This window comes from Toxotes jaculatrix, chromosome 18 (genome assembly GCF_017976425.1).
Source record: "Toxotes jaculatrix isolate fToxJac2 chromosome 18, fToxJac2.pri, whole genome shotgun sequence".
NCBI lineage: Eukaryota > Metazoa > Chordata > Actinopteri > Toxotidae > Toxotes > Toxotes jaculatrix.
The window spans coordinates 970,780-1,243,742 of NC_054411.1; the positions used below are offsets into that span (position 1 = coordinate 970,780).

At 44.6% G+C, this 272,963-nt stretch overlaps 29 protein-coding genes and 1 long non-coding RNA gene across 53 annotated transcripts in view; 11 read left to right on the forward strand and 19 right to left on the reverse strand.

Moving 5' to 3' along the window:
- The first annotated feature begins 14,608 nt into the window (after window positions 1-14,608).
- Window positions 14,609-24,558, forward strand: LOC121198282 (linker for activation of T-cells family member 1-like). Of its 2 annotated transcripts, XM_041062290.1 has the most exons (15): window positions 14,609-14,789; window positions 14,907-15,020; window positions 15,139-15,574; window positions 19,241-19,350; window positions 19,889-19,928; window positions 20,069-20,097; window positions 20,859-20,922; window positions 21,373-21,434; window positions 21,603-21,635; window positions 22,069-22,132; window positions 22,221-22,288; window positions 22,653-22,682; window positions 22,821-22,886; window positions 23,119-23,204; window positions 23,290-24,558. In XM_041062290.1, the coding sequence occupies exons 4-15, from the start codon at window positions 19,248-19,250 to the stop codon at window positions 23,314-23,316; spliced, it is 672 nt and encodes a 223-aa protein (XP_040918224.1). In that variant the 5' UTR covers window positions 14,609-14,789; window positions 14,907-15,020; window positions 15,139-15,574; window positions 19,241-19,247; the 3' UTR covers window positions 23,317-24,558. The 2 variants fall into 2 exon arrangements, with proteins under 2 accessions (XP_040918224.1, XP_040918226.1); XM_041062292.1 differs by having other exon boundaries at window positions 14,612-15,020; window positions 22,842-22,886.
- A 139-nt stretch (window positions 24,559-24,697) lies between these two features.
- On the reverse strand, window positions 24,698-36,055 carry atxn2l (ataxin 2-like). Of its 10 annotated transcripts, XM_041062281.1 has the most exons (24): window positions 34,670-34,857; window positions 34,215-34,272; window positions 33,456-33,512; window positions 33,270-33,341; window positions 32,974-33,172; window positions 32,711-32,829; window positions 32,312-32,403; window positions 31,908-32,114; window positions 31,497-31,798; window positions 30,421-30,504; window positions 29,988-30,128; window positions 29,719-29,796; window positions 29,531-29,592; window positions 28,912-29,228; window positions 28,572-28,641; window positions 28,269-28,430; window positions 28,078-28,141; window positions 27,575-27,741; window positions 27,257-27,386; window positions 26,823-26,938; window positions 26,377-26,559; window positions 25,933-26,092; window positions 25,015-25,121; window positions 24,698-24,928 (listed from the first exon to the last, which is right to left on the reverse strand). In XM_041062281.1, exons 1-23 carry the CDS (start codon window positions 34,849-34,851, stop codon window positions 25,063-25,065), a joined length of 3,081 nt encoding a protein of 1,026 aa, XP_040918215.1. In that variant the 5' UTR covers window positions 34,852-34,857; the 3' UTR covers window positions 24,698-24,928; window positions 25,015-25,062. The 10 variants fall into 10 exon arrangements, with proteins under 10 accessions (XP_040918215.1, XP_040918222.1, XP_040918216.1 ...); XM_041062288.1 differs by lacking the exon at window positions 34,670-34,857 and adding an exon at window positions 35,950-36,055 and having other exon boundaries at window positions 24,698-25,121; XM_041062282.1 differs by having other exon boundaries at window positions 24,698-25,121; window positions 28,269-28,427.
- A 3,063-nt stretch (window positions 36,056-39,118) lies between these two features.
- Window positions 39,119-48,495, reverse strand: sh2b1 (SH2B adaptor protein 1). 2 transcript variants are annotated; one of them, XM_041062600.1, is made up of 10 exons: window positions 48,332-48,495; window positions 44,778-46,931; window positions 44,563-44,664; window positions 44,285-44,376; window positions 44,108-44,190; window positions 43,424-43,579; window positions 42,973-43,184; window positions 42,268-42,442; window positions 40,749-40,839; window positions 39,864-40,021 (listed from the first exon to the last, which is right to left on the reverse strand). In XM_041062600.1, the coding sequence occupies exons 2-10, from the start codon at window positions 46,503-46,505 to the stop codon at window positions 40,000-40,002; spliced, it is 2,661 nt and encodes an 886-aa protein (XP_040918534.1). In that variant the 5' UTR covers window positions 46,506-46,931; window positions 48,332-48,495; the 3' UTR covers window positions 39,864-39,999. The 2 variants fall into 2 exon arrangements, with proteins under 2 accessions (XP_040918535.1, XP_040918534.1); XM_041062601.1 differs by lacking the exon at window positions 40,749-40,839 and having other exon boundaries at window positions 39,119-40,021.
- Window positions 48,496-49,374: 879 nt separating this feature from the next.
- LOC121198339 (heat shock 70 kDa protein 1) lies at window positions 49,375-51,893 on the forward strand. The gene is made up of 2 exons (XM_041062385.1): window positions 49,375-49,602; window positions 49,777-51,893. Exon 2 carries the CDS (start codon window positions 49,796-49,798, stop codon window positions 51,713-51,715), a length of 1,920 nt encoding a protein of 639 aa, XP_040918319.1. The 5' UTR covers window positions 49,375-49,602; window positions 49,777-49,795; the 3' UTR covers window positions 51,716-51,893.
- A 489-nt stretch (window positions 51,894-52,382) lies between these two features.
- LOC121198341 (ceramide synthase-like) lies at window positions 52,383-56,105 on the reverse strand. 2 transcript variants are annotated; one of them, XM_041062388.1, is made up of 6 exons: window positions 55,969-56,105; window positions 55,523-55,606; window positions 54,376-54,607; window positions 54,012-54,107; window positions 53,817-53,926; window positions 52,383-53,386 (listed from the first exon to the last, which is right to left on the reverse strand). In XM_041062388.1, exons 1-6 carry the CDS (start codon window positions 56,091-56,093, stop codon window positions 53,155-53,157), a joined length of 879 nt encoding a protein of 292 aa, XP_040918322.1. In that variant the 5' UTR covers window positions 56,094-56,105; the 3' UTR covers window positions 52,383-53,154. The 2 variants fall into 2 exon arrangements, with proteins under 2 accessions (XP_040918322.1, XP_040918323.1); XM_041062389.1 differs by having other exon boundaries at window positions 53,245-53,386; window positions 53,709-53,926.
- A 282-nt stretch (window positions 56,106-56,387) lies between these two features.
- Window positions 56,388-67,114, reverse strand: nlk1 (nemo-like kinase, type 1). Of its 2 annotated transcripts, XM_041062386.1 has the most exons (12): window positions 66,439-67,114; window positions 65,732-66,189; window positions 64,630-64,759; window positions 64,457-64,512; window positions 63,963-64,069; window positions 63,160-63,245; window positions 62,736-62,945; window positions 62,537-62,638; window positions 62,115-62,201; window positions 61,645-61,843; window positions 61,338-61,431; window positions 56,388-56,577 (listed from the first exon to the last, which is right to left on the reverse strand). In XM_041062386.1, exons 2-12 carry the CDS (start codon window positions 66,037-66,039, stop codon window positions 56,526-56,528), a joined length of 1,431 nt encoding a protein of 476 aa, XP_040918320.1. In that variant the 5' UTR covers window positions 66,040-66,189; window positions 66,439-67,114; the 3' UTR covers window positions 56,388-56,525. The 2 variants fall into 2 exon arrangements, with proteins under 2 accessions (XP_040918320.1, XP_040918321.1); XM_041062387.1 differs by lacking the exon at window positions 56,388-56,577 and adding an exon at window positions 56,708-61,155 and having other exon boundaries at window positions 65,732-67,112.
- Window positions 67,115-67,794: 680 nt separating this feature from the next.
- Window positions 67,795-75,367, reverse strand: LOC121198709 (myc-associated zinc finger protein). 2 transcript variants are annotated; one of them, XM_041063008.1, is made up of 9 exons: window positions 74,044-75,367; window positions 73,626-73,789; window positions 72,544-72,694; window positions 71,336-71,727; window positions 70,479-70,735; window positions 70,221-70,284; window positions 69,949-70,120; window positions 69,097-69,534; window positions 67,795-68,807 (listed from the first exon to the last, which is right to left on the reverse strand). In XM_041063008.1, exons 2-8 carry the CDS (start codon window positions 73,656-73,658, stop codon window positions 69,209-69,211), a joined length of 1,395 nt encoding a protein of 464 aa, XP_040918942.1. In that variant the 5' UTR covers window positions 73,659-73,789; window positions 74,044-75,367; the 3' UTR covers window positions 67,795-68,807; window positions 69,097-69,208. The 2 variants fall into 2 exon arrangements, with proteins under 2 accessions (XP_040918942.1, XP_040918941.1); XM_041063007.1 differs by having other exon boundaries at window positions 73,626-75,367.
- Window positions 75,368-75,526: 159 nt separating this feature from the next.
- Window positions 75,527-79,221, reverse strand: cdipt (CDP-diacylglycerol--inositol 3-phosphatidyltransferase (phosphatidylinositol synthase)). The gene is made up of 6 exons (XM_041063009.1): window positions 79,029-79,221; window positions 78,118-78,252; window positions 77,755-77,908; window positions 77,286-77,367; window positions 77,116-77,197; window positions 75,527-76,832 (listed from the first exon to the last, which is right to left on the reverse strand). Exons 1-6 carry the CDS (start codon window positions 79,069-79,071, stop codon window positions 76,690-76,692), a joined length of 639 nt encoding a protein of 212 aa, XP_040918943.1. The 5' UTR covers window positions 79,072-79,221; the 3' UTR covers window positions 75,527-76,689.
- Window positions 79,222-84,445: 5,224 nt separating this feature from the next.
- taok2a (TAO kinase 2a) lies at window positions 84,446-99,222 on the reverse strand. Of its 2 annotated transcripts, none has more exons than XM_041062921.1 (20): window positions 98,738-99,222; window positions 94,303-94,443; window positions 92,400-92,471; window positions 92,007-92,108; window positions 91,858-91,903; window positions 91,340-91,436; window positions 90,829-90,942; window positions 90,434-90,525; window positions 90,241-90,334; window positions 90,071-90,152; window positions 89,788-89,958; window positions 89,283-89,492; window positions 88,988-89,116; window positions 88,469-88,705; window positions 88,164-88,292; window positions 87,678-87,881; window positions 87,118-87,357; window positions 86,625-86,837; window positions 86,126-86,308; window positions 84,446-85,868 (listed from the first exon to the last, which is right to left on the reverse strand). In XM_041062921.1, the coding sequence occupies exons 2-20, from the start codon at window positions 94,432-94,434 to the stop codon at window positions 84,993-84,995; spliced, it is 3,423 nt and encodes a 1,140-aa protein (XP_040918855.1). In that variant the 5' UTR covers window positions 94,435-94,443; window positions 98,738-99,222; the 3' UTR covers window positions 84,446-84,992. The 2 variants fall into 2 exon arrangements, with proteins under 2 accessions (XP_040918855.1, XP_040918854.1); XM_041062920.1 differs by having other exon boundaries at window positions 86,616-86,837.
- A 519-nt stretch (window positions 99,223-99,741) lies between these two features.
- Window positions 99,742-102,692, reverse strand: LOC121198369 (heat shock 70 kDa protein 1-like). The gene is made up of 3 exons (XM_041062434.1): window positions 102,575-102,692; window positions 102,050-102,189; window positions 99,742-101,875 (listed from the first exon to the last, which is right to left on the reverse strand). Exon 3 carries the CDS (start codon window positions 101,854-101,856, stop codon window positions 99,937-99,939), a length of 1,920 nt encoding a protein of 639 aa, XP_040918368.1. The 5' UTR covers window positions 101,857-101,875; window positions 102,050-102,189; window positions 102,575-102,692; the 3' UTR covers window positions 99,742-99,936.
- Window positions 102,693-104,217: 1,525 nt separating this feature from the next.
- LOC121198370 (cationic trypsin-like) lies at window positions 104,218-109,685 on the forward strand. Its single transcript, XM_041062435.1, has 6 exons — window positions 104,218-104,367; window positions 106,575-106,595; window positions 107,037-107,199; window positions 107,543-107,811; window positions 108,055-108,194; window positions 108,329-109,685. Exons 1-6 carry the CDS (start codon window positions 104,313-104,315, stop codon window positions 108,620-108,622), a joined length of 942 nt encoding a protein of 313 aa, XP_040918369.1. The 5' UTR covers window positions 104,218-104,312; the 3' UTR covers window positions 108,623-109,685.
- Window positions 109,686-110,134: 449 nt separating this feature from the next.
- jmjd8 (jumonji domain containing 8) lies at window positions 110,135-115,665 on the forward strand. The gene is made up of 10 exons (XM_041062438.1): window positions 110,135-110,427; window positions 111,210-111,305; window positions 111,423-111,471; window positions 111,700-111,796; window positions 111,925-111,993; window positions 112,332-112,451; window positions 112,875-112,942; window positions 113,200-113,334; window positions 113,487-114,289; window positions 115,632-115,665. The coding sequence occupies exons 1-9, from the start codon at window positions 110,333-110,335 to the stop codon at window positions 113,565-113,567; spliced, it is 810 nt and encodes a 269-aa protein (XP_040918372.1). The 5' UTR covers window positions 110,135-110,332; the 3' UTR covers window positions 113,568-114,289; window positions 115,632-115,665.
- On the reverse strand, window positions 113,882-120,215 carry LOC121198371 (E3 ubiquitin-protein ligase CHIP-like). Of its 2 annotated transcripts, XM_041062437.1 has the most exons (9): window positions 120,068-120,215; window positions 118,979-119,188; window positions 118,562-118,760; window positions 118,236-118,401; window positions 118,065-118,152; window positions 117,528-117,584; window positions 117,249-117,365; window positions 117,027-117,104; window positions 113,882-114,173 (listed from the first exon to the last, which is right to left on the reverse strand). In XM_041062437.1, the coding sequence occupies exons 2-9, from the start codon at window positions 119,096-119,098 to the stop codon at window positions 114,156-114,158; spliced, it is 843 nt and encodes a 280-aa protein (XP_040918371.1). In that variant the 5' UTR covers window positions 119,099-119,188; window positions 120,068-120,215; the 3' UTR covers window positions 113,882-114,155. The 2 variants fall into 2 exon arrangements, with proteins under 2 accessions (XP_040918371.1, XP_040918370.1); XM_041062436.1 differs by lacking the exon at window positions 113,882-114,173 and having other exon boundaries at window positions 115,795-117,104.
- A 455-nt stretch (window positions 120,216-120,670) lies between these two features.
- Window positions 120,671-130,800, reverse strand: LOC121198659 (calpain-15-like). Its single transcript, XM_041062934.1, has 14 exons — window positions 130,659-130,800; window positions 130,161-130,286; window positions 128,911-129,098; window positions 125,847-126,915; window positions 125,393-125,601; window positions 124,626-124,809; window positions 124,284-124,507; window positions 124,046-124,171; window positions 123,744-123,896; window positions 123,420-123,581; window positions 123,018-123,238; window positions 122,412-122,557; window positions 121,954-122,132; window positions 120,671-121,729 (listed from the first exon to the last, which is right to left on the reverse strand). Exons 3-14 carry the CDS (start codon window positions 129,069-129,071, stop codon window positions 121,552-121,554), a joined length of 3,012 nt encoding a protein of 1,003 aa, XP_040918868.1. The 5' UTR covers window positions 129,072-129,098; window positions 130,161-130,286; window positions 130,659-130,800; the 3' UTR covers window positions 120,671-121,551.
- A 283-nt stretch (window positions 130,801-131,083) lies between these two features.
- Window positions 131,084-137,931, reverse strand: amdhd2 (amidohydrolase domain containing 2). 4 transcript variants are annotated; one of them, XM_041063373.1, is made up of 12 exons: window positions 137,874-137,931; window positions 136,619-136,785; window positions 136,389-136,525; window positions 135,837-135,976; window positions 135,489-135,543; window positions 135,148-135,360; window positions 134,772-134,860; window positions 134,457-134,601; window positions 133,221-133,328; window positions 133,043-133,111; window positions 132,801-132,902; window positions 131,084-132,708 (listed from the first exon to the last, which is right to left on the reverse strand). In XM_041063373.1, the coding sequence occupies exons 2-12, from the start codon at window positions 136,699-136,701 to the stop codon at window positions 132,629-132,631; spliced, it is 1,221 nt and encodes a 406-aa protein (XP_040919307.1). In that variant the 5' UTR covers window positions 136,702-136,785; window positions 137,874-137,931; the 3' UTR covers window positions 131,084-132,628. The 4 variants fall into 4 exon arrangements, 3 of the variants coding, with proteins under 3 accessions (XP_040919307.1, XP_040919308.1, XP_040919309.1); XM_041063374.1 differs by lacking the exon at window positions 137,874-137,931 and adding an exon at window positions 137,647-137,866; XR_005896393.1 differs by lacking the exon at window positions 137,874-137,931 and having other exon boundaries at window positions 132,662-132,708; window positions 132,801-133,006; window positions 133,038-133,111; window positions 136,619-136,906.
- An 11,546-nt stretch (window positions 137,932-149,477) lies between these two features.
- Window positions 149,478-151,933, reverse strand: foxj1a (forkhead box J1a). Its single transcript, XM_041063253.1, has 2 exons — window positions 151,361-151,933; window positions 149,478-150,329 (listed from the first exon to the last, which is right to left on the reverse strand). Exons 1-2 carry the CDS (start codon window positions 151,931-151,933, stop codon window positions 149,478-149,480), a joined length of 1,425 nt encoding a protein of 474 aa, XP_040919187.1.
- Window positions 151,934-153,596: 1,663 nt separating this feature from the next.
- On the reverse strand, window positions 153,597-157,662 carry LOC121198892. 2 transcript variants are annotated; one of them, XR_005896380.1, is made up of 4 exons: window positions 156,894-157,662; window positions 156,133-156,324; window positions 154,590-154,802; window positions 153,597-153,887 (listed from the first exon to the last, which is right to left on the reverse strand). It is a non-coding gene; the product is annotated as an uncharacterized LOC121198892 (long non-coding RNA). The 2 variants fall into 2 exon arrangements; XR_005896379.1 differs by having other exon boundaries at window positions 156,133-156,342.
- A 148-nt stretch (window positions 157,663-157,810) lies between these two features.
- ubald2 (UBA-like domain containing 2) lies at window positions 157,811-164,367 on the forward strand. The gene is made up of 3 exons (XM_041063257.1): window positions 157,811-157,943; window positions 161,574-161,630; window positions 163,928-164,367. The coding sequence occupies exons 1-3, from the start codon at window positions 157,824-157,826 to the stop codon at window positions 164,258-164,260; spliced, it is 510 nt and encodes a 169-aa protein (XP_040919191.1). The 5' UTR covers window positions 157,811-157,823; the 3' UTR covers window positions 164,261-164,367.
- Window positions 164,368-167,631: 3,264 nt separating this feature from the next.
- On the reverse strand, window positions 167,632-182,165 carry LOC121198237 (glutamine-rich protein 2). Its single transcript, XM_041062226.1, has 16 exons — window positions 181,794-182,165; window positions 179,031-179,111; window positions 178,331-178,408; window positions 178,087-178,200; window positions 177,477-177,924; window positions 177,229-177,314; window positions 173,891-174,013; window positions 173,460-173,528; window positions 172,994-173,158; window positions 172,779-172,897; window positions 171,841-171,906; window positions 171,488-171,589; window positions 170,201-170,351; window positions 169,910-170,018; window positions 169,467-169,595; window positions 167,632-169,131 (listed from the first exon to the last, which is right to left on the reverse strand). Exons 1-16 carry the CDS (start codon window positions 182,163-182,165, stop codon window positions 169,001-169,003), a joined length of 2,343 nt encoding a protein of 780 aa, XP_040918160.1. The 3' UTR covers window positions 167,632-169,000.
- Window positions 182,166-183,223: 1,058 nt separating this feature from the next.
- mfsd11 (major facilitator superfamily domain containing 11) lies at window positions 183,224-191,237 on the reverse strand. The gene is made up of 15 exons (XM_041063254.1): window positions 190,996-191,237; window positions 190,212-190,376; window positions 190,054-190,109; window positions 189,243-189,350; window positions 189,074-189,153; window positions 188,886-188,982; window positions 188,719-188,777; window positions 188,439-188,595; window positions 187,068-187,111; window positions 186,911-186,976; window positions 186,693-186,818; window positions 186,372-186,546; window positions 185,857-185,992; window positions 185,567-185,738; window positions 183,224-185,466 (listed from the first exon to the last, which is right to left on the reverse strand). Exons 2-14 carry the CDS (start codon window positions 190,305-190,307, stop codon window positions 185,577-185,579), a joined length of 1,362 nt encoding a protein of 453 aa, XP_040919188.1. The 5' UTR covers window positions 190,308-190,376; window positions 190,996-191,237; the 3' UTR covers window positions 183,224-185,466; window positions 185,567-185,576.
- A 798-nt stretch (window positions 191,238-192,035) lies between these two features.
- Window positions 192,036-194,837, forward strand: srsf2b (serine and arginine rich splicing factor 2b). Of its 3 annotated transcripts, XR_005896378.1 has the most exons (4): window positions 192,036-192,633; window positions 192,817-193,135; window positions 193,738-193,805; window positions 194,646-194,837. XR_005896378.1 is itself a non-coding variant. In XM_041063255.1 (3 exons), exons 1-2 carry the CDS (start codon window positions 192,278-192,280, stop codon window positions 193,112-193,114), a joined length of 654 nt encoding a protein of 217 aa, XP_040919189.1. In that variant the 5' UTR covers window positions 192,037-192,277; the 3' UTR covers window positions 193,115-193,135; window positions 193,738-194,837. The 3 variants fall into 3 exon arrangements, 2 of the variants coding, with proteins under 2 accessions (XP_040919189.1, XP_040919190.1); XM_041063255.1 differs by having other exon boundaries at window positions 192,037-192,633; window positions 193,738-194,837; XM_041063256.1 differs by having other exon boundaries at window positions 192,037-192,633; window positions 192,829-193,135; window positions 193,738-194,837.
- Window positions 194,838-197,345: 2,508 nt separating this feature from the next.
- On the forward strand, window positions 197,346-199,374 carry LOC121198945 (eukaryotic translation initiation factor 1b). Its single transcript, XM_041063336.1, has 4 exons — window positions 197,346-197,528; window positions 198,349-198,512; window positions 198,663-198,764; window positions 198,908-199,374. The coding sequence occupies exons 1-4, from the start codon at window positions 197,498-197,500 to the stop codon at window positions 198,950-198,952; spliced, it is 342 nt and encodes a 113-aa protein (XP_040919270.1). The 5' UTR covers window positions 197,346-197,497; the 3' UTR covers window positions 198,953-199,374.
- A 2,577-nt stretch (window positions 199,375-201,951) lies between these two features.
- On the forward strand, window positions 201,952-205,398 carry si:ch211-198p11.6. Of its 2 annotated transcripts, none has more exons than XM_041063172.1 (5): window positions 201,952-202,107; window positions 202,769-202,828; window positions 202,935-203,045; window positions 203,997-204,134; window positions 204,588-205,398. In XM_041063172.1, exons 2-5 carry the CDS (start codon window positions 202,802-202,804, stop codon window positions 204,672-204,674), a joined length of 363 nt encoding a protein of 120 aa, XP_040919106.1. In that variant the 5' UTR covers window positions 201,952-202,107; window positions 202,769-202,801; the 3' UTR covers window positions 204,675-205,398. The 2 variants fall into 2 exon arrangements, with proteins under 2 accessions (XP_040919106.1, XP_040919107.1); XM_041063173.1 differs by having other exon boundaries at window positions 202,935-202,988.
- Window positions 205,399-205,836: 438 nt separating this feature from the next.
- LOC121198240 (transmembrane protease serine 9-like) lies at window positions 205,837-224,212 on the reverse strand. Its single transcript, XM_041062228.1, has 25 exons — window positions 224,108-224,212; window positions 222,575-222,595; window positions 222,257-222,419; window positions 221,088-221,350; window positions 220,699-220,844; window positions 220,334-220,622; window positions 219,857-220,028; window positions 219,306-219,559; window positions 219,054-219,151; window positions 218,350-218,687; window positions 215,432-215,529; window positions 212,945-213,001; window positions 212,186-212,206; window positions 211,895-212,054; window positions 211,243-211,511; window positions 210,750-210,895; window positions 210,401-210,668; window positions 209,905-210,067; window positions 209,167-209,435; window positions 208,826-208,971; window positions 208,435-208,744; window positions 208,083-208,254; window positions 207,692-207,945; window positions 207,440-207,537; window positions 205,837-206,919 (listed from the first exon to the last, which is right to left on the reverse strand). The coding sequence occupies exons 1-25, from the start codon at window positions 224,160-224,162 to the stop codon at window positions 206,638-206,640; spliced, it is 4,512 nt and encodes a 1,503-aa protein (XP_040918162.1). The 5' UTR covers window positions 224,163-224,212; the 3' UTR covers window positions 205,837-206,637.
- A 3,471-nt stretch (window positions 224,213-227,683) lies between these two features.
- Window positions 227,684-240,794, reverse strand: fus (FUS RNA binding protein). Its single transcript, XM_041061715.1, has 15 exons — window positions 240,675-240,794; window positions 239,650-239,674; window positions 239,109-239,284; window positions 238,832-239,015; window positions 238,391-238,614; window positions 237,880-238,075; window positions 235,186-235,220; window positions 232,605-232,646; window positions 232,068-232,177; window positions 231,854-231,983; window positions 231,533-231,631; window positions 231,103-231,223; window positions 229,876-229,973; window positions 229,597-229,729; window positions 227,684-228,858 (listed from the first exon to the last, which is right to left on the reverse strand). The coding sequence occupies exons 1-15, from the start codon at window positions 240,685-240,687 to the stop codon at window positions 228,819-228,821; spliced, it is 1,626 nt and encodes a 541-aa protein (XP_040917649.1). The 5' UTR covers window positions 240,688-240,794; the 3' UTR covers window positions 227,684-228,818.
- A 1,738-nt stretch (window positions 240,795-242,532) lies between these two features.
- Window positions 242,533-249,222, reverse strand: arl6ip1 (ADP-ribosylation factor-like 6 interacting protein 1). The gene is made up of 6 exons (XM_041063158.1): window positions 249,066-249,222; window positions 247,950-248,083; window positions 247,235-247,354; window positions 245,228-245,345; window positions 244,665-244,749; window positions 242,533-243,575 (listed from the first exon to the last, which is right to left on the reverse strand). Exons 1-6 carry the CDS (start codon window positions 249,102-249,104, stop codon window positions 243,457-243,459), a joined length of 615 nt encoding a protein of 204 aa, XP_040919092.1. The 5' UTR covers window positions 249,105-249,222; the 3' UTR covers window positions 242,533-243,456.
- Window positions 249,223-249,632: 410 nt separating this feature from the next.
- On the forward strand, window positions 249,633-257,007 carry srrm2 (serine/arginine repetitive matrix 2). Its single transcript, XM_041062229.1, has 15 exons — window positions 249,633-249,813; window positions 250,604-250,855; window positions 251,076-251,171; window positions 251,281-251,466; window positions 251,754-251,837; window positions 251,921-251,989; window positions 252,077-252,109; window positions 252,230-252,352; window positions 252,528-252,666; window positions 252,815-253,153; window positions 253,271-254,976; window positions 255,145-255,828; window positions 255,979-256,053; window positions 256,256-256,363; window positions 256,499-257,007. The coding sequence occupies exons 2-15, from the start codon at window positions 250,608-250,610 to the stop codon at window positions 256,551-256,553; spliced, it is 3,945 nt and encodes a 1,314-aa protein (XP_040918163.1). The 5' UTR covers window positions 249,633-249,813; window positions 250,604-250,607; the 3' UTR covers window positions 256,554-257,007.
- A 721-nt stretch (window positions 257,008-257,728) lies between these two features.
- Window positions 257,729-264,632, forward strand: si:dkey-16l2.16 (ras-related protein Rab-35). Its single transcript, XM_041062366.1, has 7 exons — window positions 257,729-257,892; window positions 259,406-260,316; window positions 261,509-261,559; window positions 262,422-262,545; window positions 262,650-262,774; window positions 263,031-263,155; window positions 263,296-264,632. The coding sequence occupies exons 2-7, from the start codon at window positions 260,262-260,264 to the stop codon at window positions 263,443-263,445; spliced, it is 630 nt and encodes a 209-aa protein (XP_040918300.1). The 5' UTR covers window positions 257,729-257,892; window positions 259,406-260,261; the 3' UTR covers window positions 263,446-264,632.
- On the reverse strand, window positions 264,545-270,297 carry anapc2 (anaphase promoting complex subunit 2). The gene is made up of 14 exons (XM_041062365.1): window positions 270,005-270,297; window positions 269,543-269,792; window positions 269,103-269,424; window positions 268,655-268,787; window positions 268,338-268,554; window positions 267,707-267,826; window positions 267,428-267,545; window positions 267,017-267,195; window positions 266,784-266,925; window positions 266,418-266,493; window positions 266,142-266,345; window positions 265,690-265,822; window positions 265,293-265,534; window positions 264,545-265,150 (listed from the first exon to the last, which is right to left on the reverse strand). Exons 1-14 carry the CDS (start codon window positions 270,101-270,103, stop codon window positions 264,941-264,943), a joined length of 2,445 nt encoding a protein of 814 aa, XP_040918299.1. The 5' UTR covers window positions 270,104-270,297; the 3' UTR covers window positions 264,545-264,940.
- Window positions 270,298-270,831: 534 nt separating this feature from the next.
- The window catches only part of rnf25 (ring finger protein 25), a 3,669-nt gene continuing 1,537 nt past the window's right edge, over window positions 270,832-272,963 (forward strand). The window contains exons 1-8 of the mRNA XM_041061622.1: window positions 270,832-270,976; window positions 271,243-271,314; window positions 271,670-271,766; window positions 272,041-272,108; window positions 272,194-272,263; window positions 272,373-272,444; window positions 272,595-272,741; window positions 272,822-272,911. Coding sequence (XP_040917556.1) covers window positions 270,960-270,976; window positions 271,243-271,314; window positions 271,670-271,766; window positions 272,041-272,108; window positions 272,194-272,263; window positions 272,373-272,444; window positions 272,595-272,741; window positions 272,822-272,911 — 633 coding nt within the window. The 5' untranslated portion in view covers window positions 270,832-270,959. The remainder of the gene's footprint in view (window positions 270,977-271,242; window positions 271,315-271,669; window positions 271,767-272,040; window positions 272,109-272,193; window positions 272,264-272,372; window positions 272,445-272,594; window positions 272,742-272,821; window positions 272,912-272,963) is intronic.

Genomic DNA, 272,963 nt, shown 5'->3' on the forward strand with positions numbered 1-272,963 from the left:
CTATGACGTTTTTTATGACATTTTGAGGTCAAAAAAATTTTTGACTTTTTTTGACATTTTTTAACACCTTACTATACTATGACGTTTTTTATGACTTTTGGAGGTCGAAAAAAATTTTGACTTTTTTTGTCCGATTTTGACGCCTTACTATACTATGACGTTTTTTATGACATTTGGAGGTCGAAAAAAATTTTGACTTTTTTTGCCCGAAAAAAACGCCTTACTATACTATGACGTTTTTTATGACTTTTGGAGGTCGAAAAAAATTTTGACTTATTTTGTCCGATTTTGACGCCTTACTATACTATGACGTTTTTTATGACATTTTGAGGTCGAAAAAATTTTTGACTTTTTTTGTCCGATTTTGACGCCTTACTATACTATGACGTTTTTTATGACTTTTGGAGGTCGAAAAAAATTTTGACTTTTTTTCCCCAAAAAAAACGCCTTACTATACTATGACGTTTTTTATGACATTTTGAGGTCAAAAAAATTCTTGACTTTTTTTGACATTTTTTGACGCCTTACTATACTATGACGTTTTTTATGACTTTTGGAGGTCGAAAAAAAATTTGACTTTTTTTGCCCAAAAAAAACGCCTTACTATACTATGACGTTTTTTATGACTTTTGGAGGTCGAAAAAAAATTTGACTTTTTTTGCCCGAAAAAAAACGCCTTACTATACTATGACGTGTTTTATGACTTTTGGAGGTCGAAAAAATTTTTGACTTTTTTTGCCCGAAAAAAACGCCATACTATACTATGACGTTTTTTATGACTTTTTGAGGTCAAAAAAATTCTTGACTTTTTTTGACATTTTTTGACGCCTTACTATACTATGACGTTTTTTATGACTTTTTGAGGTCGAAAAAAATTTTGACTTTTTTTGTCCGAAAAAAACGCCTTACTATACTATGACGTTTTTTATGACATTTTGAGGTCAAAAAAATTCTTGACTTTTTTTGACATTTTTTGACGCCTTACTATACTATGACGTTTTTTATGACTTTTTGAGGTCGAAAAAAATTTTGACTTTTTTTCCCCAAAAAAAACGCCTTACTATACTATGACGTTTTTTATGACTTTTGGAGGTCGAAAAAAATTTTGACTTATTTTGTCCGATTTTGACGCCTTACTATACTATGACGTTTTTTATGACATTTTGAGGTCGAAAAAATTTTTGACTTTTTTTGTCCGATTTTGACGCCTTACTATACTATGACGTTTTTTATGACATTTGGAGGTCGAAAAAAATTTTGACTTTTTTTGCCCGAAAAAAACGCCTTACTATACTATGACGTTTTTTATGACTTTTGGAAGTCGAAAAAAATTTTGACTTTTTTTGCCCGAAAAAAACGCCTTACTATACTATGACGTTTTTTATGACTTTTGGAGGTCGAAAAAAATTTTGACTTTTTTTGCCCGAAAAAAACGCCTTACTATACTATGACGTTTTTTATGACATTTTGAGGTCAAAAAAATTTTTGACTTTTTTTGACATTTTTTAACACCTTACTATACTATGACGTTTTTTATGACTTTTGGAGGTCGAAAAAAATTTTGACTTTTTTTGTCCGATTTTGACGCCTTACTATACTATGACGTTTTTTATGACATTTGGAGGTCGAAAAAAATTTTGACTTTTTTTGCCCGAAAAAAACGCCTTACTATACTATGACGTTTTTTATGACTTTTGGAGGTCGAAAAAAATTTTGACTTATTTTGTCCGATTTTGACGCCTTACTATACTATGACGTTTTTTATGACATTTTGAGGTCGAAAAAATTTTTGACTTTTTTTGTCCGATTTTGACGCCTTACTATACTATGACGTTTTTTATGACTTTTGGAGGTCGAAAAATTTTTTGACTTTTTTTGCCCGAAAAAAACGCCTTACTATACTATGACGTTTTTTATGAGTTTTGGAGGTCGAAAAAAATTTTGACTTTTTTTGCCCGAAAAAAACGCCTTACTATACTATGACGTTTTTTATGACTTTTGGAGGTCGAAAAAAATTTTGACTTTTTTTGTCCGATTTTGACGCCTTACTATACTATGACGTTTTTTATGACATTTTGAGGTCAAAAAAATTCTTGACTTTTTTTGACATTTTTTGACGCCTTACTATACTATGACGTTTTTTATGACTTTTTGAGGTCGAAAAAAATTTTGACTTTTTTTGTCCGAAAAAAACGCCTTACTATACTATGACGTTTTTTATGACATTTTGAGGTCAAAAAAATTCTTGACTTTTTTTGACATTTTTTGACGCCTTACTATACTATGACGTTTTTTATGACTTTTTGAGGTCGAAAAAAATTTTGACTTTTTTTCCCCAAAAAAAACGCCTTACTATACTATGACGTTTTTTATGACATTTTGAGGTCAAAAAAATTCTTGACTTTTTTTGACATTTTTTGACGCCTTACTATACTATGACGTTTTTTATGACTTTTGGAGGTCGAAAAAAAATTTGACTTTTTTTGCCCAAAAAAAACGCCTTACTATACTATGACGTTTTTTATGACTTTTGGAGGTCGAAAAAAATTTGACTTTTTTTGCCCGAAAAAAAACGCCTTACTATACTATGATGTGTTTTATGACTTTTGGAGGTCGAAAAAATTTTTGACTTTTTTTGCCCGAAAAAAACGCCATACTATACTATGACGTTTTTTATGACTTTTTGAGGTCGAAAAAAATTTTGACTTTTTTTGCCCGAAAAAAACGCCATACTATACTATGACGTTTTTTATGACTTTTTTAGGTCGAAAAAAATTTTGACTTTTTTTGCCCGAAAAAAACGCCTTACTATACTATGACGTTTTTTATGACATTTGGAGGTCGAAAAAAATTTTGACTTTTTTTGCCCGAAAAAAACGCCTTACTATACTATGACGTTTTTTATGACTTTTGGAGGTCGAAAAAAATTTTGACTTTTTTTGCCCGAAAAAAACGCCTTACTATACTATGACGTTTTTTATGACATTTTGAGGTCAAAAAAATTTTTGACTTTTTTTGACATTTTTTAACACCTTACTATACTATGACGTTTTTTATGACTTTTGGAGGTCGAAAAAAATTTTGACTTTTTTTGTCCGATTTTGACGCCTTACTATACTATGACGTTTTTTATGACATTTGGAGGTGGAAAAAAATTTTGACTTTTTTTGCCCGAAAAAAACGCCTTACTATACTATGACGTTTTTTATGACTTTTGGAGGTCGAAAAAAATTTTGATTTATTTTGTCCGATTTTGACGCCTTACTATACTATGACGTTTTTTATGACATTTTGAGGTCGAAAAAAATTTTGACTTTTTTTGCCCGAAAAAAACGCCTTACTATACTATGACGTTTTTTATGACATTTTGAGGTCGAAAAAAATTTTGACTTTTTTTGCCCGAAAAAAGCGCCTTACTATACTATGACGTTTTTTATGACTTTTGGAGGTCGAAAAAAATTTTGACTTTTTTTGCCCGAAAAAAACGCCTTACTATACTATGACGTTTTTTATGACATTTTGAGGCCAAAAAAATTTTGACATTTTTTGACATTTTTTAACGCCTTACTATACTATGATGTTTTTTATGACTTTTGGAGGTCGAAAAAATTTTTGACTTTTTTTGCCCGAAAAAAACGCCTTACTATACTATGACGTTTTTTATGACTTTTGGAGGTCGAAAAAAATTTTGACTTTTTTTGCCCGAAAAAAACGCCTTACTATACTATGACGTTTTTTATGACATTTTGAGGTCAAAAAAATTTTTGACTTTTTTTGACATTTTTTAACACCTTACTATACTATGACGTTTTTTATGACTTTTGGAGGTCGAAAAAAATTTTGACTTTTTTTACCCGAAAAAAACGCCTTACTATACTATGACGTTTTTTATGACTTTTGGAGGTCGAAAAAAATTTTGACTTTTTTTGCCCGAAAAAAACGCCTTACTATACTATGACGTTTTTTATGACATTTTGAGGTCAAAAAAATTTTTGACTATTTTTGACATTTTTTAACACCTTACTATACTATGACGTTTTTTATGACTTTTGGAGGTGGAAAAAAATTTTGACTTTTTTTGTCCGATTTTGACGCCTTACTATACTATGACGTTTTTTATGACATTTTGAGGTCGAAAAAAATTTTGACTTTTTTTGCCCGAAAAAAACGCCTTACTATACTATGACGTTTTTTATGACATTTTGAGGTCGAAAAAATTTTTGACTTTTTTTGCCCGAAAAAAACGCCTTACTATACTATGACGTTTTTTATGACTTTTGGAGGTCGAAAAAAATTTTGACTTTTTTTGTCCGATTTTGACGCCTTACTATACTATGATGTTTTTTATGACTTTTGGAGGTCGAAAAAATTTTTGACTTTTTTTGCCCGAAAAAAACGCCTTACTATACTATGACGTTTTTTATGACTTTTGGAGGTCGAAAAAAATTTTGACTTTTTTTGCCCGAAAAAAACGCCTTACTATACTATGACGTTTTTTATGACATTTTGAGGTCAAAAAAATTTTTGACTTTTTTTGACATTTTTTAACACCTTACTATACTATGACGTTTTTTATGACTTTTGGAGGTCGAAAAAAATTTTGACTTTTTTTACCCGAAAAAAACGCCTTACTATACTATGACGTTTTTTATGACTTTTGGAGGTCGAAAAAAATTTTGACTTTTTTTGCCCGAAAAAAACGCCTTACTATACTATGACGTTTTTTATGACATTTTGAGGTCAAAAAAATTTTTGACTTTTTTTGACATTTTTTAACACCTTACTATACTATGACGTTTTTTATGACTTTTGGAGGTCGAAAAAAATTTTGACTTTTTTTGTCCGATTTTGACGCCTTACTATACTATGACGTTTTTTATGACATTTGGAGGTCGAAAAAAATTTTGACTTTTTTTGCCCGAAAAAAACGCCTTACTATACTATGACGTTTTTTATGACATTTTGAGGTCGAAAAAATTTTTGACTTTTTTTGTCCGATTTTGACGCCTTACTATACTATGACGTTTTTTATGACATTTGGAGGTCGAAAAAAATTTTGACTTTTTTTGCCCGAAAAAAACGCCTTACTATACTATGACGTTTTTTATGACTTTTGGAGGTCGAAAAAAATTTTGACTTTTTTTGCCCGAAAAAAACGCCTTACTATACTATGACGTTTTTTATGACATTTTGAGGTCAAAAAAATTTTTGACTTTTTTTGACATTTTTTAACACCTTACTATACTATGACGTTTTTTATGACTTTTGGAGGTCGAAAAAAATTTTGACTTATTTTGTCCGATTTTGACGCCTTACTATACTATGACGTTTTTTATGACATTTTGAGGTCGAAAAAAATGTTGACTTTTTTTGCCCGAAAAAAACGCCTTACTATACTATGACGTTTTTTATGACATTTTGAGGTTAAAAAATTGTGTGACTTTTTTTGACATTTTTTAACGCCTTACTATATTATGACGTTTTTTATGACATTTTGGAGGTCGAAAAAAATTTTGACTTTTTTTGCCCGAAAAAAACGCCATACTATACTATGACGTTTTTTATGACTTTTGGAGGTCGAAAAAAATTTTGACTTTTTTTGCCCGAAAAAAACGCCATACTATACTATGACGTTTTTTATGACTTTTTGGAGGTCGAAAAAAATTTTGACTTATTTTGTCCGATTTTGACGCCTTACTATACTATGACGTTTTTTATGACATTTTGAGGTCGAAAAAAATTTTGACTTTTTTTGCCCGAAAAAAACGCCTTACTATACTATGACGTTTTTTATGACATTTTGCGGTTAAAAAATTGTTTGACTTTTTTTGACATTTTTTAACGCCTTACTATATTATGACGTTTTTTATGACATTTTGGAGGTCGAAAAAAATTTTGACTTTTTTTGCCCGAAAAAAACGCCATACTATACTATGACGTTTTTTATGACTTTTGGAGGTCGAAAAAAATTTTGACTTTTTTTGCCCGAAAAAAACGCCATACTATACTATGACGTTTTTTATGACTTTTTGAGGTCGAAAAAAATTTTGACTTTTTTTGCCCGAAAAAAATGCCTTACTATACTATGACGTTTTTTATGACTTTTGGAGGTCGAAAAAAATTTTGACTTTTTTTGCCCGAAAAAAACGCCTTACTATACTATGACGTTTTTTATGACATTTTGAGGTCGAAAAAAATTTTGACTTTTTTTGCCCGAAAAAAACGCCTTACTATACTATGACGTTTTTTATGACATTTTGAGGTCGAAAAAAATTTTGACTTTTTTTGCCCGAAAAAAACGCCTTACTATACTATGACGTTTTTTATGACTTTTGGAGGTCGAAAAAATTTTTGACTTTTTTTGTCCGATTTTGACGCCTTACTATACTATGACGTTTTTTATGACTTTTTGAGGTCGAAAAAATTTTTGACTTTTTTTGCCCGAAAAAAACGCCTTACTATACTATGACGTTTTTTATGACTTTTGGAGGTCGAAAAAATTTTTGACTTTTTTTGCCCGAAAAAAACGCCTTACTATACTATGACGTTTTTTATGACTTTTGGAGGTCGAAAAAATTTTTGACTTTTTCTGTCCGATTTTGACGCCTTACTATACTATGACGTTTTTTATGACATTTTGAGGTTGAAAAAAATTTTGACTTTTTTTGTCCGAAAAAAACGCCTTACTATACTATGACGTTTTTTATGACATTTTGAGGTCAAAAAAATTTTTGACTTTTTTTGACATTTTTTAACACCTTACTATACTATGACGTTTTTTATGACTTTTGGAGGTCGAAAAAAATTTTGACTTATTTTGCCCGAAAAAAACGCCTTACTATACTATGACGTTTTTTATGACTTTTGGAGGTCGAAAAAAATTTTGACTTTTTTTACCCGAAAAAAACGCCTTACTATACTATGACGTTTTTTATGACTTTTGGAGGTCGAAAAAAATTTTGACTTTTTTTGCCCGAAAAAAACGCCTTACTATACTATGACGTTTTTTATGACATTTTGAGGTCAAAAAAATTTTTGACTTTTTTTGACATTTTTTAACACCTTACTATACTATGACGTTTTTTATGACTTTTGGAGGTCGAAAAAAATTTTGACTTTTTTTGTCCGATTTTGACGCCTTACTATACTATGACGTTTTTTATGACATTTGGAGGTCGAAAAAAATTTTGACTTTTTTTGCCCGAAAAAAACGCCTTACTATACTATGACGTTTTTTATGACATTTTGAGGTCGAAAAAATTTTTGACTTTTTTTGTCCGATTTTGACGCCTTACTATACTATGACGTTTTTTATGACATTTGGAGGTCGAAAAAAATTTTGACTTTTTTTGCCCGAAAAAAACGCCTTACTATACTATGACGTTTTTTATGACTTTTGGAGGTCGAAAAATTTTTTGACTTTTTTTGTCCGATTTTGATGCCTTACTATACTATGACGTTTTTTATGACATTTTGAGGTCGAAAAAAATTTTGACTTTTTTTGCCCGAAAAAAACGCCTTACTATACTATGACGTTTTTTATGACTTTTGGAGGTCGAAAAAAATTTTGACTTTTTTTGCCCGAAAAAAACGCCATACTATACTATGACGTTTTTTATGACTTTTGGAGGTCGAAAAGAATTTTGACTTTTTTTGCCCGAAAAAAACGCCATACTATACTATGACGTTTTTTATGACTTTTTGGAGGTCGAAAAAAAATTTGACTTATTTTGTCCGATTTTGACGCCTTACTATACTATGACGTTTTTTATGACTTTTGGAGGTCGAAAAAATTTTTGACTTTTTTTGTCCGATTTTGATGCCTTACTATACTATGACGTTTTTTATGACATTTTGAGGTCGAAAAAAATTTTGACTTTTTTTGCCCGAAAAAAACGCCTTACTATACTATGACGTTTTTTATGACTTTTGGAGGTCGAAAAAAATTTTGACTTTTTTTGCCCGAAAAAAACGCCATACTATACTATGACGTTTTTTATGACTTTTGGAGGTCGAAAAGAATTTTGACTTTTTTTGCCCGAAAAAAACGCCATACTATACTATGACGTTTTTTATGACTTTTTGGAGGTCGAAAAAAAATTTGACTTATTTTGTCCGATTTTGACGCCTTACTATACTATGACGTTTTTTATGACTTTTGGAGGTCGAAAAAATTTTTGACTTTTTTTGTCCGATTTTGATGCCTTACTATACTATGACGTTTTTTATGACATTTTGAGGTCGAAAAAATTTTTGACTTTTTTTGCCCGAAAAAAACGCCTTACTATACTATGACGTTTTTTATGACTTTTGGAGATCGAAAAAAATTTAGATTTTTTTTGCCCGAAAAAAACGCCTTACTATACTATGACGTTTTTTATGACTTTTGGAGGTCGAAAAAAATTTTGACTTATTTTGTCCGATTTTGACGCCTTACTATACTATGACGTTTTTTATGACATTTTGAGGTCGAAAAAAATTTTGACTTTTTTTGCCCGAAAAAAACGCCTTACTATACTATGACGTTTTTTATGACATTTTGAGGTCGAAAAAAATTTTGACTTTTTTTGCCCGAAAAAAACGCCTTACTATACTATGACGTTTTTTATGACTTTTGGAGGTCGAAAAAATTTTTGACTTTTTTTGTCCGATTTTGACGCCTTACTATACTATGACGTTTTTTATGACTTTTTGAGGTCGAAAAAATTTTTGACTTTTTTTGCCCGAAAAAAACGCCTTACTATACTATGACGTTTTTTATGACTTTTGGAGGTCGAAAAAATTTTTGACTTTTTTTGCCCGAAAAAAACGCCTTACTATACTATGACGTTTTTTATGACTTTTGGAGGTCGAAAAAATTTTTGACTTTTTCTGTCCGATTTTGACGCCTTACTATACTATGACGTTTTTTATGACATTTTGAGGTTGAAAAAAATTTTGACTTTTTTTGTCCGAAAAAAACGCCTTACTATACTATGACGTTTTTTATGAGTTTTGGAGGTCGAAAAATATTTTGACTTTTTTTGCCCGAAAAAAACGCCTTACTATACTATGACGTTTTTTATGACTTTTGGAGGTCGAAAAATATTTTGACTTTTTTTGCCCGAAAAAAACGCCTTACTATACTATGACGTTTTTTATGACTTTTGGAGGTCGAAAAAATTTTTGACTTTTTTTGTCCGATTTTGATGCCTTACTATACTATGACGTTTTTTATGACATTTTGAGGTCGAAAAAATTTTTGACTTTTTTTGCCCGAAAAAAACGCCTTACTATACTATGACGTTTTTTATGACTTTTGGAGGTCGAAAAAAATTTTGACTTTTTTTGCCCGAAAAAAACGCCTTACTATACTATGACGTTTTTTATGACATTTGGAGGTCGAAAAATATTTTGACTTTTTTTGCCCGAAAAAAACGCCTTACTATACTATGACGTTTTTTATGACTTTTGGAGGTCGAAAAAAATTTTGACTTTTTTTGCCCGAAAAAAACGCCTTACTATACTATGACGTTTTTTATGACTTTTGGAGGTCGAAAAATTTTTTGACTTTTTTTGTCCGATTTTGATGCCTTACTATACTATGACGTTTTTTATGACATTTTGAGGTCGAAAAAAATTTTGACTTTTTTTGCCCGAAAAAAACGCCTTACTATACTATGACGTTTTTTATGACTTTTGGAGGTCGAAAAAAATTTTGACTTTTTTTGCCCGAAAAAAACGCCATACTATACTATGACGTTTTTTATGACTTTTGGAGGTCGAAAAGAATTTTGACTTTTTTTGCCCGAAAAAAACGCCATACTATACTATGACGTTTTTTATGACTTTTTGGAGGTCGAAAAAAAATTTGACTTATTTTGTCCGATTTTGACGCCTTACTATACTATGACGTTTTTTATGACTTTTGGAGGTCGAAAAAATTTTTGACTTTTTTTGCCCGAAAAAAACGCCTTACTATACTATGACGTTTTTTATGACTTTTGGAGATCGAAAAAAATTTAGATTTTTTTTGCCCGAAAAAAACGCCTTACTATACTATGACGTTTTTTATGACTTTTGGAGGTCGAAAAAAATTTTGACTTATTTTGTCCGATTTTGACGCCTTACTATACTATGACGTTTTTTATGACATTTTGAGGTCGAAAAAAATTTTGACTTTTTTTGCCCGAAAAAAACGCCTTACTATACTATGACGTTTTTTATGACATTTTGAGGTCGAAAAAAATTTTGACTTTTTTTGCCCGAAAAAAACGCCTTACTATACTATGACGTTTTTTATGACTTCTGGAGGTCGAATAAAATTTTGACTTTTTTTGCCCGAAAAAAACGCCTTACTATACTATGACGTTTTTTATGACTTTTGGAGGTCGAAAAAAATTTTGACTTTTTTTGTCCGATTTTGACGCCTTACTATACTATGACGTTTTTTATGACATTTTGAGGTCGAAAAAAATTTTGACTTTTTTTGCCCGAAAAAAACGCCTTACTATACTATGACGTTTTTTATGACATTTTGAGGTCGAAAAAAATTTTGACTTTTTTTGCCCGAAAAAAACGCCTTACTATACTATGACGTTTTTTATGACTTTTGGAGGTGGAAAAAAATTTTGACTTTTTTTGTCCGATTTTGACGCCTTACTATACTATGATGTTTTTTATGACCTTTGGAGGTCGAAAAAATTTTTGACTTTTTTTGCCCGAAAAAAACGCCTTACTATACTATGACGTTTTTTATGACTTTTGGAGGTCGAAAAAAATTTTGACTTTTTTTGCCCGAAAAAAACGCCTTACTATACTATGACGTTTTTTATGACATTTTGAGGTCAAAAAAATTTTTGACTTTTTTTGACATTTTTTAACACCTTACTATACTATGACGTTTTTTATGACTTTTGGAGGTCGAAAAAAATTTTGACTTTTTTTACCCGAAAAAAACGCCTTACTATACTATGACGTTTTTTATGACTTTTGGAGGTCGAAAAAAATTTTGACTTTTTTTGCCCGAAAAAAACGCCTTACTATACTATGACGTTTTTTATGACATTTTGAGGTCGAAAAAAATTTTGACTTTTTTTGCCCGAAAAAAACGCCATACTATACTATGACGTTTTTTATGACTTTTTGGAGGTCGAAAAAAATTTTGACTTATTTTGTCCGATTTTGACGCCTTACTATACTATGACGTTTTTTATGACATTTTGAGGTCGAAAAAAATTTTGACTTTTTTTGCCCGAAAAAAACGCCTTACTATACTATGACGTTTTTTATGACTTCTGGAGGTCGAATAAAATTTTGACTTTTTTTGCCCGAAAAAAACGCCTTACTATACTATGACGTTTTTTATGACTTTTGGAGGTCGAAAAAAATTTTGACTTTTTTTGTCCGATTTTGACGCCTTACTATACTATGACGTTTTTTATGACATTTTGAGGTCAAAAAAATTCTTGACTTTTTTTGACATTTTTTGACGCCTTACTATACTATGACGTTTTTTATGACTTTTGGAGGTCGAAAAAAAATTTGACTTTTTTTGCCCAAAAAAAACGCCTTACTATACTATGACGTTTTTTATGACTTTTGGAGGTCGAAAAAAAATTTGACTTTTTTTGCCCGAAAAAAAACGCCTTACTATACTATGACGTGTTTTATGACTTTTGGAGGTCGAAAAAATTTTTGACTTTTTTTGCCCGAAAAAAACGCCATACTATACTATGACGTTTTTTATGACTTTTTGAGGTCAAAAAAATTCTTGACTTTTTTTGACATTTTTTGACGCCTTACTATACTATGACGTTTTTTATGACTTTTTGAGGTCGAAAAAAATTTTGACTTTTTTTGCCCAAAAAAAACGCCTTACTATACTATGACGTTTTTTATGACATTTTGAGGTCAAAAAAATTCTTGACTTTTTTTGACATTTTTTGACGCCTTACTATACTATGACGTTTTTTATGACTTTTGGAGGTCGAAAAAAAATTTGACTTTTTTTGCCCAAAAAAAACGCCTTACTATACTATGACGTTTTTTATGACTTTTGGAGGTCGAAAAAAAATTTGACTTTTTTTGCCCGAAAAAAAAACGCCTTACTATACTATGACGTGTTTTATGACTTTTGGAGGTCGAAAAAATTTTTGACTTTTTTTGCCCGAAAAAAACGCCATACTATACTATGACGTTTTTTATGACTTTTTGAGGTCAAAAAAATTCTTGACTTTTTTTGACATTTTTTGACGCCTTACTATACTATGACGTTTTTTATGACTTTTTGAGGTCGAAAAAAATTTTGACTTTTTTTGTCCGAAAAAAACGCCTTACTATACTATGACGTTTTTTATGACATTTTGAGGTCAAAAAAATTCTTGACTTTTTTTGACATTTTTTGACGCCTTACTATACTATGACGTTTTTTATGACTTTTTGAGGTCGAAAAAAATTTTGACTTTTTTTGCCCAAAAAAAAACGCCTTACTATACTATGACGTTTTTTATGACTTTTGGAGGTCGAAAAAAAATTTGACTTTTTTTGCCCAAAAAAAACGCCTTACTATACTATGACGTTTTTTATGACTTTTGGAGGTCGAAAAAAAATTTGACTTTTTTTGCCCGAAAAAAAACGCCTTACTATACTATGACGTGTTTTATGACTTTTGGAGGTCGAAAAAATTTTTGACTTTTTTTGCCCGAAAAAAACGCCATACTATACTATGACGTTTTTTTATGACTTTTTGAGGTCGAAAAAATTTTTGACTTTTTTTGCCCGAAAAAAACGCCATACTATACTATGACGTTTTTTATGACTTTTTGAGGTCGAAAAAAATTTTGACTTTTTTTGCCCGAAAAAAACGCCTTACTATACTATGACGTTTTTTATGACTTTTGGAGGTCGAAAAAAATTTTGACTTATTTTGTCCGATTTTGACGCCTTACTATACTATGACATTTTTTATGACATTTTGAGGTCAAAAAAAATTTTGACTTTTTTTGACATTTTTTGACGCCTTACTATACTATGACGTTTTTTTTGACATTTTGAGGTCAAAAAGTATTGTGACTTTTTTTGGCCGATTTTGACGCCTTACTATACTATGACGATTTTTATGACATTTTGAGGTCGAAAAAAATTTTTGACTTTTTTTGCCCGAAAAAAACGCCTTACTATACTATGACATTTTTTATGACATTTTGAGGTCGAAAAAAATTTTGACTTTTTTTGCCCGAAAAAAACGCCTTACTATACTATGACGTTTTTTATGACATTTTGAGGTCAAAAAAATTTTTGACTTTTTTTTGACATTTTTTAACGCCTTACTATACTATGATGTTTTTTATGACATTTTGAGGTCAAAAAAATTTTTGACTTTTTTTGACATTTTTTGACGCCTTACTATACTATGACGTTTTTTTTTGACATTTTGAGGTCAAAAAGTATTGTGACTTTTTTTGGCCGATTTTGACGCCTTACTATACTATGACGATTTTTATGACATTTTGAGGTCGAAAAAAATTTTGACTTTTTTTGCCCAAAAAAAACGCCTTACTATACTATGACGTTTTTTATGACTTTTGGAGGTCAAAAAAATTTTTGACTTTTTTTGCCCAAAAAAAACGCCTTACTATACTATGACGTTTTTTATGACATTTTGAGCTCAAAAATTTTTTTGACTTTTTTTGGCCCATTTTGACGCCTTACTATACTATGACGGTTTTTTTTGTCATATTTTCAAAGCCTTACTTTGTGAGAAGTTTTCAGTATGTCCAGTAACAATTAACGTGATATTTACAACAAATCGATTTATTTCTTATTTTCAAATGTGGATGAAATTATAGGAAATTTCTCAAAATTAAAAGTGATAACAAAACCTATTTGTGGAGGATGAAAGCACAAAATTTGGTTTCAATCCCAAACCAAGTACCCGGACCAGAATCACAGATAGCTGTAAAAAGCTGTTAAAAGCATCTAATGTCACATCATGTAAGGGAAAAAAATACACTATGATTTATAAGGTGAATGCATTATTTTTCTTTATTACAACCAAAATTGAGTCATTTCTTTTTATGATAATCTCTTAGTGACAGTTTTAGTGGTAAATAAAATAAAAAACTAATACTGATACTGTTAGGGCTGCGAATATTACACACCTGACTGACATTTCCCAAACCATCCAGTTTTGGCATCATGCTTAAGGTTTTTCTCTTTCCAAACCAAAAATACAGCTTGAAAACACTTAAATTAAAATTTCGGTCTCAGCTTTGCTCACTTATAACTTATAAGTCAAGTTCTCCAAAACCCAAATGTCTTGTTTTGTCCAAGCTTCGGTATAAAACCCAGAGAAATTCAGTTTCCTGTGATGGACAGTGGAAAAACAAACAAGTTAGAAATTTCAGATCAGAATCACCAGCTGATTTTCTGTCAACCAACTTAATCGACTTATTTGAGCTCCACAGGGCCCAAAAACAGGTTTACCTGTACAAACAAACCACAAGTGGCTCAGTTTAGCAACAGCAATGTTTTTTCTGCGGTGTCCCCTCCCCTCTCCTCCCTTCATTCATTCATGGGGGGTTCTCTGCTCTGCTCCCCCTCTGTTTTCCTCCCCTCTGCTCTGTCAATCATCTCTTGATAGAGGGAGAAAAGAGGCCAAGCGAGGACAGGAGAGGAGTGAAGAGGAGAGGAGGACTTGGCTTCCCTCCCTCTGTGTGGTTTCCTGTTTGTAGGTGGGAGGATGTTGAGACGGTTGCAGCAGCCTTCACAGAGCGTTGCAGCTTTTTAACACCCATCGACTCTCTGAGGTGTCTCAGTTACATCTCCTGATTGGTTCGAGGTGTTTGTGTGAAACACTTTTTTTTCTTTTTTCTGACATTTTGCTATAGTGAACTGCATGTTTCTTTTCCAATTGCCACCGCCAGTTGCAGTTTGCAGTTGAGAGGGGCTGAAAGAGGACAGTTTGATCAACCCACACACACCGTTCACCGCCACAGATGTAGACCTTTCTGGTAGCTGGTTGGTTAGTGAGTCACCAGGTTAGTGAGTCAACCTCTGCAGAAGTTTTTCAGACACTCAGACTCATTAACTGTATTGTTGTGCTCAGGATTTGGTCATTAATCAGGTGACTCTCTTCTTTATCTTCTGAATCTTTAGAGGCCTCTGCTCCGTCTCTTTGGGCAAACGTGACCTGAGCTGATGGTCCATCATCACCTTTCTCCTAGGAAGCGCTGAGGAAGACAACAGAAGATCAGAGGATCTGTGGCGGGAGATGAAACAAGACCCACCAACTCAGCTCAGGAGGTGATTGGGTGCAGCGACAACAGAGGAGGAGAGTCAGTAACAAAGGGGGAGGGAGGTTGTTGAAGGTGCAGCTCAGCTCATCACGGAGGAAAGGCAGTCGAGGTAGAGGGTAAAAAGGAGAAAGTGAGTGAAGAAGTCTTCAGACATGGCGGAGGTTTGGTTACAGTAGTTGCCTCATGTGGACCAGATTCTGTGGAGGACACGAGACCAGCTGCAGTCCCCGAAACTACCCCGATCGTCCGTCCTCCATCCACCTGTCTCTCCAACCAACATTTGTCCTCAGGTGTCGGTGAGTTTTCATCACTTTATGTGTTTAGGTATTAATTTGTGACCCGGAGGAACTTCTTCCCAACATGCACAAGGAGGACTGTGCAGGAAGGTGGAGGTGGAGGTCGAGCTGAACGCTGAACGAGACCTGCACAGTTTTCACACCGAGGCCAAACCACTGTTCACTTCATGGCCCACAAGTGATTGTTCATTTAGGCATAGTGCCGTTCTGGAGGCTGTAGAGTCAGTCCTCAGTGCTTCAATTCACTCATTCATGCAACAGGGAAACGAGGAATCATAGGATTTCTTTTCACCCAATAGCACCAGGTGTTACAGGCCAAAGTTAAACCTTTTCTCAAAAATCTTATGACCTTCACAACATGTGTCCAGTGGGATTTAGGCATCGACTGAAGGCAGAGGTCAAAGCCACAGACAAGATGAAAAGATACCTGTGTAACTTTTCTCTCTGATCCAACCGGCACTCGAGTAAAAAATCTAAAGTCTGGCAGAAAATATTAGAGAGAACACAGAGGTTAAGAAATAACAGTGATCTGCATCGCTGTGAAGTTTGTATCAACAAATGTTAACAAGAGAATCTAGAAAAGAAAATGCAGATGAATTTCAGTGAAACTAAAATAAAACCAGGTGATAGAAACCAACCTTTAATTATCATCTACTCTACGTCGTTTTTAAACCACGGTCACATGAAATTTTTTTAAACCTGGTTGGTGTTTGAGACAATCAGCTGGAGGACGCCCTGCATGCCCTGATGGTCTGAGGCCGACCATTATCCTGCAGCAACCCTGTTTCAAGTCCACCCAAGGAACTTTTGTTGTATTTTGTCGTCTGTCGTCTGTCGTCTGTCTACGGTCGACTCTAATACAAGAGTAAAATCAAAATTGACAAAAAATTGGGTGCAAGGAGCTGCTGGCTGCTGCTACCGTACTGACGTCCAGGTCCTAGTTCTGTACCTGAGTCTCCTCTTTTCTTTCCACACTTCGGTGTTGATGCTTTCATTTAACTCTAATTCTCTGTCACTTCAGTTTGTTTTTTAAGGAATAGTTTGATATTTTGGGAAACGTTCTCCACCTGTTACCTGTCGACAGTTTGATGTTCAGGTTGATCAAACCTTCACGTCCGGACGGTAAATATGAAGCTACAGCCAGCAGCTATATTAGCTTAGCATAACGACTGGAAACAGAGGGAAACAGCTAGCCTGGCTCTGTCCAAAGGGAACAGAATCCACTGACCAGCTCCTCTTATGATCAGTGAACATGTTACATCTTGTATGTTTAAAAAAACTGAAGAGTAAAAACGAGTTCACAGTTCTGTACAGGTCATTACATTCATTACATTGGCTGATGTTTTTGTCCAAAGCAACAAGAATTTCATTCAGAGCACAGAGGAGACAGAAACATGGGAAAGTTTCCTGTTTAAACTGATAATTAAAAGCACGTTCGCTGCTCCAGTTCGAGGTTAATGAGCCCGACTGTTTCTCGGTCGGTAGCAGTAACTTCCTGGAGCCTTGTCGTCACATTGAAGTTGCCAGAAAAACAGCAGAGGCTCCAGGAAGTTAAAGTGTTTTAAAACTGAAAACTCAGTCCTCCTGCTGAACATGTCGCTGCTCAGGAACAAAAATTTTGCGTCAAACATTCAGTCAGTCTTATTCTCATTGGTTTCATCTCAAACAACAGTGGAAACTCAGGTTCTGTACATTGTACAGTTCTGAGTTCGTGTGCTCAAAGTACATTTAGCTGATAATAACTGTACCTTTACTAAAGCAGGAGTTTGAATGTAGTTTTTTTTAATATCTGATCTTAAATCAGATATTTCTTCACTTTAAATGATGATTCTGTTCATTTTAAGTTTTCATAATGAACTTGGAATAGCTTTGAGGTGCTTGTACTTGTGTTTCCCTCGTTTCAGAGGGAAATGTTATACTCTACTTTTCTGAATTTGTCTGGCAGCTGTAGACACTTAACTTTGTAGATGAGAAATTAAAATGCAAATTAAAATGTTTTTGTTTGGTTTTTCTATTTAATGTAAAGGTTTTGAGGCGTGTGTTCACCACAGTCATTAACCGTGTAGTTAAAAGCGTCACATGCTGTTATCTGTCTCTTCTTATCACACTTCCTTTGCACACATTTGACCTTTCTTGCTCTCAGGCTCTCGGCTGGCTGCCGTTAATAAAAGCTTTCAGGGGGTTTTTGTGCCAAAGTGTTTCTCAAAGACAGAGCCAGAACTCACAAGATGGCCGCCTTTCACACTGCAGTGTGGGGTGAGGAGCTGATTGTGACGCCTGTGAGGAGGAGAAATGAACAAGTTTTTGGTTTTTAAAGTTTTTTTCCAGCTTCTTCACGACAGAGCGAGTGTGTGTTTCTGGAGGTTTCCATGTTCATGTTGTGAGTGGGTGCAGGTATTTTCTGTGAAGTGCGTTTGGAGTCAGTGATTATTTAGTGGAGAGTTGAGCTTTGCAGAGGAAAGTGAGCTGTATCAGTCAGTCGCACCACGTGAGGAATGGTTTTCCTTCCTGTGTGACTCACCTCTGTAATCAGGGTAGATTGTCATCATCGTGCTTTTCTGACGCCTCAGGAAAGTAAAAACCACTCGTTATTTAAGAAAGCAGCACAAACAGTTTCATTTTCAAACATGGCCTCCTCCTGGCTGCTGCTTGGTTTGAGAAAATAGCCGAGACGATGTTCCAACATGAGATCATCTGTGTGAAACGGCTTCGGTTCTCAGAGTTTGGGTGAGAAAATAATGAGTCCTGAAGGACGTTTGATAAAACTGACCCAGGCCCAGTGTCCCCTCTGAGACCAGGTCTCACACACAGCAGGGAGTCTGCCACAGGTGTGATCTACAATATAAATATCACTGATTGAATTGTTGAAGCATGAAAGTGACACGAAAACTTGGTGAGTGTGACCTGATGTTTCAGCCCTGACAGTCTGAATGTCTGCTGTCAGCTGTTTTACCTGCGCACAGATCACCTGTGGAGCATCTGAGCTTCCACCCTGTCACACAGGAGAACATCATTAAAACAAGTGGAAAGGAGGATAGTGGAAACGAGCTGAGGCGAAGGGCCTCATGACAGGAAGTGAGTAGATCTATGACTTCCTGTACAGACTGTGAAGCCCGTTGGAGAGTGTCTGTCTCTGCCCATGCTGCAGCTGCCTGTTGTCAGGTCCACACTGCCCTCCGCCCCCCATGGCCACCGCCCTCACCCATAGTGGTCCAACAGTAGGACCCAGCCTCGGTGGACGCCCCCACCCCCCCACACCCCCACACCCCCACACCCCATCACAGATCCCAGTTTTTACAGAAACTGAGCATAAATCAGTTCTCAGTTTCAGATGAAACTTTCAGACCTCGAAGCTTTTTAGTTTCACGTCTCTTCCTGCTCAGTTCATGTCGGAGTTACGGCCCCGATGAGTCGGACGTTCATCAGGTGACTTCAGCTTTACTTCACATGCTGATCCAACCTGAAGCATCAATCGCTGTATTGGAAATTTGACGTGTTTTTGAGGGAGGAGATCATTGGTGGAAGTTTCCAATTGTTCATTTCTGAAGCAGGAAAACCACAAAGTGAAAAACACCAAACATCCACAGCTGAGAGACGTCTGACAGTAAAAACTCTGCATGTCCTGTGTCAGAGTAAAAGCTCTGCGTCCTCCTCTGTCCCCCTCAGATGAACCATGGACGCCTCCTCCTTCCTCCTCGTTCTGGCGGCCACCGTCTTCGTCTCTCTCGTCCTCCTGGCCGCCGTCTGTCTGGACTGTTGGAACAAAGGTGCACTGGGTGAGATGACGTGTCGCTTCATACCGCACACACACGTGGAGAGAAGTTGGTCTCAGTGATGGTGACAAATGTGTGTAAATATGATCTTCAAACTAAAACCAGAATATTACAGGAAACAGATATTTTCCACACTGAACTGGAATTTTCCATATAAAAATGATTATTGTAATTATTGTCAAATCAAAGATTAATGAGAGATTTCATCTCTTTGGAAAATCTGGATATCTGAGTTTTCCAGCTACACTTAAACGCAGCACGTGTTGTGGATCAGTGTGTGACATCAGTCTTGTTGTGTGTGTGGTGTGTGTTTGTGGGTTGGACCTTGCATTAGAAGCCATGGCAGGTGTTTGTTTTTACCTGTAGATCATGTGACACTCGTCCGTCCCATCACTGACACCTGGTTCTAACGACTCCACCTCAGATCTTTTCATCAGGGTATTTTGAACCAGACTCTGAGAGATTGCTCAGAGACTGCTGACAGATTCAATCTTGATATTTTAAGGATTAAAGTGAAATGTTTTCTGTTTCCTCGTATCAGTCTCCATCAGGCAAACAACCAACTCAGACGAATACATGCAGTAAGTCCTCAGAAGAAAAAGATGATAATTATTTTATTTCATTTGAACTCAGGTTAAATCTTTTTGTGTCTGGTTTGATATGAGGTGGCGTCTGAGTGACGAGCACAGTCTGAAGTGTGTGTTTTCTGTCTTTCTCTCAGATCCACTGCTTTCAGAGTCATCCTTCCACGTAAGTTGCTGGCACGTTTCTTTTGTTGGTTTGTTGGAAGTTGGTTTGACGGCTGCTTCTTAGTTATAAATTCTTCTCATGGACCTACAAAACAAAATGATATAAAATACACAAATCATGTTAAAACACTGAACTGAAACTGTGACTTTAATGATTGAAAGAAAAAACATTAACTATTAAAACAAAGAACTTTTTTCTTCACTGCCACTGAGGTGATTTTATCAATGTGCATCAGTAACAGAGTAAAAATCAACCATCTGAACTAATCAGTCGAGGCGTTTACATCAGTGATCGATCAGTAAATCAGACTACACTGATCTGTAAATGAATAATGTTCACTTATAGCATATTTTCAGAATATTGACTGTAAAACAGAAGAAGAAGAAGATCCATGTGCAGAATCAAAGCACCACTAAAACCTGGACAGAAACATTGGAAACAACACGCACGTGAAAAGACAGCAGCCATTTCTGCTGATAGTTGTTTGATCAGTTCATTGATTATTGTAAACGTACAGAACAAACAGCAACAGCTGCACAGACCTTCTGTCCGGTGGAAACTGTGTCCTCGGTCACATAGTTTCAGTCACTGATCACAACACTGAACTTAGACCTGTGTAAGGAAACGACAGAACCAGTTAGTTTCACATGAAGGAACTGAATCTGAGCTCAGAGTCCTCGCTCAGTGCTAACGTCAGTGTGAATACGACTCTGTGCCGGCGATGATAGTGACTGTGACTCTCTCTCTCTGTCGAACTGCAGAGCAGTCGGCCAACGATCTGAACTCCATGCGCTCTCCTTCCCACCTGCTGTCGCCGCCGAGACTGTGAGTCACCTTTTATCACAGAACACACCTGGTTCACGTCTGCCACAGCGAAGCCTGAAATGAGTCAATGAGTCTAACACAACTGTTTTGTACCTGAAGTGAAATTAACACCAGACTTTTGCTCAGTTATACAGTGTTGACGATGAAGCTGTAGCAGCGGCTCTGCTGGCTCTTGACTTATTATTTAACTGTTCTCCAAAGAGAACAGTTAAAGAAATGGTTTTTATACAATTGTCCAGCTCTATGCCTCGATGCAGTCTCATTTCTCGAGGCCCGTAATATTTTTATCTTTCACTTAAGTCCAAAATTTGACTTTTAGCAGTTGACTTCTGCTCTCAGGAAAGTTCCCTGGTCTTCATGGTTCGGTCTTTGAGAGGTGAAAACTGGGACGACAGAGTCACCTCGTGTCAGGGCTTCAGTTTAACTGCTGTCTTTTTATCTGACTCTCAGCTCATCTTCAGTGGATCCTGGAACTCAGCGAAGACACCGATCCTTCACCCCAACAGAAACTGGTCAGAATCTCCTTTTGCTTTGTGTGTTTGTCTTTTTTCCATTTGTTAAGTCAAGATTTTCGAGGTGATGTTCAACTGGAAATTCATGTTTCTTCTTCTGTAGTTTGTCTCTGGTCTGTCAGTTCATTCACTTTAAAAATCTTAACACTGTCTTTTTCCGTCCTACAGGAAGTAATCCAAGTTATGAGAATCCACCAGATGGTAAGATCCTCTGCAGACAATGCAGCTTCTCTAACAGAGCCCTGATCATACTGACACTTCATGTGTCTCTGTGATTCACAAACCTGAGGACTTTCTGCTGCACCTGAATTACAGACCTGAAACATGTGATCCATCAGCAGAGTGTTCATATTTCTCTGAGCTGTCAAATCTTCAAGCAAAGAAATATTTTCATTTTGATTTCATCATTTTTCGAGGCCTGACGGGTTCAAACTCTCCAGAGCTTCACAAGCAAAAAGCAAAGACAATAGAAATGTCCAGATAAATGTCTTCGAGCCTGTTCCACCTGAAACACTGGAGATTCACTCTGCAGACGAGCCGTGGACTCGATGAGTTTAAATCTGAAGACTTCAGACACCATTTGACGTGGAACAGAGACAGGGCTGTAAACTGCTGTGACGTTTGTTTTCTGCAGGGCCTGAATACGTGAACCCAGACCCCAATCTTCCTGACAGCGATGTAGAAGATCCCGGATACATGTAGGCGTCCTCTTACGCACAGACCTCTGGTGTTTTATTCTTTCTGTGAATCAAATTGTGACATGATGGTCTCTTCTGGTTTCTGCAGCACGGTGATACCTGACGGCGAGGCTCTCGCTCCATCGAATCAGAGCCGGGCCTCGACACCCAGCTCAGGTACAGTCAGCAAACACAAACGCAGAGACAATAAAGTTTGATCCAGGAACTTCTGGGATCAGCTGAAGATCCCATAAGACCTGTTCCCTAAGACTAGAGGTGTCTCATATTATCCAAACATGTCAAAGTCCCCTCAGCCCTCCTGCACAGACTCTGAGACACAGAAAGTCTGAGGAGTCAGTTATTGTCCTGGTCTGCGTTTGTCCATCCACAACATGACAATTAATTTATTTATCACGTCCACCAAGAAACATGAGACTGTGACCTTTGTCTTTTCAACAAAGAAAGGCAGCGAGGAAAACACTGAAGATGAAAATGAGAGCTTGGGTCTGTGAACTGATCAGCTGTTTGTTTCCATCCACAGATGTTCAACATGATTACGTGAACCTGGATGGTGAGTTCTGTTTTTTTATGACTGCATGTTGTATGTTCTCCTGTTCCTCCAATGAAAAGGTCCTCTTCTTCTTTTTGTTCTGTTCATTTTCCTTTTATTTGTGATGATAATAATTTGACGTCTCCTCGTCTCGTGTTGACGTTGTCCGTGACTCTGAAGACGAGGAACGAGATTACCTGAACGTGGACCCGCAGCGCTCTGCAAGTGAGTTCGAGCTCCAGTGTTTTTACTTTTCACATCATGTGATGTTGACTTCTTCCTCTGTGGTGCTTCACACAGGAAGTCCTGCAGAACGACATCACAGCAACACTCACATAACATATATATTTGTCAGATTTGACCCACTCTGCATTCACAGGTGCTCACCTCACCGTTTCCTCTGGAGACGTTTTAAGGTCACACGTCCATTTAATCTGTTTCATTACATGTTTTGCAGAAGCTACACCAGAGTCATCTGCTCAAAGCAACACTGACGATGATGATGATGATGATTATGAGGGGAACTACGTCAATCAGCCGCCCGTAAGTTTAAACAGGCTCAGTGATGTTTCTGTCGCCCTGAAGCAGCAGTGGCTCAGTTTCCTTCTTCCTCTCGGATCATTCACAGCCAGCTCAGATCATGATGGGACGCTGACTGATGTGATGGAGACGAGCGATCGACCTGTGACTGCCCGACCACAGTGAGCTCTTCATCTGCCTTCTTCATTTTTTATCCCCATGATGATGATGATTAAAGAGCTGAACGACTGAGAAAAGAGACGCAGGATGAAAACGACTTTATAAAGAGGGAAAAAGTCTGAGTAGTATCAGTGATTCATTAGAGTTCAAATCATTTTCCTGATTAACTGTTCAGTTTACGTCTGAAAACAGTGAATAATGCCCTGTCATACTTCCCAGAGTCTGAGGAGACGTCCGCTTACTGACAACTGCTCTCTGCAGTCTGCTGAGTCAGCTCTGAGACTTCAGTCTGCTGAGTCAGCTCTGAGCTCTGAGAGTCGTGGAGTTGGGAAACGTGAGCAGTGTTTCAGACGGACTCTTAAAATGTGAGTGTTTCCTGTTAAAGTCATTTATCAGGGACACAGGACGTCTCTGGTTTATGGGACAGACAGGACGTCTCCCCGGACTCTGGGAAATCCGAGCTGGAAATCTGGACGTAACGAGCACAGGTTGGTCCGTCCTGTGATGAATCCTCCTCCTGCTCTGATGCTGTTTGTGCTGCTGCGCCACAGAATTGTGTTTCTGTTATTTAGCCTACCCTCACTGGTATGAAGGGGGTGGACAGAATAATGGAAACACCTGTCTGTGTAGTAACAGCCTGATAAAACCGAACTACGAGCTGCATCCTCAGAAATGATCACTCTTTAAAACAGATCCAATAAAACCTGAACAGCAGAGCCTTCATGACGGAGGATTTATTACAAACGTGTTTACTTGTTGATATTTCGTCTGAATATTTTCCTTTTCTTCTCTGACCTGTGGAAATGATGAACAGAGGAAAACTCACCGCCACGGGCCGATGCACTGAACCCGTGGCTTCGTTATTAGAGCTCAGTCTCCACATTGGGAGATGTGTCCACAGCTCAGTGTCAGTCTGCTCGTCTCCGGTTGAATTCTGTAGTTTTTTTTTAAGTTCTTTGTTTTGGGTCATTTTTAACTTGATCCTCTCGTTGTTGAACCTTTTCCTCCACAGTGTCCGTCCCACTTTATGACTGACACGTTTGAGCTTTACTCCCTTTTTACTGACAACTCCTGAGAATGTCTTACTTCACAAATTATTTTTACGGTGTATTTATGTGTTACCATGCTGTCTGTGGATCTGTAATCCAACTGTGTTAACGAGAAATGTGACTACAATGGAATTAAACCTTACACAGAACTTTAAACTCTACTGGATTTCATTAAAATCCAACTGACTGATGATCAGTGTTGTGGTGATGGAACCTGAAGACAGATTCCTGCCCACAGCAGCAGAGCACGAGTCATTTCAGCGTTCAGTCGCCGGTAGTTTGCTGGAGATTGAACTGAAAAGTTTCAGAACATTTTTTTTCCCAGTGGTTTTATTATTAATGAATTGGTTTCATCTGTAAAATGACAGAAGTGGGATGGAGAGAAAAACCAAAGGTTCCACTGTCGTCAGTCCAAAACCTTTCACCAGTTTATGTCTTCAGTCCAGCTTCATGTCCATGTCTTACATATTAAAATCCAGAAACCTTTCTCCTGAGAGACGCTGCCTGCTCCTCTGAGCGCTGTGGGTAAAAACAGGGGTGTAATGATCTGATGTCGGGAGGTGGGAATGTTTTGAGCTGTTTGGGATTTTCGGGTTTTGTCTCACAGCATCGCTGCCGTCCTCGCTCCTGAATCCAGCTGTGATGAGGACAGTTCAGTTTGCAGAGGGATGGAAGGACAGCTGCTGGGTCGGGTGAGCCTGAACCTGAACAGCTGCAACACACACAGAAACCACTACTCAACGAAGGCTGTTACTCACAGCACACTGCTCTGACACATGCATCACCACACACGTCTGTTTATGAATAAACACAGGATCAGGTTTGTGTGTTGCTGCGCGCTGCTGTGTGTTGCTGCGTGTTGCTGTGTGTTGCTGTATGTTGCTGCGCGCTGCTGTGTGTTGCTGTATGTTGCTGCGTGCTGCTGCGTGTTGCTGCGTGTTGCTGCGTGTTGCTGTATGTTGCTGCGCGCTGCTGCGTGTTGCTGTATGTTGCTGCGCGTTGCTGCGTGCTGCTGCGTGCTGTTGCGTGTTGCTGCGCGTTGCTGCGTGTTGCTGCGTGTTGCTGCGTGTTGCTGTATGTTGCTGCGTGCTGCTGTGTGTTGCTGCGTGTTGCTGCGCGTTGCTGCGTGCTGCTGTGTGTTGCTGTATGTTGCTGCGTGCTGCTGCGTGTTGCTGCGTGTTGCTGCGCGTTGCTGCGTGCTGCTGTGTGTTGCTGTATGTTGCTGCGCGCTGCTGCGTGTTGCTGTATGTTGCTGCGCGCTGCTGCGTGTTGCTGCGCGCTGCTGCGTGTTGCTGTGTGTTGCTGCGTGCTGCTGTGTGTTGCTGCGTGTTGCTGCGCGTTGCTGCGTGCTGCTGTGTGTTGCTGCGTGCTGCTGTGTGTTGCTGCGTGTTGCTGCGCGTTGCTGCGTGCTGCTGTGTGTTGCTGTATGTTGCTGCGCGCTGCTGCGTGTTGCTGTATGTTGCTGCGCGCTGCTGCGTGTTGCTGTGTGTTGCTGCGTGCTGCTGCGTGTTGCTGCGTGTTACCTTGGGGCGGTGCGATGTAGAAGTGTTGCGGTGCTCCCTGCTGGCCGTGCTGGGGGTTGGAGCCGCTTCCCTGCTGAGGGGGGGCGTAGTGCAGCATGACCGGTGGGGGACCGTGGCTGGCAGAGTGGTGAGGTCCTGACATGCCTCCTGTGACGTGAGCCTACAGGGGACAAATGGTTTATGTGTCTGTGAGACGTCTCCTGAACCAGGACGGAAGCAGATTTACCATCTGCAGCTGTTACTTCAACCTGTCAGATAAACTAGATGAATGTATGACTGGACACTCGATGTGAAACACTCTCCTCCACACAGGCGTCCTCAGGCCACTCAAACCCAAACATCTCCGTGTTCACTTTTCATTAACAAACTACAGACTCATGAATCCCGCGCTAATTTATCTGTGACGATAAACAGACTGTCAGAGACGAGGCGGTTCGTGCTGACCTGTGTGAGCTGGCTGATGGAAGGGAAGCCGTGGGGCAGCGGCTGGTGCGTGGGGAGGCTGTATCCCTGCATGGTGTAGGAGGCCTGAGGGGAGCTGTGGCCCGGCGGCAGGTTAGGAGGAGTGGGAGCCGACAGACCTCCGGAGTGGAATATGGACTGAGGCTGAGGACCGCCCTGACTCGACTGAGGGGGAGAACACGTGAGGCAGAGTTCAAATAAACACCCTGAGATAAAGGTTAACACCCAGCGCTCATCAGAAACGGTCACAGGAAGAGACGGAACATCAGGACATCATCAGAACAAACCTGCTTCTCTGGATCATTAACTTTAAAATTCATTTTGTTTCCTCACATCTTCACACCAGCTGTTTCCTCACAGCCGTAGTAACCTCAGAAAGCCTGAATGTTATATTGTACGTAGAGAAGTGAATCAGCAGCAGCACCCACCTGAGAGTGTCCTGGGCTGGGTGCTGTGTGCTGGGGTGGGGGCTGATTCCCAGTGGGGGTGCTGGAGGGCTGGGGAGGATGAATGGAGCCTGTGTGGTGAGAGAACGACTGAGGAGCTGAGAGAGAGAAAGAGTGGAGACTGAATGACTGCAGTCGTCAAAGCTGTCTGTAATTACTTCCTGCTGTGGACAACAAAACGACTGCACAACACTTTGTGTTGACGTGTCAAAGGCGCCTGACACAGCTGATTATTCCTTGGTTTCACTCAATCTAAATTCTTATCCATAGCAAAAGGTGTAACACAAAGCTCCAAACTGGGACCAGTTCTTTTTCCTTCAATGGTTTAGTTTATAAAATGCAGCCATCGAGTATCAGGAACATAAGAGAAAAAAATTCCTGTCAGGCCGGATTCATCACGCCCCCTCCGTGCTTACCATACATGGCTGGTTGCGGCCCTGGCGGGCCCTCGGCCTGGCCAGGGTACTGAGGGCCAGGACCCATGGGCTGAGGAGGGGCCCCGGACGTCAGCATCCTCGTACCCCCCTGAAACATCGAGTAAACCGTCTGAAAATTACAAAAGAGACAAAACAGAGATTTTTTTAAATCAAAAACTAAAAAAATATGTTCTCCTATTTTTACTCCAGTTTCATGAACACAACACAACCCATAGTATAACATAACTGTATGATAACAGTAAGTAGTTTTGGTATTCTTTAAAAACAGAACTGAACAGTGGTTTGCTGCCTCAGTACCTGTCCGTGATAGTGTGGGGGCATGGCCTGGATCACCTGCCCATACTGCAGGTAGGACAGGGGGTAAGGCGAAGCCACCAGCGGGGGTCCAGTGGCAGAGGCTGCAGCTGAGATCATGGGGGAGGCTGGGGAGGTGTGGTGCTCTGGGCGGGGTCCCACCACCGGGCCTGAGACAGCAGGCAGCAGACGTTCTGAGGCTTAGTAATGTATCGGAACAGATGTGATGGATCTTTCTGTTTGCATATCAACCTGCTGCTCATCCAGCTTTAGAAGTCTGAACCATTTCCAAACCACAGAAGCTGTGTGTCCTCTCACCAGTGTCTGACACTTTTTTTTTACATTTCCACAGATATAGGTGTTTTTTCCCTTGCTTTGGGTCCCACACCTGTCAGCTCTGTAACCCTGCTGCTCAGTGTGCTGAGGAGGACCGACTCAAATGCAGAACAGATATGTAAATTACTCTCCACATGATAAATTGCCCCACACGTGTGTGCAGTGTATACCTTTGGCTCTGGGGTATTTGCCCTGGTTAACAGTTGACATGGTGTACTGGTACATCTGAGGAGCCTGAGGAGAAGACGAGGACACAGTGTGAGACAGTGTGATAAGAATCTCTACGTCCATCTTACTCCTTCAGATGATCTAATGTTCTTGGTGACGCTAAAGGGAAGGAACAAAAGCAAGAGATTCAAACCTGGATGGAGTGTCCTTGGATGGGGATGGGGGAGACAAAGGACAAGTAGTGTCCAGGTGGGCTGCTGTAGATGGCCCCGCCCCCTTGCTGTCCTGGAGGAGGCAGCACCACAGAGGGGCTGGGAGGGGTCGGCCGAGGAGGAGTGGGGGTCGACGCAGGCTTCTGACGCAACGCAGAAAGAAATGAAATGAGGAAGAACATTTCAGCCGGAGTCAGCTTCAGCTGTTTGATTGGTCACTTCACAGCTGACATCTTACAACACATGACAGGTAATGAAACAAGCGACAGTTTCAACAAACGAACCAGTGACGAGTTTCCTTTTATGGGAAGAAATTCTTTCGCGTTGGGATTCAGCGTTGAGTTTTTCACTTGCCTGCGAAAAAAAAACAACATTCAGCCACAAAATCCATAAAAAAGAGCTGTAACGTGTTTACACGAAGCTGAACCCCGAACACAGAGGAGACAGAGCTGCAGGGATCAGAACGTTCAAATGCACTGATGCTTCATGGATTCTGCTGCTCTTCTCACTCTGGTATAAACAGAAACTGAACTTTGAAGCTGTGGTTCCCATCAACTGTTCTAAGGCCATGATGAGTCGCTGTTACACTAAATCAGTGGATGTACTGTAACAGCAGTTACTTACACTGCAGCCACAGACGCAGCCTCTGTTCGGTCACTGCTTTCTGCACAGGCCTCCTCACCACAGCTGGGGGCTGGGGTCGGCTGGGTCGTCCCGGGCGGCGCCCCCTCTGGCCCTGAGGACTGGGGGCCAGATGGAGCCGGAGGTGTGGGAGCAGCGGATGCAGTGTTGGGGGGAGCTGGATCTGTGGTCTGCTGCAGATCTTGGGCACAGGAGGTGAGGGAGGGGGCAGGTTTAGGTGGGCCGGGGGAGGACGAGGAGCTGTGCTGAGGAGGATCTGCAGACGCTGGGCTCGACGAAGGAGAAGAGCTGGGCTGCAGCTGACAGACAGAGAGGAAGACCAGTGAGAAACTACAGACTGGAAGAAGATAAAACATCACCCGCTGAACTGTTTGTAACCCCCGAATTCACAATGATGAAAATAAAGAAGTGTGTTTTTACTACAGTGAAACTCTGCAAGCGTCTCTGAGAAAACAGCCCCAGGCCTGTTAAACTGTCAGACATCATCTACATCAGCCATGACTCCATCACGTAAGTCAACCACCCTCCATAAACTCACTCAATAGTTTTACCTTTAACGTTTATAGAGAAAAGTCATCTCTCTGGGGCTGAACTTACTTACCCTGAATTCTTTCCCAAACTTGCGGAGCTCCTCCAGCTGAGATCTCTGCTGAACCGACGGAGCTGGTTCACAGAAGGAGAAGCAGAGGAGCTTTAAAGACCAGCATCACTCGTGCTGTTTGTGTATTCAGTCACATCAAGTATAAAAGGTACAAACAAGGGACAAGTGGAAGGACAGAAGTCTTTTACCTTTGCTGCTCTTGCCTTCCTGTGGACTGGACAGACTCTCACTCCGCTCTTTAGCTGCTGAACTTAGGATTTCATTCACTGTGGGGGACACAGAAACGGCTGGATGCATCAGTTTAACGTCACTGTGAAATCTTCAAAAAGCAAATTACACAAATAGCAAAAACAATTTAGCGTCACCTTCCTCTTTTCAGCTCTGTGAGGAATGAAATGAGTGACACTGCGTCCCAGCCTGGTGCATGAAGCATTTCAAGGAAAGAAGAATGTCTCACCATCGACAGGGAAGAGTGGGGTGGGGCCGGAGGGTTTGGTGGTGGTTGCCATGGTGACAGTGGAGGGGGAGGAGTCCAGGTAGGCAGGGCCAACAAGGGGGAGCTCCTGGGGAGGGGCATCTTGTTTTGGAGCACGAGAGACTGTCGGATGGACAGATGGACAGACAGACAGAGGGAAGTTGAAAGAAGGCAGAGCGAGAGGAGGAGCTGATCAGAGCCTTAAACCTGAAGACTCGTCAGTGTGGTTCGGTGTAATGTAGGACACCAGGACTGGTCCAGAGAGAGCAGGTGATCAGCCTGGTGTCTTCAAAAATATCAGATGTAACAAACAGATATGAGTTTGCATCTGTCTATAATGATCACACGCCGTCACAAACCTCATGGACCTCACCGTCATGGAGGCTTCTCCAGCCGTTTGTCTGCGTGCGTTTACCTGCAGGAGACGACTGGGAGTTCGGGGTTCGCTGGTTTCTGTTGCTCTGAAGTCTCTGGGATTTTGGGGAAGTTCTCAAAGCGGCTGAAGAAGAGAGACAAGCAATGAGAACACTCGCACACTGAAGAGCGAAGTACTAGTCATACGCTGACATGATGGGAGGCGTGAACTGTGACACAGCATTAACAGTAAACAGAGAGAGACTTATTTTCACTTATTTATCCTGATCAGACTCTCAGGCTGTCGTCAGACATCTGCTCCATCAGAGCCTCAATCCAAATCTACTTCCTCTTCATCTTTCCCTTCAATCCCTTCAAAGATCATTGATTTCAAACTTAAACTACGGTCTCAGAACGTTTTGATCTTGTGGACAGAATATTTCATCTCTAACTGTGTTCTCTGGGTATTTATCGACTTGGGACTATATGAATCTCTGATTCACTCAGTTCAGTCTTCAACTCCCTGCTCTTCCTCAAACTCTTTGTTTTTAACAATGTTCTGGTGTCAGAAGGCAGTTTTTCTTCTGCTTCTGTTTCTGTTTTTCTTCTGTTTTTCTTCTGTTTCTGGACTGAACCCACCTTCTCTGCTTCACCTGACTGGATTCTGACACAGGACAGGACGTGGGACTGACCTCTCACTCAGGAAAACACTGTTTGCTGATATTGTTGTTTTATATCTGGAGTTGAAATAATGCAGGCATCAGAGGAGGATGGGTGAGTGAGTGCAGGGACAGTGTTTGAAATGAACCTGTATAATCTTGTGTATAACTGCGTATAATTTGACTGACACCTGTCTGACCCTGCACCTGTTTGGATAAGGACAAGCTACACCTTTATCAGTGTTATTAGACTGCGTAGTTGAGTGGTTGTGTAATTCCAGCCACCTTCAACCTGAGCAGAGTCTAATCAAGTGGAAACACCTGTGTGGAGCCACAAAGTCTTTACACAACAAACAGAAGCAGATCAGAAAACACAGGCACTTCTCCCTCAGATAAAATCTATTTGAAACTTAATAAGAAATCAGTATGATAGTATTTTCAGTATTAGAGAAACTGGAATCAGCATCTGTGTTCCAACCTCCGTTAAAAGACGAGCGGGTCGTGTCGGCCAGCGCCTGTGGATGTGAGAGGGAGTGTGGGAGAACGTGATTGGTGCAGGGCGGGCTGCTGGCTGCAGGTGGGCTGCTCTGTGATTGGTGAGGAGAACAGGCGGTTCTGACGGACAGCGGGCTGCTCCCGTCAGAGGGCGGTTTGGGTGAGGAGGAGCTGGGCGCCGGGTGCCTGGAGGAGGTCGGCGCTGCGGTTCGACCGGAGGCTCCGGTCCTCACGGTGCCGCCAGACAGGCCAATCTCTCGAGCCCTAGGAATGTATTTACCTTCCCTGGAAAACAGGATGTGCACCACAGATATAAAATATTATTGAAGGTTTTGTAATGACACGTCCATACCTCCACAGTCCCATCTGCTGGTGGAGCTGAAGCTGCTCTTACCTGCCGGTGGAGGACAATCCGGGGCTCGTCCTGTCCTCCCTCTCTCGGACCACAGAGCTGTATTTCTCCTCCTCACTCCTCCCCTCATCGTTCTCTAAAGAAACCCGCCGGCGGTACTGCAGGCCTCCCTCGATCTCGCTGGCTAACCGAGCTGCTCGTGCTTCACGCTGCCGGTAACCTTCTGAGTTCCCCCTCTCCAAAGGCATGCTGGGAAGACCAGACAGGAGAGAGATCGTCTGGAGGGTTGTGTTGGGAGTAAAGCTCATTTTAAACTGATATGAAGTAAATGATCTAATGGTTGTTTGGTCAGACTGATTCCTTCTGACTGATTCTGATTCTTCTGTTTATTTTATTTACCTGGATTTTTATATGTTTTATATGATGAGTGCCGTGATCTTACTCACGTGTACATGGAGAGGCTGGAGTCATAGGTGGACTTGACGCCGTACGCCTCCTCATTAAACTTGAACATCTCGTTGGCATCCCAGCCGTTTGACTGAGGAAAAAGAAAAGGACATAAAAATGAACCTGTGACGCCGATGGGGCTACAGGGGCAACAGACAGACAAATATGTGCAGTTTAATAATCACGTGATACAGCACGTAATGATCAGTCACACATTTCCTTTGATTAACTGAATACTTCCCTTCAAAAAACAAATCCATTCACTGGAGAGCGGCCGCTTCTCTTACTTGTTAAAATGTGTTTGTCTGGACTGATGAGCCAAAACATTAAGACCACCCTGTCTAATATGCTGTCGGTCAGGCCTTGGTTGTGTTTTTGGTGTGTGTGTGTGTCCTCACTGTGTCTGAGTCCAGCTCGAAATTTTCTCCATTTCCATCTCCGTCCCACCTCTGCAGGACCTTCTCCCTGTGCTCCCCGTTCACCCGCGACGTGCTGATGGCCGTGTCAGTGAATGTGTCTGTACACACACAAAAACACGGACACACAAACTCACGAGCTGTTTATGAGATTCTGTACCACACACAAGCCTGTGTGTGTGTGTGTGTGTGTGCATGTGTCACTTCGTATCATGTTATTTGTGAGCATCTGTGAGCCTGGTTACCTCTGACCGCAAAGTTTAGATCAACATCCCGACAGGTCATGGTGACCAGGTCAGTCGGGCTGAAGATCATGGTGTCAGTGATATCCTCAATTTTGGGCGCAGAGGACTGGCTTCCTCCTCCTCCTCCTCCTCCCTCGTCACCTCCCCCACCTCCATCTCCATCACTCCGTTTATGAACAGCATCCACAGCCAGCTCGCACTGGTAGACAGAAAAGTACACACAGATAAGTCACACTTCAGAGGGTGAGCCACTCACAGTGAGGAGAGAGGATGTGCAGTGTGAAGAGGCTTTTTACCTGTGAGCTCAGAGTCTTGAAGATTCCTTCGTACACTGTGCCATTTTTCACTCTCACGTCACAGGTGGAGCCCTGCGATCAGTGGTGAGGAAAGCTTCAGTCTTTCTGTTCGTGGTGCTGACACCAAAACCAGCTTTAACTCAAGTTTCACCAGGACCCGAGTCCCACAAAAGAGTGACTACTCACCACGACCGCTGTGAGGAAATGAAGCATCCGAGCATTGTTGTAAACACCGTCAAATACCTGCAAATACAGACCATAAGTAAGCGTAATCTGCATGGAGAGCAAATCTTTATTTAATTAATGATTTGCCCAAAAATACTAAATTCAAAATCAAAGGTCAGCACGTGTGATGGGACAATAATATGTTTTTTCTTTGGACATATTTTTTAAGCCAAACGCTTAGCTATAAAATTCAACAACAATATATTGACCAATTTTTTTTTTTATCACATTAAAATGAACAGCTAATATTGATTAGGTTCCTTGGTTAGGCTGGGATAAGCTAATATTGGTCTGTGGTGTTTTGGTTGGGATGTAATGTGCACCTAAGTTTCCATTTGATTTAAAAACAAATGAACATTTTGCATATGAATGTTTCTGTATGAACAGTAATAATAATGTAAACAATATACAGCACTCCTATCACACACCCTGCACAGGATAGAACTTCTTGCAATGAAGAGTTTTTACACTGATTTTATTACATCTCTAAGTGGTGGCAGAGTCCAGTCCTGTTCATGAGACCAGTCTTTTGGCTGGACTGTGCCTTTAAGGACTCTTCAGCAGACTGGATGTTTACACGAAGATCGTACATTGTTCTGTCTTATTTCAGAATAAGCCAGGCAAACATGAGCACACCTGCCCGGGGTAAATAATTCATCAGCTGCTCACTACAATCACAGCTTGGCGTTTTAACAAATGCACTGAGCGGGTTCAACTTACAAGGCTGCTTACAGGAGATGACCGAGTCTGCGATGGTGGTTTCATTGTGCTCCTTGTCCTGCAAGAGGTGAACACAACTGTCAGCTAACAGCTAAAAATCTGAACTCCTCCTTCACTGAGAACAATACAAACAAGCCTCACACAGACAACACTGCAAGCTTCCTATAAAGGCAGCAACTTAAGGACTGACACGGCACGGTTTTCTAAGAACCAAACTAACTGCGACGATCTTAAAATGTTTCTCTTGAATATAAAGTCAAGAAATCTAAATGTTGTTGTTGTACAGAATAGTAAAAATCAGCTAGCTAGGTAAGCTAAGGTAGCTAGCCTGGCGTAGACGTCGAGTTTTACCAAGAGACACAGACGAACCGCTAGAGACGATGCTGTCATCGCATTAGAAACTGACAGGTGAGCAAGTCTTAGTTATAAATTATACTTTTTAGTCATGTGCATCCCTCTTATTCCAGTCTCGCCGTTCCAGTGAAAAGTCCCACGATTTGACAGGCCAAACACGAAACACCGCTGAAAAACAACAACAAAACACGGCGCCGGGTGCGTTCGGTTTGTCAACACCCGGTAACTGCTGCGCATGTGACCCAGCTCGGCTCTGGGGGTGGACGGGCTCCTGGCATCCCATTCCAATTAAAACATTTTCATTTGTATGTTTAGGAGTTTTTACTCTATCTCAGGGTACCACTTCCAGACAAGAAGGTGTTAACGTTTCCACGTTTCAACAGTGAGTCAACATCAACCGGGCTCAACCGAATAGCTCTAACGAACGCACCGATGATAAACCCCGCCTATTGATTTAATGTGAAAGCTGATTGGTCAGACTTTAAGGCAATCCCTCCTGACCTTTTCCCTCATTGACTTGGTTTTCTGTCAATCAGAAATATGACCACACTGAGCCTTACAGACTGTCCTCACAGAGGTCATGTAACGGAACGGTTTCTTTTGTAGCTGGAAAAACAGAAAACGAATTTTTAAAAAATAATTGCAAAAAATATACGTAACATAAGTTTAACCTCCGTAACAGTATTTTTAAAAAGGCAGTCGTTACTTTATTTTGGCCAGAAAACCTGCCAGCAGTACGCAAAGCGTAAAACTACAGAACAGAGTGAGTGGTATACTGCAGAGCTGGGCACATAAGGTTATTATTAAGCTTGAAAAATCTTCAATCAGTGTCCACTTAGTGGGTTTTCATGGTGTTTTAAACACATCTCATCCATCCACAGAGGAAGCCCATGAGACGCGACTGAAAGCTCTGCATGACCTTACCGTTAACAAGGCTATTCTCATTTCGCCATCTGATAAACAGTTTATAATCTGAAACCGTTTACTCCTGACATGCATCGCACCCATGGGATTCTACTTCCTCAAGCAACTAATATTTACACACCGAGATAACATCTATCTTCCTCAACATCCTCCTCATGCGGAAAAAAACAAACCAAAAAGAAGTGTACGGTTTTCTTCAACAGAGTTAGCTGCATTAAGAAAATCTGCTGAGAAAAACCATGAGTTTACAGATTGTCACCTAATCAGACTGCAGAAGCCTCATATTAGCTTCAGCTGAAGGAGGACTGTGCTGAACAGATACAACAGATTTCAAATTGTTCAAAAACCTCAGATTGTTTTAGCAGGACATTTTGTTTGTTTGTGTTTGGTAGACCTGAAAGATACACAGAATGTGTTTTGGTGTAAAAATAATGAGCGTAAACAGAAAAACACTCACAGAGCCTGGCCTCAGTGAGCCTAACATCAGCCATCCTGGATAACCTGCATCATGAAGCTTACAACATGTTGAGAATGTGACTGTTCTGAACATGTGATGTGAAAAAGGTGTCAGACTCTTCCCTGTGATAAAGCAAAGAGGAGAAAGGAGTTAAAGTCTGATGAGGTCAATCTGACTGAAATGTTGCAGTTATTATCATTATATTATAGATCATCACTGATCTATAAAAATATCTTCTGTTCCTATTGTCACGTTAACTCATCTTGTCCCTGTCAGGATCCTGTAGGAAAGACAGCTCAGCTTTTCTACTGATCTGATTGGTTAGTAGTGAGGTTACCATGGTCATCTGGTTAAAGTGAGCCAGCTTTGTGATACCAGAAAAGTACAAAGTCAAATTGTGAGTCAAGCATGCGTACCTAATAAAGTGACCACTGAGTGTATGTCTTACAAATGAATTACATTTAAAACTTAGAGGAAAAAATGACCACACACCAACCACTATGTTTCACTATATTTATATTATATCATTATCATTAAATTCAATGTAGTACCTGAAACTAACCACACAGGGCGGACAGACAGCACCGTCCACCCTCAACACACGGTCCCAGCAAAGAGAGAAAAGAGACAGAGAAAGGCACAAAGAGTTCTGAAACTGAGAAAAGGATAAAGAACGTGATGATCGGGGGGAAAGGTGCATACAGACAAACACATGAGCAAAGAAAGTCCAGTAGAAATGACGAAAGAAAACAGGTAAGCTCTAAACTGAATGATGAATGAAGACAGAGCGACACGAATGCAGGCAGAGGCTGATGACGAGACGACAGACACAGAAAGGCACGAGTAGAAAAAGTAGGTATTTTCAATGACATTTTCTGCTAGTTGTATATTTTTTTAGCCTTGATGAATGGAGGATGAGGCTGAGGAGGAGAAGACAGCATGAAAAGAGAGCGAGGGATACTGTAGCCTTGAGAATGAGGCATTATAGCAAATTTTTTTTTCTCTTTCTTTTTATCCCAAAAATAAAAAAGGCACAAAGACATTTCAACTGAATTACAAGATGGAGTCGGAACAAGTGTTACACGGAGTAAGCATACAAAATAAAAAGGTGTCTTAAAAACAAATAAAATTAATACTATTATTCTGACCGTCATTATTATTATTTCCATCAATATTATTATTATTGGTATCATCAATAATTTCTCTCTGAAAGAAAACATCTCTCCCTGTTCAGCTTTTTCTGTGTCAGAGAGAGAAAGAGTGAGAAAGTGAGAGAGAGAGGGAGAGAGAGAGAGAGGGAGAGAGAGAGACATATACTGAGTGATGCTGCTGAGTGTGACTGAGGTAAATGTTTCCTGCCTGCTCTAGTTCATGTGCCACTTAGACCCAACAATGACAACGCTGCACCAAACTCCATTTAAAAATCGGTGAATTTAAAGCTGCCTTGTGTAGTGGCAAACGGGGTCTTTGAGGAACTTCATAACACAGGTGGGCGTTTTCTTTAGCATCAGCATGTTTACAGTTCACTAAATAACTTTTTATAAGTAATTTTAGTATTTTAATCAGTTACTGTAAACTACACCATGTAAAGGGCAGAAGGGCCACGACCAATGATTACTGTTGGTAGGTCCTATACACCTGAAGCTGTTTGGAAAATAACTTGTCCATTTACGCAGATCATTCAGTGTCTGCACTGATCCGGGATCAGATAACAGCAGCATGTTACACCTTCTGTGTGATCGTATTTGGTGAAATAGCAGCAGCTGTTTTTTCCTGTCACCTTAATGCGACAGGAGATACCAATGGCTTATTTTAGTGTGATCTGTCATCTGCAAAGCTTCTTCGTCACATTCACACGTGGCTGTTTTTTTGTTACTGGACAGCGTTTCCAATCACAAGACACAAAGAGTGGCTCAGTTTAACCACCTGCTAGTTACAAGAGTATATGAGGTTCTTATACAGCTCCAGAATCTCCAAACTGGACTGAGCTGCACCAGATTTTCATAAATCCATCACTGAGTCCATGTGTAGTCCTGAGCTTTCAGTAGCTACGAGCTCATTTCAAACTTGTGACTTAATAAATCAGGTTGCACCTGTGAAACTTAAGAAATGTCTCAGCCAGCAGATCCTCATTAACTGAAATGTTAGTGATTATTTTTTCATAATTTGAGGTATATTGTGCTATTTTTGTGAAATCTAATTTAAAATTAAAGACTTACAGCGTTATTAAACAGCATCAAGCGCTCAGGTCAGATATGTCACCTGTACACCGAATCACCGCTTCACTCCTCAGTGTAAACAGGGCAGACAAGTGAAAGGCCTGCACTGAAAATATCATCTAAATAAAATTATTAACAGTTAAATATACTCAAAGTATTAAAAGTAAAAGTACTCATTATGCACAACGACTCCTCTCATAGGGTTGAATTTGATATATTTTATGTTTTTAGGTTTAAAACGTATCAGTGTTTATTTTATAAAGCTGTCACAGGTTAAGACAGAGCTAATTTTAACTCCTTCATTTACAGACATTTTATCAAAACTGTCAAACAGTGGGTTTCTCCAGGGTGAGGACCAACTGTTTTTCTTTGATTTAATGTCACTAATCTCATAAATTCAAAGGGTGGTGGAGTTTTGTTCGGACAATGATTTAACTGATTAATTGATGATGAAAATATTCATCGGTTGCTGCCAAGTTCGTATTTTATAAGCTCACCATAGTTTTCCGTGGCAGAGTTAAAAGGCCAATATTTCCCTCTGAAATGTTGTGGAGTAGAAGCAGCATAAAATGAAACTACTCAAGTAAACTACCTCAAAACTGTACTCAGGTATGGTACTTTGCTGCTTTCCACCACTGCAGTTCAACTACAGCTAATCTCTACATAAGAACTAGTTTATGATGCGCAACCTGTTTTAATGTGTCTGAACAAACAGCTGCTGGTGTTTAAAACTCAGGACAGGTGGCACTGAAACAGCAAACATATGGAAATCAACATCGCATCTTTAGTGTTAGTATTATTATCATTATACATTCAACCACTTGTTGTGTTTAATGCTGATTTTAAATTTACATTTCACGTCCGTTTGGTGTTCTAGCTTTTTCAATCACACATGAATGTAATCATGTACTGATCTTAACACATCTACGTTATTTAGACTTTAATCTGCAGGTTTGTGCAGAAGCTTTAAGCCCGGATCATGTTTTTTTTTTTTTAATGGAGGTTGCTGTAACGTTGTCTCCGTCCCACTGAGAGTGAATTGTTTTGGGTCTACCTGCCACAGTAGAAATGTCTGTAGAGTATGTTTGGCCTCTGGCGAGCATGTGCCGTCTTGGCAGGACCACTGTGAGGTATTGGGACTGCTGGCTTCACAGGGCTCAAACTCTCACTACTGTTCACTTGCACATAGAAGAAAGAGCCTGCTGTGAGGCGTACCGGCAGAAACAAAGCTTATCAGACTAGAAAAATAAAAAGAAATGTACCGCTAAGTTAGTGTTGTAAAGCTGCTCTTGCCCGTCTCTCTGTCTGCTTAAGTCTTCTCTCTCTCGTATAGTGTTAGTACTTTTACACCTCCTCCTCCTCCGTCTCCTCCAACTTGCTAACAAAATAAAAATACTGGTTATGAATGGCTATGATGTACGCCGCCTCATCCAATCTCACTTTCACTCACACACACACACACACACACACACACACAGTCAGAAACACAAACATACATACACACTCCTCCCCCTCTTGGCCTTCCCTTCATCAGAAGAAGGAGTACTGGTTATCGATGGCTCGGGGCGCCCTCGCTCCATCCCTCTCTTCTCCCTCCACAGCTTCTAGTTGGCGGAGAGGAGTGTCCCTGTCCCTCTCCTCCCAGTCCTCCACTCCTCCTCCACTACCACCTCCGCTGCCTCCGCTTCCTCCTCCTCCTCCTCCTCCTGTTACTGCTATCGTCACCACAGTTGCTCCTCCTCCCCCTCCCAGCTCCGTCTCATTTCCTCTCTCCTGGGGTGGAGTCGGGGGCGGCGGCCGGCCCGGGGGCAGCGGAGGAGGCTGAGGAGGGCTACGGGGTCTGCTGGTCAAGTCTTCACAGAGAGGAAACAGATGAGAGACAGAGAAAAGAAAGAAAAGGGGAAAAATAAGAGAAAAGTGTAAATAAGGAAGCAGAAGGGAGAAGGAGGAGAAAATAAGGCCAAAAGTGTAAGAAGTGAAGTGACAGTGTAGTCGGAGTAAAGAAGGATGAGAGGTAGGAGAGAAAAAGAGAAAATGACAGTGAGTGGACGGTTAGGTGAAGGAGTCTGCAGTCATGGAGTCCATGGGAGTCATGAAGGCACACACACACACACACACACACACACACACACACACACACACATATATACAGAGAGCTCTGCTGACATTCAAATACAGCTCAGACTGTGTTGTGCTATTGTCTCTGACGTTCACAGGTAATCAGTGATCCAGGGTTTATCTAAGTGCATGTAAACATACTGAGTCTGGTTCCACTCACTGAGTGACAGTGATGGATTGTGCAGCTGATCTGTTTGAAGAACATAAACCCAGCGGGGCTGGTGGATCTGTAGGAAGCCTTTAGCTTCGATGCTGTGTTCTAATGCACGTCTCCGCTTCATGTAACACACTTTAAACTGCCTCTGTGTTTGGGAAGTGCTCCACAACTCGACTACAACTAAGAAATCTAAAACATGTTGGACAGAACATAACAGGTCATTACGCTGTTCATCGGTCACTCACTCTCACCCACACACTCCCTCTCTCTCAGACTTGCTCTCAGCCGGGTCCGGTCTCACTTACACACAGTCAGAGATGGGGGTTGATGGAGAGTCAGGATGGCGCGTGGTGATGACATCACAGACTGTGGGCCGGCTGCCTGCCCTGTCCCGGCCTGCAAGGGATGAGCCAACGGATACAACAAACAACAACAACAGAGAGGTCAGAACACCAACGGGTGCAGTAACACAGTGGGCAGATGGGAAAGGCTGCAGCAGCACATAATGTGGGGGAGTGGAGGTTGTCACCAAAACATCTGTGGTTAATTTCTCTTCTTCACAGTTATTTAAAATGAACAAGGTGAACGCTGATGGCCGTACTGCAGAGTCAGGGCTTTCCTTTCATCTGAAATGATTTTTTGGGGCATATTTATTTCGATGATGACAGTGAAGACAGGGAACGACACAGCAAATGGTCCGGTCCAACCGAGGACTCGCTGCTCAATTTGAGCAATGTCTAACGCTTCTTATAGAAACAAAAACTGCTGTTTATGATCCAGGATTACATTACAATCTGATTCCAGATCAGTGAAGAAGGGAGGAAAAGCAAAGGATGGCATGAAAGACGAAGTGTTAAGGGGACACAGTGGGAGAAGACTACGCTGATGTGGCTTTCAGCTTTCAGCAACTGTAGATATCACACAGTTTGTCCGTAAAAAGTTAACAACACACACCTTCATGGTGACCGTCCAACAGAAGATGGAACATCTGGCTGAGACGCTCAGACCAGATCTAACTAACCAGAGCTGAGGAAGAACAACAACCGACTGAACTGTGTTTACCATAAAGCTCCTTTCACGCATGGACTACGTAACAACGCAAACTGTTTTCGTGTTGTTTTCAGTTAAAGAGGTTTCCCTTTCTGATTCTGTCATATGCTGCACAGAGCTCCCTGAGGCAAATCTGTGAAATGAACTTGACTGAACTGTAAAGGCCTTTTAACATTCAGACAGTGTCTGTTACATCAGTGCTCCTTGCAACTTTTCACAAAATTTCAGGCGGACCTTATTCCATAAGGTGCTTCTGCTTTCTGTCCAACATATTCTACTAATCACTTAGACCTTTATTAATGTTACTAATAAAGAAAGAGCCACACTGCTGGGTGATATCTGCCATCTGGTCCACAAACAGAGCAGTGTCCCTGCCGGAGAGCAGCTGTGGGTTGGAGTGTTTTCTATTCTCTCACAGTCTGATTAATGATGACCTGACAAATAAACTCCACCAACAATTTCATCATCTATCAGAGAATTCTGCTGTTCCATGAAGTCCAACAGTGCACGGTTACAGAGGGAGGAAACGTTAGGACGAGCTGTTGTTTGTTTTGGTCACGTGAGGACATCTATGTTTTAAAAACAGGTCCGACCAGTAAGAGTGCCATGATGACTTTAATGTAAAAGTGACTCTGGAAATTATTCAGACATGTAACAAACATTTTAAACTGCCATGTCTGAAAGGAGAGTAATCGGTTTCCTTTATGCCCCCTGTTGCTGGTTCTGCTTCATGTGTCTTTTTATTCTTAAATGTGGAGCGTTGAGCTCTCATACCTGGCTGGCGAACAGCTGTGGCACCCACGAAGCTGATGAGCGTGACGTCCGAGGCGCCGCCAGACTCCAGGGGGATCGGGTGCACCCGGAAGTGCTCCAACATGTCGAAGATGGACTGGAACCACAGGTGCTGCACTCGACACTGACCGTCCTCGTTCAGGGACAAACGGAGGTGCTGACAGGAAAAGGAGAAAAAGTCAGGGAAGGACTCGCTGATCAAAAGTCAAACTTAACGTTCAACATTTCCCATTAAATGTAATGTGAAAACATTCTGCACCATTCAATATGAGGTCTAATTTTACATTTTGACTGAAGTCATGTGAGAAAAGATTGGAAGGATATGAAGGTAAAACAGCCTCCTGCCTCTTGCTCTGATTTACTTTTTTTTGACAGATGAAACAAAGCATCTACACTGAAATATAATACATTTCAGTTCTGACCCGTAATATTTCCAGAGCTCTAACAATTAGTCAATTAATGGATTCGTTTACCAGCTTTACAGGTTTTACATGCCTGTTCACTGGATGGTCGGTCAGACAGAACAAGACCAGTGAAGAGCTCGGGCTCCGGAAACTGTGACGGACACTTCACCCACCATTTTCTAGCCTTTTATGAATCAAATAATTTATTGATTTATCAAAAAGTAATCTGCTGATTGATCAATATTATAATTCTGTCTTTATCCAGACGTACTCCCAGACTCACCTTGGCCTTGCCCTGGAAGTTAAAGGTCAGGACGTACTCCCCACGCCGTGTCTCGCTCTGGCGAACTAGAAAGACGCCATGGCTCGCCGGGCCTCCAGCCAACACCAGCTGAGCAGCTTTGAGGCGGGACAGCGTGCCGTGAAACCACTGACATTCGCTGAGAGGATGCTCCACCACCTCAGCAGACGTCACCTCAGAGAACAGGAAGGACCCTGGATGGGTGAAGGTACGTATAATAATAAATACTAATGTTTTACAGAGTTTGAAAGGTGGTAAATATTTCATTTTTACATCAAATTCTAAAGATTAAAACTGAATTACAGCTACAATGCTATGAAATAAGGTGCAGCTGGTTCAACTAACTGCACACCCGTCTACATGGCAATCCCTTAAAAACAAAAAAGACCATAACTTTGGTCCTGTAGTTAAATTTATTATGGATGGTATTCACCTGTGGCATCAGGTGTCTCGGCGAAAGGTGTGCCCAGACTGGCCCCGCCTCCCCCAAGAATACGGCCGTCTGGTTCGTCGAGAGGGGCTCGAGGTGGCAGCTCCGGTGGGAGAGGATCCATCAGAGGTGAGGAGCCTCCTATACCTCCATAACACACTGACACAACAAACAGGAGCAGAGACATTAGACAGCAGAAAATCCCAGGCCCAAATGCTGACTGACTGTTATCTATATTTATAGATCAATTTATTATAATAATATAATGATAACAATAAACATGCTGGGAACTGGTTCGAAGTTCTGACAACCTGACAAACTGGCCAGTTCACTGTGAAATCTGCAGGGGATAAGAACATGATTCCTAATTATTTTGGTGACCCCCTGACCTTTCTTCAACACCATCAGGTCACCTGGTCTGGGCAGATGGTTAGGAAGTTTACTGAGCAACATGATTCATTTGGAGCGTCGTTTGTGTCCACCTGATGAATGCAGGTCCAGTGTTGACCCTCTGAGGGGAAATATCTGGGTCTTTAAATATGACAAACTCCACTGCGTTCACGTGATGACTTTTAAACATCAGCACTTTTAAATTAACAGAAGAGCCACATCCACAGTTAGAGACCAGATACATTACCACAGTTACATCAGACCAGCATGAGAGCAGCCACTGAATTACACACATACCTTGTGAAAGACGATCGACGATTTCAGGAGTTCCACTGATGTCTAATGGCCCCCCACACACACCTTCAGCATCTTCCTGTTCACTGTGGGGGAAAGGAGGCAGTTATAACACAGACACACACCTGTTGGGAGAACCCATTAGGCAAAATGCAAAGTAACTCCATCCTGGTTCGTTACCTGAGACAGATGCCGTTCCTGATGTCATTCAGCCAGGCTCTCATCTGGACAGCATCTCGTGTCTCAATCACATACTGCGCTGACCCTTCCAGCTGAGAGGGAATCAAAGCACAAGAAAAACATATAAACAGGAATAAAAGAAGAGAAGAAAGAAATGTGAGGGTTTCTATAATGACAAGTCTCTCAGGGTCTGTGTGGATTATTATATTTGGAAAAAAATGGAAGCGCCTGGTAGCTGAATGGTCACAGGACATGCCACGTAAGTGCAGTGTTATTACCTGCAGCAGAAAGGTGTTCTCCTTGTCAGGGACCTCCAGCGCTGTGGTGCTCCTCACATCAACAATTGAACAGCAAGGGACTGTCAGCCGCGGCTTTGACGACTGAGGAGGCGAACCAAGCAAAATGAATAACTACAATCTCCTACGATAAATAAACAGAGCTACCAACTGTAACAACTGTCAACATGCTTTGGTGGAAGGAGGGAATCACTTACTTTGGGTGGAATGAAGAATTCCAGGTAGTACTCCTCTCCCCGCTCACCACCCTCTCTGTCCCTTTCTCTGAGGACCAGACGACATTTATGCCAGCGTCCTCCTCTCCAGGGCACGTTCCCTCCACTGGCTAGAGGCTGCACCTGGCCTGTCTGAGCTGCTGCAGATGAAGCTGAGGCAGCGTTGTTGTTGTCCGTACCGTGATGCAGAAGACCGAACGAGAAGCCAGAAAAGCCGTGGCTCCCACTTAACTCATCACTGGATGAGCTAACGCTCACTCCTCCCTCTCTCACCAGCCGGCCTACCTTTCGTGGAGGTCCCATGGCGGCGGCGGCAGCACTACTCGGAGGCAGTGTGGAGGAGGTGGAGTGAGAGCCGGCGGCGGTGGGGGTGAGGACAGGAGGAGGGGATCGTGACAGTCTGAGCTTCTCCAGACGATGGCTCCACTTCTCCTTCTCACCTCCTTCACCGTTGCTCCGCCGCCGATCCCGAGCGGCCTCCGACAGAGACAGAGAGGTGGCGCTGCTTGAAGATGAGGGAGGCAGAGAGGAGGAGGAGGAGTGGGGGAGGGAGAGGGGCATGGACAGAGAGACAGGCATGGAGGAGGTGGGTGTGGGAGGCTGCGTACCAGAGTTCCTCTTAGAGGCTGAAACCAAGCTAGCGTCCTGCACACCCATAGTGTAGCTGTAGCTGGAGGGCAGCTGGCTCTGGGCCGAGTCACTGGAGGAGCTTCGCCAGTGAAGGATGCCCCGGACACTCCCCCGAACACTACGACCCACACTCCGCAGTGAAAAGCGCTTCTTCAGTTTGTTTTTGGAGGAGTTGGGCGTGCTGTTACCTTTGGAGTCGGGTGGAGGACTGGCGGAGGATGAGGAAGGTGGAATCTGAGGAGTGTGGGAGGGGTCAGCACTGTCCACCTCTGTGGACTCTGCTTCCCGTTCTTCTGGCTCAACATCCTCCCCGACAGAAGACACCCCGAGCCAGCTGTCCTCCTCTTCCTCAACTGGTGCCTCCCCATTCCCAGGGGCAATCATGGCCCCTCTCTCTTCACGCCTCCCGTTGTTCCCTCCCACTGAGGAGCAACATGACGATGAGGACGATGGTGGCAGGACTTGGCCGTGAGCATAAGAATCTTGAAACCTGTCCCCGCTGCGGTTCTCCAACACCAGCCGTGTCGGTGCAGGCTTGGATGAAGCCCGTGTTGTGTTAGTTTGGGGACATGGGAGGACTGCTCCCCCGGTTGCTGACAAAGGGGAGACTGCTTCCTCTTCCAGGGAAGTAGCATCTGACTGGGGAGCCCAGCTCACCATTTCGTCCCTACCAGAAGCACAGCTTGGCGGGAGCGCCCCCTCCAGCTCACTCTGGAAGTGACGAACAAAGCGGTCAGTGAAGCGCCGGCAGAAGGCGGCTGCTGAATCAGGGGAGTAGTGAGGATTTTCCAGGAGAAAAGCCCGGAAGTGGCGTGCAAAGTCACCGGCTGCAACGCGGGCATGAAGCTCACAGAATTCGGTCCAGCTCAGGCAAGGCGAGGGGGAGGGTGTGGGGGTGTCTGAGAGGGAGGATGGGTGGGCCTGGGGTGGAGGGCTCACCAGAGGTGGGAGAGGGGGTGGCCGAGGGGACAGGGGCAGCAAAGAGGGAGATGGTGGGGATGGAGATGGGGAAGGTGAGGGAGGTAATGGAGAGGAGTTTGTCGCCCGTGGACTGGGCGGAGTTAAAAGAGAGCCGTTCATCCTCCTGAAAGGCCAGGGGCGCTGACTGACCCGTTGGTCTATCAAATCACTTCAAACATGCAACAGAAACCTGAAGTGATTGCACAGCTGGGGTAACTGACGGGAGGCAAACACGGCACATTGGTCTAATAATTTACAAATGAGTGTGAACTGAGGTGTTGTGCTCAACCCCATCTAAAATGAAAAGTTAAACAGACAATGCACCAGACCCCTGAAAGATGGGGTTTCAAAGAGGTCAAATATCTCCAAGGCTAAGCTGTCTGCTACATTATTTTGTGCAATTAAATACTTTAGCGTTTCAACAAGAAAATACAGTATGTGTTTCAGCCAGTAAATGGAAGGGTAGAGGAGGTAAGAGGAGTTGGATTCACACGGTCGGCCCCTTCTTCATCATCTGTCATAGATCCAGAGAAGCGAGGCCACATCCTGTAAAGAACACAGACACAAACTTTAACTTCAACTTCAGTTTGGTTATACATCACCAAAACAGTCTCTGCACAATATACAGGTTAAGACATAGTGAGATCTGATCAGACACACAATACTGACAGCTTAGGAGCATGCATTCATACACACCGGCAGAACCCCAACACACAGGTAAGGACACTGAAACAACGACAGAACTGTAGTAGAGATTTGCAGCCTGGCTACAAAAATATTTTATCCTATTACTGCCTACAGCAGGTAAGAAAGATTAAGACTTTTCAAATTACATTAAGACCCTTTGGCTTTTTTGGAAGTTGAACTGGTTTTTAGGACTTTTCAAAACCACAAACACTTTGATTTTTACATTTTTTATATTACTGCTTTTACTTTTTAAGTAAAGGATATGAATGTATCTTTCACCACTGCATACTGCACACGAAATCATTCAGAGAGCAAACCAGCATTATCACGCTCTACTGTCTGTGGCAAACTGGCCTTATGTACCAGTATTGCCTGGCAGCCTGATTTTATTTCTTACTATAAAACATTCTATCTGTCAGTTTCTAGTGATCAAATTATCCACGTGAGAAACTAAACACTCTGTTGTTACATGTCATACTCATAAACTAACAAGTGGTCACACAGACAGTCCAGGAGCAGTGGTGTAATGTAATTAAGTACATTTACTCAAGTACGGTACTTGAGTACAAATTTAGAGGTACTTGTTAAGTTACTTTACTTAACAAAACACAAAACATATGAACAGCTTACGCAATATGATGCTTCATTTTCAATTACACTACCAAGTATTAAAACAAAATTTTATCTCCTCCTGTACCAGTATTTCTATGATGTAGTATTACATACTTACATACACACTTTGACTAAAATAGCACTGTCACTGCTGGACTTTTACTTGAAATGCAGTACTTTTGCTTGTTCATATAATGTGGATACTTCCACCACCACTTCCCAGGAGATTAATGGTTTCTAACTACAGATAATGCCTCTTTAATCACAGGTTAAGTCAGACACAAATTAGATAAACTGGCCTCACTCGTTAGCTTGCTACCATGAACTAGCAATGTGAGTCTTGCTCATTCAGCTTTCTTTAAAGACGTGTAACGTTAGCGAGCTAACAATAGCTACCTGGCGTTCACTTGCTTACGGACCTGCCATTCATTATCATCTTTATTTAGCAGTGTTGGTCAGATATATCTTATTATGTGGTGTCTCCTGTAACCTGTGGCTCAGATGACCACATATTGAATCATCCGACAGCAGCTAACGCCAAAGATTCTTAGCGAGCTAGGCTAACCGTTAGCCACTTAGCTCGCTATTAATAACCAGCTAGCTAGCTATCAATATTGGCTCAGCACCATGTACTGTGTTTTCTGTACCTGTATATCACAGTCCAGTGCTTTCATCCGTGTCTTTGGGTGAAACTGGCTCACATTTCACCATTCTTTCATCACGGAACAATCATTTTCGTAAAGGTTGTTGTTGTCGCTAAATATGAATATTGCTATGCCTTGCCTGGACCCCCTTCTTCTCGCGCTGCCCCGTTTCTCGCGATAGCTGGGAGGTCGGTTTTCATATGCAGTCAACGGTCGGTCTCCGCAGCTGCCGTTAAAACCCGCCGGGTTTCAGCGAGTGAGTTGGGACAATCAGCACGAAGAGAGGAGCCGTACTTCCACCCCACCCCTTCTCACAAACAAACTAAACCAGAGCTCGACCGTCACTAAGACCTGACACCCCTCCATCCTGAGGGGGGTCTCAGCTCAGTCGGCCTGTCCACATGTAAGACCGTCCCTCTGGTGCTGCAGTCTGTTCTGCTCTCAGTGGAAGTCAAAGTAGCTGGTTTCACAGAGGAGTGTGTACCGGGGCAGCATTACAACACACATGCACGGACACAGCCCTTCTTAACACATTCATGGAAAGTGTTTAAGAGAATTGATTGTTGTTTTAAAGCTACAGTCTCTCAAACCCACCAAGACCCCCTGTTTTCTTTATTCAGGGTTGTCAGCGGGTCTACTATATATTTAAAGTTGCCCTTAATGTTACATGTAAACCGGTCAGTAAGATGGATGGAGCTTAGAAGATATGAGCTCTACTGTATAATATGTAGATAGTGTCATAATACAGACACTGATTTTGAAAGTTAGATTTAAAATGTCGTCCTTGATCAGAACAACCAACATTACATTACAGCACGACAGCTTTAATGTGCTGAGTCATTTCATCAAGCTTATACATTATAGAATTTTAGAAATAAGTTTCCTTCTGGATCTCTCTGGGATTCGCTCCACTTCTCCAGGTTGATTCTAGAGAGTTCCTATGAAGTTGCATCAAGTGACCAGTGACAATGTAGAATTTGCTTTCACAATAAAATAAGTGCGAGGTCATTTCATTTGATGAGCAGTCGTGTTCGTTCGGATATATTTTATTTTGAAATAACAAACAGGAAGCTGCACCTGCCTTGGACGCTGACTTGACGGTGTTGTGTGTGAAACGTCTAGAAGCAGCCAGACGCTGAGCTCCACAGATATAAAGCGGCAGGTCGGAGAGCAGAGACAGCAACAGAAACTGATCAGAGCGCAGCAGAAGATCCAGAGAGGAAGGAGAAGATCAGACCTCTTCACCGCACAGACCAACAAGAAAACACAAAACTGTGAGTACACACTTCAGTAATGAGAGGAAAGTAGTTTACATTGACACAACAATATTTAAGTAGAGCAGTAATGATGAATGTAACTGCAGCCTGTGCAGTGTGAGCTGAGAGACAGTGCACATGTAGAAACGTGCTGATGTTTAGTTTCTAAAAGGTTGTGTAACTGTTTGACAGGCCAGGATCTCCAGTGAAAATGTCTGCAGCTAAAGGTGTAGCGATCGGCATCGACCTGGGCACCACCTACTCCTGCGTGGGGGTTTTCCAGCACGGAAAAGTAGAAATCATCGCCAACGACCAGGGCAACAGGACCACCCCCAGCTACGTGGCGTTCACTGACACGGAGAGGCTCATTGGGGACGCAGCCAAGAACCAGGTGGCTTTGAACCCCAGCAACACTGTGTTTGATGCCAAGAGACTGATTGGAAGAAAGTTTGATGATCCAGTGGTGCAGGCTGACATGAAGCACTGGCCCTTCAAGGTGGTTTCAGATGGAGGGAAGCCCAAAATTCAGGTGGAGTACAAAGGGGAGAACAAAGCCTTCTATCCTGAGGAAATTTCCTCCATGGTCCTGGTGAAGATGAAGGAGATCGCAGAGGCCTACCTCGGCCACAAGGTGTCCAATGCTGTCATCACAGTCCCGGCGTACTTCAATGACTCCCAGCGACAGGCGACTAAAGACGCGGGCGTCATCGCAGGACTGAATGTCCTGAGGATCATCAATGAGCCCACGGCAGCTGCCATCGCGTACGGGCTGGACAGAGGCAAGTCAGGAGAACGTAACGTCCTGATCTTTGACCTGGGCGGAGGCACCTTCGACGTGTCCATCCTGACTATCGAAGACGGCATCTTTGAAGTCAAATCCACGGCCGGAGACACTCACCTGGGCGGAGAAGACTTTGACAACCGCATGGTCAACCACTTTGTGGAGGAGTTCAAGAGGAAACACAAGAAGGACATCAGCCAGAACAAGAGAGCCCTGAGGAGGCTGCGCACAGCTTGTGAGAGGGCCAAGAGGACCCTGTCCTCCAGCTCCCAGGCCAGCATTGAGATCGATTCTCTGTTTGAGGGCATTGACTTCTACACCTCCATCACCAGGGCTCGCTTTGAGGAGCTGTGCTCCGACCTGTTCAGGGGAACATTAGAGCCGGTGGAAAAGGCCCTGAGGGACGCCAAAATGGACAAGGCGCAGATCCATGACATCGTCCTGGTGGGGGGCTCCACCCGAATCCCCAAAATCCAGAAACTCCTGCAGGATTTCTTCAACGGCAGGGAGCTGAACAAGAGCATCAACCCAGATGAGGCGGTGGCTTACGGTGCTGCCGTCCAGGCCGCCATTCTCACAGGCGATACCTCAGGCAACGTTCAGGACCTGCTGCTGCTGGACGTGGCGCCTCTGTCCCTGGGCATCGAGACAGCGGGAGGAGTCATGACGTCCCTGATTAAGCGCAACACCACCATCCCCACTAAACAAACCCAGGTCTTCAGCACCTACTCAGACAACCAGCCCGGGGTCCTCATCCAGGTGTACGAAGGGGAAAGAGCCATGACCAAGGACAACAACCTGCTGGGCAAGTTTGAGCTGACAGGAATCCCACCTGCTCCGCGAGGGGTCCCACAGATCGAGGTCACGTTCGACATCGACGCCAACGGCATTTTGAACGTGTCAGCGGTGGACAAAAGCACCGGCAAAGAGAACAAGATCACCATCACCAACGACAAGGGCCGACTGAGCAAAGAAGAGATCGAGAGGATGGTGCAGGACGCTGAAAAATACAAAGCTGAGGACGACCTTCAGAGGGACAAAATCGCTGCCAAGAACTCCCTGGAGTCCTACGCCTTCAACATGAAGAGCAGTGTGCAGGATGAGAACTTGAAGGGCAAAATTAGTGAGGAGGACCAGAAGAAGGTGATTGACAAGTGTGATGAGACCATCACCTGGCTGGAGAACAACCAGCTGGCTGATGAAGAGGAGTACCAACACAAGCACAGAGAGCTGGAGAACGTGTGTAACCCCATCATCAGCAAGTTGTATCAGGGAGGGATGCCTGCAAGCAGCTGCAGAGAGCAGGCACGTGCCGGCTCTCAGGGGCCCACTATTGAGGAGGTGGACTAAAGTGGCCCTTAATATGGACTCTGTGATTAATGGGACTGTTTGAAATACAACTGTTATTATCTACCTTTGTACATTAGTTTGATTCTTATTTCATGTGATATATAATTTATAAAAATCCTAAAAATGTAGATGTATTTTTCATCTCTGCTTTGCTGTAAATCGCAATAAAGATGAAAATCAAATCAAATTTTTATGGCTGTTTTGTTTCATCCTTCTGGTTTTCATGTTTAAAGGTTGAGTTATTCTTTAAGACTGAAAAATGAATTCAACCAGTTTCCCACCAAAATACACTTACATGTTTTTCATATTAAAAATGTCTAACGCAGAAAAAAACATGAATATTACAAATCCTGACATTTATCTCTGTCCTAATTTCTCAGCTGTGTGTGGGACATGTCAGTAAATGGGGACATATAAAGCACATGCTGAATAAAACGTTGATATTTTGACAGAAAAAAATACAAATAAGTAAACAGGTCCAGTTAAATATAAATAAATAGGTTTTTATGTATATTCTTAAACTTCCTTGTCAACATAAGTTCCAGTGAAGTATGTGGAGTTGGACAACAATGACGTGACTGTACGTATTATAACACGTATTATAACACATATTATAACACGTGTTATAATACGAATGAAACTGTTGTTATCAGAGAAAATCACATTAAAGAGTTGTACACATTGATACACATTATAAACTCTGTTTACCACTGATTTACCTGTTGGGTTGCAGTTCCTCAATGTGGCCACAGGGGGGCGATGAGAAGCCTAAACACAGTCAGCTCCATCAGATTCAACACAGTTTCAAAATAAACCCACGTCAAGGCAGACGTACCTCCACACTCAGCACTTTAATGAATGCAGCAGAGTCACGCTCAGTATTTCTGCAGCAGAAGAATAAAGTTGCATAAAATGGAAATATTCAAGTAAAGTTCCATTAAAATGTATTTTACTTCAATGCTATTTGTTAAATTTGTTTCTGTAAATAAAGTGTTCAGTGTTCTTATTAAACTGGTCTTCAGCTGTGGGTCACTGGGTTTAATCTGCTTTATCGTGTATATCTGAGGACTCAAACGTTCTCATCATGTCTGGATGCTTCGCTGAGACTTTTTCTTTGTAATCACTCTGTCAGAATAAAAGCTCTCTCTCTCTCTCTCTCTCTCTCGTCATGTTCTCCACCTCAGAGACTCGTCTCTGAATTGTTTCCCGTCTCCATTTGGAAGCTGATCAGGGCTGATGAGGCCTTCACCTCACTGTTCTCCCTCTTCACTCGTTGTAGATTTAAAACTCATCAAAGCTGATTCTGTTTTTTCAGCACGAGAGGAAACTCTCACCTTTTCTCTGGCTCCTTCTCAGTCGCCTGTTTGTCCCTTTTGTTTTGGTTCATGTTGACGTCAGACATTTTGTTTGTCTGTCTGTCTTTAAATTCATCTCCAGAGTCAGTGTCCGTCCTTGTGGAGAGTGCAGCCGTTGCTCGGGGTCAGACAGCCGCCATGCTCGGGTTTAAAGGTCTCCAGCTGTGACTTTGAGCGTCCCCTCATGAACAGGCGGAGGGCCCCTCTGCAGATCAGTGAAAACCAGTAGAGCTGCAGGGGCCAGAGCAGAGCGGCCCCCAGGTTACACTGCCACGGGGCCACAAGAGGCACCGAGTAAACTGGTATGGAAGCGTACCTGAAACACAAAGAAAGCAGCAACTCAGAACACATCGCCTCAGATTTCACATATTTAGTTTTACTGACAACAGCTTGTTCAACTCTATTCAACAGATGAAGGTAAACTTTTGTGGACACGGATCCAGGACACCCGGACCTGAACAGAACCAGCTCAGTCAACAGGACAAAACACAGATTCAATAGATGCTTCGATTCTTATCTTTATCTCATGTTTATTCTGTATTCAGCCTGAATCTTGTTTTATCTTATTCTTAATTCAATTACTTCATTCAAAAGTTGAGAATAATTCTGTTTCTCTTTGATGGAAAGAAACAAAAAACCTTTAAATCCTTTAGTTTCTGGTCAGCTTCTTATTTCCACCTGCTACAGGAGACGAGCGCTTCGTTCTGAGCTGTTTCTTTCTAAAACCAGGGCAGAGACTCAGGTACCTGCTGTAGGCGTAGTACAGGTAAGGGAAGAGTAGAACCCGACAGCCGAAGAAGGTGAGCAGCATGAGGACTCCGTTGACTTTGTGCAGCAGAGTGTGCTGCTGCTGATACTGAGGACGTGAAGGAGACAAACACAAACACACATAAAACACTGAACATATCACACACATCGTGTGTGTTAGGGGGCTGGATTACCTGGATCAGGACTTTCCCCAGACAGACGGACGGTGTGCTGAGCTCAGCCAGAAACAAAACGCCCTGGAAGTAATCACCTTTGCCCTGCCTCCACAGCTGACACACACACACACACACACACACACACACACACACAAAGAAAAAACTGATAATTTGTTGACACAAGGTAAAATGTGAGTGTTCACCTGTGACAAACCGAGCCTGTGGGTGCAGGTGTTTCCCGGGCACAGAGGCTCTGATGGTTCAGGCTCTGGTTGTGTTGAGCAGCCATGTTGAATTCCTATCCAACCAAAGTGACTGGACCACGATGACCCCTGACCTTTGTCAGGGGTCATCGCGGTCATGTCATTGTTGCCATAGTTACCAGCGAGGCGGGGAAGCAGAAGGCCACCATGAAGACGTGATGCAGCACCATGAGGAAATCTCTGCGCAGGTAACCCGCCACAGCTGCCCCCACCGACATGGCACCCCTCAGCCCCCCCTCCTCCTCATGACCTTTGACCTGCAGCTTGTGGCAGTGACACAGGAACATGGCGTAGATGTCATAGGCAAAGTAAGGCGTGGCAAACAGGATGTAGGAGTCGGTCAGCCAGTGTCTGAGGGTGAGGACAAAATGAATACACTTCAGGAAACAGACAAGAGACAAGGAGGCTGATGAGGACGAGTGATGGAGACACAGCGTCGACAAACAGCATCATTTAAAACACTGAAATGCTCAAACAGAATAAGACAAGACAGGACAGATGTGTCCACAGGTGTATCCACAGAAAGACATGCATCAGGATCCTGACTGGTTCCGTGCAGCAGAAAAAGCTGCTGATGTGATGTGACTGTAGTCACAGCTGCAAAGCGCCTGAATCTACCGGCCTCTGTATTAAATGTGAACGTGACTGACTCTGAACGTTTTCTCTTCTTGAGCTAACAAACTCAGTGGAGGTGAGTTTTCATGCAGCAGCTTCACAGACGTCGCTGCGTCTGTGATTTGATAAACAAATGTTGCTCAGACACAAACTCCCTGCTTTGACTGGGAAATGAAGGAGCTGAGTGAGGACCCCCCCCCCCCCCCCCCCCCTTCCACCCCCACCCTTCTGTCGCCTGTCTCACACTCCATCTTCATCATTTCATTTCCCATCATGCTCAGCGTGGAGGATTAGTGATCTCTGCGACCGTCTTAGAGACTGAAATAGCTCTGTTGCTGCTGCACAGCTCAGGAGGAGAGTTAGTCTCAGGTTCTTAATTAGATTACAGAGCAACACTGAACCTTTCACAGCCTCCTGTCCACTGTCCACTGCCCTCTGTCCTCTGTCTCTGCAGACCTGCTGGTTTGGATTTTTCTGGTAAACTGATTTTGAAATGACTGCAGCAGAAAAATGCCACACACACGAAAGCAGCAGTGAAACAGAGAATATGATGAACAGATAATATTCAGGCTCTGACAGGGAGCATCTGTCTGAACATAAAAATCTAAAAGGTGAAAGAAAAGGGAGGATGAAAGGGGGACAGCGTCTCACCTGTCCTCCATGACGTCCCTGCAGGATGAGACGATGATCCATCCGGCTGACGAGGCCATGACGGCCTGGATGGACGACACCAGGCTGAGAGCAGAGGAATCAACAGACAGAGAAATCAGAAAAAGATTCCTGATCTGGATTCTTCATGAGCTGCTGCACATCATAGACCTGCCTGATAATCAGGACATACTCATCTAACTGTTCCTGCCTCATGTTGAGCAAAGTCTTTAGTTTTGTTTCAAACTGATGATGAACAACAAATGGTGAATAAATCAAACGCACTCAGCAGTGAGACGTAAAAACACAGTTCTGCCTCATTTCCACAGGAAACTGACGGATACTGTTTGTGTTGGTGATAAACTATTTTTCACTGACTGTGAAATCATTTCCAAAATATGGAGGCTCAGACACCAGGCTGGGTTTGCAGTGTGTGTGTGTTTTCTTACCGTGTAGATATGACAGCAGCGTCCCCGTCTCTCCATCCCATCATATGTCTCAGAGTCAGTTTGGACAGAAGGAAGAGTCCGGGAAAGAAGACGGAGCCGGCAGTGATGAGGCCGAGGGCCCACATGGCTCCTGGGTTTACCTGTGTGTGTGTGTGTGTGTGTGTGTGTGTGTGTGTGGATTTACTCTCACACACTCTCTGGAGGAGCTGCAGACTTAAATGAGGACAGGTTTGCAGAAGCTAAGAGAGGAGGATGAGGAGGGCGGAGCCTCCTGCTGCCACCTGTCAGGGGGGTGTGGTGATGAGGGAGGAGGGACAAACTGCCTGGTGGACTCTCAGCAGCGAGGACCAGGGACCTGGACCTGCTGGAGGCTGCTCTGGATCACCTGTATCACAAAGGGTGAAACCTGCAGGATCATCAACACTGAGCAGTGAAAACATCATCAATTCTAAAAAAACTGGAGCCAGAACATGTGATGTTTTCATTTTCCCTGATTTTTATACTTAACATAATGAAGAGAGTTTATCAGGGTGAATGTCCCACGTTCACGTGATGGATCAGCACATGTAACAGGTCCCTTCTTCCTTCCTTCCTGATCCAGCTGACTTCCTGTGGTGCAAACGAAAGATTGGAACATGAAAACATGAGGCTGCTGTTCATTCACACGCAGTGACTGAGTCTTATTTAATCCCAGATTTCCACTGACGATGTGCAAAGAACTGAGCTGAACACGGCAGAGGAATGTTATCCAGTGTCCATTTATTTATTCATCATTCACTACTTTAACTCTAAACATTTTTTAAGAAATTCAAGTATTTGTTGGGAACACAAGTCAAAAAACAAACAAAACTTTTTTGCTAAAACGAAGACAAAAACATCAGTTTCATATTTAGAATAATAAACACATCAAGTTTCGTTTCATAGAAGAAAACAAGTCTAATCCCTATAGATGACCAGCCGTCTCTGCCTGTCCGTCCCTCTGTCTGTCTGTCCCGTCTCTGCTTTACTCTTCTTCAGCATCTGAAAGCTGAAAGACTCCAAACACTGTCCTCAGCTGATCTGAGAACAGAGCGCAGGGAGGGAAGAGACCAAACAGGTCATCTGGTTTCAAAACTGCTCCTAAGCTGGAAGGATCTCTACGAACACAACAACAGAAAAGAGAAGGAAAAGAAAACGTCCGGAGGGAAACGTTTGGTCTAACTGTTCCCTAAATGATTCGTTTCTGGTTCCTCACATCAAGTATTTTTATTGATCAGTCCGACTTCCTGCTTTCCTGCTTGATGTCAGAGTGAACTGCAGCTTCTTCAGTCTGACGTTCGGAGACGTTTCAGTAAACTGAAGCTTTCTGGGTTTTGAGCTGTTGGACGTTTGAAGACGTTACTATGAGCTGTTGGATTAATCTGACATTTTATGAACAGAAGACTTGTTGATTAAACGAGAAAACGTCGCCAGATTAAGTGATGATGAAAAGAATTGTTAGTCGCCGCCGTAGTTATTAAAACGCTTTGACATCAGGTCCATTTACAGGACACGACGGTCGACATGAACCTGCCTGCCGTCGTTTTCTGTCTTAAAATTTCCTCAAATGAATCATTTATGTTGTTTTATATCTGTGTTTTACAGCAAAAGGCTGAAGATGATCAACAAATCTTAGGTAACACTTAGTGAGCGGCGTGCACAGTGGGCCGTGAACACGAGAAAACGCTTCTGTAATCTGAGCGCACAAATTCCACCAGTAACTACACTAATAAGTTTATTTCAAGCAGCAACATTTCAATCTTATCACCAAACAAAATGCTGCTACTTCAAACAACCATAAATAAACTTGAAACAAACTTATGGGTGCTGACAGCGTGCAGAACTTCACTACGTTTTTTGGTATTTTTAGGGAACATTTATCGAAACGTTCTCTGACTCTGGACAGAAAAAGTCTAATTAGATCACAAGAAACAAAACAAAACTTCTAATAAAATCACTTCCTAAGATGAATTAAATAAAAATTACCACAAAATGTACGTTTTCGTCATCGTCGACAAACTCAACCATTGCACAGCATTCAAACCCAAATGCTCTCCATGGGATAATAAATATACACATGCAGATATACAAGTCAGTCTTAGTGTTTCTCACAGAGACTCGCTGTGTTCCTGTAGAAGAGGAGCTGAGGTTTCAGGGGTTAAAAATCTGGAAACTGTCAGGGACCATCGAGGACGCTCGGGGGCCCGGCGGCTCCGGGGACCCGGCAGCTCGGGGGCCCCGCCTGCTGGAGGTTCAGGGCATGTACGACAAAAAAAGGGGAAAAAAACCATCCAGTTCTATGAACACTGACTGCAGCAACTCAACCGTTCAAACACACGGTTCCGGAGCCACAGGAACTAAACCAGGAGCCCAAGGTTCCTTCAGTGTGGACGACAGCCTGGTCAGAGACGCTGTGATGTCTGAATGTTGAGCCTTTGCAGTCGGCCGTCACTCTCGCTCCGTTGGCACTAAACGACCCTTAAAGTTCCTGAGATCCTAAAAAGGTTCCTGGCAAAGTTCCTGCAGTCGAAAAGGGGCCAAACATCTCAGGGCCACATGGAACGGGCACAGATTTAAGGACCACACTGATGGTTTCACATGTTCACTGCATCAACTACAGATCGGTACTTTTAGATTATTTCCCTCCCTTTGAGAAGTCACTGTGTTTTTTCCATGAACATCCAGGTTTGGTACGTCGCTGCAGGTGATCTCAGATTTCACACGACTGCTGCACAAACATCTTCACATCTCTCCAACAAGGAAATTCGCACTTTGACAAACCGTGTGTTCTGAGTCTGAATCCAGCTTTTAAAACCCGTTCAGTGGGAGCTGGAGCAGACGGCCTGTGTTATGTCGTGGCATCATTTAGCAATGGACCTGTGATGTGTTTTATTTAACATGTGAAAATTAGCCCTCACTTTGATTCACAAATCAACTCATCAGAAAATAATTCAAATAAAATAAAACTGATTTTGAGTTACAGTCAGGAATATGTTGGAAAACTAATCTGGCCAACGCGAACAAACGGAGCGTCCTTGAACGCACCGCTATGGAACGAGCAGAAACGATTCGATCATTCATTCAGTTTTCACACAGGACGAAACTCCAGCTGCGCAGGTCTGAACACAGCTGGTCAGAAACTGGAGGTTTGGACGGTTCGTCAGAAAAAAAAACTGTGAAGACATCACTGGGAAAATGTGAGGGACATTTTTCATTGTTGATGAAAAGATTCATTAGTCCCAGTTTTAAATCGACTGATCTGCAAGTTCATTTTCAATCAACTGAAACTAAACTGCTGGAAAAAGCATCCCAGCTCCTGCAGGACGAGCTGTCAAACTCAGCAGATGGAATCTGTAGCTCCGCAGCTCAACATGAAAAACCACCAGTGTGGAAATTACCCCGATCCGATCAACGTCTGTGGCCCAGTAAAATAACAGCTCATCCACCAGAAACAAAAATCTCCTCAGGTATTTATTTCACATCACACCGTGAGAGTCGAGACTTCTCTTCTTTCAGTGTAGAATCTGATCCTGTTCTTCTCCGATCATCCAGACCAGGATCAATACTGGTGCGTCTGTATGTGGCTTTGTACAATTCATAGTCTACGAGAGGACACCTGAGCCTTAAACTGAGCAGGAACAAAAAAAAACAGCAGCATTTCACCGACAGCGTCCTTCTCTCAGACCCTGACACCGACTCTGCGCGGCGGGTGAGAGACGAGCAGCGAGCGCGAGGTAAAAGAAGTCACCGGATGTGGAGGAATGGCGGTAAAGATGCGACGGGAGGGTTTCAGTTTACAGAGATGCACGTGTCCCACCTGTCCCACCTGTCCCCCGGGTCCTCAGCCTTCACTTCGTTTGAGGTAACCGAGACCGAGGGGCGGCGGGGGAGGAGGGGCGGGGGTTTGGGGGGTTCACTTAAATCAAAAAGGGTGGAGACACACACTCTTCAACAAACACTCAATAAATTAAGAAGTTTAAAAACAAACAAAAAAAAAAACATCATGGCCGTCGTCCATTCCTCCTCCTCTCCGCCGGTGGGACAAAAACCGGAGGCCGTCAACAGAAAACACCGGGTGAGTTCACGGGGGAAGGAGAGATCAGTGACCGTGACAGGAGAAAGAAGAGCAGCCAGATATCTGTAGGTTTGGCATCTTCCACCACTCACACTATTAAAAACACTGAAACACACAGAAAGTCCTCTGCCATCACACGGTCTGTGGACATGAGACTGTGGGGAATCAATTCCTGCCTCCTGCGTCTTCGTAAGCTCTTATTTTCCAGCTTCCTCTCCCGCTGAATGTGGCGAGGTGGTGAAACAACAGTGATCCAGGACCAAACGACTCACCGTGCGGAAAACAGGCAGCTAGAAAAACAACGACAAAGCGACTGCGTGTGGAGCAACACCTGGGACCTGTGGTTAAAACCTGCTACATCTGGTAAATTGCATTATTACCGCGGCGTCGACGCACGGAGACGCCGAGCGACGGGAACACAGTGAGCGATGTGTCGGAAAAAAGAAAACCTTGGCGGGTAACGGCTGTTTGGCGGGTAACGGCTGTTTGGCGGGCGGCGGTGTCTGGTTGATCGGGAGCTTGTGTCCACGCCAGTGTCCGATAATCCGGTGGGTAAGAGAGTGTGTTTTCTGTTAGACCATATTGCACAGGGCTGGAATGACTTCAAAAATCAACTAAGCAACAACTCTACCAAACCATTAAAATCATTATTCCTTAATGTCTCTGCTAACAGAGCTGCAAAATCCAATCGAGTACCGAGTTCCATTGTTTTCCTCTTTTTTTTCTTAAAGCACTTCAGCAGCATTTTTTTTTTTCAGCACCGAAAACGCCTCAAGCATCAGCTGTCTGCGTCGTTCAGGGAGTTCAGCGGTAGTTTTCCTATTCGGGAGACTTTGTAGATTTGCAGGGGGGAAATATTTGAGGACTTTGAGGAGGTGGGTCGGCTGTCTTCCTGTTGCTGTGATTGGCTGCGTCGTCTCTCTCTGCATCTCCCAGAAGAACGAAGAAAAAAATGTAAAAAAAAGACCCAAACTTTTCAGATGCCACAGCCAAAGAAATCCTTTCCCAAACTGCTGTCACGCCTCCAGTCGAAGAGGAGGACGGCTCATCTCTCCTCCTTCCGGGACACCTTGGACGAGTGCCATGCAGTCGACCTAAGGACAGAGATCAGACTGCTTTGTCCACTTCATCAGAAAATTATTGGGGAAGCTAAATTCTGACTGATCTGATTCGCTGGTTTATAAGAGGCTGAAGTACTGAACGTGGAAATGACTTCATGATCAGCTGAGCCCCCCTCTCCCCCCTCCTCCCCCTCCCTCCTCCTCCTCCTCCTCACCTGATGAAGGTCTTGAAGGCAGCACTCTGAGGGTTGATGCACAGCGGCACCCGTTTGCCCTGCTGGTGCTCCGTAATGAAGCGATGGATTAACTCTGAGGAGAAGAGGAACGTGATGAGAGCACACTCATTAACTGTTAAACCGCTGCCTATGATTCGCTAACACGCTTCATTCACACGTGGATTCAGTCTGAGCTCATGGATAAAATCACCACAGTGGCAGCTGATTGGCCAGATGTGATCCCAGTGTCCTCACACGTGCACAATGACTGGAGACAAAATGACAGAGCACAGCCGGCTCGCCGTACCTTTCCCCTGCCACACAGACAGCAGGCTGTTCTCGTAGCTGTGGCTGAACGGCCGCTCGGCTACCGGCTCGAAGTCCCGGGTGTAAACTCGGCCGCTGGGAACGGAGTAGCAGCACTGACACATGCAGGTGTGGTAGCGCAGACGCCCCTCGTCCAGGTAAGGGTGGGAGAGCGCGTCACTGCCAGAAATCCTTTTAGCCTGGAGGAGAAAGTGAAAGAGAAGTTATGACTCAAAGCTTCATGTGTACTGGACACGACTGATCCTGTTTGTGTGCATCAGAGCCTGATCTCTTACTCCTCTGTGCTGAATGACTCCACTGTTTATCCAGAATAGATATTTTATCCATTTAAAATTAAATCCACAACAATAAAAGTGTGAGAGGTGAAGAAGTGCCGATGCTTTCTCGTGTTTCCGTGGTTTTCTCCTCGCAGGCTGCAGCATCGCTCGTACAAGCAGGGTCTGAACTCACCGGATCAAACACCAGCATCCGGCAGAGCAGGTGCACCGCCTCATGTGTGGCTCCGTCAGACAGCATGTAGAGCACCGACAGCGACGGCTGAGGACGAGAAATAAAGACTTTCCTTCGTCAGTCTCTTCGTCAAAATCTGCTACTCATCAACAACAAGATCAACAACAACAACAACAACAACTGCAGCACCTAAGGGAAGACCTTGTTTAGAGGATGATCAGCCAGATGTGACATTTAATGTATAATATAATAATTAATGTGACGTATTTGTTATTTTGGAAAAGTGAGTGAAACACAAAAACGATGCTGCAGGTTAAAGCCTGAACACGCTGATTCTGTGTCCTCTGTGGGAGATTCTCAGAGGCGCGTGTGTGTTGATGTTGGCGGTGGATTCCGTGTGAGCAGACCACACAGTCACGTACCGGTTTGTGCGGCCCCCTCAGGATGTGGGCTCTGGCTCCTTCACAGGCCAATGCCAGGGCCGACAGAGGAGGAGTTCCCAGCAGGTCTGTGATCAGGTCCAGCTGGTACGAAGCAAAGCCAGGACAGAAACCGTGTGAGAGAACCATCAACTGTCACTCACACGTAGACCCTCAATTAAAAGTAATATACTGTTCTCACCTGCTGAATCGGGCTCTGTGCCTGGAAGAGGATACGCCGTCCCAGCAGCTCTGCGAAGATGCAGCCCACTGACCAGACGTCGATGGCCGAGCCGTAGTGCCGGCAGCCCATCAGCACCTCGGGCGCTCTGTAGTACTGAGTCACCACTTCCTGGGTCATGTGACGTGACGGGTCTGGCTCCTCCACGCGCGCCAGCCCGAAATCACAAATCTAACCAGAGACAAAACGACGCTGAAGGAATTTTCATACAGACAGGTTTGTTTCTTACATGGACGTCCTGCTGAGCCGTGAGCTGCTCACAGCCAACACAACACGACCACAGGGTCCGTGAGGAGAGGTTTGTTCTGTAAAGTCGTGCGGGTGCAGTGATTTCTTTAACTGATCAGAGGTTCTGAAAGAGCACACACACAAATCTGAGCTTTACCTTGAGCAGACAGTTGCTGTTGACCAGCAGGTTTCCAGGTTTGATGTCCCTGTGCAGGATCCCAGCAGAGTGCAAGTACTTCAGTCCTGAAGACAACAGAAACAACAACAATCACACATCTTCTGTTTCCTGCGCTCTCAGGTCACATGGTCTAAAGTCGCGTTCTGATTTACTCTCTACATCAGGGGCCTCAAACTTAAACTACACGGTGCCCACCAAGTGTGCAGAACCCGTCCTGACCCTCAGACCTGCCACACTGAGCAGGATGTTTAGCAGAGAAACAGCTGTGACTGTATTTCTGCAGGATGGCAGCAGCTCTACACAGTCACTGTCACACATACATTTTCCTTTACACGAGCTGCCAAACAAAAAGTTAGAACAACATTTATTTTTAAGAAAAAGCCATTTTCTCTGCTCTGCTGCAGCCTCGTTACAAAACAGTTGTAAAATGAAAAACCCAAAATGGAAAAAATGAAAACTAAGCTGTGTGTCGGGCTGGACACTAAATTCTAAACAGGAGAGGACCATTAAAATGTCTCCTGGGTCAGATCTGGCTCCCAGGTACGTCGTTTGAGCCCCTGGCCACAGTACTGTGCAACTCTTAGACTCAGCACAGCAAACAGCTGTACACACTGAATAAAACATCAACACAAATACTGCTCACAGCGACAAATATTACATCTATTGTTCATCCACATCTGCATCGAATCAGAAAATGCTGTTATCTCTGCGCCGTCTCGCTCTCAGGCCAAATACACATTCACCACCACTCCTCTCCCAGTACACTGAAACCGGCCGCTCACCTCGGAGGATCTGATAGAGGAAGACCTTGATGTGGTCGGTGGTGAGAGGCTGAGGAGACACGATCACTTTGTGGAGGTCGCTCTGCATCAGTTCTGTTATCACGTATCTGCGGGGCGGATTGCTGTCAAGGAAAAAAAAAGCTGACACGCGGACTGACCTCCGCCTACACGTGCACGATGCATCTCCGAGCACGGGTCTCGTTTTTAGTAAGAGGACACAGTTACTTAACAACAAGTGTCAATAAAACGTTTTAAAAAACGGTCAACTACACACATGAAATATTCACCAGTGACCAGCCTCACATCTGCAGTGATGAACTGGATTTAGAGAGGCTAAATTAAGTGAATGAAAATGAGGACATAAGGGGCAATTAATGAAGAGAAACTGGGACAGAAGACACCAGGAAGTAAATGTATGTGACACTGGAAAGGCAGTGAATACGGCGCTGTGTGTGTGAAGGCTGCGCTCCGGTTTTTCACATGAGCAAGGATACATTTCCTCAAAGCAGTCGATTTGTGGAGGCTGCAAAATATCCAGAGCTGACAAAACCTGTTTGGACAGAAAAAACATTTAGTCGTTGGCCTTTAAATTTATTATTTTATAAAACATCTTTGATCCTTTGTCCCATCTACAACAAACACCAGGTCCCCCCCGTCCAGTCATTACGTTGTCATGTTTGAAGAAGCAGAGCATCCTCAGCTCTCTGAAGACCCTCTTACAGGAGACCAGGTTCTGGAAGACATTAGGCATCTTCTTCAAAGCCACCTTTCGACCGTCGCGGGGATCAGTCACTGACCTGTAAATGATCACAGGTAGTTCAGACACACATCCCCATTACGAGAAGTATTTTCCTGTCGGGCAGAGCTCAGGCTGGTTTGGTGACATAGTTTAGCAGTCTGGGTCATTCAGTGATGAAGACATGCTACGAGCTCTGCTGCCCTGTGACACACACGTCCATCAGTAAGTTAACCTGAATTTACTCTGCACTGCTTTAGATTTGATCATCATTTCATTTGCTCGTCTCACGTGTGACGATCTGATGTTTCACTCTGTCTCATGAGATCATACACACTGAATAATTTTGGGTCATGAACCACTGAACAGACATAACATCATTTTGAGGCATCGCTCCGGACTCTGGAAACCTGTGATGGACATTTTCACCATCTGACATTTTAATCGATTGAGAAAACAATGGGCAGGTTAGTCAATAACGAAATCAACCATTCACTCTCCTAACATGTAAACATTAAAGCTTTGTTGTAACTTTTTCTGTGTTTTAGCCCATTACTCACAAAACACATCCGTTTCATTGATAGTAATCATGTTGAGGAGGCAGACGGGAGAATGAAACAACCAATGAAAGAAAACATGATCACAGGCACAAAGATTATCACCGTCTGACAAACCCTGAACCCTGATGATGATGATGATGATGATGATGATGCCATCTTGTCTGATGAAACCTTCCTCTCATGAAAACAATGCTGGAGTCTAACACTGTGCGGGTTGATTTAAATGAGCTGCAGTTTTTCTTACTGGTCAGTGTAAAAGGCTTCTCGACAAAACATACAAGCAGACTCGATGTTCACAGTGACGGATGATTTGTCTCTGAATAGTTTCAGGACCCTACAGAAACAATAGGAGGCCATGGCTGCTTAGGAGGTGGGTGAGCTTCTGGGCAGCTGTCAGCAGGAGCGCAGGGTGTGCATCATTAATAGTTAAACCATGCAGAACACTGACACAGCCATTAGTGATGTTCTCTTACCACACAACGCCAAATGCGCCATAACCGATGGGACGGTCCGGCTCCATCTCTGGGGGGCTGGGCACCTCGCTGGCCGGGTTGCTGTAGGGCTGAGGCACCGCCGCTCCGCCGCCCGTGCTTCCTCCGAGAGCTGTGGGGTGACGAGGGGTCCCGGCCGGGGCAGTGGGTCCAGTCAGGCACGGTGTGGCGCTGAGGCCTGTGGAGGGGGCTCCGCAGGAAGAGTTGACACAGAAATACTTGTGGCCCAGCTCTGAGCCCGGAAACAAGTCTCCACAGACGGTCTGCCGGCCTGCGCCGTGAAATGCCATCCTCCTGCCACCGAAACACTCTAGTTTGTCTGAGCGGCACCAAGCTGCTGCTGCCCGGCTAGGCACGGAGGAACCTCGGCTCCTCACTCAGCATGACCCGTTACGTTCCTGCGTGTGCATACAGGGCCGACTGAGCACGATGCGTTAACCCTGTAGATGTAAACAACCCAGCTCAGTGTCAAGGCGGAGAAAAGCAGGGGGCCGTGTGTTACCACTGCAGCCGGACCGAGGCTCGATTATTCCGCTAAGACATACAAACAAACACGCTAAAAGTCCGGAGCATGCTGGCTGAAGCCCGGCTGAATGCGCGTCCAGGCCGTGGCGTTACAGCCACCGGACGGATAACCGATTCATTCACTTTAACCAGCGAGCCGAGTTACCTTTGTGTGTAGCACTCACCTGGTTAGTGGCTCTGCTCGGTTAACTCGGCTAACAGCGTCCAGTCAGCTAACCACCGTCAGCGACGACTCCAAAACATGAAAAAACAGGCGTTAAACCCGATGATCAGCTCAGCCGCTGAAGCTGCAGAGCACCGCTCACAAACACAGGCGAATGCATCGACGTTACCGTCTCTCCGTTTAAAACTATGAATTAAAAACCATCGCTGTAGCTAGCTCTCTTGCTAACCAGCTGTTCCACCTAACAGGTTAACGCGCTGGTGCCTGTGACCCACATAACCACCATCGGTCGTTTACGGTGACCTACATATTTTACAAAGAAAGCCTTCCTCTGATAAATTAGCGTAATCGACGTACAAACCGAGCGCAGTTAAACCAGAGATGGCTCGGCACGAAAACAGACTTTAAAAGGCCGAGTTTAGACGCCTGTCGCCGGAGCTCCCGTCCCGGCTCCTGGAGCTAGCCGGATCGTTAGCTGCCAGCTAGCTGGCCATCGCGTCGTAAACCCCGGCGCAGGAGCGTCCCATAAAGGCCATAAGTTGTATTTTCTGGTTGGAGTTTCATCCAACAGGCCCTTTCAATTCAATGTTAATATAAACCGGCTGGATTCTCGTCGCTTTTACAGCGGCAGCTACAGCTAGAGGGCTAGCCTGTGGAGTAGGAGGAGCTGGTGAGGCCGGGTGGGGGAGGGTCGGGGCTCTTCGCTCCGCTGTAAACAAAGCTAACGGTCGGTAGCTGTGGAGCTGGGGGCCACCTCCAGAGGAGACACGGACCGGAGGTGGGAGAAGCGCTCAGGTCTTCAGCTTAAATAAGAGCAGTGATACCACCGTGGAAAAAGTCCCTGTAACAGGAATACAATCCCACACTCAAAGGGTTAATGTCTGCTGAGGGGCCCCTATTCACCCCCACTGTACATGATCAGCAAGGCAGGATTACCCCTGACTTTTGCTTTAAAACCCCCCAAAGGATTAATCAACTGAATCAACAAATTTTCTGTCAATCAAATATTCAACTAACCAACCGATCATTTCACCTCTAGAGTGCTGGTTGGGGAAATAATGAAACTGATATGCACAGTTGGGATCAGTGGGGGCCCAGCAAAAAAACTGAATAGCTTAAATAGCCCAATATCACAAAACACACATTTACCTCAAGGTGCTTTACACTCTGTACAGCACAGGACACCCTCTGTCCTCAGACCCTCCTCTCAGATAAAGACCCCCCCTCACCAAAAAAAAAGAAAAGGGAAAAAGAGGACAAAACCTCAGGAGGAGCAGCTGAGGAGGGATCCCTGTTCCAGGACGGACAGACCACTCAAGTTTTCTACGTAAAATTTTAATCTGAAAAGTAACTAGTAACTAAAGCTGCTTAATAATAAGTAGTAGTTTAAAATAGTAATACTTTAGTAAAGTGTATCAAAATTATGCTTAAGTACATGAACTTAGGTACTTTCCACCACAGATATGGATAAAGTGCACTCAGACACCCATGAAGATCATTTCATCTTAAATCCACACATGCATTTTACTGCCTTTTAATACAGTAGTAACGAGGCGCTATGCACTATGCATCAAGTACAATCAATATGCACAGCCACATAAAATGTGTCACCAAGGTAGCTACAAAGTACATGGCAATTTACCTTTTCAAGAATTACAAATCAGCATCCAGAGTAAGAACAAAGATTATATGAAGCAGAGAAGTTATGCACATTCAATGTTCATGGAGAATATACACAAACAAATATTAGTTTGCCTTTATCAGCTCTGGTAAAGTGTATGTACACGATGGCCCATCTGAAACACTTGTTCCCGTGTCCTGTTTGGAGGCGTCCCTGCTCTGAAGGATCTGACAAAGGCAAACCAGAAACTGTTCTGTAATAAATTAGGGGAGAAACTGAGATAAGTCATTTAACTGAGGTCTTCAGGTCAATGTCCTCATCGTAAACCAACACTGATATCATGGAATATAAAAGATGTAAAAACAGCGACAGCTTTACAAAACCATGACAGGCTGTGCGGGTCAGTTAAAAAATAAAACAACGAAGTGATGGCGAATAGAAACAGCTAACTGCTAAAGCCATATGAATAAAAATACACATTTATTTTCCTCCTTTAACAATGAAAAGAGGTTTTCCTATCGTCTGATCCACGCTCTGTTCCCTGGCTTTGACTCGTCTGGTACAGTATGTAACATGTACAGTAAGTGTGTCCCTCTCAGTGTTGGAGGCAGGTCAGCTGTTTCACACTGCTGATGAACCTGGGCTCGCTGTCCTTCTGAAACCGCGTGCCAACACTGAGGAGGAGAGATGATGTCCATGGCAGGTTGTCCCGGTCTGTGTCCACCTGTGGCGGTCTGTTAAGGAATAATCTGGAACGACAAAACAAAAGCAGGTCATGCAAATGTCAAACTAAAACATCACGCAAACGGCTCACATCTGTTAAAACTGAAGCCGAGGGATTATTTCAGTGTAATTTACGGTGTGACCGAACATTCATTAGCACACTGGTGCTCAATCCAGGGATCAAGGGTCCCAGGATTAATCTAAGGGGGTCACAGGATGATGAAACACAGAAAAAGGCATTTGAGTATTTGCTTTAAACAGTCTGAACTTCCTGTTCCTGTGATCCATCTTTAAACAGATGAATGTTTCTCACACCTGGTTTAGCTGCTGTCCAGTCCTCTCCTTCATGTGTCCTCCTTTACCAGATTCCCCCGCCTCCATTCCCCCCTGTCCCACCCCCAGCTCCCCCCCTCGTCCCCCCAGCGTGCTAGCTGTGAGGTTGGGGGGCGATACTGGAGCAGTCAGTTACCAGCAGTCCCACTGTGCTAGCACTGGACACAGTGACAGCCACACTGGTGGTGCCCACTGGGCCTGTGCTCGTCGGGTCGGGGCTGGGGTCGCCCTGGTTGGTGTGGGTGCCCATGTGACCCTGGAGCTGTGTGGCTGTCTTACACTGCACCCCACACAGCTGACAGAGCAGCACCCCGCCGGCCCCCGTCCCACCGAAACCCCCCCGTGCCCCGCCGCTCTCCTTCCACTCCTGGCCATGGTGCTTCTGAGCGTGGACCCGCAGGTAGGTGAGGGTGGTGAAGCCTGGACAACACACATAAAACACAGAACACAGATGATTTAGCCTGTTTTAGTATAAACAGGCAGTTCTTTGATAAGGCAGAGGAGGTTTGTTCCTGACCTGCAGCTCTTCATCTAACAGCTCACTGTGACTGTCTCTGCCTGCAATATTAACACTGATCCACTCACCTCTTCCTCATGTAGGACCTGTTTTAATCCATTTATAGCAGTTGCCTCTAACTAACAATAAAAACATCCTGTTCTTTCACCTGTGAAATACTTTCAATTTGAAGCAGTGGCTGCAGGAACCTTAAAATACAGTTTCCAGCTCTGAGAGACTGAGGTAGCAGCTACAGCAGCACTGGACACAAACACTGCAGTGAGCAGATTCAACCAGGCCACAACACTCAGGGTTTGACCTGTTATCCTGGGACTTACTGCGGTTGCAGAGGTGACAGGCGTGGTGCTGCGACTGGTTGTGGACCCTCATGTGGTCGGTGATATAAGCAGCAGACAGCAGCTTCCCACAGATGTGGCACGGCACCTTCTCCTCGTGACGGATCAGATGAGCTCGGAGACGATCCCGCGTGGCAAACGCCGACGTGCACGTCTGCGGGAAACAAGAAGGAACGTATGACTACATGCACAGTGGCTTCCGGCTCGAACACATACTGGTGGAACTCCAGTAAACAGACAGATGAAGACGTTACCGTGCACTTGAACGGTCTCTCTGTAGAGTGCACCTGTCGAACATGACTATTCAGGTGGTCCGGTCTGAAAACATAGGAATTAAGAACAAACACAGATTGAGTCACAACAAAGTACAAAATGTTTTATCTCCAACTAAACTGTGCTCATAAACCAATTTACAATGACAGAAGATGTAAAGATGAATGTTTTATCAATGAACTGTTGAATGAGGCAGCAGAGGAGGCCTGTTGTTACGTATAATAAAATACAGTTTAAACCTGGAGAAGGCCTTGGCACAGTGCGGACAGATGTAAGGTTTCTCCACACCGCCCTGGTGTGAGCGCACATGGTAACTCATCCGGTCTTTCCTCTTGAAGCGCTGCTGGCAGATGGGACAGGAGTAGGGCTTCTCGTCCGAGTGGGACAGCCGGTGACGGTTGAGGTGATAGACGTCTCTGAAGGCCTTCCCACAGGCCTCACAGGCGTGGTTCTTTCTCACCTGGTTAGTGTTGGGATTGGGATTTGGGTTCGGGTTCTGTAGAGCAAAAGCAGAGAGCTTATGAAGCTTTGTCCAGCTGAGAGAGGACACAGGAGCCGGCAGCTTTATAAGACATCTGACAGTTAACAGGCTGGAAGAACGTCTGAGAACGTCAACAGATAAACTTCATGTCAGAAATCAACACAACTTTTTTCTGAACCTAAGATTTTAGTAACTTCTTTGGACTGAGATTTCTCTGGACGTGATCGGCTGTTTCACACAAAGCTGAGCTGGGCAGGTGTCTGAAATCTACTGAGACATGACACATAAAGACGTTCCTATGGATGTATGTGCCAGGAAAGTCAGGAGAACAGGTCTAACATCAAAGCCAAAGGGAAGAGGATGAAGGACGACGGACACTATAAGACTCTATAATACTTTCTGAAAGGAAACTGAACTCAGAGCTTTTGAAGACCTTCAGCACCTGCAGAGACCCTGGCATGCAGATGTCACTGGTAGCAACAAAAACAGGAATGATGGCCAAAACAAGGAGAGAAAAATAAATAAATAAATAAAAAGCCTGAATTGTCCTTTAGTCCGGGGCCAGTCCCTGCATGCATATTAAACTCAGACTGGCTCTTTTCCCAGCAAACCCACCTGCTCCATGGACCCCACAACAACAACAGCTGCTTGGATGGGTTGCGGCGGTGCAGCCATGGTTACGGTTGCCGGGGCGATCGACACAGAGACCGGCTGGCTCTCCTGGTTGGCGTGCTGACCGGGCTGGGGGAGGGTCTCCTGGGCAGCGGTGGGGGGAGGGGGAGGAGGAGGCTGTGGGGGCAGGGTGAGGTGGAGGAGGGAGAGAGGGACGGTCTGCTTCTCCACCCGTCCTCCCTTCCCTCCGTCCTCCTTCTCCCGGGCGGCTCGGTCCTTCATCTTGATGCCCGTGTGCACCGACTGGTGCCGCCGCAGGTTGTAGCTGTTCTTGAACTCCTTGTTGCAGGTGGCGCAGATGTGGGCGGGCCGGCTCGGTTTGGTGAGCGGTTTGACTGCCGGACACAGCAGAGGGTCAAAACATCAAATTCAGATTTGACTTTTAAATTTCAGTCAGGTGTAAATGAACGATCAGTGAACAGATTCATGTTCCTGCCTGTGGACGACAAAACGTGACAAGAGGATTAAAAATAAAACAAAACGTCTTCAGTCATTTTCCCATTTACAGATTTTTAAATTCAAACAGCTACATTTCACATTTTTCATAAAAATCCAACATCAGCAGGACAACTCGATGTTTTAGCCACACTGTGGGTTTATGGATCATGATTGATTCTGTGGGAATCATTATTAACACTTATTATTATGGAAAAACATGCACTTTGTTTTGTGTCATTTTACAAAGGAACTGAATATTGATTAATAGGATCCATTCCCATCATTATGTTCAACAGTGGCACGTAACGACACATGAACTGTAAATACTAATATTTCATAGGTTTCCCACCATAAAAATAAAAACACATATGAATAATGCAAAGTGGCACAAACAGAATAACTAAACTCTAATACAGTGGCTGCAATCAATTAACTATAAAAGTGTTGATATATATATTTTTAAATCATTCTTTATTCTAGAGATGTGACGAATGATTAATGTCTCAAAATTTATATTTGACTCATGTTTTTATCAATTGTAAAAAAAAATTCTTTTGTTAATTTCATATCTTATTTATTTACTATATAAAATGAACAACATAAAAACTTGCTCAAAGACAAAGTAGACTGCAATGATTTCACCAGAGCTTTAAAGTCATTCAATGTGACAAGGGTTTGAAAGCAGTTTGAAAGCAGTTTGAGCTCCCCCTCACCAGGTAGCGGCTCCTCGCTCAGGGCGGCGGTGTCGACGGTGGACGGCGGCGTCACGATGTGCTCAGCAGGAGGACTCTGGGCCGAGCCCGTCAGCTCAGGCAGCAGCTCTGACTGAAGAGGCGTGTCCGGTTGGCTCTGGGTCGGCGGCGTCTGCCACAGTCAAACGATGACATATTCATTAACACTCCAGCAAACACACAGGTCAACTACAAACTGGTTGTTTTCTGTCCTTTTTTGGGGGGTGTGTGTGTGTGTGGGGTGTGTGTGTGTGTGTGGGTGGGGGGGGGGTGTCAGTATTGATTGACCTTATCATGACTGATGATATGATGGACATGTTAGCAAACAGCTGCCTAAGTCCAGTGTTCCCTCTCTTTTAGCTCTGTTTTTGGTCTCTACCAGCTCCTGAGGGAAACATCTGGCTGCTCCTCTCTACGCCTCACTGCTGTTTCTGCAGGTGTGTTCAGACCACCACCCTTGATCCCATACGGGTTATGGATCAGGGTGCTGTGAATGCTTCTGGAATTTGGCGTAAAATGAAAAAAATAGTTGCGTTTAGGTTAAAGATGACCTGCGCAGTAAAGTTTGCTGTGGCTGGGTTTAAGGTAAAAACCTGAGGGGGGGATTCTGCCTCTGTCCCAGAGATGAGCTGATTAGCTGATCAATAGAAAATAAATCGGCACATTTAGGAGTGTGCAGTGTGTGAGCGCAACATGAGCTAAAAATAATGAAACTGGGTTTTACCACAGAGCCTCCACACTCAGTGATAAGGAAGGGTCTGTTTAAAAGCTGTGGTCTTTTCAGTGCTGCCTGATTTTGCATTTTAGTTCTTCACATTTACAAAGTGAACTGCTTCAACAAAAATCCACCTGACAAACCAGGTGAGTGTCCACCTGTGGTACAGGCTACAGCTGGCCTGAGAAAGCCAGCCTCACCCTGACCCCTCGGTGACCTCCCCCATCCAGCTCTAACCCAGGCAGAAATATCAGCCCCCCCCCCCCCCCCTCCCCTCCCGGTTTTCTCCTCCACCCCCAAACAAAAAGCCACAACTCAGAAAGCAGCTCCAGCATCAATTAACACTTACCTGAAAGAGGAAATTACTCCAGGAGGTGTCCATCCTGAAGCAGTAAAAGCTAACCAGGCTGGGACCAAAGAAGGGAGGGAGGAGGGCAACGGAGCCCGGGAAGAAATGTTCCAACTGCAGCTATGAAAACACAGTCCGCGGCCTGTACGGCAGCTCCTCTCTACCTGCCCGGATTAATTAATGGAAATATAAAATGACACCGGACGATATTTAGCTTCAATCAACCAACACTTATTAGTGATTAGGCTGCTATGAGTTATGAATTAATATCTGTTGGCATTAAACAGGCACTGACAGAATGCTTTGGTAAATGCGACAAAATGGTTGATATCATGCTTGCTTTAATGGTGCATTTTTGCTTATGTCTACTGTAATAAAATTTGTTGAATTGCATGCAAAATAGAGATTATTTTTATACAGAAGATGGACGAGTAGTCGAAACGTGCTAATCATAGTCAGCAGCTGTTCGGGAGTCATTTATTTTGCGTTAGCTCCGAAAAGGCCGCGGCGTCGGGTTCCAAGCCTCGGCGTTGCGTACAGCTCGTCGCCTAACTAGAGAGCTCCTGGTCGGCCGCGGTCCATGGCTCCGCCTCGGTGTTTCAATCGACAGGATGACATCTTTCTCTTTTTTTCAAACTCTCACTCTCTCCCTCGCCCTCCCTCCCTCTCTGTCTTTCTTCCTTTTCTTTTTTTATCTCTTCTTCACCCCCTCTGTCCCTCTCCGCTTTAAAGGGAAAGTATTTTGTGTATGCACCCTCCTCTCCTAGTGGACCCCGTCTCCTCCTCTCCTCTCGTCGCGTCCCTCTCGCCCCCGCCGCCGCCGCCACTGCTCGGTAGGCCGACAAATAATGAAATCCGACATTTATAGAATTAGCTCGGCCGTTAATTCCCCCACTTCGTTTTAAGGAGAAAATCCACCGGTGCTTCTAAAAACACTCGTCCTGTCATCCGGGCCGCGTCCACCGGACGGACCAAAGTCTCTCTTCGCTAAAATGGTGTCGGGTTTAGCTAAAACAACGCTTTATCCCCGAGCATCTTAAAGGTAACGATGCGCGCAAGTGCAACAGCTGGATCTAACCCCAACACACATGACGTCCAAACCAAACTCCATTCAAAAAAATCCCAAATTTCATAATGGCTTGACGCTTGCCTGCAGAAATTCACGGGGATATTGAGGAGCACCAACAATCTTTTTGCCATTTGATAAAAGACTCAAAATTCGGCATGCATCCAAACACCAAGCAGAATTCTATTTCCAAAAGAGTCCACTTTTAAAGCTAATTCCCTTTTTCCAAAAAATGTGGTTTTGATCTTAAATCTCTGCAATCTTAATGTAACTGTTAATTTCTTGAATTTAGTTCTGGTTCCCTGCTCAGCCATTATCAGCTGTTTCTGATTTTTTTTTTAATTTTTTTTTTTACATTTCATAAATTTGTTCATCTCCCCCAGTAACTGCAGACACTGATAAATCACTGATTTGTTTTGTTTTTCAGTCACAGTATTGTGACTGAAAGACTGAATGACCATCAGGTTGGGGGAATAATCTCAATATGTTGCATCCTGTTTCAGAGCAGCTGGTCTACATGAGCTCCACTGTCTCCATCCACAGGACACATCTACAACTACATAACACTGGGAGAAACATGGAGCTCCTGGGCTTCAGATATATGAGCAATGATGTGTATTAATATGAAAACATGAATGAGTAACTGTGTAAGAATTCATGAACTCAAGCTGATCAAATGATGTGATGTAACATTCTATGTTTGACTGGTTTTCAAGGCCTTGATTGTGGAAAATGCTATTTTAATGTAAGATTCCTTCAGAACCTGCAGAAACCCTGCATTTAAAGCCGCAATCAATCAATCAATCAATCAATAAACAAACTAAAAACTAAAAGCTTGTTTTCGGTCTTTATTTTGCAGCTGCTTTTACAGTGAATTTACACCATGTCCAAACAAACCACCAAATTTTTAATTACTATAATTAATATCTTTTAAATAGAACATTTGCCTTGGCTTTGGAGTTCATGTACATTTGCATTTTATAATAATACATTTTCATATATATTTCAACACTTTAAACACACATTCTGTGTTGAAACATGGCTTTACAGTCCATCAGCAGCACAAAGTTTGTACAGTGACGTCAAATTAAAAAACGCAAAACCACAAACGATAATACTTGGTGCTCTTCACGTGAGGTATAACTTATGACCTGAACTTTCTATATGTGTCTAAGCCGACTAAAAACACCGCCTCTACCACAAATAAAGAACAGTAGAAATTTCAAAAAAGCATAAACCGAACAACGTCCCTCCAGTGTGACGGTCACCGTTTAATCGACACCAAAATATTCACAGAAATCACAATAAATGAAGAAAAAGATCAGCAAACACTGAGACTCCGAGGTCACGGAAGGAATAATTAAGCATTAACGTTCTCTGTGAAGACTTTTAGTCCAGTCTGACATTTTTTCATTAGCAGGAACAGGATGAAGCCTCAGGCTTTTGGTCCGTGCTGCGCTGATTTCAGGGACAATTTCATCTTCAGCAATCCACAAATTAACAACGAAAGCAAAACAAATAAAGGTGGAATAAAGGTGTATTTTACTCGTGAGTGAGAATTTTAATTCTTTGTTTTATCATTCCATCTCACAGCTTTGTTCTTCTCTGTTCTTCAGTTTATTAAGAAAAATCCTCATTAACTTTTCATGGAACTTTTGACCTCTGACCTTCTGGAAAAAAGCTGCAAGGCATCTGGACCAAAATCCAGTGTTTCTTAATAACTTGCTAAAATTCTGGGCTGCAAACACATGGTTTGCAAATGATGATTATTTTCATTATCAATGAATGTTTTGTTTATTCTCAATCACAGAATCATTTGGTCCACGAAACTGGAAAAACGATCGTCTGTCAAACTGCTTGCTGTGACTCACGTCATATTTAAATCACCTCAGTTCAAGTCAACACAAAGTCTCCCGCCCCCTTTAGAAAGTACGAATAAATAAAACCACAGTCAAACTGCTGCTGAACTCTTGGTTCTCACCCACCCCTCCTGACCTCTCACTGCTTCTTCACGGTTTTCTCTCGCTCGGCAGCGTCCATGGCGGCCATGTTCTGGGAGGCGGTGATGAGGTGCAAGAGGCTGATGCCAGACTTCAGCAGGCAGATCGTCCCGCAGAGTCCCAGCAGCCAGTAGAACCAGGCTGCAGCAGAAAACACAGACACACAGCAACACTCACCCACCATAAAAACTCAGAAATGAATATTTATCAAAGGACTCGCTTTAAAAACAGTCCCGCTGCCTTTACCAGCTGTGGTTTATTCTATTTAGAGACGTATTCCAACTAAACAGAGACCACGAGACCCGGCCGGTGGGAGGAACATGCTCACGACCCTGCTCACTAAGAAACACACAAACCATTTTGTTCTGTTTGTTACTGCCGTGTTGATCTGAGCGGGTCAGGGTGAGGACAAAGACGATCTTACCGACAGGTTCCGGGACGTGATAGAGAACGTAGAGCAAGCAGAAGAAGAGCTCGTTCCCCATGCACATCACAAACAGCACCGGCTGCAGGAGACAAAGCTGAGTCAGTGTCCTGGGTTTTATATCAGCACAGGTCTTTGTGTGTGAGTGTGTGAGAGGCAGAGCTCCTGACCTTGGAAGTGTAGTAGACTCTGAGGACAGGGTTGCCAGAGAGGTCGATGGTCTTGTGACTGGCTGATCCTTTTATCGTAGAGCTGAGGAGGACGAGGAGAGAAACGTGAAGCGAGGTGAAAAGCGTATGAAGCCCTGCAGGAGCCGCGTTAGAAGAAAATATTTCTGTACATGTAACAGGTTCATAAACTGAGGGTCTGAACGTCTGAGGCATGTAAACGCTTTTTCATCAACTCAAAAACTGAGAGTTAAACATCAAATCTGTGTGTTTGTGACAAAAGTTGGACTTAATACGCTCAGCTGAAACACAGACAGTAAAGAAGCAGCAGGTTAAATCCACCTCCTGATGCTGCTTCACTGAACCACACCACATGATGCTCACATGGAAAACTGCAGCTACTTTTAGCTCGAGGACTGAATGTAGAAAAAAGGCTTCTGTAGTAGCACAGGTGAAGGTTCTGATGACGCACCTGTGCAGGTGCAGCCAGTGGCTGGCAATGTCCAGACACATGCTGAGCTGGAACAGGAAGGTGTAGGAGGGGTAGAGCAGGGACAGGTTCACCAGCAGACACATGGTGGCACAGCGGTCTGTCAACATGTCCAACATGGCTCCAAACTTAGTGGCTGATAGAAAACACCAGAGGACACAGAGAGTCAGGAACATGAGGTCTGAGAAAGACTGGATCCTGTTCAGCAGAAAGACCCGATCCAAAGTCTGTGTCAGCAGAGTGCGAGGCTGTGGCCTTTTACAAAGATTAACTGTGTGTAAAAACATAACGTCCTGTGTAAAAGCCACCAAACACACACACACACACACACACACAGGTACATACACTGATTGAGTGCCCGTGCAGCGTGGCCGTCAAAGGCATCGAGCAGAGCGCTGAGCAGGTAACAGAAGACCGCCGGCCATGGACAGCAGGGCATCAGGTAGAAGGACAGTAAGGCCAACACCACGCGGGCGTAACCTGCAGGGACGAGGACAGGACGAGTTTTTACCGACTTCACTCAAATCAGACACAACAAGCTCCTTCCACAGGCGAAGAATCAGACAGGAAGTGTGAGCGTAGAAAGAGAAGAGGGCGATGACTTGGAACTAATGTCCCAGTCAGATTCAAACTGTCACTTCCCGTCGTCTTTGCCTGCTGTCTGTAATAAAATCAAACATTAACTGAACATAGTTTTATTCAAACACTGAACCTTCTGCTAATTTCTTCTCTTCTGTGGGAAAAACATGGAGATTATTCTGTTTTCATTCCAGAGTTTATTACAGCAGATTGTAAGATTATGATAATCCAATCAATTAATCAATTAATCAAATAATCGTTGCAGCTCTAATTATATTACAGAAAAGACAGGAAGTGATTTTTATTTAAACAACATTTAGTTTATAAATTGTCTTATAATGATGGAAAATAGTCATCACAGGTAACCAGAGCTTTTACCAAACTGATGCTGGAACCTGAACATGTTTAATATTTCAGTCTGACCATGAAATGAACCATTCATCACACTCATTTTAACCATTTACAGCAGCTCTTTCTTTACTTTCCTTGAGCTTAAAAATAGATAATTCAGTGTCATTGCTAAAGTCAGACAGATCCATGGACAGGTTACATTCAGCTCGGCTCATCCTCTGTTATTTGGCACTTTTTTGAATGGAGTTTGGTCTGTCTTCACCGCATCTACTGTACGTTGCTAACGCTAAGCTAGCTACGCGTTGGCAGAGGCGGTAAAAACTCACCGATCAAATTGGGAACGAAGAGGAAAATATTTTCCTGCGCCATCTCGGAGGGTCCGGGCGGGTTTCAGTCGAGTCGCGGCGAATTCCTGAACGAGTCACCTTCGTAAATTCACTCGTAAACTGTGAAAACGACAGTTGAATTGGACTGAGCGATGACTTCCGCTCAGCAGATTTCTGTCAAGTGAAAAAAAAAGAGCCTGAGTTCCGGTAGGTTTGTTTTCAAAATAAGAGCATAATCCAGATAGCTAGCATTTCAGTTTATAGAAACTGACTCTGTCCTCTGACAACATATACATTATTCATTATTCAAAAACAAAAAACGGATTTACTCCGTTTCTGTCTACATGATTTTATTAATTGCAAATTTGTGGCACCAGATCAAAGGAACCAGATGAATTTTCTGCTTTTATTTTTAAATGCACACTTTCTTTTCTGGTCTTTGTTTCCTGTTTCTGTCCAGCTTGACCACAGTCATGATCTCTGCGGTGCAGCTCACTCCCCTTTAATGATTTCTCCTAGAAACAGACTGAAAAGTTATTTTTAGGGTCGTGGTGTTTTTCTTCAGCTCCTTCTGAGGCCCGGCACAGTCCAGTGGAGGCTCGGTGTCACCGGGAAAAGAGAAAACACAGAGATTTAATCCATGATAAAGGTCAAACTCACCAGAGAACAAACATCCAGTTTAATATCACACGTTTCACATGAAGAAAACAGCTGGAAATACAAATTTCAAAAATAAAAATTTGTTCACTTAAATTTAGAATAAAATGATGTGATTTTGAACAAAGAGGTTTCTGCTGTGAGCTACTGGAGTTTACACACACACACACACACACACACACACACAGTCGACAGTCAGGAAACCACAAAACGCAATAAAACAAACCAACACTTCTGCTTTTGTTCATTTATTTCTCCAAAATTATTTCGTTACGTTTCTGTACAACTCACTTTTCCAACACTCCTCCAAACATTTTTGCACTGAACCTGAACATTTGAAACTCAGCCTCCTGCTGTCTGACAGACACACATCCATCCTGCTCTCCACACAAACACCACCATCATCCTCATCCTCCTCATCCTCACAGCTGCTCCTGTCCATTAACCTGCTGGCCACAAGCAACAAAGCAGTCAGGGGGTGTTTTTTTGTTGTTGTTGTTGTTTTTTTTTTGGGGGGGGGGGGGGGGGGGGGGGGGTAGTTTCCAGCCTTCAGAGGCCGAGTTCATCCTACAGAAACATTTAAAACTGCACCAGGAAAATGATGGACCCAAACAGAAACGAGGAATTATCTGATGAAGTTTCACTTTTTGGGAAATTTACTTGTTGGCCATCGACTCGTTTTCATTTTTGTTTTCAGTTTTTGTCAGACTCCAGATTTTTTCTGAATTTGCTGTAATTTCAAACTGAATATTTCCCATTGCTGCAACTAATGATTGGTGTGATTACTGATTAATCTGCCAATTATTTCTTCAATTAATCGATTGTTTCGTCTATAAAATGCCAGAGAACTGAGCAGTAAGTTGCAGTTTCACACTAATGTGCTTCTTCTCATCTGACTCTGGAGAAAAAAGTAAACATGAAAATTTCCCAAAAAATAATTATACATCATTCTGACAATGAGACAAAACACAGAAATCCTAAAGTCAGTATCCACACCGTCAGTGAACTGTTCCCACTGTGAACACGTGCGCTGCCGAGGTCACAATCACATCTGAACGTGTCTGACTTCATCGTCCCCGGTGCAGCTTTAATTTGGCAAAAATAACCCGGTCCAGGAATGATCAGCGCTGAAACTCAGCACAAAAAAAGAAGTTTAAAAAAGTAGAAGAAGAAAAAGTTGGCAAAGTTCAGAGTTCATCCACCCCCGGCCAGCAGATTCCTACACAACACTGATCGTCTCTTAGTGTCTCCACGTGGGATTAAAGTCCAGCATGTCCTGTGGTGATGTGTCCGCGGAGGGAAAACTCAAAAGGAAAAGAGAAATTTTACAGCTTCCACTGTGAAGGTGGCGTCAGTGAGGAGTTTCTGCCTCCTCACGCTCTCTCATCTCCTCAATGTCAACATTTGCACAAATTGCACAAAAAATTTAGCAAAAGCCGAGAAATAAGCTTTTTTTTTTAAAACCACCTAAACATTCTTTTACTATCAGTGCAAATGAGGTAGACATGACAACTAAAGACAGCATCAGATCACACTGAGGTCGGCTCTCTGCAGCAGTGATGGAGGCTCCCGAGAAACAAAAACACAAACGAAAAGAAAAAAATCAAACTGAAATCCTGATTTATTTTCCACCTGTCGAGACGCCGCTGCAGAAAGTGACCGCATGATTTTATTTCTACCCATTCGGACTGTGCAAAACCAAATGATGAGGTGTTTATTTAGAACAGAGGAGAGTGGAGTTCTGTACAGAGGACCAATGCGCCCAATACCACGGGCTAAAGTCATCACAGGATAAATAATCACATGTAAAAGAAAGTTTGTGAAATAATTCAAGATGTTTTTTTAAAGCTGAAATAATTTTTTAAAAATATTATTTCATTATTCTTTTAATTTTTATTTCAGAATGGTATTTTGCCCAACAGTGGAGTTAAGAGAGGAATAAATTCATTATCTGTTACTCTGCCAATTCTTCAATTCATCCAGTGTTTAGTCAAAAAAAGTTAAAATAAAACAAAAAAGATTTGTTACAAAAATTCAAAAATAGTTTAAGATTATTTATGTAAAAAAAACATGATTTATTGATAAATCGATCATAAAAGCAGCTTCAATAGATGCAAAAGAAAAGTCTTGTATATTGACTATTCCTCAGCTAATCGTTATTATAACATAAAACATTATAAAATAAAAAAAACTAAAAAATGACAAGAAATGAAATCATTAGTCCATCACCAGAAAACTAATCTGCAAGTTCTGTGATAATCGAATAATTAGTTAATTTCGTTTAATCGTTTAGTTTCTCACATGTGTAGAGGAGACATCTGCAAATGTCAGAGACCAAAATGTTACCGGGGAAAATACCATAATAAAATAACAATGATATCCAGTCATCTCCTCCGATACTGTGGAATGACAGAATAATATTTCATAAAAACAAGTTCAGCTTTAATAATTTCTTCCAATCATTTCACATATTTTCAGTTTGTTTGTTGTTTTACACTTTATTGATAAGATTATTTATTTCCTGATGTCTTTTTGTTATTTATCTAACACTGAACACTTTTTGGGCTCTGTGTTTTTGGGAAAGTCCTTCGCACAGTAAAAAGTGCGAAACCTAAAATAAAGAATAAAAATAAAATTTGGCACCAAATGTCGAGAAAGAATCTGGAAACGCGTCTCGACCGTGGACGCTCCACATTTTAATACTGGCTCAAAAACAAAAAAGTTCAAAGTAAAAAGTAGAACGCAGCCCTGCCCAGAACTGTAGACTCCCACCCTGAGACCTCGACAGGAATGCTGGGAAAGGTAGTCCTTTTGTCCTCCTTAAAAACACTAATATTTTTTTAATAGCTCTATCACAGTAACATTGCGCTTATTCCCCACCTAGTGGTCAAAATTGGCAATTACATATTAAAAACTTAAAAATTAGCATAACAACATAAATATTCCAACTGCAGTAGTAGTAGTAATAATAATGAGCATCTATTTGTCTGCATCTAGTACAAATCGGTTTAACTCATGTGACAAAATAATCATTATTATTACTCTAACACAGTCTCAGAGTTAGTGCTTCTATGTACACTGGTAAGTACAATGCAAGTCAAAAGTGTTTGGACAGTGAACAATCTTCAGTATACCTGCTACACAGGTATCTTACATTTATATAAATAGGTAGTGTGCATGTTATTCATACAAATGCCGCCTGTACAGAAGTTCCATGCACTGAATTGTACTAATCTGTAATGCACATGTACATCTTATCTACAGATGCAGACAAACTGTGGGGAAACAGGTGTAGGTAAGCTGTCAGGTCCACACCCACACCCACACCCACACACACACACACACACACACACACACACACACACACACACACACACACACTCCTGGATGTGGTTTTAGCTTAGCACAAAAAACAGAAGCAGGGAGGAAACACGAGTCTGTGTCCAAAGGGAAAGAAAAGAATTTAACAACTCATCTGCCATCAGATACTTTCACTCTGCTGTGTCTGTCACTTTAATATCTCTGGTACGAGTTCATTTAAAACTGAGAGAAAAAGGAGAAAAAGAAAAGCACAAATCCATGTGAAGCTGATCTTTATATTGTCACAACAACCAATACGCTGCCGGCCACGAGAGGCCGACTCCCACCGACCTGAGTGAACACATTACTGACTGTGAATGAGTGAAACACATCACTTAAAATAATGAATAACTGACTGAACTGTGTAGTTTTTGCTTCTGCAGGCAGCAGAAAGAAAGAAAAGCCTGAGCATCAACAAATACTGATCACATGAAAAGTCCGTTTTCATATCATTCGTGGTTTTCAGTAACGAGAAGAAAAGGAAAAGTCAGAAACTAGTTTGGTTTATTCAGAGAAAAGTGTGTGAAGCTGCATCCTCCAACACCATGTCACAGGTGGGTGAGCACCTGGGTTCATCACAGGACGCTTGGATCAGACTGTTCCAGCTGCGTTCATAAACTGCTAACTGACTAACCGCAGTCTGCTAGTTAAGCTGTGACGTCAGATTATTCCTGCTTCCTGTTTCCAGTCTTTGTGCTCAGCTAAGAAAAAAACATGGAGCTTCCTCTGTACCGAACATCCAGAGATCAAACTGATTCATCTTTTAATCTTCTCACAACACAAACACACACACACACACACACACACACACACTCACTCACTCACTCACTCACTCACTCACTCACTCACTCACTCACTCACTCACTCACTCACTCACGTCCAAAAATGTCAGACTGTTCCTTTAAGAAGATTAAAGGGCAGTGGTAGAGTCGTCTTGGGTCAACCCAAAGAAAAGATGGCAGTGTTTTTTATTGTCATATACAGAAACTTATCACTACAAATAAAAGAAATATGTTTTCAAGAAATCTTCCCTTGGTCGAGTCCTGTGCTGTCCCCACCCCCCCCCCCCCACCCCCCTACCCCCCCTCTGACCCCTCCCCCACCCTCTGACCTCCCACCCCGCTGAACATATGAAACACTTACAGATCAAAAACTGGGTTTACAATTTCCTGTTATTTACATAGTTACAGTGGTTTTTAAAGCACCGCTAGCCAAGTGGAAGCTCCACAACTGTTGCTCAGTTCGATACAAACTGAGAACCAAAGAACGTCTGCTTCAACGTCACCTCAGCCTCTACCTGCCCTGACCCTGAACACCTGAAGGTCTCGGCTCGAACCTGAACCTCAACCCGGTCCAAAAGACGACTGATGTCTCCTGCTTTTAAACTGTCTCACTACAAAGTCAACGCTGTGCAACGGATTCAACATGTTTGAACAAATATACTGAAGGTTTTTTTTTGTTTTTCTTGGATCTTACACGATTCGACTTGTTCATTTTGCAACTCGTGGCTCATGTTCACATGTGGACGCGTTACTCGTCTCCGATTGGGCCTTTTTTTTTTTTTTTTTTTTTTTGGATTGTTTTGTTTCATCACTGTTACTGTGCAACTCACAGCCAACAATGATCCTCAGGGTTTTTAATACTTGTGTGTTCCTGTATGATAAACTCTGCTGCCTCAGCCTCAGAGAAGGCATCCTCTCTTTCTCTTAAAGAAAGGAGAAATTTTACACCTTAAAAATCTGGGTTTTTTTAACCATCCATTTTCTTGGCTCCAGCTGTGTGAAGCCTCTTCACAGAAACATTAGGACTAACCTCTCTCTGTGCGAAGTGGGTGTCGTTCTGCTTCTGTCCTCTGTATGTGGCTGAGACTCACTGTAGCCCTGTTGGTTGTTTTCCTCCCAGAAGCAGAACGACGCTCTCCGAGCAGAGAGAGGAGCTCGGGCCGTTTCAGGAGTAGGAGAGGTGGGAGCCGTTAGAAATGTGAGAGGTGACCGACGTGCTCCGACTGAGCCCTCCGTCGCTGCCCCCGCCACCACCCGGCCCCCCTGAGGCCGTCCTCCTCAGAGGCTGGGGGCTGTTCCTGAGCGCCATCAGACTGGGGCCCCTGATACTCAGGCCCCCACCTCCGTAGCCTCCCTGTGATGATGAGGAGGAGGAGGCAGAGGACGGAGGAGAGGAGGAGGAGAGGGAGATGGGGGGAGGTGGTGGTGGTGGTGGAAGGAGAGCCAGGGACTGGGAGGAGGCATGGGAGGAGAGGTGGTGGTGGTGGCCCTGGGAGTGATGAGAGTAGTGGCCCCCTCCTCCCGCCCACTCCCTGGCTCGTTCGCGCTCCCGGGTTTCGCGGTCATGGCTGTCACGGTAGAGCTGCGGTGTGCTCTGGTGGTGTTGGTAGTGCTGGGGGAGGTAGTGCTGCTGGTGGTGGGAGGAGGAGGAGGAAGAGTGGCCCCGACCGCTCTTGTTCAGCTCACTGTCCCTGCCGAGGCCATGGGAGGAGGTGATGGACTCGGCGCGGCTGAAGCCTCCTCCACCGTGGTTCTGACTGCGCCAGGACGGAGTTGCCACCGAGTTCTGCACGCTGTGGCTCCAGTGGCTGCCCGAGCGGGGGACGGGCCGCGACGGCCAGCCGCTGGAGCCCGACGAGGGGCTGGGGGTCGGGTAGCCCTGGTTGAAGGCCTCGGCCGGGATCCCGGTCAGCGCCATGTTGCTGAAGCCGAGCCGCATGCTCTCGGAGTCGAAGGCCTCGATCTCGTGAGCCTGACGCTCGAGCAAAGTCCGGATTCTCTCTGAACGCTCGTTCTGCAGAGACAGCATCTCCTCCTCGATCTGGCAGAGACAAGTGATATTCACCATGTCAGTAATGATTCACCACGACTGTAAATTTCCTAGAGCTGAAACAGTCCATTAATGTTCCAGGTTCTCAAGTGTGAGGGTCTGATGCTTTTCAGCGTTTTCCCTAACATTACAACATATTTTCTCCCAGGTGTGTCAGGCAGTCTAACCATAAACCAGCAGCAGACCCTGATGTGGTGTCTCGGTGTTAGTCAGTGTAACATTGTCAGCTAGCTTGCAGGGATTCATACCCTTTGCTCCAGCAGTGCTCGGCGGATGGACACCCTCTGCTCCAGGTCCTTCACCTCACGCTCGTGCTGCGTGTCGGTGTGGATCTTGATCTTGCTCTGGTAGGCGTTCAACAGCTCCAGCTCCTGCTGCAGCTGCATCCGCAGCACCTGGTACTCCGCCTCCTGGGTCTCATCCAGCCGCAGCTGTGGGAACAAACAGGGACGAGCCTCGGTATCAGTAGAGCACAATCTGCTCCGAGCGCTGATGCGACAGCCATTATTAAAAAAGCACGGCACATGTCCAACCCATGATCCAAACGTTAAAGATATTCATGTAAAACAGACAAAGAGCAAATGGCCGGTGGGGCCCGGTAACTTTTCCTTGATAAAACACTTAAATGATTTATTTTTGTGTGTTGTTGATAAAAACTAATCAGTTATTCATTGCAGAGCTTCTGCTGTGAACAGGTGTAGTCGCTCAGGTGTAGAAGGTGCGCGGAGGGTTCCTTGCCTTACTCACAGCCTGTGTGGACAGCATGTCGTTGATGGAGTGGTCGTATTGCTCGGCCAGGATGGCCAGTTTACGTGTTTGCTCCTCTTTGAGGCGTTTGAGGACGGCTTTGTGGTCGGATTTGGGAGTGCTCTCCAGCAGGTGGTTCCTCAGGGCTTTGTACTGACGGGTCTGGATCTTACAGGTCTCCTGGAACTGACGCTTGATCTGCAGCTCTTTGGACTGGAACAAAACGTCAGAAATCACATAATGGAACTTAACACCAGTATATTTTGTACATTTTATGCTAAAAATAAATGTGACATGTTATTGATTGATCTGACCAAAATCGTGTTGCAGATTAAAAACATTTCCGGGACATAGTTGGTGTGCAGGATATTTTTTCACTGCATTACCAATGTTTTTCCAGGATGTGTGGGAAATGATCTGATTATAATGTCAGGATTCTGAGAGCTACAGCTGATTCTTTCGCGTTCTGGTCCGATCACAGTCGCCCTCCTACCTTGAGGCTTTTGGGCTGCTGCCGGACTTCCATGGCGTGTTTCTGCCGAAGTTCTTGTTCGCGACGCTTGTTGTATTCCATCTGGTTGGTCAGTTCAGTCTGGTGTTGCGTTCGTATCAGTTCGGCCCGAGTTCGCTGCACCGAGCTCAGCTGTCTGAACTCCAGCTCCTGTGTGGACTCGTGGTGTCGCAGCAGCATGGCACATTCCAGATCCTTCTGGGTCTGCTTCTTGTTCAGGTCCTGGTGGAGGACGGGACAAGTCAGAGGTAATAGCAGAGGAAGGACAGGAGGTGGACAAACTCGATAAAGATTACCTGAGTGGGTTGAATCGGTCTCTGATTCAGTTTTCACTCTCTGATTTTTTTTGTGTTTTCTCTGAAGCCTGTATTTTCTATCTATTAAACTGTGATTGTAACAACACTGATGAAAACTACTCTGGTTTGTACATGAATGGAATCAGATGAAATAAAGTCGTTCCGTGTTGTTGATGCGTCTCTTCCTTCAGTCACAGAGGTCAGACACAAAGTCCGATTTTCAGCCGTGAGCCTGCTCTGTCGTACCTCTCTGAGCAGGTCCTGTTCCAGGTTGTGGCGAGCCAGCAGCATCTTCCTCTTGTACTGGCGACACTGCAGCTCGTAGTACTGCCTCTGCCTCCTAAGCAGGCTGGCCTCCTCCTCCGCCTGCATCTGCTGCAAACACTCCTTCTGACGGATCAGCCACTCCTGCTTCTCACGCTTCGGCGTTGACTGGTTCTCACTCAGCTCCTGCAGGACAAAGAAAAAACTGTTGCTGTGCTCTTCCTATTTTTGACAGCAGGTGCAGATTTTACCCAAACCACTTTCACCTAACCACTGGGAGTACTGTGAAGCTGTATGACCACTGTTACTGCATGTTCCAGTGACTGACTGCATGTACATACTTCTGCCTTTCAAAGGCCAAAAAGTTCCTAAGACGTAACAAACAACGAGCACTCTGCTCTGGAAAGCCTCGTCCTGCATCAGCACTGGTGTGTGAACTGAGTGTGTGAACAGAGTGTGAGCTCATGCCTCTTTCAGCTGCTCCTTGCGCTGACGATACTGGCGTTTCTGTGACTCCAGTAAACTGGTCAGTTCCTTCTTCTGCTGGCCCAGTATGTGCTGCTGGAACTTCTTCTCCTCTGCCAGAGCAGCTTTTGTCTGCAGGAGGAAACACATTCGAGTCCAGTCAGTTAACATCAGCTGTAAACCTTTAAGTCACCACGAGGAAACGAACGAAACGCTTCATAAATCACAGCGATTGTGATCATTCCCAGTAAACAGGACACTGGTGTGAATACACTGAGTCTGCTGACACACAGCTCAGTCTCTGTCACCTCTTTCTCCAGAATGGCCTGGTGTTTCTTGGACAGCTTGTCGGCCTCAGTGGAGAAGCTGTTCCTCTGGTTCTCCAGCTCCTTGTCCAGCTTCAGCTGGTGCTCGTCCATCTCCGCCTTCAGCTTGTTCTCCAGTCCCATCAGCTGCTTCTGGTGCTGCCGCCTCATTCGTTTGTATCCAGACATCTGCTCTCGCAACGCTGAGCCCTGCTCGTGTTCCTGGATCTGACGGGTCACCTGGGAAACGGGGACAAGAAAAAAAATCAAGACTGATGGTTGAGAATAGGGAAGATGGGGCCGGCTAAATTTTGTTTTCCACGTGTGAAACATCTCAGCTGGCAGCGTCATGTGACAGCATGTTTAGAGAAAATAAAATATACAAATAAAGTGCTGATTTTTTCCCCTCTGTCTTATAAAAATAAAAATTGATGAAAAAAGTGAATCTTTGTTTTCTCCTTTCTTGACAGCACATAACACCACACCAGAAGCTGAAGGAGGAGCCCTGCTGAGTAAACTTACCAAGGAGGCAGTGCGGATGGTGGCGAAATGGTCACGGTTGCGATAATAGGCTCGACGGCGTCCAGCTGAGGGAGCCTGGGGTTGGTCCATCTCAGGCTGGTAAGGGTCATCATAGATGTTATCCTGACCCTGAGGAAGAGGAGGAGGAGGAGGAGGATGGCAGGGAGAAAGGTCAGACACTTTTAATCTTGGACACCACATGGGCAAACTAATTCAAGCTAACCCCACCCAAAAAATAATACAGACACAATCACAGAAAACAGTTATGTCCTGGCCGACGTGAGCTGGTGTTTACCGTGGGCCGGTGGATGATGGAGCTGTTGGAGGTGACGGTGTGTTCGCCCTCCTGCATCATGGCCATCTCGCTGCTGCTGTCATCAGAGGCATCCGCCAGGCTGTTGACTGAGCTGCTCTGAGAACTGGCTGAGATGGACATACTGGGAACTGACTGGGAGCTCTCCATGCTGTTGACTGTACCTGTCCGCAACAGGTACTGCTCCACCTCCTGACACAAACATACAGACAAACAAACCTGGCTTAGCATGATGCAGGTGTTTGTTATGTAATATGTAATGTAATATCTGTACAGTGCTTTGTTTGTTTTGTACATGATGTCAAAGGTCAACAATCCAGCGCGTTAATTTGCTGATTCTTCTCAAGCAGTGGAAACACAAGCCACAATGTAGTGGAGGAACTTTTCCCTCTGTGAATGTTCCTGGACATTTGTTTCAAGGGAATTTAAAGTTCCTGCAACTTCTGGTGAAAAACCAACGTACAAACTTTATCCTCCCCTTCCTCACCTCCTCATCCTCCCCTCCCTCAGACACTGGGCCGTTCTGCTGGGTTTCCTGGAACAGGATCTTCTTCATCTTGCGATACTGCAGGTTGTCCAGCTCCCGCACTGCATCCTTGGTTCGTGCAATCAGGTCCATGATCACCGTCAGCGGACGCTCACGGCACAAGAACCGATGCTACGGCAGGAATAATGAAAAGTACTGATGAACATCATCACAATAACACTGCAGTGGAGATAAGACCTATGTTCTGAGGTGATGGCACTGAGTTATCGCTGTGTGTTCTCACGTTCAGCAGCACGTCCGAGGTAGGCCGGTCCTGGGGAATCTTCTGTAGGCAGGAGTCAACAAAGTTGCGGAAGGAATCGGTCCTGGAGAAAAATATGGGATTGTCATGTTAATGACAGTGAGAAATGAGTTTATCTCAAGGTGATTTAAGTCTCAGTCCTGGGATCTCACCAGTGGTTGGACTGGAGGATGGGGCTTTCATTCTGAGCGATGTGATATAAGGCACTCATAGCATTCATGTTGAACAGTGGGGGCTTCCTCTCAGCTGAGGAAACAAAGAGCACAGAGGCAAGATTTTTAGTGTCATGAATTTCCAAGTCTGGATTTATCCATGTGTGCTCATCTAACAGACTACAAGTCATACCCAGCTCTATGCAGGTGATGCCCAGAGACCAGACGTCCACCTTCCCGTCATACTGGCCCTCATCCATGGCCAAGATCACCTCTGGAGCCATCCTGACACAGGACACAAAGCCGAGGTCAGTGAGAGAAAATGGAAAAACCTCAGACAGATTTGGCTTCGTATCCGCTCCGTTGTGACACCTCTAGTTAAAGCAGATTAAAGCCGATTCTTCGCTTTTTGTTAGAAAGTAGAACTTAGGTCACAATAAGAAGACGGACGACTGGTTAAGAGGAGGGATGACGCCCCAAAAGTCTTTAAACACCCAGTTTCAGCCTATTTCTGCTTACGTGTCTGCTTATTGACGAAATGTAATTGGTAAAGAAGAAGAAAGAGGCAGGTTTTAGTTGAACTCTCACCAGTAGGGAGTCCCCACAAAGGAGTTAGCCGGAGCCACGATTGAGGCAGAACCAAAGTCCCCCAGTTTGACCTGACCAGGCTCTGTCAGCAGGATGTTGCCCGCTTTCACGTCCCTGCAAAAGAAAATCCTACATTAAAAGTTTTCTTAGACACTGATATGTCATTATTTAATTTACTGTGGTGCCTCATAGCCCTGGGCAATGAAACTGAAAGTGAGCCAGATGGCAGTGTACCACAGAGGCTGGACACTCGCTCTACCTGTCTGGTAAAAATGATTTACTGTGCTGTGTCGTGCAGAGAGGCGTTTCTCTTATTTAGCCTGGAGTGAACACTTCAGCTGAACGGCACCACGAACTCCAGCCTCCAAAATGATCACAGGTGAATCAACACCTCTAAAACAGTTTGAACTAAACATCAGAAGTTTTAGCCAGGTGTAATGATGTTTTCTGTTGTAATCTAACTCTTGATATAAATATAAACAAGCAGGATCTGTTGCGGTAAAGATTTTACCTGTGAATCATATTGTGAGAGTGAAGATATGCTAGTCCCTGCAGTGCACCATGGGTAATAGCAGCTATTTCAATTTCCTGGAGCGGCTTTTTGTGAACTGCAGAGAAAAAGAGGAAAAGAAGAGTCAAACAGCAAGATACTGATGAATAACGTCGTAATAACAGTGTAGGGCATTTAGTCTGAGAACTTCACAAAGGAGAATCCACACACTGTTCACTCCACTTCCTCTGCCTCACATCTCACAGCCACAACTAAAGTCTCATCAACAAACATAAGCAGATCTCAGATCAGTCTGCAGAGGCTTTTTTTCAGTCTGTCCCTCCGGTAGATGTCCAGACTCAGTGACCATCCTGAGTCACCACAGTCCTGTAACCTGCAGCACCTGTCTGTACCGTATAGACGGATATTGGAGTTTTAAAAATCTCTACGGGATCATTCAAATAAAAGTTGCAGGAAAATTTTTTTTCTCCAGTCCCACTGAATAATGAAAATGTCGAGGTGTTCTGTGCTCAACTGACCTTCAAGGAGGTCTGAGGCTGATCCGAGGCAGTACTCCATCACCAGCTGAGGGAGAGACAGTTTAACATGATGATCAAGTGGAAGTCGTCACATGCTTCATAGCATAGATGTAGGGGAGCTTATAAAGCATCATGGTGCTGCCACTCACCCATGCTGTGTGTTCTTTCAGGTAACATCCTCGATATTCGATAGTGTTAGGGTGGCGAAGTTTCTGCAGGAACTTCACCTCTTTAATAATGTCCTGCCATTTCTGCACATGAACACGTCACAGTCAGTTCACATCCGGTTTTTTTCACCACATTTTAGAGAAAGATTGTTGTTACTGGACAAATGTTTAATAATCTACAAATAGCACATAAAATACAAACACTGACATGTGCAGCTTTATTTGTTCACGTTTATATTTGTGAAATGAGGCTATAGAAGATGGATGCAGTCACTTTAACACCACAAAGGATAAACAGATTTTCGAATCTGGGACCATCTAGGCAATTAACCGAAAGTGTTTATTGGTGATTATGGCAGAGAGGGAATTGAAAACCTCGTTCGTCTGCTTGCCGCTGTACGACATTTTCTTGATGGCCACCACCTCATTGTTGCGCACATCTCGGGCCTGTAGGGCAACAGAAACACATTCACACAAGTGTGGTCATGAAACCAAGTGACTCAGAGAAAACAGGTAACACAGGTAATCAGACAACCTTTTCAAAGCCTTTATTTATTCAGTAAAGTTTCACTGGCGTCCAATATCTGTTCTGCAGAAACACCCTGATAACACTCACACAGGTTCACACCTGCTGAGTATAACCACCATCTGATCTGCCTGCACTGAGCTGCTCCACTGGACCCGTTGGAGTTAAGGGCTTTGCTGTTTCTCTCCCTGTCTCCACCCAGATTCATCCTACTGCTCCAGGGATCGAACCATGACATTCATGCCCTCTGCTCCAATCTTTAGTCTGCCGCTGCCAACTTTTAGCAACTGATAAAATTTTTTTTTAAAAAGCCAAAGAGACCACTTGGTGGTGCTGACGGATGTTATTCTCAGATGATCCATTTGTGAACCAAGCTACATTTTATATTTTTGGATAAAATGCTATTTTCTCAAAGCTATTCCGAACGCTTAATCCTCCAAAGGGCTTAAACCTAAATCCCACGTGAGGATGTTACCATCAAAGTTATGTTACTCTGTGATGACAGAGGTGGTACGATCTTCTTAAAACATTTTAAATATTAAATAATCCCTGACCAATGTTGTCAGAGCTCGTTTAAGGACTCATGTCCTCTTTGACATGCACTAAGTTTACACATAGTCCGGGTGAAACTCAGGATAAATCAGTTAAACTGATGCAAATAGATGCACATGATCTATTTTTGTAGCACGTCTCGAATGGCCTTTCAGAGATACTCTGAAACTCAGACATTCAGTGTGGAAGCGAGAACACTGTGGAGGTGTTTGTCTACCACACAGCCTGAAGAAGATTTTACAGGTAAAATGAGATGCACAGCTTAGTACATACACGTGTTGTGTTCTCACTGTTTTCCTAATTAGGTGAGGAAATTTTCACATTCACAGTTTCTTTTCTATTGATGATAAAATGCAGATACAACTAAATTTATGAAACCCACACAAAGTAAAGCTGGAAACTGCTCAGGCCTCCTGGGCTCAGTCTGCATTTCCAAGGGAACTGCTTGGAAATCAGATTAAGATTTTAACTATTTGATTTTCTTAAACATAATCTAAAGCAGCAGGAACACCACACCAAGTATATTGTTGCTTTAAACAAAACAGGAAACTGCCTACAAACAAATCGAAGACAATGATTTTCTGACTGTTTATGTGTTTGAGCTTTTACAAGCTTAAGAGTATGCGGCTTTCTCTGGTTCCAGACACCTGAATCACCATCCATATCTCTGATTTCTTCAGCTGTGTTCTGCTTGGCTGTTTCCTCCTGACAGCCAAGCAGGTCAGGTAAAGAAAGGTAAAGAACTACATCTATGAAACATAGCAACAGAAACGTGGCCATAAAAAGACAACGTCGCCAAAACAGCAAACATAACAATCAAAAAAATCTGTTTCCTGCAAACGGTACCACAGCTTTCTGCTGAGTGAAAACTGAACCAGTAGGATGGATACGTCAGTTTCTACTGAAAAAACTAATGTAAACTAAATATTGTGCGAGCACACTCCATCAACAGCCCCCAGCGTGGTCAGACACATCTTACTGACAGATCATAAACCAGCACAGTGAAAAACATTTAAATAACAGTTAATCACAACTGCTACCACGGCTTCCTGTAAACTGACCGTGATGCCAGTCTCTACCTAACAAAACACTTCCCAGACTGATGCAGTCGAATTATCAGGTTGTATCCGTCTGGTTAAGTAAAGACACACTGGACTAAACAGACATCTACTGCCACATCGTCAGTGGACTCATACTCACAAAATACACTGCTCCAAAGCTGCCGTGTCCGATCTCACGGAGGTCAGCAAACAGCTTCTCCGGATCATCTTTGCAGAAGAGATCTGCCACGTCCGGGTCTTTCAGGTTGCCCGCCCGTGCACTCGAGGGCATGGCCAGGGCCTAGGAAACAGGGGAGACCACAGGTTAATCAATCAATCCACAGAAAACCAGCCAGCAACAATTCTGATGAACAATTAATCGTTAAAGTAATTTGCCAAACTAAAATACCGAACATGTGCTGTTTCAAGATTCCCAAATATGAAGATTCTCCTTTTTTTCTTTGTTTCACATAAACATCAACGACATCTCTTCAACTTTTGAACTGACAGGGAAAATGACGTCTCTTCATACCGGACAGCATCTGCCTATCGTCTGTTTTTTTCGAGTTCTTCCATCTCAACAACATTTCTGATTCAACCGAACCTTTAACGGCATCAGAAATGTTCATAATTCTGACTGATGTATTGAAAAATTTGACAATGACTTTGGGAATCGTAGCAGATCCAGTCCTGTCTTTTGAATGTTGGTGGAGGGACTGCCCTTTGATTTTAAACTGGGATCACAGACCGTGTGCCCATATTGTTTCAGAGCAATGTGACGTGTCTGTTTTCCACTTCAGCTGGGCAGAAAAAAACCATCTAATTAATGTGTTAAACATGCTGGAAAGTGCACTCTTGTACTCCTGTAAAGTGACCCATTTGCAAAATCCCCATCACATGCATCAAAACAGCTTCCGTGATACTGCAAATCTATGGCCCACGTCTCAAAGATTCTGTATTATTTCAGGAATGTCATGACTGGCTGCTTTTGGCATAACAGTAATGAGTTATCACAGGCTCTGCACCTCTGTGCTGATGAAAAACACGTTATCTCCCACAGTTGATCTATCTGGGACAGTTAACAGCTGACAAGTCATGACATGAAGAGACAGTTACAGGGAAAGCCGGGATGTTTACCTGTGAGAGCCCTGAAAAACTGGAGAGAGCCAGTCGCAAACAGAAAGAGGAACGATGCAGAGAAAAAGAGTGACATGATGAACAGCACAGTACAGTACTAATGTGGGGCAAACAAAATGGCAGCTGGTTTTTACCAAGTGCACTTCAACTCGAATGGATTTCAATTATTAACTGTTCATTCTGGGCTGGAACTCATGACGACAAAAGCATAACCGACGTGAACGTGATGAAAACAGTTTCCAAAATAAGAACACACAGCAACAGAGAGCGTTCCTGATTCGTTAACTGGGTCTAACTGGTGACATTCACGGTCTCTCTGTGAGACCACAGCACCTGTGGTATAAAGCTAAATAAATATAAAGCTAAAAAACAACTGCTAAAATGTCGCACAGCCCAGGATAGTCTGTTTCAATGGTTTGTTTTATTCAACAGTCCAAAACCCAAAAATGTTCAGTTTTATGTATGACAGAGAAAAGCATTAAAGCCTAACCCCTGAGAAGCTAGAATTAGTAAATATTTCTTTGAAAATGACTAAATGATTAATCAATTATCAGAATAACCGCAGATTAATTTTTGACAATGAATTAATTGAACAAACAATGCAGCTCTAAAACAAACATCCCACCAGGGGGAGTCTTTACATGCGTTTCATTACATGCATGGCACTTATGTTGCCTCATGCACCTGGAGATCAGAGATCAGCAGCAGAAATCCAAACTGACACCACTACAGCTCTTCACCGTGGCCGTCCAGCTCTAATAAAGATTGTTATATCCATGTTAAATCCATGAAAATCAAAAGATGAGCCAAGCTGAGCTTCAAATCAAATCATCTGACTAAACCAGCCCACTGCGTGTAATCTCAGCGCTTACTGACGAATGCGACATCATTACAATGGGGTTAATGTAGATGCTCATGCTTGAGTGTCAGCTGGAGCCCTGAGGAGAGCAGGCAACATAAACAGGCCTCTGTGATCCGGTGAATGCATGAACACTCGGCCTCGGGGTCCCTGTTTAATGCAGTACTGCAAGGCTTGTTCCTTTTAAAGCACTGCTGTGTAAACGTGCTAGTAAATCTGTGCTAGATGAGGAGACAGATTCCCACCCTCCAACCCCCCGAACCAACATTCCTTCAAAACACAGTGAAAAAATGTTCATTTATATATGATGTGGCGCTCAGTGGCCTGACGGTGTCCAATCCCAGACGAGAAAGCAGACGCCTGCAGCCACTGTACAGAGTCAGGAGAAAAACAACCAATCTGAAAAATGTGAAAGACGGAAATGTACAGAAAGAACAGCAGGTTTTTCCAAATGAGAAGAAATGGGGCATCCTAATTGCCTGAAGTGTGCACCACGTAACTGTGATGTTACTGGTTCAGATCTGGCCAGGGATCCTTTTACGTTTTCATTCCCTCCAGACTATAAATTTTCACAATACAAAGGCAGTACACCGTGAAAATAATTGCGACCTTCAAATGGGGCCATGTTAACCCTATTAAGAGTCCATATAAATGAACCAACACTGTGGTATTCATGACTAAAAAGACATTTTCTGAAAACCTAAGTTCACGGATTGGGACATATACTGTCACTATTGTTGTCTACTGTTTTCTGCTCTCGCAGCTTTATGCTAAAATGCTAAAACCAACAAATCATTCACCGTTCTTTAAATGACACGACAACTTTTGGAATCTATTTTTGACATTTTCCGCGGAACAGGGTTGTCCTCACAAGTTTAAGCACACAGCAGTCGGGAAGCAACTTCCTATGTGGAAAAAAACAAACTCACACAAGTTCAATGAAGTTAAATTTGAAGACAGCCTAAGCAGCACTAAAAAAAGAGATGGAAAAGGGGAAACAGAGCCCCAGACAGTTCTTCTTAAACATACCGAGTGACGTGAAATTTGGTGTGACAGCGGTGCCAGATGACCAAGATCACATGGCTAAACTGAGCCCTGACTTGGAAAACGTTTCGCATAAAAGAAGCTCCTTGTTTTAAATGTCTAACACTCACACAAGCTGAGTATAAATACATTTATCAGCACCATTAAGGAACACCTCCAAAAACTAACTCGATGTGATTCATTTTAAAAAAAATAAAACTGAAATGGATGAATCATGAAGAATGGGGGATCAACAATTTTCACTTGGCGTGGGCCTAACTTTTAAAATAAAGTTCATACTGTAACAAAACCCCCGAAACATCCTCAAACTGCATCACTTATGACAATGAATCCATGAAACTGTAATACTGCAAACTCCAAGTAAAGTGCAAAGTGAAAACTCAATGCTTTTCCCTGATTCAATGCCTCCTGGGGCACACATCGCCTTTATATCAAACTGAATCTCTCCAAAGTTATTTAGGAGGAAATAAGGACACTCTAGATGTGTGGCTTTGATTTAAGTTTACATAAGCATTACATCAACCACTGCCCCAAAACGGAAACCTCAGATCTATTAAGTTAGTTTTGTTTGGACACTGCAACACCATAAATGGCCTCCGTTCCACTCAGATAAATACCTTATCAACAGAAATGACTGTTATTCAAGCTGGTAACAAACATTTTGGCCAGTGATCAGATTTCAGTAAAGCTGAAATTCCGTATGTTGTGGTTAAAACTAGCCACTAAAATCCAGGATTCAGTCCTGGATGAAACTCCCTGCATCATATAAAAACTATGCTATTTTTTTGTTTTAAACAACATCGGCTTATGCTGATAAAAGCTGATGTGGGGAAATGTAATTCTACATGACAAAAGCAAATAATGTCAACCAGAGCTTAATTACTCAACAAAAATAAACAACAATTTAAATCGATCTTTCAAGTAAAACTGTGGGGGAAAAGCCATTTACTTGCTGATTTCTGTTTTCCCTCTGTCATTTATCATCACCAGCTAAATATTTGAGGGTTTTGAATTTTTGGTAGGAAAAAAACATCTGAAGCGTCACATTCAGCTCAGAGAAATGTTTGGTCTGTTTGAAAGAATAAACGAATGAATCCAAAAACTAAACTGCAGATGAACCGATAACGGAAGTAATGGTCAGTCGCAGCCCAAATGTTAACATCGGTATGTTTAAACTGAAGTGACCAACAGATCCACAGCAAAAAGGAAAAACACGCAGCAAACCACAGCACATCGTTTGATAATGACTGTCATAAAAAAAGCTTTTTTCTGCTCAGTTCTTAGTGAATTATGCATCTTAACGGTTAACTCGATATGCGACAATAAACGCTACATCCAGCAAAACAAATGAATAAATGCAGATACAATCACCCATCTCAGATTAGCAAGAAGCTAACGGTTGGTAGCAATAAATTTAAGCTGTTTCTCGTATAACCGAAGGCCTCTGGAAATAAATCAAAGACCACTGGGCGTCCCCGGACCCAAGTTTGAAAACCTCTGGAACAGCTAACTGGGTTGGCTAGCCCAGCAGCTAAGCTAATGCAGCGTTACTTACCGCGGCTTATTGTGGTTCCGCTCTGGACCGAAAAACAACTGTTAGCAGCCGAGCTAGCGAGCCTCTATCCTCATAGCCCGGGTTTCCTCTCAGCAGATAATCAACACGACGTTCGGCCCATTCCAACCGAAGTCCCTCCTGATTTCAGAGCCACAGTGGAATTGATTAACGGTTTCCAAATCACACTGGCTGAAATATAAACTTTAACCTCGCCAGTTGTCTCTCCAACGTTACTGGGCTACTAGCTTTAGCTAATTGGCTAGCTTAGCTTTGATAGCTTAAAGCTAACGTTAACATTCGCTGTTCTGCGGGGTGTGGCTCGTGTTTCTCCGCGGTGACCCACGTCCAAGCATACTGTCCCGCTACACCAAAGCTTTCTAAAATATACTCTTAAAAGCGGTCTTAATCTCTGCTCCCCATCCTGAGGTTGGACTTGTTTCTCACACCGTTTTTGTTCTTGCTAAATACAAGATGGCACAGACTGGTGGGGCGGGACTCAAGTACTGACCGGAAATGGTTGTTCTGTTTCCTGTGAGGTTTTCACTTCACAAATAAAAGGGTATAAATAAATCGACCTAGATAATATTAATAATCTAGTACAAAGGCTGGAAGGCTTGATTTAATGATTATCTTAACAAGACTCTTTCAGCCACATTTTATAATACTGAGGAGCTGCACTCAATAGACACTGTGTTAACCATGAAAATGAAGCGGGAATGAAAATCCACGCACCAAATCGAGTACAATAACACTTCGTCACTCTCAAGTAGCTGCTTCAGATGTAAACAAATACTCAAGTACTGTTTGATGTGCTCACACTTTACTAAACTAGTTTCATGTCACTTTTTATTTTTACTTCACTGCATATTTAAGGGAAATTATTCACTGCACTACGATTATATATTAACAATATCTGGTGTTATTTCATATTGGTCTGATGACTCAGTGTTTCAGAATGCATTATCAACTCAAGTAATATTAGTAAAACCAAGAGACACATAAAGTTTCATTCACCGATTATCTTTATTGCAAGACCCAGCATTGCAAAAAATATAAAAACATAAAAATATAAAACACAACAAATTTCTTGATTGATATGCTCATACATCATAAATATAAGGACAAAAAGCTACAAACATGATGTAGAAATTTAACAGGTGAATATTACAGTGATCACAGAGTCCATATTAAGGGCCACTTTAGTCCACCTCCTCAATAGTGGGCCCCTGAGAGCCGGCGCGTGCCTGCTCTCTGCAGCTGCTTGCAGGCATCCCTCCCTGATACAACTTGCTGATGATGGGGTTACACACGTTCTCCAGCTCTCTGTGCTTGTGTTGGTACTCCTCTTCATCAGCCAGCTGGTTGTTCTCCAGCCAGGTGATGGTCTCATCACACTTGTCAATCACCTTCTTCTGGTCCTCCTCACTAATTTTGCCCTTCAAGTTCTCATCCTGCACACTGCTCTTCATGTTGAAGGCGTAGGACTCCAGGGAGTTCTTGGCAGCGATTTTGTCCCTCTGAAGGTCGTCCTCAGCTTTGTATTTTTCAGCGTCCTGCACCATCCTCTCGATCTCTTCTTTGCTCAGTCGGCCCTTGTCGTTGGTGATGGTGATCTTGTTCTCTTTGCCGGTGCTTTTGTCCACCGCTGACACGTTCAAAATGCCGTTGGCGTCGATGTCGAACGTGACCTCGATCTGTGGGACCCCTCGCGGAGCAGGTGGGATTCCTGTCAGCTCAAACTTGCCCAGCAGGTTGTTGTCCTTGGTCATGGCTCTTTCCCCTTCGTACACCTGGATGAGGACCCCGGGCTGGTTGTCTGAGTAGGTGCTGAAGACCTGGGTTTGTTTAGTGGGGATGGTGGTGTTGCGCTTAATCAGGGACGTCATGACTCCTCCCGCTGTCTCGATGCCCAGGGACAGAGGCGCCACGTCCAGCAGCAGCAGGTCCTGAACGTTGCCTGAGGTATCGCCTGTGAGAATGGCGGCCTGGACGGCAGCACCGTAAGCCACCGCCTCATCTGGGTTGATGCTCTTGTTCAGCTCCCTGCCGTTGAAGAAATCCTGCAGGAGTTTCTGGATTTTGGGGATTCGGGTGGAGCCCCCCACCAGGACGATGTCATGGATCTGCGCCTTGTCCATTTTGGCGTCCCTCAGGGCCTTTTCCACCGGCTCTAATGTTCCCCTGAACAGGTCGGAGCACAGCTCCTCAAAGCGAGCCCTGGTGATGGAGGTGTAGAAGTCAATGCCCTCAAACAGAGAATCGATCTCAATGCTGGCCTGGGAGCTGGAGGACAGGGTCCTCTTGGCCCTCTCACAAGCTGTGCGCAGCCTCCTCAGGGCTCTCTTGTTCTGGCTGATGTCCTTCTTGTGTTTCCTCTTGAACTCTTCCACAAAGTGGTTGACCATGCGGTTGTCAAAGTCTTCTCCGCCCAGGTGAGTGTCTCCGGCCGTGGATTTGACCTCAAAGATGCCGTCTTCGATAGTCAGGATGGACACGTCGAAGGTGCCTCCGCCCAGGTCAAAGATCAGGACGTTACGTTCTCCTGACTTGCCTCTGTCCAGCCCGTACGCGATGGCAGCTGCCGTGGGCTCATTGATGATCCTCAAGACATTCAGTCCTGCGATGACGCCCGCGTCTTTAGTCGCCTGTCGCTGGGAGTCGTTGAAGTACGCCGGGACTGTGACGATGGCATTGGACACCTTGTGGCCGAGGTAGGCCTCTGCGATCTCCTTCATCTTCACCAGGACCATGGAGGAAATTTCCTCAGGATAGAAGGCTTTGTTCTCCCCTTTGTACTCCACCTGAATTTTGGGCTTCCCTCCATCTGAAACCACCTTGAAGGGCCAGTGCTTCATGTCAGCCTGCACCACTGGATCATCAAACTTTCTTCCAATCAGTCTCTTGGCATCAAACACAGTGTTGCTGGGGTTCAAAGCCACCTGGTTCTTGGCTGCGTCCCCAATGAGCCTCTCCGTGTCAGTGAACGCCACGTAGCTGGGGGTGGTCCTGTTGCCCTGGTCGTTGGCGATGATTTCTACTTTTCCGTGCTGGAAAACCCCCACGCAGGAGTAGGTGGTGCCCAGGTCGATGCCGATCGCTACACCTTTAGCTGCAGACATTTTCACTGGAGATCCTGGCCTGTCAAACAGTTACACAACCTTTTAGAAACTAAACATCAGCACGTTTCTACATGTGCACTGTCTCTCAGCTCACACTGCACAGGCTGCAGTTACATTCATCATTACTGCTCTACTTAAATATTGTTGTGTCAATGTAAACTACTTTCCTCTCATTACTGAAGTGTGTACTCACAGTTTTGTGTTTTCTTGTTGGTCTGTGCGGTGAAGAGGTCTGATCTTCTCCTTCCTCTCTGGATCTTCTGCTGCGCTCTGATCAGTTTCTGTTGCTGTCTCTGCTCTCCGACCTGCCGCGTCCGTGGCAGGTGCAGCTTCCTGTTTATTATTTCAAAATAAAATATAACCCAATTAGATGACTTCAAATTAGATATGCAACCCTTGGTCTTATTTTGAATATATATATATATATACTTTATTTTATTTATTTTAGAAACATTTTTTCTCTGTGTACTACGTTGCACAGAGTGTTTGACCGTAACTAGAATTTCCCTACGGAGATTAATAAAGTTTTCCTGATCCTGATTCTGATAAAGTCTTGCCCGGGTCTGTATAACTGAACATGATCATTTATGTAATTTATAATGAAGAACAATTTTGACGTTAGGACGTTAGCTCCACGTCAACAATTTGTAATTCATTACAAAGCCGGAATTTTAACTAAGTTCTCTAAGGGAAAAAAAAACGTTAGCGGCGTACTTACTGTATGTGAACGATGTGAATATAGTTAGAGGAGAAATTTAGAGATGTCTTCTGTGTCCTGTCGCCTCTCGCCGGTGATCTTCTGACTGTCTCTCACTCCGTCTAACGGTGTTTATACTTTCCTCCTCTGTTCCAGCTGTTTCTCGAGATTTCCCCCCCCGCAGTCTCTTGTCCAATCACAGAGCTTGGCGTGATGACGTATGCCAAAAGCAGACGTTTCTACCGGCTTCCAGTGACGCCGAGAATCTCCTAGAATCTCCTAGAACACACTCGAAATACTAAAAACAATAAAATATGGTAGATTAAAAATCCGAATAAAAATACGGCGATAGTGACAGAGCAAATGTAGGCAGGCTGAACAGGAAAACAACGTAACAAATAAAAACACGATCACTTAACTCGATGCACAAATCAACCAAAATAAATCATTTCAACATCACATTTCCTATTCTTCCACTTAAATGTTCAGTTCGCGTTTGACTCTAAGATGTCTTTCAGAAAGCTGCACATTAATCAGATGACCAAAAATTGGTAAAATTAATAGTTTTTCTAACGGAGTATTGGTGAAAGGTTGTTTACAGAATGATGTAATCCTATTTTTATATCTACATGTTTGTGTAAATGTGCCTATGTACATGTACACATGTATTTTCCTTTTTCTTGTTACTCTGCAGAAATATTCTGTTATTTCAAGCCTTGGAGTAACATCTGAGACAAAAGACAAGTCTGCGATAATAAGAGGGAGAACAACCTTTATAACACGGGTTGTGCTTTATTTAATAAAAAGGAAAATGCAGCAGGAATCTGCAGAAGAACTTAATTAATCTGCTTATAGGCCCCAACTCAGCCTCTTCTGTTCCCAATCCCAGTTTGGTTAAAAGTTAATCAAACACAGTTTTATTTTATGCACACTGTAAGCATGAAATCCACTGAAATATTAAATGTATTTAAAAGAGATTTTCTCGATGGTGTATGTGGCACAGTCATTCTTGTTGTTACCACCAGATGACACTGAAGTCAGCTTGAAAGAACAGAATTAATGGTGTAAAAGACAAACATCTACTGCAAATATAGCCAAAGAAAGACAGGAAAAACAGGATTTTAAAAGAGGAAACTTTCTGAACTAAAGTCCTGTCCAGGTCTCACCTGGAGAAACCTGGCTCAACTTTAGCAGCAGACAGCTTGAAAGATACCAAATCACCAACCACGTAACACACTTTAATGACACATTTCTCTGCAGTGCGATGAACTCAGAACACATGTGTAGTATTTATAATATATACAAATACATATTTTATATAACTGCCTCACACAGACCTGCACATCAACTCCACAGTAGATTTAAAACACTAGCTTTGTACCTCCAATCCCCTGTTCCCTTTGTTTTGTGTTGGTTGTAGTTTTATTTTATAAAACATATTCTCATGTCATCAGGTATCGATATCTTTTACAATTAATGCAGATTATCTTTGAGCCAGCATCAAAACAGCAAACAGTTCAGACACAATGCAGCATTCAGGGCCTCAGAAGGTGTGTTTTTGGCTGTGCTGGCGGCTGTGTTTGGTTATACGCGTGAAGAAGGGTGTGTGGTATGTAAAGTGTTGTCTCTGTGGGTGGAGGATGACAGCAACTCAACACACCTGGCAAGAGAGCAGCTTTAGTGCAGACTGAGCCACACCTTCCTGTTTCAGTAGACCCTGCTCGACTGTTGATTGCCAAACAGTCTGAAGAATCACACCATGGAGGTCCAGCTGTGTCTTTGTGCTGTGGTGCTGTTGGCCTTAATGATTACAGGTGGGTGCTGTTAAAGCTTCTGTATAAAGTAAACCTTGCCTCCGCTGAGTAACTGTGTTGATAGTCTGATTTGTTTTGTGTGTTTTTTAATGACAGTGAAAAAAATCTGAATAGACTGACTTTTCTTTCTCAGCATAACTTTCTATTAATAGCAAATCAAGACAGTTCATTTATATTATTCACATTTGTGTCAGTATCTTTGTGTATTTACTTGGCTTTGTCTTCTCTGGACAGTCTCTCATTCATACACAGTCATAAAAGACAAAAAGTAGAAATTGACTTTAATGGACCAGCTGAGTGTGTCATTCATCTGATCAGTCCTTACACACATACTGGTCAAACAGCTTCAGGTTGTGGCATCGGTATCAGTGATAGCCTGGTATCACCGTATGACGTATGAATAACACGTGAATTGTTACCACTACAGGTTTTTTGCTTTTTGCGTGTCCTTTCACACCATTTAGTCTCCACTGACTTACACTGAGCAGAGACCCAAACGCCAGCTCTCCACAGTGGAAGTCTGTGAGGACTAAATGGTGGAAATGACACATGAACACACAGACGAGACAAACAAATTGTCCTGAGAAGTGGCAGGTACTCATACGTCATCCCATACATTTCACATGTCACATTTAAAACTATCTCAGCATCACTCAACACGAAAATCCAGAACAACCAGTTTTGACTCTGCGTGTTGAGTCGGCTCACACAGAAAGTCCCATGGTTTCATTCAGCTGTCAGTTTGTTTACCAGACCACTCATTACACACAGAAATGCATCCGTAAACCAGTTGAATGGCCGTATAACTCTGACTGGGCCATTTTTCTAATCATGAGCATTTTTATTTTTGGTACTTCAGGAACATTTTGCTGATAATCCTCACAGATTGTTAATGAGTGTGCAGGATGTTTATTGTTATATTGCAGTATTGCTACTTTCACATGAGTACAGGATCTGACAAACAGCGTGGCTCTGTCCAAAGGGAACAAAGTCCACCAACCAGCTCAGTGACGCTCTAAACTCATTGATTGACATTTTATTTCTTGTTCAATGTGAGACAGACCAGAAATGACTTAACTGTCTTCCCTCTTATTTTGTAGTGGCAACCTAATCTCTGGCTGGATTATATTCAGAGGCAAAGATTTTGTTGATTTATTTATTTAATAAATGAAGCTGTAGATTCACTAACAACAGCAGAATCCCAGGAAGTGACCAGAACCCACACCCAGAGTCACGTCGTTGGTTTAGGTATCAGGAAAGATGGAGGTTCGGGTTGAATGTAAATCAACAGGTTGTGTCTGACGTCACTGGTGGCTGGAAACTTTTTTCTATATTAAACCAGACCAGGGTCTTTCCTGAACCTGAACCAGGCGCTGAGAGTCTGAACAGAACCAGAACCAGTTTCATGACACTGGAGTCAGTGCAGGTGGATGTTATACTGAGAGGCTGAGCATAACAACAGAGCTGCCGCTGAGTTCAGCAACACAAAACACAACATATTTGGTTCATTGTTAAAAATTCAAAGGTACAAGCTCGTGAACGTAAAATGTTTGGGATAGAAGTTACTGTAACTATGACAACACATCACATCAACACCCAATCACAGAGCTTAAACTCTGAGCTGCTAACAGAGAGAAATCTGAAAACACAAAGTCTGCAGCTTCACTCACTTCACTTCTAAATTCACTTCAGTTCTGACAGAAGCAGCAGCTAAAATAATGGAGTCATCTCAGTGCTGCAATATTATTAAGTATTATCAGCTTCAAATATTAAATAAACATTAAATAATAATTTAATGTGAAAATGAACTCCAGCTGCCAGAAAAATCCAGCTGTGTAAAAACACAGATTATAACTCTGGGTGGGTACAAGGATTGTTAGAGAGAAAAGAGAAATATTTACATCACTTTATGTCGTGGGACAGTTTTCTCTGTAATTATCTATTTGAACTTTCTTTCCTGCAGCTCACTTGTTTTTTGAAAGGACAGGTCAGATGTTTTGTTTGGCCTGATGTCACAAATGCCAGCCTCACCCAGCAACATACCGTGAATAAAGGAACAACCAGCTGGTTTTGTTTTTTCAAAGAACTTCTCTGAAACGTGATCAGATGTACGCGTGTGCATTTCTGTGTAATCACACCTCTGAATTCAGAATCATTGTTCCTATTGTGTGGGTAATAAAATGCATTATTTCTTGTGTCTCCCACAGGAAATGATGCACAGTTGGATGGTGAGTTTTGTTCTCATACTTCTCATTTCATTTCACTTTGGCCAGGACAACACACATTCACTCCCTGACTTTCACACAGAAAAGGTTTCACACAGGGTTCAAAGGAAACGCTGTTTCTCTGTTTCCCAACTTTCACATTACGTTCTTGCTCCTCAGAGACGTGATCCTCTGACTTCTCATTTAGCTTTGAAACACTGACATGCTGGTGGAAGCGAGAAGAAAAGTTACAGGATCACAAAATCATTGGGGTTCGTCCTGAGGGGAACATGATGATTGTTCAACAGTCACTGACAGATTTCAGTCTGAACCATAGGACAGACGTCCTCATCCATAGAGACATGCTGCAGCAGACAGACGTCCACACTAATGACAGCAACAGACACTTCACCAACACGGCACCGACCGGCAGCAGTAACGTGAACTTTGACTGTTTCCCTCCAGTTTGTGGCACCGCACCACTCAACACAAAGATCGTAGGGGGTGAGAGCGCTGCCCCGGGGACGTGGCCCTGGCAGGCCAGTCTGCACTTGAACGGCAGACATTTCTGTGGAGGCTCCCTCATCAACAACCAGTGGATCCTCACTGCTGCTCACTGTATCCCCAGGTGAGCTCTGACCTGTCTAAACTACACACAGACCAAACTATGAACACAATAAAAACACAGGATGACATTTAAAGGCACTGAAACTTCTGCTGCTGTATGCACAGAGCAGAACACAATCAAAGATTCACACCATAAAAGCAAAGAAAAGCTGCAATAATAAGATCATTGCAATCATAGAAAACTTGATCTGGTCACAGTCACGCTTCCTACAAAACACATTTACTGTTGCAGTTTAGTTGTTTATTTATAAAAACAAAAACAAAGCACAAGTAACATCATCAACAGTCACAGCAGATCTGTTCCTGTTTCCATCACTCACACGTTTTCATGATGTTTTCCTCAGCACCAGCACTGCGGGTCTGCTGGTTTACCTGGGACGAGACACCCAGCAAGGCCTGAATTTGAATGAGGTGTCCCGTTCAGTGTCCCAGATCATCCCGCATCCAGACTACAATTCAAACACAAACAATAACGACATGGCCTTGTTGAGACTGTCGTCAACGGTTGAGTTCACCAACTACATCAAACCAGTGTGTCTGGCGTCAGAAGGCAGCGTCTTCGCAGCCGGGACGACCTGCTGGGTCACCGGCTGGGGAAACGTCCAGAGCGATGGTAATTCTTCTTCTTCTTCTTCTTCTTATTATTATTATTATTATCCACTGATATTTAAATCAACGTTAACAGTGACTGGATGAGTCAGCACTGAATTCAACACGCCACACTGTGTAACAGTGTGCATCACTGATGTGTTGGCTCAGAGACATCAGGCTGTGATACAAACAACCTGCTGATGGAGACGTTGTTGGTTTTAGAGTTTGTTGTCTGATAAACATTAATCTGTCTCCTCTCTGTCAGTTTCCCTTCCCTTCCCTCAGCGTCTGCAGGAGGTGACTGTTCCCATCGTGTCCAACAGTCAGTGCAACAGCGTCTACGGAATAATCACGAGCAACATGATCTGTGCCGGCCTGTCCGAGGGAGGAAAGGACTCCTGCCAGGTGAGTCTGTCTGTCTGCAACACACACACACACACACACACACAGACACACACACACACACACACACACACACACACACACAGGACTTGTATGTTTACGTTGTTGATCTGAGTGCCCGTGTTCTACCTGTGCAGGGGGATTCAGGCGGCCCCTTGGTGAGTAAAGACGGCTCCAGGTGGGTCCAGGCTGGAGTGGTGAGCTTTGGAAACGGCTGCGCTCTACCCAATAACCCAGGAGTCTACGCCCGCGTGTCCCAGTATCAGGCCTGGATCAACAGCCAGATCTCCAGTAACCAGCCGGGCTTCGTCGCCTTCCAGGGCTCCTCCAGCAGCGGTTCAGCCTCCGGAAACACTCACATCATCTCCTTCTCAGTTCCCCTGCTGGTGTCCGTCCTTCCCGTTGTCTTCTCAGTCTTTGTGCTCTTCTAGAAGGTTTAATGATGGTGGAGGTTTGCCAGGTCAGATTAATGCTGAACAACATTTTCTTAAAACAAGCAAAAACAAACAAAGGAGGAATGTTTTCATTATCAGGGAATTATTTCCTAAATGAAGTTTATTAAATGAAGCACAAAATGGCCCTTGATGATGTTTGGGAGCGTTTACCTGGAGGAGTCAGCTGCTCACCTGTGTTTGATCAGGTCATTGCTTTGTCTGTCTGTGTAAAAGCACCTTACTGTCGTCACTTTTCTCTGATTAAGGCTTTTGGCTGAAACACGTCACCCAAAACAAATTAAATCAAATTTGTCTCCCTGGTTTCATATGATGGAATTAAATTAAATTATTGTGATAACTGTGAACTCAGATTAATTACATCCTTATATTGTGTATAATGAATTGTAGTTAGTAGTTGTAACAATACTATTTAAGTCATGAATGTATTAATATTCCAGTTCCCAGTTCATTTGTTTTGCTCCTTTAACATTTACAGTTTCCATTTTGGGATGATTTAATGAATGAATTCATCCATTCACACCTAACCCTCTATCACAGCTGTTAGAGTAAAAGCAATAACAAGCATTTTATTTGTACCTTTGAATTTTCTGTGTTTATGAGCACAAACCTTACAGATTTGCACTGACAGTGAGTTTGGGACTTGAACCTGTGAAGTGGCCGGAGCAGTGAACTGTATTACCTCTTTACTCTGTCAATAACTCATGACTGTAACTTTCACTGCCTCCAGATTATTTTTGCACTGAGCAACTGCAACTGTGATTTACTGTTTAAGCAAAGCTCTTATATGAAGAACATTCAAATTCTATTCACGTTGCTCAGATTTATATCATTTTACATTCAAATTAACAGGAAACAACTTTCAGTATGAAACCACACACTGACACAGTCTCAACAACAACAACTGAGGATCACAAAGGCAGGACTGGATTATACTGGATTGTACTGGGCTGTTCCTGTGGGTTTGGTATCTTTTTGTTAAACTTTTCAGAATGTTTTACTTTCTGACTGTATCACGTTAAATAAATGCTTTTTTTCTTAACATCTGGAGTTTTGATGCTGTCGTATAAATTCCTGATTGTCTCCCTCTGTGAGGAAAGTGTAAAGGAAAGTGAAAGAGAGGGACAGAGACATGAACCAGAACTGAAAGACGACAGTTTGCTTACAGGGCTGATGGCTGACAGTCCTGTGCTAAGCTTAATGACGGGTCACTGTGGCCCAGAGGGTGTTCAAAAAATAAGGAAAGGAAAAATAAACAGTTATTCTGGGTGAAATATTCAACATCCAACACGGTTTTTATTACGGTTCTGTTCAGTCAAAGAAAAAAAACATAACCTGATTCTTTGTTGTTCATATTTTCATATATAATAAGATATAATGTTGTATTTACATCGTTATTACAGAGGTCTGTGCTTTACTCTCTTATTTCTGACTGATCAATGCTGCTGCAGGTGTAAATACATTCATGTGGGAGGCAACAGATGCAAAGGGACTTGGTCTGTCAGAGTTTTAGTATCGATAGTTCCCATAGACCCTGAACGCAGCTCCCGGTCTGTTTAATGTGGTGTTTTCTGATTGGACCTCCTGCAGGAAGCGAGACGGAGGTTCATGCTTCGCGATTATGTGATAGACTCAGGCTGTTTTCTCCTGAGCTGAGTTAAATTTCACTTTTCTTTAACTGGGTTTTGAATGGACCGTAATAAAGCCTCATGCATTCAGTTTGTTGTGATTTGTGTCTTCGTCGTCCTGAGGGCAGAGGAGCGGGAAGGTGACGGAGGAGGCTGGTGAGTTCACAGACCTGTTTAAACCCAGTCTGTGTTTAAACACAGACCTGTTTAAACCCAGTCTGTGGTTTGAACCCACATGTTTGTTAGGTCAGGTTCAAATATCTGATCTGCAATTTACATTTTCTAATTATAAACTAAAATCAACGGGCAGAGTTTCGCCTTGTTGAGCAGCGATACCAGCTGTTCTGACCGAACGTCACACCAAACTTCATTTAAAAATCTGTCAATTTAACGTCTATGTTGAAGTTGGATATTCGTTGGACAGATACTCACTCCGGGTCCAGCGGCGGCTTCAGTCAGTTTCACCGCGTGTGGGCAGCAGGAGGGCGGTCAGATCACCTCCCCGCACTCCTGCTCAGGGGCTGGGGGGTGACTTTGGGACCATCACTAAATTACTGCTTTAACGACGGAACACTGACGTGACTCACCTGGGATTCACCTGTAACATGTCACAAAACACACAGACAAACCAACAGAGTGACAACAAAGAGACACAAAACCACAAAGAGAGGAGAGTGGATTAAGATATTATGTAAACAGAAGAAAAAAACAAAGCTGCTTCACCTCAGATGTTTTCTCACCGACATCAGGTTAAAATGACCAGCGATGGGTTCACAGTCCTACAGATGAGTCCGCTGCTGCTGATGCTTCATTAACTTCATTATTGATTCATCTGCTGATAATTTTCTGTTTTGTCTCTAAAATAATCTGCAGTTTTATTTGACTCAGAAATATTCAGTTTACATCAGGCTCTAATGTTTCTGTCTGCCTCTGTTCAGGTTCTTAAATTCAGATTTCAGCTTACAGGATGAAGGTCCCTGTAACATCGACGTGTTGGACAGCTCCTCGCTCTCATATCAGCAGTTCATCGAAAGGTGAGTGTCATAAAGAAGCTGTTTAATTATCAGTTATCATGACTTACAATCAGACTCGGCTGGCCTTCAGACTAAAGCTCTGTGCTGCTGATGAAATCATTCTTTCTCCATTTGCAGATATGCATACAGCAGACCGGTCATCCTCAGAGGTCTGACCGATAACACGGTGCGTATTTCACCTTTTATTCATTTATTCACGTGTTGTAAAATCCGCAGTGTTAGCAGATTCACTGCTGGCAGATACTTGACACAGATGTAGAAGAGTTACAGGCGTGTATCTGAACGCACCACCTCGGTTTGAGGCCTGGGGTTTGTGCTGAATCCTCACAGCTGTCCTGTCCACACTGCACAGTGAATGCTGGAGCTAAACAGATGCATCCTGACCTTGTTTTAGAAATTCAGGCTGCTGTGCTCCAAGTCAAGCTTACTGCAGGAATACGGCGGCCGGAAAGTGAGGCTCAGTACAGCGAACACCTACTCTTACAGGAAAGGTACGGACGTCTGACACTCACCTGACAGTAGCTAACGCACCCTGCGGGCAGGGTTTTGTGTTTTTCATTCATTCATTCACTTATGACCATGAAACATTCACTGACTGGTTGTGATGAATGTGCTGCAGTGGACGTGCCTTTCCGGGAGTATGTGGATCGTTTCCTGAGGCCTCAGTCCACTGACGCCCTCGGCAGCGGTGAGTCCAACTGTCCTCTGCAGACCGAGCGTTGACCGTGCAGCTCGGTAACTGCTGTGTCTCCCTCTGAGGGTTAGCATGGAGGGTGCTGGGGGCTGAGGATGGATATCTGTTTTATGTTGAAGCTGAAGTGTGGGGCGGTTGGTCTAATGTATAGTTCAGGTGGAACTGATTCGATAGACCCGTGAACAGCTTCCTCCGCTCTGACCTGGCTCTAACGCCGCACGGCTCCTGGTGAGGAGCTGCCTGAGCAGGAGACCCGGCGGGGAGACGCGGTGGCAGCTCGTTCTGCTTCTGATGGAGCTGTTTGGTCAGTTTGGTTTCCCCCTCCTCTGCAGACACGCTGTATTTCTTTGGAGACAACAACCTCACCGAGTGGCAGAGTCTGTTCGGGCACTACGAGTCTCCTCCGTACGTCCTGCCTCACACCAGCGGCGCGTACAGCTTCGGGATCGCAGGTCAGTGAACGATCAGCAGGGTAAAGCAAACCGTTTCCGCTTTTCACGGTCTCCTGTCACCGGAGGAGCAGCTCCGACAGCTCAGCCAGGCGAAGGGAAGCTGACAAGCATCGAGTCGTTTCCCTCACTCTGCTGCAGGTTTAATGCTGATGGATGAAATGAATAGTTGTGTCTGTCCGTCCACACTCAGTAACCCATGATGAAAATAGGTTTTTACAAATGTATAATTCGTAAATTTGTTAAAACTCAGAAACTAAAATCTGTCGCTCACTGACACGCTCGGACCCTTCAGGTCCTCCTCTGGCAGCAGGTCCAGCTTCAGGTCTCCTCGGCTGGGTCTCTACTGTCTCTGTCTCTGATCCTGTCAGGCTCCGTCAGACCGGGTGTGAAGTGTAAATCCAGATCTGCTGTTTCTGTCCTCAGGTCCTGGAACAGGAGTTCCCTTTCACTGGCACGGCCCTGGTTACTCTGAGGTCATCTATGGAAGAAAGGTAAACAACAACAACAACAACAACAACAACAACAACAACAAGCCTTTTCTCTCGTCTCCTGCCTGTCACGCTGATTTATTCAGTCCAGACTGAGGTTCGTGTTTCTGGACTCAGGTTTGCTGAACTGGTTTATCAGCTGCACATTGATGCTGTCGCTTTCCTGTTCTGCTGGATTGAGACGTGGAGGCTGGAGAGGCCTGATAACGAGCTCAGTGAGTGTAGCTGTAACTGGGAATAACTCCGTTTTCTTCACACAGCGCTGGTTCCTCTACCCGCCTGACAAGGAGCCTCATTTCCACCCGAACCACACCACCCTGTCCTGGGTGACGGAGACCTACCCCCACCTGCCCGAGGACGAGGCTCCGCTGGAGTGCACCATCAGACCCGGAGAGGTACCGGACTCATAAATGTGAAACTTGTTTTAGTTCAATAATTCATCAGAGTGAAAACCGAGTCAGTTTGAGACCGAGTTCACTTTTCACTGAGTTAAAAAAAACTTAAAAAACAAACAGCTGAGAGTGAAGGTCCGATGTTTTCCCGCCAGGTGCTGTATTTCCCCGACCGCTGGTGGCACGCGACTCTCAACCTGGACACCAGCGTCTTCATCTCCACCTTCCTCGGCTGAGGAACCGAGTGAACTGTGACCTCTCTGATTCCACATGATGCCAACGTTTAGTTTCAGGGACTAAAGAGAAGCATCGTCACATTCCAGGTGAATCTCTCGAGACCCGAGATTCATTTTGTTCTTTAAAGCAGCCATGTTTTCTGCTGCTGCTGAGAATAATAATAATAATAATAATAATAATAATAATAATGTGCATTTAATGACCAAAGCAGCAGAAACAGATGGTGTGGATCAGGGTTCAGCAGGTGTGGGTGTAGAACAAGGTGCAGCAGTTACTGTACGTGCTTCAGCCACACGCCACCAGGACCAACGGCCAAAATAAAAACTGGACTTTTATTCTGCACTGAACAAAGTTAAACACAAAAACGCAACAGGACCATCACTTACAGCTCAGATGGAGACACGTGAGAGTTAATTCCATACAAATGTCATTCTGATTCACCTGCTGAGCTCTGACATTAAAACGCTGCCAGGTGACATGATGCCTGTGCTTGTTTGAACAGATGAAAATAAAAGATCGGGACAGTTTCCGTGTGTGTGACTCTGCAGCGAACGTGTTCAGACATCAGCAGGTTGATGATTCAAAGTTCAAACGAGCAGCTCCAGCTAAAAGAAAAGCACACACTGAGTTTGTGACGAAGCAGCGACGCCTCAGGCTGGATCCTGATTTCAGTTTCCAGCATGTGAACAGAAACATGTGCAGCACACACGTGTTACCAGAGGTGGGACCAAGTCATTGTTTTGCAAGTCCCAAGTAAGTCTCAAGTCTTGGCCCTCAAGTCCCGAGTCAAGTCCCAAGTCAAGACAGGCAAGTCCCGAGTCAAGTCCAAAGTCAAGATTGACAAGTCTCAAGTCAAGTCCAAAGTCCTACACTTTGAGTTTCAAGTCCTTTCGAGTCCTTTTAACCACACAGCAATAATATATTATGTAAGAGGTAAGCATATTAAACAGATGTCAGAACATCCCTTATAGCAACACATGAACTGTATTGAAACTACTCTTAATTACTCATATTATTAATATCAATCTTAACATTGTGTGATAATATATTTTGTATTTTAGTGTGTTACGTTGCAGCACGTAGACCAGCAACTCACGTGTGCAAGCTAACTTGTTTTTTCGTCAATGGACTGCTAGAGAGTAAGAGCAACGAGCAGTATAACTTTGTTTTCCTGTCGGAAAAATCCGTCTGACAGCAAGCTAAAACGGTACACATATTCTTAATATAGCGCACATTTAAAGTGATCTTGATTTTATTAGGTTTGCCTCTTTGTAGGTGGCTAAAATATGCGTTGCTGCTAACCGCCGTCTACTGTGTGATACCTTGACTAATGTTATGTATAAGTACCTCAACCATAGCCCTGTTAAAAAAATACTTAACAAAGGTATGAATAAGGGAGTGAACTCGCAGTAGACGCAACAAATTACCGTGTTTGCAATGATTTAGCTACACAGCAAAGAAAAATTAGCTACTTAGCCAATAAATGTAAGCTTTCATTCAGAACTTACCTTTCTTTGTGCAACTTCAGATGTCGAACGAAGTTCGAGCCACATGTTTTGCATACTGCAATTCGTTTTTTATTGACCACCTCGTAGTTTTTATACCCGAACGAAACTATCTTTGGTATCATTTTTTCCAGCTAGCGCGCTGTTTGACAGTCCGTCTTCATTGGTTGTCCTGCAATTTGATTGGATGGATGCTGTCGGATCAAAACAACGTTGATCTAATTTGATTGGATGTTGTGCCAACAGCACATACACACACAGACGCACACATACAAAGAAAGATACAGAGCGTTCCTTAATAACATCCTTTTTAATCTTTGGGTTTTTGAGGAAAGTAGCAAGTCTTGTCGAGTCAAAAGGCTCAAGTCCAAGTGAAGTCACAAGTCATTGATGTTAAAGTCCAAGTCGAGTTGCAAGTCTCTTTACATTTTGTCAAGTCGAGTCTAAAGTCATCAAATTAATGACTCGAGTCTGACTCGAGTCCAAGTCATGTGACTCGAGTCCACACCTCTGCGTGTTACACACAGACACACAAAGTCTGGAAAACCAGCAATTTAGACAAAGGGTTTAACAATGAACAAGAAAAGAAAGTTAAAAAAAAAAAAGCTGCATCAGAGTCTGATCATTACACTTACTGATCAGCAAACACTGACACACACACACACCCACCCACACCCACACACACCCACACACACCCACACACACACACACACACACACACCCACCCACACCCACACACACCCACACACACACACACACACCCACACACACCCACACACACACACACAGTTTCCTCTCTGTTTGCCAGCAAACACAACATTTCTCCTTCAGAGCATCTTCTGGTCTTTCTGGATCGGATCCCTCTGCACGTGTCTGTTCTGGATTATTGCTGCTGGTTCAGTTCCGTCAAATTGTCACAGGAAGAATTAATATTTTAAATATTATTGTTATGTTTCCACCGAACGTTTCTCATTGGTCTGAATCTGAACCTGAATTCTGAAACTCTGACTCGTTTGAAATCATCTGAGGTTTAAACCAACGCTCCGTCCAACAGGCCGTTCAAAGCCTGAGCGCCGCGCATGGAGTTTCACTTCCTGTCGTTCATTCATTGAACTGAGTGACATTAAAGAACAGACATGCTGACATTTAAATTCTTCACTTTAAATTTGATTGCTGCTTTTTCAGTGTTGTTCATACGACATTAAAACAAATCACTACACGAAAATACCAAGAAGTCAAAGTGCTGATTTGTCTCAATCTACTTTCAGTCACAGCAACAATAAATTATTTGAATTCACATAGAAACTGAAGTGGGATTTGTTCTTAAAGCAGACGTCTGCTGCAGCTGGACGTCGATGAATCAGAAACATGTTCTGATTGGTGGAGAGTAACTGGGTCCAGTTTACCCTGAACGGGCTCTGGATGGGTGATTCAACGTTTTGCTGATTAAACATCTGGAATTTTACTCAAGTAAAATTTTGAACGTGGGAGTTTCACTTGTAACGGGGTATTTTGTGCTGAAATATATTCATGTAACAGAACATTAAACTACCTCACAGGTACACGCGTGCTGATGATCCTCTCATTTCATCTTCTTTCCCTTCTCCTGTTTCTCATTCCTGTAAAACATTCTGTGACTGTTTGGTAATAAGGTGCCATATGTAGAAAATTCAGGTAACTCTGAGAAATTATTCAGAAAATATGGACCAGTAAAACTGAAATGGCTGTTTGGTGATTTCCAGCTGTTACTGAAGCTAAAACGCAGCTGATCATCAAACTGCAGGAGAGTCAGGTCACGTGATTTGTTCTGGACATCGAACCAAAGACGGAGCAACGGCTCAAACACATGAGCGAACACACTGATTGATTCAGAAACTCAAAGTAAAATCCCTTCCTCCTCACTGCTCAGTAGTCCTCCACCCACCCATTCTCCAAAATAAAAGCATCAATTACTTCCTTCATGGCCAGGTTGGGGATGAGCTGGTCTTGGGTCAGTGGGGTGCGCGTCACCGGGTCAAAATGTCCGACTCGCTGAAAGAGAAGAAGAAGAAGAAACACTGCAGTCAGCTGCTTTAACGGGTAACGTGGTGACGTCGTTTCTCTGAGCTCGAGGAACAGTCCAGGAGCCGACGCTCTGATGACTCCTGAACATCTGAGTAAATCTGGGGTTTTTACCTGCAGGTGCTCCTCGATGTCTTTCCGGTCGTAAGTGACGCCGCTGGGAGTGATGCAGGGCTCTCTCATCAGCTCAAAGCTGATCTTTCCACACAGGAAGTCTGGGATCTCACGCTTCTGTCAACACACACAAACACACTCTACTGTCCTCTTATAAAACCACATCAGCTGCGTTAACTGGCACTGAAAGACAGTTTCAGACCAACAGCAGGACGCTCCTCGTCCCCGTCCAGTGTTGTCTTCTGGGACAGAGTTTAGTGAACAGGCACCAACACTAACCTTCCTCTTCTCATCTACTTGACAGAACAGCTCCTCCATGTCTGAGAGATACTTGTCCTGTAGAGAAACAAACAACAAAACAAAAACACTCTACATCACAAATAATCAGTTTATAAACAGAGCAGGTAGATTTACCTTCAGCTTCTTCATTTAATCCTTTCATATATTTCATCTCACTGGCTGCGCTGCCTTCCACCTCCACTGCTACACAACTTCATCACCAGCCGCACACATCTCATTTTTCCACATGTGACTTTCATATGTTTCATACACCTCACTTCTCCCTCCACAGGTGTTCTGTCTGTAAACAGATATCACATTTGATTTTTGTTTTATTTGTTACTTATTTGTTGTTTGAGTTCAATAACTTTTGACCCAAAGTGTTTATCTGAAGAAAACACTGAACAAGAGTCATTAAATATCTCAGAATAATTCACAAATCAAGCAAACGAATACTTGAAGTGAGGCTGTGTTTTCAGTGCTAAAGGTGGAGCCTCGTTACCAAAGTCTGAACTAAAAGTCAAAACAAAACCCTACGTGTTTCGTGTGGATCTCGTTGAGATTGTGTTGAATTCTGCTGTCCTCAGTCTTGTCCTCTTGTCTCTGTCTGCAGCCGTCCAGTTCTCTGTAGATTAGACCAACACTTCAGAGACCAGAAAAACTCACAGAGGAAACGTGAGATCCAAACCAGCGCTGGAGTCGACCTGCCTCTTTTTCTCAGCGAGGATGAGTTTGGTGAGGTAGGCGTGCAGCTCGCTCTCCTGGTTGATCCTCCTCTCCTCCATGCTGTTCCAGCGTTTCTTCTTCGCTATCCGCAGAGCGCTGGGGATGTCATCACCGAAGTTCAAACGCTGCTCTTTAGCCAGGTTATAAGCTGGAGAGAAAAAAAAAAGAACTGTGATTTTATTTCATCCAGTGTCAGTGCAGAGCCTGGAAACAGGCAGCTAACAGCTTTATGAGGAGATGACACATCTGAGCGTTTCAGTTTGCTCTGATCTTTTTCCACCGAGCACGTTCGATTTCATCCCTCGTACCTTTCTGCAGGTTGCCGATGGCTTCGTCATAGTTCTCCATCTCCAGGTGACACTGGCCCATGAAGAAGTGAGCTTTGACCGACTGGCTGTCCAGCTCCAGAGCGTGTCTGCAGTCTGCCAGAGCTTTGTCGTACTGCTGCAGCTTCACGTAGCACAGTGCCCTGTTAGTGTAGTACGCCGGGACAGAGGGACTGTGGCTCTGACAGAAGGAAAAAAAAAAGAATCAGCATTACTAACGATTATGGGTCAGTGCCGTTCACATGTTGACCCTCTGTTTGTCTGCTGGATTCTGTCCTTTGAGTTCATTAAACAGCAGCAGGAAGAAACAGAACAGAGCAGCTTCACGGTTCTTCTCCTGTGGAAAGAGCGTGTTGATGCAGACCCACAGACACACGTTCCCCATCACCCGGTCCTTACTATGGCTTTGCTGTAGCAGGAAGCAGCCTCCAGGTACTTGCGGTTCAGAAAGAGGCGGTTTCCCTGCTCCTTCAGCTCCTGAGCCGACACCGAGGCGCTTTTCTCTGGACTCTCTGACATTTTGTCCACCTGGCTCGCTGCTCCGCCGGCAGCTGCCCCTTCACTTTGCTTCCCTATCCTGACGCTCAGATCCAACAGGCGGGACAGAAACTGGAAAAACAAAAAAATACAAGGAGCAGATTAAGTTCAAGGGGGCGTCATTTACACAGCAGCTTCATTTAACTCACACCAAGATGGAGCCAGAGTCCTGAGAGGAAAACATCAGAACGATTGTTTGGAGCCAAGGAGGAGTTCAACTGTAAAAGAAAAACTTTTTTTATTTTACTAGGACTTCTTCAACAGATCTGAACAAACATTCGATCCTCTTTCATTCAGTGCCTGCAGATACAGGTCACATACTGAAAACCACCAGGAAAATGAGCTTTGTCATTAATTCAGCTGAAATATCAATAGCTGTAATATTCTCCTGTGGAAAAAGCAAACCTCACTCCCTGAGGAGGAGCACCTGGACCCAGGACTGTGGCTCTCAAGGTGCAGGTAAGGTGCAGGGGGTGTGCCTACGTTCCCCACGTGATGTCAATTGATGATTTGTTCGAGCGCTGTTTTAAAGAGGATCAAATGTTAGTTCAAATGCGTAAACAGAGTCAAAGGCTGTCTGTCTGTGTATCTGTCTATCTGATCTGTCTAACTGCGTCTCACGGTCCCGGATCAGGTCTTTCTACCTGGGACCTGACCGGCTGACTCTCTTAGGACTGTGGCCGTCCTCTGCGGCTCACTGGCAGCGTGTAGCTACCGTTAGCCGCCTCCCTGGTCCCCTTCACCGCCTTCTCCTGTGTGTCTCCGCCAGTTTGGTCCTAAGTGTCCGCGGGCTGTGTCTCGGCTGGTTCCCGGTCGGAGCGGCGGCCATTTCGAAGCCAACATCCCAGTGAAAGGATGGTTTCACCGAGCGCAGCCGCAGCCAGCGGTAACCGAGTGCGACACATGAGAGGCTGGATGGTTACCGACATATTTCACCGTCAGCGTACAAACCTGGAGCCGCTGCCTGATGAACACCTTCACCGCGAGGAGCCGCCGAATCCTGCGAAGCTAACGTTTATTAAAAAGCACAGGCCGTTTTCTGGTAAATTAGCTCGGCGGCTAACTACCTAGCCACAGGTTGCCGGAGACGTGCAGCCGACAGATGTTTTGGTTTAGATCTGTGACGCAAAACGCGTCACCAGCAGACACGCCCAACGACAGGGGAAGTGTTGCTTTTATTTTGAAAAATAGTTTTTTTTTTTTTTAAAAGGTTTCCTCGTGGACAAAATGTTTTATTGTGGAAAATAATTGCACCTTTATGAATGTTTTTTAATTATGGCTAAATTTCACACTACATTCACAAACGTGTCAGGAGTCAAACGTTACACTATGGACGTAGTTTAACTGGTTTCACTGTTTATGGATATTTCCTTCTGAGTGAATTAACATACATAAGTGGGCTCTCGCATCTTAATATTATTATTTGTTTTAACTGCTTGAATGTAAAGAATACAGTGAAGGTCACACCTAAATGTTAAATATAACACTAATCACGTCAAAATTCCTTAAATTCTATCTTAACTGCAAATATAAGAGGTAAGCCAAAGATAAAGAGCTATACACATTTTAATAGACGAAGCATCATAACAGCTTTCAAACATTTGCATAGTTTTTATCTCCTCTCTAACAACACAATGGTGGTTTTGGATTCATGAGCAGAAAATATTTGTATTCACTGTGCATATTTAAAACATCTCCTTTAAAATAAAACACCACGAGAATCCAGCATAGTTAAAAGTTCATAAAGTGCTAATGCAATCACACAGCGAGTCTCTGCTGTATCTCTAAACTAAAATGCTTTATTTAAACATCCTACATGTTACAAATGTGCAGTATGATTGAATAACACAGAGGAGAATAAACACCAGGTTCTGTTCATCTATCACCAGTGCAGTAAAGACAGTCTGGACCTGAAGACCATCCTGTGATCTGAAATGTAAAGTGCATCACGTGTTCTCTAAACGTTGTTCATCTCTGTGAAGTGATGAGCAGCTTCTGCTTGTGGAACAGACATTTCTCAGAGGCAGAGCTGCTCACAAGACACAAATAAATGAACGGACCTGTTGTGTGAAGGGATCCATACACTGGTCTGTCGCCTGATCCGATGCTACTACCTGAGGGGCCCGACGCCCCGGCATCAGTGTACGTCAGCTGCTGTTTAACTGAGGGAGCACCTGGGCTGTCAGTCACTGTTCAAGCCTGATATGTGGCACAGGTTTGACTTTAGATGGAAGAAGCAACATTTAATTCTGAAAAGTTATAAGATGAGTATGTTTCTGTCTCACAGCAGCTCTGACTCTCAAAAATGTTTGTAGAACTACAACAGCACCCGGACACATGTGACCTGAGTCTGTCTTTTTTGGGAAATATACCTGTTTTCCGTCAAACAGTCAAATGAGACAGATCTGATTCCTGGTTGAGCTCCCCCTCTGCAGTCAGAGGGGACGAGGCTGGTGCAGACCTGCGGTCTCTGGACTCAGAGCAGGGCTGTGTGTTGCCTTTGAGGGACTCCAGTTCCCCAGAGAAGCCTGGACAGCTTTCCGATGAGCCAGTCTGTGTGTGATGGAGAATCCAGCATTGCCCTCCAGCTGGGATAAAACCACCAGCACCTGTCTGAGAGGGAAGTGAAATTCATTTAAAAATTCATTATTTTAACTGTTTTCCATCAGTGTGAAAGTGAGACTGAGTGAAACGCTGGACTTTCATCTGTTTCTCATGGAAAACATTACAACACCTTCAGTTCTGGTTTCTAATAATATTAAACACTACAACCAGCAAAGTTTGTGTGTCTTCCCTGGACCGTTGGCTTCAGCTCTGATGTGTGTGTGGCGGCGAACCTGTGCAGAGGCGGGATGCTGTCGATGGTTTTGAGGCTGCTGCGAGTCGACACCACGTTGAAGCTGTCGCTGCAGTCGCAGGACACGTGCAGGTGGTGCCTGGGATGTCTGTTCTCCACCATGACGATGAGCCCCGCCCAGCCGTGGGTCAGGTAGTAACAGGTCATCCCCTCCCGACCCTGACACACACAGCAGGTTCAGGAATGAAACTCTAACAAACGTTAAATGAAATGAACTGATGCAGGCAGAGAGCAAATCCAACGGAAGGCCTTTCATGATGCGTTCAGGAACACAGTGGTAAATTTCATGTTAGTTCATGTGAGTTAAGTGAACAATGTGTGATTTTACAGATATAGTTTGGATTCACCAGCGATCCTGTGACCACCTGAACACAACCACTCTGTAAATGTGACTAAATTTCAGACCGAGCGATGAGGACTGAGCGGCAGCAGCTTTACCTCGTGTCTCTCTCCTTTGGTTTCTGTCAGTTGGATGATGGCGTCGGCGATGGTGGTGCTGGAGGCTGTTACCTGCTCCACCATCACAAGTCTGGAGCTGTACACAGCCAGCATGTAACTGGGCGCCTCTGACCTGCCACAGCTCGCTGAAAACACACAACAGAGACTCTTAACAGATTCAGATCATGTGACCTTTTGGACTTTAGTTAAAGATCCTTCTCTTTTACTCTGCACACACCTTCTGAGACGTGCTGCCTGAAACTAAAGGCTGCACGCTGCTGATGTAGGTTTGGTAGATTTTCTTTTTCAGACATTCTCCTCATCCTGACTGAGCAGCACCAGTTCGCCATCTACAGGCTGGTGCTGTTCATGAGGTGCAGCTGCAGAAACACTTCAGCTGCTGCTGATCTTTACATAAATAATCATGTTAAAGGTTTTGTGGTCTGGTGTATGTCATAGATGCGTTCGGGCTGCATGTCTGTTACTTGTGTAGATGCAGTTTGATGTAACCCGGCGTTATTTCCATGTCCTAAGTTTGATTCAGGACACAGAAAACCAGCCTCACTGCTGGAAATCAGCCTGATGTCAGAGTTACTTGATGCTTACTTGTCTCCTCAGTGATGGTGCTGTGCCAGTGGTTAAAGGCGCAGCAGAGCACGGCGTATTCGCCCGGCTCCAACATGACGTCGCATCCCACAAACCTCTTCACCGAGCGTCGGCTGTGAGCCAGCAGACGACCCAGCGTCAGAGTCCCGGAGCTGTCGTAGGCGACCCGGAAAACCAGCACACACAGATCCAACAGGTGGCTCTCTGCTGTGTCCCAGCGCCTGAGGAGACACAGGAGGAAAGTTCAGGACGTGGACTTTAACCTGTGGAGATACCTATGGCTCAGGTTGCATTTCAGATGTCACCTGTTCATAGCTCCATCACAACACCAGACATTTACATGTGTAGAACAAAGGCCTCCGTCTTAAAGCTCCACAGGTTGGAGCGTGGATGTGGGCCTACCTGCTGCCCTGCTGGAACAGAGCCAGTTCTACAGCCGTTCTCTCCAGCACCGTGACAGACACCACCGTCACCGGAACGTCGGCTCCTCGGGGGAAAACACCCGGGACCCGAAGCTCCTGCCAGTCTGAATGAATCTTACAGATGTCCACTGAGTCAAAGTACCTGCCGGGGTCAAACACACACTCACAGACATGTGAACACACAAACACACACTACACAATATGGCACTTCACCGTTCCCTTGGCTGAATATATTTTTGATCTATTAATGCAAACATTTTCATGCATCAACCAACCAGCTAACTAACTGTTACTCCTCATGTACCTGATGAAATCCCAGAAGTCCATCCAGAACAGGCCGTCCTCGGCCCGCTGGGCGCACAGTTCCCTCTTCAGGTGTGGAGGCCAGTTTGGCCAGTCGTCGGCCCAGGGTCCGGTCCACGAGAACCGACCCCACGGGTTCCTCAGCTGCAGCAATCTGAAACAGGTGGCAGGAGGTTGTGTTTTATAGTTACAGTGCAGAGCCGCGGAGCTGCAAGCTCAGCACCCCCACCTCAGCACAGTTAGACTACCCGTGCATTTCCTGGGAAAGTTTGTTCAACAAAAACAGACTTGGTTCTTCTTCACCTGTGAGAGTCTACGTCTCGGACATCGAGGACAGAGTAAGCGTGTCGCGGGCGTAAACCCAGAGACTCGTACTCTGTGTCGTCCACTTTCATGTTGCCTCCTCCGCAAGACGCCCCCATCAGGAAACTAGCAGCACACAGAGAGTTAGGACTGATCAAATAACACGAACACACCGGGATCAGAAACTAGCTTCGCTCAGACTGCTTCAGTCCCCTCAGAGACGTCCCCTGACACTCACCCTGCTTCTTTGGAGCTCAGCATTTTGGCCCAGATGAGGTCTGTGTCAACGTGTTCTTCCTTAGGGTTGGTGGCACTGACCTGGAGGGCCAGCGACTCGCAGGGGGCCCCGGTCAGCGTGGACAGGCCCTCAATGGCACGGCCTGCCTGCAGAGCAAAGTAGGAACCATGGAGCTTGGCCAGAGCTTTTTCTATCAGAGCCACCCAAAGCTGCTTCCTCTGGGCCTGGATTTAAGAGAAGTTATGGGTAAGTAATTATCTCCTGTACCACGGCTAACAAATCATATGTTGGGGGGGCAGGGCGGGGGTTGGAGGTACTGTTCAGACAGTGTGAATGTTCGACCTGAGAGAAGAGGAGGTGGCCGTTCTCGTCGCAGGGCAGCATGTCGTCCACTAACACGGTGGTCCACGAGCCGTCCTTGCAGAGACGCACCTGATAGGCTCCTTCCGCACACAGCGAGCGGGTCACCATCACCTTCTCCACCAGCTCGGGACGCTCAGCCAGAACAGCCAAGGCACTCAGGAACCTGTGCTCCAAAACATTCAGGAGAGCAGACAAGCTGCGCTGGATCCATCTGGAGTTTCATACAGTGCAGCAACCGTTCGGCGTCACAGTGTTTAAGAGTAACATCATTTAAACAGTGCTGGAGGGTTGTGTTAGAAACCTCTAATCTTTATTCCTATGAGAAACTGTTATCATAGATCCACGTGTTGTTCAGCTTCTTCCTGCAATATTTCAAACACTCAGTAGAGGTCTGTGAGTAATTTTCAGGCCGAGGCTCAAAACCAGAGGAGACCGAGCCTTTCGAGCCGGGACCCGGCGGCGGTAGAAGGTCGTGCAGGAGGAGAGCAGGCAGACCAGCTCTGCTTCCTCTTTTAAATCGCTCTTATTTTAAAACTTGTCTTTAAAACTTTTAACCTTGTTTGTTATTGTTTCTGTTTTACTCCTGATTTTAACGAACTTCTATAAATGATTAATATCATTATTTATAAATAGATAAATCAGTGTTGTTATGGTGTGTGGAGATTTACAGGCCACAACATAACAACTGACAGGTGAAATGTTTTTTCTTTCTCATTTTGATTCCAGACGCTTGTGTTTTCTCTCACCAGCAGTTACCCAGAAGTCCCTGCAGGATGTCAGAGGGGCGAAGCGTGCGGAAAACAGACCACTTGATCGCACGGTCTCTGAAGTTGCTGCAGCTGATTTCATGGGGACGAAGCCACTTTTTGACCCGATGCTGGACGCTGTCGTCCACCGGGAAGCCCACGGACTTTGGACTCGGAGGGAAACTGTCATCCACAAATGTCACTGCGTTCTGAAACAGAGTCAAGTCACACAAACTGCTGAACCTCCGGTGTGTTACAGACACAAAAACACAACACACAATATACAAGTATCACCTCCCAGAACCTCTGAATATAAAGTTTAACTCTGGACACATGATGGACACATGATGGACACACGATGTCTCCTGCATCACTGAACAGTCAGTTTAAAGGTTCACCTTGGAAACGTGATCTCAGCTCATGCTCTGAGTCTGAGTCTGTGTCGTATACACACCTCTCTGCAGAAGCTGACGATGTTCTCCCACAGCTCTTTGGCTTCGCCCTCGTCGCTCTGTCGCAGCGCCTCCACCAGCATGCTCTCCTTCCTCTTCGGGGACAGCGCCGGTTTAAGCTGTGCGGCCTGCTGCTGAGGAGTGTGGCAGGCCAGGCAGTGTTTGGCTTTGACCTTGTTGATGAGAGTGCAGGCCGGACACGACCACTCTTCTGTCCTGTTGACGGACAGAGGCGGAAACGATCCAGAGGCGTCTGATGCAGGTGACATTTCCTCTTTGAGGATGCTGAGCCGCCTGCAGGGCAGCAGCTCAGGTTGGGCCGGCAGATGTGAAACAGCGAGTGTTGAAGGAGAAGGACTGACGTTATGTGTTTGACCGAGGGAAACATCTGGAGGTGGCACTTCTCTGCGACTACAGGGAACTGGATTATTGTGACCCGCAGAGGACGCACTGAGAGCTGAGGAGTGTGTGTTCGGATACGAAGCTTCCACTGGGGAACACTCTCCTCTGGTTGATATGGAAAGTGAAAGCGCCCCCGCTGCAGGTTCCGGTTGCTGTGCTCCTGTTTGCTCGCAGACCTCAGGCATGAGCAAGGCCTCAGCAGGGATTTGGGGGAGGGACAGTTTGCGTGGTCCCCCACAAGCAGAGCAGGACATGGAGGTAGGGGTGTTCTGCAGAGTGCACCTCAAACAGTCCCAAGCCAGGCTCAGCTTGTCTGCATCTTCCAGCTGTTTCTGGCTTTGCTGCCTGCACGGCTCAGTCGAGGACGGCCTCAGGGGACCGGAGCAGCTGCTGGAGCGCTGAGGTCGGGACTGGTCTTCAGAGGAGTCCCGCGCTCTGGTGTAGCCGCAGAGAGAGCAGGCCAGGCTGTCAGGGGAGTTGGCCAGCGTACAGCGTGGGCAGGACCAACGGCCGTCCTCCCTGCTGGTCCCGCGCCACATCCACCGGGTGTCGGGTCTTCGCCGGGGGGCCTCACAGATGGAGCAGCGGGGGGCACCGGCTGCGTTCAGGAAAGTACAGCAGCCACAAGCCCACTGGCTCCTCTGCATGGGCATCGAACCAGAGGAGAAACTGGAGAGAAAGCACTTCACAGTCAGGACCTGGATTTCATTTTTATTCTATTACAGGCTCAAAGTTTATGTTATGTATTTAACACATCACTGACTGTGTAAATGACTTACACTGCACACATATCATATCTAACACAATATTAAAATGTTAGTATGGTTCCTGTAGGCTGCATGTTACTGACACATCCTGGATTTTATTATGTTGAGTTAGTTTCTTCTCACATATATTAGTTTATCTTAACATGTTTATCTTAATGTAAATGTCATCTCTCCGATGTGAACTCTTTTCTTCAGTCTGAGCTTTGTTGCTTGAATTGATTTCAGCAGTAAATAACTGATTATTACCACCACACGTATCAGCTGTTAGCGAGTGTAATGCCAAAGTATGAGAAGTGTGTTCGGCTGAAATCCCAGAGCAGCAAAGGCAGAAAGAGCCTGAGAAAAAGAGGGAAAACTCCAAATATAAACGGGTGCGTTAACAGTTTTCTGGGCTCTGTGGAGGCTCAGGGGGAGGAAATTAAAATGCATGAATATGGAAATGATACAAGAAGCTGCACTACAGTTAAAACAGAAAGCGTGGTGCCTCACAGAGACTGATCACACCACAGGGTTCAGAGTATGTGCAGAGGATTCAGTCCACACATCTCCACAGTGTTGAGTAACAACAACAACACACACACACACACACACTACAATTCATGTTCTGATTGTCTTCACAGGCCTCGGCTGTAAAACAGATTATCTGTGTTGTGGCATCCATGGAGACACGTAGACTGGAGGAGCCAGTGGGACGTCTGTGTGCAGGCTGTCCCACATTTTCTAGCAGCGCTCTAAGTAGCTTGGCATCAAGCCTGAAACTTCCTGCACAGCCCGACCTGGGCAGGTTACTGCAGAGCAAACTGCCTCTAAGGCTCAGGTGTTACACCTACCTGCATCACCTTCACCGCATCCTACTGAATGTACTTAAAATACCTTTTAAGTGATTTATTTTGTTTCTCTAAACAAGTACACGTGATATTTGGAGACTTTTCTGCACATAATTTAGATTTAAATGTTTTTTATATTGTATTTTTTATTTTTTCAGACGTGACTTTTAAAGGGTATTTTGATCTCTATGCATCAGACGTCGCGTAGAATGATCTGCAGATCTGAATTCCCTTTGCAAAGCTCATGTGTGCATTTCCAGACCATCGTCTATGGTCCGATCGCCAGGGATTTCCCTGCCAGCCTTACATTTCCTGTCAGTGAGTAACTTGACTCCTGCTGGCACCAAGTCTGAGGAAGGCTGGGACAGTGTGGCAGCAGAGAGGACTTACACTGGACAGACTGCAGACAGTGTATTAGACAGAGATGGGGTAATAATTAATACGTATAGATTTGAACAATACTCAGGAAGCCTGGGCTTTAACTTCATATCGACTGATTCATGAAAAATTCATGACAGCGTACTCGAGTGCAGAATATAAATTAAATATCTGCTCCATTCAGCCATCGCACTGGTGCAATATGATTAATAAATCATCATCATTTTTACTTTTTACACAAAGATTGATGAGTTTTCAGCCTCTTCCTGCCGATCACTTCAGATCACTTCAGATCACTTCAGGGTCTCAGATGTGTCTGTCCTGACTGGGCTGAGCCCTGGTCATGTGACAGCGCCTCTCAGATTTTAAAGAAACTCTGTGAACTCATCTCAAATATTTAACTAAGAAAATCAAAGGTTTTTCTGCAGCGTTTTACAGATGGATCACATCGTACATTTACCTCACAGAACGTCACTCACTGTGCACCTGTCTGCATGTTCACCAGCTTCCTCAGAGAATCCCTGAAATATCAAACTATTCCTGCTCCTCAGATTCTCCTTCAGGACCGTGACGGTTTAGATTTGGAATTTCTTGACTCCCCTGGAACTTGGACTATTTTCTCACCACATGAATTGTGCCTGGTTCACGGACTGAGAGCATCTAAGGTGCTGGGATGTCGGGGCGTCTCTCACCTGCGCTCTCTGTGCCTGCCGGGTCTGGGAAGCTGCCGAGGGATGAAGGTGCTTTGGCTGCTCCTCAGACACCCCATGATGGGGGAGGGGGGCAGAGCTGCACCCCGGGGGGCACCTTCACCCTCACCCTCTTCAACAAGGGAGGAGGTGGAACTTCCCATGGTGCTGCTGGCTCAAGTGGAAAGGCCCTGAAAGAGCAGAAGGCAGCGGGAGAGTCGGCATCTACTGTGACAGATACTGAATCGAACTGGACGTCATCTGTTTGAACTGATCAATCGTTAATCATCATTTTTTTCAACAAAAATCCCAAATGTTCTGTTTCCAGCTTCTTATATTGTGTAGATTGTGAAGACTGATCTCGACTTTTCAGCTCATGACCACTGGGCAAACTCCATCTGCTGAAGAAGATCATGTTATACGATCAAAAGCTCCAAAACTCACAAGCATCCTACACCACCTGATCTCGCTCAGAGTTTTCACGAGTCCTGTGATAAATATGTGATCACCAAAGCACAGTCTGACGACCCAGCATTCGTAATGTGATGATAGAAAACTGGACAAATCTACATCAGAGGGTTTTCTTCATGATACTTGTGTTAACCTCAAACTGCAGCTTGTGTTCTAATCCGTGGTATTTACAGCTGATCGTTCTGGCACAGGGAAAAGAAAGAGGAAAAAAAAACATATTCAGAGAAACATCAGAGGCCGACACTGCTCAGGCGGTGAGTCTGACTCACAGAGGCTACGTACAGATGTCATACGCGGCTCAGTCTGCTTCAGCTCCCTCCCTGCTCTCTCTACAGTTTTGTCCTTGAACAAGGACTTGAAATCCGTCTGATGAGCAGGAGCTCTCAGTTTGAAAGCTCAGGATGAGGAGACACTGATCAGAGGACATGTTCTCTGTTCTCTACCAATCCACTTCTTGTATTCTCAAAATTTGACTTCTCATGGTATTTGTGTCCTTCTTTGTCTGATCTGTCAGCGTCTCTGTCCCCGAGTGAAAAATAACAATCAATACATTAAAGATTCAAATTTGAACAATTCAAACTGAGTGAATGCTGCTTCCTGTGGTTTCCATCCACGTGAGTTCCCCTGTACCTCAATGCAGATGCTTCCCTGCTGGTGCTGAACTTCACATAGACTTTAGGTAACCCGGTGCACCTGCAGTACAGCTGGTGGCTGCATTAGAAACTGCAGAGCAGCATAAGGACATGGAAACAACCCGCAGCGCTGTGAGGACCTGGACTCACCTGACTGCAGACAGGACGGGCTGTGCACGAAGGGGACGGAGACGCCGGCCAGCTGTCGGAGACCTCCATGCATCCTCTTTCATTTAGCACCCATATGCACAGTCACCACCGCTCTCCTCACCATCACTGTCAAGTCACAATCAATAACAAACACTTCCTGTCACTTCATTCAAAATAAAATCCAAATTAACCAAGATGAGTTGTAATGTTTCTGAAGTGAGAGAATACAGAGAAAAGAATCTGCTGATTAACCTAAAATGAAAATAATGATTAGCCAAACTGTGAAAACCGGCGTTCAAACAAAGGAAGCTGCAGTTGATCAAACACTTCACATGCTGAGCTGATGTGTGATGAGCAGAACTGCAGCTAACCGGACCAGGGCTGAGCAAACTGAAACAATTAGTTGATTGATCAACTACCTGATAATAGGTAGTTGATTAATAAACTAATTGACAGTAAATGATCAGTAAATGTGTATTTTTTTTCCATTATTCTTACCACAGACAGGTTTGGGTGTCCCTGCAATCACGAGTGTTTCCGAGCCACACGGCAGTTCTGTCTTTTATTTTGAAAGCCGCTTCCTGTTAATGTCGGCCTGAGCGTGTTCAGCTTGGCGCGGTTCTCCTTCATCCCGCCGCCGACAGCTCTCTCCTCCAGGGACATTTTCAGGACGGGACACCGGGCAGCAGCCGGGACGTGTCGACCTCTTATCCGGTCTCGATGAACATCCTCATCCCCTGTTACGATTCTGGAGAATGAAAGCGGAATACCTCATTTTCAGCTCCGTCCCCCAAACCAAACTCCATTAAAGATTTAGCAGTGCTGTTGTCTGCCTGATTAGCATACACAGATACCATGTATAACACGAATATAAGCTCATCGTAACGAATAATTGCTGTTTTCTGGATTGTTCGGCACACAAGTCATGCTCCGAGCTGCACTTTATTTACAGAAAAAATACATTTCCGTTTTTGTACAGACCTGTAATCACCGTTCAAAAGCCCCCATCACTCTTTGACAACTTGTTTCGCTCGCAAAAAATAATTAAAAGAACTCATTAAACGTGATCTGCGTGTTTCTGATTAATCACCGGGCCTTTGCTGTTAATTCGGCTCATAAACGATCCACCAGAGGACGGTTTGTCTGTGGGAGACGCTCACGGTCCCGATCCGATTAAAAGTTCTTCCGTTGGGTTTTAAAGTCGTGGTTCTTGGTGTAGAAGGATTCACACAGATACAAACACCTGTTAAAAACTTTGTTCTCATAAGGTAGAAATGAATTGGGTTTTTTTTTTTGTCCCGCCATTAAACGTGGTGTAAACTGAGCTATGCTAAACGTCCATATCCGCTCAGAGATCACAGAAAAAGACAGAACTTGGTTCACAATAGTCAGATTTTTAAGTTTTCTTCTCTGTGAACGTTTCAGAGGAAATTGTCAGTAAATCTAATGGTGTAACAAACAGGAACTCCTAACTGCAAACTTCATTCTCCACAGTGGGAACAAATACAGGCTAAACCCAGAGCTAATTCACCACGTTAGCAAAACCATCAGCTCCATTTTAGGCTAATTTATACTTGTTCTCCACCACATTTTTTTTATTTAGCTCAATGTCCGGGAACTATTGTACGTTTTAATCAGATTAACATCTTGTATAGAAAATATTTTATGCTCAAAGAACACAGCACATTGTCCAAAGATTAAACCAGTGGCTCCCAAACCTTTTGGCTTGTGACCTCTTAGAAAAACAGTGCCTGGTTTGGGCCCATTGTCACATTTCAAACGACTCTGAGCTGATTATGAAATGTCTATTAAATCACATGTGTGTCGTGTGATTAAAGTCAAATAAGGAATGTGGATCTGTATACGGGCAAATAAAACTCTGTCTCTCACAGTCTGTGTATAATCATTCATAAAACCTTGAACAACTCATGTTATCTCCTCACACCCACTGACATTCAGGTGATAGTACTATGAGTCACATTCAGAACTCCTGAAAATCAAAGTACAGGTCTGCAGCCCAGAGAGGCTGCGATCCTCGTTGCTGCGCGGATGAATCACGGACGACTTCGCTGCCGTTAAACCTTTATCACTCGTGTAGCAAAAGCTTTACAGTTTGTTTGGTTCCGTTACATGAAAAGTCAGGGAATCAGCAAAGTATTTAAGATTCATCCTCTGAGGAACATGAAGTTTTGTTTGTTATTTCCCTCTGGACCAAAGTGTTGGACAGACACTGACACACGCTGACAGACGCTGCGACTGCAGAGTCACGTGGTCAGCGTGGGTAAAAATACCTAAACTTCAGTCTTCTGAATGGAGGAGGAGGATGTAGAGCAGAAGATGGACTCTGCTGTGTCCTGATGAACTAAAGCATTCAACAGATTTGTGGTCCTGTGGGAAACGGCGTCCCCTGATTGAACGGAGGGTCCCAGCTGTCGGGCCAGTTTCCATCGGCACAGCTGCTTCTTCTTCTATTGTCCTTTTCTCCAAACCTCCTCTCCAGAAATATAGGTGGCTTTGACGTTAAGAGCATCATCAAGCAAAACGAGGTCTGCAAAACAGATGTGTGTGTGTTACATGACAAACTCTACAGAGATGAAGTGTTTTTTTTTTATTTGCTGTGCTGATGGAGCAGATCCTGACCTGCGTCTGAGCCGTAGTCCAGGTTTCCCTTCCTGTGGCTGATGCCCAGAAGCTGAGCCGGATGGAGCGAGGCAGCTTCCAGAGCTTCTTCTACACTGCAGCCTGAATGTGTCTCAGAATGAACGACTCATCAGGGCTGAACTCACAGTTTTATTTAAGGGGCTGACTCTTGCTTCTCAGGCAAGCTTTCAATATATTGGTGGAAACTAACAGCGACCTGAAACCACATGACACAAACTCACCTGAAGCCTGTTTGAAGTGACGCACACACATGTCCATCGTGGCTATGCTGCCGCTGAGGGTCTTAGTGCCTGAAAAACAGTTCACAACAGTCTAACACCTCTACACGTGCATGGTGATCGGTTTTATTATTAACGGATCATTTGTGAATCTATTTTAAAACTGAAAAGAAAGTGAGACCTGCCACGTAAGCGTGGAGACCCTGGATCTCGATGACCTGCTGGCCCAGAGTGTGACGCCCGGGAGGAAGACCCATCGCGGTGATGGCGTCTGTCACCAGCACCAAACCTGAGAATACAACAAACACGGCACACGTCCGACCAGCAGGTAACCTCGTTACTCTGGAGGCTCATCAGTCGTGAAGTGAAGACACACAAATATTTTCAGTTTGAATATTATGTTGATCAGAAAGATGCATTTCAGTAACGTGACCTTTGTCATTTGTCACGTTTCATATAAAAAATGACACATCTGAGTTTATATACATCAGCCAATCCTACGGAACAAGAAATCAACCAAACACTGGTCTGAATGGGCCTCAAATGTCAGGATTTTATACTTTTCTTTGTCATATGTGACAGTAAACCGAATCTTTTTGGACACTGGACAAAAAAAACAACAACCACAACAACACTCGACCAAACTGTTGGTCAAAACAGAACCGGCATCCCGAGGCCCCGTCAACGAACCCAGGTACGTCTGTGTTGACTAAACTTTAATACGCTGTGTAATAATACTAACGATCTACAGGCACAGGGATGATTTATGCTATGGCCTATCATCACCAACACTTTCCATATTTCCCACGACTGCAGAGGAACCCTGTCCATGGTCACGTAAGATGAAGAGAACTTTTCTGTTCTGCCTCCTCACGAGCAGCAGAATGAGGAGAGAAGCTGACGGAGGGTTTTAGGAGACAGACGTGGCAGCACACAGCCTGTTCTATTTTTACGGCCTCTCTAAACTCACTGAGAAAACCCAAAAGCCTGAACAAAGAAAATAACAGCTGATAACGGCTTATTGGGTGTACAGGTCTGTGAAAAGTGCCAGTGTTCAGCTGGAACACAAACTGTGCACACAACAGACACAACAGAGAAATGAAAATATTTCATGACTGAAACCGAAGCTAAAGCTGCTTCTGCCTAAACATCAGAGAAGGTCACGAACAAACCTTCTGTGCAGAGTGGACCTGAATACCTGAGGACTTCATGTCATTCAGGACTTTAAACCCAGAATCTGTGTTTTCTTATGTTTCAGCTTTCATTTAAATGTCCAAACACAAATCCCAACAATTATCTCATGAAACTGCTGCTGTTACATCCTGGATGTTGCAGAACATCAGTCTGTGGAGACTCACAGGCTTTGGTTTGGATAAAGAACCAAAGAACTAATGAGGGAAGACCAACGACCTCTGACCTGAAGGGTGAGCTCTGTGGGCGATACGCAGGGCAGCTGGGTTGGTGTGGATCCCATCAGCTATCATGCCGTAGTAGACCGTCCTGCCTGCGGGGATCTGATCACTGGTCAGCAGACCCACTATTCCAGGGTCTCGATGGTGGAACTGGATCACGACACAGAACAGATACGAGTCTAATTATCCCTCTTATTACAAAACCACAGCCAGAAACTGTGCACACTGCTTCATTTACAGAGGCCAAAGGAGGAAACAGCTGCAGTTCACTGGCTGAGCCACTGCATGAGCCTCAACTCGGACTCTGAAGGAGGACTCACAGGCAGCATGGCGTTAAAGAGGTGAGTGATGAAGGAGGCTCCGCTCTGAACGGCCTGCTCAGCCTGAGACAGGTTGGCCACTGAGTGACCTACATGAGGAAAACAGCAAACAGAAGGATGGGACAGTATTTCACAAGCCAGAGTCGTAAGAATAAGCGTTACATCCAGGACACTGTCTTCATACTGTTTATAGTATTTATTATTATTGTGTATTATTGCGTAAATCCTGAGTGTCTTCTCTGCTGCTGTAACAGTGCAATTTCCCCATTGTGGGACTATTAAAGGTTTATCTTATCTTATCTTATAACACGCATACACAGCGGTAAGAATAACCAGGTTTCTCATGTTCCCTGTGAACGCTGGAAACCATGCTCACCTAACGACACAGTGATGCCCCTGTGGCAGAGCTCCCTCACCACTGATAGGCTGCCGGTCAGCTCAGGGGCCAACGTTACCATGGCAACGTTGTCCAGGCTCCCATAGATCTCCATCAGGTCCTCAATCCCTCCGGACTGAAAGGTGCGGAGGTACTGCTCCGGGTGGGCTCCCTTCTTCTCCACGCTGATGAACGGACCTTCCAGATGAAAACCTAAAGAGACAGAGACGCAAAGTGGATCAAACTGTCTTCGTCCCCACGAGGACACTGAGCTGATGCAGCAGCAGAGTAAGTAGCTGAAAAGGCTGGTGTGGACCTGATGCGCGAGTTATACTTCTTACCAAGAACTCCAGCTCCATGTTGTCCTCCATTGTGAACTTTGACCTGAGGCAAAACCTGAAAGACACATTTTGATTACAGTGGTTAGAAAACAGAGACCAACAACAGACTCAATGTGTAGCAGCTTCACTTCACAGTTATTAGCAGGTCTTTCCAGTCTGTAAGTTCTTTACATGCTGATTACAGAAACTCAACAACCACAGTCATGAGTCTGCAAATTTCCATCAGTGCTCTGATGTCACGCTCAGCCTGAGTTGACTGGGTTGATGGTGAAACGTCAGATCATCAGGATACATGGTGAATATGCACAGCGAATATGATGGACACGAATAACGAAGCTCTCATGTCACCTTGTGGTAGACAGCAGAGGGAGAGGTGACTAGCGTGGGACAGAAGGACGTCACACCGTGCTCCAGGACCTTTTTCGCCACCAAGGAAACTCCGGCTCTGACGTCCTCAGAGGCCTGAGAGAAGTCGATGCCATATCCTCCTGGAAGGAGAGGACACATGTCAATAACATGACATGAAACATTAAAAATGACTGGACGTCTCACTGTCTCTGTCACTGTCCTAACTGACTGCAGGACATTTACACAACTTAAAACAATTAATCAACTGACAGAAAATGAATGAAAGTATTTTTGATAACTGATTAATAGTTTCAGTCACTTTTCAGGCAAAATGCAAAAGATTTTCTGTCTCCAGTTTCTTCAGTGAGAGGATTTTCTCCTCTGCTCTGCTGTTTATCACCGTGAATGAAAGTTTGATGCTGAACCGATGATCAAACAAAACATGTGACATTTCCGAGATTAAACAACTGATTCATTAATCAAGGATACAAGTGACAGGACAATCAAAGTGAAAGCATCCTGAGCTGTGCATGAGTGTGAGTGTGTGTGTACCGTTGATCTGGACGTCTATAAAGCCCGGTGAGATGATGCTGCCTTCACAGTCCACATGCTTGTCGGCGTAACCCTGCTCATCAAAGAACAACTTCTCTGGATCTAAAATCCTCCCTTCACGCACCCACAGGTCCTCTCTGCAAACACACACACACACACAGTACAGTCAGCTGTGTGTGTGTGCTGTAACCTGTGGTGTGTATCGGCTGTGAGGCCTGTGTGTGTCGTACCTCTGCAGCTTGTGGTCTCTCAGTATCCTGCAGTTGATGAACTGAGTGATGGGAGCGTCAGACACCGATTTGTTGGATGGCATGTTGGACGTGTTTTTCTCTCTGCAGACGAGTGGAGACAAATCCACTCACTGCAAACTCAGTCCAGACTCCGACTCAGCTTCAGGCTGAAAATCACAGCAGGACAGATCAAACTCTCCTCACTGGTGCAGGAACGTGAGACGTCAGAGAGACAAGTTCTGTGTTAGAATGTGTATTACTGTTCTGACCATCACATGGTGTGAAACTGCGACAACTTTTTATGATTTCCAATAAGAAAACGTTTTTCCCCACAGGAGTGTGCACAGGGTAACGAGGGTAACAACTGATGATTAAACCAGAAGGGGTCACAGCACAGACCTCTGTGTGAACCCAGAGTGATTTTAGATTAAAAACTGGACAGTTGTGTTTCTGTGTTCTTATTGTTTCTTACTGTTGTCAGTGAAATGCAGACAAATGTACTGGGATTTTGTTATGATCACAAAACTTTAACTGCCTAAATGAAACTGAAATTGGGAACTGTTTTTTTTCCTGAGTAGATATAAAAGTTAAAATTGCACTGCAATTCATACTGTACTGTCCTTTTTATTTACCACTCTCACTGGACACGAAGTGTCCAAACACAGATCCACCGGTATTAAATGATATCTGACATCTTATCACAGAAGGTGCAGCAGCTGACTTTGACCCCTGATCTTCTTTATCATGGCTGCAATAAGTAGAATGAAAATGAATCTAAGTCAAACCTGAGACACTTTATACACGTAGACTGTTACTGTTACTACTAATACTGCTCTCTTTGGGAAACTAATACTTTGTTCTCCGCGTTAAAATGCATTATTCCAACCTCCGTCCAGAAAACAGTCAATTTAAGAAGTCTTTTGCTATGACCTAATTTACGTAAGTTGAAAGAGAAGGGAAGGACCATGAGAACTACAGGAATCCAGTTGTCAACTCGGCACACATTAATTGCATAATATTTCACTTACTGCTATAAAATTCTAGCTTGTTTAACCGTCACCACGAATCTGCCTCTCGGCGAAAATACAGACGCCAGCTACATTAAACTGCTGTATTTTTTAATCGAGTTCGGCGACTGTGCATTCCGAACTGCCTCCAAGTGACCTTTAGCTATTTTGCCATTATCAGTACAAAAAAAAAGTGAGCAAACTTTTGTTTTACGGTGACAAAGTGCGGCGGGAGTGTTGCTACTTGCCTCGGACAGAGTTCAGCTGAGTCTGTGGAAAAGAAACAGAGGAAGCGGATGAAGTCATGTGACGGGGGGGGGGGGGGGGGGGGGGGGGGGGGGGCTGCAGGTCGGGGGGGGGGGGGGGGGGGGGGGGGGGGGGGGGGGGGGGGGGGGGGGGGGGGGGGGGGGGGGGGGGGGGGGGGCTGCAGGTCAGCTGATCACGAAAAAACAACTGTGCCTGCCGCTCAGTGACAGACACGTGAGCAGGTGCTGCGTGCTGCACACGGCCCGACAGGAGCACGGTGAGCAGGTGCATTTACTCAGGTGCTGTTCTTTAAGTTAAACTCTAATATAAACGCCTGTAATTTACATGAGTGTTTCCTGTTTGTGCGCCACTACATTTTCTGAACAGCTGTAATAAACAGTCTCCACATTAAGACAGAAAAAACAATATGATAATAAAATACAGTTAAATATTTAAAGCAGTGTTTTGTTTGTTTGTGAACCTTTAACCAGGTGAAGCTGACTGTGACCTTTACTTCAGCAGGACTGTGGTGCAGTAACTTCCACACTTGGCCAGTAGATGAAGCTAAAACACAACATTTGACCCAGAAACACAAACACTTGACTCCTCTGGTTCTCACTGTTTGAGGTTGTTTTACTTTAAGTAAAATTGTTTATAACACACTATAATGCAGCTGTGTGTGACTTATTTATGTGCAGTGTTTGTGTGTTTTACTATATTGTGGTTCACTAATATATTTGAGGGTGCCTCCCCACCACACACACACACACACACACACACACACACACACACACACACACACACACACACACACACACACACACACACACACACACACCACCACCATCATCACATGCAGGTGCAAGGCCACATCTTGTCTCACCTGACCTGTGAGGTGAGCAGGACAGTGAAGTAAAAATCCCACTGAGCCATTGTTCACACTACCAGGAAGTGCTGCAACCCCCCCCCCCCCCCCCCCCTCAGGCAGAGCAGCAGCCCCTCCCCATTCCTGAAAGTCAACAATAAACCACGCTTCCAGTAAGCCAGATACCTCCCCAAGTCCTGCTCATCCCCATGGAGACCACTACGAGAGTCTGCAGGCCTGTGTCCTCCGGCCAAACCAGGCCACCCATGAGGAGAGAGAGGGTCCATATTTTATTTTACCCAAAATGGATCAAAATGTAGATCTCCTCTGAGACACAGTGCAAATGCTTCTCTCTGTGTTCTCAAAGAAAAGACTTGGCAGCTGCTCTGGTGCATATTTGATTGGAGAACCAGGACTGACATGGAGAAAACCCACTTTGTGATCATGGTGTACTATATTTTACAGCCTCAGTCCCCTCTTTTGTGAGCCGTGACGTCAGCATTCCCCTCGGTGCTGAGAGAGTGACACAGTAGCTTTGTTTTGGAGTCGCCACATCTCATTCACGGCCGCTTAACTCCCGAGTCCGGGGCCTCGCCGTGGCCTTTCAGGAGCCCTGCTTCCTTAATCCGCTGGTTTTTAAGACACTGAATAACTGGGCCGTTTGTATGCTCAGTCCCAGGGCGCTGGGGTGCTTCTGCTTTATGTGAATTGTTGACTTGCAAAACACGGCAAGTGACTGATACACTGAGGGGGCGACTGCCAGCAAGGTCATGGAGAAAGGTCAGTGGCGCTGCTCACATGTGGAAGGGGCAGAGAAACAAGATTGACGTGAAAGATGACAAAGAGTTAAATGTTTGGACTGAGATGAGCTCAAACTGGAGCCGATGGATGAATGAGGCGGCTGAGATTATCCACCAATACGAACCGGAGTCTCAGCTGATGAACAGCTTTTTAACACACAGTGAAATCAGCCTCAAAAATCCAGTATAATTTTAGTTCATACTACACCCGTTATTACCAGTGTAAAACTGGGAGACATGGATTAGTCCAGAGGAGCAGTAGGTGGCTGTAGCGGGTGGGGGTGGGGGGCAGATTGAGCGGGAGAAGCTGCAGTGAGTGAGGGGAGCAGTGGGGGGAGAACGTCAGGTGTCGGAGCCTTTGTTTGCTAATGATTTTCCTCTGACAGGACGGAGGACACGAGGCTTTGATGGTGAACATGAGCAGGGAGGATGAACGTCTTATCTACGATTACTCTGATTTTATACTTGCTAACACATGCTGCTGTATCCAGCTTCCTGCACTGCACTGATGGTTCACTAGGCGGCAGGTGTGGTGGTTTTTCAGGTAACAGCTGATCCTGTTGATGTCGAAGTCTCAGGAACTCGTTCATCAAACACAGGGTGACGTATTTGTACTTTACAGATTCAGATTATTAAAATGAAACACCTGAATGCACCAGTGATTATAATCTAATAACATCCTGCACCTTTTGGTATTTAATAAATCATTAATATAGTTCAGTGCTAATATGTTTCTACTTTTCCTGAAGCTAATGTATGACGTATTTCTACACTGAAGTGTCTGTCTGCCTGTCTGTCTGTCTGTCTGTCTGTGTGTCCTGCACTGGGCACTGAGGCCCATGAGGTCTCCATGTCTCTGGACCTCCTCTGCCACAGGAGCTGCATTCTTCTAGAAAACTCTGGATCCGTCTCCTGGGTGGGGAGTTTACGAGAAGTAAATGGGGTGGTGGTGGGGGATGGGGGGGGGGGGGTGGTATCCTTCTCCTTTCCCTTTCTTCACCCCACATCCTCCCCTCCCTCCCACCCTGACCCCTCACCCTCCACCCTGCGCTGCTGTCCTGTGTCTCAGCAGCTCTGGCCTGTTTGCATTCCTCTCAGTTAATAAGTGTTTGTCTGATCCCTGGTGGGGGGTGTAAAGATCACCCCACGCAAACACAGCGGCCCGCCCCGCCCCGACTCACCCAGCTGTAAAGACGACAGGAGCGATGCTGTGAGGGACACAGAGCTTGTGGGTGGAGGGGGGGGGGGTCGTAAATTTCACTGACATGCTGCTCAGCCATTAACTTTAAGAACAACCTGCGGGCTGCAACACGCATGATGTGGCTTCACGCTAAATGATAAACACACACATCAGCATGTTTGAAGAGGAGGCCATGACCAGACACTGTTTCCGTGTGTGATGTCAGAGGTGTGCACGGTTCAAACGTGGATGAATGTGGTGGAAGCTGGAACGTTTCAAACTGTCAGGTGGTCACGGTTTCACTTCCCTCCTCTGGAGTCAATGATTCCTCAGCCACAGAGGTTGTTAGATCACATATTAAACCCGAACTCTCCACAGTCGCTTTTTATCCTCATTTTGGGAAGATCAGGGAACGAGTGTCCAGCTGTGCAGGTGGGTCAGGTTATGGGGCTCGTTTTCTCTCATCCAGTCAAATCCAGTGTCCGATCCAAGTCGTCGTCATGGTGATGAAATGTTGAGATAACTTTGGTGATCAGACACTCCCATCATCCTCAGCTGTACGCTGACCGTTGTACCTGCTGAGCATCAGCACGTCAGCGTCAGTGTGAGTGTGTCTCTGTGTCCTCACAGAGCTGTCCCACCTGAGCCAGATGTTAATGGCTGGTTTTTGTGATGATGTAAGTCAAAGGTGCTTTCAGACAGAGAGCAGCTTTCACCAGAGCAGAGCGATAGAAAGGTAAGAAACCTTAGAGCTCGTTCATTAGTCTGGACCAGTAAACAATGTTAACAAGACAAAAAACAACCTGCTTCAAAGCAGAACGTCAGCGCCATCGACTGGAGAAGCAGCTGTTCGCTGATCAGTTTTCATGACGGTCAAAGCTCTGCTCACTGCATCTCTGCACGCAGAGGCAGGAAACTGAAGCCAGTGGTGTGGTGGTGAAACCATAAATCAGCCAGGTGCTGCTGAAAGGCCCCACTGCAGCAGGCGGATAGCACAGGGAGAAAGAGCGAGGTGTTAGAGCGCTGCCAGAAACATCCCGACTGTGAGCTGTTTGGGAAACAGCCTGGAAGGTCGCTCTCTCGCTCTGTCCCACGTCCACTCTCATCAAGTCATTCTGTGGATGCACCCGATGCAAAAACAACAGAGAGGCTCTCTTTGCTGGGGGTGCGAGGCTGCACCAGTGAATAGGCCGACTTCAGACTGGTGGAGGGCTGCTGGGAGAAGTAGCCCTCCTGTGCTGAGCAGCGAGGGGGTCTGAGGCTTGGGCCAGGCTTGACTGGGTGTGTGTGGTGGAGGCTTTTGTCACTGTTGTCACCACGGCAGCTCACCTATTGAGAGTCTAAGATATGTAAAGCAGCAGCGTTTCAAAGCTTTCCCTCCGCTGTGAAACAAACAAAGAAATAAAGAAATCAAATTAAAGTCTGGAAAGGAGTGAGTAAAAGGAGGTTAAAAAAAAGAAGAAGTAGAGAGAAAGTATCCTCTGTGGTAAATGCTCGTGCACGGGGCCAAGCCATGTGCTGGAATCCGATGATTGTTGAGGAAGAAAGGAATCATTAAAAAGACGGAGCGAGGTGCAGGGAGACTACTATGCCCTTGTTTGCCTGGAGTGGTATTTTCTTTTCTCATTGAGCCGGTCCAAGTCCTGCAGGCGGCTTGGTGAGTCTCCCACCCAGCATTGAGAGGCAGGCCTGGGCATGCCCGGCCAAGGTCAAACTGTGGCCGCCAAGAACACGCACAGGGCTCAGCCTGCCCCCAGCTGCTCTGCTCTGTTTATGTTTGTTTTTTCAGTCCGTTTCCCTCCCTCCGCCTCCGCAGGGATCGCCTCAGCAGCTCGCGCTCTCCGGAGGGTTCGGCAGCACACGCAGGGATCACTTTACTCAGACTTTTCCTCCAGGACGACGTGGCCGAGGAGAGGTGCTGCTGCTGCACACCTTCCCTCAGCATCAGGCTCAGTGTCACGCTGAATTTAGGCCATCGGTATATGTTACCAAAGCCATAAAGTCTCTGACGTCTCTGATGAGACAGAATTTAAGTTTCTGCAGAAAACTATGACGGTGATTTCATAACATTTGTTTGTTTGCATGAGAGAAGAGCGACCAGCTGTGTGTGAAGGAAACAATGCTGCTGTGAAATGTGAGTGTAAGCTGAGAATATGTTTGGTAACTGACTCTAGTATTTAGAGACCATTGTTCTGTCGCTGCAGTGAGTCACTCACCTTTATGTTACCTGGACAGCATAACACTGCTGAACCATCGAAGACAACAGTGAGGAAGATCACCTGGACCAATGAAAGCTCAGGCCCAGACTTTAACTTCGATGAAGCTGCTTCCTTCTGCTTCAGCACGTCGTTTTACTCTCAGCGTCACTGCACCACGAACAATATTAATCACAGAAATAAAAACTTTATTCCTCCTTATCCAGCAGCAGGATGTGATGTCACAGGTGCTTCAGTGATTTCACAGAAAGTGAAAGATGAAAAGTTTAAATCCAGGGTTACTGGAGTTTACCTGAGCTCACCTGAGCTTACAGGAGCTGTGATCGTACACTGCAACACGTCTCGGACAAACACACCACTCACATTTTTATGTGCAGTGAGAGTTCAGAGCCAGTGCAGATGCTGGTGTGGAGCTCAGGGTGGGGGGGTGGGGGGTGTTTTCCTGACATTAACAGAAACTTAATCCTACAATAATACAACATCTATTCGTTCTGTCTGATGCTTCTCACTCAGAAAACAGATTTCAGTGGAGGTGGAGAATCGTTCAGCTCCTCTGCTGAACAGCCACAGTTCGTCAGGTCACAGTGTTTTTCCTCCAGCAGCTTCCCAGCTCGCTGTGGAGGTTTACTGGTCACTTCAGAAATGGCTTTGTCATGTTGGTCCTCTGCTGCCTCATTCTTTCCTCTGAAACACCTACAAAAGAGCGTCCCCCCGCCTGGCGTAATGAATAAAGAGGCCCTCCCACTGTTTCCCTGGGTATTGTTTCCTTGTTGTTACACAGAGTGTGTATTGCTCACTAAGCCTGTGATGGATGTCGGATTACCCCTCTGCCTGTGTCTTCCTGACAAAGAAGGCATCGGCCTGCACTGCAACACAGGACAGACACACACACACACACGCACACACACACACACACACACACACACACACACACACACACACACACACACACACACACACACACACACACACACACAGCAAACATGCAAATACACACTCATGCCCTCCCCAAACATACACCCACCATCATCCTAAAGATCCTGCATACAATGATCTACAAATCTTTGTCCTGTCGCCGACACCATGAACTGCTCAGCATCCATATGCCCCTGACAGAACATTTACTTTTTATTGTTAGCAGCTGTTTTAGTGCATTTTGATAGATACAGGCACAAAGTGATCGAGCACACAGAGACACAATTATTCATCAGATGCCTGTGACTGTAAAGAGGGGAGAAATATAGAGAAGTTAATGTTTATGTTCACTGAAGGGCAGGATCTTTGAAGTGTTCTGAAACTGCTGAACTCACCACAAACCGTGTTTAACGTGTCGTCCTTACCTCAGGGGTCATTTCCGAGTGTAGTTTAAGCAAACAGAGAAGCAGCCATCAAACCTCAGAGCTGCTCCCATGGATTTTATGGTGTTGATTTTTCATGCAGTGCTGTGACATTAAGATAAGACACATTTTCACTTCCAAAGCAACACATCCAGTAATGAAGCACAGAGAAAGGACGTGTACGAGCTCTTACTGTGTGTGGACCAGCACGGGTCGATTTTCCTTCATCTTGTGGCTGTTTCTCTTCACTGTTTGCTCAACAACAGAAGATCTTTCCTGAAACAGTGAAGAAAAGTTCCTCCACGTTTTAAAGTGGAGCTCTGATAAGAAAGAGGCTCAGTATATCAGAGTTCTCAGCCTTTACACAAGAGCAAACATGTAAGCAGAGGATTAAACAGTGTGTTTCTGCATTTAACACTGGCTAACACTGGCTTATTGATTGATTGGTGCAGCTGTAACAGCAGTGGTAATGAAAGTTGTTCATTCTTTATTTCACCAAACGTCCTGCACGTCCCATCTGAGTAAATGAAAGTATTTCCCCAAATGCTGAACTGTTCCTTTAAGTATGATTTTGCAGGACTTTTCTTTGTGTGTATTTTTTGGTCCTTTTTTTTTGGTCCTTTTGCTGAAGTGAAGGATCTGAATTCTTCCTCCGCCGTGGGGGATGGTCCGTTTGGGGATGTGTGACAGTGGGGAGTCAGTGGAGCCTCACTTTGGTAAGGTAAGTGAACTTTTACAAAACCACCATCATAATAAATCTGGGGCTCCATCCAGCCTCGCTTTCTGTCTGCTACTCCATCGCTCCACAGACGTAATCAACCCCAGAGCCTGGGTAAGACCAGCAAAAGTCACCCATTCCCGCCCCCCCAGCCCTACATGACAATGGTACCAGCAGTTACCCAGGAAACAGGCCTTTCATTAGCTGTGTGATAAAAAAGACGTATTCCCCGTCTCTTCCCCGTCTCTTCCCCGTCCACTTTTTCGTTCTTGTTTTTCTTTCAGAAACCTGTAGATTAGCTTCACGGCTGCCCTCAGCTCCCAGCGGATCCCAGCCCAACCTTCATTTTGTTGGTCATATTTACTGGGATTAGGATTTGAGGCTTATATAATTATATAATTTGTTATTGTTACAATAACATAACAGCAATTTATGTTAAAAATTTATATTAGAAAAAGAACAAGAAAAAAAATCAAATATGGGTGAAAAAAGTCAAAACCCTGGTGTTAGTTTCAGCCTTCCATAGCTCACATTAGCTGAGCTCTACTGTAAATGGCTGCATGATTGTCCCAGTCACATTGGGTGTTGGTGTTTAGCACTTTCAGTTTGCAGCGTTTCTGGGTTGGAACAAGCCGTAAGGGTTAGTGTTTCAGCAGGAGGCTCCTCTTACCTGCAGCCGTCAGCAGGGCCAGGGAATAATACCTGCATCAGGTTACCACGGGCCTCTCATCTAACCAGCCTGCCACATTACAATTATGAGCCCTGCAATCCAGCTGGAGAGCCAGGTCCAGCAGGTAATAGCGGTCCAGGGGGGCCTGCAGGGAGCTCAGGCTGGGGGGAAGGGGAAACGTCAGCTCTCCTCTCCAGGAAAAAGGCACTCAGGCTGGGCATGAAGATGCGGGATCCTGCCTTTCCAGCAGAGTGTTGGGTGTCCATCATACAGAGGTGTAGCATTACAGTACTTTATCTTTGCCCTTCATCTCTTAGCCATCATTACCTCATCAGTGACCACAGACTCACTGACAGACAGCCCGTCTGTTCACGACCCCGGGGGGGCGCTGGCTTCTTAAATTCTACGTATTTGCATTTGATTACTGCGGCTTTTCTTCTGACTCTCTGAACGCTGCACCTTGCTAATCTGCAGCAGGGTCAGAGAGAGACGGTGTGGTCTACAGAGGGGCAGACAGGCAGTGATATATGGGGCCGTGGGACACTTGTCCCTGTTAGACCCCACACGGACCCAATGAAGGACCACAGATCCATGCGCCATGGGGAACAAGAGTCTGACTGAGCACAGACAAAGCCCTGAAAGAGAAACCCAGCCACCCCCTGCTACTATTACCCATCCACTGCCTGATCACAGCAAGGGCCCAAAAGAGATGAGCAGGGAAAGACCAACGTAAATCTCACTCACAAGCACACCAAAGCAGACGGGGGTGAGGGGAGAAAGTGCAGGGCAGCAAGCAGCCATGTTAGCAGCTCTGCGAGGTGTTGATGCGTCCATGTTCACCATTTCAGGAAGATTCAAAGGCAGGGATGACTTTGTTCAGGTCAGAGAACTGATCTGGGTTTGGAGGCATGAATCGAATCTGTTTTCACAAAAGGGGGACAAAGTGCTAAAATTAGAGGAAAACACAGTTCAAACACTTTTTGATGTTGTTGTCTTTTTTTAGGGCATTTAGTTTGTTACCATCAGGCTTTGGATCCAGAAGATCAGGGTGTCATCAGCATAATGTAGCAGTTATTACAGTTCATCCTGAGGGGAACATGAATGTCTGAAACACAGTTTACGTCAGTTTATTCAGCAGTTGTTGAAATGTTTCAATAGGAAACAAAAATGTGATGATAGAAGGATTTGATCACTATGAATGTTTGTACCAATCAATAATGTAGAAAAAAAATCCAACCTGCTGGTGGCGCTACAGAGAAGATCAGAGGATGAGAAAAGTCATTTGACTCTATCTTATACCTCAAGGTGACCACAAAGTTAGAAGGATTCATCCTCTGGGGAACATGAATATTGGAACTAAATGTCATGACAATCCATTAAATAGTTGTCGAGACAGACTCACAGTGCCATCCCTGAACATTTACACAGGAAAGATGCAGTAAAACTTATTTTTTATTGTCAAAGAAAAGTGGATAATAAAATAAAAACAGTAAAGTAAATGAATGCATACAGAGTCTCTGACTTTACAGAACCAATCATGAGGTATGACGCCATTATTATGGTTTATAAATGTTACTTGATCGAGAAAAGCTAATACACAAATCCTTTGTACAGAGTCCTTTCTCCTGTCAGTGTGTGTTCACACCTCATAATACACAAAACAGTGAAACTGGTTTATCTAAAGTAAACTGCATGAATACACTCCTACAACTGAATGTAAAATATAAGTATCACTGTACATTGATTGCACTTTCACACATTTTAGAGGAAAACAGGAGCAATTACTGTCTCTACAAAGTTAAGACTCTACTTGGTTTCAGCCGGAGTGATTTGGTTTAGTTAGTCCACGTGTCCAAGCTACATCAGATGTGTTGTGGATTTATCGACCGCTCTCAGTCTCCTCGCATACACCAATACAAAAAAAGCCATTTCTTCTTCGTGATAAAAACCACTGCCACCCTGTCGAGACCCAAGTGTTGTTCTTGGCACATAGAAGGTCAGGTATTCATTTACAAGGTCTTTCTCAAGTGAGCATTTTAAGGTCTTAATGGTTCTTTGTTGGAGAATTTCGCCTCAAGCTGTTTCGTGTCCATTTTAACGTTTAAGACATGAAGTTCAGGTGTGTCTTCTACTTTGCTTTATATCTACTGTTCTGCTGGAAAGTCACAGGATCAAAGTCGCTGGTTAGTTAGTAAATCTACAAGAAATATTTCAGTCTGACATGAAAGAAAACCTCTGTTTCATTTCCCCTTTAAAAAAATCCTGCGTAATTATTATTAATCTAAATAAACTGGACCTAACTTTTTTTGAAAAATGCATACAGAGAATAGTTAGTACCAAAAATCCCACTCAAAAAAAGCTAAAAGCTAATACAGTAAGTCACACCTACACCAAACATCATTTGGCACATCAACATCTCATTGTTCGTCATCATCGTGCTGCAGTCACATTAAAACAGTTTAGCAACAAATGTGATTTGACTCCTGACATTTAAATGCATAGAGATTATGTCCCAAACTAACAGTGTACAGCTCTGACAAACTGAGATGAAGAGATGCATTAGTGTTAATAATGGACTCTGTTTTCATGTACCCAGCGTCACTCTGCTGACGTGTCTGTCGTGGTTTTCACTGAGTGGGAGATGTCGTCGCTGTCAGGAACTCCTCATGTCTCTGACTCCAACACATTAACTTTCTTTGCACTCAGCTGCTCGTAACTATGGTTTAAAGGATGTTACATGAATTCGTTTAATCATAAATTTATAAAGACATTATTAGCTGTGTGTCAGATAAGCTCCTCTGTCAGAGTGTGAACTGGTTTACACACAGATAGGAGACGGGAGGACATGGTACAAATGTCTTTTCATTAAAATATTTGAACTTATTTTCCTGTGAGCAAAGAGAAGAGCCAGCTTGCTAACTGCTTCGTAGTTTGTTATGCTGTTTGTATTATACAAACCGGGTTTCATATTCCAGGAAGGTGCCCATTCACTTCAGTGACATCTGCTTATCAAGTTATAAACCCAAAAAAGTTTTTTTAATTTTTGAGTTTGCTGCGCAGCACGTGTTCCTTAGTGTTTGTCCTGCTGGACACGCCTGTGTTTTCCTGCTCAGCCCTCAGACGGCCCACAGACAGCACACACAGAAAAACCACTTCCAAATGTAAAACCTTCAAATGTGTGAATATAACAATTATTACAGAAATTATTATAATAAACATAATCATTACTATTATTACAATGATAATTAACCAGGTGTCCTGTCGACAGTTTTTTTTCAGACATCTCTCATATTATAATGGTTTATGGGGAAAATGCTTTTTGGGCTGCAGAGGATTATTTCGTTGCAGTACCACTGTTGGCCACATGGATGAATTGGCAGCATCATATCCAGCTCTCTTAATACATAATTGACAGTTAGCAAGCTTGTTAGCTCAAAGAGCCCCCCCCCCCCCCCCCCCCCTTCAATAAAACTAATCATTGAATGAATAATTCTGAGAGTGAACCGTGTCACTTTCTGCTGTGACCAGGCCTTAATTCAGGAAACTTGTTTTTGTTTGTCTGAAGCGGTTTTGTGGTTCATCAAACGTGATCCAGCACAGCTTTGTTTTCCCCATGAGAATGTGAACTGCTGCTGTACATTGTGGCATCTTTGTTCAGTCGGCGTTGGGACTGTAGTTCCTGCATGAAAGCATCAAAACGTAATTCTAAAAATACTTTAAACAACTTGAACAGGAGAACAAAGGCTGCTTGAGTGTAAAAAAAAAAAAAAGAGTCTCTTATTCCCAGTAGCACTGCGAAGGACCTGAAAGCAACTATTCCTCAAAGGAGGGTGTCGATCCGGGTGCTGGGGTCACCACCTAACGAGTCTCCAAGGTCAAACAGCTGGTCCAGGTTGACTGTGGAGCTACAGAGGAAATCACTGCGGCCTTGCTCCTCTTCTTCAGGCCAGGGGCTCTCCAGGAAGGCTGTGGCGAGGAAGGTCTCTTCGTCAAAGTCTGACATATCATTACTCCTTTGGGTCTCCGCCAGCACGTGGATGTCTGCTGTCCCTGTGGGGGCTTCAACAGGGGTGATGTGGGTCCCCCGTACTGTCAGGTCCTCTTCTTTCATGATGGGGCTCAAAGGTTCACCTCCCTCCAAACTGAGCTCACCGTTGAGGGCTGAGTCCAGCAGGGCGTCCCAGTCAAAGTCCCCCTTCAGAGGTGCGATCTCCTTCTGTTCGTCCATGGACAGCAGCGGGGAGCTGGAGCGTCGTGGGGCTTTTATTGCGCCATTTCTCGAGCCCAGTGACTGTTTCCTCTTGAGCCCACCTCTTCCCCTGACCACAGGCCAGGACCCCAGCATGGTCCCTTCAGCCAGATGGGGGTCCCAGTTCTGGTCTGCGCCGGTTGCCTCTTCAAACTCCCGGAGGAGCCGCTGGGACTCTGGGTTGATGCACAGGCCTATCTGTCCAGAGTCTCTGGACTGGGGCTGGAGGTTGACCCTGAGCCTGTTTTGTAGGGCTGGATTGATCTGGACCGGTGGCATTCGTCGCTTCTTGTAGGCGCCACTGAGGAGGCGCTCGGCATACTGCGGGTCGATCTTCCAGAAGCCCCCCTTCCCTGGCTCGTCCTTCTGCCGCGGCACCTTGATGAAGCACTTGTTGAGTGACAGATTGTGGCGGATGGAGTTCTGAAAACAGACATTTTCACATGACGGCTCCATCCAGCACAAGGACATGCTTGACATTTTGGGAAGTGCACTTATCCGCTTTCTTTCTGAGAGTTGATGTTCAGATTGAACCGAATTTCGTGTCTGTACTGTAAATATGAAGCTACAGCCAGTAGCCAGTTAGCCTAGCTTAGCATAAAGACTGGGAACAAGGAAATGGCCTGGCTGTGTCCAAAAGTACAAAACTCAGTCTTTCATATTTACTGTACAGACATGAGAGTGGGAGCAAACAGCTGATCTAACACTCCAGTTAGGGCATGTCCCAAATAAGCAGACTATTATTTTAAACCAATGATAATTCCCATGAAGCAAAGCGGGTACATCACAGCACCATAAATCACACAGATTCACTGTGCATTCAACCATCTGCCCACCCACCCCCCACTGAAGTCTGAATAGAGCAATGACCTGATGACCTTTGTTAAATATTATCTGGCCCATGTTCTGCCTTACAATAACAACATGCTCTGTCTGAGCCAGACGCTGAAACGCAGGAGTACAGCTAACAGCTTCATCAATCATTTATCCAGCAAAATTAAACTTTTCCTGAAAATTCCTGCCCTTTCAACAAGGAATCTGCTGCTCCACCTCCACCTCCGACGCCTCCTCCATCACTTCTTGTTGCTCAAAGAGAAAAACCTGTGAGGGTGATAATAGCTATAATTCCTGTTTTCTGCTAAGGTTTTGTGCAGCTGAGGGAAATGCTGCTGGCCTCAGGAGTTATTAACACACAGCCAAGTCACTAATTCTTCATCAGAGTGTGGCAGCGGGCCCAGACCTCTCACTGTATTGTTCCTCTGACGTGGATTTATCCAATGCTCTTTTAATTTTAAAAAATCATGTGTCCAGCTGTGATTTGACCCCAGTGCAGAAAACAGCTAAACCTGGTCCGAGCAGAGAAACTCGTTTACACACTATTGTGTTGGAAATGACACGTCCCTTTGTGTATTGAGTGTATTGTGTGTACACTATGTGTGTGTGTGGTCCTTTACCTGCCAGGTGGGATCAGCATGGCGGTAGTAGCAGAAGTTGTCGGTGATCCACTTGTAGATGCAGGACAGAGTGATCTTGGTTTTCTTGCTGGCTTGCATGGCCATGCAGATCAGGGTGGCGTACGAGTATGGCGGCTTGATGTGCGCGTTGGTCTTGTAGTCTACCTCATCAGGACAGTGACCGTGAGCCACTATACCGGGGAGGGACTGCATTCTGCTGTAGGCCGCCGCTGTGGGCTTCCCCGGAGTCAGGGGCATGCCGATGGTGGCGGGGTCCCCGGCCAAAGGGGAGGCTGGGGCGTCGGATCCCAGCGGCTGGTGGCCGAACAGGTGCGGCTGGTGGTGGGCCCGCTGCGGCACGTTGGCGTCCAGGATGGAGAACTCCTGCAGCCACTGCAGGCTGGTCAGGCTGTCGTCCAGGTTGACGGAGCCGCAGCAGCTGCTGATGCTGCTCTCACTGTTATTGGTGCTGCCGCTGTCCCGCTCCTCCGCCTGGGCAGCGGCGGTCACCACCTCCTCCTCCAGCCCCACCGAGCCTTCGGGCCAGGGATCTGCACAGCTCAGAGACAGCATGGCTCTCTCCAACACCTCTCTCCTCTCTGTCACCCCAGCTCCTTCTCCTCCTCCCCCTGCCACCGCCTGACAGGACCGAAAATATACACCCAACTTCAACAAAGTGCGAAGGGACAGGACAATGACGGCCCCATTTGAAAACAGAGACTGTGTGCGCGTGAAGTGAAAGACTTTCAGATCTGTAGATTTCCATTCTCACGTCTGTCACCTGGATTTCTGAGTGTGAAAACGTGTGAACTGAAACTTTGGAAGATTCTGGAAATCTAAAATCCATCATCTTGTTGAGCAGCAGCGCTTTTCTCTCTCAGCTCTCAGAACATTCCTGAAAACCTGTTGCGCACTTGACGCGTAAAGGAGCGCGCTTCATCCTGAGCGGCGCGCGAAGGCTTTGAATCTACACAAGGTTGTTAAAGAGTAAAAAAAAAAAACTTTGCAAACAGCGTTTTTAGCATTCTGATGGAAAATCTTGTGTCAGTTTTACAGAGTCACGCAGTTCAGTGATTAGAGAGAAAGATATTTGTCAAATCTTCAATGGATCGTTTCATTTGACTAAAGATATTTAAGTGCTGAACATTTCGAGTCAAACTTTTAATGTAAATTAGATGAAGTAATATTGTCCCTGTATGTATAGTGTGGTATTTGCTGGGTGTTGTGTTTAAAGCTGGCTCGGATGTTTCAGGCCTCCTGAAGCACTAAATTTCCACAGGTCTCAGATTCAGGGCGGAATTTACAGAACATCCAGACTCACCTTGTGTCGGCTGTTACGCTGAGCAGAGAGATCTTTTAAATCCCAAACGAGCAGCACTGAGAGAATAACCAGCCTCAGCCTTCAGTGCACCTGTTGTCAACTTGTGACTGAGAGAAAGAAGAAGAAAATTCCTGCGGACGCTGCGCTGGGCGCTTCTCCCCGGTGAAGGTCTCTAACGGGTGTCAGCAGCTGCAGGATCCGTCGGGGAGGCAGTTTAATACCTGGTGCAGGAGGTTTGTCCAGCAACCATAGAAACGGTACACCCCCCTTGTAAACAGCTTCCCGCTCCTCCATTGGCCTGTTGGTTTCTATAGCGCCTCATTTTTAATCACTCTCAAGTCAACTGTGGCTGCTGCCGCGCAGGTTCTCAAGCTGAGGCCCGGGGACACACCAGGGGACCGGCTTAGATTTCTTTACTGTAATTTTACAGTTAAACTCTAAAATGAAAATACAGGACAGGACTTTTCTTTTTCTGCTGACAATTATAGAAACTTATCACATTTCAGATTAAGATCTATATAATACATGATTGTTAAGCTTAAAATACAAAGCACTGTGACAGTGCACAGTTACCAAAGAGACGGTGGATTAGAAAATACTTTTTTCCTCTCTCATGAGATTAAATCTCACGGCCCCTCAGATTGAGCTGCTGACCCTTTGGAGGGACCCGAACCCTAGGTTGGACTGAACACTTACAAGTAGCTAACCCAGCTCCACCTGGAGCAGAGCGAGTACTCTCACTGCTGATACTTTAACACCATGAAGTGTGACTCTGAATACTTCCACCTCCACTGCTCTGCTGCTTTAACCATATTCTTCACATATGGCAAAAAAAAGAGCAGCACATGGATCTGGCAACGTCATCTCTGAACATATTTAATGGGCAACAAAATAAGAGTTGGACCCAGTGTTTGGACTTACAGGGGGGACGTGTGTGAAGGAATGTACTTTTGTTCATAAGACAGAAAGGCAGAGAAAGGCGAAACAAAAAGGTTTGGCCCCTTGAACGTTCTATTAGTGTGGCTGAGTGGTTTCCTGAGGCCCCTCACAAAGGCAACTGTAAAGCAATAAAAAGGCTTCCTCATCTCCCCAGTCCTGACGTCTCTTCAAAGCTGGACGTGGAGCACCGTGTGCTGCTGACAACTGCTGCTTTCAATGGGTCAAACTCTCCACAGAGGCTCATCTCACCACTGATCACATGCGCTGCTGTGAAAGAGCAGAGCAAAGTGATGAAACAAATCCAGCTTAACTTCACTACTGTCACAGGTAAAACAGCTGAGATGGAAAAAGTCGGTTTACTGGTGTAAAAAGAGGAGGAAATGTCTGATCTGTCGCCGTTTTCAAAATAAAGTGCCTCATTTCTACACACACACCTCCACACGTGTTAGTGTGCAAACACAAGACAAATATTTGTGTGTAGTGTGAAACCATCTCTAACTGTTAGAAAACAAAACAGGATCCAGATGTTATGTTAAAACCTGATCTGTACCAGGTTTCCTCTGAGCTTCAGTGTACTGTTTTCTGCATTATTTTACTTTTGCCTTCACTACAGTCACTGGCAGCTGAGGTCAGTAGTTACATTTCAGATTTAAAAACATAATATAAAATCAAATCAACCAGTAAATTATGATGTATCATTATAAATGAAGTTTTAGCCTCACCTCTACCAACTGCTACTACACATGAATGCATCAGTCATTTTGATTCAGTACTTTTACTTTTTTAAACTGGATTTTCTTCTTTCAGTGAATTTCATATGTAAAAAGTTGTTTATTCACATCAGACAGAAACTTCTCTGTGTTCGTGCCTCACCAGTCCATGGACACGTGTGGGACACAATAAACAACATAACTAACAACCTGACTCACTAAAGTACAAACACCTCAAACTGTGTTAAATGAAAAGTACCTGAGTAAATGTACTTGGTTACTTTCCACCACCAAAGCTTCAGACGGACCTCGTCCCCCTCCCGGCCCCGTCACTTCACCTCCAGCAGGGGTCAGAGGTCAGAGAGGGAGCAGCCAACCACAGTAACCTCACAGAGCGGAGGGTCAGGGAGGGCTGGACTTGACCCAGGACCCAGTGGGATTATAGAGGAAGATGCAGGTGCAGGAGATTCTGCTGCACACACACACACACACACACACACACACACACACACACACACACACACACACACACACACACACACACACACACACACACACACACACACAGAGAGAGAGAGAGAGAGAGAGAGAGAGAGGGAGAGAGAGATATTAAATAAAGGCTTTGAACAACAATTCAAAGTTAAGATCAGACATGAAAGACACACAAAGCACAAACCAAGATCAAAATAAGATCAAAAAGAGAAGATCAATATTTGTTTGATCCCAAAAAGTTTCCACTGTACCTGCACAACAGTACGTAGATAAAGCAAGCTAAAATAAGATAAGCTAACATGAGCTAAGATGAGCTAAGCTCAGTTAAGCTGAGTTAAGCTGAGCTGAGTGAAGATAAGTTAAAATAGGATAAATTACGATAAAATAAAAGCAGCACATCCTCACATCTGAGAAACTGAAACCAGTGGCTGAGACAATTAATCGATTATCAAAATGATTTCAGAATATGAATCAATTAATCTCTTCATTGACTGAACAATCAGCTCTGAACTACAGTGAGGAAACAGTGAAGTGTTAAATCTGTTAAAGGCGTCTCGGTCAGTCGTGCTGTGTGACCAGGAGCAGTTCATCCAGGTGGACAGATGAGGGCACCACATACCATTCAATCCAACGTGTGTGACTGTGTGGGCCTGCAGCTGCTCTGGATGTGGTCTGTGTGAATGTCTTTGTCATACAACTAATTATTTCATTAGTTCATGTAAAGCTTATCATCATTAACATCATAAGTACATGAGAACTATATTATAAATTATTTAGGAGATTAAATCCTGAGTGAAACAGCTGTGGGTTTGTTGTGGTTTTCTTTTCTAATCTTATCCTAGAAAAACATTTGTCTTAACTGAGCCTGAACATGTTTTTAACTTGTCACAGTTTAAACTTCACTCACTTTTTACAGTAGTTCATTGTTAGTTTATGTAACAGGAACAATACAGATAAATGAACGTGTGCATGAAGACGTAACACAGCAGATGCAAACTGCAGCTTCAGACCCTGGTTTGATGTTTACGTTTAGGTTAAAGCAACAAAGCAAACATCTGTATTATACATGACTATGTACACGCTAACGTTTAGGTGTGTGTGTGTGTGTGTGTGTATAAACAAAGGTACGAGCAAAGGAGGCAGATATGTTGATGACATCATCAAATTTCATCCTTAACTCAAATGATCTTGTTGTTTCATATTTGTCTGAAACACTCAGACACAGAATCCACCACTGGTTCAGAAACAAACAGGAAATTGGGGGAGGACAAAGTCCAGTTTGTGGAGACAGATTAATGTTAATCATTTACCACAGAGCTTGGAGACAGCCCCACCTCTTCACCGTGTCTTCTTGTTTCGGGGGAGACTCGACCTGCGGTAATGTGTCGACCAATCAGAGAGCAGGCTACAGACGGCCACAGGTGAACAACTGATCAACAGCTCCAGGAAACAGATCAGTCTGACGCCTGATTTCACAGCTGCGAGCGCTGCTCAGCTGATCACTGAAGGCAGGAGGCAGACTGTTAACAATAAACATGATCTTCATTTGGAAAACACAGAGAGTGGCAGACGTGTGCTCCCTGCCTCCTACACCATCTACAGTAGGTGATAAATCTGTGTCGGCTGTGACTGGGCCTGTGAGGGTGAATGATGGAGAGAGGTAAACATAATGTGGAGCTGAAATTCAGCAGGTGTCTTTGTTTTAGATGAAATCATTTTAATATGTGATTTCCAGTTCAGCTTCTCATTGTGTTGTGTTGACAGATTTGTTGTGATGTGATGTGATAAGATGTGATGTAAGTTATTAAACACAAAGACCAGAGGATCAGGTTTCATTATCCTGATAATGCAGCTGCTAACGTGTTAAAACCAGATGTGAACAGGGCCTTGGAACAGCTGCTGGAGGTTCTGGTCCCGATGTTTCACTCATTGTCCTGTGAATATGATGAACTGTCGGTGAGACAGGTGAGGTTATTGTGTCCTGCCCTCCGGTCCACTGTTGTCCAGCACCACACACCACCCAGGCAACACCCTACGACAATTCATAATAGATAGGCCTCCTCTGTCTCACCTGTCTCATGTGCGTTCGCCTGCAGCTCAGCTGAATTATTCAGCCTGGTGGCAGAAACAGAGCCGGACAGGCTGCAGGCCAGGAGCTGCACTCTGGTGATAAGAGGATTAGTGTTGTTCTGTCAGGTGCAGTCAGTCCTCAGTGTCTCCGTCAGGCTGTCCATACGTCTCAGACCAAGGAGAGAGAGAGAGAGAGAGAGAGAGACAGACAGACAGACAGACAGACAGGCAGGGAGACAGAGATGCCAAAAAGGAAACTGCAGCGTTTCCAGCAGCTACTTAACATAAATCATAAAAACAATGAGGCAGATAACAAACAATACAATTAAAGGCTAAATTCTATTCAATAACTACGAAGACTAAATGAAGTATAAATATAAAAATCAAAGTAAAGACAGAGCCGTACATACACCTTCTTCTTCTGGGGTTTTTAAAAAACAAACATTTACTGTGTTGACATGTGTGCGGTTTATTTACCTGCCAGAGGAAGCGGCCAATCAGGTTTACGAAAACACATTACGTCAGTGAAAATGACATGAACAAAGCGCGTGTACAAACATCTGGGATACCCGCAGAGGGCGGAGCGGTCATCAGTGACTGGAACTCTATTTGACTCCACTCACCGGCAGTGTCCCTGAAAGTTAAACGAGCGCATCAGAGAGTTTAAACTCTTCACCGCTTTAGCCAATCAGCGCTTCTCTAGTACTCTCTCGCTCCGAAGTTGTCCAATCAGAGACGCTCTCGTCTTTGTTGTTGGTGATGACATGAGACTCTTGTTGTTGCTGCCGGAGGCTGCAGAGACACAGTGGTGGGAGCCGGACGGAGACAGGCTGGGTCTGAAGGTTCAGCGGAGTCGATCCGAGTTAAGATTTCAGTTTTTTTTCTTTTGTCTTCGACTCGAAATCAGCTGCGCGCAGCGTGGAAAGCGGCCATGTCTGTGAATATGGACGAACTCAGGCATCAGGTGATGATCAATCAGTTTGTTTTGACGGCCGGCTGCGCCGCGGATCAGGCGAAGCAGCTTCTCCAGGCGGCCCACTGGCAGTTTGAGGTGAGTCCGGACGTTGGGGGGTTTGTTTCAGCTGCAGTCGCTGTCCTCAGTCTCCCGGCTGTGTGTGAGCCGTGGGCAGATTGAGAAGCGGCCCTGCTGTCGCGTGTTTTCAATATTTTCTCTGCTTCCCCGCGACCATGCGCTCCCGTGGCTAACGTTAGCTTAGCACTGCGGACGTGGTGCTCCGCTCAGCGGCCGCTGTTGTTTACATTCTCCACAGGAATCCACCGTGTCACGGCCGAGCTAACTGCTCTCAGCCGGGCTGCCGGAGGGAGGACCCGGCCTCTGCGGGACGCGGCGCTCTCTCCGGCTGCCTCTTCGTTTTACACTTTGATGGCTGTCATCGAAAACAATCGCCTTTATCTCGATCCACATCACCGCGGCCGTCGTGTCAGCTCAGGCCCGTCTGACAACATGTTCTCAGAAAACCCGCATCCGTGTCTCAGGTGATAAACCTCAGGTGTGACCTGTCCGTGCTCAGCCCTCAGCAGGTTCAAACACTCCCTGCCCGCTGCTCACAAACCTTTAATCTCATTTCCTGCTTTACTTTCTGTCTGTTCTTTAACCGCTCAGAGGAAAAATCTCTGTACAGATTAATAATGTGTGAGTTAACCAAAGCATCAGTTCTGTTTTTGGTCTTTTTACCAGAGCAGACGAAGGTCTGAGTCACTGGACTGAGACCTGAGAGGCCTGACAGTGATCCCGGTCTTGTTCGGTTATATATAGACTGATTAAGATGCCTTATCCCCCCAGCTGTTCTCAGACCAGCCTTCCTGTGCATTATCAGTCATTTAAGGCTGAAGTGATCAGGCCAGGAATCTGCTCTGTGGTTCCAGCCTCTCAGATCAGAGGACCTGCTGCTTTTCTTTGGCACATGTCATTTTAAACTGAATGTTTTTGAAGATTTCACCTTCAGGTTCTGCAAAGTTTGATACACTAAATGTTTGCTTACTGAAAATCAATAATAAAAGTAATCAGCAGTTCCAGGCCTGCAGTTACTGGCTCCTGGCATCTGTTTGGACTCTGTTCATTTCACCTCAGGCAGCTCATCCAGCTGATGGACACCTGGAGGGTCTGTGACATCAGGCCTGAGGGTCCAGATGGTTCTGCTCAGACCACACCTCCACTCGCTGTAATGACCAGTCTGTTGTGAATGCGAGGTCAGTGCCGGGGGCCAGGTGGTTCATGGAGGGGGGGTCGGCTCAGCTCCTGTCCGGAGGTTAGGGTTCGACATGTGATCAGGAGCTGGAGGTTTTTCTGGAGCCATGAAGGAGAAACTCAGGGAGACGGTTTACTTTGGTTTGTGTCCGTGTGGTCGTAGAGTCGACCTGTAAAGATCGATTTTGATTATTAATAAATTTTGGTCACTTGCTCTCAGGAAGCTGAAGCAGTGTGAGCTGAGGATGAGTCTGGTAACTGTGGTATTCAGAGACCAGTCCCTCACTGGACACAGCTGAACAACAGTGTGATGAAGCCACAGAGCTCAGCTGAGTCCCGTCGTCTGTGAAGGGATGATCTCACTGGATGGAACAAAGAGAAAACATTTACTGTTACCTGATAAATTAATCAGCTGACTCACAGAAAATTCATTTCCAAACAGAAACTTACTGGTTTTCACAGAGCATCTTCCTTAGAAATGAAGAATAAAAATCAGAACTCACATGGAAACGAACGTCACCAGTGTCCTTCCACCTCATTCTTTCACTTTCACATTCATCACGTGAACCTGTGTTCTTCTGTCCTCTGACTTCTCTCTTTGTCTGCTGATTAATCAGTTAATGGTTTGGTCCAGGAAACATCAGAAGACAGTGTGAAGTGTCCCAGCGTCTCAGAGCTCGAGGCGACGTGTCCAGATGCCTTTTTTTTTTCTAGAACAAAACTCAAATATGTTCAAAGAAAAGCAGCAAATTTCTGAAGCTGGAACCAGAAGAAGTCTGTGTTTTTGTTTTCTGTATATTTACTACCCTGTTCATTGACCCGTCCTTTGAGCTCTGATGTCTCAGAGCGGAGGACACACTGTGCTGTTGTGTTTGGTTCCTCCATCACCGTGAGAACGTAGTGAACAGCCAGTTGTTTGTGGGACGGCAGCAGCGTGATTCGGCCTGAGAGTCCTCGGTCATCAGGTCCGTCAGCGCACACACACGACGACGTTAATGCTGCTTTAATTTCTCTGAGAAAACACAGACGTGTCCAGGATCCTGCACCTGTAACCGGAGGTTTGATAAACGTTGTTCCAGCTTCCTCAGATGTGAGGATTAAAAGACGTTTACAAGTGAATTATTCTCATTACTTGTATTATTTGGAACTCACAGATGGTCAGAGCTGATAACTGTTTGCTGCATAAAGAGAACAAACTGTGTTTGTGACCAGAAGCTGTGAAAGTGTTCAAACCCACGAGTTGTTGTGACAGAAGTGGCTGATGTTGTGACACAGCTCAGTGTTTTCTGCTCTTCACAGGCCTGTTTACAGTGTTTACAGCGTTTACTGAGCGGCCATACCTCCTGTTAATCTGCTGATTGATCGATTGATTCATCTTGTGGTCCACAAATATCAGAACATACTGACAAACGCCTCAGTCACACTTCCTGTTTTCAGATCCCAGTGATATTAATTATTTTATACCTGCAAATATTCAGAGTTTGAACATGTGAATTTTTGCCACTGAAGAAACAACAAACCGAGTTAAAGCAACATTTGTCAAAACTTGGCTTCATAAACTGGAATCACTGGTTGTGTTGGAGCTGGACTGTCTCCTCTCACTGCTGGAGACACAAAACCATCCTGTCTCTGTCTCCAGTAAAGGACGTTTGAAATAATCTGGGGGTCAGTGTTCGCAGCCAGTGACTCTGCGATCTTGTACGTTTGCGTGAACAGGAAATGCGAAGTGACATCAGTGAGCGGCGCTCGCCAAACCTGCTCCTGCAGAATGAACTGGGAGGACACAGAGAGCGGCGAGGACTCAGCGGCTCTTTCACAATCGCTGCAAAGCACTTTCACGCTTTGATATGTGTGTCACGTTGTACGCAGACATTCCTGCACTGCCGCTGCTGTTGTCAAACAACCAGACCATGGGGGGAGGGGGAGAGGGGGAGGGGGAGAGAGGGGGGAGGGAAACCACTGCATTCACCGAAGCATTGGCAAGAAAGAGGCCTCCGCAAAGGGAAATGGAGGCTACGCTGAGCAGTGAGACGAGCTCACACCCTCAGTCTGATACTTTCAGTTCTGTTAAACACACACTGGGGCTGAGTCCACCCTCTGACTTCCCCCAGTAAACTTTATGGAAACAGATAAACACACAGGAACAGTGTGAAAACACTGAGGACTGAAGAAAGATCCACAGAAACAGTTTGTTGTTCATTCATCAGGAAAAATGGTGAAAAGAGTCAGAAATTCTCCGTTTCTGACTGTGATCTGTCTCTGATGGTCTCTGGGCCGTCGCTCGCTCAGTCACAGGCCTAATAAACATGATAAAGTTACATCAGATAAATATTCATCATCCATCGACCTGATCTTCCTCTGTATTTGGAGGAAAATAAGGAAAATGTTTGACTTGTTAGCTTCTGCATGTTGTTGATTAAATTCAAACAAATCAAAGTTAAAGCTCACCCCCCCCCCCTTCTTTTTCTGCAGACGGCTTTAAGCTCCTTTTTCCAGGAGGCGAACATCCCCAGTCACCACCACCAGATGGTAAGTACATTCAGTTTCTCCAAACAGAAAGAAATGTGGCTGAAGGCATGTGAGGCTGATGGTTGATGGTCTCGCACTGGACGGTGGGATGGACACACCCACTGATGTGCTGGACTCAGGACGTCCAGAGTCCAGGGAAATGTTCCTACAGCAGATCACGTGTCGTGTGCCGCCGTCCTGTCCGAGGTATAGATCACAGGTCGTATGTTTCTGGTTTCGTTCTGTGAGGAACGAACGATGTGGAGCAGAAAAGTCTTTAAGCTTCAGACTGAAACAAATGTTTGTCTGTGGCATCGTGAAGACGTGGTTTCCATGTGACGTCATATCGTGTGGGAACACGCATCAGTGGGCCGGCGGTGTCATGTGAGCAGGAACAGAATCACCTGGTGATGTTGTAACCTGTCTCCAGGACATGTCCCGGGGTCATGTCAAAGTGAAAAATGCAGAAACGCAAAACGACACTTGAGTCTGATGAAGAGACTGAACTTCAGACACGAGCTGTTTGAGTGTTGGAGCAGGAAACTGTCTTCACACTTCTCTGTTGGACTGAAACGGTGTGTCTCTGTTATAGGGCAGGTGTGTGTGCTCTCACACTGTCCTGCCCTGTAACGCAGCGAAGACGACTCACGGGACAAAGCTCGGTTTAGATGAATGAAATAATCATTCTGAGGCGACGCAGACGTGCGTCAGTGCGTACAGATGTGTGTGTTCTCGGCCAGGCTCCTTCACGCGTCTGAATCTTCTCCCACTACCCCGACGACCAGGCCGCGTCCCGGGATCTGTGTGATCCTGATCACGCAGCAGCCGTGTTGTGCTTTCAGTCTGAAGCTGCTGCGCTTCCTCCTCCTCCCACTGCTCGTGCTGTGGTGTACGTGCCTGTCCGTTGCTCTGGGAGGAGTGTGTGAGGAAGTGTGTGAGAGGCGGCGGCCTGGGTTTGTTTTTATTTTGGGTGCAGTGCGATGACATCATCCAGCCCGAGGCTCTGAGGAGCTCAGCGTCGAACAGAGAATCGGCTGAATCAAGTGACAGCTGTTTCCATTTCCAGCGTAGACCCTGTCCTCTGGCCCCTGGGGGCCACGGTGGGGCCACGCTGGATCAGCTCTGAGGAGGAAGAAGCCGCTGTTGGAGTTTCTTCTCAGCCACAGACGAATATTTAAAACTGACAGAGCAGAGAGGAGGCCCAGAGAAACTGCTCTTATTGTGAAAGGTCTGACTTGAATGAGCCTGCAAAACTGAGCCAGGATTAATCTGAGCTACTGTGACTCAGCAGGTCCGTTCACTGTGATGTTCACGGCCACAGAGCAGAACCGTGCGAAGAGTGAAATGTTATGTTCTTCTCCATCTGTGTCACGGTGGGTCAGACATGACTCTGCTGTGGTAACGAGTTTAGAAGCGTCTGTAATCACAGAGACTTTCAAGGTCATTAATCTGACAGAGAACCGGTTCTGTGGCATGTTCTCTGCTGGGAGTGTGTGTGTGTGTGTGTGTGACAGTCATGAGAGGCGTGATTGTTTATAACGTACATACACCGGCGCTCCCCGAGGAGCCGAGCAGGAAAATAAAGACGTCACCAAACGTTGGTGTGACGTCAGCAGAGTGAGTTCATCAGGAACATCAGTCAGTGTTTTCACACTCATCACATTTCAATCATTTTACCGTTTAACTACAAATATAAATAAATAAATAATGTAAATGCATATTTACATCAGCGTCCTCCTTCACAGCTCCTCAGACTGGAAACCTGCTCCTGCTTCATGAAGGAGTGACTTTAAACGCTTCAGTACTATAAACAATAAACAAATGAAACATGAAAAACAAATAAACAAAAGACTAAAGTGGAAAAAAAACTAACTGTGCTGACAACGTGCAAACAGAAGCTTCACAGCTGAGATGTGTGATTGATGATCGCTGTTTTGGTTTGTGGGGAAACATCTTAAACGTGTGTGTGTGTGTGTGTGTGCTCTAAATATAGCAGACCTCCTCCGGCCTCCTGCAGCACAGCTGAGAGGCCCCCTCCTCTATTTCTGGCTGCTACCTGATCTGTGTGTGTTTGTATGTGTGTGGTTTTTGTGTGTGTGTGTGTGTGTGTGTGTGTGAGTGTGTGTGTACCTTGGCTTCGGCTGCCAGCACCACACCAGCTTTAGTTGATGTTCTCTCTGACGACTCGGCTCTGTGGCTTAGCATCGTCCATCACCTTCATCACTCCGCCCTGAAAAAAACCTCTCAGCTTCAGTTATTGATCGTGTTTACAATCGATAGCTGATAAATCATCACATCGTCTTGTTTTCTTCCCACAGATGTGTACTCCCAGAAACACTCCCGCCACACCGCCCAACTTCCCCGACGCCATCACCATGTTCTCCAAACTGCGGGCATCTGAGTGCAGCTCCGGCGCCGGCAGCGGCCCCTCCCAGGTGTCCATGGCCTGCTCCCCCCCGGGTTTCAGCTCCTTCTGGGCTTCCTCGCCACCCAGCCAGCAGCCGGTCTGGCTGCCCTCCTCGTCGCCCACCGGCCACCACGTGCACCACCACCATTACCACATGCAACAGACTCCCATGTGGCCCCCTGTGTCTCAGTCCAGCGGCTCCCAGCAGCCCCCCGTCGTATCGGCGCTCCACGGCCAGAGATGAGACTGTGCAGTGGGGCTGCGACAGGGAGGGAGGGAGGCCTGGGCGGCCGGTTCACGTGTAGCCAAATGAATCTGTTTTGGGAGCAGGAGGGTGGGGGGGGTCATCAGGGCAGCGGGGCGGGGGTGGGGGCCGGGAGGGGGGGGGTGGATGGTTTATGTGTGGAATGAGAGGAAGAGCCTGTTTTCTTCTCTTCTTTTTCTGAACTGGAGACAAGCAGTTTGTCTCTGCAGGAGACACTTTTCCTCTGCGTCTTCATGGCGTCGTCCTCCCGGTGGAGGAAGAACCTGGATCCTCTGAACCCACAGACACGTAAAGGTTTCCTTCATCACGGATGCAGCCGAGCCCGGGGCCCGTCGGAGCGCTTACTGAGGAGAGCAGCCACGTGATCCGCTCAACTGTTTCGTCACTTTTATTTTTTAGAGACTTTTTTTCACAGGGTTCAGAAACAATAACCAGCAGATAAACAAAGCGACGGGAGCTCCGGCCACAGCAGGACGCGGACGAACGGGCCTCAGAAAATGTTTCTGCGGCGTGGAGAGCGTGAACAGTGTGGGGGGATTACAGGTGTGTTTTCATTTACAGCCATAAAACGCTCCAGGGCTCCGTGTGCAGACACTAATGTTGGGACTAACTCCAGTTTGTGCCTCTCGTGTTTGACCTGAAAAACCCAGACGATCATTGAAAAGAACCTGCTGCAGTTGTGAAGGTGTTTTCTGAAATGTTCTGCTGCAAAATTCATAAATGAACACAGGAGAAACTGTGCTGAACTAGTTTAATAATCCGACTTTAAGTTTAAACGCTCCAAACAGTCATTGTTATTTCTGAACATCCAGAATGTTTCAGGGTTTTGTGGTTCACTTTCCTACCTCATCACACAGAACGAAGGAAAACAGGAAACTTTCCTCTTACAGCTCGAAGCAGCTGTTTTCCTCCTGAATCTTTCTGAATGTTCTTAATTTCTTAAACTTCATTTTTTAATGGAATTAACACAGAAAATGAGCAAAGCAAAAAAAAAAACAGATGCAGTTTTTCCTTCTCAGTTTAGTAACTTCAGAAATGAATCGATCTTTTTTAAGGTTTTACTGTGCAGAGGACAAAATATTTCTGATGTAGACAGTCGGAGGATTTGGGAAACACCTTCACAACCTGTAAGTTGTTAAATGACCCTCTGGGAAGAACTGGGAGCTTCTCTCTGACGAGCATAACCTGGGTTTATATCTGGAAAAGAAAAAAGCAGTGAATGGAAAGAGAGACTGTGAAGTCGGGATGAATCTGGTGGAGCAGCAATAATTTGATTATTTGTGGATTATTTGGAGACGGAGAGCTGCCACGTTTATAATGCAGTTTTAGTTTTGAATCATTTCAGACACATTTTGTAAGAGGAGACTTTTAGCGACGTCGTGATGAACCCACACACACACACACTGATCTGAGGATATCTGGCGTCGATGTGCGACGAGCCGATACCTCTGCCGTGTTTCTGTCTGTGGAGGGTTTAGAGGCCGACTCAGTGATTTTCCACACCACCTTTCAGACGCTCAACCACTCCTACCTCTGTCTGTCTGAATGGGAGAGGCCCCACGTGTGCTCTGAATGTATTCACAGACAGGATCAGAGGGTTGAAACACACACACACACACACACAGACTGAACTTAAAACTGTCCAACGAGGACAGAGCTGGACGCACGGGTGAAATCTGTGAACTCAGTCCAGAGTCCTGAGTCATTGTTCAGGTCCACAAAATAACCTCTCTGTTCGCTGGATCCCATCCATGCCACAACTTTCAAAAATCACCTGTCGACTAGTCTCATGTTTAACGAGTGAAAAACAAAGCGTCACCTTCAGCTCACGACTCGACAAACAGGAGCAAACTTCACAGACAATCAACCATCTCCTGCCCGTTTCTGTTTTCACTGTCCAGCAGTTTATCGCTGCACACGTTAAACCAGCTGCAGGTCCTGCAGGCTGGATTCCTGCTTCAGCTCTGTGATGGAAACACATGCAGGTGGAGGCTGAGGCGGTTTGACCACATCTCCTCTTTCCTTTGGAATTTCTAATCACACTTAAAGAAGAGTAAAACACAGCTGATGTGTCCCGAGCACCCAGAGGGTTTTACAGACTGGGTGATGAATTTACGGCCCACTCCAGATTTAATTTTTTGCTCTTATCGCTCGGATGACAGTATTTTTCTCACGGACCCTCAGAAACTTCACTCTCTTCTAATCCATGGCTCTTTTATAGAGATTTCTCTCCAGTACTTTGTGCTCATTTCCTCTGTTGAGATTTGTATTTATATGTTTAATAAAACAAAGTATGATCTGCTGCGTTCTGTGGCGTCATGTGTCAGTGCTGACAGCGTTTCAACACACTTGTTATGGTTTTTACTGTAAGAGCTAACGGACGGCAGAGAAAGCACAGGAACTTGTGGTTTCCTGAACTGAAGAGTGTCTTTGTCACATCAGTGGGACTGAAGACTGAGGAAGGATGTGGCTGCAGTGTCAAACCGAGCTGCTGTTTGTGTTTCTCATCTCGTCCTAACATGACACGACTGCTCGGAGAGGAAGTGAAGAGCTCTGAACTCATGAGCTGCTGAAACGGTTAGAAAAACAGCAGAAGAACACGCGTGTGATCAGCTTCCTGCTGGTACAGTACGAGCGGGAAAACGTCTGTGACTGATCGCACATTATCACACTGATACCTCACATGTCCCCGTCCTCCGGCTGGTTTACACGCCTCTGATCTTTGGTAAAGACCTTTCCCCCGTTTATCAGTTATAATACATGTAGAATTCTATACTTAGAAACATGTAATAAATAGTTTCTAACAGACTATAACGCAGCTGTGATCAGAACACCTTGTACATTAGTAAACACGTGAACTGATCTTATATCTGCTTCTAACTGCATTACAGTCCTTTAAAAACATTTATTAAATGTCATATTAACTGATTATAGCTGCTGAACAGAGCCACTTCCACTCACACGATACTGTTCATTAGACAGATTCAGACATTAGTCACTAAAACACAACATAAATCAGTGGTTTCCAAACTGTCCCCTGTCCTCAGCCTGTCCCCTGTCCTCAGCCCACAAGTGTTTTCCTTTTTCTGAGTCTGACTTGTCACAGTATGAAGCTGCAGAGACAATCACACCTGTAAAAGGCCTCAGTGCACAAATCTGTGCAAACAGTGAACTGTAAGAAAACTCCAATACGATCTATTTACATGTTAAAGTGACTCATTTTTGTACCATTGTCTCTGAAAGCCTGTCGACGGCTCGTCTGAATGTAAAGGACTATTTCTACATTTTGTACTGTCAGTTTTTTTCTAAGAGATCAGAAAACAGAAGGTTTGAAGCCGCAGGTTGAATGTTTAACGCTGTGTTTTATTCATAAATATAAAATAGAGATTCTGCAGTAAAGTGTTCTTCAGTAAATGTATATTTTCTTCCCACCACTGAAAATATTCATACTTCAGTCCAACATCTTCAAAATCAAATAAAAATAGAATTAGAATAATGAAGTGTGCAAACATCAACCACAGACGTATAAAGTCACTCGACATAAAACCAAATTCTTCAACGACAGGAAACGATTGAGAGCGAGTTGTGACCACACTCCGAACTGAGTTCATCCCTCCCTCCCTCCCTCCTCTGTGACACCCGGCTTTCTTCTTTACTCACTGACTCGTCCTTCCTGCGCTCAGCGTCAGGTTTCTGTGAACAGGATGTTCACCTCTGATGCTTGTGTTCAGGTGTTTCCCCTCATGATGCAACATCCAGGTTTACTGGCCTCCTGCCACACTGTGCTGACAGTTACAGGGAACAACACGAGGTTTGGTGCTGACAGGAGCAGCTCACAGTTCTACAGTTCTACGTGTGTGTAAGGAACCCACAGGAACCCACAACATCTTCATGCTTTATAGATCCATGTATCTGCTGTAGTTCACCATCTGAACTGTGGATAGTAGTAAAGGTACATTTACTCTTTTTCTCTAATCTTTGATGAAGGGGAAAAGATCAGTGGTGGAAAGTAACTAAGTACATTTACTCAAGTTCTGAAGTCCTTGTTCTGTGCTTCGTATTTCCACTGTGTTCTACTCTGTTAAACGTGATCTCCACTGCAGTGTTGTACCTTTAGTAAACTTTAAGTTCCCCTATTTATCACTGATTAAGCAGAGGACATAGATGGATGAACGTTCACGTATGAATTTTACACTGGACAGTTTTTATAATTAACATTAAAAGAAGAAATATTTTAGACCTTTGTAAATTAAACTGAAGACGTTTTTTTTGATACTCTGGCTAATATTGTTGGTTTGTTTGGATCCTGTCATGTGATACAGAATAATGCCACTCATCCTTTCATACAGTCATTAGTTATGTGTAAACCCTTAATGACGCATGTTTTAATACAAAGTGGTTTCATGTTTTCTGTCTCAACACTGTTGTGTATCAACTGGAAAAATCCTCTGGTGCAAAAGGTAATGACTAAATTTACACTAAAGTTTATAATAATAATAATAACAACATTCAAAATGCCTAATCACAGAACTTGAGTAAAAAATATAAAAAATTAAATTTCTCAGTCCTGGACTCAAGCGTTTGACAACTGATTTATGGGACGTTGCAATAACATGTCAATAAGAAGCATTAAAGTAAAGCCGTTACCTCCAGCAGGCGACCTTCTCCCTGCAGAAGTTCATTACATATCAGAAACAGTACAGAGCTCTCTGTCGCCTCCTACAGGTCGGCCTGCTGGGCGTCCTGAGCCTCTGAGGGTCTCTCTGCGGCAGCTGAAGGAGGAGTGATGGAGCTCTGAGACGTGCAGCCCAGAGCCGACACCGGCCAGTCCCGACTCGAGCTGCTGGAGGCTGGACACACAGAGGAAGACGAGACGGGGACATTTTCTTTTACTGATACAAAGCAAGAGATTTATTGATTCTGTGTCACAGAACGACCAGAATCAGTGTCTGTACTGTACAGTGTGTGAGAGGTGCCAGGGAAACAATTCCAGGATTTTACATAAAAACAAACAAACAAACAAACAACCAGGATGGTTAATGTTAACTTCAGCGATACGGACTCCCTGTGTGATCAGCGTCTCAGCGTCTTTTGTTTTGAAAATGCACTGATCAGTTCAGACTTCGAACGGAAACTCTGAGAGGCACAGCTGGGTCAACAGTTAACACCTGTGTGTGTGACTCACCTGAGCGGCTGCACTGGGCACTCTTGGCACCGTGAGGCTGATGAACCGGAGCGCTGTGTCCCACCTCCAGAGAAGCAGCAGGTTTGTGTGACGGGGAACATCTGGCTTTGTCTTTAATCTTGCACATACCTGCAGTCAGAGGAGCACAGCTCAGTATGTGACAGTCAGCAACACCTGAACCTCCACATCCAAAGTACACTGCATGAGCGAGAACCTGAGCAGGTGTAACATCACCTCGTGTTTTTTGTTTTTCATCAGGTTCAGTGCTGATAAAGGACTAAAGCTGCTGAGCCTGACACAATAATGTGACCTGAGTAAAACTCCTCTGCTGCTACACATGAACGCTCCGCTGCCGTCACTGGTCACACCATCTGCATCTGTGCTGCTGAAGAATGAACGAATCCAGGAACAAACACCGGAGACGTTTAAAGAAACAGCTTTACCGTCTTTGGCAGAGATTGTAGGTAGTTTAGTTTCAGGATGTCTGAGGGATGGGTTCAGGCGGCCTCTGTAAATATGCCCGTCCAGTCCGACGATCCCGACCTCCTCTGACTGACCGTTCCCCCCCCCCCACACACACACACAAACACACACACACACACACACACACACACACACACACACACACACAGAGTTATATGTCTTATACCATTTCATATTATCACTGATGCATAAACATTTAGATTTCTCTGTTGTTGATATACTCAGTATCAGTAAACTCTTATTTGTCATACCTGAATCACAGCGTCCCCCTCAGGCTGTGGGTGGTACTTCATGTACTGCAGGCCGATGCGTCGTTGGCTGGGTGAGGTGACCGTGTGGCTCCCCCCGCAGCTCCGTGACACGGCCAGGTGACTGTAATCCGTCAGCTCGGCGATGCGCTCACTGCTCGGTCAGAGAGAAACACCATGACATGGGAACAGAGAGTTTCCGCAGTTTTTCTTTTTTAAATCTGGGACTGTTGATCCAAAGTAAAGTTTCAGATGTGCGCAGGATGAGCATGAGGGAGACGATCACTGAGGCTTTCCTGGTTAAATTTGCCATTTTCTTTAACGTGACCTTTTCATTCCCCTGTCCGCAGTAATCATCTGGGCTGGTGGCCTCGTTAACGGCACAAAAAAACATAATTAACTTTACTTTTAATCTGTTTGATACCTGACGTCACTTTTCATGAGAACTGCTAATGAACATGGTTTTGAACTGACGACGTGGTTCTGACGTGTCTCTGACGTGTCTCAGAGAGCCCTGATGGTTAAACACATCTGCTCTGACTCTGTGACTGGAGCTCAGTGATGCTTCAGGGACTCTGAGTCAGATAAATCATGTGTGTATCTTCCAAAGTCTTTCAGAATAAAATTCCCTCCTTGTGTTACTATGTCTGTTCATAGAACCAAACCAGCTGATGTGAATTGGTGAATGTGTGGAGCGGAGTTTAACAGCGACGGACAGACTTGAGAAAATGTGACTCTATCCTTTAACCTCTCCTGTTCTGGCCCTGACTCACTGCTGGCCTCGCGGCTGGTTGTGGTTCAGGTTGTCGCTCATGGCGTCCTGGCTGCCGGCCCTGTCACAGTGTTTCAGCCGTCTGTGGGTGCTCTCCATCTGCCTGCACATCACGGCGGGGCTCTCCTGAAGCTGTTCCCTCCTCCTGCCTGCGTACACTACCTCAAAGCTGCAGCGGTTGGTCCCTGTTTTCAGGCTGAGACCAGCGTATAATACAGCAGACTGAGAAAACTACTGTTCGTTAGCTGATGATTTTAATAGTAATGAATCAAAATTTAAAAGCAAAAAGCCAAATTTCTTCGAGCTGACTGTTCAAACCAAACAGCTGTGAGCTTTATAAAGTCTTCATGTAAGTATCAGTCCCCCTGCTGTATTTATATACATGTATATACGAGATATCTGTTTTGCCAGTTCTGATAAAAAAAACTTTAATCTTTTAAGACTCTTGCGCCACCTGCTGGTGAACAGAGGACGCTGTAAACAAAGGGAAGGTCGAGGCAGGTAACTGCTGATCTCACCTCCTGTAGTGCTGTCGAAACTGCTCCAGCGCGTAGACGGTGAACGGCCTGATGGACTTGTGCGAGGGGAATCCAGGAGTGGACGGCAGCGTCACCAAATGTCTTTTATTCCCCAAGTAACAAAACACACAAACATACAGGAGCAGAGTTCAGAGAGCAGCTCTGTGATGCTGTAACGTACAAAGCTGTTTGATTCTGTCATCTGAGGAATTTTTAAAAAATGAGACAGGAAACAAAATGTCCCTGTCGTTAAGAAAATATCTTTTACTCTGGTTTCATACCAAGTGAAATCTAAACACATTATTTACAATAATCTGGGAAATAAATAGTCACAGTTGTTAGCTTCGACTCACGGTCCAGGGGTGTGTTTGACCACAGGCCGGTCACAGGAGAGGCAGTGAAACCTGTCCACGAGTTGTCTGGAACAAAACACAAAGAAGCATCACCACAGGATGACACACCTGTGCAGGTATGAGGTGAATACAGCGCGACCGACCACTGATCCCAAAAACGTTTGACCTCACACACAGTTTGATGTAACGTCACATCTGAGAGTAAAGACAGTAAAAGTTACAATAACAAGTGAAGGCATTGTTCAGGACACTCACAGATTAATTACACACCTTTAACATGATTCTTCACTATTTCACTGTAGATAACAACGTAAACACAACATGAAGACGGGCATGTGTCTGACTCTCTGCCAGGCTGTTTGAGCTGTGAGGTCTAATACGTTTACCAGGTGAATAACACAAATTATTAATACGATCGACTTCATTTAAACAAAACGAGAGCACAATGAATTTTACTTCCACGGACTGTTTGATAGAAAGAAAAGATTAGCATCTCACAGAGATTTAGTTTTATTCATTTGGCGAATGCGTTACTGATGACAGCAGCAGCAGCAGCAGCAGCAGCAGCAGCAGCAGCAGCAGCAACAACAACAACAACAGCAGCAACAACAACAACAACAGCAGCAACAACAACAACAGCAACAGCAACAACAGCACTTTCATTCAACCATAGACCACTGCTTCTTGTATGTATGTTAAACCATCAACTCTTTCGTCTCATAGTCCAACAGAAAACTAACAATGAGTTTTTACATGTTGTCCATTGTGAGACGCTCCTCTGCTCAGCAGTTGTACAGGCTGGTTATCTGAGTTAACTGAAGCTCCTGACCTGTACCTGCAGGATTTTATGCTCTGCTGCCACATGATCAGAACTCTTTGATCATATTTTCCTTATATAAACTTTAGCATTGATTAATGTGTGTAATTCTAACACTTACTTTCTGATCCCAGCAGCATCCTCGTGCTCTGGAGGCCCCTGAGCCTGCAGCTTCTCATGAATATTCTTCCAGCAGTCCTCCAGCTGCTTCTTCACAGAGTCTAACTCAATCCTGTTCAGCTGTGGTGAGATCACATGTCAAACACCATGTGGTTCATCAGACATTACGGTGATACCACCACAGTGCTGCTGTTTGAATGGGTGATGTCTCTCTACCTTACACTCCATCTCAGTGGACAGTTTCTTGATGACGTTGTGCCAGTCCTGCTCCTGGCCCGTCACTTTGTTCAGCAGCTCGTGGAACATGGCGCTGAGCTGCTCTGTCGCAGAGTCAAACTGCAGACGGCTCACTTTGCTGTCCAAAGCAGACTTATCTGCTTTCTTCATGTGCAGGGAGCCAACAAGAAGTTTAACATTAGCAGAATATAAAGGCACAGGCCAGGACTGGAAAGGTACAACATGGTATACAGAGCCTATAATAAGTATTCAGGCTGTCACACATACAATAAGTGTAACGATGCAAAATGTTACTCTCTAACCCCAGGAGCATTATTGTTTCTAAACAGAAACTACAACTAGCTCTCACTATAACTGGATGTGTACCACAAAGAACAGCTCAGTGGGCAGAGTCCCTGAGCTGTCACACAGACCAGTTTCAGTGGGTTAAAATGAACCCACTTACGATTTCACTCTCAACCAACTGCTTGTCAGCCTTCTTCTCCTCCAGCTCCTCCGTCGTCTTGTACAGCTCCTGAATTCAGCAGTAACATTAAGCGATAATTAACAGGACAGGAAAGCAGAAACACCTTTCTGTGTTTAAATTCACTTTATTTCTCAGACTTTCCGTCAGTTTTTCTTTCTAGTAAATTACTCACTAATTTCATTTCTTTAGGACTCAGACAAGTAAACCTTGTTCTCAGTATCATTATTACAACAAACCAGCTGTTTAAAGTAATGAAATCGTGTGATGATTGATTATCTGAACAGGTATCACACTGCCATTTATTAGATATTGAAAAGTCTGGCTGTAATTGTAAATCACTGCAATATGTAGTTATGAAAACAGACAAAGAAAAAGAGCAACACAACCCCTGCTGAACGTTGTCTGTTTACCTCTATGTGGCTCTGTTTCTGTCTGCTGTCCTCGCTCAGACACCTGGTTGTTTCATGCAGGTTTTCACACTCTGCCCGAAGCTGCAGAATCGACTCCTGCACATGGTTCACCAGCTCCGTGTTCTGAGACACATACAGACACACACACACACACGTGCACAGACACACACAGTCATCACTGCAGTCACAGCTGGACATCAGTTTGCTGAACGTGAATGAAGTGTTGCATGAGCAAATAAAAATCTTGGATTAATGTAAATCCAAAGTTGCACATGTGATCAAACCCACCAGAACTACACACAAACACACACACACACACACAAACACAGTTATACAGCGAAAAGAAAAATACTATTCTGTTACAATACTCAAATGACATGAAAGTTTCTCTTTTCTTTGTTGTGGGATTCTGGATCATTCTACGTCTTTATGCCTCTGTTTAAATGTTTCTACAGATCTGGTTCTTGACAGCACACTGCACCTGCTCTGCTCTGAAAACACTTTTACCACCGGTTAACTTGCAGTAGCTGTCTGCCTGTCCTGCTTTGGCTTGCCTCTCTGTCCCTCAGCGGCCCTGCTCTGCCTCCTGTCTGCTGTTGGAGAAGGTTGTTCACCGAGTCCTGCAGCTGCTCATAGAGCTGGAACAGACGGCTGAGACTCCTCCCAATGTTTACAGCGCTGGTGGTGGAAGCTGAGCTCTCTTCACTCTGACTGAGGTCCTGGCTATCACTCTCATCCTGGAAGCTGCTGGACAGCTTAGAGGTCAAGGACAGCATTGTGTCCTCCAGCGTGCCTCGCAGGTCGTCCAGCTGAGGTCAGAGGGCACAGAACTGACATCAGACTGATAAACTGACGGACCTTATTAAAAACTGGAACTGCTTTGATCTGTTTTGTCCTTGTCTGATATAATGAGCTCCTCCCTGAACACAGTGAACAAATTATTTTATTCTACAATCTCTATTTTCCCTCCAAAACACAAAGGCACTGTCCATTTTTTTCTGGACTTGCTCCCACTCTGATGAAAGTTTAGTGAAGAATCAGGTTTAGATCAGAGACACCTCATCTGAGTGTTCTGTAACTCACTAACTGATCCAGGCCTGTTTGTCAGGCCAGCTCTATACACACAATCTATCCTGCGCCTCATACAGAAGAAAGCAACAGCAGCAGCAGCAAAGACCTGCAGGTGAACACGTGTGGACGTGGTCTCCTACAGTAAAGTAGCCAGTGAACCGAATGTGCATGTTTTTGGGATTGTGGGAGGAAGCCGGAGTACCCGGAGGACACCCACGCAGGCACAGGGAGAACATGCAAACTCAAAGAGCTCAGACCGGAGTTCGAACCCGGAGCCCTCATGTTGCTAGCATTGCCACAGTACTTTAGCTTAGTGCGGCAAAGTTTGCAGACAACGTACGTCCTGTCGACGTGTTTAGAACTCCCGCCATTAAAACCAAAATGCATCCGGCTGGTTGCCGGTTAATGGTTTTCCTTCGTCCATGTCACGCGCCTCTCGTCTCACTAGCATAGCATACATAGACTGTATAAGACATGGACGTAGCACCCGTGACGTCACCCTTTGGTTTCGGGGAGTCGGTTTTGTGACCAAACCATGGGCATTGGAGCTGCGCCATCTTGGATTTTAGTGGGAGTGTGCTTTCCATATTTGGCGGAGAGGCGGTTACTCTACGGGTCAGCCGGCCGAGAATCCGTCCACTTAGCTCGGAGCAATATTTAATATTTACCGGCTTTCACCGCTGTCTCCATCCACTATCCACTTACAGTTACAGCAGCACACAAACAACAGCAGCCGCTGACTGACGGAGCTGCTCTGTCCATGCAATGTCGGACTTTTTAAACAGAAAAATGAGACCAAATAAAATTGTAGCCTAGCATTCCCACAATAAACGGACTCTGAGAGCACGGAACACACCGCAGCAGCGTTCCTAACATTAGCTGCTCCGGTCCTCTATCTGTATCAGCAGCGACCAGAAAACGGCAATGAAGTCAAAAGCCAGCGGCTAAATATGCTAATACATGCTAATTAGCGTAAACATCCAGGTAAAATAGTGAGAAATTTACTTACCGAAAAAGCTGCAACACAGACTCCTTCGACGGTCGGTTAGTACAGTCTACACTACAACAAGCCATACTGTCACAGAAACCTATCCGAACATTGACAAACAAACACGGACACTGCTGCCCCTGTCAACCGCTGAAGGTAGCCGGAGGCCTCTGGATGTAGCCGCCTAGCCCGCCAACTTTTTGAACGCGGAAGTGATCCTCACTGCTGAAACCTACAACTCCCCCCTTGTGGCACAGTAAGCTCGCTCGCTGGTTCTGTTACAGGGTGTTTTGTTATGACTTTTAGTCAACAGCCCCGCCTTGCGGTTAAATCCTGTATGACAGCCAGTAACTGGAGAGGCACTGCGGTGTATTACAACAAAAAACAAACCAACCAACCAACCAAAAAATCGATCTTTGGAAATTATGATTATGAGTCGATTATTAAATCGACTCATAATCGCCCATAATATAATCGCGATTAATCAATAATCGATTTTTTTCACCACCCCAACTCTGTACCTCTTGTATTCAGAAGAAAACATGGCACTATTTCTTCAATCATCAAATAAAATGCAGCTGTTCATAGTTTTAAAGTTTGAGAAGTAATTTGTATCTGCAGCTCTAAACTGCTGCTGCTGTTGCGCGGTCACTGCTGGGCCTTCGTATTAATGATGTGTGTGTCTTTGTTCGATGACTGAGTGTAGCAGACACTGTCTCTCAGTGACATGTCTTCCTGTCTGACCTGATCTTGGAGGTGTTGGTCTGTTGTTCTCTCCTCACATAAAGCCAGTTTAGTCTTCAGCTGCTCCATGCCTTCCTCCAGTTTTTGCACAGACCTCCTGAACATGAGTCGAAACACAGACCAGTGTCTGAACTGATCTAAACACTCACAAAGGGCTTCACCAAGGCCAAAAATTACATTTTAGATGCAAAAGGAAAAGTGTGTTTGGCTGTTATTGATCATTACAGCGACGGATGTCTGTGCCTGTGTCACCTGTCTTTACCTGAGGTAGGATAACTGCTGCCTGAGCTCATGAGTGGCTTTGCTGTCTGGGTCCACACTGCCTGTGTTTTCTCTTTCTTGGCTCGTTAGGTTCATAAACATGTCCTCCAAACTGTCCAGCTTTGGACAGACACATTATATCATCAGAACCAGAGCAGACAGTATGTGATACTGAGGACTTTGTCTTGGTGAAGACGTTGAACTGTGAAGGTAAGAAAGCAGGAAAACCCCGTGGAGAGAATTTAGTTGCCTCTGTTTTGTTTCTCTCACCCACCTTTTCACGGTCACTCCTCAGGCTGTCTATTAAAGCTCTCTGCTGCTTGAGCTGATCCATCAGGTTATTAGACACATCCTGAGAACCTAAACATACAATATCACATCAAACTGTTAGTGCAAGTCAGGAAGACCTGTAACTCTTCTGAAAACCTCACAGTGACAAGCTGACAGAAAAATGTTTTCAGGACCTTTTATGTCAGTCATCACTCGACAGATAACTGAATCAGTCAGGTGATAGGTAGTTACCCTTGTCAGTGATGAGTTCTCTGAGCTGAGCCAGCTGAGTCTGGTCCACCTTTCCTTCCTCCAGCGCCGCCACACGAGCCTCCAGCTTGTTGAACTTTTCCTTCAGTTTGCTGATGTTCCTCAGAGCCTCCACCGTCTCTGGGTAGCGCTCCGAGCCGTTGGCCTTTCGAAACAGGGACACACCAGCAGCTACAGGGCCTGCTTTAGGATGGGTCTGCTGAGGCGGCCCTGACAGGACCGAAGAGGTCTCTGTGGCTGGCTGGGTGCCCGTGGATTCCTGGAGACTCAAAGTCTGCCCAGAACTCTCTGGAGAGCAAGGAGCAGCGGTCCTGACAGTATGGTCGTGTGGGGGTGAGGATGTGTTTACAGCAGTGACGTTGCTGCTGAAAGGTGAGTGTGAGGGTCTGATCACTGTGGCTGGATCAACAACCCCTGAATTTACAAGCTCCTGTTTGAAAAAAAAAGTAGAAAGGTGAGACTGAACAGAATATATATAGAATGTAATTCAGGTTTTTCACAGTCCCGTTAGTTAACATGACTTTGAGCTGTGTATGGAGCCTGACAACAACAGACTGGATTACTGCGAAGCCTAAAACCAGCTGGATCTCACCTTCTGAAGGTTTTCTCTCTCGCTGAGCAGAGCTGACTGCAGCACGTCCCAGGTCACACACCGATTCAGCTCCTCTGGGTCCGGATACTTCTCCAATGTGTCTCTCAGCGACTTCTGTCACAGTGAAAACACATGTGTGTGTAGGGGAGTGGGCCAATGCAAGAACAAATGATTTCAGTGTAAATGGTACAGAGTAAAGCTGACATGCAGTATTTTATCTTCGGTTCTTTTCCCACACACTCACCACAGTTTCCTCCAGGACGTCCACACGGTGGCAGCACGTCTCCACTGCAGTGACTGGCTCTGCATCAGCACCAACCCTCTGGACACAGGACAAAGGAAATACCCTACAGCAAAGGCGTAATGTCCACTGAGGATGTGGGGGACACGTCCGCCTCACTTTTCAAAATCCTGGTATTTGGTTGTCACTCTTTATTTGGAAATCATGACAACTAAATCCATAATAATGTGTTATGTTCTCAATTTACATATTTTGTAAAATGCAGGGAATAGAATTCACATACATTCAGGGGACAAACTTCACCACTGAAGAACTGGAGCCTGTGAATGTTTGACATCTGTGCTTGAAAAATGACTTCAGCTTAAACCATTCTGGTGTTTAGATTTATTTTTATTTTTTCTATAAATGAACATAAAGAGAGTCACTGGAGGCACAATTACACTTTTAAATGTTAAAGATGTGTTCCCAAAAAAATCTAAATAAAGAGAAAAAAAAATAATTGATTGATTCTAATCATCTAATCGACTAATTTACCTCCGTTCTGGTGGAGGTTCTGAGATTGTTGTCTCACGTTTAACACATCACAAAAGTTTCATTAGGTCAAAGCTACTTTGAATATTATTATTATCATATTAGAGTTGCTACCAGATCAGGGGGTTGTACTGTCAGTTATCTCAGGAATCATCGTGTTGAGCAGCCTCACCTTCTGCTGGTGGTGAAGCTCCTTCATCTCATCCTTCAGATTGTCTTTCTGGATGTGGAGCTCCTGTATGAGCCTCATGGCCTATAATGACAACAGACACTTACAAATCAATCAGTGGTCAACATTTTTTCTTCCACATGTATAAAATATTTTAAAAAGCTCAAATGACTCCTCTGGGGGATCTGGGGACACTGACTTGAGAAAAAATAAAAATCTTTAATGCTCCCAACAGGTTCAGCTGAAGCATGTCTCACCCTGACCCCAGTGAAAGGACACTGGAATTCCACAGGAAGCCGACAAAGAGGATAAAGAACAATCGAAGTGTTAGAGATGAGACGAATCAAGCTGTTACACCGTTTTCACGCGTGGTGTTTCAGGCTGATAATCCGTTCTTTAACCAGGTCATTTACATTTCCTGTGCCACTGTCAGAGCTTGTTGGCAGAGTAAACAGTAAACAGCAAATTAGGAACAGGTGTGTGTGTGTGTGTGTGTGTGTGTGTGTGTGTGTGTGTGTGTGTGTGACACAAAGGAAATTCCTGAGCTGCATGGTGTTTAACTTGTGTCAGATGTGCCCGGACATGACATGATGCATAGCGACCCCACACAGCTCCACGGTCTGAATGACTAACAACTTGTTAATAAGTGCAGTCACACTCGACAGCACACACGGCCTGTTGTGTTTACTTACCAGAGACACAAAACCCAAAGCTGTTCTGTTTAATGTCGAGTAAGAAAATCAGAAAATGCTCATATCTGAGAAAAAGGACTTAATAATGATCAACCAATTATCAAAAGAGCTGCCTCAAACTCGAATTGTTTTCAGTCCTCAGAGGTGACCAGTAGTGTAAGCTAAATCTGAGCAATGGTAATTATCAAAATGACAGAACAGACGAAAACCAATGTTGGAATAAACTAGAAGAAAATTGTGAAACTGTTCAAAAACAATCTCTAAAAATCGAATCACTTCAAATTTCCACCAAAATTTTCACTGCAGAAATGTTTACATGTCCCGGTAGGAAAAGCATTCACTCAGGTTCAGGGTCCTGGTGCTGCTCACGCTGTCATGGCTTACTAGGACACTTGAATAGAACAGAGTCAAAATGTTATTTTAATGACTCACAAGTTATGCTAATGACTCACAAACAGAACCAGAAAAGTCACCTCCTGGACAGAGGTAATAATTCAGTGACAGGAAAACAAGTAGGCTTCATTACTCTTTAAGCTGTCGTCTCAATAGGAACAGTCAGCCATTAACTGAATATGACTGTTGCTGCACTTTGAACAGGAAACGTCACTGAAACGTTCTCACAGAGTCAGCGCAGGCACCACAGGGGTTTCCACAGCCAATCAAAACAATTCGTCTGACAGATTAATGGGTGCACTCTGGCGTACAGCCTGATCCCCACGACATGTGGTAGTTATACGGCAGATGGGGGGCTAAACAACTGTCCTGACAGGACGTGGCCTTTAGAAGAGAGACAGTGGTGGACGAGGGCACGCCGGGTCACCTTGTCATGGTTAAGTCAGTGGATACCCCAGCTGACCCCAGCTATGCCCACAGAGGACATGAATGATTCAGATGAGCTTCTGAAAGACGTAGCTTCACCTGCACCTGCCCGATGTCCTGCTTTTCACCTGAGCGCTATTCATCCCCTGACAACCAGAGTCATCTCTGCAGGGGACTAATTACCCCCCATCACACAGAGAGAGGGAGAGAGGGAGGACGAGATCAGGAGTGAGATAGGCAGAGGTGACAGCAAGTCTGGGTGGTGTCACTGAAACACCTTCACCTTTAACATTGTCCTCTGATCAAACTCTTGTCCTTCACTGTAATTCAACCTGCTTTGTCTTTTCAGGGTAAAAGCTGAAGAAGACACAGCAGGTTTAGGAGCTGACGTTAGCATCTTCGGCTCTTTCTACCTGTCTTTTGGAAGCAGACTGACAGAAACCTGAACAGAGACACGCAGGGGTCATTTGAGATGTCAGGGTGGCGCCCATCTCCTATTGTGCTCTGTTCTGTCATCAGCGGCTTAATACTAGGCTGAAATGTTCGCCGCAGCCTGCCAGAGATGGAAGAGAAGAAGAAGAGTATACTGCTAGCTCAGAGAAAACCTCATTTAACCAAACAACCAGGATGAGCAGGATAAGGATCAATTACAAACAAATAAATAAATAAATAAGATACAAACTGCTGCTGGCCTGCTTTATCTGGGCTTAAACTTTCAAGCAGGTTCACCTCTGATGGTACCCCGATCAGTGATGCCAGGCAGGTGTTTTCCATCGGCTGACAAAGGCAAAGCACCTGGTGTGACATCACTGCCAGGGGTGTGGCTACTAGTGCAACTTACCTGAACATCTCATTATAAAACAGAGACACACAATCAGCCTGAGCAAACAGATCTTTGTCCTGTGTCATCTATCATGACCAATATGTCTTAATAATAATAATAATAAACATTATTTTTTAACAAAGTTAAAAAATGTTTTACATGGTTTTCAACAGGATTACAACATTAAGCAACATTAAACTAGAAATGAGGTAAAATACTGCGAATATAAGATTAAGAAGAAACAATAAAAACAACAGTAGCTATCATTTTTTTTAAAAAGGGTTTTTAAACTTAAAAGTTAAGAAGACATTTAAAACATATGCAATCTGGTGAAACTCAGAGTTCATTAAATATCCCAAATAAACCTGGTTTCATGAGTTTAAAGTTGTTATTTGAATTGTTTGAAGTGACTGAATGAGCCGTTGCTCTCACCTTGGACACGCCGTCCTCGCAGGTCTGGATGCGGGACAGGAGCTTTGCCTGTCCGTCCGCCGCGGTGCCGGAGGAGGGGGGCGGACTTGAGGTGGAGACTATCCGCTCCTGCAGCTCGGTGGCGGGCTGAACGTCCTGCTCTATGCCCCCCTCAACCTGGAGCCGTTCCCCCGCCGTGTGCCGGTCCAGAGCGTCCGTGTGCGTGTCGCCGGGGTGAGAGCTCCTCCACCGGATCTTCTTCTCCCGGATCCCCAGCTGCATCAGCACGGCATGGAGCAGGGCGTGGAGGGCGCCGAAGTTGACAGCTCCCAGCTGAGGTGTCCCGATGGATAAGTTTAACAAGTCATACAAGCTGATGTTCTCCTCCGACATGTTTGTTTGTGAGCGGGAAGACAACCGTTAATTAAAGTTAAGCTAACATTAGTTAGCTTATCAAAACATATTTCAGCAAACAAATGCGGCTTGTGGTGAAACAAAAGAATATAGGAAAACATATAGAAGTTATTCTTTTTTTAAATTCATTTTGTTGTTTCTCTAACGTTAGAAATCGTGTCCGGCATCCCACCGACACCGTTAATCTCTGGCGTTTGTTAGAATGTGGAAATGTTCAAGAGAAAACAGCAACTCTGCGGCGTCAAACCGGGCAGATTCACCGGAAACAGGCACCTGCCCTTCAAAGTAAAGCAAAAAAAAAAAAAGTCATAAAGGTTTATTCTCAACAGAATCATGCTAATTATTTCCATATTTAGCAACATATTGTGAAACAGTAAAATACTCAAACCAGTCTGTCTGACACCAACATTCAGGCCACTGTCAAAGTCACTAAGGTCACAATTTTTCATTCTATATATCTGTAGAGTATTTATCTTCTTATTCTTAAATTCTTATTTATCTTGATAATTATTCAGGTAGTGAAAGCTGTTCAGTAAACATAGTAACCTATGCGGTTATATGACAGACAAGTATGGCTGCCTGTAGTTTCTGGATCTGCTGTAGTTTTAGGGATTTTAGGGACATTTTTAAAAAGCTTCTCCAGAGAAAGACAGAACCATGGTAGCAGTTATGTCAAGTTTTCAGTTTTTCTTTGAACCACCATCAGGAGCAGGTAGAGGTGACAGACGACTGTAAGTCGATACCAGGTGTGTCATACGATTTATTCTTAAAAGGAGGGCTTTTATTTTCAAGCTTTTGACCGGATGTAGCATTTAGTTGTTTCCCGCTTGGCACCGCGGATTCCCACGTTGGAATCAACTCGCGGCGTTACCGGTTGCTAGGCAACAAGAGGTGAGTCAGGCTGCGTTCACGGAATGGGCAGAAGTGCCGCCTTTCCTGAGCACAGAAACAGTTGTTCCCTGTTTTCTGCTGCTCTTTGTGAACCACGCTCTGTATTATGAAACACCGCTTTGGTTCATTTCGGAAAAGCACACAGCTAATGTTCAAAATAACATTTTATTGATAATAAAAACAAGCAAGCAAAGGTTCGGGTGCCATTCTTAATTACTACATTCAAGTATAAAATCATCTTCCAAGTACACATGCATTTCCCTTAATATCCTTGAGATTGATTGCATCCATTGCAGTCACAACATGAAACACGTGAGCAAACCCAAACCCTCATGTTTTATTTGGCAATAAATTACCTAGATTATATACTGTAATTCATAAACTGACACTTTAAACAAAAGATAAAAAAAACTACAGCATCTAAGATACAGCTCTGCGTTGCCCTTTCCTACCACATCACATCAAGCTGTCAGGAAAAGACAGCGTGTAAAGGCCTGTGTTCAGCACTGTGTTGGTTTGGCATCAGATCAGTTTAAAATGAGTGACTGTTCCTCAGTGGGTAATGATGCTGGTAATTCAACAGAAAAGGAAGCGTCTGCAGCCTCGTTGGCAGCTCTGTGACGCTGCAATGCTCATTGTAAAGGAACCACACAGAAAGATGAACACGGCGGTGCGTAGTTTGTTTTCAGTGAAGGTAAAAACCGACGGAGTAAAGGTCTTTGGTAACTTATTTCAGGAGGGTTTATCATGCTGTGAGCATGAACATGTTGTGTGTGGCAGTACTACAGAGTTCTGTTGTTTGGCCACATGCAGGCAGACAGGTCGGCACATTCCACTGATTTTAAAATTAAGATTAATTTCTTCATCGTGATTGGTCCTTAATGCTCCAGGGTCTGTCTGTGTTACAAACAGGTTGAGAGGAGTTTAAAAGATGCAGACATTTACCAGACAGGGAGGGTTTGACAGATGCATTATGGGAACTGTAGGAACCAGGGTTTTTGGACCCTGACCTGCAGTTTCTTCCTGATTTACCATCACGTTGTTTCACATGTCCCCTTGAAACACATTCGATCAAAGAGAAAAAAACAGCACAAACCAAACAGATCCGCTTAATTTCATCTGAACTAAATGCTGTCACCCACTTTCAATTATGAGAAGTTTCTTGGAATGCAGAGTCACGGGTCGTCTTTAAGACGCCCCAGATCTTATTACGGCTAAACCTATTATGTATCACAGGGTGCATGATGAGGGAATATCCAGATGAGAAAAACAGCATAAGAAAAGTGTGAGGACAAAAACGGATTTCACTCTCAAACAAAAGTTAAAGGACAGGGTTCAGTTTCTTGATAATGTTTCCCTTTAAACTGCTCCACTCCCACTTCCTGTGATGTCATTAAGTCAAAGTCACTGTCACACAGCCAAAGCTGAAAAAGGCTTGGCTGGTAAACGACTTGAGATTTCAGAGCATTTGTTGTTAAAGTCCTTTTTGAGGTTGCCATCACCCTGTGACTGCAGCAGCAGTGGAGACACAACACACCTGCTTCATGTGGACTTATCAGAGATGTATGGAGCCCAGGAGCAGCTGTTCGGTCTCTAGGCTGAATCTGTGTGCAGAGCAAGCTTTTGAGAGTGCAGGAGGTGTCCCACAAGAGAGTGGAAGACCTTTGAAAGGATCAGGCTGGGATGGTTTAATTCACATCATCATCGAATCCCACGAAAAGCCAAAAACCAGTAATGTGTCCCGGTGTGTGTTCAGACAACGTGTCTGTGGCTCTCAGCTCCGAGCCTGAAGACTTAAATCTTTAAAAACACCTCACCAATATACAGTTTGGTTTTTGTGTCATTTTTTGTGTGTGGGACTGAGTCAGAATAAAACTACAGTGTGTGTGTGTTCATGGTGATGAACACACACACACACACACACACTGAGTGGAGGTTCTGGTCTTTTCGTGGGATTTGATGAGGAAAAAGAAAAACCAGATTTATCTGCACATGCAGCCAGAGCAGCTGCAAACATTAAAACCTGCAGCTGGTTCACAACAAAGTCAGCGTTACTCCTCAGGACCTCTCAGTACAGGCACTCGCAGTGGGCCCATTATTTTATATCATTGCTGAAAGGCCTTGAATGAAAAGTGCTCGATACTTCATTAACAAATCTCTACCCGTCATGCCAAGTATGTCATCGTGTTTTGTTCAGACTGATTACAAAGCTGTGCGCACAAAATGATGAAGGAAAGGCCTGGAAAGAAACAAAATGAGGTATATCTGGTGTGCACACAGTACCTCCTCATGCCTTTTGATTTAGTACAGATAAATGTTGAGATGGAGATGAACGTCTGACTCTGGCTCTCCCGCAGCCACGGCCAGGCTCCACACAGACCGGGTCGCTCTGGAAAAAACAAACATACCACAGTGTGAGTCTCTGTTAGCAGAGGCTGGGATACCTGTGCAGAGCCGAACATCTCCAGCTGTGCCCTCCTCATCCTCACCGGAAACAGATCAGATGCTGTCGTAGTCCGATTCCCGCCTGTTGGACTCGGCCACCCACTCGGCCACGAAGAAGGACATCGAGCCCAGAAAACCTACCAGGACCAGGATGAGCAGCTGCCAGTGCAGCAGCAGGTAGTTACTGTAGAAGAAGGCCAGAGCGGCCATGATGGACTGCGGAGGAAGTGATACATGAATGAAACTTAAAGGGAAATATCGTCTTCCACATTTTATTTTCACTGCTGTAACTCAACGTGTGTCACTGTCGCAGCGTGCCGGATTTAAACGTCACCTGGATGAACTTGAAGACGGCGAAGGCGGGAGCGCTGTTGTTCCGGAACATGAAGCCAATGATGCTGAGAAGCTGAGTGTTGAAGCAGCTGTCGCCCAAACCGAGCAGGAAGCTGCAGAGGAACGCCACGCCGACACTGAACCGCAAACATCAACACAAACATCACAGTTAACAAGAGGCGCCTGGACTGCGGCTGTACAACCACGTGACAAAAGAAGGAGCGTGTGCACAGTACAAGTAGTTTGTCTTCAGTGTTATTTACTCAAAAATAAGTCAGTGAATGAGCACGAAGCTCCTTCTCCAGATGTCCAGAGTGAATTTTCTTTTTATCTGAAATGTTTAGGATGTACAAGATTCAAACATTTCGTTTTACTTACTAATTGCAGTGTGAACTCCCACAAGTTTAAGAGCACACGCAGCACAGGCCATGATGAAATGTGACAGTTCTGGTTCAGACAGCAGTAAAGAGGAGCTCTGGATTAAAGCCAGTCTGAACCGAGCGGAGTTCTTCGTACCTGGGGCTGATGTAGGCCTGCAGGTCTGTTCCTGCCTCCGGGGCCAGAGGAGCGTCGCTGGCAATGTTCAGGAAAATCAGGTAAAAGGCAACGTAGTGAGTGATGAGCCCCAGCAGCACCACCGGGTTCCTCCCAAACCGGTTGCTCTTGTTCAGCATCCCAAACACGCCCCCTCCTGGCCAGACAGAGCAGAAGCAGGAAGAGTAATTAACCTGCAGCCTCGTGACTCTCTTCAGGTGGTTTCCTGGTTCTCTCTGCAGCTCATGTGACAAACCGCATCATAAATGAAGGGTAGGAAAGGACACGGCTCAGAGGACTCACCTAGGATCTCGCCTAAGCCAATGAAAATCCCAGAGATGCCGATCAAACTCTTTGCATCTTGGCCAAACCGCGTCATGGCTCCGATACACGTCCCGTACACCCCGCTGTAAAAGGTGAGCTCCAAGCCTGATGGAGCACACAGAGCAGCTTGCATGACTTCAGACTCAGGTACATCCTCCACATCCATCCACCACACACCTCATTCTTACTTCACCCACCTGTGTATCCTATGGAGATGCTCAGCAGCAGCATCTCTTTGGTGACAAATATCTTACACGCTTGGACTGTGAACAAAAAGGCGGCTGTTAACACACGACACAGTTCTGTTGCTCAAATGGTTAAAACCTCATGAAGCGTTTATTCTGGAAAACTCACCAAAAGCGTCCAGAGCTTGTGAGCAGAGGCCTGCGCGAGGTGAGCTGCAAGGAGGAAACACACAGCAGCGGCAAAATGAGACGCCTGCCATCCACTGACAGGGGTCAAATGATGGTACTGATACAGATAAGACTAGAACTTCTCTGTCTTAAAGGACTCTGTCCCCCCACCTTTCACAGGACCATATTTTTTCTAGGACATTTTCACCTTTTGACTCATCCCCAAACTGGACTCGGTTGCTCCGGCAACTGAATCACAGCAGTTTCAAAGAAAAATGTAGGAAAGACGACAAAGGATAGCGTTTACAGTTAAAGGTCACCTGTCTCGTCCTGCACTGTTCCCATAAAAAATACTGTTTCTGCTCCAGGAGGGACGACCTTCTGTCTCCCATCCGTCTTTAAAAAACATATTATCCAGCACAATTCCAGTCTACTTTCCACAATCTTTACTTTTTTTTGTGGAAATCTTAATTAAAAAATGTCGAGGCTGAAGAAGGTGTTGACACGACAGATATCAATAATCAGTGGCCAGTTCCAGGCCCCCTGTGCAGCTCTGGGCCTCCTGAAACACTCAGAAATCCCCCTGTGTGCTTTGCATCGCACTGTTAGAAACTTAGAAAACATTTTTTATACCGTTCTAAGAATCCATTGGCTTCTAGTCATTTTAGTCCAGTAGTTGCAGAGTTACATTGCTGCTATGAAGTAATTAGGGTTGGTTTTTCTCTGATTCCAGGGTCTAAGGACAGATCATGGCGTCACATGCTGCACAGATCGTAAAACTCCTTCAGGAACATTTGTGATGTTGGGTTTTATATATAACATTTGACTTGATAAAGTGTCTCCAGGACTTTTTGCTCAGTTTCCTAACTTTCCAGGACTTTTCCATGACTCAGAAGTGACATACAGACAAACTGCCAGGTTTTCCAGGACTCTCCAGGAAATCCTGAAAATAAACAATATGGCTCCTCCTTCCCTCAGTCCTTTTACTAAATCAAACCTCAACTGAAAATCCACCTGAGAGATCTTCTCCTGCTCAGGAGGAAAAGTAGCTGTGGCCAGAATTCCTCCACTAAATTAAAGGAGTGTGCTCGGGGTCATGTGCTCCTGTTCATCTGTGCTGGTGCAAATAATGTCGAGCTATTTTACAGTAAAACGTTGGTGCTCTTATTGTATTTTACTGTCTTCTCGTGCTGTATTATATGATATTATGCTCCTTTATAGCACTGATATGTTTTATTGTGCAGTATTATTGCACAGCACTGTCTTCTTGTACTGTGTGGAATGATACTGACTTTAGGGTAAGTCAGGCATATTTTCAGAAATGTAACCAATGTTCATCGCCTCAGTGAAGTAAACGAATCAGTAAACTCACACAGCTGTGGAGCTGTCCGTGGATTCGGCCTGCAGCAGCGACTCCGACGCCTCAGAGGAAGAGGATTCAGGGTCAGGCTTCCGGATCAGAAAGAAGAGGAAGCAGCCGACCAGGCTGATCACCGTGAGAGAGATGAACACCGTCTGACGGTCTTTGTCTGAGACACACAACATGAGTCACACTCTTAAAATTAAACCTCTCATGAGAAGTCAGCACAGGAACTTCTAACCTATGAATAGCAATAAACTCATGAAGCACAGAAGAGGCAGAGATTTCCCACCTGTTATGTGAACATGTCCGTGCCAGGCACAGTATATGTAGAGGTTTCCAAAGAATAAGCTGCAGGGAGACAAAGGGAGTTCTTCAGTGGCTGCTGTACAGTTGAAAAAACACAGCTCTCCATAAAACTCAGCTAGACTTAAGTGCATGCTGGGAAAAAGCTTTCACCTGAACTGCAGGAGCGCCCAAAATATTCCACTGTTTCTTCCAATGGTGTGGTCAGAGGAGTTGATGGCGAGCACATTTCCCTGAGCCGTCCACAGCACTAGAGAGCAAAAATGAAAAGGTCAACACACATACAAGCAACAGAGGACTAGTTCCCGAGTGAAAAAGGTTGTTGGATAACGTCGTGTTACCTGCTGCTCCTATTCCAACCAACACAGACGCAGTGTAGAAGCTCCAAGTGTACGGGTAAATGAACATAGCAATGTAGCCGCTGTAGAAAACAATTTGAAAACTCATTAGAGGAACGATTTAGCATGGGAAAAGTGGGGGCAGGGAAAGTGTTAGTCAGTGTGCGCTTACCTGTAGAAAAGGCCACTGATGAACATCGATAACTGTGGTCCAATGACAGTCACCACTGAAGGAGCGATCAGGTTGGATGCAGAGAAGACGCCGTAGATGATGGCCATGCTGAGTGACAGACAGCAGCACAGTTAATGTGTGTGGTAAAGGACTCTGCTCAGGTGTGATTTAAACAAATGAATTTCAATTCATTCACTTAAGACAAAACAAGTTTGCAAACAAAAGTACACTTAGATTCATTTACACAAACATAAACCACCTAAAAATGGAAAAATGAGCATCACAAAGACCAGAGGTGGAATCTAACGACACCTGGCAATAAAAAACACAGAACATTTCATGGTTCCAGCTTCTGCTTTTTCTTTAAATTCTTTTCATTTATTTTCCATAACTTTGAGAATTGGACTTTTACATGGACAAAACAAACACTGAAGGTCTCACTTTCTCATTCTGGGTAGTTGTGATAGATAAAACCAGTTCCAACTCGACCAGCTAAAACAGTAAAAACCTAATTTTACATACACTATAACATGGATAGGATATTTCCTGAAATCCAGACTTACTGCTACACACTGAACTCAGAGTAAACCTTGTTCCCTAAAACGGTTTGCCCAAGATTCGATTATCTTTCAGGGATTTCTGAGCGCGATTGATTTGATTATAGAAGGTCCAACGTCTGTGTCGACGCTGGCAAAGTCTTCAAGTCAATGAAACCACAGCTCTACCACTCAGCCTAACATCTGTACACATACTGCGTGCTGCAGCATCAGTGGAATATAATGTAACACAGTCAGTGCATGTGGCCGTTTACCTCGTGTATCCGCTGCCATGGAACTCAGTGCTGTTGAAGCTCTTGATCACTGTTTGCTGTAAAGACGAAGAAAGATGACTGAGGAATGACAGTCTGGGTTTTCTTATCTTAGGTGATATGTGATCAGTCTGGAATGTGCATCAGTAAATACAACCTACCTCTATATTGCCACATGTTTGAAAAGCAGTGAACATAAACATAAAGCCGAAGCCTAGGATAATGATGTTTAAAAGCCTCTTCCCCTCTGGACTCATTTTGGATGCTGTTTGCCAGTTGCTTCAGGAAGTGAGTACAAAAAAAATCTACTGGAATCAACAATGCATCTGAGAACAGAAGGACAAGAAGAAGTACCAATCAGACAAGTGATGTCCAAGAAACTTTAATGCACTCATTTTAACACTACTTGGTGAGAAATAAAGTACTTTCCTCTCTTTCAACCAAACTCCTTTCAAAAAACTGTTATTTTATAACAAACACATACGCACTTAAAACAGTGTGAGGAATAATAAATGATACCCAACATTTATGACTTGACAACATACAATAATTACTTCGGCCATTAATAAGTCACATAGAAACAACTTCATTACGCTAAAATAACAACTTTTAGAACTGATTTTCACAGCTCGCCGCCTCCCATTTCGATGTGTTCTGGTGGAGTTAAACTGCCTTAAAAGAAGTGTTGTTGGGTTAATGTATTATATATTATGTCAAATTATAAACTGGGTCGTTTGGATTACCATAAGACATGAATGTATGTTCTATCAGATATTATGTCGGACTGTGAGCAAAGGAGCATTTAGGTGAAGGGTTGTCTAAAGGCGGTTTGTCTTCGGTGTTCGATTTTTAAGAAGAGGAGGAAAGGATCGAGACAACTGCTGATCCCAAGAGACAGATGTGTCTTTTCGTATGTGTAATGTCAAGCTTAGGAAAACAACTTACCCAGCAGTGCCGAAGCCGTGTAAGCTAACCCTGGCTGCTGCTCTTTGTGCGGACTCAGTGTGTTTTCAGTAGCATAGTTAGCTATTTGTGGACCGTCCGATATCCTCTGCCATTCGTCTTCTCCGTGTGCTAAACGAACTTTAACATGATGGTTTACGACGTGGAACCGATTCTCTGAAGCACTTCCACAGCACCGGTAAACAGGACCGAAACTCGAAAGGGCTGTCATGTGAATGAATCAGCTGACTAGTTAGCTTAGTTGCGTTTTTAGCATGAACTCGCAGATATGCAAACGCTATGTACAGGGGAACGTTACTCGCAGCGAATCTGCTTAGACCAATCCAGTTTTGTCTTGTTTGTTTACGGAAACTGTTTTCTATTTCAGGGCGGCTGTTCAGTAATAAACACCGTACAAAGACAGGCGAAAAGACCACTACATCTAAATAATATTTTATGAATAATAAGTGATTTCTTGTTTTAAAAACACACAGGAACTGTTCGTCTTTGGGGTAACGCTATAGCTAGCAAGCTAGCTAATTAGCACAACAAGTTAAAATGCACAACTTCCGGTCAAAACATTAAAATGTACTAAGTACACCGAAATATAATGAATCAATGTGGAAAAAAACTCCCTGAAAAATAAGTGTTTTTTCCAACGAGTACGAAAGACAAACAAAAATAAGTTCACAGATTAGATTAAAGTGTAACGTCAAGATCATTTAAAACCAGTCAAATTACAGTTATACAAACAAACAATACATTAAAGAATAAAATAAAGAAGAGCCGGGGTAGAGCATATAGGTCTTACCAACAATTGCATAATTAAATAAAAACACCAAAAACAGCTTAACCAGACAAGGAAAAGGGGGATTCGTGTTACACATGTGGATATATAACATGGTCATACGTATGATATGACTAATCAGGTAGAATTTGTACAGTAAATAAATAGTTTTATATTGTTTGCTCACTTATTTTGAAAATAAAATTAACTTAATTCCACAAGAGGGCGGCGACGTGACAAACATGATTCTGAGGAGCAGCAACTTTGTGCTGTAGAAGAAGAAGAAGTTCACCTCGCTGGTTCGGGGCAGCGGACGGACCCGAGCTGGAACCGGCGGCTGGTGATCGTGTGACTGGCCATCTTCAAACCCAGCAGGCGGAGTGATCCGAGTAAACACACACTCTGTCTGTGGTCTCCGGACTTTTACAGGCAGATCGTATCGTAACCGAGATATAAAGTGTTTTGAGGAGGGCTGCCAGGCCTCGCAGGTTAATCACCATGAGTTACGGTAGGCCACCGCCGGACGTCGACGGCATGACTTCCCTCAAAGTGGACAACCTCACCTACCGCACATCGCCCGAAACCCTCCGGCGTGTGTTCGAGAAGTATGGCCGGGTAGGGGACGTCTACATTCCCCGAGACCGCTACACTAAAGAAAGCCGGGGTTTCGCTTTTGTGCGGTTCCACGACAAACGGGACGCAGAAGATGCGATGGACGCCATGGACGGTGCGCTCCTGGATGGACGGGAGCTGCGGGTTCAGATGGCCCGGTACGGCAGACCTCCTGACTCCCACTACGGTGGAGGGAGGCGAGGAGGACCGACGCGGAGATACGGGGGACGCCGAAGCAGAAGGTAAGAATAAGTACTGGCCGTTTGTTAGAAAGTTTGTGTTGGACGAACATAGATACCGGACTCCACAAACTAGCAAGATCCAGTCTGCTGATTAAATATCTGTGCGCAGGTCACAGTTCATTCAGTGCAGATCCAGCTGTTTTCATGCTGTAGATGATAACTGAACCCACTGAATGTATCCAGCTGTTCCCCCAGCCCCAGACGCAGGAGACGCAGCAGATCCCGAAGCAGGAGCCGCTCTCGTTCCCGGAGCCGATCCCGCTCCAGCAGGTCCAGGTCCCGGTCCTACTCCAGATCCAAGTCCCACTCTCCCAGGAGCAAGAAGACCAAGGCCAAGTCCCATTCACATTCCAGATCAAGATCCAGGTCCCGGTCAAAGTCTAGGTCGAGAAGCCGTACCCCTTCCTCCAAAAGAGGGTCTAGATCTAGGTCTAAAAGCCTGCCCAAGTCAGCAGCAGAAAATGGAGGCCAAACCCCGTAGAGCTCAGGACAACAGCAGCAGGTGAGTTTTGATGAGATGTTGATCTTAAACAAACACAAAGTTTTGTTTCCAGTGTTGGTCCCTGAGGTCCAGACAGTCCAGCATTAGGTGTATGGTGAGCTGCCCGCAGGCCGCCTGCTGCTGTTGCTGAGGGTTTCTGTGCAGCAGGGTGGAGGCAGTCAGTGTTGGGGTACGTCTGTCTGTCAGCCCTCTGGCATTAATTGTCTTCCAATTGTCCTATAGGAGATCCCCAAAACACTCCGGCCTCACAGGTTCCCACGAAGCAACATAATGTCTTTCCTGCCTGAAAGAAAGAAGCATCAAATCCACACATTTCAGGATGTTGGGTCACTTCAACAATTAATGGATTGTCAGAATGGATATTTGAAATGGTTGAAAAGTAACACAAAAAAAGGCAGGAAGGTATATCTGACTTCAAAGTAACAATCAATCAGTCAATCAAGAACTGTATTTGTCCCCTGTGGGACAAATACATTTTAAAAAAAGGGTAACTGCTGAAAACAACAAACATTAAATACACACACCGGCCCAGTCCTAGTTGACGTTGTGTTCTAAGGGGTTTGTAAAGAAAAAATGTCCCTAATTTCTGTTTGTTTTGACAGTTTCAGGTGACGACTTCAGACCTTCTCAGACAGAATCCCACACAAGCAACAGTGCCCAGCTGTGAAAGGTTATTACTGTCTTTCATGCTTTGGTCTGTTTTATTTGTTTGGCCTCAGAAAAGCTTTTTGATTTTATTTTCCTTTTAACAACATGTTTCTGATTTTTAAGTTGTGATTTGATGTGGAGAAGATTTTTTGCTCAGACTTGGCTTTCAAACAGGTTCACATGATAATATAAGTGTTCTGCAGCATCTATGTTGGCCCTGTGCTTTCAGTTCCTCTCTCTGCAGCCTGTATCATGAAGCCAGTTCACCTTAGTCTGGCTTTCTTTGGGTGTCCTGGCCTTTCTTAGCCTAACATTTCTGATCCTGGATGCCTTTTATCTTTGACACATGTAATTATCTTAGTGCATTGTCTCAACCTAGTACAATGTAAAAGTGCCCAGTGCAATTCCTAAAGGTCAAAGTTAGCCCAAAGTTAACTGGCTAGCACATTAATGTGGCATCAACATATCAGGACCTAATTGTCAGGGCTTCTTTTTAAACCATCACAAAAAGCCATTTTCTATCTTTCATAACCTGCATGAAGAAATTTTGCTCTTATTGCATTTTTCTAATTGTTTATTAAACTGAAATAATCTCTCAAAAACTTTAAATTAAATTCTCTTTAATTGGAAAAGCAGTGCATTCTAGCCCCTGGGTTAAATATAATCCCAGTAAAATGAGTGGGGATGTACAGTGTGTCTGAACCTCATCAGTCTGAAGGTGTCAGGTCAGATGAGCAGAACTCGTCTCCCTCAGTCATTAGTTTCATTTTACAGGACGTCCTTCACTGGACTCAGACGCAGCGTTGTGTTCTCTTTCGTTTTTGATCCTAATCCTGCTCGTATGTTTTTTTTTGTGCACTAGGCGCAGTTGTGTAGCAGTTGAGTATTGCTGGTTAGCTGTTAAGGTGACGTGTTGCTCTGCTGAGTGCTTGGATGTATCCAGTATTCTCCAGAAAGCCCCTGTGACTGCCAGTGGTACGGTCGCTACAGTCTCACCCTTTGTACAATGAAATGTTTTTCCCATGTGGTTTCATTAAAGATTTGGTGTTTTCACTACAAACGTCTCAGTTCATTTTGCAGTTAATGTTTGTTGACATCTTAAATGAATTCCCGAGCCACACTCCACACCGGTTGGTGGCGGTATTGCACCATCTCGCTGTTTGTCAACCGCAAAAAAAAGGGAAGAAGGGTCGATCTGTCTGAGACGACCCGAGCGTCTTTTCCGATAAAAGGCGAACATCAGAAATAAGAAGTTGTTCATGGAAATGACAGCGACTCTTATCGTCTGTGCTGCGTCCAGAAACTTCGGTAAGTCACTCTGATGAAACTGAGCCGTGAGCGAAGGTGGATGAAGCTAAATAAAATCAATGAAAAAACACACTTTCACCGTCCAGTCCCGGTGTTAACTGTTCATTTGTCCTACACACAATGTGACACACAGTGTTCGTATAAAACCGAACAGGAGGAAGCGTGTGTTTTGTTTCCAGCTCGTAAAGCCGTGGAAACGACGTGGTTGAGGTTTAAATTTGACCGTTATTCCTCCGCCCCCTCCCGGTGTAATAGCACAGGTGAGGGGGGTACAGATGTTATCTAATGCCACGTTCATGTCATACTGTTTAAACCGTAATCACGAGCAGCCAGGTGCAGATAAACGGTTCGTTACGGTGCGTTCACACAGAATCAAGAGCATAAATATATGTATATATATATTCTTCTTTGCAGATTGACCAGGCCAAGCAAACATCACATGGTAACAGCTTAACAACCATGGGCTCCTCTGTTGAACTGAGTGAGGATCTGAAAATGAAGCTGATTGATGCCTACAAAGCAGGTGAAGGCTATAAAAAGATATCAAAGCGCTTCGGGTTCTCAATTTCTACCATCCGGAATGTCATTAAGAAATGGAAGTTAAGGGGAACTGTGGAAGTCAAGCCAAGATCTGGAAGACCAAGAAAAATTTCAGATAAAACTGCGCATCTTCTGGGCAGAAAGGCAACGCAAAACCCCCATATGACTGCAAAGGACCTGCAGGAAGGCTTAGCTGACACAGGAGTGATGGTGCACCCTTCCACTGTGCAGCGCTGCTTGAACAAACAGGGTCTACATAGACGAGTCAGAAGGAAACCTGAGGAGGAGACCTCGTCGGATAAGTCAGCATCTGAAGTCTGTAAAACAACTCCTGGATAAGACAGCAGGCTGTGGTGACAGATGAAGTTAAAACTGAGCTCCTCAGAGGACTTTGACAACGTTGTGTGGAGACATGAGGCAGAGGGTCTCCCCTTCACTGTCCACTGTAAAACACTTTAACTGTACATTCCTTATGATTAATCACCTCATGCTTAGACAAAACTAAAAGGTGAGCTTTGTTGACAACAATATGAGTCAGCAAAAAAAAAGTACAAAAATGTACAAGCTGGGACAACTAGGGCTAACTTAGCTAGCAAACTAGCAAGTAAAGCTGCAGCTGCTGATACATGTAACAATGGGCACATTCTACTATCATTTATTTTTGTTGTTTGTATTTATTTCTTTATTTATGAAGATATAGGGGTTGATGAGGTAACGGGTGTTCAGAAGTTAAAAATGTTCTATGACGTGTATATTTCTTTCAGCCTTCAACCTTCCCCTTTTCCTTCAGCTGGGACAATAAAAGAATTAAATGGAAATGTTTGTCACTAAATCTCTGGATGACATGTACGGCCTAAATATCTAAAACCATTTAAAGGCTGTCTCCTTGCTCCTTCACAGGGTATGAACTTCATAAACAACCTCTACAACAGTGGAATTTTCTCATCCTTTGCAGACCTTTCTTCTAAACAATTTGGCGAGCTCAACTCTGTTTCATTTCTACCACATCATTTTGTTGAAAAACATGTTCCCTCGTTTTTCTAATCGTTCCCTCTGTCTCCTCTAGATGACCTCTTGAAGCTCTAGTCACATCCAAGTTATACACAACTCACTCAGCTAAGCCAACCTGAGCCTACTAGCTTACACCAAGAACATGACACAAGACGAATTTCCCCTTGACGACAGGTGGGATTACACGCTGGGCCTTGAGCACTCATGCTCCATATGTGCACAGCACAAGTTTAATGGCAAATTAGCAAAAATGTGCCCTAACTTTTACAGAGATGTAAAGGCTCTCCTGCTAATCCTTCACACGTGCTTTGGACTTGTTATCTGACTACTGGATTAAGATATCTGTAACTATAAGGGCTCCCTGAAAACATTGTATAATGTAAACAAAGAAATCCATTCCTGTTCACAGACTGAAGCAATAACCTCTGAGCAGTGAATCCTATTGAAGTTTCCCAGAGGTTAATTGTTCTAAAACAAAATAGAACATAAAGAATAATTGTTTTTGAGTATTTTACAAATGCACTAATAAGTTTTGGTCATTTTCCTGTTGTGAAGTTGACTATATTCTGACATGGTGACGTCACCTTTCCAGTAATGTTGAGAACGGGCGTGGCTGCCGAGCACGTCCGATTTGTACGTCAGGGACGAGCTGACGCTGGTTTCGGGGCGGGGCTATAAAGGCTTGTTTTCCAGTCCTCCAACCTCAACGGTCTCCATTTTGTGAGAGCTGTGGTAGTAGAGCCGAGCGTTCTCCCCGCGAAAAGGCGAAAACCAGAAACGACATAAAAGTCAAAGTTAGCCGACGAACCGCTCGCTAACCAAGTTATTATCCGAAAGGAAAGCAAATCTTATCGTATGTCCGCTATCCAGAACCTCCAAACCTTTGGTAAGTGGTTTTTATCAAACGGAACAGTGAGGCAAGGTGGGGGAAGGGCGAGTGCTAGCGAAGCTAACGTTAAGCTTTTAACTTGCGTCGAGGTTTAATTCGCATTGACGGCCATTAGGCTTTTTAATACTTGATATTCAAAATGGCTGGATTATCATTAATATCTTAACTCACCGTTCGATCTTTCATGTACATAGTTGATGATCTCGACTCAAATCAACTAGCTGGTCTCTGCTAGCGTTAAAACGGCCGCCATTAGTCGTACATTTTGCTGCTAACGCATTAGCTTATTCTTAAGGTATGGTGGCTTCGGTGCGGAGATAGTAGTTCTGCTGGGAGAAAAATAGGTTAAGATCTATTTAAATTAGGTATATGGCACTTAGGCTTTGATCCACGTAGTGGAAATGAAAGATAGCGTGTCATGACTTTGCTATTATTCCGAACAGTCGTGTTCGTTGGCTAGGGTACCGCTTAGCAGTGGCTGACAAACGCTGCCAGACCTAGGTAAGCTGTTAAGCTGTATATTTAGCTTGTACGTCTGCGCAGTTCTTCATTTGCAATATGACACTTCCAAAGAGATCTACGAGAGGAAAACTCGGGCAGGATGTGCAGTTGATTTGGCAGCGTTGTCTTTAGAACAGAGGGAGCATGGGCAAAATATGACAAACAGTAATATAGAATGGTAAATGAACTGGTTATGACAGATCATCCATGTACAGTGATGGTATTAGCTCTTCATTAGCTTAACCTTTGTCTTTTAAGCTGTGTTTTATTGTAGTTGCTCTTACAATGCTGTTCCTCTACCCCCTCTCCCTTCCAGACCCCTTTGCTGATGCAACTAAGGGTGATGACCGCCTCCCAGCCGGGACAGAGGACTACATCCACATAAGAATCCAACAGCGGAACGGCAGGAAGACCCTCACCACTGTCCAGGGCATCTCTGCCGACTATGACAAGAAGAAGCTAGTCAAGGCCTTCAAGAAGGTAGTGCCTTTGGGTGGGGTGTTGAAATGCTTTTTATGCATTTCTAGAGTTGTCATCCCTCTAGGCAGACTGGCATTAACACTTAACACATTAATTTTTATTTTATTATTAGCACTGGCTCATTATTTTTGCTCTTTTTGACCCTAACAGAAGTTTGCCTGCAATGGGACAGTGATTGAGCACCCAGAGTATGGTGAAGTGATTCAGCTACAGGGAGACCAGCGCAAGAATATCTGCCAGTTCCTCATTGAGGTAGGTCTTGTATCGTTAAGAAATATCAGGTCGGGCCATGTGGTATATTCCTGCATTGTGGGAAACACTGCAGATTTGGGGACTGCGACACAGGCTAGAGTTCAGAGGTCATTTCATTTATCATCTCTCTTCCATCTTTGCAGATTGACCTGGCCAAGGAGGAGCAGCTCAAAGTCCACGGCTTCTAGAAGCTGCAAATTGGCCCTCTCCCCACCTCTCCCAGAAGACCATTAAACTCCCCCTCCCCTCCCCCTCCTCCTATGTGCTGCTGTTGCTCTTCCTCCCCCCTCTCCCCCCTTGCAGCCCCACCAGCTCCTATTAGCTAACACGTGAATTACCTCTGACAAACATGGGACTCTGTAACACCACCGCCCCCCTACAACACCAGGGGGCAGGCTCGCTCTCACAAAGACACACCACTGCAGCAGCGCCACACAACATCAGGGATGAGTGGTGATGACCCTCCTACACACACTTCCTCCTTCCTTTTCCCCTTATTTCCTTTTTAATTTTTTCTTTTTAGGTCTTGTGCCACAATAAGGAGGCACCGTTTTCATGTAACTTTTTTGTTTTGTACTTCAAGGTGTTTCAATAAAACGATGAGTCTCCATATGTTGGAGTGGAGTGGTGTCATGGGGCATGGGGTGGGGGCTTAGTGTGCTCAGGAGGGCCATAGGTGTTATAACAGTGTTTACTGATGAAGTGGGTGGCTTTAGAAGAGCAAAGCTTGCAGGAGGATGGGGGGGGAGGAGGGGGTTCAATTCATCAATAAGATTTCCCTCTTTTCAGTCTGTTCCCACTGGTGGTGTTTACAAGTCCAGCTGCCTGCTCTCAGATTACAGAGCAGAGATTGTGTGAAGTACTGACTGTGTCCACCCCACCTGGAAATGGTTTTTGTTTTTTTTTAATGGCACATTTTTCTAATTACTTTTTATTGTTTTGCTGCCATTGCAACTTTCAAAACTAAGTGGGTGTTCTCTGGTCTTATTTTGATCAAAGCAAGACCTGTGATGTGGATGGCTGAGTCATTTCATTATGTGATCAGATGAACCCTCTAGAGTGGGCAAATTAAGTCAAATGCTGGTAATCTTTGGCTCAAGTTTGGTCTGATGGGTCTAAGGCTTGGGTGTTTCTAAGTGGTAAAATCAGGTAGTTCTGGATTTACTGGTAAATGAAGTTAGTTTGCTACTCTGGCATTTGACCAGCTGTCTGGTTTGGTAAAAGAACAAACCTGGTACCAAACCTGTGGTTATAGACACTTGAATCTTTAATTTCTTATAATGCAATAATTTATAAATACAAGTTAAGATTTAGTGATGCTGAAGTAATACAGTAAAAATTAAAGCCATGGCCAGGTCACACTGTGCTCCTGTGACTGAAGGTAATGGACAGCAAGTCTGTTTTGCAAAATCCACATATTTGGTTCAATAAAATTTCTGCAGTTGATAAGCCTGTCCTGTTTTGGGTTTTTTTGCCTTGTGTTGTCATTTTTCTAAGGTTTTCCTATATTTCCTGCACATGAAAGAACACTAAGTTGTACTCACACAGCATTTCACATCAGAAGAGCTGAAGTACATCTACACATCTTGTGTTTTTAAACTGGACCACACTGCTGACACACTTGTTACTACATGAGCATGGGGATCATGGGACCAAGTACATTCACTTAAACACTGTACGTTTATAGTTTACACAGTGTACACTGTACAATTTTGAGATTGTTACTTTACCTGGGTATTTCCATTCTGTAATAAAACATTTCTACTCCATGTTTAGTTTGATGACAGTATTGCTCTAAAAATAATTACTGCAGTGCAAAGAATTTTCACCAACCAATAATCTGCCCTCATATATAACGTACTGAACAGAGATCGAAGTGGAGTAAAATGTTAATTCATATATAAAACCAGGAGACCTACAGCTGTGGCTGTGGCAGCTGGCGCTTCAGATGCTCAACGACCCGAAAAACGGTGTTCAGGTGTATTGAGAACTGGTGCTGCTCTGAAAACAAATGGGGATCACACATAGACTGTATAAGACATGGACGTAGCACCCGTGACGTCACCCTTTGGTTTCGGGGAGTCGGTTTTGTGACCAAACCATGGGCATTGGAGCTGCGCCATCTTGGATTTTAGTGGGAGTGTGCTTTCCATATTTGGCGGAGAGGCGGTTACTCTACGGGTCAGCCGGCCGAGAACCCGCCCACTTAGCTCGGAGCAATATTTAATATTTACCGGCTTTCACCGCTGCCTCCATCCACTATCCACTTACAGTTACAGCAGCACACAAACAGCAGCTGCCGCTGACTGACGGAGCTGCTCTGTCCATGCAATGTCGGACTTTTTAAACAGAAAAATGAGACCAAATAAAATTGTAGCCTAGTATTCACACAATAAACGGACTCTGAGAGCACGGAACACACCGCAGCAGCGTTCCTAACATTAGCTGCTCCGGTCCTCTGTATCAGCAGCAACCTGAAATCAGCAATTAAGTCAAAAGCCAAAGCAATTAGCAAAATATGCTAATACATGCTAATTAGTGCAAACATCCAGGTAAAATAGTGAGAAATTTACTTACCGAAAAAACTGCAGCACAGACTCCTTCGACGGTCGGTTAGTACATTCTACACTACAACAAGCCATACTGTCACAGAAACCTATCCGAACATTGACAAACAAACACGGACACTGCAGCCCCTGTTAACCGCAGGAGGCCTCTGGATATAGCCGCCTAGCCCAGCCGATGCTTTAGCAAAGAGCTAACTGCCAGTGCGTGACTGTTTTTTTTAGGCTGTAAAGTTGGCTATTTTAACATGGGGGTCAATGGAGAATTGCTCACTCCTGGAGCCCTTGTATCGCCCTCCCTTGGGATCACAGCAAATCCTGATCTGATTCACGGTGACTTCAGAGAGTCTTCAAACCCCTTCCTTCTTTTCACACGTGATTGTGTAGTTTTAATTTTAGATGGATAACATTTCCATTTTTACCGCTCTACCTACGCTCAGTAACCCACGACGACAATGTGAAAACACGTTTTTAGAAATATTTACCAAAAAAAACCCTTAAGTCTCTCACTTAGAAAAGTTTTCATGAGTTCATTGTGATCATCACCCCATGTCCGCGTTATCCCTGCCATGCGCCTATTTTGTCCCTTCCAGGGATCCTTCTGACTCCATGGTAACGCAGCAGCCGCCATAAGCTAACCTGGATTGTTTGCCATAGCAGGCAGTAGAATCACATCTTTTTCTACTATGAACAATAAAAAACAAAAAACGTGACTTCACTTTAAATCTACCAGCGCTGATATCTGTGACACATTAAAGGAAACAGGGCCACACTGAACGGTAAGATGTTAGCAGTGTATTCTTTCTTCCATTTTACCAAACTGCTGTTAGCTTCGCTATCGCCATCTGGAGTTTATGTTTGTTTTTCTATTTTTTTTTACATTTTACAGTGACGAGCATTTAACTCGTCACTGCAAGTACTTTCCATACTTGAATCCATTTTACTACTAACAGCTACTTTATTTGTACTAATTTCGATGGAAAGCACATTTACTTGAATGTTACACCTAATTTGAGGTACTTGTACTTTACTTGAATATTTACATTTTAAGCCACTTTCTTCTTCTGCTCCGCTTCATTTATCTGACTGCTTCAGTTTCTTTATAACTTTTCAAAGTAAGATTTTTACGTACAAACTATATGAAGAGTTTTTTCTGTTGTACATTCAGCTGCCCAACAGTAAATACAAGTACAGCTGAAATTATTAGTCAATAAACAGAAAATAAATTAGCAACTGTTTTGATAATGGTTTAAGTCAATTTTCATATCAAAATACCAGGTTTTCAAATGTGAGAATTTGATACGTTTCTCTTTTTTTCATGATAGTAAACTAAACATCTTTGGGTTTTTCACTGTTGAACTGAAAACGAAAATAAACATGGGCTTTTCAGAAGCCTAGATAACAGTCAGGTTTTAACACTGTCTGTGTTTTTCCTGTCAGGATTCCCAGAGATGTGAGCCTTGACAAGTAAAGATGTCTTCTCACCAAGAGACAGTGCAAGTAAGAAATCATTCTTGGATATTTTCTCTGAATGCCACAGGTGTAACATCTCCTCAGCTCCGCTCTGTTAGATGCAGTTACATATTTTGTTGGTCCTATTGCTCAGGTGCTGCATATCTGGGAGCTCGCCCTCCCTCTGCCAGCAGTGCTGATCATTACTGTGAGTTTTTACATGGTCGTCCTGGGGATTGGGCTGTGGATCCGATTCTGTCTCAAGGTTGGTGCTGGTAACTCAGGGAGCAGGGAGGAGAGGAGGAGAAGGATATGCAGCATATAAAACATGATACAAACAGGAAGTGGACAATGTTAGAGGGCCAGCATTCAGATTCCAGAACAGTTAGTGGATACTGTGCTCAGCAGATTACAGCTATGATAGGAAATAGAGCACAGCAAGAAGCTGTCATGGTTGGTCATTATTTACACAACAGTCTGCAGAGAATATTTATCCAACATGTATCTGAAGCAGAGTGGAACATTAAACATAGTAATGTGTTAGAAATGGATAATTGTAGACCATAAACAGCAGCAGGTGGGTGGAGCCAGGACCACAGACAGAGAACATGCAGCTCCGGAGCCAGAGACACCTGCAGACAGGTACAGAGACAAAGAGACCAGAGACAAACAAGCACAGGACTACGGGAGAGAGAGGACACAGAGTTAATGACATGTAATAAAGGTTAATAAATGTGACAATGGGTCTGAGGAGAGAAAGAGAGAAGAGGAGAGGTGTGCAAAGGATCATGGGAAGTCCCCCAGCAGCCTAGGGCTTTAGCAGCATAACTAAGGAATGGTTCAGTTGCCTGAGCCAGCCCTACTATGGGCTTTATCCTTAACTATAACAGTACCACCTGGTGGCAAAGCACAAGACAAACCTTACATAACTGAGTCACACCTGTCATTCTTCAGTGTCTTGCTGTTCTGTTGAGTGGTTGAGGGTTGCACTATGGTAGGAGACTCGGGTAGGACTGAAGCATCTAGGGAAAGGGGCAGGGCAAAGGACGAAGGAATTAACACTGCAGATTGTCCTATTTTGATAAAAGCAAAACTTGTTCCATCAGAATCATTTTACAGATGCTGTTGGGTCATCTTGAAAATACAGGGCAGACAGTGCAGAAATGTGTGTGTGATAAAGTGGCTGATTTTTGCCGGTGTCTTCTCTCTTCCTAAGGACCGTTGTTCTTCAGAGTGCGGTGACTGCTGTCCAAACATTTCTATATGTGAGCAGTGCTTTAGACTGGCTGAAATGTGTGACTGTCGCCTGCCAACCATGCGCTCATGTCTGACCAACTCATGCCCTTCTCCTACTGTAAGTCGCCCCCACACTCTCCCTCTCTCAGGATAGGTTTTAGCACATAACCTGAAAAATCAAATCATGTATACGTGACAGTTTTGCAGACTATTTACCAAAATAACATCAGTTTTCTGTCTTACTTAGAGTTCTGTATTAAGATGATTTTTGTGAAAACACTCTACACTAACTCACACTCATATAAATTTAGAAGCAGGAGAGTGTGACACTGTAGTGTGGGCTGAGCATTCATGCTTTTCAGCATCTCACAGTCATAGCTGAAGTGCGTCTTATCAGAAATGTTAATAAGCCAGTACTGTGTTCTAAAATGAGACGTTGCTCTTATCCACTCTTCACACCAGGAGCGTCCTTGCTCCTTGACAAAAAGCTTCATACAGAAAGTTTAAAGACATTATTTTAGTGAACAGTGTTTCTTCTCCTCAGTGAACTGTCTGCTGTGTTTTCCCACAGTGTGTCAAATGGGACTGTGCCTGCACCTGTCAGCCTCCTGAGTGTGAGTCCTGCAACTGTCTCTGCTTTGAGATCAGGATCAAGTAGAAGACCGACTACAAGTACCTTTACGGTCTTTGAGTCCTTTTCGTTAGAGGCCTTTTGTGTGATGACAGCGGAGCCTTCTTTGGTTTGTAGTACTGCATCTACCAGAAGGAAAGTCCTACATGCTCCTGTGTTTACACCAGAATGATCAAGCTGAAGCCCAGACCTGGTTTTACTGATCTGGAGGTGCCTTTTGTTTTGTATATTTTGAGAATGGTTCAATAAGTTGAACCTTAAGGTTGATATTACTCAACATTGTTCTCCCAGACAACAAATCCAATGAAAAAGACCCAAACCAGCAGTGTCTGAGTCTCTCAACACTTTCTGACTTCCCTCCTCTGTCTGTGGCTCTCGGCTCCGAGCCCATTGGTTCATACTGAAGATGTAAAGCTGAAAATCCACCGCACAAATATCTAGTTTCATTTTTAAAGAAGGTCCAGTAATTAGTAACAGCTGTAGTTCACTGTAGTTTTTATCAAACAAACTGAAGGAAACGTTTGTTGGGGACTATTTTCCTCGGTGGATGAATCCATATTTGGATGTATAGTGAGTGTTTCTTCAGGTGCGTGTTCGAGGATCAGTTGATTGCTGGTTTTGGTCTTTTCATGGAATTTGAATCACTTGACTTTAATGCTAGAAAATGTTGTAAATGTAAAAATGAATAAAGTCATTTTATGCTGTTTTTATACACTGTTTTTTCAAAGATTTATTAAATTCTAAAATGTTTGAAAAATCGATTTTGACTCTGATTCCTCAGTTTGAACTAATCTTTGGTTTCTTTGGCCACTCGTGCTTCATTTTTATCAGTCCTGATGAACTTCTGAAAACATTTCGAATGATAGTAAAGAATCTTTTGTTTCCATCATCACGTCCCCTGACAGGTTCAACTTAACTATGTTCTATGTTTATATCTAAATAAAACACATGCAGCTTCACTGAAAATGAAAGGATGATTATAAAAAAAAGGTTTATGAAACAGGGCTGTTTCAGCCATACTGGTGCTGTGACTGCTGAATTGTACTTTACACTGACACAGGTGTTGATAATATTTGATCCACCCTATTTCTATAGAGGAGGGTAAGATGAATAACAGACACCGCTCTGTATAAGGCAGCACCACAAACTACATCCTCCAAAATGACCATACAGTTGAATCAACACAAAGTGAACCCTGAAACCTTTTATTACAGGACAGTTGTATCGGAGTGCATTAGTTTTAACTACAGCAGGAGTTTATGTAGCTGCTGTCTTCCTTGGTGCTTTGCAAGTGCAGCTCTATAAATGAAGGCTGTGTATTAGAGTAAACACACATGTACAGGCTACATATACCAACATCTGTTCTGTGCAGCTTAAACAGTTCTTCATTGTACACCCATATTTTACACCCTTCATTTAAGACTGGAAGCATTTAGAGTCCAGGATCTCGTCTTTGGACATAAAGAAAGTCAAACTTGTGAGGACAGAGACTGGATTATTGCTTTTTGTCTCTGTGTCAAAGACAGAAAGGACAAGTCATGAATTATTGCTGTAACAGAGTAGTGAAGTGGGCTGGAGGTTACTGCCCTTCAAAGTCAATCTACATTTTAAAGTTTCCTTTAAACCAAAAAACCAATGTTCCTGTGAACAGAAACACAGGAGTCTCCTGGATAATCAGCTCATCATCTATAATCATGTTCACCTTCCTCAGTTTGTCTCCTTTACTTCAGGAGACTTTACTTCAAACAGCTGTGTCCCATTTACACACATCCTTCATTCGAATCAGGTTTTGAATCTGTAGTGAGTTCACACTGGAGAAATGTCTAAATTCAAAGCTCCAACAGGATTTCAGGAAACTAGAAGGAAAATATACACTGAAGGACTAACTTCACAACTCTGCTGCTCGTGCTCAACTATGGAAGCAGAATCAAATCACAGATTAGTTAATGCAGCTTTGTAAATCACAATGTACAGATAAAGTTGGAGGTGTCTATAAGAAGAGCTGGAGACACACAGAGAGGACGAGGAGATGGAAGAGGAAGAAGAAGGGGGGAGGGTGAGTGACAGCGACCCCGCTGGTGGTCCCGTTAGAGGCTGGAGATAACAGCGTGCCCAGTGTCTGAATCAAGAAGCCAACGAAGCGGCTCAGTTTGGTGAAGACCTTCACTGTACTTGCTCGTGTTTGACTGGTGGAGTTGGTGTCAGCTGATAACACCGCCGCCTGGAACCAAGAGCCGTCCTGCTTACACATCAGCGGGCCGCCAGAGTCACCCTGAACAAACAGGAAACACAGAAATACTCAGGTCCAACATGCTGAGGGTTTTGTATCAACCTCATTCTGATCATGAAGTCGACTTTCAGTTTTTTAAAATGACAGAAAATAACATTTTTTTTAGTTTCTCTAAAAGTGTTATACAGATATTTTCTTAGTCCTTAAAAAACAGTTTGTTTTATGAAATGAAACTTTCTCGCTGAGTATTGAATGAGAGGTTTGATAGCACTCGTGTGTGTACGGTAAATATGAAGCTACAGCCAAGAGACTGTTAGCTTAGCTTAGCACAGGGACTAGAAACAGCTGGAAACAGCTAGCCTGGCTCTGTCCAAGGCCCCAGCTACCACAAAAATAAATCAATAAAAAGAGAAGGATATAAGGAGGGAATCAGGAGGCTTTCAGGTGGTGGTAGTTGGATTTTGTCACCTTTGGACACAGCCAGGCTGGCTGTTCCCCTCTGTACCGTGCCGCAGCAAGTAAAGACAACATTAAAAATAACAATAATAATCTGATTATTAACCTGCTCCAGGGTAAAATCCTCCGTACAAATGCTCTCAGCTGTCGACGCGTTCCCACAGTCTAACACCGTGGTCCGGAACTCCTGCAGAACTCCTTCCACTAAAGTTGGAAAAAAGGAAAACGGTGAGAAGAGGAACCTGAATCGTACCCAGACTGCCACGTCTCCTGTGTGACTTTACTCTGTTTAATCTAAAGAGGTGAAACGATGCAGAGCGTTAGAGTTTCTGTGTCAAACTGTGTGTGATGGACTCACCCCCTCCTCGGCCGGCGCTCCAGCCGGCAGCCCAGCACGTGGTGCCCACGCTGAAGGTTCGTCCCGTGTCCAGGCAGATGGGCTGGACGTAGCTGGTCAGGGTGGGGGAGGTTGCCAGATGCAGCACTGCCACATTGGACCCAGTGAGGTTGCTCAGAGTGATATTTCTCACATTCAGTGTCACCTCAAAGGGATTTGATCCATTTTGTTTCAAACGGCCCAAGACGACGGTCCATTCAGACGACGTGGGTGAACTGAGGGAGATAAAATGAAAGACATTAAGACTGAGGAGAAGAAAACGTCTCTTACAGATTCAGCTTCGTAGACTTCTGCTCAAAGAACAGGGCCATCGAACATTATGCCGTCCATGGCACCGCTCCACGTGTCTCACCTTGAGAAGCAGTTGGCGCTGCTCAGCACAGAGTTCATGGAAACCAGAGTCCCACCACACACATGACTTCCATTCTTCTGTAGGCTGGCCATCCACGGCCACACACCAGCCGTCGCCACTGAGCTTGCATTCAGGATGCGTGAATTCAGCGGGGCTTGGCCACAGACCACAGCTGGAGAGAAAAGCAAAAGATGGACACGTTTTTTTTTCATGCAAAACCTTGAAAATTCCGTTTTTTAAAAAATCAGACTTTGTTAAAACTCATAGAGATATATTTTAAATTGTTTTTTGTTTTTTTTACAAAATCATATAATCATCTGTGTGAGTTCACTAAGTCTGGACAGGCACTCACGTCTGGGTGTGGATGCTGGGGCCGTGGTTGTAGAGGAGTTGGCTGACGGGTTGGCTGTAGAGGGGGTGGTTGTGAGCGACGGCAGGCCTGGACAGCTGACACTCAGGTCTCCATCAGTCCCATTGGACCTGAAGCTGATGAAGCCCGGCTGGTTGCTGTTGATATGGCTGCTGATCCAGGACTGGTACTGGGACACTCGGGTATACACTCCTGGGAAATTAGGCTTACCACATTCACTTCCAGAACTCACGATTCCCGCCTGGATCCAGCGACCACCCTGCTTGCGCACCAGCGGACCGCCTGAGTCGCCCTGTGAGGAAAGAATCGTTTAGGAGACAGAATCTTTGCAGGAGGTCAAATCTGACACAAACAGAGGAGGTAAAATGATCACCTGACAGGAGTCCTTCCCTCCAGCTCGTAACCCGGCACACATCATGTTGTCAGTGATTGCGCCCACTCCATAGTCACAGTTACACTGTCTGTTCCCCACAACTGGCACCTCCACCTCCCTGAGGGTGAATGGGGGAGGAGGGAGCACTAAAGACACACAACACACGCAGTGAAATAACCTTTAAAAGTAGTTCCACACAAAATGGACTGTTGATACTGAGACTGAAATGACATGCAGCTGTCTCAGTGATGTTTCAGATGTTTACTGATGAAGGTTAAAGACAGAGACACATTTTATCGTTTCTCTGAAAACCCATGGAATCCAGATGCTTTTTAACCCACCTCCAAACTCAATGGTGCCCCAGCCGGTGACCCAGGTGTCTGTGCCGTTGTAGAAGGTGCTGCCGGAGGCTGCCAGGCAGACGGGCAGGATGAAGTTGGTGAAATTCACAGGTGAGGAGAGCTTCAGGAGGGCGATGTCGTTGTCACCAGTCCGGGCAATGTAGTTGGGATGAATGATGATCTGTGTTACCGCCCGAGCCTGCTCATTGGCGGTTAACACTGAAATACTCTGGGTACCCAGAAACACAACCAGACCAGTTGTGGCGTTGCTGAGGTAATGAGAGAGAAACAAAACAGTGCAAATGAAAACTGTTGGTCAAGAGGACGTCTGCAAACACTTGAAGACCTTATCTATAGTTTGTATGGAGTTTGATAGATAGATAATTAATATTACTAATTCTTTCAACTTTTTATATTTATGTGCCCAATAAATGTTTTGGTTCCCTCAGTTTGATAAGTGCTGCTTTCAGCCTGTCACTGAGAGCAGTAGCTCCCAAACCTTCATAACTAAGCTCTGTCTGTTCGTCACCTGTATTTACAGGTTGAAAACAAATCAAAGAAATAAACCATGTTATCAGTTCAAGCAAAGCTTTTCTCCTGTAAAGCTCGTAGACTGCTGACTCTGGATGACTCCACATGTGATACTTCTCTCACTTCACTCCTTTACAAGTAAAAGTCCTGCATGAAAACTCCTACTTACTGACATACTGAGTACAGCACATGTTGCTTTGTGCTCACCTGCGCACACAGTGAGCAGCGGTCAGCACCCACTCATCGTTAATGAGGGATCCTCCACAGAGGAACACCCCAAATCTGTAGAGCCCGGCCTGCCAGGGCCAGCTGCCCGTTGGAGCCTCCTGTCCTCCAACGATCCTGGTGTTGAGCGGAGGCAGACCACAGACTGAAGGGAGACACATGATAAAAACAAGCTGTGTGACGATCATGGTCCTGTGATTTAAAATCTCAGCGAAACAAACTCCTGAAACTACAGTTCTGTGTTTGCTGGGATTTGTTGTGCTCAGCATGTGATGTGCTTGTTAATTAAACAGAGAGACTTGAACAAAATAAAGCACATATGGGATATTTTCAAATTGATGGAATAGCGCAGTCAAAAGAACTTGGTTTTGAATGTTTCACTCTGTGGCCACTACTACAAGGTGAAATGGAATAAACCAGGACAGTGTGATATGAGTGTTTTACAGTGTGGGAAAATAAAAACTTTAAAATCACTCACTTTCTGCTGCAGGTGCTGGAGGGAGGGTTGGAGGGGGTATCAGGATGGGACAGGCGAGGATGAGGTCGCTGTTAACCCCAGGGGAGATGTAGGTGACGAAGCCCGGCTGGTTGCTGCTGATATGACTGCTGATCCAGCTCTGATACTGGGACACTCTGGTGTAGACTGTTGGGAAATTCGACTGGGCACAACCTATTCCAAAACTCACGATTCCCGCCTGGATCCAGGTCCCGTTCTGCTTGCTCACCAGCGGACCGCCTCCATCGCCCTGTGAGGAAACAATCGTTTAGGAGACAGAATCTTTGCTGGAGGTCAAATCTGACAAAAACACAAATATAAAAATAATCACATGGCAGGGGCCCCTCCCTCCAGCTCGCAACCCGGTACACATCATGTTGTCTGTGATTAAGCCCACTCCATAGTCACAGCTACACTGTCCGTTCCCCACGACCGGCACCTCCACCTCTGTTAGGTTTCGTGGGGAAGGAAGAGGCACTAAGGAGACACAAATGCAGTTTAATCAGCAACTTTAACACAAAGTACAGGAACCTGCTATCACTCTGTAAAGCTGCTGTGGTTAAACCTAAGAACACACTGATCAGTACTGGAAACAGTTGTGTCTCAGCAGCTTTCAGCCCACGTGGCTCACCTGTCAGTCCACTGAAGCGACACTTATTCAGTGGTAAATGATCGTCTGTGTATTTATTTATACTTTTCCAACAAATCATGACATGACGTGCAGACGGTGCTTCCTCATGTGGAAGCAGCAGGTGTGACTGCAGAGAAAACTGTCGACATTGTGGTCACGATCTCTCTGAAAATAAATGTAATCCGGTAACTACCTCCTAATGCGATGTCTCCCCAGCCGGTGATCCAGGTGCTAGTGCCGTTGTGGAAGGTGCTGCCTGAGGCTGCCAGGCAGACGGGCAGGATGAAGTTGGTGAAATTCACAGGTGAGGAGAGCCTCAGGAGGGAGAGGTCGTTGTTACCAGTACTGGGGTTGTAGCTGGGATGATTGATGACAACCGTCACGGTCCGATTCACCTCATTGGGGTTGGATCCCTCTTGACTCTGGCGCCCGAGGTACACAACCAGATTGTTTGTGCCGGTGCTGAGGTAACGAGAAGAGGCAGAGAACAGTGCCAAGGCGTGAAAAGCAGAACTGTGGTCACGAGCAGATCTGATCTAGTTTGAATGGAGTTTATCAGAAATGATCCAGAACCCCTCACTGTTTGTGTAATTTACTGTGTTGTACTGTGATTTGATTTTAAATGGATAAAGTTGACAAAGTGAAAACATGTTTTTAGAAATGTTCAGATTTGTAGAAGTTCAGCCCCTTTGCCGGTGGCCACAGCTTCCCGCCTTCTCTCAGGCTTCAACCCGTTTTTAAATCCAAGGATTCACCGACGTTTTTCACCAGCACTGTGAATGTTAAACATGTTCAGTAAACACACCAAGGAGTATAAGTGTTTGTCAAACTGATCGTGAACTCACATTAAGCAGCTGGTAGCAGTCAGCACCCATTCATTGTTAATGAGGGATCCTCCACAGATGTGAATCCCAGATCTGTGCAGACTGGCCTGCCAGGGCCAGTTACCTGGAGGGGCCTCCGCTCCTCCCACAATCCTGGTGTTCAACAGAGGCCGACCGCACACTGAAGAGAGGCAGACGATAAAAACACAGTGAGAAGAAACCACAGACCAACCAGCAACACATTTCACTCTTTCAATATCACAACTGACGAGAGGAAGTGAAGAAGAAGTACGCATAGAAACTCTGACTTACCATCCAGCTGTGCATGAGACTCTGAAAACAGAAGACAAAGAAAAAACAAACTGAATTCACTGATCTGTCTTGTACCAGCATGCGATGTCCTGTGTTCATGGGAGGAATTTTGTGATTGTGAAAAGGTTTTCAGAAAACCTGCAGCCTCTTCGGAGAACTGATAAGATCAGATAAGAAATGGTTTGGTCAGTGTGAGACGGCGAGTGAAAAACAACGCTGTGATGGCGAGACGGAGCTGAGCTGAGAGTCGGACACGAAAACTGACACTGCAAAGCTCCATAAAACTGAGAGGAGCTGCAGACTGAGCTGTAGGTTTATCTACCACAGACACATGAACATCGTTCTAACACTGTCATTTCAGACACAAAGGAGGCTTCACACACAAACTACATCCTTCAAAACAACCACTGCCTCAGTGAACATTATAACCTGCATGAAGGAGGGTTTAAAACACCAAAACTCTAAAAATGAAAATTCAGTGATTTTACTTTTCTGACTCCTGATAAAAGTCACTGAATTCCTCATGAATAAATCCCTTAGAAACACGATGCTCTGTGAGACTGTCTGCGTTAATAAACACAGAATTACCAGGATCGATGGTTTGGTCAATAATTTGATCCCTTTCATTAATTTTCTTTCCACTTAATTAAAAGATGCTTAATTATATTTGTACCATGCTCAGTGTTTGTCCTCTCACACAGCAGTTAGTAGATCTGACGTGTGATTGGTTCAGGTGTGCACGGTGAGGAGGGTCCTTACCTGGTGTCAGGAGAGTCAGCAGAGTCAGCACACCGATCACTCTGTACAGAGCCATGAGTGAAAGTGCATGAAATCACATCTGCTCACATTTAAATAGCTTCTTCTCTCCTCCCTTGAGAACAAACACACCTCTCTGCACCAAAACTACCTGTTCAACAACACGCCCAACAATTTACCACAAATTACATGTTTTGTTTTACATCTGCGTCTACATGGTTTCATTTACACTGACTGAGCTCTGTATTAGCAGCACCTGTACTGTTTAATACAGTGTCCTAAGATCTACCTTTGCAAAGCTCATAACATTCAGGTTTTTGTTGGCATTGTCATCATAACCATATGTTTATTATTGAGCTCATAGTTAAAGTTGGTGTTGTACAGAACTACAGTATATTCAGAGGTGTTCCTAATATTCTGACCCCTCATATAAACTTTGGCCCACTGGACAGAATGTGCTGACCAGTAGTTTGTAGGTTGTCTCCACGATCCAGTGCAGACAGTATGGTGGACTGTAAAATGGCTTTTATGTTTCAGAGTAAGAATCCAATCCAGATTTTTAATTGAGATGATGATGATGATGATGATGATGATGCTCAACATGAGTTTTGTAGGACAACCTGCTGTCTAACCATATTGCTAAGTGTTTATATCACTGTTGTCTTTATCAGATCTCCACCTGCATGAACAGGATTAGGAACATAAAACATCTTTTCCACTGAAAGCCTCCTGTAAACAGGAAAAGGCCTGGTTGGTTTACAGGCCTTTAGAACATGGTATCATCAGCATAAAAATGTACGTCACAGCATTGCGTTGAAACACAGGTATTATTCATGTACAGAGAAAAGAGCAATCGGCCTAATTTGACCCCTGATCGACCTTTATCAGAAACCTGGGGGTTTCATTTCAAACCACTGACAACAACATTCACCTGCTGCAGAGAGATATGACCTGAACCAGTTGTCACCACTCGTGACCTTAACAACAGGCTTCTTCACTTTTACTGCTGATGCTGAAGATGATTGTCAATAGTTCAGTTGCATGAGAATTAGAAATAAGATAAAGAATCAAGCTCAGAAATGACTGATAGGTATTTTCCACCCATTAACAAGGAAGTTTCACAAGGAAACAGGTTTTATTTTCTGTGATTCATCATTAAGTTATTAAGGATATGTGCAAAACAACAGAGTTCCATTGTCCCGCAGCTGACATTCTTCAAAAGGCTCAGATTTCCTTGTGGGTCCTGTGATCTTTATTTTCATTTTATAACATAAAGTACGACCTGCTGATAAATAAATAAATAAATAAATGGAAACTTAAAAAGATCCACCGATACAAGATACACAATAAATGTCATTTTCAAATGTCCATAAAAAGACTTCATAAACGCTGGATTTACCCCTGTGACGCACATAATCACACCAGTGTGATGATTTCTAATTGTGCCTTTTTAGTCTAACATGTTGCATGTAACATGTTGCAGTGACTATAACATGTGCATTAAAACAATCTTGTTTTTATTCATCAGTGGTTTCTGTTGGAACAATTTTTAACTTGCATGTAAAAAGGGGAAATCACACCCTGCATCAAAAACAAGGCAAAATCCCCTTCACTATTACAGTCAATCGTGTCTGGTTGTTCCAACAATCAGTTTCACTGAGGGTGGACTGAATACGGGTAGGATTGCAGAAATGAACAGGTATGCAGAAGTGCAAGGTAATTTTAGGAAGTATCACTGAACTCCAGGAAATTACTTCACAAAAAACAGAACTGGATAAACCAGCGTGACGAGTAAAATAAAAGAGCCGCACATTTTCTGGAGCACTGCATGTCCTGAGTTATTAAACAATTAATATCACAGACTCAAAAGAAAACAAATGCAACAACAAAATCACACAAAGCCTGATAAAACATAAACAACATGATAAATAACATTTTAAAAATAAAATGATTTTCTTTTTTTAGAACTCTATATTAGTTCCAGAGTATTTTATTTAGTATTTTTATTTACAGTTTCAGCTGACCTGTTCTCAGACTGAGCATCAAACAGCACAATTTACACTTTCATATTTCTGCGATCTGGTTCAGCTGGTTTGAATCTGTCAGGAATCACAAACAGGACGAAGCAGCTGCATGTTTTCTGCAGTTCAAACACATAAGTGTTTACATTCAGGGGTGGAGCAAACAAGAAACGATTACCTGATATTTTTTAGTACAGATGAAGAGCTGCATGTGCTGAACAAACAGTGTTACTTTTACTTTATGTGGTGTTGTTGTTGTTTGGACTGCACTGTGTGGGAAACTCAAGGGTGCCGATGACTCTTTTTGTTTGATTAGCTAATAAGTAAATTGAAAACTTTCCCTTTCCTAACCTGTGCTATAACACAGCACAGAGTCTGGACCCCACCGACTGTCAGACTGGGAATGTGTTAGCCATGATGGGATCAGGAAGTCTAACTATCACTCCATGTTAAATATTTATGAACTTACAGTCTCCGACTCTCCTCCGACCGTCCTGCTCCGTCACATCAGAAGGAATCAGCTGAGGTGGTTTGGGCATCTGATCAGGATACGGAGGTCTGACCGGCCTGCAGCACAAACCAGAAATGAAAAGGAATTTCAGCAGTGGTGAAATTAGCAGCTTTTTCAGCAGGACAGTGCTGACGACCGTCGGCAATGAGCGTGTGCATGCAGTCACGACCTGACAAACTGTAAAATGCTAAGAGACTCCAGCTCAGATAAAGTGGTAGAACTCACAAAGCAGCAGATTGCACTCTGAGAAAACGTTGCCCCATGTGTGATGCCATCACCTAGGTACATGAAAAGATGTGAATCATTTCATGTGCCAGTGTCGTACATGGAAATCAAACTTTCTGACTTCCCTCCTCTGTCTGTGGCTCTCAGCTCCAAGCCCACTGGTTCATACTGAAGATGCATTTGTTGGGGACTATTTTCTTCAGTGGATGAATCCATATTTGGATATATGGTGACTATTTCTTCAGGTGTGTGTGTGAGAGGATCAATTCATTGCTGGTTTTGGTCTTTGTTCATGGAATTTGAATCACCAGACTTTAACGTTAGAAAGTGTAGTACATGTATAGTACATGTATAGTACATGTGTATGTGCTGTTATTTTATACCTTCTGGTTTTTGATTGGTTTATTTCATTCTGAGATGTTTTAAAAACAGATTCCTCAGTTTGATCATCTCCGGTTTCTTTGGCCACTTGTGCTTCATCTTTTTCGGTTCTGATGAACGCAGATCCTGATGTTGATCGTGCAGAAGACTAACTCTCAGAAGTTACTGCTCACACCTGCAGGATGATAAAACGGTGACACCAGGGTTGTGTGTTACACTGACACAGGTTTGGTCCACTCCTATTTCTATCGATGATGAAAAAACTATTTAGCCACAAACTGAAAACTGAAACCTTCATGAAGGAGAGTTTATTACAGGACAACTGAATAAGGCTTTCGTTTTGTCTACAGAAAGTGTTCCTAATAAACTTAACCGTCCAAAAATTAAACCGCTAATCCACTGAACGTAAATCCAAACAAATCAGAGCCCAATCCACAAAATCACTGAAACTGTTCGGGAAACAGTGACTGAACGCGAGATGTCCACATTTGTCCAAGAGAATCAGAAGAACCACCAAGAACAAAAGAAAAGAAATAATAAACTGCCACCGCAAACACAGGCTAACTGAATGTTATCTCGGCCAAAGAAACAGAGGAGTACTTAACCGCAGGAGGGTGGAGCGCGTCCCCCACCGCTCCACTTACATCCAAGGCTTCATCCTCTCGCACCGTGTGTCTGTGGCGAGGCAGCGGACACACACGACTCGACTCTGCCGTGGCGACCGTGTCCCAGCCCCCCCCCCACACACACACACACACCTGTGTCTTATCAGGAGCCGGTAGGAGCGCACGCACCGCCGCCCCCACACACACCCGTACATGTACACTTAGACACACACACACACACACACACACACACACACGCACACACTTACAAACACACGCGTCCAACACATTTTCAGTGTATTTGGTTTAATTTTGTGAGGAATAAAGTGAAACAGCTGAATCAGCATTAACTTGCTCCCTCTCGTGAATGAAAGGAGCAGCAGCTCAGGAGGAGGAGGTCACTGAGCCAAACGGAGGAAGAGGATTCTGACTTCATCATCTGAAAGCAGCTTATCAGGACAAAAAGACAAACATTTACAGGACGGTTTTATTGGAGAAGCTTGGCAAGACTTAAACTGATCTTTATCTTTCACACTGCTGTGTCCCTTCAGATGGAAGTTAACGTTATGGTGCAGGAGCTTCATGATAATATGAGGTAGATGATGGACAGGCTGACTGTTGGCAGACTGTGTTACTCAGACCTCCAAAGAATGTTTCTTTGAGTTTTCTATCCATTTTGTCAAGGACTGAGGAAACGACAGAAAGCAGTGTGATCGATAAACATCATCCCTGTTTCAGTAAGTTCAAGTTTTATGTAAATGACGATCATGTCAGTGCATGAACACAACGTCCGGGTCGAATGTCACTGTTGGGTCCCACTCAGCAAATCACTGTGTACGTCAAAATTATATATTAAAAAGATTTCACATTTATCATGATACTGATTCAAAAAGATAACAAAAGCAGTGATGCAGTGATGCATCATGGTCCGTGGAGCTTTAAAAAGCATGAAGTGCTGGAATGCTAGGCTACATATACCAACATCTGTTCTGTGCAGCTTAAACAGTTCTTCATTGTACACCCATATTTTACACCCTTCATTTAAGACTGGAAGCATTTAGAGTCCAGGATCTCGTCTTTGGACATAAAGAAAGTCAAACTTGTGAGGACAGAGACTGGATTATCGCTTTTCGTCTCTGCGTCGAAGACAGAAAGGACAAGTCACGGTTTATTGCTGTAACAGAGTAGTGAAGTGGGCTGGAGGTTACTGCCCCGTCCTCTGAGTAATTTCACACTAATCTAACGTCACACTCTGATTCACAACTTTCATGTGAAGAATGTTGATTTCTTGTATACTAACAGTTATTTATAGTGATGAGTCCACAGCATGGACTGTATACATTACTATTAGCATGGAAACGGGACACAGGATGTCTCCCGTCAGCACAGCGGGAATTATGTGCATTGCCTCAAAATACTACATTACCCAAGAGCCTCAGGGGCCAGAAGCCTGAACTCCGTAGCCCTGAACATGGTAAGAGTTTTTTCAGCTTCGTGTCTCGTTGTTTGTGCTGATGGTCCATCACAGACCGTGGAGGAGAAAATGAACTGAGCTGTTACTGAAGGACTAACTTCACTACTCTGGTGCTCGCGCTCAACTATGGAAGCAGAATCAAATCACAGATTAGTTAATCACAATGTACAGATAAAGTTGGAGGTGTCTATAAGAAAAGCTGGAGACACACAGAGAGGATGAGGAGATGGAAGAGGAAGAAGAAGGGGGGAGGGTGAGTGACAGCGACCCCGCTGGTGGTCAGGGGGGTGGCAGTTGTGGTGTTGGTGCTGTTGTTGGTGTTGGTGCTGTTGGTGGTGGTGGCGGTGGAGCCTGGAGATAACAGCGTGCCCAGTGTCTGAATCAAGAAGCCAACGAAGCGGCTCAGTTTGGTGAAGACCTTCACTGTACTTGCTCGTGTTTGACTGGTGGAGTTGGTGTCAGCTGATAACACCGCCGCCTGGAACCAAGAGCCGTCCTGCTTACACATCAGCGGGCCGCCAGAGTCACCCTGAACAAACAGGAAACACAGAAATGTCCAGAAGTCCAACAGGCCTGGCCTAGCTTAGCTTAGCTTAGCTTAGCTTAGCTTAGCTCTCCAACACAATCATGAAGTCAACGTTCAGTCACATCGTTTTTTTAAAATGACAGAAAATAATATTCTTTTTTTCATCACACATTTGAGGAGCTAAAGAAAATTCTGAATATACATTTTTTTAAATTACAAGCTGTCCTCCAGACCAAAATGTAAATCAGTGAGGTTTACTTTGAATCAGCTGATTTAAAGAGAGACGATGTGAGTTTGCTCTCTGGTAAAACTCTGTGGCTTCACGTGACAGAAAACAATCATCAGAATGATAATAATCTGATTATTAACCTGCTCCAGGGTAAAATCCTCCGTACAAATGCTCTCAGCTGTCGACGCGTTCCCACAGTCTAACACCGTGGTCCGGAACTCCTGCAGAACTCCTTCCACTAAAGTTGGAAAAAAGGAAAACGGTGAGAAGAGGAACCTGAATCGTACCCAGACTGCCACGTCTCCTGTGTGACTTTACTCTGTTTAATCTAAAGAGGTGAAACGATGCAGAGCGTTAGAGTTTCTGTGTCAAACTGTGTGTGATGGACTCACCCCCTCCTCGGCCGGCGCTCCAGCCGGCAGCCCAGCACGTGGTGCCCACGCTGAAGGTTCGTCCCGTGTCCAGGCAGATGGGCCGGACGTAGCTGGTCAGGTTGGGGGAGGTTGCCAGATGCAGCACTGCCACATTGGACCCAGTGAGGTTGCTCAGTGTGATATTTCTCACATTCAGTGTCACCTCAAAGGGATTTGATCCATTTTGTTTCAAACGGCCCAACACGACGGTCCATTCAGACGGCGTGGGTGAACTGAGGGAGATAAAATGAAAGACATTAAGACTGAGGAGAAGAAAACGTCTCTTACAGATTCAGCTTCGTAGACTTCGGCTCAAAGAACAGGGCCAGTGTTTGAATCCAGTTTCAGTCTTTTCCTAAAACAGCTGCTCTCTGTAGTTTTTACCAAACAAACGGGTGGAAATGGTGCGTTTGTTGGGGACTATTTTTGGCGGCGGATTAATCCACATTTGTTGCTCTAGTGATTTTTTTGGGGCAGCAGATCAAACATCGAACATTATGGCGTCCATGGCACCGCTCCACGTGTCTCACCTTGAGAAGCAGTTGGCGCTGCTCAGCACAGAGTCCACGGAAACCAGAGTCCCACCACACACATGACTTCCATTCTTCTGTAGGCTCGCCATCCACGGCCACACACCAGCCGTCGCCACTAAGCTTGCATTCAGGATGCGTGAATTCAGCGGGGCTTGGCCACAGACCACAGCTGGAGAGAAAAGCAACATGTAAACTCAGACCATACAGAGTCGTCATTAAAAGCTCAGGTGGTTTAGTCAGACTTTGTTCAAACCCACAGAACTTTGTTTTCATTTTATAGTGGAGATCCGGAATTTTCCAAAGATACCTGTGATATTTCCGTTTGATGGAACAGTGATATCAGAACAGGCTTTGGTTCGTATGTTTCCCTCAGTTTCAACATCACCAGTGTGGAAAAATGCGTTTGCAACTTTCTCAGGAGAAATTTAAGGTTAAAATCAGTTTTTACAAAGTCTGGACTCTGTGGTCACTCACGCTCGGGTGTGGTTGTTGGAGGCATGGTGGTGGTTGGAGGGATGGTGGTTGGAGGTGGCGGCAGGCCTGCACAGGTGACGCTCAGGTCCCCGTCAATCCCGGTTGATGTGAAGGTGATGAAGCCCGGCTGGTTGCTGTTGATATTGCTTTCGATCCAGCTCTGATACCGAGACACTCTGGCGTAGACTCCTGGGAAATTAGGCTGAGCACAGCCGATTCCAAAACTCACGATTCCCGCCTGGATCCAGCGACCACCCTGCTTGCTCACCAGCGGACCGCCTGAGTCGCCCTGTGAGGAAAGAATCGTTTAGGAGACAGAATCTTTGCAGGAGGTCAAATCTGACAAACGGAGGTAAAATGATCACCTGACAGGAGTCCTTCCCTCCAGCTCGTAACCCGGCACACATCATGTTGTCAGTGATTGTGCCCACTCCATAGTCACAGTTACACTGTCTGTTCCCCACAACTGGCACCTCCACCTCCATCAGGTTTTGTGGTGAAGGAAGCGGCACTAAAGACAAATTCAATCAAAAAAACATGTTACTGAGCATCTTCTGACAATGCTGAAGTTATTTCTGTGCTATTGCACCTCCCTAACCCCCTCTAACCCCCTCTAACCCCACCCAACAGATGATGATAAAATGATCCTACAAACTCTACATCACAGGAAGGTTTTGTTGCTTCTCTGGGTGAGTGAAAAACATTTTTCAGGTTGTGTTCCTGGTTTCTCTGAAAACAAATGTTATCTGCCCACCTCCACTTCCAATGGTGCCCCAGCCGGTGACCCAGGTGTCAGTGCCGTTGTAGAAGGTGCTGCCGGAGGCTGCCAGGCAGACGGGCAGGATGAAGTTGGTGAAAGTCACGGGCGAGGAGAGCCTCAGGAGGGCGATGTCGTTGTCACTCGTACGTGCTACGTAGTTGGGATGAACGATGAACTCTGCTACCGTCCGAGACACCTCATTGTTGTTGACTCCCTCTTGACTCTGGCGTCCCAGGTACACAACCACGTTTCTTATGCTGCGGCAAAGGCATTAAAATCTGAGCTGTGGTCAGCAGCACTTTGGCAGACGCTGAGCTGGATAGATGTCTCACCAGGGAGACATCAGCTCACACGAGTTTGTATCCTCAGAGTCATAAAACATTCTCGCAGCTTACATGTGCTTTATATACTTTTTCATTACTTCAATGAATCCTAATTATATAACTTATATAAATCGTTCGCTCAGATTTTTTCCTCCCAGTACAAATGTACAGCACAGGATGATGTTTCACACTCAGACTCTGAGGTGTATTCCTGTATCTAAGTTCGAGATCGGAGTAATAATTGTAAACGACACCACAGCTGATTTTTACACAGTGTCATGTCTCAGTGTTTCTGAAGTTAAAGCATAGAACAAATAAATAACAAAGACTTTTAAAAAAGGGAAACATGGAAAGTTCATTTCTGAATTTTGGACTGATCCACATGAAGCACTGACCAGCCCGGCAGCAGTTTACAGTCCTACTTCCTGCAGCACAGCATTATCCCAGTGAACCATCAGGGGGAGCAGTTTGTACAGACAGGCTGGGTCACCTGCAGGAACTGTTTGCATTAACTTTCACACAGAGAAGCTTTTTACCTGAGCTCCTTACATTTCAATAAAAACTGGAAAAATGGACATAGTCCAAATGAAAACTTCACAGGGAAAACAAAGTCAAATGGAAATAAGATGATAAACCTTCAGAAACATTTTGTGTCTTTTTCATCACTGTGATATCCTGTCCCATTCATCATCCTGTCCCGTTCACCATCCTGAGACCCCTCAGATAACTCCTGTGACCCCCTGGAGGGGTTCTGACCCCCAGGTTGGAAACCACTGCCTCAGTAAGTCTGTTTAAGCCAGTGCATGTTGTTTCCGTTGCAGCACTACGTTCACTGCTCACCTTGATACGCAGTGAGCTGCCGTCAGCACCCAGTTGTTGTTGATGAGGGATCCTCCACAGAAGTGACTCCCAGAGGAGTGCAGACTGACCTGCCAGGGCCAGCTGCCTACGGGGGCCACCTGTCCCCCAACAATCCTGGTGTTGAGCGGAGGCTGACCACAGTCTACAGAGAGACAGCAGACAGAGTGAGAAATGCTCCCTGTGCCCTGGATCATCACTGCGGATTATGATCCTGAACAAAGTCGCAGTAACATGTTCACAGGTGAAAAATGACGGGGAAAGAAAGTAAAGTACATGTGCAGAGAAACTTTGACTTACCGCTGAGCTGTGAGTGAGATTCTGAAAAAAAAAAAACAGAAAGGAAGAACAGTTGAAACATTTCTGTATATTTAGAGATATTCTGTGATGATCTGTGACAAACAGAAAAGATTTATTATTCACAGATTTATGCTGTGTTTTCGTGTCCAGCCCTCACTGACAGCTGTATAACACTAATGGAACAGCCTGTCCTGATATCTTGACTTTACAATCTGCACAGAAACTATAACTAATGGCTTAAAACAGAAAAAAGAGACGAGAGCTGTGAGTTCGCTGTCAGTCATTTTCTCATCTTCCTCCTTTACCAGCCAACTTTTCCACTGTCATGTTGTTTTAACGGATCTGCTTGTTGCGCTGCGAAGTGAAACCTGGTCTCTGCTCAAACTGGTTTTACTGCCTCGTCTCAGAGAACTGTCTGCACATTGTCCAGACTAAATCTGCATCACTCACAGACACAAACATCCCACCACACTCAGTTCAACGTGCACAAAGTGAGTGTGTCACCATTAAATTCCACTGTAACGACAGTTTACTGTGAAGCGATGTGACAGTCGCCCGGCTCTGCTCCCGGATGACAAACTGTTCAGTCAACACACATTTTTCTTGTCAGTAAATATTTTGCAATCGGGGACTTAAGGAGGCGCGGCTGCATCCATCCACCCGTCTTAACCTGAAACCCACTGTGATGACAGAAACGTGTGGTCACACCATGTTAGTGCAGTGACGTCAAACATCCATCAGCAGAAACTAAAGCGCCTTTAAATGCCTGAAATTAAATTAAATTAAATTAAATTATCACCCGAGAGCTTTATTTTCTAATAAAATGAAAATCTCAGTCAGTGGCTTCTGGTCTTTGACAGAAAATAAACGGTCAGATGAAGCACAGATGAATGTAATCAGTCAGGAGCTATTAAACACTGTAATGGCTTTTAAAACAAACAAATATTTAATTAAGCTTTTTAAGATTTAGCCTCGGCTTCATCAGAGCAAATCACAGGTGTGATGAAGGGAGAGCAAATCCTGTGACCACACAAGCTTCACATTATGTGTCAAAACAAAATTATAATCACTGTCTTATGTCTTAAAAATGGCAATAAACTTCAAGAACAGTTTGAAGAGTCAGTGAAGAAGGCTGTGGTTAAAACGTCTGAGTGACTGTAAAAGATCAGGACAGTTAACAGAGGCTGAACGTGGAAGAGAAGCGGATAAAACAAACAGTAAAATGTGACTGTTTACTTTTTAAATCCATTAAAAATCTTTAACGTGCTGATGGACGAGCTGCTGCGTCTCACATGATCTTTACATAGAAACCAACGTGTTGTCACGTCACTCTTACAGCTTCAGGATAAAGTGCAGCACACGTTTATTCCAGAGCAGCTCTGAATGTCTGTGCTTGTGTTTAGCCTTTGTGTCACAGCTGCTCTCACTTAGCTCAAAGATTTGATTTCCTCCTCGGTGTCTGTCCTCTCCTACAGCAGTTAGCAGATCTGAAACATGATTGGCTCAGGTGTGCACAGTGAGGTGGGTCCTTACCTGGGGTCAGGAGAGTCAGCAGAGTCAGTGCGCAGATCACTCTGTACAGAGCCATAACTGAAAATCCATATCACCTGTCCTGCTCCAGCATATATAACCTTCATCTCTCCTCCCTCGAACACAAACACACCTCTCTGACAAACACTATTACCTGTGCAGCACACGCCCAACACATTACCACACACTCTCACCTGTTTCGCCTCACATCACACGTCAGTGTCTGTCAAACCCAAAACAAAGTGCATTTACTGTTGGACCGTGCTTAAGTATATTGTATATTAAAATATTGTGATTTATTCTGCACCTCATTAACCTGACAGCTGTAGGGAGGTTAGTGTTTTTAAAGATTAAAGCCGTGGTTCTCGTCACAGAGAGGGTTCATTCACACACCTGTCTGAGGACGCTGGTGCTTTTACTGCAGCAAAGAATCTAAAGACTGTTTCCTCGTGTTCAAACCACCTGAGGAACACAAAGACTTCAGTCAGCGCTTCAGTAGCCGAGCTCATTTATTCAAACATCAGTCAATGTTGACATGTCCATTCTCATTTTAAATCATTAGTGGGATGGCAGGTGGGGGCGGAGCTTTCGGTTTTGAATGACTTAAATCAAACAGTTCATCATCAGACTTTGAGCGAACAGGAACAGTTTAACAGCTCGTAACAAGGTGAATCTCACCTGGCGGCATTCCTGCACCTCAGTGAGCGACTGCTGTCCGAGTCCCTGTCTGACATCTTCACCTTTCTTTCACATTCTTTTAATGCTTCTCATTTACTCTGGTGAACAAAACCACAGTTTTATATCATTGTACATTGTTTTCTTTCCTGCTGCGTAGTTTCATTCATAACATGCATCATCATTCAAAGGCTGAATCTCAACCAGCGAAGTAACTGAAGCTGTAAAATAACTGTAGTGAGCAGAAGAGTCAGACATGATGACTGATGAAGTGACGACTGAGTGAAAGTAAAACTGATGAAACGGTTTGGAAAACAGCAGGAATGTGAAGATGTGCTGCAGCGATCGGGATCGGCCATCACTGACTGTGTGACACAGGACAAACAGGAACAAGAGTCGCAAACGGAACTGACCATGGAAAAGGTGTTCAAGCAATAATCAGAATGTAAATGATCGAAGCCCAAACTGACTCGCAGGTCTTTGAACTCATCAACGGACTCTGGACAAAATCTGAAGCTGAAGTTTTTTCACGTTTGACACTAAAGAAAGTTTGTGGTTGCTGTAATAACGTTGATCCTGACTGATAAAATCCTTTCACAGTAAAACCAGGCTGCTGACTGAAAACCCGCCTGATTTATCTGACCGAACTTTGACATAAAGCTCAGTTCAAACCATTGTTCTGCTGATCACAGCACGGTGAACCTGCTCTTTCAAAGATTCAAACATCTGGAAATAGTTTTAACAATGGTCAGCTGAGAAACACACAACACGAGGCCAGGGCTGCACTTTCATACACAACGACTGGCTTTAGCTCTTCCAGTCTGTTGATCATGAAGGAAACACAGCACAGATCTGTTTCTGGAGGTGATGCAGAGCAGCTGAATGAAGCCTTCACCTCTGAACACCACCCGTCTCCGCTGACAGGCGGATGGAGACACTGAGGCGTGCTGCCTGCTCAGGAATGAACTGGTAAAACTGCATCAGGTTTTCAGTTAAATGAACTCTCGCCATTGTCGTCTCATCTGCAAGTGATTATTTTGGAACAAGTAGAACAAGGGAAAAAAAAAACCTGTCAAAAGCACGAAGGCCACACGTCCTGGTTTACACGCTCCAACCTCTGCCGTCATCAGCAGGTCACAGTTTTAAAAAGGCTCAGACCTTCAGAGCGTGTGAGGCTGAATCACGGCACTCAGAGCCTCCAACACGTGTTACAGAGCTATTATCATCCACATGTACTGAAGTATCAGAAGTAAACGCACTTCATCAGTCACCAATGATTCAGCAGCGTTTTACTGCTGTAGCTGCTCCTGGGGGGCTGGGTGACTCCAGAGGGATTTTTATATAATAAAAATAAAAGCGGAGCAGAAATACAAAGTGTGTCACGGGCTTTTCATATGTTTTAACACTGTAAGTCATGAATGAATGCTCACTGACTATAAATGATGAATAAATCTTTAGAACATGCAGCTGAAGGTTCTGGGTGAACAGTTAAAAAGCTGAAGGTACCGTACTGTACTGTAAGAGCTCGAAGGTGAAGGTGGATAAAGGTGAAGGGGATTTTTGGCAGCGTGTTGTTTCCAGGAACACAAACTGGATCGGCCAGTTACAGCCTACAGACGCTCACACACGCTGAGCTGAACAAAGACGTGAGCTTCACTGAGGGTAAAACACAGGCAGGAACACAGGAATGCACATGTGCACAGTCATGTCGGTGAACGCCACACAGCAACAGGAAATGATGTCACTGCAACAAGGAAAACATTTCAAACAGATTAAACCCACGAGACCATTTATGATACACGATGAATATGAATGACTCATCCATGGCGTCAGGCAGCAGCAGCACCCATCATCCAGGACAGAGATGATCAGGGATGATCAGGGATGATCAGGGATCAGCGGCGTTGGCGAGAGATTCCTGCAGCTGCTGAAGCTTCCACACAGTCCACAGTTTAAACACGTGCAGCCACAGCTGCCAGAGTCCGTGGGTTTTTTTTCATTTGACTGGTGAAATAAAAAAGTTGTGGATCCACCTGAGGAACAGACTCCAGCGAATCCATCCTTCCTCTCTAATGAGTACGATGAAGACAAACGAGGCTGAGTTCAGCGGCTCGACATACAGTGACTGACAATCACTGACCAACAAATGTTACTTCAGTCAGTCAGAACTCAGCTGAAACTTTTCACAGTGAGAACCAGTGAGTGAAAGGTGTAACTGAGTGCTTTGATTGAAATGTTCCAATTAAGTCCAACGAGTAAAGTTCCACAGGACGAGTGTCCACTGTCCACAGAGAGTAATAAGCTGTTCCAGTTCAAACACTCCCAGCGCTCGTTATCAGGGAAACAGCTGTACACACTCATACACATAATGGACTTGTTCAACAAGATGCAACACAAACACAACCCTGCTGAGAAAGTAGGTCTGCAGTTTCTCCTGCTCTGTTAATGCTCAATTTACTTTTAGGGATATAAAAGTTTTATTTATAAGGAGGAGTAAAACACAGCGGCAGTCTGGGCTGTAACGAGCTGTTTCGTTTTATGTATTGTGTGAAACTGTCAGTCACTAAAATGTTTTGATGCTGAACAGTGTGCCGAGTTTGAACGGGAGTGGCAGCCAAATAAAAACGTTTATCAAAAGGTAAACTCGTCAGACAAATGCTGCCGAGAAGGAAACTGTGCCAGTTCCTCAAACCAGACTCTGCTTCAGAGCCCATAATTATGTTTGACATTCCCCAGTACAGCGACGAAGGCTGCTGGCAACACTTCTGAGAAGAGTGAGGACTGAAAGTGACTCAGTTAAACTCTCAGTAACTAACCAGTCGCAGCTGCCGTGTCTCCTGGTCAACACATAAACAAGTCAGAGGGAATAAGAACTACAGACGCACTGTTTGGTTTTATCAACACTTTCTTTTGAAAACCAGCACATGCACAATACAAAAACAACTCAAGAATAATAATAAATACACGAGTAAGAGCTCTGCTTCCACAAACACGTCTTCAGTGTGACTGCACACGCACAGGCCGCGTTTACAAAAGTGGATTTCACTTGGTCATAATGTGAAGATCTTCTCCTGTGACAGTTAAAGACATAACTGAGCAGCGATGGCATCTCAAATCAAACTGCTGTTCAAGCTGAAGTTACACAGAAATCAGTCAAACAAAAAGAAGCAGCTTCAGCTCCGACATTTGTTCGGTGAGGTTAGCAGTGGTTCATTAGATTTACTAAACCTCTCGCCAAACCGCTCGGACTCGATGAATTCCATCTGTTCACGAGGAGGCGCTGCGCTCATGAGATCTGCTCACCATCAAACTGTTATGTGAGGCGAGAAAACGTCCTGCTGTCAGAAATCAGCAGACAAACACAGAACACGTTCATCAGAACCAAAAGTGTTGAGCTGTTCTCTCTGAGAACAAACTGCAGAGTCACAGCTTCCTGCTCTGCAGTGAGGAGTCTCCAGCTTCGGCCATAATCCTTCGCTTACAGTCAGAGTTTACTCACTAAGTTCACTGCTGACACCGGAGCATGCAGTAACACAGGGAGCCACACATTTACACAGGAGTCTGTGAACACAACACGAGCCATCAGACGGGTTTTTACGTCCTCAGGTTTCTGATGCGGAGCAACGAGGATGAACCTGTAAATCAGCAGGTCAGAGTCACACGGCTCTGACATGCACAGCCACAGTGTTTCCAGTCAAGGTGCAGCTGATTCAAACGTGATCATAATCACAAGGGCTGATGCACAAAACGATAAAAATCAGACTCCGAGTCTTTTTTCTTAAGGTGGAATTTGATCCGAGTGTGTTTTTCTAAACGAGGCCTCGCTGAGCAGCAGAGCGGAGGGCAGGTGGGCGTGAAAACAGAGAGCGACACGAACGAGAGCAAACACAAAGAAAAGGGACAGTCACATTTTCCTACACACTGAAACAAGACGATCAAAGTTATGTAAAACGTGAAGGGGCCGGACCCAGTGTGGACGGGGGACACTGCTCTCTGTGCTGAGGTGGGGGGACGAGGGTTTGTCCGTGTGCACGGTGGTTTAGTACGGACGGCCCCGTCGCTCCTGTCTGCGATCGCCCCTGGAAACAACACCAAACACACGCAGTTCATCAGCATCCGACCAATCAACACCGCCCAGAGGGCGAACAGGTGTGTGTGTGTGTGTGTGTGTGTGTTTGAACAGTGAAGCTTTCACACAAACGATACGATGATGTGTGGAACCAACACGGGACCTTTGCATTCAGGTATCAAACCTTCACCTGTGTGTCAGCATCATAATGAAAAGATGCTCTGAGGTGAGAGGCCTGACACACACACCTGACCCAGACACACACACCTGCGAGTCAAAGAAACTCAACACAATCCACAGCTGAGCCGGGAGGAAAATTTAAAGCCGCTTCAACGGGTGCACAAGTTTTCAGACGGTCATGTGACTGATCACTGTCGATGTGCTGCAGGTTTTTAAAGGTTTGTGTATTCAGATTTATTTATGGTGAAACGGAGCTGAAATATTCAGATTATTTCAAATTATACTTTAATGTGATTAAAATGATTTACACAGAATAAGAGCGCTGATATGTAAATGCTTAACGGTGTTTCTATATCCACTTTGGAAAAAGAAATTAGGCGCGTGCCCAATTTCACAACAACGGAACAAAATCATGTGTAGATGCTGTTTGCTCTGTTCCCAGAGCTGGAAAGGATCTGAATATTTTTCCCTTCATGTATAAAAACCAGTATTTAACCAAATTTAGTTTCAAACCTCGACACCAAGATGATTTTTCCCTCAGACTTGTGTTTGTTTGAGTGAATCTGACCTTGCATCCATCTTTCCAGGGCCGTATCCTCCTCGGTCGCCTCCTCGGCCCCCTCTAAAGCCCCCGCGGTCGCCTCCTCGGCCCCTGAAGCCGCCTCGATCAAACCCCCCTCTGCGCTCTCCTCCGTAACCTCCTGGTGGCAGAACCAGAACTTTGGTGACAATTTGTAAATTGTATTTTTTTACGGGGGAGTTTGAGGGTATAAGAACAGAAGGTTTCATTTGCTGCACAGATTTTAAAGCCAGGTGGCGTCTCACACTAAACCTGGACGGCTCTAACCTCTGTCCATGGGGGACATCCCACCAGCATCCTCCGGTTTGGGAGCCTTGCACTGGTTACACTCATTACGCCATGAGAAGTTCAGGTTGCCGCAGTTGCTGAAGAGAAATGTGCAGAAAGAACAGTAATCGATACATAACCACAAAGTAAAATTAATAACAACAACAACAACAATAATAATAATGATGGCAACTTTATTTGTATCACACTTCTACAGTGTTTTAACCAAAGACAAGAGAGACTGTATGAGATTCTACAGGAAGGCTGAACTTTTCCCAGAGGAATAACATCATACAGATCAGCTGGTTTAAAAGTTGACGAGTAAAGGAAATTAAAGACGCAGCTGTGAAGGTAACACATTCCACAGCGTGATGCCACGACAGCAACATGCACTGTCACCTGTGGCTGCGAGACTTTTTCTGCTGACTGACGCCTTCACCCTCTTACAAAAGAGTGGAGCAGGTCAGAGAAACAGCTTGGGGCGGATCCAGTTCATGCTTTTTAAGTTGTTAACAGAATTCTGAAGAGTAGCCCAGGGCTATGAGAAACGCCTGAGACTGGGGGTCATGTGCTCTCTTCTCACTGGTTCCAGTACAGTGATCCAGATGGGATGAAATAAAGGCAGAAAAGACAGATGCTCCTCAGCTCATAAAAACAAGACTTTAAAAGCTTGTGCTTGTTTTTCCAGGACAGATTTGAATCCTCTCACATTTCTGGCAGATGGCTTCAAATCTGTGGGCACGAAGTCAAACTTTAGATTAACTTGGACTGTCAGGCTGGGTGGGGCTACTGTACGTGTGTGAGTCTAATCTCCTCTCTCTGCCTTGAGGTAAACCACGGGCATGTTTCAAAGAGGAGGAAGTGAAGCTGTCAAGTTCAACTGAAAGATGCCAATCAGAAACACAGGGCATTAACCAATCAAGCACCAGCGACAAGATTATATTCAAATTACATTTTTGTTTGAGTTGTTTATGTTCTACAAAACCAGAGCGATAAAAAAAAAAATCAGCTTACAGTATTTGCATTAAGTTACATGATCAATTATGCACATAACACTGTGTGCAAATGTACACGCATCGAACAGAGATGAGATTTCACTGAGATCCTTAAACAAAAAGTCAAAAAGCTTTGATTCAGCTGAAGGATAAAAATCTGCAGCTGTACAAATGTCACACAAACTGTTCAGATCCATTTCTGTATAAGTGAAATAACCAAATCCTGACTCACGGGTTTGAACACTTCCAGTCTCCAGCTCTCTGCTGTCCCCCTCCACCTCCTCCACCGCCACTGTTGCCTCCTGGGAAACCTCCACCTCGACCCCCTCCAAATCCTCCATGGCCCATAGGCCCTTCACAGAGCAAAAAAAAAAAACCACCCAGTTAGTTAATGAGACCTGTCAGTGTAACATGACTGCATGTCCTCCCTGAAACTGTGAAGTCTGTCACTCGCAGGTGTTGGAATTCAGTTAGTGAAGTGGAATCTATTGTTTCTTTATCCATCACAGTGTAAAACAAACAGCATGTGATTCAGGATGATGCTGCAAATGTAGAAAAAGCAATAAGAGAGACTTGAACGTTCAGATTTCACAGTGAGACAGAACTTCTAAAAAACGTCTTGTCCTGCCATTACCAAAAAAAAGTGTAAAGCACGGGCTCACCTCCTCGTCCACGACCGCCCCTCATACCACCTCGGCCTCCAAAGTCAGCTCGGCGGGTGGCAAAGGACACCTTGATGGGATTTCCATTGAAGTCTTTACCTAGTGTGGACAGACCGACGTCAAAGGGTCATAAGAGGATGAGCTGAGGTAAGAAACAAATGGATGAAGCTGAGGAAACGAGAACAAGCACGGACACAAGACAAACTGAGACAGAACTTTAAAACATACGTAGTTCTGTCCTTATAGAGCACATCAGCTGTGTCAGGTTTAATCCATGTCAGTCACGGAGCTAATTCCCTGACACACAGACAAACAACGCACCATCAAACCAGTCGATGGCAGCCTTAGCTGAAGGAGGGTCATCAAACGAAACTGTGGCTTCTCCTTTCAGCTTCCCCGTCTCTCTGTCTGTGTACAGGTTGATCATGGGCTGGCCTGTTTTCTTGTTGACCTAAGAGGATGGACAGAGGGAAGAAACGGGATGAACGCATGATAAATGACTGATGGCCATAAACATGAAGCGGTGAAGAGCTACCTTAATGATCCCAATCTGCTTAAAGAAGTCAGCCACTGACTCGACAGTGTAGTCGTCTCCCAGGCCTTGTACAAAGATGGTGTTGTTATCAGAGTTATCCTGGTCTTGCACTGTTGGAAGAAAACACAGAGTCTCACCCCTTTATTGATCCATCATTTATCAATCTGTGCAGGTCAATTTCTGATCGTCAACAACAACAATCCAAATCCATTCTCTGTGTTGATATTAAAGTTGTGTTCATGGATTTTTGGTCATTGCAACACAACATGTGACATATTATCACCTTATACATGTGTAATGGTGAAAATCATCTATTCACACATGGAGCAGACAAAGAGCAGTGTGATTATCCCAGTGGTGAAGTGGTGTTTGTGTCCACATGATGAAAATATGAACAAGCAGCATCTGTGACAAACTCCAATTAAATATACCCGACAGCTGCTGAGGCCTCACAGGGCCAGAGTGGACCAATCAAAAGGCACCTGTTTTGTCAGGTCTAGTGTAGGCGGAGTCAAAATTAAATAATACAAGACTTACTGAAGCCGGGTCCTCCATGTCCATGTCCCGGGTCTCTTGGTCCTTGAGAGGACAAAAAACAAATATCAGTTGTGGAAAAGAAAATTTGTTGAAGCACAAATTAACACCAATGACAGAAAGTGTAAATTCCTCTCACTCACAGGACCAGCATTACGCCTGTAGCCTCTCTGCATGTGGAGATATGATCTCAGGAGCTTTGCAGGACAAAGCTTCACTATACAAGTCATCCTGACTCATTATAGCATCATATCTTTCATAATTACCACACTTCACAGCAGCTGTATGCAGAGGACGCAGCTCATATCTTCATCTTTAAGTTACAGGTATACTGAACAAGACCGTCTACATTTTTCAGATTCTGGCAACAAGTGGATTTTTTACCTCAGAGTAATCACCACACCTCTCACAGAACACATTTCACTGGCTTTGGTAGTTTTCTTCTCAGGTGTGCTTCCTGAATTCGATGTTCAAAACAATGCATTTATATTGATGCATTTCTTGACATTCTACACATCATTTCCTTTTGCACAGACTTTACCAACTCTTGGACCTAAGTCCAACACCTGGAAACACAATCCCTTTTTTCAGCATAGAAACCTTCAGCTGACACAGAGAACCATGTCTTTCATTCCTTTGTTCACTTTAGTCGTCCCGCAGCTTAGCAAAGGATTCTTGGAAATTGTTCCAACAGAACTTGGAAATAAGAACATCGTGCCGTTCTGAGAATCGGACAGAATTCAGAGCATTTTGTGAAGGTTAAAGTCTTCAGAGGTTAACGGAAACACCTGAGAAAGACAGGTGTGTTACGTCCCGTCACCTCTCTGGAGATGGACTGCATGCTGCATCACTGGCAGCTTTACCAGAGCTCCTGCATCCGCATCAACTCCTCCTTCTTTAAAACAGACGTTTTGCTGTTATCAGAGGTCAGAACCACACCCCTCACATCAACACAACATTTGAACCTGTGCACTTAGAACCAGTAATAAATCTGGCAAACAGGGACAGTGAAACCTGCCAACACAGAACCGAAGGTTCTTCTTTACATTGACGACTGTCACTCAGAACACTCACCACGCAGCACTAAGCTTGGCTCAGCTGTGAGATGACTCATTGTTTACAGCTTTTTTCCAAAAGTGACTTTTCAGTTTCCGTGACCGCACCACGTCACCACGACTAACGAGAGCACAGGTGAAACTCCTGTTTTTCCTGTTCAGTTGAATGCCCCAGATTTCAAACCTCAGTTTCTTTGGGAACTGACTGATTGGAAAATGAATTTCATCTACAACAAACGTTCCTGTCAACACATGTGACTACTCACAGATTTACGTTTTGACAAGGTGGTTCTTTTCAATCAGCAGTAAATCTTTTTATCTGTAGATTTTTCATTACAATAGAACATGAACGTCGATGAACTGTTGCTGTAAAGTGTGTTTTTCCTCAGGCAGCACGTCACTATCTCAGTGTCACGTTGAAGCTTTTTACTTTTAATGTTTTGTAATATTCATGTTTTTATTTGAGGTAATATCAGGTGAAGTATGAAGAATCTCATGTTAATGTCACTGACACCACTGGCACACTCAGATCTCCTGGTTTGTAATGTTGTTTACACACAGCGTGTGTGTACGTGTGTGTGTGTGTGTGTACGTGTGTGTGTAAAAGCTAGTTTAACTCTCTGTCCCCATCAAACATCTAAGATTACGCCTTCAGTCACATGAGTAAACCTATAACTTATAATCATTCTAATGGAACCAAATGTGAGATTAACAACCTTTGGATGTGGTTCACTCATACAATACACTGAGTCATGTGATAAAGCTTTGATAACAACTGACCTATTGTTCCTAATGGACCATCAAGTTATTGAGAAATCACAAACTTTCCTTCCATTTATACTGAGCACCATATAAAGTTACTGGTGCTGGATAACATTCCACAGGTGTGCAATAAAACCAGTTTTTACCATTCGACACTCATCGTTGAAAAGTAGAACAAAAACTTCCTTCTGTAAATTTTACAGCCATTCTGGTGCTGAGCATTGTTGTTAAGAAAGTAAATATTATTTCATCAATTCATGTTTTCCACACAACCCGGGTCACAGCGGTATGGACCAAGCTGCTGATAATTTTCTTATCGCATTTCTTTTGTTGGCTGACGCAGCCTCGAACCATCGAACCCTTCAGATTATATGATTCATATAAGACAGGGAAAAGCTATGAACACCCATCCATCATACTCCAACGCCAAAGATGCAAGAACGACAGTCATAAGGTTACAACGCCCTCTGCTGAGTAAGAGTGCACCTGCACGACCTCAGGCTTTCAGCCATTCACAAAGCTCTTGACAACACACAGAGGATTCTTACCTGTGAGGCCAAGGTTACAGATCACACTGCACCTTGTGTTGCATGCTGTCAGGTTTATGTTCACTGTGTGTGACGACACACCTTCAAAAACCACACTCTAAAACTTTTTACCCACGTTATGCTTCGAGTATGATCTCTGACCCCCCCTCCGTTTAGCTTTGACTCTTAAAACTAAAACTTTTTGCTCAAGTGTTTTATTTTTTTTTTTTGGTCACTTACCACCAAACTTATTGAATCCTCCGCGATCGCCCATTCTGATGAAGAGGAAGAGAGAAACGACACGCATTGAAGGCTGGTGCTGACAGCGATTTCTCTCATTGGGTTGTGGGTAACCTTCACTCTCAGTCTCTTCATTAAACCCACCCCTCTTCGTTTGGCCTCTGTCCTTATGAACCCCTACTCAGTCTCGTTCAGAGTCTCCAGGACAAGAGGCCAGTTTAAAGACCTTGTCTTTATTTGTTCAGAAGCAACTGAATTTCCATCAAGTCTTTCAGTAAGTTTATGTTCCCATTTCATCTCATCATATAAGTTGGTTTTGTGTCAATTTAACCAAACATTAACACCCTGGATCGTGATCCCTGGACTGGTACTTTTTTAGGTCTCAGACAACCTGTTACTTCTTCTGGTGTTCTTTGAAGCTTTTATCATGATCACCCAAATAATTTGCATTTTAAATTTTTCTTTCATCCAACTACAAGAAGACTATTAACTGTCTGTAGACCTCCCCCATTTTGCTTAAGAGCTTAATGATTGCTTAAGTGCAGAAAGCCAGCCTGGAGAGAAGGTAAAAGCCTAGGAGAAGATTCAAAGATGGATTAAAGCAGAGTATGACACAGTTATCTGTCAGGGCTGGCTGAAAAGGAGGTGGTAACAGGTGACAAAGGCAGGCGATGGCAATGTCTTGTGGCATGTTAGTGTGCAGGCAGATTCAGGGCCATACTTTACTTGACATGGAAACACATTTTGGCAAGTTCTTGCAGACAAAAACACGTCACATGGGCTTTGAATGTTACAGTAAGTTGCGGCTGAGTAGCCAAGCTACACAACATCCAATGCACAAGCTAAAGATCTAATGCATCAAATAACCAGTTGTGCTGCTGTTGTGTTTCGGTGTTGGGAAAATCGGACCTTCTCAGACTTATGCCTTTGTCTTTAGTTTACATTTCAAATCTAGTTCAGTTTGTGCTTTCACTTCATGATACCAGGATTATATCATGTCTGGTATAAACCCACAGGTGTACCAAGACACAAGCACCAGCTGCTTTTTTAAACTCACATTTACATGTTTCTCAAATCTTAAACCCAGATCACTCATCATGCCTTTGCTGAACACCACAGCAGGATAATCAGCTGGTCGGTGCACAGTGCCGCCTGCCTGGTTACAGGACACTGTGATGGGGACTGAGTTCCAAATATTGTAATGGGGAAAGAGATTTAAGCATAATCCACGATGGATGAGGAAACATACAATGAAATGGGAAACTAATTTGTCTAAGAGTTCATCACCAACACTATGGGTGTACGGAGAAGTACATGAAATACTGTGCAAATTCTATGAGAAAAACAAAAACATTGACTTACCACAGCATTCTCTGCTTCACAGCTTCACTCATTCAGTGATGATGTTCGTGTTGGAAAATCTTTGTTGTGCGATGTGACTCTGTCCTGTCCTGTTTAATTTACTGGGTTTATATGGATGTGCCAGAGCACATGGCCTATTTCTCTGTTTTGAACTACAGTCTGTTCATGTTTACTAAAATGATTTTCATTTTGGAAAAATTCATTTGTAAATGCAACACTGAGCTGCAATCAACTCTAACGTGTTTCCGTTTCTGGGCTACACACAGACTCTCAACCTGTGCAGTTTAAAACAGGACTTCCTCTCACCAAAAAAAAAAAAATCAGTCTGGTATTCCAGTACTGCTGTTGTTCATAAAACTGGATTTCAAGCAATGCTGAGTTTGAGTGTGATCATACCATCATTTCTCTAATAATGATGGAAGGAAAGTTTTGGACCGGAAATTTAGTGCTCGAGCACAAAGAGCACCCAGCTGGTTTCTGTCTGGATCATCACCCTGAGTCTGCTGTACACTGGGTTTTTGTATTGTAACTCAGACTTGCTGCAGAGCTAACAGCAGACACATCACCATGAACCGTGTTCAGCCAATTCACCATGAAAACCCACCATCCGACCGTTATCTGGAGAAGCAAACTTAGATCTGTCAGCCTCGCTCAGTCGGTCCAGCTGTGAGTCAATGCTGCATATTCACTGCATCTTCTTGCTTTTGGTGATAATAATCATAATGCTGACTTTGTTGATACGGAGTTTGACCAATATTAAGCCACAGGGACCTTAGGTTAAATTAATAAGCCCAACAGAGAAAACTCCAAACCTCTGTATGTAACATGATGCCAACGCACAGTTTACTGCATGAACATGCACAGGATTTTGCACCATATTGTTGCACTGCACATATTAATATTGGAAATATAATTTATATTGTGACTTCTACCACATCGCCCAGCCTCAGCATCCAGGCAGTGATGGATGTATGGATTTGTGTCAGCACTAAGGGCAGGCGGACTGATGCTACATTACCAAAGTAAGTCCAGTTTAGAGTTTGTGGCACCACTCTGTGGCATTTCAGGAGTACCTGGGATTATTTTTCCTCAAATGCAAGTGGGAAGGGAAGTTTTGACACATCAGCATACGCCTCTCACTTGCTTTAGCATGTTGCTAAAAATAACAAACAGTGCCCTCTCTCTTATTTTACCCTCTCAGCAGAGCCACATGTAACCAAAGGTGAGAAATCATTGACGTGCATCACTGTACTCAGATTCAGTGCATGTGTCCAGGAGACCCACCACGACAGGACAGATAACACGGACACTGCATGATTTTTAAACACTTACCCCATGCCTCCTCTTCCTCTTGGTCCACCTCGGCCACCTCGGTCAAAACCACGGTCATATCCGCCGCCACCACGACCTCCAAATCCACCCCCACGGCCTCTGCCACCGCGGCCATCCTGACCTCCGTAACCTCCATCATGACCACCGTATCCTCCACCTCCTCCTCCACTCATCGGTGGGCTGTCGTCTCCATATCCTGAAAAAAAAAACAGTTGTGACAATCTGACATCAACAGCTTTCTCTTTCAGAGTGTGACACATATCCTGAATGTCACAAACAACAACACAGCAATCAACAGCAAGATGTCTTTCCAGAAACAATGTCCCCGCACTTCAGAATAAGACACAGCATGTGAACAGTCTCTCAACGTTTGTACAGAACATTAATTGTTGGCAGGGAGATCTGTGGATTATCCCGAGTTGTACAATTTGCAGGTATATCACACGTTCATCTTTGTTCCCTGAATACCTAAACTTTATTCATAACAAGCTGATGTAAACCTATTTCTCACCTCCACCTTGAGCGTACTGGCTCTGCTGACTGTAGCTCTGTGGAGGAGGGGAGCTATAGCCTGGAGGCTGGTTGTAGTGTCCTCCTCCATGTTGGGATGGCTGTTGGTGGCTCCCGCTACCACCATAGCCACCAGTCTGACCTCCACTGCTCCCGTAACCACCTCCACTCTGCCCACCACTGGGTGGCTGGTTATAGCCCGGGGCTGGTGAGTTACCTTCATAACTGTTGAAGGTAAGGAGAAGACCACCATTAAAAAAACTGAAAAGCACATGAGAGAACCTACCGCTGACAAGGCTGTACAATTATAGCACTCCAGTTTCCTGGAAGAAAAAAACTAAATGTGTAGTTCAAACTTTTTTCACACCACGAGACATCCCAGAAACAACCTTCTGTCCACATGAGGCTAAATGTAGAGAGGCAGGAGCTGATGGTGTCTTACCCTGCAGATGGTGGAGGCTGCTGCTGCTGCTGGCTGTAACCAGAGAAAGATGACTGCTGGTTGTAGCTCATGTTGGAGGGCTGGCTGCTGCTGCTGCTGCTGTAGCTTCCAGAACTATAGGACGGACTGGAATGACTATAACCACCCCCGCCACCCTGGTTAGAGGGTGGAGAACCATACCCTCCTGGAAGAAAGGAGAAGACATGACATGCGATTAAGGTCGACTACATCACAATGTGTGACTACGGTTTTGGACGGTAACAGCGTCAGCCTCTACCTGACTGGGGTTGACCATAGCTGCCGTATCCTCCCTGGTTATAGGAGCCAGAGCTGCTGTCAGAGCCCTGGTTGTAGCCCCCGTAGCTCTGCTGGCTGTAACTCTGACCAGAGGACTGACCATAGCCCTGGCTAGCACCACCACCTCCGCCACCACCTCCACCATAGGAACCATACCTGCAAGTGGTTAAAAACGAGGTTCATACACAAAACATAAACTGGCCACTTACAAAATGTTATCCGTGAGACTTAGCACCTCAGTTCCCAAGATAATGACAATAAGATAAATTCATTTTTATGGTTAATAATTGGTTTCTCATACTTTTCCTGTTTGTAACACATTTTCGCACCTGAACTAATCACGACCCCAAAAATCAGAGTTGTTGGTTCACATATGAATGTTAGTATGATATATGCTCCGATTTATGAGAATTTCAAGAGAATGAAGGGAGCTCTTGACGCATGGTACAGAGATCATGATACATTTCCCTACACAAACTGCTGAGAAACTGTGATTTATGGTTAAGTGTTACAGTACTTACCCCTGGGCAGACGTTTGGGAATAATCTATGGAATAAACAAAGCAGAGTGTCAATATCCTAAATTACACACTGTGATATTTAAAAGTACTCATCAAATGGGACTGACTCAACTCCTGCTAGGCTTCATTTGCACGGCCTTTGTCAACAAAACAAAAATATTTTGATGTTTAATTAAAAAAAAAAAAAAAAGATGTATTTGCTCCAACGTTTCAGGCAGGTTACAGTTAGCAGACTGTTGAGACTGACTTATGTGATTCCTCTCAGTGAATCAAGTCTGCCATCATTTTTCACAGCATTACACCATGTCTGAGTGATGATGTGCACAAAAAAGTTGACTGCCATTCTCTCACAACCTTTTCTTCATTTCACTGACAAATCATTCTGCATTTGTAGCTCTTCAAAAATATAATTCGTACAAAAACCTAATACACACTGGATGCTCAGCATAACGGATTACACAACTCGAGTATGAACTAATTTTCATACGGTTGTGAAAAGCATAATGTTATTTCCTAAATGAAAAAAAAAAAAACACATATAGAAAATCTAACAGACGCCGTCGGGTCTCCATCCAAACCAAACCGTGTCCGCTCCTGTGCACCGGGAGGCGGGGCCGGCGGAATCTGGGTCAGTAGCACAGGCGACCTGGCTAGCCCGTTAAGCTAACTGTAAATTAAACTGCAGCAGGTTCGGCTGTAGCATCGTCACGAACACATTTGTCGGTGTTAGCTAGCCGGTCGGGTTTTCTTCCAGTCGGACAAACGACGTTATTTGGTCGTAATGAACTCTAACAGGAAATTTAAAAATCCCACCACGCCTCGCTGCAGTAATTTAAACAGACAGGATTAACAGCTAGCTTATAACTGACGTTAGTCGACTTTAGCGTTGAATACTAACTAGCATCCTGTAACCAGCTAGTCACTGGTGCCGGTCCATCTTTGTGAGGGTATTTTCTAGCATTAGCTAACGAGCCGCAACCTTCACTGTCCTCCAAACACTGGACAGACATTAGGAGTGTTTCTTACCGTTAGACGCCATTTCGACGGACGGTGAATAACCGTTAACGCTGAGCAAACAGCGGGTTGTTCACGGACTGACTGAAGAAGAGGAGGAGGAAGATGAAGATGCACGAACACCGGTGTACAGCTCTCCGCTGCAGTTCACCCTTAGGCCGCAGGGTGGCGCGCTGAAGCACGTCTCTGCAATGAACACGTGATGAATAAACAAGCAGAAGCGTGTTCGTTAAAATAAAACATGGAGCTTCAGTGCAACGTGAAGCTGGTTTAATAGAGCACATTTCATACAAAACAATGGAACAGAACTGTGTCACGTGTTTCGGCACCAATACCAACAGAACATACTGACAGGTGTGTTGTAGAGCTCTGTGCATTAAGATACGACTCCCTTTGGCACACTACTACTGCCTCTGGCTGATTTGGGTTGGGAATTTTTTTTACTGGTCACAGTTAAACCTGACATTGCTTTAAAGGTCACTAATTAAAATTAAGTGCTGCAGTTCATCACTGTGACCACTGGGTGGGCAGTGAACACATCATGAAAACCTGCAGGGAGGCTGATTCTCACCACATCATCAGTCCATGTGTGCAACTGTCACACAGGCTAAATAACAGGGCGTTACATGCTGGTCTGGTTGGATAAATGTCTGACTGATTTAAATGTAACACAGCTGGCGATGTGTTATACTGTTTGGACCTAATGCTTCAACTTGTCTGTAGGTGAACAGAAAGAGACAGCTGGTCCAGGGATGTCCAGCAGACAGTCCAGAGACAAGCTGCTGTGGACAGCGAGGTGATGGGAGACACTGCTCTGCACTCAGACTCTACTAACACACATTACAACAAAAATACACTGCACTGACAGGAAATGACTGCACAACACTCCTCCATTAAAAACTGGCACTTCCATGACTCCCCTCTTGTTGATGCTTTGCTAAAAGTTTGATCATTGCCTGACTTCCACAGAAGAGGCGGTTTCTCCTGTATAATACAACTCTGTGGTTATCCATGATGACCCGATAATTAAAAGGACATTTTAAATGCAGGATGTTTGTCAGGCATGAAAGTACAATGAACCCTCAGTAAGGCAGGTCACTAGATGTCTACCTCTAAGAACTTGTGAAAACTGAGAACAGCGCTGGAGGGAAACAGTCTCAGTCATGTAAGATATGCAGCTACAACAGAAACTGGAAAGACAGAGGGAGGAAGAAAAGCAATCAGAGAAACTGTAAATGATGTGCATGATTAGACCGAGTCTGTGGACAAGCAGAAAGACAACTCCATGTAAATGTAAAAGTACTGTTAATTTGTGCGGTATATTCTTATACTGTAACACACTGAGAAGCAGTCAACAAGTCTGAGTCTGTGCTCAGTGACGGTGCATTTAAGGACTAATGCCACAGGTTGTTGTTCTCGCTCTAACACACATCCAGGAAAACAGTGTGTGTAAGTCATGTGACCACCATCAGATTCAAAGGCTGCATTGCTTTGGATGACAATAAGCTTTGAAGATATTTTTTGTCTTACTGTTTTACTTCCTCTAGGAACATAGTAGTTCTCTATATTTGGGCATTAATATAAAGTACATCTCCTGTCTAGTTTCTCCAGAACACACACACACACACACACACACACACAATCCAATGTGCAGATTACAACGAAATTTACTGAGCACATTCCTTCACTCAAGACAAAGAACCCTTTTAAATTCAACAGACCCTTTGGAACCAGTTTCAGGATGAAAATCTATTTTAGGCCTGTAATGGAAACCAAAGCTGTGAGAAATCCTGCTGCTCCCGAACAACAGCAGCCATCTAAATTAAATTATATATATATATATATATGTGTGTGTAAAGGCCAGTGGGAATTCATTTAAATCAAACTTTATTCATTTTCATAAAGATCTCCAATAAAGACAAATACTGAAATAAGCTGAAAGACAGAGATCAGACCAGAAATGAGGAGACTGAGGAGGAAAGAACACATAAATAACAAGAACAGAGAAAAGGATGACTGACGGAGACAGAGTGAGGGACAGGCCTATTTACACAGAAACCTCCACACCAGTAACACTGTGGGGTTTTTAATATAAGAGCTAATGGACCAGAGTCCAGCTAGCAGCAGTACAGCAGGAGGCTTGTATCTAGACACAGTTTCACTCTTGACGAGTTCTGCTTTAAATCCAGTTTTGTTTTCAGCTCTATATTTAAATACAACCAAAGCAGAATAAGCAAAAAAGGTAAAACTTTCATGACCTGTTTTCACGTAACAAAAGCTGTCCTGAAAAAAAATCATTATGTTGAGGAATCAGAGGTTGAAAATGATGCAGTAATGCTACAAAACTGCTCAGTAGTCACGTTGTCCACGCAGAGGGAATGGCTTAAAAGCATTACCGACATCTTAAATCGTAAAACACTTAAACTGAGAAACAGAAGGAAGATTTTTAACTCTGTGACAGGGGGTTGTGTGCACGTGTTGCTGAATGTTAAGTGTTGTATATCAACTTATCAACTTGTGACAGTATCTGATAACCTTCATGTGGAGGCTGCATGCATGATTGATAAAGTAAAAAAAAAAAAATTTAATTGTGTGATGAGGATGAAATGTGAAATGGTGCAAGGGAGAAATGAAACTTATTCGATGTGTGGGAAAAAAAAAGTGTCCTGCTCTGTGGCAGAGGCCGAGGAAGCAGGAGGCCTTTTTGCTCTTCTTTCTAAAAACAACTTCCTTCCACTTTCCATTCTGTCGCGGTTCATCTTTCAGAGATACCCCTCTTCGTCCACACTTTCATCTACTCGTTCTTCTTCTCCTTCTGTTTGAGCAGCTTGTTGATCTCCCTCTTGGCCATGGCAGCGTACTTGGTGATGATGCCATGCTGGTTCAGGCCAGGCAGCAGCAGCAGGAAGCTCACTGCAGGAAAAAACATACATGATGTCACATGTGAGGGTGTGGCCTAAGACTACCACAAGACTTTATTCATGTGGTCAATGTAGAAGTACAGCATATCAAAAAATAAAAACTTTCAAATGGCACTACTGCTGAATTGCTTAAAGCCGATACAGCCTTTCCCATCAGATGAATACTTGACATGTCTCAGCTCATCTTACATAAGTGATGGCCGGTTCCCACACAGTCGGCAGAGCGGCTGATACGCCACCCGTCACTTTCCCTGAGGCACCGCTGTGCAGCTGCAAGTCTGACACGAGTATTTGTCCTCTGTTCATTTTACAACTCACAGCAGAGCTGACAGAAGGTTTCACTGTGCTTCCACTGCCATTTTAATCCCAGTGAGCAGTACAGACTGAAGGGATAAACACCTCCCTCAGAGTCTACGGTTAATAATGAAGAAAACAGTGATCATAACTGTGTGCTGTGTCAGGGATCCAGGCACTGATCTACATCACTGCTGTACCAGGAAGCCTTCCAACGATGAGACGCATTAAAATAACTTCACTCCCGGCAGAAGCAGAACAACTGATGACCTGCCACATCTGCAACTGCTGACAGAGACGTCACTTCCTATTTCTGCCCTGTCATGTGTGACCATCGTCACGCGTGTAGTTCACCACAGCAGCTATATTTAAAGGGTAAACCTTCACAGAAAGTGGAGGGACATCAAATTTTACCAATGGATTTGATTTCTCATTAAATCCCAACAGTGCCACAGGCAGCTCAGTGAGCCACCGACATGTTAGCTGAAGCTCACAAGTACAAAACCACACAAAGAACTTTGGGAATGAAAATTAAGATTCCTTCTCAAAACACTCTGAAGATGTTGAACACTTCGATCTGAGACGGGGATCTATTCTGCATGTATATCCAAAACTCAACTGTTAAAGACTTTATTTGCTTTTTGTTTACTGTGCATTTTGTGTTTTAGAGAGTGAACTTCTTACAGACAACAAATGCATCAGCACACGGGGAACCTGAGTCCTTCACCAATGCAGGAGGATAAAAAAGGTAAAAGCAGACAGGTACTGTGAGTTGTAAAATACTCACCAATCAGGTAGGTGAGGAACAGGTTGTGCACCTGCTGTCCGATCCAGGCCACTGCCAGCAGGCTGCTGATCACTGAGGCAAAGTACTGTGGAGCAGGGAGGTCACATTACATCCGACCCACAACAGTTCAGCTACCAAACACACAAACTGTGGCCTCCTGGCTGCATGCAGAGAATCATTCAATGAGTTTAAAGGAATCACCCCTCAGCTTTACTGCAACAGAACTTAATTTTCCATTAGCAGAGCGTATGCTGTTATTTAGAAGGAACCAACAAAGCTGTCATTGCATCACAGAGTATGATCTAAGAGAGGCTGCGTCTAACAGTGCTGAGGTGTGCTGTGAAAAACCCAGTTAACACAGCCTGTAACCCAGTTTGAGGTCTGCTAAGTGGAGCAGCAAAGCCAAGTCAGCTGAGGATATTTTTTATCTGGAGCACAGAGAAAGCTCACCACTGTAAGAAACAGCTATAGATCACAGCACACAGCTCTCAGGTTGATGTCTACAATATGTTCACCACAGCTAATAATAGAGTTGAGATTAAATTTAACATTTTAAAATGTACCATTTTGGGCTTCTCCTCCTTGAGGGCACAGAGACGCTTCCACCAGCCCACGACCCGACGCTGGGTCTTCACCAGGTTACCGCAGATCTCATGGAAACGCTGCTGCTGCTCAGTGGTCCTGCACACGAGGAAAGATTGAGGACAAGGATGGGGTTAAAAAGACAAAACTAACTGTAAGATATCCGCAGAATAGTTTCTATTCACTTAAAGCAGAGGCCAAGAGGGTGTTCTGAGACAAATATTCACCAACATGATTATCTTGTCATCAAAAGGAAGTCCCATAAGTTTGATAAGTTCTCTGTGGTTTGTCACATCAAAACAGTTCTCACTTGTCAACAGCCCTTTTTTTTTTTTTTTTAAAACCACGGGAAAACACCACCACACCACACATTGCAGATACTTGCAACAACTTCAACATTCCCTGACCGTAGAGTTGGTGTTGTTGCGTTAACTTGTTTCCCAATGTGACCAAAGAAAAGAAACCCTGCAGTTTCATCAACCTGCTCAACACAGAGTCGAAACGATTGGTGAACTGACAGAAAAGCGATAACTTGCCATTATGATAACTGATTTCTCATTTCAGTCATTTTTAAGCAAATGTCTGATGTCTTCACTGGTCTGACTTCTCAAAGGTGAATATCTGCTGGTTTTCTTAGTCCTCCTAGTTGGAGTGTTGGACCACTGACTGGACAGAACAGGCCATTTGGAGACATCTACATCAGAGACATCTGAAAATTAACTGAGAAAATAAGTGTACTCCATAATTACTCCATAATGAAAATATTTTGTTGTAGAGTTTGGTTTCATTGTTAGGGGATCAGTATCCTCTGATGATTAAAACCCACAAATCTGCACGGCAGCATCCTTCAAAGAACCAGAGGTGAAGAAAACCTGAATCCTGTTAGCTGTTATGTCCCATATGAATGGTCCAAAAAAAAAAAAAAAAACCCAATCGTCCTGTGTTAGCATGTTACTGCACTATAAGACTAAAGGGATAAAACACTGGCAAGGGTGAAAGAAGGACTCGACTGGAGAAGGGACGGCGGGCAGCTGGGAAAAGTGGCCTTCATTTTATGCTTAGCCATCGTTCCCTATTTCGGTCCTTGTTGTCAGGGAGCCAAACAACGACTGTGACCAGACTCTGATAGCTCCATTTAACTGACTCACACAGACTGAATCTCAAAGAATCTGGATCAGACTCTACAGAACAACAGCTACGTTCTCCTGGGATATTTCTGAAGATTACAACACCCCCCTCCTCCTCCATTAACCAACCCGTCAGAAGGCTAGTGTCTTTAGAGCAGTGGGACAAAGCTAGATGCAAACTGCAGCACACAAAACACCATAAGATTTTTAACTGTTTATCTAAATTACACAGCCACTGCTGCTCCTTGCTGAACAGACCCAGTGTGTCTGCTGCTGCCTGTGGAATGTGCAGAAGAGCACACGGGTGCAGGCCATGCTCTGCTGAGGCAGGGTTATATATTCAGAGGCTGAAGGCGTCTGGAGGGGAACACACGTCCAACACACTGTGCCAACTGCAGGCCGTTACTCTATCCTGTCCTGGGTGTCTGGTTCTCACCGTCAAATAAATACAGCTGAGTCAAGGAGCTGCTGCAAGACCCGTGTAATGTCAAAGCACCAAGGAGTGGTTGGAAACCCTATAGGACTGGATTCAGGTGACAACATTCAGGCTGTCATATTAGGTATGGCAAAAAGAAGTCTGCAATGAAGACAGAACTCCCCCTTACACACAGGTGATAATGAAATGGCTCTTTGGCTCATGAGTGGCCCAAGAACACAGCAAATCTTTAGTTCGAGTACTCTGAGCCTGATTTACAGCATTTACAGTCTGACGTAGGACAACAAAACAAACTGATCTGATGAACAGCAGAAAGTTAAAAGAGAAGAACAGATTTTAGGAAATAAACATGACTTTACGGTCTTATTGAAAAACCCAGTGATTTTCTTTTCCCACCAATCAGACGTTTATCCTCAGATTCTTACCACTTATTGGAGCCGAACACTCTGGGTGCGAGGGTGGGCACCAGGTAGTCAGCCAGGCAGAGCAACATGACAGTGCAGGACAGCCCAGTCAGCACTGATGGGTCCAGGTAGTAAATCAGCCTGGAGGAGGAAGACAAAGCAAACAGCCAAGGTTATAAACTTGTTTCATTCCAGTCACTCAAACAGCAGTTAGATTTTAAAAAATGTGTATCCATAAGTGGAGAGACAACCTAACCTGCACACGTGTGCTGAAGCTGTAATTAAAAAAAAATATCTGTCTCTAGGAGTGAACCAGAAATTAACAGAGGGTGTGTGCAAATGGGAATATAAAGAAGCAATGCATTGTGTCAGCACTGCATTCAGCACCTTGACAGAAAACAGTCCATTAGTGTTCTAATCTGGATTCTCCACATAAAATGTTATTCAACAATTATACTTTGACAAACACACAATGCTGCAAACCAAGGTTGTTTATTAAAATCTGGTCCAGTATAATCTACATTTTTCCTTCTTCAGGCCTTGTGTTTCATAACAGTGGGAAAGATTAACATAACCTTTGGACCTGAACACTTTAAGACAGATCCAAACACCTCCGAATTACATTTTAAAACCGGTATGAAGCTAGACTTGTGTGCTGAGCGGAAGGAAATGAGTGCTATGCTAGCTATGTGCCCAGCTGTGTGGAACCCCATGACACAGCACACAATAGACTCACAGGAAGAGTACGGTGGTAGCACCCATCAGGGCACCGGGGAACCACGGCTTCTCCCAGCGCAGGACACGATCCCCGGCGAGGATCACTTCACCCCAGCCCTGCAGCTGCTCCTCCAGCTGGGCCGTTTCCTGAGCCTGAACCCACAGAATGAAAAACATTATGCACCAACCGAATCACCACGTTACTGATCAGTCTGTTCTTGAAACCACAGCATCTGTATAATTTCAGCATAACGTGTAAGTGAAAGACAGGGATCTGCCCAGCAGTAAGGGACAGGGGTTTCTCCTGGGGCATGTAGCTCTGGCGCGTTCCAGTTCACCTGAACCTGTGTATTCCTTAACCAGACCTAACTCACACCTGAAAACCCTTAAAAAGGGAATCTAATTCCCATTTACCTTGTGGCGAACATATTTGTAATTCAAAGGTCGATTTTAACAATTGTCTGTGTGCACACGATCAGTCGGATTTTTTCGGTTATCGGTGTTTGTCGAATCTGGCTGGTTTTAGTAATAGGCTAATGTATCCTAAATTAAAAAATTAAGTATTTATTAAAATCCCATGGCCTGTTCTAAGGTGTGTGTCATCATTGACATGACTGTGCAGTATGTTCCGTCAACCAAAAAAAAAAGAAAAAATACACATAAAGATCAGCGCTAATCACACATATCATCAAGTTACGTCGACTGAAAATACCACAGCTCGATTCGATATCAGGCTTTAAAGCTTAGATAGACAACTGAAGCCGTTATCATTATCGCTTCTTAACAGTTTCTAAGGAAAACGTCTCTGCTAACTGGGCAAAGCGTATTAAACTAGCTAGCTGGCTAACTGCCGTTAGCTGCGGTCACCGTCATGACACAACCGAGCTGCAGCAGTTTGACGGACGGTCCAATGAGCAATTAAATAACTAAGCTAAATCGCTCGCTACGCTGCTCGTTACAACGGTGCAAAGTTCACTTTAACTGAACAGATGTATTTTTAAAAATCCCATCCTCGGCTGCGTGAACGCCATCGGATTAGCCACAACCGTTTATGCTAACGTTACTGTTACGAACACACCCACAACTCACAGAACCGTTTAAATTCACCACCGAAGAGAATCTGATTCATACTCACTAGAATATTTGCGCTTTTGTTGTCGCCTTCAGCCGCCATTGTTCCTGAACCAGCGTCGGTTGGGCTTTATTGTGAATTTCTACGTATTTCGTAGAGAAACGACCCCGCTGAGCAGCAGCGACACACACACTTCCTGCACTGACTTCTGCAGCACTAACGGTCGAGCTCTGGCAGGATGTTTTTATCTCAGAAGTTGCGTCAAAGCAGGCATTCTGGGAAATGTAGTCTTGTTGGTTTATTTTATTTAATTTTTTAATTTGTTAAGTACATATTGAACTAAGGTCAAAAGCGTATCATATAGGATACATCTAATGCAGAATTTACTTTTATTTTACTTTTATTTTTGAATTATTATTAATTAAAGTCTTTTTTTATTCTTAAAGTGGCAAACCTGCACATTACAGAAATCGCCCGTTTGATAGTTCACCATTATATATATACTTTTTTACCGCACATTCTTTGCCAGCTTTTTAACTGAAACGGATGCTTAATGTACGGATTTTCAATGAACGCATCTAATTTACACGTATTGTGCGTGCGTATAACGTCACCTGCTTTTCATTTCGTTTCCCCTGTGGTTGGAGACCAGATCAGCTAGCAGGAAGCTAACTAGTTATATTTTTGATTCCTCACAGTTTTGAAGACGCAGTTAGTACTCGGTCAGTTACGGTGTCTGATTCTACTGGATATTGTTTATCGCCATATTCCCTGAGACACCGTTTTCCCTCCGCTCCCGGAGAAAACACTGGTACGTAATAAATACGTTAGCTAGCTAGCTTAGTTGGGATTTGTTCGCTACGCACAAGTGTGGTTTGGCCTTTAGAAACATAAAGCGTCAAATCGGCCTAGTTGTTCAACAGACTTAGTGTCAGAAAAGCGAGTTTTAGACCCGTTAGCTATAGTTTGTGAGTCCTGTGTGTTATGCGATTATCGGCCTTAGCGTTAGTCATCATTAATTTGCCTTCTTTCATACAGACGTAGCAACAGGCCTATTTTGGCGCACGTGTTAATGCTCGACTAAATGTTTTTTTTGTTTTAACCTTGAATAAATTCTCTGGACATGAATGAAGAGTGTGTGTCTCGACCTGACGAGAGACACAGAGATGAATAAGTTTTTTTTAGAAGCCCTTCGACAACTACAGTACGCTGCGAGAAACCCGGGCCACACTTTACACAAAGCTGTGTCAACAAAATACCGCTCGAGTTATATCTGTTCGTGTTGATGTTTCAGTGATTGTGCCTTTACAGGTGCTTCTGTTATTTTGTCAACCACTTTTATATAGTTCAGGATTTACATTTTAAACACAATCAGGCCGGTGATCTTGAGTCGCTACTACTTCGTGTCAGCCATCTTAGAATAGAAAGTCTCTCAATATTTCAAAATGCTGTAAGTGGCAAAGTGGCAAACTGCAGCGGCTCTGTTTACAGTTTGTCGTTTCCGTTGATTTATTCTCTTGGTCTTCAGTATTAAGGAAAGTTAGTGCCATAATCCTGTTGTCTGTTCAGAGACTCACTGCACCTCTGTTGTATTTTCGCAGAGCCATGTACAATGGGATTGGCCTGACGACTCCGCGGGGCAGTGGCACCAATGGCTACGTGCAGCGCAACCTGTCGAGCCTGCGCGTCAAACGGCCGCGGGATGAGCGTGGTGGTGAGCGGGATGAGAAGGACCGGGAGAGGCTGGAGAGCCAGCTCAATAGGCAGCCCAATGCTGACATCCTGGAGCACCAACGGAAGAGGCAGCTGGAGGTCAAGTGTGCTGAACTACAAGACATGATGGAGGAGCAGGGGTAAAGAAAATGCTGTTTGCATTAGGCTCCCTTAATACACAAATTTTCATCTGAATAGTTTAAATAAATTAACTAGAGCTGGAACGATTATTTGATTTTGATCATTTTCAAGCAAAAATGCAAAACCAAATTTGCTATAATGAGAGAAAAAAAATAGTAGCCTTTATGTCACAGTGACTTCTGTACATTGTTGAATCCTCCTCTGTGTTTGGATGGTCAGGTACTCTGCTGAGGAGATTGAGGAGAAGGTGAACAGCTTCCGCATGATGCTGCAGGAGAAGCAGGAGCCGGCTCCTGCCACCACCGAGAGACCAACGTAAACACAGCACAAACAACCTGAATTTTACGTGGCTCCATTTTAAGAAATGTTTTTGTTGGTGGCACAGTGTTGGTAACGGAGAGCTGTTTGGTTTGTTCGCCCTCAGGGTGACAGAGACTCACGCTCTTGCTGCGGCCAACCAGCAAAAGAATGACCGTCTTCGTGCTGCATTTGGAATCGCAAGCGATTACGTGGATGGATCGTCCTTCCAGGCCGACCGGAAGGAGAGAGAGAAGGAGAAGAGAGAACAGGAACGCCTGGAGAGGGAGAGGCTGCAGCAGCAGAAATATACGTGAGTATGACAAGAACATTTAATATTAAAAAAGATCTTTGTGCACAGCATGTACTGTACAGCTAGAGGTAACTGTGAGATGAACATGTAGTTGGGAAAAATAAAATGTTGGTGATAGTTATAGATAGTTATGTAGTAAATGCAGTTGTGAGCGCGCCCTGTTACAAAAGGGTAGTTCACGTGATGCCTTCCATTCTTAGACCACACTGAAATGAATCTAAATTAGTCTCACAGTCCCCAGACCATCAGCTGATGGAGTAAAGATCTTGTGTATCTGTCCTCCTCAGGTTGGTGGAGGATTCAGATGATTCAGATTCTCCTCCTAAGAAGCGCAGTCGGAAGAAGAAAAAGAAAAACAAGAACAGAGACAGGTGAGAAAACGAGCAGGATACAAACAGAACAGGTACTGGCTATGAGAAGTGGCTGTGACGCTTTTTTTTGTTCCCCCTCCCAGCAGCTCAGAGAGTCCCTCCCCATCTCCTCGCAGAGAGAAGAAGAAATCCAAAAAGAAGAAAAAGAAACGGTATTCCACTACCAGGTTCTTTTTTTAATGTTTCACCTAATAATTTTACTTTGACAGTGAACGTTAACTGGAAAATTTGTCTTCCAGTGAGGCATCAGAAGAGGCTGAAGAAGAGGATAGGTAGGTGTATTTCAATCAGACTGTATATCAGATCTCTTTTGCCACACGAGAAATTGGTTCACTGTTACTGAATGCATGGATTACTGTGTAAACGTTCTTCACCACTGATCTCTCACCCAGTCAAAGTTCATCAGATGAGAAACAGAAGGTGTCAAAGAAGAAGAGAAAAAAGAGCGAAAGTGCCAGTCCTCCAAAAGCAAAGGCAGCGCGACGCAGGAGCGTCTCCTCCAGCTCTGCTCACAGGTATCAGATAAAAAGAAGTTCCAAAGCTAAGAAGTGCTCGTCGGATTGTTATGGTGTTAATAACATTTATGTTGATGAAAAGAAAAAGGGTAGAAGTGTGCTGCAGCACCCTTTAAAGGTAAAGCAAATAACCTGATCCACCTATTTATTTTTCTTTCCCCTTTGATATTTACAGCCAGTCTCCCGCTCCAGTGAGATCACGTCAACTGGACCAAACTACAAGGAAAGCTGATAATGGAAGAAGGGAGAGATCACCAGACAGGAGGAGACGGGGCTATGAGGAGCACAGCCCACATCGTCAGGGAGGTGACATGGTAAGGCTGAGGCTGCAGTGGTCCAATAAGACATGCTTCTTTTGCTAATAGTATAGTATGACTGATTTATCTATTTTACGCTTTTACTTTATTGTGAATATAAAATTGTGGCTAAATTACACCAGCAAATCTTTTCTCCACCATATAGAAGAGGTCCAATCCTGAACGAGAAAAAGAGCGACCCGGTGAGACAGAGAAGACATCCGCCAAGAGGAGACATGACTCCTCATCCCCCTCTCCACCACCACAGACAGAAAAAAGCTGGCAGAGGGAGAAAGGGAGGAGATCCAGAAGCAAACAGAAGGAGAGCGAGAAAGGAGCAGAGAGAAGCAGAGAGCTGCAGAAAAGGAGGCGTTCGAGGAGCATAGAAAACGAGAGAGAGAAAGGGAGGCGTTCAAGGAGCAGAGAAAACGAGAGGGAGAAAGGGAGGCGTTCAAGGAGCAGAGAAAACGAGAGGGAGAAAGGGAGGCGTTCAAGGAGCAGAGAAAACGAGAGAGAGAAAGGGAGGCGTTCAAGGAGCAGAGAAAACGAGAGGGAGAAAGGGAGGCGCTCAAGGAGCAGAGAAAATGAGAGGGAGAAAGGGAGGCGCTCAAGGAGCAGAGAAAATGAGAGGGACAAAGGGAGGCGCTCAAGGAGCAGAGAAAATGAGAGGGAGAAAGGGAGGCGCTCAAGGAGCAGAGAAAATGAGAGGGACAAAGGGAGGCGTTCAAGGAGCAGAGAAAATGAGAGGGACAAAGGGAGGCGCTCAAGAAGCAGGGACGTGGAGAGAGGGAGGCGTTCAAGAAGCAAAGAAAAGAGGGATAAAGGAAAGGAAAGCATTCCTCAGAGGACCAGACATGACTCCTCCTCATCCCCTTCTCCTCATCCTCCTAAACAGGAGATCAGGAGGGAAAGGAGCAGAGACACTGAGTGGGAAAAAGACAGGAATAAACCAGACAAAAAGATAAGACATGACTCTTCATCCCCCTCACCTCCTCCTGAAAAGGAGAGAGTAAGGAGGGAGAGGAGTGGAGAGAGGGAGCGCAGAACTGAGAGAGATCTGTACTCGAAGGCGCCAAATGAAAGGGACAACAGGAAAGACACCAGGAAGAGACAGGAGAGGGAGGCCTCTCGCTCACCTGTCACCAATGGACAACAAAGAGAAAGGGAGAGCGAGAGGAGAAGAGAAAAAGACAAGGAGAGCACAAAGGACAGGGACAGGCATCTGAACAAGCAGGGGGAACAAGACAAAGAGCGAGGTCAAGAAGACGGCAGAAAGAGAGATGAGGTTGTCCGGTCGTCTGCAGAAAGTAGACGAGATGGATCGAGACCTGCGGAGAAAGACACGGTCGAAAGAGCGAACGTGAACGACAGGCAAGAGAAGACGAGAAGCCCTCCACGAAAGGAGAAACGTGACGAGAGGGCGAAACAGGCGGAGAAAAGAAAAGAGAGCAGCAGCAGCAGTAGCGGCAGCAGCAGCAGCAGCGGCAGTAGCGGCAGTAGCAGCAGCGATAGTGACAGTGACAGCTCCTCATCCTCCTCTTCGTCTTCATCCTCTTCTTCATCCTCATCCTCTGAAGATGAGGGCAAGGTGAAGAAGGCTGGGGCAGCAGGGAGGGAAAAGGCGAGTCCCACGAAAAGCTCAGCAGCTGCCATTGGGGCTGCGGTTCAGAGGTATTTAGCCAATGGTAAAAAGGAAGGCTCCGCCTCTGTTTCTGAGGGCGACGCGCCCCGACGACCCCACAAGGACAGAGACGATGGAAGAGACAAGCGTGAGAGGGAAAGACCTCCTCACAGAGCCGCTATGGAGAACTGCCCACCCCAAACAAAAGGTCAGGAGCGATACAGTCCCACACAGATGGACAGCCCCAGTCCGCCTCCTTCTCCACCCAACAGAGTGGACAACAGCAGGGGCAGCAACAGGTACCCCCCGTCTGAGGCCAAAGCAGAGAAAACAAGGGAGGCAAAAGCTGCTGAAAGGGATAGAGGGAGGGAAAGGGACGCAGCCAGGAGGCCTGTGAGATCCAGCCCCTCAGCCAGGAGGTCACGCTCTCCGCCCCAGAAAACCACCACCGCCTCCCCAGCCCGTCGCACTCCACCAAGGCAGTATCAGGAGCCCCCATCCCGATCCAGGAGAGCCTCTCCTCCTGCGGCATGGTCAGACCGGGAGAGAGAGAGGCAGAGGAACAGGGAGAAGGAGAGGGATAGAGAGCGAGAGAAGGACAGAGAACGTGAGCGGGCAGCCAGAAGGAGCAGGTCCAGGTCCCGAAGTCCAAGGAGGTGCAGCAGGTCCAGGTCTAGAAGCCAGAGGAGGCGAAGCCCTCCCAGCAGGTAAGACGAGAACCTGGCACCTCACTCAGATTAAACATGTAGACCATTTAGTGTCGCATGCTGTGTGTAGCTGGGTAAACCGATGGACAGGATCATCAGTTAGTTTTCAGTGTATTGTGATTGATAGAATAGATTGGAATAACGGTTTTTAATAATCTTCTCTCTCAGGCCCCGTCGCTCTCCCTCGCCACAGCGGCGAAAGAGGAGCAGCCGCTCTCTCTCTCGAGAAAGAGGGAGAGAAAGGGAACGTGAGAGGACCAGGCAGAAGGAGGCAGAACAAGAGAGAGAAAAGGAGCAACTGCACCCAAAAGATGTTCCTCAGTCCAGCAGGTCCTCCTCGTCATCATCGTCCTCCAGCTCCTCCTCTTCCTCTTCATCCTCCCCCTCACCGGCTCGAGAAAGGAAAGACGCCAAAACCTTAGCAGAGAAAGACAGAAGAAGAGATCGAGAGGATGAGAAGAAAGACGACAGAGAGCAGAAAAGTCGTTCTTCTTCCTCACAGGGCCCAGCTAAAGACTCTTTCCATGCTCCGACCTCAGGTAGAAGAAGCTCCCAGTCAGACTCCAGGCGCTCTGATGGGATGTCCAGGAGGTCTCCACCTGGCAGCCAACCTGACGCCAAACCGTCGTCACGAGCTCCAAACAGGAAGCAGTCACCACCAGCAGCCCCTCAGCTGTCAGACCAAACAGTCAGAAATGAGAGCGCTGTAAACGGCAAGGAGGCAAACGCAAACAAGAAAGCCAACAGGAGCAGCAGCTCCAGCTCCTCTTCCTCCTCTTCTTCATCCTCTTCGTCCTCATCTTCGTCCTCCTCTTCAGACAGCTCTGACTCTGACGAGGAGCAAGGGAAGGGGTAAGCAGGAGACAGGGAGTGAGCGGGAGCTACAGAAAAGTTTCATGATATATGATCAGTTAATAATAAAAACAGTTGTTCTCAGACTTAATCATTAACTACACACTGGTTATTCACATTTTTTTTACAATGTTGTTTTCTTTTGAACAGGAACACAACCAAAGCTCAGAGCAGTGCTTCATCCTCCTCCTCATCTGACAACGAAAAGGAAACGAAGAGCAAGAGGTAAGAGGAGTAAACACGTTTTACAGAAAAAATGCTGAACTGATGGATTCACTGATAACTGGGACCAGGAAACGTGTGAAATACATCTGTCCAGGTGTAACCTTTGGTAACCAGAGGAAAAAACTGAAAGATAAATGATGTGATGAGCTGATGTGATCCTGCAGCAGTGAGTAGTTTGACTCACCCTGGTGTTTTCCCACAGCCCTGCCAGGCCTCGGAGGGTGCCGGCCGATTCGCTGAGAGATTCTCGCTCGCTCAGTTATTCTCCTCCAAGACACATGAGAGCAGCACGGTCCTCGCCCAGCCGCAGGTCTGAAACCTCAGAGAGACATTTACACTTTATACAGCTTTATTTTACATTTGACACAGTTCAGCACCAGTGAGAAAGTGATGCTGGTGCAACCCAGACTTTTAGAAATGATTGTTTTTTTCTCCCTCCTGGTAGGAGTGGCAGCAGGCAGTCGCCGAGCCGCTCGTCCACCAGCAGACGAAGGAAGTGAGCTGACAACACGGAGACGCCTCTCCACTTCCTCTGCGTTGTTTCTGTGTTCACCTCCGGCTGGTTTGAACTGGGCTCTAACATGGACTTCACGGCCAGCTGTCAGTCGATGCACATCTGGGGACTCGTTTTGGTTCTGAGCCGACACACAGTAATCACCAATGTGTTTGTTTTTCTAAGCAGCGATGACCCAGGGCTGGCTTGTACATTTATTTTTATGAGCTGAGTAAGAAGCATACACACAAACGCAGCTGAGTAAAATGTAACTCTAACAGTTCTCCTCTGTACTTGTACCGTTTATTGCGTTCTACCTGTAGATATGAGCTGTCTGTATTTTGGTTATTATCATGTAACAGAAAAGCAATTTCCATTTAATGTGAGCAGAAACTGAAACGTGGTTAATTTCTTTGTTGAAAATGGTTAATAATAATAATAAAAGGCAATTGTGCATTTTATTTGTGTGAAGTGTGGTTGCTCCATCCAACTTGTGTTAGAAATACTAATGTATTTCTGTGTTTTTACAACACGTCCAAGCTTTTTCTGTGAGGGTGAAACAAACACACAAAGCTGTGGACGGAAAAATTACTCAACGTTAACTGTGACCGGACACTGGTTCTGCTGCTGTTGCAATAATGAAACTGGAATGGCGACATCAGTGTTTGGTGTGTCTTTACTGGTAGTGTCATTTCACACAAGTCTCAGTACCAAGTCAGACCTGACGTGCTGTGTTCACTGTCCAAATCCTAAAACACAAGCTGGTGTAAGTCTAATGTTACTGAAGATATTTTTAACTTATAGTTCCAGTGGAATCAAGCAGACGTAATTAGAGATGGTCTGGATCTTGTTCAATAATTTGTCAGAGCTGATGTTTCCACTCACTGTCTGTGTTTAACAGGCACAGGCTTAATCAGCCCTATGACTTATCCTGGTCTAGAAATGCTGACATTAGTATTTCAAGAATGAGATGAAATCTAATTTTAAAGCACAGCAGAGACAAAAGGCCATCAAATGTCTGAACCTTTGATCAGCCATGTTTGTTTCATATAGCTGTGTAACCTGTACGTACGAGCAAAGTTCAGGTTATTAAAAATGAGATGTAGTGATACGCCCTGAGTTGGGACACAGCGGTTGGAAAGAGTACAGGTTTTTCCCACATGACGTGAACGCAGCATCAGATGATGAGAGTGGGTCATCAGCTGCAGACAGTCAGGTGTGGTCGGCGGGGAGACGTTCCGACCAGAGCGGTGATCCAGCGGACCTCACCGGGGCAGAAGCAACGTCTGCGGCGGACTCGTCTACATGAGCCACCAAACGAGCACCAAGCAGACCAAGCGAGCACAGTAAGTTCTTATTAACAGGCTCGTTCAAAGTTTGTGAGAAGTTTCTGGCGTCTTGGGTGTTGAGTGCCTGTCCGCGGCAGGCCAGGGTCAGGCCCGGAGACCGTCGCTCCAGACTGGATAAAAAAATCTGGGAGTTGTAACGTTTTTCTCGCTTATCGACGGCGGTACATGTCCTAAAGAACACAGACGGACGTTTTTGTGCGTTACTGTGCGTGTTTGTCACTCCGGTTGAAGTAGTTCGCACTTAACGTGAAGATTTTTTCATTTAATTTGGTGTTTGATGCCGCTCCTGGATCACCACCTACGGCAAATGTTTCGGCAGTTAGAACTTCTATGACCGTTGGAATAAACTGTAGTTTAACGTCTAGACAAGTGAGTATGAAGCTATTTAATACGCGCCGAACTGAAGAACATCTTTTAAGACGCAATCCACGCGTCTTCACGAGTAATTAAAGGGTAAGCTGTGGTATCACCGAGTTGAATTTCCGAAAAGTAAGGCATTTTTGCAGGAAGATTGGCGTAACGCTCTCAAACCGAGTACGCAATGGACAAGGTGAGCTGCTAATCGCACATTAACCTTCTTACTTCAGCGGCTCAACTACAGCAGATTAATAAAAGATAATGTCTCGATGCGGTTTTGTTTTTACAAACTGTAGACCTCAGTTTAATGTCGACCTTCCGTTGAACCAGTGCTGTGGATGTCCCTCTGCTGACCTGTACTGATTACAGTCGTGCGTTCTGAGGAATTCAACGCCAAACTGCGTTCAAAAACTTAGGAAAAAATCTGTGGGTTTATCGGTAAGATTGCATAGTTCATATTAAATGACTCAAAACTTTTTTTTTCCTAAAACAGTAGGTAACACACTTTAATTCATAATGAATAGGTGTGTTGTTTTGCTGTACGTCATACAGCTGTCCTCAGTTAAGCACACCGCCGATCTCCGGCCAAGAAAAACAAAAATCAAATCACATATTTTTATTAAAACAAATGCGGTTTGAATGGCTCAGCGTAAGCCGAATTAAAGGATGGCCAACGAAATACTCAACAAGATGCGTAATTGTATCGGACAAGGTGTTTACCTCTGCTGATATACAGAGAATCATTAATTCAACGTTTTTAAGCGGCGATTCGCGGTCGACTCTACCGGCAGAGATCGCGTACTGGGCCCTAGATATACTCGAATTAGCAAGGTCCCATTATTTACGTTCAAGAGCAGCCTTTCCTGTTTTCATGGAAAACTGTCCCAGCGTTAGCTAGCCTAGCTGCTCCCTAATTTAGCTTAGCTTTAACCGTCAGGGAGCCTTTGCTGTTGCTTCCCAGCTAATCCAGCTAAGTTATAGGATGGGGGGTAGATGAAGCAGGATGAGGAAGTTAAATTTAGTGACTCAGCTGTTGTTTGAAGAACAGGGAGGGAGGTAAGGAGGGGCACACTCTGCATGCTGCAGTCAAAAAGTAACTGTGGTGTTGATGCAGTTTGGTCTAACCTCTGTCACTTTTTCCCTCTCTGTTCAGCACCTTTTAAACCTGGGCTACACAAGCGAGAAGTGAGACCTTTCTCTGGTAATGAAACTGGGAATGGTTGCCTTTCTACCCAACCACCGGAGGAACTGAAGTGAAATTAAGGGATCAACTCAAAGGAACCTCAGCAGATGTAACCACTACTGACCTGCCGTGAAAAGAGGAACTTCTCAGTTTCTCACTTCTTATAAATAAGGGATGGAGTTAATGAGTGAGCAGCGGAGATCAGGGCAATAACTGGATTTACAAACAGTTGTTAAGTCACCCGTCCGTTTGGCTGTCAGAGCAACAACCACAAAGTATCACATCCCTCTGTCGAGGAGCCTTAGATGAGTGACTGTCAGAGTTTAGATGCGCAGACCTCTGTGAAGACGTTACACTCAGCGTGGGACTGCATCCAAGCGAGAAAGGAGGGAGTGTCCACGCTGCACCGACAGAACTGTGGATGTCAAAATCAATGAGTTGTCACAAGTCGGAAATCCCCTGAAGGAGTTTCATTGGGTGGAACTGGAACTAACACCCGGCCGGTCTTAGCCGTCAAGCATGAATAATAAGTGCAGAGCTGTCGAGCGGTGCTCCGTACTCTGCAGGCTGCTGTGGTTTTACTTTGAAGCCGAAGAGAGTGATGAATGAAATTCAAGGATAAATCACAATTAAAAGGGCACAGCAATTCAACTGGAAATGTTCTCTCATTGCCGTGGGAATGCCCGCGAGTTTTGGACAAACTCTTGTGACACTTTGAGCTCGTAGTATTTTGAGGTGGAGCAAACTAAAACACTGGGGAGAGCAGGAAAATCGCCTCATCCTATGAAACTGATTTTACTTGGAGATTCAGTAAGAGGCCGTCCAGATGGCGGGGAAAGACTACAATCATCTCTTCAAGCTGCTCATCATCGGAGACTCCAGTTAGTGCATTTTCAGTGGTTAACAAAGCATGCTGTTGATGGAGTCCTTGAGGAGACAGAGACGTCAGTGACTCTCATAGTTTTGTCCTCGTGCTTTAGAAGCCCAAAAATTATTAATATTCTACAACATGTGAAATCTTTGCCTTTTTAATCAGCTGGTAATAATCCTGGGGAAGCAAGTAAGGAAAGGAGCTCTGCAGCACAGAGTCTCTGAGCCCCCCAGTCTGGGAACCACTGGTTTAGGTGACAGACCAGTGACCAGTTTATGGCAAAGAGAGGGTTTAGTTTTCCTCCTCAGTATTTTTGTTTTATGTTTATATGATTTTCTAAGACAGCCTCACTTCCCTTATGAACAAACTGTGGGTGATCATAGTGTCTGTGCAATCACTAATGAAATCTCTCCTCAAAGAGTACATGAGTCTCTGTGGACTCTGTAAGGAAGAGTCACCCCACAGACCAGTTCCAGACCAGTCCCAGACCAGTCCCAGGCCAGTCCCAGGCCAGTCCCAGACCAGTCCCAGGCCAGTCCCAGGCCAGTCCCAGGCCAGTCCCAGGCCAGTTCCAGACCAGTCCCAGGCCAGTCCCAGGCCAGTCCCAGGCCAGTTCCAGGCCAGTTCCAGACCAGTCCCAGGCCAGTCCCAGGCCAGTCCCAGGCCAGTCCCAGGCCAGTCCCAGGCCAGTTCCAGGCCACTAACTGGTTCACGGTGGAAACGAAGCAGTAAACTGCTTCAGATTTCATCAGTCGTGTTTGTTTGACCAGCTGAAGCCTGACTGCAGACAGCATCAGAGTTCGGGCAGCTGTGGTGTCAGCAGTGAGCCGTGCACCGATTGTCATCAGATTCAGGCTCAGGTTGTTGTTGTTTTCTTGTTCTGACATGAGTCTGATGTCAAAGCAGCTGAATCCTGTGACACTGGGATTGTGAGCGGGGGCATTAAAAGAATCCTGCAGGGAATGCTGAGTCATTGTAGATCACCTTCCTCCCTGCAGCGTCTTTTCAATCACTCACCCTGCCCTCGTTATTAGTTTCTGATATTACTGGAAGGAGGCTGTCGCTCAGGATGGGATGGGCTGGTCATTCTGAGAGAACACCTGGGACATGACTGGTTTGTCTGTGGTCTGATTGGTCACGTTCATGTCCTCAGAGTGAGGTGATGGTTGACCTTGTCCCTCTGGTTTCTGTTTCTCTCTCAGATGTGGGGAAAAGCAGCCTCCTGCTCCGCTTCGCAGACAATTCCTTCTCTGGTGAGTTACCTCAACTCTGCACCAGTCACATCAAACTAACACAGGGTCTCATGTGTATCGAGTAGCTTATAAACTCAAATGTCAGACTGACACATTAGGCAGAGACATGAAAACATTTTATCAGGACGAGTCATCTTATCTCCAGGGTTTGTCGGAGCTGCCTGAACCTGTCAGGAGCTCCGGAGGGCAGCACACGCCTGGATAACATGCAGACGTGTTGGGGGAAGGGCGAACACGTAGAACATGGACTTTTTGTTATAGAATGACAACAAACGTCTTCAAAGATGCTTCGTGCATTTCCCCGTTAAGGCTCTGCACAGCACACAGACGCTTCCAGCTGATTAACCATCTCAGTGGGTGAAGCTACACTGAGAGTCTATAAGGTGAAACAGGACAGTTTGGTAAATGTCAGCCAGTCAGTCTGTACACACTCCAACTGCCCTGGAACCATCACGGTCATAAACAACAACAAACAAACAAACAAACAAACATGTTTCCCTCGAGCCGTGATCATTTCACAGCATCCAGCTAACCTGAGCTGTCAACATGTAAAATCCACCATGAAGGAAAAGTCACAGAATAAATTCACAGGTCAAAGCCGTCGTCTGCAACAGTGACAAGACTGAAAGGAAGCAACTGGTCATGTTGTCAGAAAACAACTGATCATCACACAACTGGAACACAAGCAGGACAAAGTCATCGTGAGAGAACAGATTCTGCCTGAACGCAGGTCAAACTTTAAACACAACATGGAATGGACTCACAGTTTGGTTTAAATATCCTGAATGTTCCACTTTGTTCTGTTTACAATCTGTCATGGCTCATGTTGTGTTCATGCTGTGGTGCTGCTCTCTGATGTTAGGCAGCTACATCACCACCATCGGTGTTGACTTCAAGATCCGAACAGTAGACATCGAAGGCGAGCGGGTGAAGCTGCAGATCTGGGACACAGCGGGCCAGGAGCGATTCAGAACCATCACATCCACGTAAACCATCTCCAGACCAGAGCTGGTTTTATGCTTTGAACTTTCCTCTCTCTGATTTTCACCTGGTGGCGTCACTTCGTTCTGTTTCCTCTATCCTTCTCCAGATACTACAGAAACACCCACGGCGTCATTATCGTGTACGACGTGACAAATCCAGAGTCGTTTGTAAATGTTAAGAGGTGGTTAAACGAAATCTCCCAGAACTGTGACAGCGTCTGCAAGATCCTGGGTGAGTCAGCTGCGTCTCTGTGAGTTTGAGAGTCCTGATGTTCTGCGTGCTGGAGCGTAGTTACACGCTCAGACTGGAACATCGTCCGGACCCAGGAAACTAAAACGAGCTCGCACTGTTCCAAATGAAAAAACAGCCAATGAGTAAAATCGTTTCTGTTCTGTAACAAATTCATTGTCGAGTTTGTCTTTTCACACAGTTTGATGAAAATAATTAATTTTATCAGCCTTTATAATAAACTGTGTTTTATTCTCAGTGGGAAACAAGAACGACGACCCTGCCAGGAAGCAGGTGGATACCCAGGATGCTGTGCGTTTTGGGGAGTCGGTGGGTGTTCGGGTGTTTGAGACCAGTGCCAAAGAGAACATAAATGTGGAAGAGGTAACTCCAACACGTTCTCTGCGCAGTGGCTTCATTTGTACAACTATATGTAAACTAAACTTTTTTAAACTTAGATCTGTCTGTTTTCATATGTGAGGATTCAAACGTCAGGGGTCTAAAGAACATTTTGCTCTGTTCAGATGTTCATGGCCTTCACACGCATGGTGCTCCGAGCCAAGAAGCAGAGCCAGAACAGAGCCGAGAGGGAACGAGAGCGGGAGAAGGACACCGTCAACATCAACGCCCAGAGAGACCGAGACCGCAGGAAGAGAGGGAAGAAATGCTGCTGAGACGCAGACACTCACCAACGCCGCTCGCTGCTCGCCACTCATCGCTTCACGCAGGAAGAAGATCGGGAAACCTGTGCCTTAGGAGAGAAGAGACGAGAGTTTCAGACTGCAGATGTGAATGTCAGAAACGGTGCAGTTCGCTCTTTACTATGCCAAGTTACAGTCTGCAGGTTCTAACTGCTGGTGGTTAAAGTCACTGAGGGATTCAGTGTTTCAGCACTGACGTGTAACAGGCCGGAGCTTACATGAGTTAAAGGGCCATTCTGGTGTTTTTGTTGTTTGTTTTTTAAACTCATTGCTTACATGTCAGATTTAAAAGCACGCTGTAGTGTTTCAGAGGTCTGAGGATGGAGGAGCTGATCAGGACTTCTTCTGCTTCTAATGATTATTTTTGTTAGCCGTTAATCTGGTGACTGTTTTCTTGGTTAATCAATAATTTTTTTTTTTAGCATATAAGACGTCAGGAAATAGAATTCAGCTTCTCATCAGCGAGAAGCTGAATTCTGAAATGTTCGGCATGTTTTAGCTTTGACATCTGGTCTGAGACGGTGCATCACAGAACATCCTGCACAGCTAATAACTAATAAGTCTAATCACAGTCAGAGCGGGCGAGTTCAGGGCGTGTTGGAACCTCACTGGAGCTCGTTCAGGTCTCTGCAGGTTGATTTTCATGTTGTAGTGAAACAGAAAACTGCTGCTTGTTGATAAAACACATCCAGAAATCAAAAACACTACAGTCTGCTTTGAAATGTGGCTGTGAGATATAAAGTGTAACTGTGGTGAACTGGTCTGGTCCTTTACGTTTGCACTGGTGAACCACTGGTAGACGCCGATGTTTTTCTTTTTCTTAATACAGATCAAATATTTTACCACTGAAAGGGAACTGGTTGCAGTTGTTACTAAATTGTAACCGTGACGCACTAACAGGTGTGACGAGTGCAGTCCGACGTACAGAGGGGTCCAGGACCGCAGGGACCAGACTGGGAAAGTGGTCTCGGACCGTTGGACACCACTGTATGTTTGCCTTATTTCATCCAAATGAGGCCAGTAATCTAAAACTCTGTGTATCCTCGAGACAAGTAACAGCCCAAAACATACGTTGTTGTTGTTTTTTAATGGAAATTTCTGTTGCCTTGCAAATGTGTCCGAATCCAAATAAAGCAATAAATCCACAGTTTCTGTCTGCATCAAGATTCAGAGTCTGTAAGGAAACGGATGAATGACAGTTTAATACACATTAAATTGCCCCGGAGCCTGGAGCGTTAATAATTCTAAAAGTTCAACGACACCATGAAGTCACATCACAGGAAAATCCAGTTTGACAGGCTGGTGGAAATTCTGCTTTCAGTCTGTGGCTGATGTCAGACAGACTAACAGCAGCTTACAGCTGTTTACAGGCAACGCCAGGAGCTTTTCCAAACGCGTTTCCAAACGCTGAGGAGAGCAGTATTTTCCCACAGCACCTGAATGCAGCGTCACCCCCTCTGGTCCCTCCTCAGGTGGATTTGGGGAGTCTGTAGACGCCTGCAGACACCATCAGCTGATGCTCCCTGACCTTCCTCTGCAGGAAGGCCTCCAGCTCGTTGACGTCCATCTCCGTAACGACGGGTCCCGTGGCGACGAACATCCGGAGCATAGAGTGGATTCGGTCCAGCGTCATGCTGTCCAGGTTGGTCAGCATGGCCTGGATGTAGGCCCAGAACAGCTGCACGGACAGAGACGGAGTGTTTTCATAGGCGTCTTGGCACACAGTCATTTTTCACCCTGTGTGTGTGTGTATCTGTGCATGTGTGTGTTTGTGTGTGTGTCTGTGTGTTTGAGTGTGAGTGTCTGTGTGGTGTTGGCACCTGCAGCTTCTCCTCCCTCTGCTCGGACTGGGTGGTGGTGTTGGAGTCTCTCTCCTCGTCGCTGTCTATCAGCATCACGCCTCTCTCCATCTTCTCTTTGGACGAACCCGTCTCCACCACGTAGTAGCGTCCCCCCGCCTCCTCCCTCAGCACGCCGTGCTGCTGCCACAGCGCTAACTTCCTGTGCACCAGCTCCTTCGGGGCTCCCAGCTTCACGCTCAGCTCCTCCAGCGTCCAGGAACCTGATGGACGAGGATTCAGAGCAGTGGCTGATGAGCGCAGCTCTGATCCTGTCGCTTGTTAAGAAGCTAAACACGAGGATTTCCCAAAACGCTGAAGCATCTCGCTAAACAAAAACTATAATTCTGGAAAACACATGAACACATGACGTCCGTACTTTTTTCCTGGAAGTGCAGGATGATTGCAGCGTGGATGGGAGACACCGTGAGGTTGGTGAGGGTGCGATCCTCCAGCTCCACGTCCAGAGTGACTGAACCCAGATGAGGCTTCCAGCTCAGAGTCCTCATGGCCTGGAACAAAGAAGACAAACTGCTGTTACACCCACGCTGCTGCTGAGCGTCTCCGGCCACACTGACATCACAGCCGGCGGTTTGATGTCGACAGCTGATGGAGAACATGGTGGAGACACCACTGAGTGTAACTGAGCCAGAAATATAACAAAACACAAACAATGAAGGAACACAGAGGTTAAACAGATAAAAGAATGATGGTCCTGTGCATTTAAAACTTTGCTGCCACACTTTGCTGTTTATTTTTAACTAACTAATACACGTAAAACCACCACAGGTACGAGAGGCGTGGCGTCAGACAGCAGCAGGTGAACTCCACCTTCAGTTTCTCATAGCGGTGTGTGTAGGCCTCCATGGCCTGGCACACGAGCGGCGGCAGCTCCAGCTTCTCCTCCTTCAGCGGAGGCCAGAACTCGGAGGACAGGATGATGGCGGACAGGGACAGCGGAGGCTGCTCCTCCTCGCTCAGCCTCGATTCCTCCTCACGGATGTTACAGTTGATCCTGCGAGAATCCGCCATGTCCTGGATATAAACATGGGAGTCAGCTGATGCTGGAGGATCACAGGGCCTGAGACAGTGTCAGAGAGTGTTTACCTTCAGCATCACCTCACAGTAATGCATGTGAGACTCCCCGAACCGGAGCTTCAGCAGCTCCACGTTCCGAATCTCCCTGCACACACACACAACAACAGCACAAACACACACACACATTAAATAAACAGAGGATGACGACAAACACCTGCTCTTCAGTGTGTTGGATGCCGTGTTGATAAACTACAGTACCCATGAGCCTCGGCTCAAGGCGCCAGTGGCACTTTGTCACTGCAACCAGGAGCAAAACGACTGAAAGTGAACTGATTCTAATTTATAATTTTTATAACGAAACCTTCGTCATTCATATCTGTGATCACATGGTGTACTGACGAGGTGAGAGGACAGAGCCCGTCTGTTCAGACGCACCTGGCAGTGTTGTAGTTGAGCTGGTGCAGGAGTCTGTCGGCGAGGACGGCTCTGTACTCGTCTATAAAAATGTCCTTGCTGCCGTAGATGCTGACCAGGAGGCTGATGATATCTGACGAACGGTGCTTTGAGCCTATTTTATCTGACAAGTGTGAAGAAGAGACACGAGACTCTGAGTGAAGTTCATTTATGGCGAGTACGAACAGAATTTAACGCGTGATGCATTCACTGACCTGGCACGGCGTCGGTGGGGTCTGGAGTCCAGTCCTCTGGGTGGCTGCCTTCTTCATCGCTGTCCTGCATCTCCAGAGTCACCGGGTCTCCTCGGGACAGCTCGGAGGCCAAGTCCGTGCAACCCTCAGCGTCTCCGGTTAGACCGGCTACGATCTGTCTCACCGTGTCCTCCCGAGTCCTGAAACACGCCACAGACGCTTTGACAGTCAGCTGATCGTGACCGTCCACGTACAAGTTTGTTTATTCAATATGAGTTTTTTTGTGTTTTAGTTCAAGTTTTATCTCAGGTTTTTAAAACATTTGAACGAGAAATGTTTTTATCTATAACTTTGCTTAGAAAATGTTCTGTGAACATAAAGTTTGTGACATCAGCCGCCAGTGATCATGGAAATCATGAAAAACCGACTCACCTGAGGTACTTGCGGATTGGCTGGCAGGCGACCTGCAGGATGACCATGGACGGGTCCAGCTCTCTGAGGGCCTTGATGGCCGAGATGTAAACAGTCAGGATATCAGACGTGTGAACACCTGAGGACGGATGGTTCAACAAAGACAGAGACTAATGATGATAAAATATCGTCTGGTTCTTCTGTCTGTGCTGCACAAACAACAAACGTCCAAACGTCTCGTCCTGTTTACTGAACAGAGGCAGAGACAGAGGCAGGACGTTGCAGTGGACACTGACTGACCCGGGTGCAGGAGACGGCTCTCGAAAGCAGATTTTAATGAGGTGAGGAGCTGCTGCCGCTGGTTAGTTCTTTCCAGACAAAACTTCAGATCCTCGATAGCAGCTTTCGACTCCGGGAAATCTGAGAGAGACACGAGAAAAGTCAGGTAACTCACACCTGAGAGCGTGTGATGGGAAACACTCGACTACTGTTTCAAACCACACACACACAGTGCGCACACACACAATCATTGAGATCACACATTCCTACTCGTACACACACGCACGCTAACACACACACACTCTGGGACACACATGTACATACACGTTTTTACACAATGTGCAAAAACACAGCGACATAAAGCAAACATGACAGGACATGGCTGGTAACACAGCACTGGTAGGTAAGTAGTAATGACTGGATGTTATAAGCATGTATATGATATGAGATATTAGCAGCAGGAACAGAGTGCATACAGGTGCAGCAGAACAACAAGTGAACCATGATCAGATCCCTACTTCCTGTTCGCTGTGCTCTCTCTGCCTGTTCAGCATGGAGCATTACTTCAAGAAGAAAAACACATTTACCATTCAGGTGAAACTCGTCTCTGACGCTCGGACACTTTGAAATGACCCAGAAAATGTTCTCTCACCTCTGATGATGCTGAAGAGCTCTTCGATCCTCATGTTGACGTAGATCCTGCAGAAGAACTGGTGCATGTGGCATCTCCACTGCTTCAGGACGGAGCTGGCAGGCTGGCCGTCCTGTATGCTGGGAGTGCTGGGAGCGCTGGGAGCAGGTACCGGCCCGTCCGTGTCCGCCTCACTTGCAAACACTTTGCTCAGCCAGCCCAGCACCAGCTCCAGCCACTGCTCACACACACAAACAGAAAACGAGGATGTCTAACAGTGAACAGCTGACGCAGACTCATCCTGAGAAAACTTCATGAAACTTATGGTCGTGTTTCACCTTCTGGAACTCCAGCAGGAAGGAGCACTCGTACTCGCCCCTGCAGTGCTGCTCCATCCGCTGCTCGATGAGCTTGTGGAGGATGGAGGTGACGGCCTCGGAGCTCACCCACTCCAGCAGCTGCAGTTTGGATCTACAACCACAGAAAAAAAAAAAAAAGTCAACCCTTCATCCTCATTCGAAACAAACACACGACATCAGGTCCAACACGTCGTTTCCTCAGATATAAAAGACCAAACATGGAGGTCGTGTGTTTTGGTTCTTGTGGCCATGTTCAGATTTCAGCCTGCTGCTGCTGGAAACACTGACACTGAACTACACACAAAACTGTGCCACAAAACCAAAGCTAGGAGCTAAAAGAGGCTAAAAGGCTGAAGCTAACCTGCAGTTACAGGTTATTCTATGTGGATTAATTATCTTTACTGTCAGCGTTGCTCGGTCCACTCACAGTATGTGGCTGAGCTCCTGTAGTTGCTCCAGGGCCTCCTGACACCAGCACTGCTGCGTGGGAACCCCACAGCCTGGACAGACCCCTCCCTCTGGGACGTCAGGGACCTCGGCCCCGTCCTCGGTCTCCCCCTCCTGGTTCATGTAGACAGAGAAGGTCCTGCTGTAAAACTCTAGCACTCGCTCCTGGAGAACAGGGGAGGGGGAGAAGAGCAGCAGGGCCCTGATGATGGTGAAGGCCCGCTCCTTAAGGCCCCTGGGTCCCGGGCCGCAGAGACCACCGCGGCCCTCATCCTGCCACATCCCCAGACGCTCCAAACCACCTGGGAGGAAGAAGAGGGTTATCTGAATGCTGTGACTGCCCTGACAGGAACACAGGAAACCACTGATCCACTCTGAACTCATCCAGACATCATGTCTCTCTTTCTTTTTTTTACTTACCCAGGAAAGGTTCCAGTCGGTCCAATAGAGTCCGAAAGGCGGTGAGGAGAACCCAGGTCCTATCTCTCTCCTCCAGCTCGTTCTCCGGCTGTTTGAGTCCGGACCAGAACTCGGGAACCACAGAGGAAGACAGGCGCATCTGCAGAGTCTCCAGCAGCCAGCCGCCCAGCAGCCGGCCCAGGCCCTGATCACACAGCAGGGCCAGGGAGTCCGAGAGGCTCCGCTCCGTCAGCGAGCAGCCGGGAGACACCTGGACAAGGACGGAAACAGGTGAATGACAGCTCAGGAAGACAAAGACACGTTAACGTCGAATTCAACCGAATACGCCGACTAGTTAGTGACCGGTCCTCAGTCACGTCCCACTGAACGAGTGACCACGTTAAAGCTCGGGATATTTGAACGGGGTTCGGCCGCATCGGTTCACTCCATGTTGGCTTCTGTCCCCGCTCTGACCCCACTCACCAAAGCTGCAGTGACGGTTTCCCAGGCATCGGCGACCCCGAGCTGAGCTCCAGATCCTGAAATTTCAGCCGAGTCCGATTCCATCACAGTTTCCTCCATTTTCCTCCACTTCCTTCAGAAACTATTAACAGACGAATGGAACTGTGGCCTTTAAGCTTCCGGTGGCTTTGTACAGATACGGCTCATATCTTAGATGTGTTTTATTAACGTCTATAAAGAATAATTGCTGATAACACTCTTCTGTTGTGAATTTGAAATAACATTCGCGTGTCGCGGGTTTACTTCTTCGTCGCCGTCTTCTTCTTCTTCTTTGCTTCTTCTTCCGTTGAGTTTCGGGCGGTGGGCGCTCGAGCGCTCCCTCTGCCGGCAGCAGCAGCAGCAGCAGTCTGCCATTTACTAACCACTGTCGGACAGTTTACTTTGGAATCATTAATATTTCTGCCCTCTGGTGGCCACCGCGAGCAACTACAGCTGCACTCCACTAGCGTCAAGCTAACTACATTAAGTGTTGGAGTTCTTCCGGTTAAACACCCAAAATAAAACTTTCACAACGGATGTAGTTACGCACTGTGGCCATCGGGGGGCAGTGTACACTCGGGTTTGTGATTACTGTCTCGCGGCAAAGATTTGTCAGGTTTGTCGCCCAGATGTGAACCATCGTTTTTAGCTTCTTTGTTTTTTTGCAGAGAAATAAATTCTACCTGAAAGACGTTGGACACGGTAGCATGGAAAGACTTCCGGTAAAGACATTCAAAATAAAACTTTAAAATTGGGAGTGTTTAGATACGCACTTTAACTACGGGAATACGAGTGTTACGTTCGTGTAGCAGGAGTAACGAGACTCTGAGACTTTGTGGTGCGTGGTTACGTGATTTGCGGTTACGTGTTTCATCGGGCTACCGAGACTTCCGGCCGGAACCCAGCAGCTCCCAGCGGCTCATACACAAACATCATCATGGCAGCGGAGTGCGAGTGAGTTTGTTGACAGCATGTTTGAACGATCCCCCCACACCTGCATTAATCTCATGACACTGTGTGTTTCTTCCCCACTTCATCCGCTCCGTGTCGGTTACTGTGACGCCGAGACGTCGCAGGTCTGACGGAGCTAATCAGCAGCACAGTGTGTGAGCTAACATGCTAACGTTAGCTTAGCATAGTGTGTGTGTGTGTGTGTGTGTACAGCTTAGAGAAAAAAAAACAGTTGAACAGTTTGACTCGTGCGGTTTTCTCCTCCGCAGCGTGCTGTCTGAAATCGAGGTGCTGCAGTCGATCTACCTGGATGAGCTGCAGGTGAACAGGAGACAGGACGGGTGAGACAATTTGCCCCAGGGTTAAGATTATGTAGTAATCGTGGGTGGGGTGGGGGCGTGGAAGGGGCAGCTGACCTTTAGGTCACGATCAGTGAATTTATGTTTCCCTCAGATGGTAAGACAGTGTTTTGCACATGAACATGGAAACGTTAAATTCACATATTTTTGAGAAGAGTTTGGCACAGAGTGTCTGTGCAGAGCAGATGCTCTGTGTGGCCTTTTGGCCTTGTGATGCTGTGTTAGCGCCTCGGTGAGGTTCACGTCACGTCAGCACTGATTGTACTTTAGCCTCCATTGTGTCGTCTTTGTGTTTAAAGACTGTTGCTGTGTGTGGCTGGTGTTTTCGATCCTCCAGGGGCTGGGAGGTGAGCCTGGTCCTGTACCCGTCCACAGCGGAGGACTCTGTCTCCCAGTTTGTCCGACTCACCCTGACTTTGACTCTCGATCAGCAGGTACGCTGCTCTCCATTACCTCATCCTGCCATGGCCTTTGTGCAGACTGAGATTCTGGATAAGGATAAAAAACATGAGAGAAAGTAAATGCCAAACATTACATGCTACAGAATGAAAGTTACATGTGTCAGGTTGTGGTTTACTGATGCAGTGAAGCTGACATTTTTACTCCACGGCTCAAAATAATGATCTGTTTTAAATCTTCTGGTTATTATCATCAATGCTGATTAACATGAGTAAAGTCTCCGTCTCTTTCCCTCTCTTGTGTCTTTAGTATCCCTTGTCCTCTCCAGACATCTCCATTCATAACCCCCGGGGGCTTTCTGATGACAAGCTCAGCAGGTACTGACCTGAAGCTGTGGACTGAGCAGACTCTTTATATCATGAGTGTAAAACCCTATGATCATGTGCAACCTCTGTCTCCTAGTGTCCAGAAGTGTCTTCAGCTGGAGGCTCAGTCCAGTCTGGGGTCACCAGTGTTGTATCAGCTCATTGATGTCAGTATATATAATGTTGTTTTGTTTTTCTGATCAGCAGTGTTGTTACTAAAGTCTCTGTTGATGCTCCGTGTTATTTTTAACTGTCCTCCGTCTTTTTTTTTCCCAGAAAGCAAAAGAAATCCTGACTGAAAGCAACATTCCTAACGGAAACTGTGTCATTTGTCTCTATGGATTTAAGGTATGTTGCTGGTGTCTCTGTGTGTTTCCACCACGTTTCCCATTAATCCCAGTGTCTTCTGACTCATGAATTTATGGTGTCTTGTAAGCTCATGCCGTCTGAGAAAAACGTGAGCGGATCTGTTTTTCCGTGTGTCCTGCACGTTTTCAGGAGGGAGAGACGTTCACCAAGACAAGCTGCTACCACTATTTCCACTCCCACTGCCTGGGTCGCTACGTCAGCCACTCTGAGAGGGAGCTCCGCCAGAGGGAGAAGGAGCTAGAGGAGGACAAGACCAGAGACAGGACAGACTATCAGGTCTGATATCAGCAGCTCTACTGGCAGTTAATAGCTGTGATCAAAGAAATCCTGTATACTCACTCTGAGTCCTCTAACAGGAGCTGACTGTGGTGTGTCCGGTGTGCAGAGAGCCTCTGGAATACGATGTTGATCAGCTTCTGTTCTCACCTGCACCTCAGCTGCCTGAGGTAAAACCTCTAAGGGACAGCCTCACCATAAGGTCATTTACCTGGTGATGAG

Coding starts and splice junctions, on each gene's coding strand:
- LOC121198282 (XM_041062290.1), top strand. CDS start 19,248: ATGGACGCCTCCTCCTTCCTCCTCGTTCTGGCGGCCACCGTCTTCGTC. Junction 19,929..20,068: donor AACTCAGACGAATACATGCA/GTAAGTCCTCAG, acceptor TCTTTCTCTCAG/ATCCACTGCTTTCAGAGTCA. Junction 21,435..21,602: donor CTTCACCCCAACAGAAACTG/GTCAGAATCTCC, acceptor TCCGTCCTACAG/GAAGTAATCCAAGTTATGAG.
- atxn2l (XM_041062281.1), bottom strand. CDS start 34,851: ATGGGATGCCAGGAGCCCGTCCACCCCCAGAGCCGAGCTGGGTCACAT. Junction 30,505..31,496: donor CCGCTCGTCTTTTAACGGAG/GTTGGAACACAG, acceptor TCTCTTCTTCAG/CCGCTTTGAGAACTTCCCCA. Junction 26,093..26,376: donor CCATCAGCCAGCTCACACAG/GTCAGCACGAAC, acceptor TGTCCCCTGTAG/GCTCACGTCACAGGAGGCAT.
- sh2b1 (XM_041062601.1), bottom strand. CDS start 46,505: ATGAACGGCTCTCTTTTAACTCCGCCCAGTCCACGGGCGACAAACTCC. Junction 44,377..44,562: donor AGAACACCTTTCTGCTGCAG/GTAATAACACTG, acceptor ATTCCCTCTCAG/CTGGAAGGGTCAGCGCAGTA. Junction 42,443..42,972: donor ACTTCCAGGGCAAGGCCAAG/GTGAGTCTGGGA, acceptor TTTTCCTGTCAG/CACCTCCGTTTGTCCCTGAA.
- LOC121198339 (XM_041062385.1), top strand. CDS start 49,796: ATGTCTGCAGCTAAAGGTGTAGCGATCGGCATCGACCTGGGCACCACC.
- LOC121198341 (XM_041062388.1), bottom strand. CDS start 56,093: ATGTGGGCCCTCGGCCTCATCACTGCCGGCTCCGTCTTCTTTCCCGGA. Junction 54,108..54,375: donor TCTGCTTCCCCGCCTCGCTG/GTAACTATGGCA, acceptor TGTGTGTGTCAG/CTGTGGAGGCAGGGCAAAGG. Junction 53,927..54,011: donor TGGGGAAAGTCCTGATCCAG/GTAATCCAGCCC, acceptor TCACGTCCTCAG/TATCAGCAGCAGCACACTCT.
- nlk1 (XM_041062386.1), bottom strand. CDS start 66,039: ATGGCATTTCACGGCGCAGGCCGGCAGACCGTCTGTGGAGACTTGTTT. Junction 63,246..63,962: donor CCTCTATCAGATCCTCCGAG/GTGAGCGGCCGG, acceptor TGTTGTCTTCAG/GACTGAAGTACTTGCACTCT. Junction 62,202..62,536: donor TGAGGGGGCCGCACAAACCG/GTACGTGACTGT, acceptor TCTCGTCCTCAG/CCGTCGCTGTCGGTGCTCTA.
- LOC121198709 (XM_041063008.1), bottom strand. CDS start 73,658: ATGGACACCTCCTGGAGTAATTTCCTCTTTCAG. Junction 71,728..72,543: donor GAGCGAGGAGCCGCTACCTG/GTGAGGGGGAGC, acceptor TGTGTCCGGCAG/TCAAACCGCTCACCAAACCG. Junction 70,121..70,220: donor AGAGACCGTTCAAGTGCACG/GTAACGTCTTCA, acceptor TGTTTCCCGCAG/ACGTGCACGTCGGCGTTTGC.
- cdipt (XM_041063009.1), bottom strand. CDS start 79,071: ATGGCGCAGGAAAATATTTTCCTCTTCGTTCCCAATTTGATCG. Junction 78,253..79,028: donor CTTCGTTCCCAATTTGATCG/GTGAGTTTTTAC, acceptor TCGTCCCTGCAG/GTTACGCCCGCGTGGTGTTG. Junction 77,198..77,285: donor GAGTCTACTACACTTCCAAG/GTCAGGAGCTCT, acceptor TGTCTCCTGCAG/CCGGTGCTGTTTGTGATGTG.
- taok2a (XM_041062920.1), bottom strand. CDS start 94,434: ATGCCCTCGAGTGCACGGGCGGGCAACCTGAAAGACCCGGACGTGGCA. Junction 92,472..94,302: donor GCTTTGGAGCAGTGTATTTT/GTGAGTATGAGT, acceptor GTTGCCCTACAG/GCCCGAGATGTGCGCAACAA. Junction 85,869..86,125: donor GAGCACTGCTGGAGCAAAGG/GTATGAATCCCT, acceptor TGTCTCTGCCAG/ATCGAGGAGGAGATGCTGTC.
- LOC121198369 (XM_041062434.1), bottom strand. CDS start 101,856: ATGTCTGCAGCTAAAGGTGTAGCGATCGGCATCGACCTGGGCACCACC.
- LOC121198370 (XM_041062435.1), top strand. CDS start 104,313: ATGGAGGTCCAGCTGTGTCTTTGTGCTGTGGTGCTGTTGGCCTTAATG. Junction 106,596..107,036: donor AAATGATGCACAGTTGGATG/GTGAGTTTTGTT, acceptor GTTTCCCTCCAG/TTTGTGGCACCGCACCACTC. Junction 108,195..108,328: donor GAGGAAAGGACTCCTGCCAG/GTGAGTCTGTCT, acceptor CTACCTGTGCAG/GGGGATTCAGGCGGCCCCTT.
- jmjd8 (XM_041062438.1), top strand. CDS start 110,333: ATGGACCGTAATAAAGCCTCATGCATTCAGTTTGTTGTGATTTGTGTC. Junction 110,428..111,209: donor GAAGGTGACGGAGGAGGCTG/GTGAGTTCACAG, acceptor GCCTCTGTTCAG/GTTCTTAAATTCAGATTTCA. Junction 112,943..113,199: donor AGGTCATCTATGGAAGAAAG/GTAAACAACAAC, acceptor TTCTTCACACAG/CGCTGGTTCCTCTACCCGCC.
- LOC121198371 (XM_041062436.1), bottom strand. CDS start 119,098: ATGTCAGAGAGTCCAGAGAAAAGCGCCTCGGTGTCGGCTCAGGAGCTG. Junction 118,402..118,561: donor CATCGGCAACCTGCAGAAAG/GTACGAGGGATG, acceptor TTTTCTCTCCAG/CTTATAACCTGGCTAAAGAG. Junction 117,105..117,248: donor ACATCGAGGAGCACCTGCAG/GTAAAAACCCCA, acceptor CTTCTCTTTCAG/CGAGTCGGACATTTTGACCC.
- LOC121198659 (XM_041062934.1), bottom strand. CDS start 129,071: ATGGGAAGTTCCACCTCCTCCCTTGTTGAAGAGGGTGAGGGTGAAGGT. Junction 122,558..123,017: donor CACCATCACTGAGGAGACAA/GTAAGCATCAAG, acceptor GTGTGTTTTCAG/CGAGCTGTGGCAGGTCAGAG. Junction 121,730..121,953: donor AGCATCCCGCCTCTGCACAG/GTTCGCCGCCAC, acceptor CTTCCCTCTCAG/ACAGGTGCTGGTGGTTTTAT.
- amdhd2 (XM_041063373.1), bottom strand. CDS start 136,701: ATGCCATCCAACAAATCGGTGTCTGACGCTCCCATCACTCAGTTCATC. Junction 134,602..134,771: donor TCTTTAACGCCATGCTGCCT/GTGAGTCCTCCT, acceptor GTCGTGATCCAG/TTCCACCATCGAGACCCTGG. Junction 132,903..133,042: donor TCACTTCAAACAGGCTTCAG/GTGAGTTTGTGT, acceptor AGACACATTCAG/GCTGCAGTGTAGAAGAAGCT.
- foxj1a (XM_041063253.1), bottom strand. CDS start 151,933: ATGCTGTCTCTGAGCTGTGCAGATCCCTGGCCCGAAGGCTCGGTGGGG. Junction 150,330..151,360: donor ATGCTGATCCCACCTGGCAG/GTAAAGGACCAC, acceptor GTCTGTTTTCAG/AACTCCATCCGCCACAATCT.
- ubald2 (XM_041063257.1), top strand. CDS start 157,824: ATGTCTGTGAATATGGACGAACTCAGGCATCAGGTGATGATCAATCAG. Junction 157,944..161,573: donor CGGCCCACTGGCAGTTTGAG/GTGAGTCCGGAC, acceptor CTTTTTCTGCAG/ACGGCTTTAAGCTCCTTTTT. Junction 161,631..163,927: donor CCAGTCACCACCACCAGATG/GTAAGTACATTC, acceptor TTCTTCCCACAG/ATGTGTACTCCCAGAAACAC.
- LOC121198237 (XM_041062226.1), bottom strand. CDS start 182,165: ATGTCGGAGGAGAACATCAGCTTGTATGACTTGTTAAACTTATCCATC. Junction 172,898..172,993: donor CCACTGAGATGGAGTGTAAG/GTAGAGAGACAT, acceptor ATCTCACCACAG/CTGAACAGGATTGAGTTAGA. Junction 170,352..171,487: donor TTTCGACAGCACTACAGGAG/GTGAGATCAGCA, acceptor CTGACCGAGCAG/TGAGCGCATCGCCGAGCTGA.
- mfsd11 (XM_041063254.1), bottom strand. CDS start 190,307: ATGAGTCCAGAGGGGAAGAGGCTTTTAAACATCATTATCCTAGGCTTC. Junction 187,112..188,438: donor ACGGACAGCTCCACAGCTGT/GTGAGTTTACTG, acceptor TCCTCCTTGCAG/CTCACCTCGCGCAGGCCTCT. Junction 186,819..186,910: donor CATCTCCATAGGATACACAG/GTGGGTGAAGTA, acceptor GTGCTCCATCAG/GCTTGGAGCTCACCTTTTAC.
- srsf2b (XM_041063255.1), top strand. CDS start 192,278: ATGAGTTACGGTAGGCCACCGCCGGACGTCGACGGCATGACTTCCCTC. Junction 192,634..192,816: donor GGGGGACGCCGAAGCAGAAG/GTAAGAATAAGT, acceptor GAATGTATCCAG/CTGTTCCCCCAGCCCCAGAC.
- LOC121198945 (XM_041063336.1), top strand. CDS start 197,498: ATGTCCGCTATCCAGAACCTCCAAACCTTTG. Junction 197,529..198,348: donor CCAGAACCTCCAAACCTTTG/GTAAGTGGTTTT, acceptor TCTCCCTTCCAG/ACCCCTTTGCTGATGCAACT. Junction 198,513..198,662: donor TAGTCAAGGCCTTCAAGAAG/GTAGTGCCTTTG, acceptor TGACCCTAACAG/AAGTTTGCCTGCAATGGGAC.
- si:ch211-198p11.6 (XM_041063172.1), top strand. CDS start 202,802: ATGTCTTCTCACCAAGAGACAGTGCAA. Junction 202,829..202,934: donor CTCACCAAGAGACAGTGCAA/GTAAGAAATCAT, acceptor CCTATTGCTCAG/GTGCTGCATATCTGGGAGCT. Junction 204,135..204,587: donor ACTCATGCCCTTCTCCTACT/GTAAGTCGCCCC, acceptor GTTTTCCCACAG/TGTGTCAAATGGGACTGTGC.
- LOC121198240 (XM_041062228.1), bottom strand. CDS start 224,162: ATGGCTCTGTACAGAGTGATCTGCGCACTGACTCTGCTGACTCTCCTG. Junction 215,530..218,349: donor GTGTGTCTCCAGCTTTTCTT/ATAGACACCTCC, acceptor TTTGTGCTGCAG/GCCGGTCAGACCTCCGTATC. Junction 212,055..212,185: donor GTCTCATGCACAGCTGGATG/GTAAGTCAGAGT, acceptor GCCTCTCTTCAG/TGTGCGGTCGGCCTCTGTTG.
- fus (XM_041061715.1), bottom strand. Junction 232,178..232,604: donor ACATGGAGGACCCGGCTTCA/GTAAGTCTTGTA, acceptor TTCTTCCAACAG/TGCAAGACCAGGATAACTCT. Junction 231,984..232,067: donor AGCAGATTGGGATCATTAAG/GTAGCTCTTCAC, acceptor CCATCCTCTTAG/GTCAACAAGAAAACAGGCCA.
- arl6ip1 (XM_041063158.1), bottom strand. CDS start 249,104: ATGGCGGCTGAAGGCGACAACAAAAGCGCAAATATTCTA. Junction 247,355..247,949: donor GCTACCACCGTACTCTTCCT/GTGAGTCTATTG, acceptor TTCCTCCTCCAG/GCTGATTTACTACCTGGACC. Junction 243,576..244,664: donor GTTCCTCACCTACCTGATTG/GTGAGTATTTTA, acceptor TTTTTCCTGCAG/TGAGCTTCCTGCTGCTGCTG.
- srrm2 (XM_041062229.1), top strand. CDS start 250,608: ATGTACAATGGGATTGGCCTGACGACTCCGCGGGGCAGTGGCACCAAT. Junction 251,172..251,280: donor GCCACCACCGAGAGACCAAC/GTAAACACAGCA, acceptor GTTCGCCCTCAG/GGTGACAGAGACTCACGCTC. Junction 256,364..256,498: donor CGGTCCTCGCCCAGCCGCAG/GTCTGAAACCTC, acceptor CCCTCCTGGTAG/GAGTGGCAGCAGGCAGTCGC.
- si:dkey-16l2.16 (XM_041062366.1), top strand. CDS start 260,262: ATGGCGGGGAAAGACTACAATCATCTCTTCAAGCTGCTCATCATCGGA. Junction 260,317..261,508: donor GCTCATCATCGGAGACTCCA/GTTAGTGCATTT, acceptor TTTCTCTCTCAG/ATGTGGGGAAAAGCAGCCTC. Junction 263,156..263,295: donor AGAACATAAATGTGGAAGAG/GTAACTCCAACA, acceptor TGCTCTGTTCAG/ATGTTCATGGCCTTCACACG.
- anapc2 (XM_041062365.1), bottom strand. CDS start 270,103: ATGGAGGAAACTGTGATGGAATCGGACTCGGCTGAAATTTCAGGATCT. Junction 268,788..269,102: donor CAGGAGCTCAGCCACATACT/GTGAGTGGACCG, acceptor CTGTGGTTGTAG/ATCCAAACTGCAGCTGCTGG. Junction 265,535..265,689: donor CCTGCACTTCCAGGAAAAAA/GTACGGACGTCA, acceptor CTCGTCCATCAG/GTTCCTGGACGCTGGAGGAG.